This window comes from Thamnophis elegans, chromosome 2 (genome assembly GCF_009769535.1).
Source record: "Thamnophis elegans isolate rThaEle1 chromosome 2, rThaEle1.pri, whole genome shotgun sequence".
Classification (NCBI taxonomy): domain Eukaryota; kingdom Metazoa; phylum Chordata; class Lepidosauria; order Squamata; family Colubridae; genus Thamnophis; species Thamnophis elegans.
In genome coordinates this window covers 116,755,468-117,043,825 of record NC_045542.1, presented here as the reverse complement: position 1 = coordinate 117,043,825, position 288,358 = coordinate 116,755,468, and the positions used below count along the sequence as shown (strand labels likewise).

Here is a 288,358-nt window from a genome sequence, read left to right as displayed (position 1 = left end):
TCAGGCACCTGGGGTGGAACCACTTAATAGGCTCCCACTCCCTGCAGTGAGGAGTAGTTTCCGAAAGTCAAGCCTCAGTAGGAAGTGATCTGACCATGACAAGGGCAAGATCTCTATGCCCTTCAGTTCCAGATCACGTCTCCACTGCCCCGAGAGAAACACGAGGTCGAGCATGTGACCCGCTGTATGAGTCGGACCCTGAATTACCTGGGTCAAGTCCATGGTTATCATGGAAGCCATGAACTCCTGAGTTCCATCTGAGCGTTCGCCAAGAGATGGCAGGTTGAAATCCCCCAGTACTATCAGTCTGGGGAACTCAACCGCCAGTCCGGCTACTGACTCAAGGGGCATAGGCCTGGCTGTTGTAACGCAGCTGGGAGGTAGGTACATTAGAAACAAGCCCACTTGACCCCCTAGGTCCAACTTCACCAGAAGGGACTCACACCCGACAATCTCCAGAGCAGGGATCCCATGAGGAACTAATGATTCTCAGATGATGGCTGCCACTCCCCCACCCCTTCTCTGGTGTAAGTGTGAAAATGGTCGCTAAGTGTGAAAAATGGTCATCAGTCACTTTTTTCAATGCCATAGTAACTTTGGTCACTATACCACCTTTCTTGCCACAGTTCTTAAGTGAATAACTACAGTTAATAAGTTAGTAGCATAAGTGAATCTGGTTTCCCCATTTGACTTTGTCAAAAGGTCACAAAAGAGGCAGTTACATGACCCCAGGACACTGAAACCATCATAAATACTGTTGCCAAACATCAAAATTTTGATCACGTGACCATGAGGATGCTGCAACGATCACTAAGTGTGAAAATGGTCATCAGTCACTTTTTTCAATGCCATTGTAACTTTGGTCACTAAGCCCATTATACCACCTTTCTTGCCACAGTTCTTAAGTGAATAACTGCAGCTGGTATTTTGTATTTTGGATAGAATCTTTTTTAAAATAGTCTAAGACAATTTAAAAAAGAATCCACACAGAATAAATTGAAGTAAAACATTTCAAACTATTCCACACAGAATAAATTTAAGTAAAACTATTTTTAAAAATTCTATGCACAATATATTTCAAAGTATTGTGCATAGAATTTTTAAAAATGGTTTCACTTCAATTTATTTTGGATAGAATCTTTTTTTAAATAGTCTAAGACAATTTAAAAAAAGAATCCACACAGAATAAAACTATTTTAAAAAATCCTATGCACAATAAATAAAATATTATTTTAAAATACATTTAAAAAATAAAAGAAAAAAACCCAGCTTACTTACCACTCCAAGTCAATCCAGAATGATGTAGATGTCAATACAAAGAACTGAGCAAATTAAAATGGTGAAATTAGTCAGGGAAATATTTTTCAAAGAAACTTTGCCACCATTTTTTCCCCACGAACCGACCTCCAACCTCCGTGCCCCTCCCCTCTGGAAAATCCAGGAAGGAACACTCGTGACCTATCTAGCCAAGTATTTCCTGCAGCTCTATGGTATGGGGTCATTTTTTCTTATAAAATGAGGTAAAAGGGGTGGGGGGGGTCCAGTTTTTTTGCTTTAACGTTTTAATATCTTCAATGAAAGTACTAAGACAGAGAGAGAGGTAGTTAGACAGAGTGTCTTTTGTCTTGCCCCAGTTAGGATTTCTTAAGCAAATCCACTGGGCTTTCAACATGAAGCCAGAAAACCGGGACTTTTTTAAAACACCCCGGGACACGGGACAATTGTTAGAAATCATGACTGTCCCGCTGAAATCGGGACGTCTGGTCACCTTACGCATTAGTTCTTTTTCACTGTTTTAATATTAATTTTAATGTTTTAACTTTTAATGTCTGATGCTGTAATGTTTTAATTCTGTAATTGTTTTACCCTATTATTTATGGTATTGTAAACCACCAGATTTGCTTGGTAGAGAGATAGGTGACATTCACATTAATAAATAAGCAGCAAGTCTCCCACTGCAGGTGTAATGTTATCTATGTAAAAAGAGAGAAAAGTTAAAGTTTCATGTACTGGCATGAGGTTCACCTATAATTTAAACCAGGATTTTTGCCTTATGATTTATTGAAAAACACATAGTGGCTTGCTTCATACACCATAAGAAGTGAGTTTGCACACTCAGGTATAATAGGCTTTGCTCACACTAGAACGAGACACAGTTAAAACTCCAGTGGGCCAGAACCCTGAAGAGATTTCTTTTCTCTTGCATCTCCGAAGCTTCCCAGCAGGTTTTAAGTAGGTGTGTGATTGTTTTCAATGCTTTTCAAATGGATGCCATTCATTTGCCGCGGTACTCAGCTGGAGCTGAATGGCTAACATTTTATCATCATTCTAAACCTGGAAATAGAAAAAGTGTTTATAACATTTCCTGGCAAATATATGTATTGTGTTTTTCAATTCATCTCCTTTGCTTCCATTGGCTCATGTTTTTTTTAACTGGTTTCCACTTCATGGTCTGAGACTCTATGAATACATAACTTCTGATTTACAAAAATAGTGTTTGTGTACTATGATAAAGAAAGGTGACCCAATAAATACCAAAACCTTTCATTCAGAAGAGATATATTATTATTTTTCTTCTTCTATATTATATTTTTATGTCTAGATTCAGGCAGACCTCTCTAAGCTGTTCTGTGCATCTCTCATAACAGATTACTGACTTCTAAATCCTATCATCCCCAAATAACATAACTAGATTAGGATATAATCCATATAGCTCTATGGATATAAAAATATACATATACTTAATTCCTTATTAGAATTTATTGCTTGGTTGGCTTGCACACAGATCTATGTAAGATCGCTATTATCTATTCAACTGCATTTCACAAAGCCTTGAGGAAGTCTAGTGAGAGATGAACAGGTACATTGCTTAAGACAATCCTTATATTTTGTGGTTAGATGTGTGGCAAACACATTTAATAAATAAATAAAGATAAAAAGTTCAACTGAATTTCCTTCCCAACGTGCTCTCTTGCAGCATCCACCAGCTTCATCCAAGCTAAAAAAGAAGAAAAAATATGATGCCTTTTGATGATTATGTCCAGTTTGGAGACCTGAATTTTAAGAAAAAATGTAGGCCAATTAGATGAGGATAGAAAAGTAGGGCAACGGTTCCTATGATTTGGAGAAGACAATACCACATTGGGACTACATACAGGTATGCCTCAACTTACAACCACAATTGAACCCAAAATTTTTGTTAGTAAGTGAAACATTTATTAAGCGAGTTTTGCCTCATTTTACAACTTTCTGAGCCACAGTTGTTAAGTGAATCCCTGAAGTTGTTACGTTAGTGACACACCTGTTAAGTGAATCTGGCTTCCCCATTGACTTTGCTTGTCAGAAGTTCGCAAAAGGGGATCACATGACACCCCCCCAGGCATTGCAATAATCATAAATAGGATTCAGTTGCCAAGCATCTGAATTTTGATCATGTGACTATGGGGATTCTGCAATGTCATAAGTGTGAAAAATGATCATAAGTTACTTTTTTCAGTGCTGCTGTAACTTCGAATGGTCACTAAGTGAACTGTTGTAAATCAACAACTACCTGTAGCACTCTTATGAGATTTGCATTGCCATTACACCGAAAATTTGTCCTATTACTATACTATAGAGAACAAGATGATACTTAGTGGTTTAAACAAGAGGATATAGATTTCAGTTGATCCTTGAGGAAAAAAAAACTACTTGACAGTGTTGGAAGAAATGTCCTTCTGGATTCAGTTCCAAGCAGGGGAAAAGACACTGGATTCATGGAGGCTGATTGGAAAGATGGTTTTAATAGTGGACAGGATCACGTGGTTTGAAGATGTTGGGTGAAGAAGAAGAAAAAAAGGGTAGAGATGCTGAGATTTTTATAGCCTCTCTGGGATTTTGAATTGAGCTTGTATTCTGATTGGTTGTCAGACTCCCATGGGGCCATGCAGGGGCAACTCTGTAGGCTGTCCTGAGTCCTAAACTTGGTTGAGCCTTCCTGGATGATGTAATCTTCCCAGGTCCCATGTGGTGAGATGAGTAGAGGGCTAATCCTATCATGCCCTGAGGGCCATGTCTTAATCCCATCACCCTGGAGCTGAAGTGGGGGGGGGGGGCAGGGAGCTGCAGGAGCTGCTTTGACATGTTTCTCCTTTTCCCATCCAGGGAAACCTAATATTCTGCCTTTTTAATATTTCCTAGAATATTTCATTCTTCTAGGAGAGGGGTGGCTGCTAACTTCCTACAACAGTAAGAATAATTTGATAATGCAAATGATTCCTAACATTACTAAGTGATGACACTCCCTTGCTTTCATTCTTCAAGCAGAAGCTGGACAATCTACAGTTGATCCAACCTCCCTTTGGCAATCCAGTATCCAGCAGGGTTTGCTTTATATACACGTCAAGGTCCCTTGACTTTTAAGATCCAATAACAATTTATAGGTGCAGGGACCAATTCTTTGAAATAGACAGAAACCAGAAAATGGTCTGTAGTAATGTAGTAGGCACAGATGGTTAGGAGATACCTGGGCTGAATGTAGTTCTATGTGCTACATCAGCTTTGATTAAGAAAGCAGATGGTGAAAGTCTCCTGGAAATTCCCCGAGAAATGCATACTTGTAGACTTCCTAATCTACCCACTGCTGGGACTCAGGCATTTGTGCAAAGAGCACTCGGGAGGCGGTGTGAGGTTTTAAAACATCTACCGCCTCTTGTTCATTGAAGCACCACGGGGGAATTTTTCCATCCTCTCTTTGCCCCAGCTTAAGTAGAAGTTTTGGTTGCTAAATGTGGGCTGTGCAGTCTGAGGAACTGCAAAAGGCAGACATTTCTGGGGTTTACAAGCTCCAGCCTTAGCCACAAAGACTGTACCGTTAAAAAAAAAACTTTTAATAAAAACAAAAGCGAATAGCCTCATCTATTTTCTGGCAGCTTACAGGAATAAATAGAAAAGGGGGATTACCCAGCAAGGCTTATTTGATCTTAATTAGGAAATCCTCTTTCTTGTTTGGTTTCCTTTCTTGAAAAGGAGTTGGGAACATATGTGAGCCTAACTTGCAGCAAGAAAAAGAAGAGGAGGAGGAAGGAAGGAAGGAAGCTAGAAGGTCGGCTGGTTCATTCCTAATCAGCAGGTGGGGAACGCAATGCCCCCCCTGTTATCCCCTGTTGATGAGATCCTCATGGCTACCTTTGAGGGGGGGGGCAGGAAGAGAGAAGCCAGAACTGGCAAACTTCTTCTGTGATAATTCTCAAACAGCATAAGTCTGCATCTTAAGCCTACCTCTCTTTGTCTGCTTATAGCATTTCTACCCTTAGCTTCTTTCACCAACCCACTTCATTCAGTGTCTCTTGGGCACCTTCTGTTCAGGTCCAGATCCCCACCAGACATTGTTCCAGAACCATTTTCTTTTCCATTTTTTTCCACACAGCATTGACGCCAAAAACTTAAACTTGATAGGAAAGAGGGTGTTCTGTTTGCTTATTGAATTGCAGCTGCAATCCGTATGATAGAACACTTCCCTTCCTATCTATGCTTTTATTGCTAATCAATTTTAATAATATTTTTTTATATTTTTACTGTTTCTATATCAATGATTTCCTTTTAATTTAGTTAACTCCTAGAGTATTCATGCAAATACACACCTGAAAAGTAAAGACTCCTTTGTAGGTTAGAAATCATATATACATGATTTCTATATCTGATACATATACACCCTTATATTCCCACACAGCATCAATCCACACACTTTAGCACTAGAATTCTGATTTTTAAACATGAAAATGGGACTTCTCAAGTAGCTGGTTTTAAAATTCACAGTATCTTTCTCGGTATATACTCCCACTGAATAATGGCAGATAGCTGGGATATTTGTAAATTCAGGGCTGCTGGATGTCTGTGAATATTCAAGGCCTAATAGTGGCACAAAGCTGCATCAGTATACCTGTAGATGCTAACAGTTTAATGGTTTGAGAGTATTAAGTAGGACTCAGATGGAGTTCAGCCAGGGGTGAAATTCCGCAGGTTCTGACAGGTTCTGGAGAACGGGTAGAGGAAATTTTGAGTAGTTCGGAGAACTGGCAAATACCACCTCTGGCTGCCCCCAGTGGGGTGGGAATGGGGATTTTGTAGTATCCTTCCCGTGCCACGCCTACCAAGTCATGCCCACAGAACCGGTAATAAAACATGGACTTTTGGCACTACTGAGGTGAACTACACTCCATTCATCCTTGATTCAGAAGAAAGCTACATTATACCAACAGGCAATTTACTGCTCCCCCCGCCTTGTTGATCTCTCTCCTGCCTCAGTTGCCCCTGGGTGAAGTCCCTGCTGTCATCTGACTTTCCTTTAAACTAATGGGTGACAAAGGCCAACTAATGACCTTCTGTCTGCTTTGGATGGTGTCAGAATGACTACAGATAGCTCTCAATTACAACCATTCATTTAGCAATCATTCAAAATTACAATGAACACTGAAAAAAGTGATTTACAACCATTGGACCATCCCCCCCCAGTCATGTGATTAGAACTTGGGCACTTGGCAACTGGCATACAGTGTCTCAGGGTCATATGATCACCATCTGTGACCTTTCTCAGCTGACTTCTAACAAAATCTATGGGGGAAAGCTACTTAACAATCATGTGATTCACAACAACTGCAGCAGTTTACTTAACTACCATGGCAAAAAATAAATAAATTGTAAAATGAGCTGTGTTTAACAAGTGCTTTGCTTAACAGTGGAAATTCTTGTCCTAACTGTGGTTGTAAGCCAAGGACTATCTGGTACTTGAACATGAGTTCAATGAAGGACGACGTATGGCCATTTCTGACTCAGAAGCTGGGAGCAAGATGAAGCTGATGTCCTCTATAAGCACAGCAAGAGGAGGGAAAGAGATGCTGTCCTCATGTACGTGTGCTGTGTTTTGGTGCAAGTAAGAGAAGACTGGTTGTCTTATATTAAATCAAAAACTCTATAGCTCAGTGTCTCACCTCCATAGGAAAAAGAAAGATAAAAAGAAACAGTGACTTATCATTTAAAATTATTTGAGAAGAGAAACAAATTAGAAACTAAGCATATTAGTAAATAGCATGAAAATTATTTATTATAATGTCAGATCATTGTCTTCTCCCAGGTAAAGTATCTGGCCCAAATGTTAATACCCCTTTCTTATTAAACGGATGAGAACTCAACTGCCAATAAAATAAATGAAGCAGGTCCTACATAAAACAATGGCTGTGCTATTTAACTTTAATGTTCAGGGACTACGTGGCTCGCTTGAACCATAAATCAGACACATGCCTAAAATATGGCTGATTGCTTTGTCTTTCTATATCTTTTGTAAATACAGTCATAAGATTAAGAGATATATTTTCAATAAGAAAAAAAGGCAAATGAATTGAGAAGCTATCAGAGCGGAATGATTAATATAATGCATACTGTATGTAAAACAAACATTACATCAGCTTTAAGACTTAAAACATTAGGTCCTTGTAAGCAGAGGTGTAACAGATTTGATGCTATATTCAACCATTCTATCAAAGGATGGTGAGACCTCTTTCCTTAAGAGAATCTCAGATACAAGATCTCTTTCATTAAGAGAATCCTTTGCAATTTATTTCTGTCACTTTATGGTTCTGTGGAAGATAGCCTAATACTAGGCAAGCAGAACAGATTTTCAATTAAATCTGATTGGTTTAGAAAATTTATATGACAGCCCAACTCACTCAGGATGACTCCAGATGACTTACAGAAGTAAACATCAAATGCAAAACCCTAAGAAGGTCTCATCTATAGCAGCAATAGCAATAGCAGTAGACTTATATACCGCTTCATAGGCCTTTCAGGCCTCTCTAAGCGGTTTACAGAGAGTCAGCATATTGCCCCCAACAATCTGGGTCCTCATTTTACCCACCTCGGAAGGATGGAAGGCTGAGTCAACCCTGAGTCATCTCCCCTACCCCAGGGTGACCACAATCAAATAAACAACTCATGGGCTTCATATCCCTCTGGTGTCATGGGGACTGCTGGCAAAACTGGGGGGCATTCAAAAGTGGGGGGCAATATTATTTCTGTGGAGATGATGCGCCAAAGGGAAGGAGCCAATGTGAAGAAGGTCGTTCTTTTTGGTCCCAATAGATGCATAACATACCTTGCCTCCTCACTCTGGTGGATGAGGTAGATATAACAGAGAAAGAGATGGTCCTTCAGATAACCCGGCCCCAGGCCATGTAGGGCTACAAAGGTGACAAGCAGCACCTTTTAAGCCTGGAGATCTGTGCCTTTTCCACAGCAGCTTTACATAGTCACTTTGAGAGCTTCAACTGTCAGTCAAGGAAGCTATCCCCTGTTCCTGATTTGTGTGAAATTCAGTTGGTAAAGTCAATATAAATCTAAAGCTGGATTTAAAATAAAGCACCAAGTTAGTTCTTATCATACGCCTCTGTCAACAGAATACTCTACTATCCAAGATAAACAATAAAAACCACAATCCTTGTAGAAGAAAAATATAATGCTTGTTAAGTGATTTTAAATGCTGCCTGTGGAATCATAATTAGTTGTCAGAGAAGGATGAATGGAAATCCGTGCTGGGATCGTTGGTATTTCTCGCCTTCCATTGTAAGGATGGCCAAAGGCAACTTGTGAGGAAGGAATTCAGCTGGGGAGTCCTTCGCCCCCCTGGCAGCCCCTACTTCAGTCAAAATTACAGCCAACAGCAGCGGCTTTAAATCTATGAAATGAAATTGCAAAACAGAATTCCATCTTTCTCACTTGCAATTCCCTGAAATGCTCTCAATTCTGTTGTTAATAAAATAGTTCCTCAACATTCTAACCAGTAAGGAAGCTTCTACAGTATCTCAAATGTTCTGAAATGTTTACCAATATGTGAGTGCATTCTTGTGGCTGAGCAAAAAGTCCTCAATTCCTGGTTGCTAATTCCTGCAGAAACAAAAGGGATTTAGAGCATTTGTTCAAGTAAATTTGTAAACTCATCTGTCAGCTGGTCTGTTTTACAATCTGAGTTCTAAATCTCCACAGCCAGTCAAATAAAGAGGTAGTCATTCTTTATCAGGACAAACTATTACGTTTTCTTTTCTTTTAATTGATAGAATAATGTAATTTTCAGATCCTAGCCTAGACAGTAATCTTTAAACTACAGACTGGAGCCAATTCCACTTGAAATTTAAATAGAATTTTCCATTAGCTGCTTTGCAAATAGGAGGACATCAAAGAAAAAGAATTAAATTCATGAGGCCCTTCCCATATACTGGTAGGACTTTGTTGATGATTATGCTCATGATTAGATGCCATCAAGTTATTATCAAAGAAAGAAAGGAAGGAAGGAAGGAAGGAAGGAAGGAAGGAAGGAAGGAAGGAAGGAAGGAAGGAAGGAAGGAAGGAAGGAAAATACATTGTCATATAGAGGTGGGTTCCTACCGGTTCGGCACGGTTTGGCTGAGTAGGTAGTAACTTGGCCAGCCACGCACCTGAACCAGTTCCATCTGCAGCGCTCTAGGAGCTGCCATCTTGGTTTTTGCTTCTGTGCAGGCGCAGAAGCATTTTTTTACTACTGCATATGCACTCCCAAGGTGTGTGTGCGCCCGAAGTACATCCCTGAGCGAACCAGCAGTAGAAGAAGCCGGACTCCACCCCTGGATGTGGCACTGGCATTTGTACCAATGTCCTATGCTTTATATTAGTTTATTTGCTTAAGACATATTACTACATGACGAGGAAGGTGCCTCCACTGAATGGGATAAAGGGGAATATCTTGATTGAAAAACCATTGCTAGAGGTAGGAAAGATATAAACAGTCTTTCCTTGGTAACATAGCTTATTACTTAGTTATTTATGTATAAGTATAATCTTTATTGTCATTGTACTTAAATACAATGAAATTGGTATTATTTGCTTCCCACCTTTGTTATGTTTATAAATAACTCAAGTAGCAAACATTCCTAATGCTCCTTTTCCTCACAACAATTCTGAGATGGGTTGAGCTGAGAGAGTGACTGGCCCAAAGTCACCCAGCCAACTTTCATGCCCATGACAAAACTAGAAGTCAGGTTTCTAGCCTGGTGCCTTAACCACTAGACCAACCTGGCTCTATTATGGCTACCTTTTTGGCTGCAACAAAATTATACAGAAAGCATTTGCCCTCCTAGGGTCATACGGATCACTAGCATTAGACCTAGATGTGGGTTCCTACCAGTTCGGATCGATTCAGCCAAACCAGTAGTAGCTTGGTGCCTGGGTAGCTGGAACTGGGAGCGACCCAAGCCTGCTATGTCCCCAAACTGATTCTCCTGGTTGTGCCTAGATAGCACCATCTTGTTTTTCGCTTCTGCGCATGCGGAGCATTTTTTGTTGTATTATGCATGCGCGTGCAGCGCACATCAAGGACAAAGCATGCGCATCATGTCCCTGAGCAAACCGGCAGTAGTGGCTGCTGAAACCCACCCCTGATTAAACCAGGTAGCCTATTTTATTGTAGTAAGATAATTTCTTGTTATCTGATGACTCCTGTTATCCTATGAATTTGGCAGTTAGTTAATAGCATAGATGGGAATATGAATATTTTGAGAGTGCTTATTGGCAGATCAACTAGCCAACTCCATAACCATATATCGTACAGTGATATCATCTTGATGCTGGAATCTACTCTTCACAATTAAGGCTGGGCCTGAATGCAATTTCCCCAGAAGGTGCAGAAAATGAATTCTGCTTGTTGTGTGATAAAGGATCATGAGGTTTAGGGAGGGAGAATCTGAGGGTTAGCAGTTCAGAAAATAGTGGAGTAAGCTGGCTGGGGGGGGGGGGGAATCCAGGTTAACCTCATAGATGAGTGACATTGAAAAGTGGGTTTGGGGGCAGCCTTTAACCAAAGGTCTTCATGGGGGGCGGGGGAAATGTCAAACCCCATGTTCCTTCATCACACAAATGTATTGTGACCCATCAAATATTCAAACACAAATTTATAGTAGCGGCAATAATGCGATACTGATACTCCAGAACCCTGGAAGATGGAGGGAAAAGGTAATAGTTCTATAAATACTATTCTAAAAATTTTTTGCATCAATTCCTGATACTTGAAATACTGCATATTTTAAACTTTATCATAAAATGAGCTGGTCACATAGCAAAAAGAACTGATGGCAGAACCAATTGCCCAATTGGCAAAAGAAAGCTGAGGACTGTATTGGTTGGAAACATGCGGAAGAAGTCTTCATTCTGCAGTGAATAGACAATAGCTAAAATGAATTATAAATATGTACATTGAAGGATATAAGATCTATTGTATGGAAATAAGTATAAGTATAAATAATAATAGTAGATGAAAAATATGTAAAATGGACATGTATGTATGTATGTATGTATGTATGTATGTAGGTAGGTAGGTAGGTAGGTAGGTAGGTAGGTAGGTAGGTAGGTAGGTAGGTAGGTAGGTAGATAGATAGATAGATAGATAGATAGATAGATAGATAGATAGATAGATAGATAGATAGATAGATAGAGATAGATAGATAGATAGGTAGAGATAGAGATGATAGAGATAGAGATGATAGAGATAGAGATATACTATAGATATATACTGTAGATATATAAAAGTATATATGTACGGCTAAAAGGAGTATAATGGATATTTAACGATATAGAAATGTTGCAAAGGTATTTATGTTTATTAAAAAATAAAAAAAATGAATGACACTAGATTTTTGTTTTAAAAAAAGAGGAAGGTTATGTTGTCTACTTGTGGCAAAGAAGGTTTTGAAAATAAAAGGGCCTGGTCTATAATATGGTCACCAGATGCTTTAGTTTAAATGGGAGCAGATTTGGAGGAGGGGAGACTTACATAATCAGCCCAATGACCGTACAGTCACCTGATTTAAACCTAATGAGACAGGAGAAAGAACATTAATCACATTCTGACAGCTTAGCTACCATTCTAACTTCTTTGGTTCACTACCAGTAGTTTTAACTGATTTATTTCAGTTTCAATATGTAATTCATAATCCAACATTTGAAAACGTTACCCCAAACCCAAAAAATTTGCAAAACATCTCTGAAAAATAAAAGGATGCTTATGTTCAATTAACATGAAGCAAATATTAGCAAACAATCCCCTTGGGGATTATTGGAATAAATAGTCAATTCCAGTCAGTGCATGTACATTTTCATTTTCACTCCCGTTCCTCCCATTTTTGCATGAAAGAAATTTTTTTCTGCAGAAAATAAATATAAATAAATATAGATGCCCTCTTAAATACAGCATAATTAGGACAGCTCAATTCTATAACAACAGAGAACTGACTAAAATTGGGCATTACCTATGATCATATGATGCCATGAACTTACCCAGTTCTCAGTGCATGTCCAATCCCAATTTAAGATGTATTAACCAATGAAGCCTTCATATTGGGGGGGGGGGGCAGTATCTGAATACAGCTAATCCTCAACTTACGACTACAATTGAGTCCAAAATTTCTGTTGCTAAGCGAGACAATTACCTAGTGAGTTTTGCCAATTTTATGATTGGTAAGTGAATCACTGCAGTTCTTAAGTTACCAACATGATTTTTAAGTGAATCTGGTTCCCCCATCGACTTTGCCTGTCAGAAGGTCATAGAAGATCATCAAATGACCCTGGGACACTGCAACTGTCATAAATACGTATGAACCAGTTGCCAAGCATTTGAGTTTTGATCAAATGACCATGGGAATGCTGCAATAGTTATCAATGTGAAAAACGGTCATAAGTCAACTTTTTCCATGCTGCTTATAACATCACATGGCCACTAAGCTAACTGTTGTGAATTGAGGACTACTTATAAATGTTTCTTCCAGTGTTTTCCAAATTGTAAGACAGTGCCTCTGTTTTTCCCTAAGGGTCATTTCCAAAGGACTCATGTAGTGGGATCTAATTTGAAAAGCAGGGTGCCGTAAACAAATCTTTGTTTTTTGTTGTTAAGGAGGGGCACACATTTTTTAGAAATGAAAAGGGAAAAAATTGCTATTCATACATGGGTGTGTGCACATGAAAGTATTTCCTCCCTTTATGAGCAATATATGGGAATCATTTTATATCACCACTAAAGCTTGTATAAATTTACTCAGTATCTGGAGAAGGATAGACGTTTGGGAGACTTATTATCAAGCAGTACTGACCAGTTCTTTTCCAAGCTCTGAGTATCTCTACTCATAAAAACATCTGATATCAGATGTTCATGAGGATGTGAGATGGGAAATCTGAAAATGGATTTCTCCCTCTAACCTCAGACAAGAAAATGCAGTGAATACCATGGTTTCTGAATGCATTTTCTTCTAAAGTACATATTTCCAAATATATTTTATTTTACTTTAAATTTACTTTTCTGTGTACCTTGACAGATAAAGTTCTACCAACCTCAAAGCTGTGCACAATCTGAAGTGAAATTTCATTCTAAACCATTCATTAGTTCAGGAAATGTAAATGAGGTTCAAGCAAAATCTAATACAAGTATTGTGCCCTTGTACATTATGGTGCAGATATCATTTTGCAAGTGGCTCGGGCAGAGAAGGGCATTGCAATATATTATGCTTTGTTGAATAAGCTATAATGGGTAGTATCATACTTGGCACGAAAGCAAAATTCTTGGTTTACAAAATCTAGTCTTGATGTAGCTAATGAATTCTTATCAGTTATTTTTGGAATGTCTACATTTGATGGAAAAACAGGTACTTCGCTCTCCCTGACCTGAGTATATCACTGCAGATGTAACGTGTCCAGAGGTGGCATTCAGCAGGTTCTGACCAGTTCTGGAGAACTGGTAGCAGAAATTTTGAGTAGTTCAAAGTAAATACCACCTTTGACTGGCCCTGCCCCCATCTATTCTCTGCCTCCCAAGTCCCAGCTGATTGGGAGGAAATGGGGATTTTTGCAGTAACCTTCCTCTGACATGCCCACCAAGCCACACCCACAGAACCCAATAGTAAAAAATTTGGAATCCCACTCTGAATGTGTTACAAGTCCTACAAACAGGAAGTATGTTTACAACTTTAGAGTACTAGAGCTCTCCATTTCCAAAATCAAGTTCCTGCTACTGGTAAGCAATTTAACTTTTAACACCGGCCTTTTGATCTATGCTAAGCATTCATAATTATCAGAAAAAACAGATGGTAATTAGCTAGCCAAATATTCCATTTAGTTTTCTTTAACTTAAGCCTAAATCTAAATCAATACAAAGAGATATTTCGGCCAATGTGGCACATTGTGGAAATAAGATTTCCTGCTAAGTCAAATGCCTTTTAAGAACCCAACAGAGACGGAAAGAAATCCAATACTATTTTTGTTGTATTGCAGGAGAGTCCCAGGAAAGTATTTTACAAGGAAGTTGAAATAGCCAGCGTGAAATATGATAACAGTGAAGTTAAAACCCATTCACAGGGGATGAAATATAATAGACCAACCAATTTCAACTTTTATTTCCCACAAGAATCCTTGCTTATAATCCCTGTATTTAAAGGCAATAGTGATAAAAACGAATTGGCATCTTTATTATTCAGCCACAGGATCTTCAGGAAGGAGGTTCATCAACCAGATAATTTCTTATTTGTTGGATATTCTCATTAGGTCATCAGAGAATCCTTGTGTTTGACTGGGCAAATCAAGAAAAGATTTCATTAAAAAACAAATTCGGTGATAATTGTCAAAGGCAAGATCAAAAGGAGGGGCGGGAAGAAAGAAGAAATTGAAGGCAAAAGGAGACCCTGATATTTTAACAGGCAAAGGAGAGAGAATTGAAGAAGAATACAAATGAGAGGACAGGATATTTAATTTTAGTATCAGTGACAGAAACGACAGCAAGAAAAAAGTACTTATGTATATGAAATTACTTTTTCCAGCCATAGAAAGACTGGTTTTTCAATCACAATATTTTCCAACAAAAGTTTTATTTTCAAGAACATATGCTAGCAACCTAGAAGTGATGATGACATGCTTTTCAAATTTCATCACATAAACATACGAGTTATGTGATCTAAAGACTACAGATAGCCTTGCTGACTGCTTTTTTCAGGAACCATTCAGAGTCACACCACCACTGAAAAAAGGAGATTTATGGTACTTGAACTGGTGGTTGTTGCAGAGTCGCCATAGTCATGTGGTTACAATTTGGGCACTTGGCAACCAGTGTACACATATGACAGTTGCATTCTCACAGTCAGAGGATTACTATTCACAACCGTCTCTGCAGTCAGCTTCCGGTAAGCAAAGTGTATGAGGAATCTGGCAGGAAGTCACAATTTTTAGTTCAGTTCAGTTCAGTTTATTAAATTTCTATGCCGCCCTTTTCCCCCGAAGGGGACTCAGGGCGGCTCACAACTCGAACCGGGGAGGGGGATACAGACAAAAGTTTTAAAAACAACAACATAACAATATATAATTTAAAACTCACAACAGTCATACCATTCGAGACGGGGGCAACAGCTCTTTAGCCCCAGGCCTGTCGGAACAACCAGGTTTTGAGGACTTTGCGGAAGGCCTGGAGGGTGGTGAGGGTTCGAATCTCCACGGAGAGTTCATTCCAGAGGGTCGGAGCAACCACAGAGAAGGCTCTCCTCGGGTAGTCGCCAGTCGACACTGGCCGGCAGATGGGATTCGGAGGAGGCCTAATCTGTGGGATCTAATCGGTCTAGTGGAGGTAATTGGAGGTAATTGGCAGCAGGCGGTCTTTCAGTACCCAGGTCCAATACCATGAAGGGCTTTATAAGTAACGACTAGCGCCTTGAAGCGTATCTGGAGACCAATAGGCAGCCAGTGCAGCTCGTGGAGGATAGGTGTTATGTGGGTGAACCGAGGTACACCCACGATCGCTCGCGCAGCTGCATTCTGGACAAGCTGAAGTCTCCGAACACTCTTCAAGTAACGTGACCTACTGCTTAACAAACAGGGTGATTTCTTTATCGGCTGCAGCAGGTGTGGGTTCTGGCCAGCTATACTGCTGGTTTGCTTGTGCATGTGCTGCGCATTTGTATAAGATGTGCATTGTGCGCGCATGCGCAGTTCAATTTAAATTGTCCTGGGCATGCGCAGAACTCAAAAACAAGATAGCAGCGGTGACAATGGCGACCAGAGAACCGGTTTGGGGCCTGGCAGATCTGGGTCACTGCCTGTTCCGGTGACCCAGGACGCCATACCACTACTGGTTCAACCGAACCGGGCCGAACCGGTAGGAACCCACCTCTGGGCTACAGCCAGAACTGTAAGTCAGATGTGGTCACATAATTTTTCACTTTATGCCTGGGCCACTTAGCAATGGGGTTGCCAATCCCAATTACAGTCAATAAGTGAATACTATCTCTATAGTGATCATAGATTTGAAGAGTCTGAATTACAGCCAGTTGCTGGAATCAGGAAACAAATTAAATAACATAAATCTAAGTTATCAACTCTGTCAATGAACTAGGGAAAGAAAGAAGCAGTAAATTTACATGGTCACAATACACCAAAATTTTAATGATTACTATTTAATGATTACCAAAAGCAGTCATACATTAATTAATTAATAAAATCAAGATGGTAAAAAAGTCAGACAATATGTGATCTTTCAGTAAAAGGCCTAAAGGAAGGGCAGCTTGATAGATGACGATCACTCATAAGCAAAAGATTTCTGGGTGAGGTTTTAAATTACTCGCTCTCCTAGTTGATAACGCAGGAATGTGCTTTGGGGAGGTGGGGGGGCAGTGGTGAATTTTGAAAACATTTGGTGGACATAGTCATAAAGTGGTTGCCATGGGGATATTGCCTAGTCAGAAAATGGCAGGTATTGTGGGCAAGCTATCACAAAGCATCCATTTACCAGAAGACTAATTAGCCGACCAGGATGTTCTGTATCTTCTCAGTGGGACTCTTCTGAGGCCCAAAGTCATTAAAACAAACAACTCTGATGCTAGAGTGCTTTGCTTTGCAATACACCAGCTTGCTATTTATTTCTTAAAAATTAAAGAGAGAGTGGGGCAAGGAATCTCAGGCAGAAGTTTCTGAAGGCACATTGTTGTCTGTGAATATTTCACCTCTAAAGCATTTCAAAGAACTTATTTATATAAATAAATAAATATAATTCGCTGGTGCTCATATGCTGAAAAAAGGAAATTTTATATAAAAGGCTACAATTGCAATTATACAATTGCAATGTATAGTATGTTCTTGTTAGTTGCGAAGTCATGTCTAACCTATTGCGACCCCATAGACAATGTTCCTCCAGGCCTTCCTGTCCCCTACCATCCTCCTGAGTCCATTCAAGCTCATGCCTACTGCTTCGGCGACTCCATCCAGCCACCTCATTTTCGGTCGTCCCTTTCTTCTTTTGCCCTCAATCTTTCCCAGCATTAGCTCTTCTCCAATGAGTCCTTCCTTCTCATTAGGTGGCCAAAGTATTTGAGTTTCATCTTCAGGATCTGGCCTTCTAAAGAGCAGTCTGTATCAGGGCTGTGTTCAGGCTGGCTTTACTGCCGATTCACTCGTGCACGCACTTTGTGCACGCACATGCGCAGTTCAATTTAAATTGTTCTACGCACGCGCAGAACTTAAAAACAAGATAGCAGTGCCGATGGCGCCAACTGGGGAATTGGTTCAGGGGCAGGGCAGACCTGGGTCACTGATGGTTCCAGCAACCCAGGCCGCCACACCACTATCGGTTTGGCCAAACTGGGCCCAACAGGTAGGAGCCCACCTCTGGTCTGTATAGTATGTTGCATAGTATGTATGTATAGTATGTTTGGAAGCAAATCTGAATAAATTCAATGAAACTGAAGTTTATTTCGTCATATGGGTATGAAGAATGAACACAACTGCAACCTTTCAGAATAACGTCCAGATCAAATTTGGGGAACCTGTGTTTCTCCATATATTATTGGAATACAATTCTGATACAATGAACGAGGAGGGGTGCTGCTCCCATCTCTGGAGGATCACAGATTCCATTTCCTGTTGCCTAGATGTGGTTACAAGACTTGGCTGCAAAACTCTCTATGACCTCTAGATGACAGGAAGGAGTTCATTTTCTGTATTTCTTTGCTGCCATTGAACAATATCATATGGATTTTGGTAAGCAAGATGTCATAACCTTAACTAAATGTTATATGAAAAGCAGCACACCTATTTATGTGCCCAATATAGACTGGCTTCTCAAAATCTTAACTTGTTCTAGTGATTGACAGTATTGGCCCACTACTGTAAGCCTTAATATGGTTTGGTTAATATAGCTCACTTTATTATCTGAAAGCCACTATAATTTTAAAATACTTGCTTATTTTAAAATAATGGCTTAGTGTGTTATGCAGACTCAACCTCCAACCTTTTGTTTAAGTATATTTTAATGAATAAATCATTAACTCATCATGTAAAACCTTTCATTTTATAGTAATTATTAATGCTCTTATCCAGGAGCTAGTTATTATGATAGTTGACATATTTGTTTTAAATGCTTGCACTCAGTTAAATAGTAATCTTAGGTATTTTATGAATGATTTTCAAACTGCTTTCAGTTTGTATTGATTTTCAACCTGAGGTTTAAAACCACAGGTGTGTAGATACATAAAGGGATATATTACATTGGGGAGAGATATAAATTATAATTTGAACAAAGCAAAGAACAGGGACTTGAAAAATACAAAACATTTTTCATTGTTGTGTGTCTTTACTTTGAATTTTCTGTGACTGTTTCCTTCTCAACACAGTTGTGAATACACAGTGAAAAAACTCAACTTCCTATATGAAGTTTGCTTCTTGAAAATTCAGGCTTATATATATGGATCACTGGATGCCAACAGTTTGTATTTTTAATTAGAGTAATATCTTTATATACTAAATAAGTGTGTAATCTGCTAAAATTTAGTAAAATGAATTCATAAGTTAAACAGTTCTCCCACCTGGTGGCTAAATTAAATATTACTTCTAAGAGTAATATCCTAATCTATATTACATAGAATGCTTAACTAATAATCTTATTTTTAATTGGGCCAATAGATATAAATATCAAGGTAATAATAAACAATTATAATAACAAAATTCTGAACTGGCATTATCTCCTTTGTGTGTGTATACACACACTTTAGAAGAAGAATAAAAAGACTATTGATGCTTTTGAATTTTAATGTTGGAAAAGACTTCTGAGAAGTCTTATGGGTACCCAAGAAAACAAACAAATGAATTATTGGATAAGTTAATTAAAGCAGAGTTCTCACCCAAGGGCCTTGGATGACCAGGCTCAAATTAACATATTTTGGACAGATTAATAAAGACTTAGTTCTTTTGAGGCATCTATAATAGCAATAGCACTTAGACTTATATATCACTTCACAATGCTTTATAGCCCTAAGTGGTTGACAGAGTCAGCATATTGCACCCAACAATCTGGGTCTTCATTTTACTCACCTCGGAAAGCTGAGTCAGCCTTGAGCCTGGTGAGATTCGAACTGCCAAATTGCAGGCAGCTGGCAGTCAGCAGAAGTAGCCTGCAGTAATGCACTCTAACCACTGCACCACCATGGCTAGGTTAGAGCACAGAAAAGAGAAAAAGAGAACAACCAGCGCCAAATGGATGGATTTAATCCCAACATCATTGGAAAGGCCTGGCTGGGGACAGATCTTCTTGGGAAAAACTATTTATATCAGGGGTCCCCAACCCTGGTCCATGGCCCAGTACCAGGTCATGACCACTTGGGAACCGGGCTGTGCAAGTAGGAAGCAAGCATGCCAAGCTCCATTTATGCAAGTGGCAGGAGCACACATGAAACCATCCCCTCTTCCCACCAACCCACGCTGCTGCCACTGCCACCACCGCCATTGGTCCAGAGAGCCGAAAGATTTGGGGACCGTTGATTTATACAATAGCTAAGAACTGACACAGACTTTAAAGTGTTTTATCAGTGTACTTACAGTACACAGTGAAATTAATTATATAGTTCCACACCTATAATTAAAGCTTCAGTATCATATGCATCTTACCAGAAAAAGAAACAAAAACGCTTCATTAATGTCTTACATCCAATAAAATAATATAGATAGGACACAAAGGCCAGATATATTGTAGGAAAAGTGAAAAGTGCTCTTGTTGTATAGTGCTTCTTAACCAAGAGTTTTTCTGTGATAGCCATTGTTAGGAGCAAGTAAAATAGCTGCCCTGTACGTATCATTGAGTTTACACATTGCCCTGAATGTAATTTGGCTGACTGTAATGTGTGAACCAGCCTTTGTGGTTTGTAAACTATGACTTACAACCTAACACAATGTGTGAACCCAGACATTGTAACTTATTCAACAACTTTTAGTTAAATAAATCACAACTTAGCAAGATGTGTGAAAAAGTCTGTGGGTCTCAGTGGGCGTGAAACTACATAAGCTTCAATTTATTTTAAGTAGACTGGCATGTTTTTGTTCAGTTAATCTGAATAAAGCAGTTGCTTTATTTTTACCAGTTTTCCAATTATGACTCCTATCTGTAATTTTATTCATTATCAACTCCTACTCCCAATATTTTAATTACATTACAGCTCACACATAGCCAGTGTTTTCTCCCATCTGTAACTCCTTTAATAGCTTAGTTTGCATTCCTTCTGAATCCGACATTCTAATCCAGAGTTATTCCACTCTGATTCTTCTCTGTTTATTTGTGATCATCATCACTGACCTCTTGATGTCTTTTAGATAAGGTACAGCTCCAATATCTGGCCGTATTTACCTATGCCAATTGGCATGGGGCTCTCAAGGAGAAATTGTTGGGTGGGAGTGGTTGGTGCAGTAACAGAGAAGGCATCACCACCTCTCTGCTCCAAAACATATGGAATCTGTTATAATCTTTAATCTTTTGTAATTTTAATCTGTTTTTTTTATATTTATAATTATTTTTATATATGAATGTTTTATTAAGTTGCCACCCAGGAGTCACTTCAAACTGCAAAATCAGCAATGTATATATTTAATGAATAAATAAATAAAAAATTGTGTCAGATGAACTCTGTACAGATAATCTGACACCAGAGTTTCGGACACACTGGCAGTGTTGATATAGCCCTAGGCCAGGGGTCAGCAACCTCTGGCTCTGGAGCCGCATGTGGCTCTTTCATTCCTCTGCTGTGGCTCCCTGTCATTGGCCGGTGCCACAATTTTGAGAAGAGCTTTCGGTTGGGAAAGGGAAAAGCACAGCGCACCAGGAGGAGACTCAATGGAGTTGGCTCTGCAGCCCCAGGCTGGAAGTGCAGTGTCTAGTACAAAGGGGACACAGGAAATCCATTGTTGTGATAACAGTGCGTGGCACTCATGATTTTCCATGAGTTTTTGATGGTGCCTGCTTTCAAGTGAGGGGCTCACCAGCAAATTCTTTCAGCAGTTGCAGTTTCTAGTTTCCTTGGCTGGATATCATAGTGTTGTAGTGTTCCTTTCAGTGTCTTTGTAGCTTTCAAAGTCTCTTCCCAGACTCCAGTATGTTATAGACCAACTGGCAAGGCATATGATAGTCATTTGTTCTGATGGCATGTCCCACCCATCTCATGTGGGCTGTGATAATCAGGGACTCAATCCAAGACTTCTATGTTGGAGACATAGCCTTGCCACCAAGCTTGCACTCAATCCGGACAAGACAGAGTGGCTTGTGTGTTTTCCTCCCAACAATTGGCCAGATATTCCATCTCTCAGGCTGGGGGGTGAAATTGTACGCCCCTCAGACAGGGTTCGCAATTTGGGAGTCCTCCTGGACCCACAGCTGTCTTTAGAACACCATTTGTCGGCTGTGACCAGGGGGGCATTTGCCCAGGTTCGCCTGGTGCACCAATTGCGTCCCTACCTGAATCGGGAGGCACTCGCAACAATCACTCATGCCCTTGTGACCTCAAGACTGGACTACTGCAATGCGTTCTACATGGGGCAGCCCCTGAAGAGCATTCGGAGACTTCAGCTTGTCCAGAAAGCAGCCGCGCGAGCAATTGTGGGTGCACCCCGGTACACCCACGTTACACCTATCCTCCGCGAGCTGCACTGGCTGCCTATTGGTCTCCAGATACGCTTCAAGGTGCTAGTCGTCACTTATAAAGCCCTTCATGGTATTGGACCTGGGTACTTGAGAGACCGCCTGCTGCCAATTACCTCCACCAGACCTATTAGATCCCACAGAGTAGGCCTCCTCTGAATCCCATCTACCGGCCAATGCCGATTGGCTACCACCCGGAGGAGGGCCTTCTCTGTGGCTGCTCCGGCCCTCTGGAACGAGCTCCACGTGGAGATTCGGACCCTCACCACCCTTCAAGCCTTCCGCAAAGCCCTTAAAACCTGGCTGTTCCGACAGGCCTGGGGTTGATGAGTTCCCATCCCCACTCGAACTGCGTGGTTGTTGATTGTTTTTAAATTCTTTTGTAGTCGCTTGTTTGTTGTTTTTCCCCTTGTCTGTATTCCCTCCCTTGATTTGTGAGCCGCCCTGAGTCAAAATCCAACGAATGCTGAGGATGGAGTAGAGTGCACATGTGAAATTTCTCCAGCTGCTTGATGTGCCTTCAGTACAGAATATTTAGGATTCATATTCATACGACAGAAGGGATAATCAACGATGAAATCCAAATCCCAGCTTTGTGGAGTTTCAGCTTTGTGAAGATATGTTGTGTTGAGTTCTCTAGTACACAGCTGCCCCAGTGCCTGGGTGGTCTTGCTGATTCAGGAGTCAATTTCTTTGTCCAAAGACCCATTACTTGAGATGATGCTTCCCAAGTATTTGAAGCTGTTCACATTTGTCAGTTGGGTATTGTTAACAGGGATTTTTGATTCTATGAACCTGGTGTCTGGCAGGGATTGGTAAAGTACTTCAGTCCATTTCAGGCTGATGGTGATGCCCAGTGGTGGGTTTCAAATTTTTTTAGAACCTCTTCTGTAGGTGTTTAATTGTTAAAACTATTCCACACATTCTTGACTCTGAAAACTGGTTTTCTTTTAAGAGATCATCTCCAAGACCATTGCATCTACCTATTAATAGAGAATAAATATACAATGAAGTTCCTTCTTCATACACAATATTTATCAATTTACCAAGTCCTCTGCTTCTGAGCCTCTCTGTAGTATCAAGCAGGCTCCCACTGAAGAAGAATGGGAGATGAAAACATAAGGCAATTGCTATTAATCTTAAATAATATCTCAGCTAGGGCTGCACAAAAATGGCAAATAGACAAGGAAGGGAAAGGCAACTCATGACTGAAACTTCTCTTCTGTAGATGCCCTAGTTCTTGAGTGACTCTAACTCTTCATTTTTAATGAAGTCTTAAAATCACAGTTGTTGAATATGTTTTTAAGTACAGACTATGTCATTACATCTTTAATACTTCTGGTGTCAATTTGGTTGTTTTTATTTTGTCTTTTAATTGTAAACTACCATAAAACCTAATAAATAATAATCAGGTGGCAATGCATAGCTGCTATGTTTGTACCCATTCCATTAGCACTGCATTTGCTCTATATGTCTTCCAAATATTGTTGCTTGAATTGTCCCTCTATTCCTCTCTTCTGTTTTCTGCACACAGAGTAAACATGGATCCTTGCACATGGCAAGTTTTTTTGTTTACAAGGGCTAGCATTCAGCTTCAACACAAACACTTAACCTTTACAGGATCATAGCCTGGATGTATGGAGCACCTTTACATACATTACATTTTGGATGAGAGGAGGGTAAAACATAAGCAATACAGGTAGTCCTCAGCTTATAACCATAATTTGGACTGGAGTTGCATCACTAAGCAAGACAATTGTTAAATGAGTCACGTTTGATTTTATAATCACATTTTTGCTGTGATCATTAAGCAAATCACAGTTGTTAATTGAACCCCACAGTTGTTAAGTGAATCCAGCTTCTTCCATTGACCTTGCTTGTTGGAATCTGGCTGAGAAAATCACAAATAATGATCTGCAACCATCATAAATAAATAGATGCCAATTGCAAAGTATGATGAACCAGTTCCTGGCACGTCAGGAAGGGAATTAGTCAGTGTTCCAAGTAGCCATTTGAGAGGGATTTGGCTAAAGCACAGCTGCAGCAGGACAGCCCTGAGATATCAGATGGAGAAAGCATGTACCTAGCTGCAGCTGGTCAGGGATGATGAAGAGGAACTGCCTTCTGCACTGATCCAAGAACTTGTATGGCAGAGAAAAGGCAGGAGCAGCAAAGGTCAGCCTTACCCTTGATGGGCTGCACTGGAAGCTGGCTATTCAGTTCAGTAGACAGATGGAGGTGATGCTGGGAACAATGTGTTCATTTCTATTGTGTATTTTCTGGTCATTGTTATTCCTACATTGCTTTGGATTGACACCGTGCCTTGTCTTGCATCATGCCTTGTGTTGTGGATTTAATTTTGCCTGATGGGTTTATTTTGATTGGGAAATTTTCACGTGCTTTGTGAACTCATTTGCCATTTCTCTGTGGACTAGTTTGGTCTGCTTGTGGCTGGACTTACTTGGGACAGTTCTGGGTTTTTGGTGAAGGGAATTGCTGGGGAATATTAATAAACCCATTAAAACCATGGTTATGTGTGTGTATGAATGGGACAGTACACCAAGTGCAGTGGTGGGATTCAGCCGGTTCGCACTGGTTCAATCGAACCAGTTTTAAATTATCCCCCCACACACACCCCACTATGAAAGTGGATCCTGGGTGCTGCGCTGCAATGGAGAAATGGACAACGGAGCGGCCAGTGTGAGGGAAGGAGGCTGTTTTCCCTCTTTTTTCTCCCTGCTCATCTTCCTCCACTTTGATAGTAGGAGGGTAATCATTTGCCTGGCCAAACTAACTCCATAGTTTTCCCTACATTGGGCCCAGTTTCGATGGTGCTGCGAACTTAATTCGAAATTCCTCTCACTTTTGTCCACAGACTGACCAACACCCCCTGCATGCAGCTCCACGGGAAATCACTCCCTCCACTTCCCTCCAATTCTTCACCTTCCCACGCAATCTCTCGGGAGCATCAACTCTTGCTCAATGCTAACCTCCATCCTCATTCCTCGGAAACCTCACCTCTTAAAGGAGCCACATTCAGAAGGCTGAAACAGCTGTGAGACCAATGTGCAGATAAGTACCCCCGGAAACAGCCTTTTGGCAAAGGGTGGAAATTTAACAACCGGTTTGCCCAGGGTCAGGTTGGCCGTCATGGCAGGCTTGTTCCGCATGTGCGGCACAGCTGGAGAACGGGGATGGGCCACATCTCCCACGATAAGTCAACCTGACCCTGGGCAAACTGGTTGTTAAATTATTTGAATCCCACCACTGACCAAGGGCCTAAATTTTGATCATGTGACTGTGGGGATGCAACAATGGACATAAGTGCAAGGACTGCTTGTAAGTTTTGTCAGAGCTGAAATGGTTACTAAATGAAAGGTTATAAGTCAAGGACTACTTGACTACTCTTTGTTGTAACAGTTGAAATAAAAAAGAGAATTGCCCAGAGTTTTTCAAGTGTTTTTCTGCATTCTTGCAATTGTAACTGTTTTAAGAAGTGCTTTTATTTTCAAAAAATACAGAATCTATCCAATATTCCAGGAGTATCAAACTCCCGTCGTTACGGTGGAATCACGTGACGTGTTGGGACTTTTCCCCTTCACTAAACCGGGTGTGGGCGTGGCTAGCACGTGACACATTCAGCCCATAGGCCTTGAGTTTGACAGCCCTGCAATATCCTATTCGATGAGGGCAGCCACCCTAAGACCATCATCAGTAATCTACTTACTCTTATTTTTGATCCTGAGAGAGAATTCATATAGTTTAACATGCCTAGAAACTGGATTTACATATTGCACTAAGCCAACAAAATATATTAAAGTTTTTCAAAAACGTGATAGCTAATCCAGTAAATTATGGTTTAAACAAAGTATATTTCAGTTCATCTAAACCATCACTGTCCAACCTTGGCAATTTTAAGACTTGTGGACTTCATCTCTCAGAATTTCCCAGCCAGGTTTGCATAAGGGTGGCAAACTCAAGGCCCACAGGATGCTTAGATCTGGCTCGCGGGACTGCCCTGGAAACATAGGTGCCTCTACCAGTGAAAACAGAGCTCCATGTTCGCTGGCAGAGGGCTGCAGGAGGCCACCGCAGTCGAAAACAGAGTTCTGCCTGGTCTTGCCTTTCTCCGCTGGAGACAATGGATTCCACAGCCCCATCGGGGCTACAGGTGCCCCCGACATGAGTGTTGTCAAGATGGCCACACACCCTGGCCACCATACCCCAGGACAAGCACAATCTTTATGTGGAAATCAAGTTTGACACCCCTGAACTAAGTCAAAGTTTGCAAATCAGAATAAGCAACTTCATACATGCTAAGACAGAGAAAGGATAATCACATTTTTAGTTTAATGAACTGTAGTAACCAGCTTAATGTCATTTGCTTTGGTTTTATGTCATGTATGCAGAGTTCATAAATTATGGTAACAAGGACACATGGCTTAGTGCAATGTATAAACTAAGCCACTGTTTTTGCCTCTCTGTATGTTGACCCTTGGCAGAAAGGTTTCATTATTATTTTTTTCAGTTTTCTCCACAAAAAAGATTGTAGAAAACACGACAGAGATCATGTGGCGTCTGATTTACCCATTAAATCCAGTGGATTTAGGCAAGGCGCTCAAAAATGTGCAGCATTGCCTGGCAAAGCTCTGCTGCAGGACTAGGAGGAAAGTTGGCTTTCTGCCCACCAGCCCTTCCAGAAAGCGCTGAATAATTCTAACAGAATAATTCCAATTCTTGCAGATCTGATACTTGTCAGTATTTTGAATTAGCTGCATAGTCTGTAAAATATTCGCCTCTCTTTCTCTCTCCCTCTCCATCCAATCTATTTGGTTCATTTTGTTTATAACAGCTTATAAAAAATTGCCGACTGTAAATAACACGTGGCAAATTATTCTTCGTAGACCCAAACAGTGTAAAAAAAAAACATCCAAAACCCAAACCCTTTAAAGCCACGCTGGCGACCTCCAGGAAGCAATCCACTTTTGCTTCTCCGCTCGCGGTATAAAGCGCGAACAAGTGGGAAGGCATTCCCTGGATCCCGTCAATACGGACTTGAGACCGCCCTACCGTTTTCTCCAGAGAGCCTTTCCCGGTCTCAAAGGGCTTTTGGGAATTGTAGTCCTAGGGAAAAATATATTCAGCAGGTAGATTTAAAATAAAAAAAAGCCTCAGCGCGCTTGCGCGGACGTACAAGGCTTTGGTAGCGGTTACCAGTGCGTGGCAGGAACCGGAAGGAACCGGAGGTGGGGCTTCCATCAACTGACGTGTCTTTCTGAGGGAAGCGTCGGGAGTTGCTGCTGCTGCTGCTCGGCCCTTCCTTTTCCGCGTTGAGGGCGCCGAGATGGGGAGTGAGTATCGCTGGACGGCGATGTAGGCGCTGGCGAGAGGCGACTGTGGAGAGCAGTAGCGGGCGAAGGGAAAGAGGGAGGGAGCCCGCCATTCGCCGAGATGGTCTCGAGGAGGAACGGAGACGCTGCTGGGAGGGGACGACCAGTTATGGGGTGGGGAGGTTGAGGGTGAAAGACGCGAAATGGCGGCTTGGGGGAGGCAACGGGCGTCCTTGCCTGGAGATGCGGCGAGACGGGGGTCTGTGGGGGACGGACAGGCTGTGGAGCCCCTCTGAATGGTGGTCGCCATGTGCGCCCGCTTAGGCTGTCGGAGTCGGGGGGGAGGGCTTTTTGGCGAGACAGACGGTGTCGGGGGGGGGGCATTTCTGGGTGATTGAAGGGCGACTATCCCGAGACAGTAACTATTCAAGAAATAGTTCAGGGGACCTCTTCCGAGCTCCGTCCGTCAATAGGAGGAACAGTTCGAGGCTGTCTCCTTTATCTTGCAAAAATGGGAAGGACATAACAAAAACATTAAAGTTCGGACCAGGTTCGGATTTTCATCGGAGCCTATGTACACGCGAGATTGTTGGAGGTCAAATCTGAAATGTTTTGAAGTATTTTGTGGAATCACAAATAAAATACTCTGCTTTGTCGGGGGATGCAGAAAATATGACTTAAGCAACAGAATAGTCAATGCCTGGAATGCACTACCTGACTCTGTTGTTTCTTCCCCAACCCCTCATAACTTTAACCTTAGATTGTCTACTGTTGACCTCACCTCATTCCTAAGAGATCAGTAGGGGCGTCCATAAGCGCACCAGTGTGCCTAACATCCCTGTCCTATTGTCCTCATTTATTTGTTCCCATTTCTTGGGTTCTTGTTCAGGTTTATTTTATTCATGTTATCTTGTACATGAGTGACAAACTAAATAAATAAATACAATGGATGCTTTCACAGCAAATAGAAATGGGGTTAACTCTTGTGTAGTTGCAAACCGAACTGCATCCGATTATAACTTTGTGCAAGTTTAAAAGGTCAATTATCCCCAGAATATGATACATGATCATCCTGATTGACCATTTACAGCTGCTGTCAGTCTTGTGCTTGCTTCAGAAAACCTAAATCCCACATGAAATGCTGCGCTTCTTAAGTTCCCACTGACAATGTTTTGAGGCAAGCTAGAGTCCCTCCCTTCCCCCATGGGTTGTATTTGAACATGTGATGTTAATTGTTATAAACTTCTTGGCCCTTGATTGGTCCTAAATATTATCTATGTTCTTTCTTACAATTTGTTAGGATTTTAATCTTCATTTGTTACTGATCCCCCCCTTTTTTTTTACTGGCTTCCTTTTAAGAGATTTAGAAGCAGATCAAAAATAATCTTAATAACGTGCCTCATGTAGATTGATATTATCAGCAGTGCATTTGTAATAGTTTGAGTGATAAGCACAAGGTGACCTGAAGGAAGTCCTGTAGTTTTAATATTTGTGGAACATCACAGGTAATGCTGAAATCAACAGCAATCATCACAGTGCTCTTACAAATTGTTCTTGTTGGGAAATTAAAGAGAATGCAAGTTAGGTATGCCATTGTTATTACAAACTCCTTGTTTTGATTGTCTTTGACTTCAGAACACAGATTTAGTAGAGGTAACGACTTAATTTGTATATGATGTGATGATCTTCCATTTATTTTTCTTCAAACAGGACTAAGCATTATGTGTCTATCTGTCCAGATCATTTTCTATATTTGATTTGTTCAAGATCATAGAATCATAGGGTTGAAAGAGACATGGGAGGTCTTCTAGTCCAATCCCCAAAATATAGATAATTGCATAGATAACTGTATAGCTTAACAATTAATAGATTTTGAACAAGCTAAGATTTTTCTTTTTGATGAATCTTTGTTAATTGATGGATGTCTGCTTAATTTCTCAAAATTTTCTTCACAGTTAAATTTCTTGAAGTAATCAAGCCCTTCTGCGTTATCTTACCAGAAATTCAAAAACCAGAAAGAAAGGTAATATACACATTACAGAATTATAGTTTTGGCAGAATATTTATAAAAGATTAAAAGGAAGAAACATTTTTGTCCTTTTCCCTATTTTTTTAAAAAAATGTATTCCAAAGTTATTCAGTTAAACCCTCTAGGTCCTTTTAACATCTTATTTTAAAGGAACACAATAGTAGGGTTTGAACGGAAAGGCAAAAATGAATATCTGTCCTGCAAATGACAGCAGTATGATTAACTAGAATATAATATGTTTATTCTCTACCTTGAATAAAATGATGCATCATTTGCTTGATGGCAGAATTCCTGATACAATTTTCTCATTTGCACAGTTCAGGCTGCCAATCCAACTAGCAGAATTAAATGTTGCTTCTAGAAAAGGAAGGGGAAACAAGCTGTTTGTTAAAATGGTTCTTTTTCTGTCCCCAATAAATGGGGTTGGTTGGTTTTCATTTTGCCATAATATTCTGCCTGAAAGGCATCAGAGAGCTGTTCTTACAGTGGTCCTTGCCTAGTTAGCATATATGGAAAATATTTGGCTATCACTTTTGATGACATTTACTGAAATACATAGAATTTTACTTATAGATATCAGCATGACTATGCCTCTACTTATGATTTCTAACTGAGTGCCTATAGGAATTTATGATACCAGTAATTTCTTTGGGGTCAACTAAAGGATAATTTTAACTGGAAAGCTTTGTTTTTATCAAAGTTCTGCTCATGTTATTGTTTGTGTGTGTGTGTTTTAGTAAAAGCAATGTGGAAATGTTGGAAATTTAAATATATTGAATATATTGCATTTCTGGTTTCTAAATTACAGTAACAGATATAATCCTATATGACAGCAATTGGAGAGTCCCTCAGCCTTCTATTTAGCATTTTTGGAGAGTTGTCAGGGAAAAGAAGTAAAGAAGTATTGAACTTCTTGAAAGTCATGTACAATATTAGCTGTTTTTCTCAAGGATATGTCATGCTTTGTTCTAGCCAAATGTTGGCAATGACAATTATTTTAACAATTTCATCTCTTATTGTAGATCCAGTTTAAAGAAAAGGTGCTATGGACAGCTATCACACTCTTCATCTTTTTGGTCTGCTGCCAGGTATTCATTGAATCCTTATTCCTTGAATCCTTTCTTTAAAACCAAAGTTAAAGAGCCAAACCTATGATAATTTTGCTTAATTTTTTTTTTAAATCCAGATTCCCCTTTTTGGTATTATGTCATCGGATTCAGCTGATCCCTTTTATTGGATAAGAGTAATTCTGGCTTCTAACAGAGGTATTGAAATTCACCTTAATAATTTATTCTTTTTGCTAAATTTGATTTCTGTCTATCATAGCAAACTGGATTTCTCCTTTAAGTGAGTTAAGCATTTTGCATTCCCACTGACTTCAGTAATAATCAATATTCCATCTAATCAGTGGGATTTAAATATGCACTATTTTGGTTTGGATATTGTGATTGTAAAATGGGTTTTTGTGGGTTGACCATCATGATGCTGTCATTACAAATATAGAATATAGAAGGGACTGAGGCTGAGAAATTGATTGACTTTAAGTATAAAAAAGGAATTTCCATTACTTTGTGTCAACTCAATGTTATAGGACAGTCATTATTGTATAATAGTTAAGGCGCCAGGACAGAAACCATGATATTGTGAATTCTAGTTCTCTCTTAGGCAAAAAGCAAGGTGGGTGACATTGGGTCAGTCACTCTTGCCCAATGTTGACTTGAAGGCGTGTGTGGACATGCACACAGAGAATGCTATATATTAATAGCTAAGTGGATTGCCTGGAATTGAAGGAGAGAGTGAATCAGAAGTTATTGGTGTCGAGGGGTGGAGCTGACATCGCACCGATACGATGTGCGATCTTAGAGCTCCAAGATCATTGTCGATATATCTGCTGCTGGACAGTCCCTTTGGACCTAAACCATCCCATAGAGATGGTTATGGAGAAGGGCACATCCTGCTGATCCCAGGGACATCGCAAAGTCCCTGGTAGGTCCAGGAGAAGCTCTTTTTTCCGGCCACAGAGAAGCAGGCATTGAAGCTGCTGAAAGTTGGGACAGCTCCAGAACAGAAGAAAAGCGAGAGAGAAAGTGTGTCGAATTGGTGAGATAAATTTTATTATTAGAAAAGAGAACACCCAAAAAGATCAAAAGTAAAGTTAAAATTGAAGACAGAAGAGGTTAAGCGGTGAGATTAAGCCTGAGTCAAACTTAGTATGTTATCTTTATTTATTTATTTTTTTATGGATGGAACTTTTACAAATGCTTTTTACTTTTTAAACTGGACCGGTTTTTATTTTCTTCTTCTATTTTGCTTTTTTTAAATACTTATTGATTAAGACTTTCCCTCTTTTTCTCTTTTCAACGCTCTATTGAATTTTTTTTCCATAAGAACATTTTTCCTTAAGTTTGGAATATAAAGAGGGGAGGAAAAGCAGAGGAAAAGAAGTAACACTGCTGCTTGGAGGCTTGGAAACATTGTTTTTCTTGTTTTCTTTGAACATTTGATCTACATATCAAGGTTTCTGAGCTTGTTTATTGAAAATTATAGCGAGAAGAGCACGGACTGTTTATACAGGTGCTCCTCTGGAGTGCTATCAGTAGCTGGATTGGAATGAAAAGAAAGCCTTGACTTGAAAGAATACAGTGAACTTACTTGGAATTTAATAAAAAAGCTTTGGATGATATAGTGGCAGCGTTTACTATCTGGAGGAATGGCGCAACATGAAAAAGAAAAGGAAGTAACATTACAAATGATTATGCAAGAAATTAAAAAAATACAAATAAGAACAGAGAGCATTGAAAAGAGAATGGAAAATATTGAACAAAGAACAGAAAAATAGATGAAAAATTGAGAATATTTACCAAATTATAATGAAATTTGAGGATAGAGTTCAAAAAATTTAAAATGAAGGAATAATAGTGATAGTCAAACAAATGAAGTATAATGATAATATTGTATACAAACATTCAATTTGATATGTGATTTATATAAATTGCAAGTGATGACTATGGAAAGGAGGCACAAAAACCTTGTAACCAATCAACACACTGTATGTAATGGAAGATGGTTTTATGTTTTATGTCTTTACATAAAAAAATGTAAATAAAAAAAAGTTACTGGTGTCTTAGCAGAGCTAAAAGAGGCCATGTTTCCCTTTTTCCCTCTGCCTTTAATTTAATAAACTGCTGAAAACCAGCACCTTTTAGCTCACATAATCTGGTAAAACTCTCCTCTGCAGTTTGAAACATGCATAGAGGGAAAGTTGATAAGGTTAGTATAATACTAGTTCATATATTTTAACTCTGTTCTGCAGGTCATTTAAACAACTTTATTTTTGTGTTATATACTATTTATCATCTTAAACATTTTATTTATTCTTTAAATTTGTACTCCCACTTTTTGTTATTAGTTGGCAATGCAAGTTCCTACACAGGGACAAAGATAAAAAGCATGATTCAAATTCCAAAAGTTCAGAATTCTTTTAATTATGCCTCTAAATTTTGATTTGCCTGGAAATAATAGCTTATGTGCAAAATCTTTACAACCAGCATTTTCTGTATGTTTAAAAAGCTCTGTCAAATTATTATGCTTCAATAGGTTGGAAAATGTTGTTTCTAAAGGATGAGGCTTGCTCATTCTGCTAAATGAACTGTAATAATTCAGCTTGCCTTGCGAAAGCAGGTTCTTCTAATTTGATAATATAACAGAATGATCATTTTTTTGCAAATTGGCAAAGAATGGAGTTCCATTGCAAATTTAAATCTTTATCTTTGTAATGTCTTGAAATGGCCAGTTATCTGTGTAGGGCTGAGCAGGAAAGGATTGGTAGGTCTTTCATTCTATTTTTGATTTCCAACAGGTACACTGATGGAACTAGGCATTTCTCCCATTGTCACATCTGGTCTCATCATGCAGTTACTGGCTGGTGCCAAAATAATTGAAGTTGGGGATACGCCAAAAGACAGAGCTCTCTTCAATGGGGCACAGAAATGTAAGGAACAGGAAATTTTAAACAATTTTTATTCTAGTCCAGGGGTATCAAACTGGTGGCCTCCCGGCCAGATGAATCATGCGCGAGCCATGCCCACCATAGCTCCGCAAAAAAGAAAAACACTGTGAAACATCTTGTGATGGCAATTTAACGCAGCAAGTTTGACCCCCGTGTTCTAGTTCATGCAGCTAATAGACAGTGGACAATATAAATTGACCTCTCAAGAAATTTGGAATGTTAAATTACATTCACTTTTTTTCTCCTGTAATTCTTTTCAGTGTTTGGCATGATTATTACTATTGGACAATCTATTGTTTATGTAATGACTGGGATGTATGGAGACCCATCAGAGATGGGAGCAGGAATCTGTCTCCTTATCACCATTCAGGTAACTTTTAAATTATTAAAACTCTTCTGGATGTAGACCTAGGATCCGTAAATATTTAAAAGATTGAAATTGGGCCCTTTTGCAAACTTGCTTAACCTAGCCCTTTCTCTGCAAAAAGATTAAATGCTCTTGACAATCATCTGGAAGCTTCCTTCTTAGGCAGGAAATTTACTAGGGAAGGTTCTTTCTTCTGGGTGTATTAATGTAACAACCAAAGAGCTAAGATTTACACATTTTTCAACTATATGTTTACCCTTCCAATAACACTATTGAGAAGGTAAGAGACTTAATCAACTTGGTTGAAGCTGACACAGAAACATAATAGCCAAAAAGGCTGCTCTCCTTAATAAGTGATCTCCACAGCCAAGTATTTATAGAAATTGTTGTGCCTATTTAATTGTTTCTGTATTGTTTTTAATTAGTAACATTTTAATTGAAGTGATTGATATCTTATACATTTCTCCTTGTAGCTTTTTGTTGCTGGTTTGATAGTCCTTCTGTTGGACGAACTTCTGCAAAAAGGCTATGGTCTTGGCTCTGGCATTTCTCTCTTCATTGCTACTAATATCTGTGAGACAATTGTATGGAAGGCATTCAGCCCAACTACAGTGAACACTGGCCGAGGTAATCATTCTCTGAAGAGACATACCGTATATACTCGAGTATAGGCCGACCCGAATATAAGCCGAGGCAGCTAATTTTACCACAAAAAAACTGGAAAAGTTATTGACTCGAGTATAAGCCTAGGGTGGGAAATGCAGCAGCTACCGGTAAATTTCAAAAATAAAAATAGATACCAATAATGTTTTTGAATATTTATTTCAAAGAAAAACAGTAAACTAGCGGTGTATTCAATGAAATACTTCACTCATCTCATGATGCTGATGTCCCGCTGTGATGATGATGTCCCGTGCAGCCGCGGGAGCGATGTCCCGCCTCCTATGACACACGGCACAGTGATTCCTATCATTGGATCACTGTACCAGAGGAGGTGGGACATCGCTATGTGGCTGCTTGCCATAACAAGGAGGAGGTGGGACATCGTTGCAGAGCGGCAGGAGGAGAGGAAGGGGAATCGTAAGACAGCCCTGCATTACATTAGAACGTGAGGAGGGGGGATGGTGCGGTGCGCGCTGCGCGGCAAACTGACACAGAGGGAGGGGAAACTCACAGGGGCACTGGGACATTCACGAGTGTCACCCAGCGGCATGGCCCCGCCCCTTTTTCTCCTCCATTTCGGGCACATTTTTCACTGACTCGAGTATAAGCCGAGGCGGCTTTTTTCAGCCCAAAAAGTGGGCTGAAAAACTAGGCTTATACTCGAGTATATACAGTATATCAATGCCTTGGAAGTAAGCAAGAAAAAAAAACCTAAGCTTTTCCTATTTGTCCAGTATCCAGTGGCACAGCATTTTGAGTATCATCTGAAAAAGAAAAATTGCAAATTAATAAGGATAAGGAACCAGAGTACTGGTTTGCTTGAGTTTTTATGTGTTATGTTATCTTTAAGGAAACATGGCTACCTGGAACCCTGGATATCTCTGTGAAAATGTGTGTGTAGTGGTAAATTTAACTTGTTGGCAATTCATGCAAGAATTGGCTGAGTGAGAAACTTGTATCTCTCATTATCAGCAGTAATAATAGTTAAAGGAAACCCAGGGAGTTTTAAATGAGTGGATGGAAAACCAAGCAGCAAAGCATTGTTTTCTGCAGTTTAAATCCAATGCCTAGTTCTGTGAAGGTCCTGAACAATTCATCTTATAATTTGTACTGTTGATGTTTAAAGGTGCTTATGGAAAGATAAAAAAAATAGCCCAGAAACAGGAAATACATTATAATGCAAACTTGGGTTTTATATTTGTATTTGCATGTAAGGAAACTCCATTCTGTTGAGCAGACATAGCGTAGTGCTAATAATGTTGACTCCTTATTGACTACTTTGTATATTACACTTCAGCATGAGTGGTTTTTTCAAAGGTATTTCCCCAGCACTTGTGCAGATGAGACTAAGATTTGGTAATGCATATATTGCAGACTTAATATATCAGATAAAGCTATAGTTTGTTTTAATTGTAATTTATTGAAAAGGTAATTGTGACCTAGTTCACATAGAATCCTCAAACCATGCTAACCACAGTGGATCAAAATATGCACACTATATTATTGTATGCTGTTTTAATTTTAAAACAACCAGATTGTTTTTTCAGAAAATTGTTAGCAGTATGCAGCAAACCAATTTTGTGTGGATCAGGAATGCTGGAGAAACATTCCCTTCAATTAGGGAATTTATCTCCAAATATGTTTATAGTTCTTTTTCAGTCTTTCACAGAGGGTCCATTTATTTCCATATGATTAGAATTAGTAGACAATGATTAATGTAGCTTTATAGGCCTTTGGTTGCTTTTTATTATTGTTGTTAAAATTGTTACCATTTTATTTACATTCTCTTTTATATATTAATTTCTTAACCTATTTCTGTTGTTTTATCAGTTTAGCTTATTTCTTACTGTCCTTGTAATCTGATATTATAAATTAAATTTAATAAATGGCAGTTGTTAGTTTCACAGTGCGATTTACATTAATAGTAGTCACATGACTAAGAAGAAGGAAGTGTTGGGGTTTAATCTCATTTTTAGAGAATGAATCAATGTTAGGAGTAATTGGAGTATACAGAATATTCTAAACTGCCAACTTTTAAAGGCAAGGACTTTAAAGCATCAACAGCTTTTCCTATAGTAGTTAATAGTTTCTTCACCTGTTCATTAAAAGGCATGGAGTTTGAAGGCGCCATCATTGCCCTGTTCCATCTGCTGGCTACTCGCACAGACAAAGTTAGAGCTCTCAGGGAAGCCTTCTATCGGCAGAATCTCCCCAACCTTATGAACTTGATTTCCACCATCTTTGTCTTTGCTGTTGTAATTTATTTCCAGGTATGTAACATTTTAACAGTAACAGAGTTGGAAGGGGTCTTGGAGGTCATCTAGTCCAACCCCCTGCTCATGCAGAACTATACTAGGGAGAGATATAGAATGACAATTTAAAGTTTAATATATTATCATATTCTATTCAGGCCTGGAAAGATGTTTATTTATTAAAGCCATATAATTTCTGATGAAATGCTTATTAATACATCACCAAAATATGAAGTTAGAATATTTCCACAAGGTTTATTGGAGAAATGTAAGATGTACCATAGATTAGAAGTGATACTGTGTTAATGTGAGTTATCCTTTTATCTTGGTGTAAAGCTAATTGAAACACTGTATATTTCTTGCTAGCAGAAGTAAGATCATAATTAGAGTTGTGGTTTCACTTGGTGACCACTTCACTTAACAACCAAGTTGCTGGTCCCAATTGTAGTCACTAAAGAAGGATTACCTATATAAGCTAATAAAGAGAGGGAAAAAATGTTGTTTGAGATTGCTTTTTAAAAATAACCTTGATTTGATTGACCCTTGGGGCAAGTACTTTTGTGAATTACATTTTCTTTGTGTTTATATTTTAATTTCTTTCCCTTCGTGATCCACAGGGATTTAGAGTGGACCTCCCTATAAAATCTGCTCGCTACCGTGGACAATACAATACCTATCCAATCAAGTTATTCTATACTTCCAATATTCCCATTATTCTTCAGTCTGCATTGGTTTCCAACTTGTATGTAATTTCTCAGATGCTCTCTGCTCGTTTTAGTGGCAACATATTGGTTAGCCTTCTGGGCACTTGGTCTGTAAGTATTTTGTAAGTTCTTCTCCATAACTGTACTTAAAAATTCTTCTAGCAAAGGCACCCCAGAAAAGATAGGTTTACAGTACTATACTTTTAAAAACTTGATGAATTCTCTAGCCCTTTCTTCCAAGTAGAAACCCACAGAATTGCATTGTATCTGATTTTTATTTATTATTTGTCTTAAAAGTGAGATGGCCTTTCATATTGAGCCTTACTTAATTTTTTGTCTTATTATCAGTTCCTTTGTGTTATATTAGCTTTAGTATATTTTATTATGTTATGCTAACAATGCATGCAGACAACTTTGCAATGCAACAAAAGACCCATCACCATTATACATAAATATTGCTAACTTGACTAAATTGGTTGCTAGAAATTGTGTAATTACTCACTCAAGAAAGTTTAATCCAGTTTTGCTGAAAGCAATCTCTCTTCACTGTAGGATACCTCAACTGGCGGTCCTGCCCGTTCATATCCTGTTGGTGGTCTTTGTTATTACCTGTCGCCTCCTGAGTCTTTTACATCAGTTTTAGACGATCCTGTTCATGCAGTTGTTTATATTGTGTTTATGTTGGGTTCCTGTGCTTTCTTTTCTAAAACCTGGATTGAAGTCTCTGGCTCATCTGCAAAAGATGTAAGTAAACAGCATAAATCTCACATCTTTAGATGTATCAAAATGCTGCGGTAAGCACTTGAAAAAAAAATTCATGGAAAGGTCAAATTCAAACAGAACTATAGGATACGCCTCATAGCAAGTCAGGCTGTTGTATAAAATTTGGTATTGTTTAGTGCCTGACCCTGACACTCCAGCACTTTCCCCTATGCATCTGGAGATGCTGTGGATTTAATCTGGATCTGTTGCTGGATATATGCTAGAAAATAGACTTACCCTTGGTTCGTTTACCCTTGGTTACTTAACATCCAGGCCTACCCTCCACCCCCATCCCGCCAAATCTTGGGTGAAATAAATCCCTGGCTATGCTCATTCGCTAGCCATTCATTCTTCTCAGGGTACCAACATCTCTCATGTATGAATTTATAAAGGTTTATAACTCCTTTCTATAAATTATTCCCTGGGATTGAGAAGATGGCATTATGTTTTAATAAATCAAATATTTTTTTCTGTTTAGTTCCCATATTTTTGTACTATTTCTGATTTTAAGAACTATTGAGGTTCTTACATTTTTATAGCAACCAAATGTAGTGATTCTCTTCACAAAATGCTAATTTTTTTACTTATTTTGGAGTACAGGTTGCTAAACAACTGAAAGAGCAACAGATGGTTATGAGGGGTCACAGAGAAACCTCCATGGTTCATGAACTCAACAGGTGAGTTATAAATCTGTAGCGTTATTGCTATTTCAGCTTTCATTTGTTTTGGAGAAGCAGAAATCTACTTGCAGATTTAATGGCCTTTCTGTGCTCTCTCCTTGTTACTGAAATTCTAGTCTTAGAAAATGTTCTCCATAATATTTCTGAGAATGCCTGCTTTATATTTGTTAAGGCAAAGGCAATAAATTTCATGGTTTGTTTATTTTAAAACGGCAACTTTTTCACTACTGATGTTGATCTTAAACGAAATAAATAATCGCTTTCATGTATGTAACACAGAAATAAAAGGTACATGCAGCCTGGTTGTATTTTAATTGAATAAAATTGAATGCTTATACAGGTAATCCCCGAATTATGACAGTTTACTTAGCAACCATTTGAATCTACCCCCCCCCCCCAAGTACTTACGACCCAGTGCCGAAGTTATGAGGCCATCATTCACCCTTATTAACGACTGCAGAGGCACTGCAACATTCGTCCTGCCTATTCCCTTCCCCACTCCCCTGTCGGGTCTTCACAGGCAGGCCTGTGAAGACTCACATTTCAAAGATCTAGTGAGCTGTCTCCTCTCCAGGACAAGTGCGCCCTGCTCAGCTTCTCTGACTCACCAAGGCTGGCTACCACTTCTGGAATGGTGGGCAGCTTCAGTGAGCCTCCTCCAAAGGAGACTCCTCCAGGCTCAGTGTGCCGAAGTAAGGCTTTGGGGCAGCGAAGCTGCGTCACTTCACACCTCTCATTAGCGTGCAAACCCCCCCCCCCCAAAACTGGAATGACCTAATCTCATGGAACATCAGGTACCCATTCTCTGCAAAAACGGATGGGTGCCTGGAGTCGCATGAGACCATGACCCCAGAAGTTTCCAGTCTTCAGGTGAAAAGTGTTTGAGCGATCCTGGGACAGTTGGAAACGAAATGATTTGCTCTGTTTCCAACAGCCCCAGGGTTGCTCAAACACTTTTCACCCGGACGGAGATTGCAAGCTTAGCCTGCATGCAAATGATCATCAGGATCTGAACTTCCCTTCCTCAGACCAGCACATGGGTTCCCTCTCACACGCAGGGGAGGGAAACTTCTACACAGGAATTTCCTTCTGCATATGGAGGAGAGCTGCCTGCTCTCTTGGCAAGCAGCTCTTTCACTTTATTCATTTAATAACCTACCCCAGGGGTCCCCAACTCACAGGGCACATAAGCACGCAAAGTGTGAAATTAGGTTGCATGCATGAAACCATCCCCTCCTCCTCCTGCCATGCTCCAAGGAGCCAAAACCACTAATCTACAGTTTCTTAGAAGCTGCACCTGAGAGGGCTGAGATAGCAGTTGTTGAACAAGGCAATCACATGGGCACCTTGCTTAATGACTGCAACAATGTAAGAGTGTAAAGGGCAGGGTCAATTACTGTCATAAATTGAGGACTGCCTGTAGTTTGCCTAAGTATTTTCTGCAGTAGCTATGCCAGTAGACAATTTCCCTTAAATCTTTTGGCCTAACTTGTACTTTGTTGCTCTTCCTTTTTTAGATACATTCCAACAGCCGCCGCCTTTGGTGGCCTCTGCATTGGTGCCCTCTCTGTGCTGGCAGACTTCCTTGGGGCCATAGGATCAGGCACGGGAATCTTGTTGGCTGTCACCATCATTTATCAATACTTTGAAATATTTGTAAAAGAGCAGAGTGAAGTTGGCAGCATGGGAGCACTTCTCTTCTAAATGCAATATTGTCTCATGGACCTAGGGACTGGCAAAGAGTGTTTTTAAGTTTTTGAAAATCAGGTGAAAGAGATTAACAGTTACACAAAAACACATGGGCATAACGCATTAATAGAAACACTTCTTTTAAATGTGTGAATTTTTTTTCTGAAGCACATTCCTTCGGTTCAGACTTTATTGGTATTTAGTTGCTGTTTTATAAATAGCTGGAAAATGTGTAAAAAAACATTTTTAGAAAAAAAAGGTCTTCTGTTCTTTGTTATTGTTTGAAACAATTCTCTAAATTGGTTTAATCTGAGGGCCTTTTCTCCCTACTTCAGACTGCACAATTTTGTCCCTAAGTTGCTCAAAGGTTTTCTGGGTTCATTATTTAAATGAAGAGTGGATGGTTATTTGTTGCAGGGTGATATTTGTCTCTTTCCCTGGAGTGGGGTGGGGAAATTGAGACTCTTCCTTCCCCTTCTCAAAATCACCACCTAAATTTATGTGGGGGGCGGGGTTCTTTTGATAAGCACATACATTTTTTCTTCTAGGATACCACACTTAGAACATCCAGATGTCTAGTCAAGCAGAGTCTGTTTTCAGTGCTGACTACTGCCTTTCGACTGTTTCTTTACTTCTGCCTGGGATGATAATAGGTTCCATCTGTTGGTAGAAATCTCAGGTCATGTTACTCTACAGCAAGGCTATCAAACTTTGGGCCCACAGATCGGATGCGTCACGTCCTGGCCATGCCCACACCCAGTTTAGCGGGGGGGGGGGGGGACTCCTGATATGTCACGTAATGAGACACCCCTGCTCCACAATATTCAAGATCATGTCTTGCAATGCTGTACTGAACAAAGGCAGCAAATAGTGCCATAGAGGAAACCTGAAATTTGTTAATTTGTCTTGTATTTATTATTTTTATCTCTTGACAAGTGTCGAATGCAGTATTTCTCTTGGAAGTTACTGTACTCCTATTAAGTTTTATTTGCCATGAGATCAAAATAAATTCTAAGCTAGGAGGTATGATGTTAACTATTAATCTGCTGCTTGATAAGTATGTGGAAGCCATTTACAGTAGAACCTGCATATTGATTCAAATGCTTATTGTCTCCCCACCAATTGCTCTGGAATAGTGACTACAAGCCATGCAAATTCTTGTCCACCTAAGAGGGCCCCCTTTCTCTCCAGATAGTTTTATATGTTTTTCTAAGCTGAGGTGATGGTGCTTCTTTAGAGACCAAGTAGCCATTGCTTGCTTTCAGGGTAACACCTACCAAATAGGACAAGTAGCCATAACATTTTAAGGGTTATCCACTGCTTATAAAGTTCCATGAAGGCTTGACATCTGTTGAGATATATCATTGGTTGTAAGGTGTTTTGTGTATTGTACAGACCAAATTAAAACATGGTATAATGAGAAGCATGCAGATAGAATTAATGGTCGTGTTGGCTCTTGAAAAGAGAGCAATGAAGTCCTGGGACCATATTACGGGCCAGTTGTTTTTCTCAGTTTCAACATGTAGAAATTTATGCCTTGACAAAAACACCACACATATTGAAATTAGGTCAAAAACTAGTACTGAGATGAAAGTGCCAAACCTCTGGCAGTTCTGCCATTTTACCCAGCAACAAAATCCCAGGAGCAAGAAATTGCTAATACTAATGGTATGCAAGAAGCTGAGTGTAATGCAGTAAAACTGGAAATAAAAGCTTAGGATCTTCTCAAGAACAGATACAGATGGGGGAATTGGTAGATACTGAAGACATCTGACTGATAAGATCTCCAGAGCCAGCTTTGCTGGAGTGGGTTCTTCAGTTAATAGGCTGCTGTGACATGGATATATTTTGGGCTATTTTTAATCCCAAAACAAGCGAAGAACATACCTTATGGTGCTGTAGTGCAATTCATTTGTATGGTCGTCTAGCAGGCAAAGCTCAAGGAAAGAGTTGTGTTCTGGATCAATTGCAAATCTGAATTTACAAGGTTATCTTAGTACTCCTTTTCAGAATACTTGTAAATCAATCCTTAACTTCATGAAATATACAACTTTTAAAATGTAACTGATAGGTAAATATTACATTGTATATTGCATTTTTGTCCATCCCATCCTATACATTTTATCCTATGTACTAAAGGGATCAAATAAGTTTCCATCAATTTCAGAACTGGAGCAGCAAAGCATCAAATTGAAGTGATTTGAAATGTCAGATCAGAACCTTTGGATAGATTGTGTGTATTACTGAAACTATCCCCCCTTCTCAGTTGAAATTTACAAATTGTGGAGCACTTAATCTGATCTGCATAGCCATATTGCAGAGTTTGAACTGAATGTTGTGATTGAAACAAAATTATCTTCTTTGTGCATAAAGCATTATTCAAGGATTGCATCAAATATTGTAGTTTTTGCCTCACGTTTGAACTATGACTGCCAAACCAGTATTTTAATTGATGGTATTAACATACCATTAACTTTATGCACTACAGATAAGTCCCATATTTTTATTTGCACAGGCAATAAAAAGTTGAGATATCCACCACTGTCCCTCTTCTATTTCAGTTGCATAACATTTTAACTTCAGAATAAAATTATTTCCTTTTGCTATTTCTCGGTTCAGTTGTTCTTAATAGAGATAAACTAAGGTGACCTGAGATGAATCCTTTTGTAATTTAACCTTTTTTTGAAAGGCAAAAAAAAAAAGATGAGCAAGGTTTTCTTTTAATTGAATGTTCCATTGATTAATCAAACATATGGCTGCCAATCTCACGAAAAGTGACACTCAGTGGCTTATAACGTAAAAAGCAATACATATTTAAACATTAAAATGTAAAATCTGTATTTAGACATATTGAAATACAGCAGTTAATTGGGGTGCATTTGCTGATCCACTTGCCATGGTCACTGGTTACCTGAGAGGGTTTTTTATAAATAAATACATGCGCTGACACTCTTCACTTGTCAGTTGGAAGAGACTCCAGCTAATGCCTGAAATATGAAACATCATCTTAAATGCTGTATCAGAGGCCGATAGCCTACAGTTTGGTGGATTGAAAAGTTATAAAATGGCTTTAGCTACAAATTCATTTCCAGGCTTGGTTGCCATGATAAATAAAACATTCTGTTTAGCTCCAGAACAAAACTCTTAAAACTATAACAAAAATTAAAATGGTCGTTTCTGGGTTTATGATGCATTTTGAATTATAGGTAGTCCTCGATTTACAAATTTAGTGACCAAAATTACAATGGAATCATACAAAACCTACAACCCAAATTTGAAGTTAAAACAGCCAGACCACCACATTCCAGACACATGATTGCATTTTGGCAATTGGCTCACCTTTATAGCCATTTGCAGCATCACAAGGTCATATGACTGATTTTTTTATGTCTTTTGACAGTTTCTGATGCTTCTAGTTTCCAGTTTAAAAATGCCTGTTAGATGTAATGGATTGACCTAATAACAATAACTGCTGTTTGTTTAACAACTGCTGCAAAATTGGATCCAGTCACATGATACCTTGACTTAATAACGACAACAACTTAAGATCCAGTTCCAGGCACATTGTGGTCATAACTTGAGGATTACTTGCATACCAAATAGCATACATTTGACTTTCCTCTAAGCTGTTGATTGCCTACTTAATGAAAAATTGATTGTGTGTGTGTGTGTGTGTTTTAAACCTATATGTTCTAATTTTTCCTAGGACAGAAGATACTCTAAATGTTCTTGGTATATTTTATGGTACATTGTGACTGAAATGTGTGCTTTCTTCATGTTTTGTTTCCAGATAAAATCCCATGTTTATATTTCTTGCCCAATGAGTTTAAAGAGTCATTCATCTCATAAAGGCACCGAGAGAAGGATCACCAACAATATTCAATAAGCAGCATTTTAGAGGTCTCCTTTTAAAATCCCACTCAGTATCTCAGAAAAGGGAATACAGTAAACATCTGGCTTAAAAATGTATTCATGAAAGAAACTTTCAAATTGCAACACTTAAGTATCCACTAGAGGATGCTGTTTATTGCAGAACTAAGCTATTTGAAGTAACTTGTCAACCATATGCCGTTTCTTTGCATAGAAGTTACATATGGAAAAATACCAGACACCTTATGGTATATACTTGAACTTTTATCCTGTAGTTTTAAAAACATATTTGGAATAGTTGCCACAAAAGTACTTTTTAGTTTTCTACAAGACCTTTCAAACAAGCAAAAGCATTACTGCATAGCCCTTCTGAATAAAGGTTTATAAAATATACAGAGTACTCCTGAGTGAGAGGCGCATACAATGTGTAAGCCACCTATTGCTGCTGAGGAGAGATTGAGAAAGAGTTGGCAGGAAAAAAATCCTGATCATTGATAGCATTATTGGACATAATGCAAATATGCAAACAAGTTGTTTGATAACTTGCAATATAAACAAATATGTTTAATCACTCAGATGTATTACATCTACTGGTGAGTTCTAGTTCAGTTGTTTTACAGTTCCTATGTAGAAATGGTTTTTCGCCTTATAACCATGTCACTTAGCGACAGAATTGCCAATCCCAATTGCAGTCAGTAAGTGAATTAGCTGAAAGCATGCCCACCGCAAGCTTTCATTGAAGCTCAACTCTTACTGAGAAATGTCTTCTATTTCTTAGGAAGAGGAAACAATAAGTTCAAACTGAACAAGATCAATCAAATTCTATTACCAGCTGAGATATGCCATTGTTTATATAGACCCAAGCAAGTTGGCATATAATGAACAAAATATTTTCTGAGGCTAAGAAATTCTTGATCATATTCATCAATTAATTGTATGCATGAATTAGCCAATGACAACCATTAATAAGGGCAAAGAAGCTACCCTGAGTGCCAGTTTTAATCACTTGAAAAATCATGAATTGTTACAAGGAAAGTGAAGAGTTTAAGGACGTTTTGTTTCTTGATTGATTGATGGATTGTAATACAATTTATAGATTTAAAATTTTCTTATAAAATAGCAATAGAAATAGCACAGACCTATACTGCTTCACAGAGCTTTACAGCCATTTCTAAGCAATTTACAGAGTCAGCATACAGCCCCCATCAGTGTGGGTCCTCATTTTACTGATCTCAGAAGGATGGAAAGCTGAGTCAACCTTGAGCCGGTCCCGATAGAAGGAATTGAACTCCTGGCAGTGAGCAAAGTTCACTGCACCACCACAATTCATCAATGACAATTTCTAATCTAGAAGTTTTGCTGTGTTGTAATAATACACTTGTGAAAACTTGTTCTTAGTTATTCTGAGACCAGTAACTGGTCTCCATTGTGCTTCCAAGCTAAGTAATATATATAGTTTTGCCCTACCTAGTGGCAAGTGTACTTCATCACAAACTGACCAGCAAAAGCAAAGGATTTGTTAAAAAGGATACTTTGTTAATTGGGCGAGCATCAAATTAAAGCTCATCTATTGTACATCTCTCCCGCTTGTTTGGAGGGGGAAAGCATTTTTGTTGGTAGAATGTGTAGTTCTGCAAATAACCTGCAACCTCTTAGAACAGGTACAGCAGTTTTTAAGAATGGTAGTTTCAATATAGGCCTAAGCTACTGTAATTACTGAAAATAAAGCCAAAGTTAAGAATCTCTAAGTAGGGCCCACAGAGTTGCACCAAAGAAGGAATTTTTAATATCCCAGGAACAATGACTAGTCTTGTTAATTGTTAAGTCATAAAATCTTAAACCTGACTTGCTGAAAAGATCATACTTGGAAAGAGATGCAATACATGTCGAGCTAACGTGAACCTGACTGTCATTATATTATTATAATTAATAGTATATTCTTCATTTTTTACTTTAGTCTGCAGTAATCCAATCCATGGTATGTTTGTGATTTTCCAAGGTGCTTGAAGCTTCTTTCTTCTGTTTATCTCTTTATTCAACATGCAATTTGGTTCAAAAGGCCACTGCTTTAATGATTCCCATTTTATAGGGAAAACAAATGTGGGTAGCTTTTCCCCAGTCTTTATCCTTCCTTAATTCTGTGTAGGTTACAGCACAATCCCAGTGTGATAGCTACTGCCAAACTCTCCTCCTCATTTGTATTCATCTCAGGAAGATCAAGAGTTTTCTGACAATGAGAGCCATTATGCTGTATTTTCTCATCTATGTGCGTAGAGAGGGTGCAAAGTCAAAACTACCCTTTCCTTGTCAACGGATGTGAAGGGCCCCATTTTTCCCCAGAGCTGCAACAAGCAGTTGGATATAGCCTATGATCATGAACAAAGAATCACTAAAACAACTTACAATATGTCAGACCACATGACTGAAGCTAAATGAATAACAATAAGACCCAGTTTGAAGAATAGGCTGTTAGGTGCAGAGTTTCTAATGAATCTGAAAGCACACAAGGAGGATCTTTACAGCTAAAGCAAGTTCCATCTGTAGCTCATTGGTAGTATTGGTCTACAGAGTTAGGAACATTCAGGTGTTATCTAAGGATTGGGAGCTATACTTGAATTCATTATATCCAAGGTTGATTTTTATGTTGATACTAGTTGATAACCCCGGCATTGCCCAGAACAAATCCCCCTTGTTTTTTGTATGAACCAATGCCCCTTACCAGCGGGACCCCCCTTGTGGAGTACTGTGAAGCCATTACCATGGCAACTCCACTGTGCTGTACAGTAGAAGCCATTTTAAGGCACAACAGGCTATATCTTAACAGAACTTGAATCCAAAATGCACATTATCACTGCCAAAAGTACTGTGATTTGATACAATAGATATAATTCATTCCTTTTCATTGCAGTGGCCCAGGTGTTCCAGAGTTATGCTGGAATACAACACAACACACACATACACACACATACTTGAGAAAGATTTGGGATACAAAATTCCCTTTCCCCTTCTGCCCTCAATTCTTTTTATCTTATGATTTCCTATTTTTTCAACTGTTAAGGCTTAATTTGATAATTTACTGCTTTCCTCCTTTAAGATTGCTTAAAACTGGATCATCATTCATTCAATGGACAAGATAGCTTTTCTTCTGAAAGGAACAGCCACACTGGAATTTCCTCAAGTCCAGTCTGTCCCCAGAGGCACAAGTGGCTGCTTTGACTGGTAAGCCAGCTATGACATTACCTGGAAGATAATTGCCTAACCCCATGATTTCCTAACCTAATAATCTCATGTTTGCAGTAATGAAGGAGGCCGCCCCTGAAGATGGTCTCAAAGTTGCAACTTATCCAATGTTTAAGTGGGACAACTAAGTGAGATCATAATCTTGAAAGGACTGTCAAGACTGCCTATTAAATACCATAATGGACCCAATATAAGATGTTGGCATTAACCTATAAAGGCCTACATGACTTAGGATCTAGGAATTTAACAGGTAATTTTCCCTAATGCCATCCAAGACACTAACAACCCCAAGGGGGAATCTTCCTGCCCCAGGTTGATTCAGTTTACAGTAAGGTAGTCAAAGGTAGAATATCTCAGTGGAAGGGGACCTGTTAAGGGAACTGCTTTCTAAAGTTAATGTGCCTATTGACTGCCATGCCAATTTGTTTTCAGATTGAAACTGAAAATGCAGCCACTTTAGAGTGACTTTAAGACAGTCTTGTTTTATTTTTTTGGATGTTTTTTTTAACATGTATGAATTTAAGGATGGTTCGTCTTACTGCTGGTTTATTTTAGATAGCTCTTTTGTAAACTATTCTGGGCCTTTCTGTGAAGAACAGTTTTATTTTATAAAGTAGAATAAATAACCTCCCATTGGTCTATTGTTCTTGGTAGCTATTGTCTCTAATGATGGAAGAAATGGTACCTTGTAGGTTTTACTCACGACCGACTGCCACTATCCCTACTACATTAATTCTCTTCCAAGAATTGTTGTCTTAATTTCAGAAAATTCGGAAGGAGATTAAAAAATATGGTGGGCTGTTATCATTTAGCTCCTCATGCTGGCCCTTCCCTTTTTCATCCTGTTTCTGCTTCCTTCTGGCCATATCTTCCATTTCCCATCTTTTACTTCAGTAGTAGGAATATCTCTAACAATATTTCCTTTCAAAATTTCAGTATCATATGAACTGACAACCTCAATTCTATCTTTAATAAATGGTTATTTTAACTCACTTTTTCTTTGCTCACCATTCTCCGGGTCTCTGCAGATTTGATGCTGTTCACACTAATATTGAAGGAATAAGATGATTTTTATCAGTCACAGCGCCAACTGAGTTAGTTCACGGGGCATCATGACATCAGCACTTTTGGATTAAGCAAGTAAATGAGGAAGAACTTAAAAGGGCCCCTCCAGAGTCCATTGGGAAGAAATAGCCAGAGAGATTAGTATTGGAAACCTATGGGCTCAGAAAAATGGAATTCAATTATTTTATCTGAGACAAATACATATGATGTGCATGCACACTGAACACTTTTTTAGAAGTCATACTTTCATATAAATGTAAATCCCCCACCCAATTAAATTGACTCCTGATGACTTCACGGGCATATCCACATAACAAAATAAGAGTTGGGAGGGATTTTGGAGATCTAGTCCAACCCTCTGATCAGGCAGGAAACCCTATACCATTTCAGACTATTGATTTACCATTGCTTTTTCCAGGAAATGTTTTCAATTCCTAGTCTTGCCTATAGCCCTGGTATGTCTTGATGGACCCTGGTGTAGTGCCTTCTGTCATGGTCCCTTCCATATATACCATTATCCTCCCCTGAGATCAACCCTGATTCTTTTGGTCTTTTGGAGGCTTTGAAGATCTTGCTTACTCCTGGGCTTTGGGGACAGGATGTTAGAGGAGCCCAGTATATTTGTGTTTTGTATTGTTATGTGGTACTCAGTTATTACATTAGGATTATTTGTAATTGTATCTTTATTTTGTTTTGTTTACAGGGATATTATTATGTCGTCTCCTCCTATGTGAGCTGGTTGTTAGCTGCCTAGAGTAATTTATTTAAGATGCTCAGCCATATACATTTTCTTAATCAATCAGTCAGTCAATCAAATACTAGCAAACTCAAACTCTGTTTGCTTTTCATGATTTGTTAGCTAAGTGGGCAATAAATAAATAAATAATAAAGGTCTTTGTAGTCCATCCTATTGTGAAAGCTTTTATGGGACTAAATAGGTAGCCTCAACTGAATAATGAATGAACACTACTGTTTCTCTCTTTTGACTATGCTAATGAAAGTATTTGCTGTATATATTCAGTATCGTTTCCTGAGTGTCTCCCTATTATAGATTCTAAATGAAAGTTTTCTAAATGAAAGTATGTATGTAAGAATGTTGTTTGCATGAATGTTCCAGATGCTTTTGTAGAGTTGGGGCAAGTGTCATGTAGTCCCAGTGGTAAACAGAGATCTACCCTTCTTCCTGTCTCAATATGACTATGAATGTTTGGAAGATTGAAGACAAGGTTCCAAGAAAGAAATCTTGACAGGTGGCTAGGGATATAATTTGTGAAACTAATATGCATGTTTCATAGAATATATGAAACTAATACAGTATGTATGGCAATTTGTTGATTGTAAGACAGTTGCTAGTCAAAAACCCTTCTACTCTAAAATTGCTTCAGTTGTTTCATGTATACAATACAGGGGGTGAACGTTGTTGTTAACTTTAATTGTAGTAAGACTTGTGGACACTCTGAATGAACAAAATGCTCATTGAAAATAATGAGGGTTTAAGGATTTGAAAAAAGCATGAGAAGATGGCTTATGCTATAATCCTGGCAGGCAGTTTCATAAATGTGGCATTGGAAGGAAGGAAAGGAAAGACTTTTAAGGAGCAGGAAAACTTTAGATTACAGAAGCTGGTAGAGATAGATCAGGGATGGGTTCCTGCCAGTTCTAACCTCTTCTCTAGAAAAGGTTCCACAAATCTACAATGCTGTTTAGAACTGGTTTCAGCTCCCTCCCCCCGCCCATCCGCACATCATCAAGATGAAGAGCGAGAGGAGGAATTCTGGGAGTTGAAGTCCACAAGTCTTAAAGCTGTCACCCCTGGGTTTTTTTTTCTAAAGGGTTAGGGGTGCAAGGGTCTTGTAACTTGACAGCTTTAAGACTTGCGTGCTTCAAATGCCAGTTTCTGAGCCAACATTTTGGTTGCTAAGCAAGAGCGTTTTTAAGTGAGTTTCACCACATTTTACAAGTTGGCCACACCCACCCAGTCACATGGCTGGCAAGCCACTCCCACAAAGCAGGCCACACCTACAGAAGAGGTTCTAAAAAAATTTGAAACCCACCACTGAGATAGATGGACCAAAAAGAATAATAAGGGCTCCATTAGATATAGAGAAAGAAGTAACAATGGATAGGTTCAAAGATCCTGATAGCAGACATGGTTTCCAATATAGAAGATAAAATTTATTATTTTATAGCAAATTGCCTTCATTCTCAGAACAAATTACTATACTGTTTTACATCATTAATAATAACATCTGCCAAGTTATCTCACCTCATCTACATGGATGATCTGAACCATTATGGCAAAACACCATCTGAAATAGACCTGCTGTTCACAATGTCTATGCAGCCAAATTACTACAGTGGAGTTTGGGATGGACAAATGTGCTCAATTGGGGGAAATAGTAAAAACAGAATGAATCAAGGTGACCAATGGATGAGCTATTGATGATCAAATGTCTAATTACTGCAAACATCTGGGCATCCTTCAAGCTCACAAATCAAGCATACTGAAGTAAAGAAGGTTAGAAGTGAGAGTAAAGAAGATCCTAATGTCTAAATTCAGTGGAGGAAATGCCATCAAGGCAATGAACTCTTCGGCCATTCCAGTCATTAGGTACACAATTGGAATAGTGATCTGACATCAAGCAGAACTAAAAGCTCTGGATAGGAAAATCAGAAAAATAATGACAATGAATTATGTTTTTCATCCATGCAGAAAACTTCACTGACCTCCTTACAAAAGAGCATAGTTGGATGTAGAATGTTGCAAGTAGCCCAGACAGTTGAAGTGGGGGAGGGGGATATTGGAAGAATATCTGAAGGACAGTGAAGAAGATGTAATAAATCTAGAAGACAATGGAGACTGAACGCTGGAGAGACAAAACTGACCTACAAGAAAGACCCAAATGAAGAACAGAAAAGAGACATAACAAAGCAAAGGTATTTTATGGCCAGCACATGGGGGGGGGGGTACCAAGCAAAGTAGATAACAAGACCTGCAACGTATGTTCCACTCCCAAAAGTATCCCGGACTTCTGAAAAATGAACAGAAAAAAGCAAAATAAATATAAATTCATAAAGATAAATTTTTTTCTATCTGGAAAGATGAATTCATTTGGAAAGTTTATAATTTGGGAAAGGCTTACAAATGGAAGACAGTCAGTAGAGATTTTGTCCTTCCCCCTTCCTCTCTCTCATGATATAGCAAGCAGTTTTGAACTTGGTTAATATGTAGATGGAAGATTATCAAGAAATACTACTGCTGTAGGCTAGGGTGGGAGAAAAAAAAAGTATAATACAAACTATTTCCATATTATCAAGAAAACATTGATGTGCCCGTGAGGCAATCAGAAGTGACTGAAGTAATATTCAGTGACTTGAATATTGCATAATATTAGGACTTGGGTAAGCCAGTAAAAATGTTGGACAGTTGATCCACTGAGACAAGACAAGAGCTATTGGCACAGGTGATTTAAAAGGCTGGATTCAAATTTATAGAGGGATTGAATCTGGCTTTCAAATTGGTTTTTAGGCTCAGAAACACCATGTTTTTTTATTCCGCACTCCACCCCAGTGAGAAGCAATGGGAAATGACTTCAATTTTTGTGCTTTTCATGTGGATATGAAGTATCTTTCTTGTGTAGCCTTTGGATGTGATGGACTTCCCACATAACTCTTGGCATCTGAGGTATGGAGGCCTGGATTAGGGGAAGCTTTTGTCTCGTGGCCTTATATTTGCTACCATCACACATGCTCAGAGAGGAAATCCCTCCCTCCCCTCCTCCTCCTCCTCCTCCTCCTCCTCCTTAATAGCTAAGTAATTCTTGGCAATGCACCATGTAGCTTAATCTATGAATGAAACATTTAAGATAGGTGGTATTGTACACTACCTCTGAATGCATGCCATAAAATAGGAAGAACAATATATTATTGAATTAGCAGCATAGTGAGCCTCCTTTTTCAAAAGTAAATCTCAGTCTAGTTTCTAATACTAAAAGATCTGCAATTCGTTGCTGTAGAAAACACCTTCATATCGGCTTTATTATTTTAAACAGTAGTTTTTCTTTCCAAACTTCTTCTTTCGATACTTGTTAATTCCAGGCCCACCGTCTCTATCTCTTCTTTGCATTGTGTGAATGACAGACTAATAATCTCCCCAGGCCCATGCTTAGCCCAGTAGCAGGTGTCCTAGTACCCACGCTGCATGCCACCTTCTGAAATTTATCAAGCATCTTCCTTCAACAATGATTTATTATTGGCATAATTTGCCTTGATACAATGAGCCGGCGAACATATTTCTGTACTTGGGTGACAGGCATTTGATGGCTCTCTAGGCTTCTACTTTATTTAGTTTTGAACCTCATATGATTTTGTTACATTTCTGCCCCCCCACACCCCCGCCCCAGCTTTCTATCCTCCCCACCCAACCTTTTCTCATTTTGTTTTGTTTTGTATGAGTGTGTGTTTCGTGTAACCCTGGGCCAGCTGACAGCGCTTGTAAAAACCAGAAGTCGATCTCGCAGTGGCTTTTCACCATTAATCAAGCTGCCTGGAATTGGAAAGTAACACTGACAGGCTTTTATCTTGGAGAGAAGGAGGATGGCAGATGTATTTTATGGTGGATGAGCCTTCACGGCTTCTATTAGGCTAGGACTTCAGTGGTACAAGGTGGTGGTTTGGGAGGGGGAGGGGGGAGAGAAGGAAAAAGAGGGAGGTGGAGGTTTGGAAAGGGGGGGGAGCCGATGTGTGTGTGGGGGGGGAGCCAGACAGGAGAAGCTGGGAGAGGCCTACAGATAAATAGATCCGTCAGTCAGGCAATGTGAAGGTCTCTAGGCGGCCAGCCATTGTAGGTGACAGAAAAGGCAATCAAAGACAAAACAAATCAAAAGGTACATCTTATCAGCAGCAGGCCAGCTGGACTTCCACAGCACTCACAGGCCCTGCGGAGGGCAGGAGAAATTAATCGTGCTGTCGAGGCCAGAGAAATTGTCGCCGCTGAAGGTCCAAGTTCAGACTAGCAGAGGTGGCCAGCATTAAAGGAGAAAGAGAAGCGGGGCGGGCGGGGGGAGTGAGAGGAGCGCGAAGGCAAGCAGGCAGTCCCACCACCGTCTTTCTCTCTTTCCCTCCTCTCCCCTCCCCCCCCCCCGTTGCCTCGGTCTCCTGACAAGTGCATTCATCGTGAGATGATAGCTGGGCACCTATGATTGGTACCTTTAATAATATAGCCCTCGCTCAGCTGTCACCCTGAAAGAACAATTTTTCCTCCCGCTTTTCTCGATGCAAAGATACATTCATAATGAGAAGGGTGACAGAAAGTGGGAGCGCAGCGAGCCAAGGAAAGTTTGGAAGAACATTAATCAAAAAGTGAAGCCGGAGGTGATGGTAGCGTCTGGGAGTGACGGGCACCATCAGTACGTGGTGTGAGGGGTGCCTGGGTGCACTGCAGGTGGACCTTACAGCTTCAACTTCCTGTCATGTTTGGGCCACCCCACACTGATGATACCCTGGTAGGGAGGAAAGAGTGATGGTCTCCTTCCACTTCTTGAATGTGTATCAACTTTGCAAACTTCAGGCAGTTGTTCGAAATAATCTAAGAAATACTTGGCGGAGAGCAGATTATGCAGTAGCTCCCCAAATTGCGATACAAATTCTCATCATAAGACCATTCCTTTCTCTTTGGCTTCTTTTCTCTAATTCATGATGATGGTTGAACAATGTCCTGCAAGAAAGAATGCCTTCTCTTCAATATCCATGCCTTGCTTCCTCTCGTCAACTGTTATTCCAAATGTTCAGCCCCATCATCACAGTGATCTCTGCAGCTTTATTTCATGAAAAGTGCTACTTTTGGTGAACAATAGTTTGTCATTTAGGGCTTGGGTTTATTTAATAGTCAGAAAAGCTCATATTTTGGTGCATTTTTATAGTTAGCTGAGTTTGAGTGTCTCCCTGGCAGAAAGATATATACACGTTGTCCTCGACTTACGACAACTGAGCCCCAAATTTATGTTGCTAAATGAGACATTCATTAAGTGAGTTTTGCCCCATTTATGATCTTTCTTGCCACAGTTGTTAAGTGAATCACTGCAGTTGTTACATTAGTAACACAGTTATTAAATAAATCTACTTCCCCATTGACTTTGCTTGTCAGAAGGTCATAGAAGATGATGACCCTGGGACATTGCAATTGTTATAAATATGAACCAGTTGCCAAGCATCTGAGTTTTGATCACATGGCCATGGGATGCTGTAATGGTTGTAAGTGTGAAAAACAGTCATAGGTTACTTTTTTCAGTGCTGTTGTAGCTTTGAATGGAGGACCTCTTGTACTGTAAGACTAAATGAAAAGATAAATTATGCTTTGATAGTTTGACAAATGCAAATTCTATATGGTTATACAATATATTTTTCACTTTGCCCTATAGAAAACTTTGGAAGTCCAGATTTCTTCTTAGACTCCCTATGGAAGACAATATTTGGTCACAAACATGCATTAAAAATACTACACCCCCCCCCCCCCCAAAAAAAAATCTGAGGTTATTTTGTGACTGTGTAAGTCATTCACATTCAGGCTGGAACACATTCCTAACCCTGTGTCTGCCTTAGAATAGTGATCTTGCACAGACCAGATTAGAGACAATCGTAGATTTAATCCTAAATGGTCATCTGCTGAGAGATGTAGTACTGTAGAACTGATGCAGGCCATTGTGATGTTTTATTCAACATGCATATAAATAGGAACTAGCCAGCAGGAATCTAAAAGAGTTCCATCTAAGAGGAGAACAAGTGAGAGCTCAGGTAGAAGACAATGAGAGGAAAGTCAGATCTGTCCACAATGCCTTAGATCAGGGATCTCAAACTGGTGGCTCATGGGCTGGATGGATCAGGCACAGGCCACGCTTACCCCAGCTCCATGAATGGGTAAAACACCGCGAAACATCATGTGACAGCAATGTGATGTGGCGAGTTTGACACCCGTGCCTTAGATTATTTAAAATTACAATAATTGAGCATCAATTGAAAAGCATATCATAAAAGGACACCCATCTCCAGGAAAACACCAGCAGACCACTAGCAAGAGCTGGGGGGAAACCTGAAAAGTAGAAGGGATTTCCTTCAGCCACAAAGTAGAATGGTACGTGAGTTGGAGGGAAAGCGTACGGTGATAATAAAGGATGGGGACAGGGGAAAGATATTTTTCACGCACACATGCATAGGGGCAGCATGGAGGGGGTCGTGCATGCATGCACAGGGAGGCAGGGCGCATGGGATGGTGTCACGCAAACATTGCATTATGGGTGTGGGCACGCGATTACAAAAAGTTTAGCCATCACTGTACTATAGGATACATACCTTAAATGCAGGGGTCGGCTGCTACGGGTTCGCCCGGATTCGGGATAACCCGTAGCTAACCTTATGGCCGGTTTGGAGAACCTCCAAATCCCAGCCCTTGTTGGCCCTACCCACCCACCCTGCCCCTGCCAGAAGTCTCTACGCAGCCTGTTTTGGATGTGAGGTAAGTGCAGGGCCCTTGCAGAGGCTTGGGGAGACCTCCTGGAAGCTCCGGTTTTCACCCTCCCAGACGCTGAAGGAAAGCCTCCGGAGCCTGGGGAAAGCAAAAAGTCTCCCAGCCATGGTGCAGGAGGCTGACTAGGCCATGCCCACCATGGCCACGCCCACCCAGCAACTGGGCAGAGAACCCTTTGCTGAAATTTTTGAAGCCCACCTCTGCTTGAATGCACTGATTATATGCCGAAATGCATTCCAAGGAGGGAATCAGAAGAAAGAAAATGCAGATTGAGGTAAAGACTGAAGGTATTCTCAGGCAACTTCAGAATCTACAAAGTAGCACCTCGTGGTTCCCTAATGGCATCTAACCAAGAGTTCTTCATCCCAAATTATTGCTGAAATTGTGACTTCGTAGCAAATATGCATAACTTAATCCTCATTGCAGTACTAATGGGGAAGAGTAAGATATCTATTGTGACCCCAGTTTTTAAAAAGTGTTTTAGAATATTTGTTTAAAGCAAAACAGTGGAAGCATTAAAAAAGAAACAGTTATGTGTATAGCAATAGCAGTTAAGACTTATATACCGCTTCATAGGGCTTCCAGCCCTCTCTAAGCGGTTTACAGAGTCAGCATATTGCCCCCAACAACAATCCGGGTCCTCAATTTACCCACCTCGGAAGGATGGAAGGCTGAGTCAACCCTGAGCCGGTGAGATTTGAACAGCCGAACTGCAGAACTGCAGTCAGCTGAAGTAGCCTGCAGTGCTGCATTTAACCACTGCGCCACCTCGGTGTATGGAGATGACTCTGTTGTATTTGTCTACTTGGACTTTCAAGTCACTTTTGACAGACTTTTTTTTAAATCAAAGGCTCTTGAGTAAACAATGATTGTGGGATAAGAGACATTGTCCTTTTATCGATTGCTAACTGGTGAAAATAGAAAGCAATGCATAGAAATAAAAAAAAAGCAGATTTCTCAGTAGAAGGATTAAGAAATAAAAGTCCTCAAAGGATCTATGCTGGGATCAGTGATTTTTAAGTTAATGATAAATTTTGTTGATTTAGGGATATGCGTTGGCTGGCTGAGTTTACAGATGATACCAAACTGTGCAAAGAAGTGAAAACTGAAAATGTTTCTCAGGAGCTCCAGAAGAATTGTTTTAAAATGGGTGAACAAGCAATCAAACCAGCTGCAATTCAGTTTAAATGTGTGAATTTAATGTATATTGCACATGGGCAAAAGTCCCAAGCTTCGTTTATATCGTGACATGGTTTGAAAATTGGAAAACATATTTGGAGATCATAACTGGACACTTTAGTGAATATGTTGATTCAAGGAGCAGCAGCTGTGAAAAAACAAATCCTGTATCAGGTGTCATTTGGAGGGGAACTGAAATCTGACTGCCAACATTGTAGCGCTCTCTAGAGCATCTATGGTACATCTGCATCTAAAACACATGGTAACATTCTCCTCATCTCATTTGAAAGGGTATAAACAGAGCCGAAGTGAGTTCCTACCTATTTGGTCCAGTTCGGCCGAATAGGTAGTAACTCTGGTGGACATCTACCGGTTCTATCCTTGGCGGCACCATCTTGATTTTCTGTTCTGCACATGTGCAGAACAATCTTCATTGAAAAAAATGTAATGTTTATTCCTTTTTTAAAATGTTATGCGCTTGCACAGATCATTTTAAGTGCAAATGCGCATGCAAAATTTTTCAGGTAGTAATGGCGGCCAGAACCCACCCGTGAAACAGAGCTGGAAATATTACTGAAGATAGCAAGAACAAATTATCAGGAGGCTTGGATATTTCTTCTATGAGAAACAACTAGAAAGTCAACAGTTCTTCGGCTTCAGAAATGATTGATTTGGGGGTGAGGGAACATGACCGAGGTGTATAAGCATACCTCGTATGGAGAAAACAGGCCGATCAAGGGTTTTCTTCTGCCCTGGACCAGAGTTCACTCTGCGAAGATGATTGGAAGATTTATATTATAGAAGGGGAAAGCTACTTCTTCTTTAGTGCTTAATTAGCCTATGGGATCCATTATCAGAAGACAAAGGGATAGACGGTAACTTGGACAGCTTTAAAAGGGGAATAAGATTTATGGAAAATACTTTGACTGAGTCTTAAAGTCTCACTACCATTTTGCCTAGCGGAGAGTATGAATCCATGCATCCGCCCCAGTTGCAGGAACAATGGTGAACACAGGGTATGTGAACACCCTAGAGACATATGGTTGTTGAAATGTATTTGAATATAAGTAGCTCGGGTTGGTAAGGGATGCGATGGATCAGTGGCTAAGACATTGAGCTTGTCGATCGAAAAGGTCAGAGATTTGGCAGTTCGAATCCCTAATGCCGCTTAATGGGGTGAGCTCCTGTTACTTGTCCCAGCTTCTGCAAACTTAGCAGTTCGAAAGCATGTAAAAATGCAAGTAGAAAAATTAGGAACTACATTTGGTAGTTACATTTGGAAGGTAATAGTGTTCCATGCGCCTTTGGTGTTTATTCATGCCAGCCATGTGACCATGGAGACGTCTTTGGACAGCGCTGACTCTTCAGCTTTGATGAGCACCGCCCCCTAGAGTCGGGAACAATTAGCATATATGTACAAGGGGAACCTTTACCTTTTAGCTCAGGTTGGTAGTTGGGCTGCTGGGCTGAGCTCCAAGTTTGGGAATTTGGTTGCAAAAGTTTTGTCACCATTGTCAGTTGAATAGTTTTCACTGAAGATGTCTTCTCAAATGGTGACGAAACGTTTGCAACCAAATTCTCAAGCTCAGAGCTCAGCCCAACAACCCAACATCTGGTTATCCATTGTGAAAAATCAAATGATGCCTTGACCTGATCCAGAGGGACTATTATGATTTTATCATTCCCTCCTCTGGTCAAGGTGAATCACAGCCCTACAGAATCATGCCTTTCTAGGGCTCATTAATTCTAGTGATGGTTGTGGTGGTAAGCAATGCCCATAATCTTTTCACTAATTTAGGGGCAACTTAGATGACAATTCAGTGATTAATATGTAGACATTACTGTTGCTGAGTTTTACAATCTCACTCAAAATAAAAGTGCAAAAGGTCTAGAAGTGTTTAGTTCGACCATGTAGCTTCACTTTTTTTCTACAATTGTGTCATCTCTCTAATAGATCTATAATAGATCCCAGAGTATTCATGATCATTTTGTAAGGCATAATAAACATGTATTATTTTGAAGTGCTACATAATAGCATTATAATCTTAATTGTTCTTAATATTATTTACTATAGACTAATATGCTTCTATTATGTGTATTTTCTGTTCTTAAGGTTTTTTTCCCAGAAAAAATCAATAATCTTAAGAATAGATGCATTATTATATTTTGAGCTTTTAGCTAAAGACACTATTCCTCTGAACTTTTAGTAGTTTGCGTATACTATACATTTAGAATAGAATAGAATAGAACAGAACAGAAGCTGGAGGTCTTCTAATCCAGCCCTATAAACTACCATATTTTTGGACTTAGTGTTACACATGGTTCAGATAAGGGCTTGTTTAATAACCAATAATAGTTTAGTATGTTTAGCCATGTTTGAGCCATATGTGATAGGAAAATTCTATATTTGCATCTTCAGATTACTAATGATTATGGAGAATTTAAGTGACAATATGGATGATAGACAGACAGATGAATAGAACATATAGATATACACATAGATAAACAGACAAGACAGAGAGACAAATATTCAATTATATCTATATAGAGGCGGATGGCATGTATAATATTAAATTTTCATTATGCAAATAAATTCTGAAGAAGACTACCTACTATTCAAAGCATTCTTTTGGAGTATACAGTATTGAGAAGAAAAAAGGAAATATACTTACCCTCCAAAAATCACTATGTACTTTAAAAAAAACTTTAAAAAATTCAAATGTACATATTCATTTAGAGTTCAGTTCCATAATTACCACAGAAATTGGGGGTTTATTATATTTCTTACTAGACTTAATATTTTTTACTGGGCCATTAATAAAGCAGTTGAGCTGATTTCTGTAATTTTTGGATTAGTTCCAGTATTAATATGATGAAGACAGTTCTGCAGCAGTGAGGCTTCATCTGAGGGGTGGGCAGTTCTACTAGTAAGAAGTCTCATATTATCTTGTCTCCTCTGTCCTCTATTCCCCAACAAGATGGAGTTTCTGATTTATTCAGAAATATCTTGGTTGTGACTGCCCAAGGTAAGCTTTGGATGAGGTTACCTTTCCTCTGAAAGAGCAAATGTACAACCTGAGGATCCTTCTGGATTCATGGCTCATATTGATCCACGAAGGAGGCTGAAAATGTGGCGTGTGGAGACAGAAAATGGGGCACACAGAGGCCAAAAATGGGGCGGGCGGAGGCTGAAAATGGGCCGTATGGAGGCTGAAAATGGGACGCATGGAGGCCGAAAATCAAATGGGGCCCATGGAGGCAAAATTTGGGATGCACGGAGGCCAAAAACAGGGCATGCAGAGGACAAAAACAGGGTGAGTGGAGGACAACAATGGGAGTGCATCTTATGGTCAGGTGCATCATATGGAGCAAAAATACGGTAGATTGCAGATTCATGGATTCTGTATGGACTGCCTTTGAAAAGCAACTGGAAACTTCAGTTGATTCAAAATGCAGCAATTAGATTAATGAGTGTCAGCAGCAACTACAACATTCAGATGCCAGATAAATTACTGATGCTTTTCTGTCCAATTAAAGTGTTCACATTGAAGTATAACAATTCATATAGTTTGGCTCCAAGCCCAAGTGTGGGCTATCTATTTAGGTAGAATCTGCCTGGACTGTGCAAGGGAAAGGATGCTAACTCACAGTCTTATTGGGTAATGGACTCGTGTTTCTATAATGTCCTCATACTTCAGAATACTGTAGCCCCAAAGCAATCCCCGAAATTTTTCTTATTGGTTATTGCAAAGCTGTTGTCACTTGGCCTTTCTCATTTACTATTTTTATCCAATAGTTTTGATTGATCAGTTTTATGTTGTTTAATCCTATTGTTGTAAGCTGTCTGGAATTGTTGGAACTAGATGATTTATAAATACTTGTCAATAATAATGTAGGCACCTATATATTCATTTGCATAATTTTATTTTTTCCTTGTTATGCTTTCCTGAAATTTGAGTAGACAAATATATCGGAAAGACATTAGCTGTAGTCTTTTGAGTAATTTTCCTCAAGATTAATTGCTGGGGGGGGGGGTCACATATGGAGAACTCTCCAACACTTTCTTTTTTCTTTCCTGTTCATTTTCTTCTTAATAATCTCTCTTTCCAATAACAGCTGTCTGCTGGAAAAACAATAGTTTGCTGTTATCAGAAATAAAGGCCAAGTGATTAAAGGCGAGTCTAGCATTAGCAGTTAGTCTGTAAAATGGGGTCAAGATATTTCTTTCTGTAAGTGTAGGTGAGCAATAAAATGAGAAAGTAAATCCAATTAAACAATATTTTAAAATATTAGTTTCTGGCTTAATTTCACCTTGTTTTCTAAATACATTTAGAAGTTTAAGTACTGCACTCCATGAGATGGTGACTAGAGAAAACAATCAATCAATCCGTCAACCAATCAAATAAATGATCAAAAACATTCATCCATATAAAGCAATGAGAATCTCACGAGCCAGATTATGTGATATAGTTTGCAGTATAAGAAAGTTGAAAATTAAATCAGATTTTGTAGAGAATCCAGTTGCAAATGGGTGGCTAAAACCTCTCAAGTGCAGAATGTAAAATTCCCCATGCTTCTGATTTACATATTGATGTACCGGTAATTGCAAAATCCAAATGTTTTCTCAATAAATCTCTACCTGCCATTTAGAGATGTCACAGAGATGTGGCAAACTTTTCTAGTATGTATAATTGCTTTTCTTCCTAGGTTCTAAGGAAGTTAATAAGATTACATCTAAAAGCTTTGCTTTTTCGCCACTGAAAATATGTTATCATTCTATTTAAGAAGCTATAAATATAGTGCAGGAAGTTCCAATTTCACACATACAATATTTTTTCCACTCCCCCCCCCAAACTGGAAATCAATATAAGAGGGTTGTTTTTTGCTTTTTAGCATTTTGAATACTTCTTTTATTTTTTCAAAGAAGAAACTCCGGTAGTGTTTTTTAAATATATTCTTATTTTGTTTCGTATGTGAGAATTAACAGATATATCCGAGTGACTTCTCAGACACTCATTTCTGTCTGAAGTAGCAACAGAAGAAAATATTAAAATTGAGCTTCTCCTGCTCTTTGTGCCTTTGAAGACTTTTAACAACATATAGTAAGTCAAAATGAGGCCATTTAAATGGGTACTGCTTATGCCCATTCTCTGTTATATTATGGGCCTTGTTTAAGACTGTTAAATAAAAGGGTATAATAGCTCAGACTGAAACACTGAATATAACATTATAAAAATAAAAATAACTTTAGTGCATAAAATGAATTAATTATTTTATCTAAAAATATAATTCTAAAAAAATTAAGCATACACAAAACAAGTTTATAAGTGAGGTACAGGTACCTGTCAATGGCTTCTTCAGCTTCAACCTCAATAATACACAAGCAAACAATCGATACAAACTCAAAGTAAACCGTTACAAACCCGATTACAGAAAATACGACGGCTCTACCTGACTTCGTTGTTACATCCTCAAACCCACACAACTTCAACATTAAACTGTCTACTGTGGACCACACCCCATTCCTAAGAGATCCGTAAAAGGGGGGCACGCACCAGCGTGCCCACAGTCTGTCTTACTGTCCCCATTTATTCATTTCCTTTGTTCATGTCCATGCTTACATTTATACCTGCTATCTTGTACATGTTTGTCAATCTAATAAATACAAATACTAATATAATACTAAAAATATCCCAAATGGACCCTGAATTTTACCAATTGCTATCTAACGATACCATTCCACGTCCTGTCCTATGGTTTTCTAAGGAAATCCGCAAAGCTTTATGGTAGTTTTTTAGGGCATATAGATAGTTAGCGCAGGAAAGGCGGGAATATATAAAAACCTCATTGAACATCTTGCAAAAGGAAGGGAAAATATAACTGAAATAAGAATTATTGGAGTGTCCATTTTACTGTATACAAGTAAAGGAATGCAGGTACCGGTCCCTTTAAGATATTTTCTATTTTAAACTTTTGTTTTGGGGTAGTTAGAGATCCTTGTACACCCTTAATCTTATTATACTTGTACATTTTTATATTCAATGCCCATGGAAAAAGAGGCTAGCTTAAAGGGCTAAGATGAACTTTTACATTAAAAGCACATGAAGAATGTAATTTTGCCATATGAGTATATACTATGTGATAATCCTTCATGTCTTTTTCCTGAGGCAAACACTGTAATTTGCATATGGGCACATACATTGGTCTCGCATCTACTTACTTGTTTAGAGACAGTTCCCAACAATATCAATGCTCACGACCTAAACAAAACAATCCCAATTGCCGTGCTTATAATATTCATCTGGCTACTATATCTTCCACCCACTCTAGGTTTAATATTACTACTATTTTTCACACCAAAAGTGAAATAGTACAAAATATGGGCCTGCTGTAATTGTTGTTAGATTATGTGTCACCCTGATAAGATGTAACAAATATTTTCCTACCCAGCAGGGCCCGTTTCCCTGTGGTTAATGGATGGAGAAACTTCTTCTAGTCTGCAGGCAATCGGTCGTAAAAACTTCGCTCTGAAGATTAATGCAAGGGCAGCAATTCTTGAAAATGGGCAGAGCTGCATTTAAAATAATGCGGCTACGTTTTAACATTTAATAATAAACCTTAATCTATTGCAATGGGATTCGTTTTGATTGTTCACTTTCTGCTAAATATATAAAACAAATCCTTATTTTTCATTTTAAATGAAAATTATCGCTTGACTGAAGAGTGATTATTATGATTATAATTATGTAATTATGATTATTTTTTCCAACTTAATCAGTTGAATAGCAATAGCACTTAGACTTATGTACCGCTTCACAGTGCTTTACAGTACTCTTTAAGCGGTTTACAGAGTCAGCCTATTGCCCCCAACAATCTGGATCCTCATTTTACCCACCTGAGTCAACTCTGAGCTGATGAGAATTGAACTGAATTAGCCTTCAATACTGCATTCTAACCACTGCGCCACCACAACTCTTAATATCAGCTATACGATAGGCATTTTCATGGGCAATCTGATATCAGTAATTATGATGGATATCAATACATGGGAGTCATCGACTTGCAGCCACAATTGGGAAAGGATTTTATTCATATAACCCTATTTTAAGATTGACAATTGTTAAGCAAATCACCATGGTTGTCAAAATTGAATTGAATTGAATTGAATAGAATAAGTTTATTTATAGGCCGCCCTTTTCCCTGAGGGGACTCAGGGCGGCTAACAACTTATATGGGGAGGGGATACATACAATAACATATAACATAACACGTAATTAAAAATAAACAACATTCATTCAAAAGCGAATATTTGATAGCAAAGTGAATGCTGTGGTAGTGTGAATCCATTCTTCTGAATGGGAAACTGGCAAAAGAGTTGCGAATTGCAATTATGTGACCACGGGATGCTATAACCGGTCGTAAAAGCAAGCCAGCTGCCAAGTGCTAACATGCAATCACAATGCATGTAGCACAATAAAGCACAGCCAGAAGTATTTTACAAGTTGTAAAGCCCCTAATAGGGGATTATCATAATTTTGAACAGTCATTACGCGAGGACTACCTGTAAACCAGATAAACTTTTAGATATTTCGTATTTGACCATTTTTAACCATTTATTATCATTAGCTTGTCTCTTCTGGACATTTTACAGTAGAGGTGTCAAATTTAATTTCACTGAAGGTCGCATCAAGGTTGTGTTTGACCTAGGAGGACCGAGTGGTGGTGGCCAGAGGATGGGCATGCATCCCATTTTTTCTCTTTCCTTTTCTCATTTCCTGTCCCTTCTCGCATCGTCAAATGCAACAGCGGAAACTTTTCTCTTCTTGTATTTTGTTTTTAGTTTGTTTTGATAGTCCTCTGCCAGGAAAAAACGGAGCTCGGGGGGCCCTGCACACCCACACACCCCGTGGGCTGCCGGAAGCTGACAGGCTGAAAACGGGGTGCAAAATGAGCTTCATTTTCGCTAGCAGAGGCACAGCAGGCCGAACCATTGCTGTTTCCAAGCTGACCCCGTGGGCCAGATCTAAGCACCCCACGGGCCAAATCTGGCCTTGAGTCTAACACCCATTTTACAACTATTAACTATCTGTTGAAGAAAGCACCACTACTCTCCCAAAATTGCCATTTCTTAATAATATATTTTGAGTTAGGTCACATTTAGCAGAGGAAAGACACTATGGTTAGTACTTTGAGTCTTCTGGGAAAACAGCACTAAAGCGCTCCAGCTACACATTACTTTAACCTAGTGACATGAAAGCTGCCAGTTCAATTCTCCATACTATATCCACGTGAAGGTTCTAAGCCAAGAAAAATAATAATCCAGATGACCTCTCCTGATGACTTTGCACAGATGCTAATTGTCAAGAGAAACGTTCTGAGGGTAGTGCTTGTCAACTACATAGTAGTCTCAAGCACCATCATCTAGATCAGTGGTAGTCAACCCGGCCCCTACCGCCCACAAGTGGGCGTTCCAGCTTTCATGGTGGGCTGTAGGGGTTTGCTGTAACCCTGCTTTATAAATTTTATAAAGTAAAGTTACTTCCCTACTTTATAAATCACCATTACTGTGGAACCGGTTGGTGGTTAGAAAATTTTACTACTAACAGAGATACAAAAGTGGGCGGTAGGTATAAAAAGGTTACCTATCCCTGATCTAGATAATAAGACTAGGCCTATTGTAAACAAAGTCTAAAGGATATCGTGGCAACTGGAATTGAATACTATTGGGAAATCAACTGGCAAGCATTTTCCTATCTAGCTCCTCAAAGAAATCGATTTCTTTTCTTCAGATTTGGCTTGAGCCTTCAGTCTGAAATTCATATTTGCACATCACAGTGTGGAAGAGGGAAAATACATCAATTTCTTTATACATAATACATAAGCTATAAACAGGTGTTCAATAATCTTAGAAAATAAACAGTTTTGCAAACAAAACTAAGGTTAAAGCATCCAAATCAGCAATAATTATGTGATCTGCATTATGTTCTCAGGTTCAGGCACACTATTAAAAATGTAGTATGCCCCAAGTTTATAAAAGTTCCAGAAATTAATTATTTGCATCAATATTTCCAATGAATTATACTTAATAATAGGATGGATCTATTTCTTTTTAAACAAAGATCTATTCCAACTATCACTCATAACCAACTTGATCTGCTGTCTGTTAAGTTTAATTGTGATATTAAATCCTAATTATAAGGAACCATTAGAGCTAATTGACAAACTATTCCTTTAAAATAATTCATTAGGACCTCAAAGGATTGATCTGGCATAACCTAACTGGAAATATTGGCTATTTAACAAAGATCATATACAGATCATGATTTGATAGTTTCAGCAGTTGTAAGTACTTTAGTATTGCAATACACTATGCATTTTTAGTGCTTCTAAAATACTAATTCGTTTTCACCAATTGAAGTTTAGGTTTATAGATATACATAGGTTTGCGTAAAACATTGAGGTCAAAGGAGCCTTTTCACATTATGCGCTTGTTGGAACAAAACACCCTGCATTTTGTCCCAAGCTTGGAAAAAAAACCTGCATTGTGTAATTATTTTTTAAAATAACCCATTCATGGAAGAGTATTAATCACTAAACCAAAAGGCACACATTTTTACTGCCATTTGCCAGAGATAGTAAATATACAGTAGAGGAAGACAACTCAATTTAGTATACTTCTGAAACAGAAATATTTTGGAAATAAAAAACTGTGCTATCTGCCAGAAGGGAAATATATTGGCATTTACTATGGAGAAATTAAAAATTCAGAGGTTGTAATAAGTTGTTATACCTATGAGTTTTATGTGTTGTACTTTATTTTTCTAGGTAATTCCCCAAATATAACAATAAACATTTATAGAAGAATTATGCTCCTATCAGTTCCCAGGTTTTGTAAAAATATACTGTAATTGGGTTTAAGCTTGCATAATAATGTTAAACAGAAGCAGCTGTGAGTGAGAAAAAATATTATTTTCAATCAACCACCCTTTCACTAGAGATTTTAAAAAAGCCCTATTTGAATTTCATAGAGTGGCATCAAATCTTCCAAAGTTGTTGAAGTGTATATATTTGCAAGAGATCATAAATCATCCAGCTTTAGACCTCTTAGCTACAGCGTTGGCCATCGAAATTGCAAAAAGAATATCAACACTGAGAGCATTCTTCATGTACTTACAAGCAAGACTAATTCCTGTTTTGAATTAAGAATGCTGCCTCCTTTTTCAACTGTACCAGTTTAGCAAAAACTTACCACCCATCTCAATTTTACTTACAGAAAATGTTGAAACAGGTAACTTTTACTGGGTAAAAGTTCTTCTTGAAAAGATCAACATTTGAGTCACAAACCAAAATTAGTGATTTTTTTAATTAAACATCTCCACAATTTTAACACAATATTTAAAAAGTAATATATTCTGTTTAGATATGAATACATGAGCAATCAAATCTAAAACAATCAGAAGAATTTGCCAGATGCATCCATTTCATATAGCACAAACATGAGATATCATGTTACCACAAGCCAAGATATCACCACCAATAATTAGGAACAAAGATTTGATCCTACTGTAAACAAGTAATTTGATATATGAAGTTTTCAGTTCTTTGAGATAATTATTCTGCCTCTTTCTTTGAAGAACTTGGAGAATGTATAAATCAGTTCTGAATGCTAGAAAGCTGAACAAATGTCTTTACTTCATGTATTTTTCCTGTTGATCAGCCAGGATTTTTGCTGAGGATTTGGCATCATAGAAGAGTTCATTTATTTCTTCAACATGTTCTTTGTCTATGCTATCTTTCCCATTTATTTTGGCTAGCAGATTGGCTGGGGTGAGTAACTGCACAGCATACCTATAGCCAAATAATAAAAACAATAGTAATAAGCAAAGATCAAATAAACATGCCAATTATAATTACAAACAAAACAGAAAATTTCTCAAGAGACGTATAAAAATATTTATTATAAATGCAGCAGCTTGGTCTCCAGATGTTACCAATATATTTTATGGTTGAAAATATCAAAGACTTAGTCAAGACACTAATTATGGAATTACAAAAACAATTTGCAGTAGACAGTGATGCGATAACCTGTGAAACAAAATTTAAAAATCTGTTGCCTTTACTGCAGAGAAATAACTGCAGAACTACAGAATCCATGTTCACAATTATGACATTTTACTACAAGCAATAATTTATGTTCTAAACATTCTAGCCCTAATGCAGATTTTATGTTAAGTGCAGTGGCTGTGTTACTAAAAGAAAGCTTTAGAAAGATGGCTTAACAAAAATTAGTTTAATCTAGCTGAATCAGTTAAACTCCATGCAATGATCTTTATAAATCAATTACCAAGAAGTATTTTGATTTTGCATAACACTTATGAAGGGCTGCAAACATTTCAATAGTTCTGTATCATTTGGAAGTTAGTCTTCAGCAATCACTGGAAGCTACAACAGGCTTAGCAGTTGATTCTGATTACTTAATGAAAGAATTGTAAAATGCAGTATGAAAAAAAGCAGCAGGATTCCCTTTATTAACTATATGGCCTATTTTTATAGGATATGAACTTCTGCAATTATTATTTCTACTACTTTTCAGTTCTAAGTAGCTGTTTGCCTAAGAATTGCTGGATTAAAGAAGAGAAGGAAGAGGAGGACTAAAAGAGAAATGTCAGAAAGGGAGAAGCTCTAAATTTGGTCATTATTGTGGATGAGATATTTCACCAGATGTCCTATGACAGTTAGATGAATACTAGCTGTCTCTTCCCGTCCAACTTTATCCCACTTCCAAACTGAATATCATTATATATTTATATTTTTCATACTTACCTTAATGTGGTTTTGGTGCCAATTTCCCCAAGATGATTCAGTGCTTCCTCACTAATATTTATGCTCTCTATTTGAGCTCGAAGTTTTATGATCTGATGAGGGGGGGAAACAGGATAAAAATGCATTTATAATACAAATTGCCTTTGGGGAAAAATATCTTACATTTGAGTATATGGCATATTGTAGCACCTGGGGTTTATAAAATCATATGTTTTAGGGGGAAGTTTATTTTAATTCTGACTTTATATCCAATTTGAAATATACAGTCTCAGTTCCTTTAAACTTATAATTGGAAAAATACTAGGGGGAATTCAGTGATAACTCTTTGTATTTCTAAAACATGAAAGAAAATGAACGGACTGACCCAAGGAACTACAGCGCACCAATTCCCACTTGGAGTACGGAGCAGCCTAATTTCTTTGGAAAGTCACAATTGCTCTTTCAAGGCTCAAATGCATATCAAAGTTTTTAGCATCCTGATAAATAAGATGGTTAAAGATGTAAGAAATTTTGTCTGTTAGTGTCACCCTCCCACAAAACCATTCAGATAAATCTAATCTATCATGAACAGCCTCCAACTTGTACTGGTTTGAAGATTTTTGTAAAGTTGAAAAAGAAGATATCGCCAATAAGTCTGAGTACGGAGAGCTCTAACAAAAAAGTGGCACTAGGCTCCCTGCAGCCCATATTACCAGCTGAGTGATAAGGGGCAGACTGGATAATGATGTTGTGTTATAGTGTTGAGATAACTCTGGAACTGTGAGTCTCATATAATACAGGTATTTTTCACTTTGGCAGCTTTGTAAACAAGATATCAAGAAGCACTCGTTTAAATTAAAGCCATAAAAATGCAACACCAAGAGAATCAGAACGTGGAAGAGGAGAAGAGGGGGATGACCATGCAATTGGGATTTATATAATAAAAGATATCTGGATTATAAGGTTACTTATTGAGGTTTCTTTTTGTACTGTTCATCACTGACGAATAAAGATTAAGTAATCATCTTCCTATATCTAGACTTTTCCTTTCTTTGTGAAGAGTTAATATCTCCAATTCAAAACTGAACTCAGTTCTTAAAAAAACAGCAACCCCCAAGCAGATGGACTTTGCAATTCCAACCACAGCAATCATGCTGGTTTTCAGTTTAGGTTTTTTGATCCATAGTCCAAAAGATCTTAAGGCAAGTTTACAGAAGTTTCAAAAAGGGCATGTGATGTACCGTTTCACAATTGTTGTCCATTTGAACTGAAACAACTCTTTCTTCTTTACATTCTAATTCATAAAGCCAGAGGGTAACCCTACATTGGCTAAAAGATGCACGTTTTTTTTGGCTTTTGTTTCATAGCAGAGAATGGAGTCATGTCTCATAAAACAACAACACATACATTTTAAAGATTTGCACAACATTTTAGTTCTTTCAACTTCAAATATTAGAAAAAGATGCCAAAAATCTTTGGCGGCAAACCACCAAATTTTGGAAGAGGGATCAGAATGGAATATAAAAGCGCAAAATGTAGCTTGACTTGCTCACCTGTCTAGTTGTTTGAAAATTTAAATACAAGAGTACAATTTTGGCACATGCAGATTCTTTGAAAAAATGACAAATAAATCCAGCAAATAATTTCCATACAGTAAACAACACTCGCTGCTGAGATCAACAGTGAGGCACCTAACCTTGTAACTTTTCTGTCAAAGCCAGTGAACTGGCTGCCAATTAGCCATCAAATCATGTTCCAAGTTTGGACTTTGATATACAGTTCAAAACAACTTGGTACCACTTCTGTGGTTACAAATCTGGGGTTGATCATCAACATTACCGAGAAGTCTCAAAGAGGATAGCAAATCAGGAAAAAGAGGCACATCTTTTTATCTGCCCTCTGAAAGTTTCTCCACTCTCAAAATTAAAAAGGGATCACAACTGTATTGCTTAGATCTGTCTTGAAGATCTACTTCTTCAGCCAGGCCATCTCAATATGAATGGTTTTGCTTTCATCCTTTCCACGTTCAATTTGCATTGCTCTTCCAAGAGTTTAAATTGACTGTTAATCTATTACATTTTAACAGAGGTTTTAAGCTGTAAACTGTTTCAAAACATAATAAAAGTATATGGGGTACAGTATATAAATAAATATTCAATATATAAATTCTATACGGGCAACTCTGAAAAATAAAATAAGAATTTAGATTCTACAGTAATTAATACTTTGCCCTTTAAAATGGTATTAATCTAGTATCTACTCTTGGTGCTTTTCCCCCCCACAACAGTAAAGACGAGTAAAGCAATTTCAGTGTCTCTTCCTATGTCTTCATTTCTAGCCCTCTGAACATGTTTAATGTCCTTTGCAATACACTCTTCCGATTCTTTTGAATGCTTCTGAAATATGACGCCCAGAACCCAGCACACTACCTGAGGTAGGCGTTGACAAATTTAGTTATGGAAATTTTGCTTTCAACTGAAACAATCTACTTTTCTGTCCTTTGCACTAAATAGAACGAGTTTCCATTTAAAAATATTTAGAAAGAATGCATAGAGCATTATATTTAATTTAAAGTAAGAATTATTGCTTTCATGAAGTCAATTTCTCCATCTCACCTCCTTTGTGACTGATTAATTTAATCAAACAATACAGAAGCTCATCTTCCAAATTCTTTCAAAAGTCAACAGTTCATAAAATAGACTTTTAACCATTTAACAACCCACAGGGGAAGATTCAGTGGTAACTTAATGGGATATATAATTTATAAATGTTCACAGAGAAGACTGACAAATTCTACCCAAATCAAAGCTGCTTGAAGTTATGCAATATGATATCTTTATCATCCTTCATGCCTCTGAAAAAGCAAGTCACAATGTGGAACGCAATATAGGAACCCTTGAATTGATTTTCTTGACAATGACACAACTTCTGAATTATCTTTATATACAGATTAAGGCCTCTGTGACACCATCTGTACCCTGTGATCACTCCTAGTATAATTTACATTATTCTGTCATATATAAAAAACCATCCCAAATATCAATGCTGCTAAAAAATTTTTAAAGCAGCACACAAAAGCCTCCTCATACTAAAGGAAATGAGGCTGTACTGGTATATTTACGTTCAACAAATGTTTCTGTTCCTCCTTGGCACTTATCCAGCAAGAGAGACTATTATCTGGTGACAATGCTTTCCACCACTGACACTATCTCTTAAATAATACAAAGAATTGACATGATAAACTGCAGTAGCTTCTTTATGTGTCAATCCATAGTACGGAGACACTAATGAGGGGAATCTTTGACCAGATATTTCATAATAACATTCAAGAATTATAATCAATGTTGCATGCACTAAGATGGATCTGGGGATTTCAGAAATATTATTTTGCATGTTGGAAAACTGTGAAGGCCAGATTTCTCTTTGAAAGCGTTAACAAAGGTTGCCCTGTTCTCTTTAGATCAATTGAATGATGGATACATGAGTACCGTAAGGAACTAATGGCAGAAAATGAACTCTAGGAATTTACACGTGCACACTCTTCAAGACACTAAACATTTTAGCATGCAAGTGCTTTTCTAATCTTAAGAAAGATGAAGTCTTAAACCCCAGTATTCCATATGTGTGTGCCTAGAAACATAAATATATTTGAAGATAATTGCTAGCAACTGCTTTGTTAATGTAGCTGGCCCACTATTAATGTAAGTAAAAATAAAAAAACAAACTGGAGGCCTTTGCACAGATTCATCTGGTGTGCCAATTTCGCCCTTTTCTGGATCAGGAGGCCCCATTGCTAGCCGCTACCTAAACTGTTTCTTGGTTTGACTACTGCAATGCACTCTGCATGAGATTGCCCTTGAAAACTACTTGGAAGCTACAACAGGTGCACAATGGAGTAATGTATCAGTATATGTCACTGTGCCCATGTGACTCCTCTACCTCATGAACTGCACTGGTTATCAATTAATTATATTCAAAGGACTGAGTATAAACCTTTACAGCTCAAAACCAGGATATCTCCAAGGCAGACTGTCTACTAGTGCCCATCTGGTAAGATCTGGCAGCATTGGAACACTCCAAGTTCCCCTGCTAAAGTAATGTCATCTCTTTGGAGATGGGCCATCTCTTGCCCCCACCCTACCTGAGACAGTATTCCCCTGAGGGCAATACAGTACCCACCATAATGTCCTTTATTAAACAACTGAAAACCTGGCCATGTCAGTAGACCTTAGGAATAAAGTTAGTGATCCCACTTCTGATATTGACTTGATTTTTACTGACCAACGTTTACAGATTCTATAACTGTAGCAAAGTTTCCCTGACATCAGCCCTTAACACTTTTTGTTTGTTCTCCTTTTCTGTTGTTTTAAATTGTAATAGTTTCATATTGTACATCACCTAGAGTTGCTGTGGTAATTGAACTGGTTTCATTAAAAAAAGCAAATATGAAGTTCAAACATATACTTAAGCATAATTTTCAGCCAAGACAGACTTGTTCATGCATGTGACTGACAGTATAGTATGCTAACGAATAGAAAAACCTTTGAAAAATAACTTCAAAATAATTTGTAGTCACATTTGTATAAGAATCGGCTGCTTTATTTTACACTTTAATTACCTAAGTAAAGTTCCATAAAGTCATTTGCTGCCCATTACCCAAATGTTATATATGAAAGAATTACCTGTTTCATTTCTTGTGGTGTATATAACATAGTTCTAATTATCATTACCCGGTCCAGAAGATCCAGAGGTATCCCATGTGGAGAGATAATATCTTCGGTCCCTCTGAAAAAATATAAAGGAGTTTAGGCTTCTATATAACATCAGCATGCAATTTAACTCTTAACCTCCTTCCTGACAGACAATTATTTACATAGTCTAAGATTTTTTTTTTTTTTTTTTGAAAACCTCATTTCTCCATTAGAGGGCACCCCAGTTTCATATGAAACATCTTTCATTTCAGATTATTACTTAAAATCCTTGATTCTATTTGGGGTTGATAGGGCAGAATGGGATAAGGAATGAGAAAGTGACTAGCGCTCAAGTGCAGTAATGTATCTTTCCTTCCTTAAAACGAAGAGGGATTTATTTCTAAAAATGGAATTAAGAACGCATATTCTTTTTATAAAATTATATACATACTGTATATACTCGAGTATAAGCCTAGTTTTTCAACCCACTTTTTGGGCTGAAAAAAGCCGCCTCGGCTTATACTCGAGTCAGTGAAAAATTTGCCCGAAATGGAGGAGAAAAAGGGGCGGGGCCATGCCGCTGGGTGACACTTGTGAATGGCCCAGTGCCCCTGTGAGTTTCCCCTCCCTCTGTGTCAGTTTGCCGCGCAGCGCGCACCGCACCATCCCCCCTCCTCACGTTCTAATGTAATGCAGGGCTGTCTTACGATTCCCCTTCCTCCCCCTCCTGCCGCTCTGCAACGATGTCCCACCTCCTCCTTGTTATGGCTAGCAGCCACATAGCGATGTCCCACCTCCTCTGGTACAGTGATCCAATGATAGGAATCAATGTGCCGTGTGTCATAGGAGGCGGGACATCGCTCCCGCGGCTGCACGGGACATCATCATCACAGCGGGACATCAGCATCATGAGGTGAGTGAAGTATTTCATTGAATACACCGCTAGTTTACTGTTTTTCTTTGAAATAAATATTCAAAAACATTATTGGTATCTATTTTTATTTTTGAAATTTACCGGTAACTGCTGCATTTCCCACCCTAGGCTTATACTCGAGTCAATAACTTTTCCAGTTTTTTGTGGTAAAATTAGGTGCCTCGGCTTATATTCGGGTCGGCCTATACTCGAGTATATACGGTACATACATACATACATACAAATATATTTATATATTCATAATTGGCTGATAAATGGGAAATTTCAGATTGTAATAGTCTCCACGATATGAGGCCAAAATATATTCTGAAAAAGTAGGGGGAATACCTAATTTATAGAATTTATGAAGAAATAAGGCTATATGCCTAACAGAGAGAGAAAAGGATAATATGATTATCATTTTTGAAATGCCATATTTATTTTCTATGTCATGATAATAAGGTTTGTTTGTTTTAGTGTGCAACTCAATTTTGAAAGATCACATAATTTAAAGAACAACAAAGATAGGCCAAAAATTATACTGTTATTAAGTTTGCTTTAGCTATTGTTAGGATAACTGCTGCTGCCTTATTCCTAATATTTGGAGTTAATACTGTTATAACAGCATTTATATTTTTAAAAACAAAAAAAATAGAGAAAGCATAATATGTACAGCATCTAGAACAGTGGTTCCCAATGTGGGGCACAGGCCCCACAGGAGGGTAATTTGATTTTTAATGGGGGTATTTTGAACATTGTTTAAACCAAGTTAATGGTCTTTTAGGCTCCGCATGAGTAGAGTTCACCTTTTGAGTAAAATAAGAATTATATGTCACAAGGAAGGCATCAGGATTTTAAAGATGCTTAGGTGGGGCATAGCTAAATAAAGCTTGGGAACCACTGATCTAGAACAACGTCAAAGAGAAGGAAAGGGCAGATATGTTCACAGGAAAGGCACCAAAGGATTTTATTCTTTTTTTCCTTGCATTTTCTTCTTGATGTAATTTTATTATACTACTTATATGTTGCTTTGTGAACCTTGTTTTTCTTTTACCATGAACAGAAATTGCACATAATTATGTAAGTGTTCAAGAGAGAAACAGTAAAAAGAAGAAACACATTTTTTATGTCTTTGCTTCATATTCATTACTGTTGCTATACCTGTAGAAAATATGATGAGCTGTGAAAATATTCAATCAAACCACGCTTATCATCTGGAAGACATTTACAAGCTTCTGGGTATCACTAACATGGGCCCATATGAATCATGAAATAGGTCAGAATTTACAAGCTCTTGAAGCAATAGGGAACTAAAAGCATTTCCATCCTAAAATCAAGTGCCAACAGAAGACTAGAGTACACCAAATCACCAACAAGCTTAATAATCAAGGAAGCATAATTGTTTTTGAAAGTTAAATCATGACACCCCAAAGACAAGAAATATTTTTCTTGATTTGTATCATATACAATGAATATGCAGAAAAGAAGGCAAAATTTAAATACATAGATGAACCCTCAAAGATTTTAGATAAATTTAAGCAATATCAAAATGATGGCTAAAAACGTTTGATATTTAGCTCTTAGCAGTATAGCATAGTTAAATCCTTGAAAAAACAACAAATCTGATCATGCTAAAATTAGCATTAGCTGTTATTGTAATTATACATTAAAAGGTACAATGTCAAGACATACTATAGTTAAATATGCACTGATATTTCATAACATGTACGTTGCATAATGCAACCCCAAAACTTATTTCAATGTAAAATAATTTGAGAAGCAAAGACAAAAGCTGTCAAGATCAAAATGATATCTATTTCAGGCTATGAAAAATAAGCAAGTCAAAAACGGAGAAACGGAAACTGGCGGGTACAGAAGCAGGAGAATAGTCAGATAGCGTCAGTGTTGAAAATTATTAAACAGCATATTGAAAATTCATCTGGGGAAAGAGCAAGGCAAATAAACAGAGTAAATTTGGATAGCTGGGTGTGTGTGTGACACAAGAGAGGAGGAACACCCCCCCTCCATTCTTCAAGAAACCCACTAAATCTTGATCACTGCAACATGAAATCTCTCTCCCCTACGAAGGACTAAGCTTTAAGCACCGTACCTGATTATGCAGTTTCCCCGGTTGGAGGCAAAGATGACTATCGGAGCAATAGAAGATTCCAACGCTCGATGCAAATATGTGAAGCACTCAATATCCAGCATGTGAACTTCGTCCACAAAAAGTACGCCGGGGACTAACTCTGCAATGCCTTGATCGATGTATTTATTCACCACCTTGTTGATCTCGCCTCGAAGTTTGTCTGAATGGAAAAGAAACAGCAGACTTCTAGATATCATTTCATCAGTATTCTTTCCCCAAAAATATATAGCTCCATAGAAGCATATCTAATGTACAAGACCATTTCTTTAAAATACATTTAAATAAATGATGTCAGGCATTTTTTCATAAATACGATGCACATACAATGTTGGAGTGTTAACTTTTGGACAACACCTCCCCCCACCAAAACCTCTTAAATGTTTTGATGAATCTAGTTTCTTCACTTTCCCTATTATAAAAGGTATTCTGTGAGATACTGGTTTGTTTGGCTCAAGACTTCTGGCAGCAAAATAAACATTTATACTAGTAAATTTGCTAACCTACAGATAAGCCCTGAGCCGATATTATTTGTTACCTGCCAAAAATTCAGGATTCTTTCATTTATCTGTACTATTCCTAACAGTTTCCTACATGATCAGACTCTTTCTAGTTTTGGTGAAAAACTTTAAAACAGGCTAAGTAAATTATCACTGAATGACACTTTCTCAAGTTTCTCATTTTTGAAGTATTACAATTTGTAATAATCTCTTGTAAATGTTGTCTTTTAAATGACAATGTATATAGTGAAGTATATAACAAATAAACCAAGTCAAATAAATATTTATTAAAGGTAGTCGAGTATGACTGGAATTGGCCGGGAATTTCCAACGCTAACACAATGTGGTTGTAAAGTAATCACTTAAGTGATGGCACTCCTTGCAGTCTCCGTTGCCATTGTTAAGGACAGTTCATGCGTTGTTAAGCAAGCACCTACTTGCAACTTCCTTGTCGCCTTCCAACAAGAAGTCAATGGGTGTGTAGTCAACAGGCAGCTAAATGGCTGTTGCTAAGTTGGAGAGTGAGTGAGGGGTGTGCACGTGGCTGAAGATGCATGGCAGAGTGTGATGGGGCTTCAGGATGTTATAAAAGTGGCCAGGGAGGCATGGCACAAGAGCAGTGTAAAAGATGGCTAGGCTGAGCCCAAGGGAAGGGTAAAACGCGTCATCAGTCTTGAGACTCTTTGTGCCCACAAGAGATCCAGCCCTCTTTCAATTCTGTTGACTCTTCTGTACCACCAATTTTCTTTGACCCAAGGTGGCGCAGTGGTTAGAGTGCAGTACTGCAGGCTACTTCAGCTGATTGCTAGTTCGGCAGTTCAAATCTCACCGGCTCAGGGTTGACTCAGCCTTCTATCCTTCTGAGGTGGGTAAAATGAGGACCCAGATTGTTGGGGGCAATATGCTGACTCTGTAAACCGCTTAGAGAGGGCTGAAAGCCCTATGAAGCGGTATATAAGTCTAACTGCTATTGCTATTGACCACTAATGGTTCAGATTCTTATAGGGAGTATTAGCAAACAATAAGTTTGTATTCATTTGAACCGCCTTGGCTCTTGATTTCCTATGCTTGACAAAGCAGCAAAATTTGGCCCCATCGCACAAGAGGTTAAAGAGGCACAGTGAGTGCAATGAGGCTTAGGGAGGATGTGTTGCTGGCTGGCAAGGGTAATGTGAGTGAAGAGAATCTGGGATGGTGCACAGGTGGGGGAGACTTACCGGTATAACTTGCAACTTCCCCATTGTCTTTATTTCTAGGAAGCTGGGTGCTGCAACCATTTTTAGTTTGAACCGGTTACCAACAGCCCAGATTGTAAAAATGTGACTGTGGGAGTGCTGGAATGGCAAGAACCTCAAGAACTAAATACAGGTAATGCTCAGTTAACAACCACATGTTCAACGTCACTGTACTTTTGAATGGTTACTGAACAAGTGGTTGTTAACTAAACATTACCTGTATTAAGACATCCTCTACTGGTGGCCATTTCAGAATGAATGCAAAATTTTGTAATGTATCAATATTGTGACAAACTACCTTATGCTAGTTTCATTAAGTGTAATCACATTTGTATTAGACTGTGATTTCCAACAATTACACATTGGTTAAATTTCATTCAATTTTAATGATCCCAAGCAATACAGACCTTGTTTCCTCTATGCATAAAGATTGCTTTTTCATCGCCTCTTTTAAAAACTTAACAAGATGCATTAATGTATCACCAAATTAAATAGAATTACTTCAATAAGAAAAAGATATTTGGAGCACCTGTGATTTCAGTTTTCTTTGGTTTCATTAGTTGTCCCATCATGGAAAGGATGTCTTGTCCACCCTACAGAAAATTGATTTGTGAATTAATGAAACTTTTTAAAAGTCTAATAAAGGACTGCTTGTACAGAAAGATTTATTAAGAATATAAGAATGTTGAGCTAAAAATGAAGTTTTCAAGTTCTTTATATCAACCAATTTCTAGTAACGCATAACTATTTTAAAATTGATAGTCTATATGAAAATCCACCTATGTAATATCGATGATTTTTAAAATAAAAAAAAATGGATGTTTTTATTTTTATCAAATTTATTTTAATAAAATGCTTTTGGAGCAAAAATCTAAATGTAGTTGTCTATTTAAGATACATTAATAATTTAGTTTATTCAGCATGAAATGGAGCTTAATTATGTAGCATGAGGCTGTATATTCTGCAATATTAGAACTGTCGGTAAGTCAACAGCGGGTCAGAGGGGGAACCACTCAGAGATGACAATTGCTCTTTAAAAATTATGATTTAAATCAAGTTGATTTGTCAAATCCACTCTGCCGTTAACCATTTTCCTTTTCTGTATGTGCATACAGTTTCCATTCGTACCTGAGGTCGAGCATTGGCTACATCCAAATCATGTAGTGTGACATCCTGGATAATTTCTTTCTTCTTGTGCACATCACCCTTTGGCAAGGGAACATATTCTTCAGCCTCAAGGTCAAATTCAGTAGCATAGGTGTCACACCTACCTTGCCTCTGTGGGGAAGAATTCAGAAATCATATACACTATATTTATAGTTAGTGTTATTACAAATATTCAGAGAGTGACATACAGGCTGATAAACAAAGGTCTTGTTTTATAGTTATGCACACGACAAGCTCTGGTTGACAGTTTTGAAAATGCCAGACTTGTCCTTGAAAATGAAAAGCTATGAAATTCTACTGTCAGGACTTTTCTCCATTTTTCTGGAAATGAAGAAAATGGAGTAAAGGACGAATCCAACTGATCTGGTAGAAAGTGTAGAAATTGTTTTAGATTCCTTTGGACATGAATGATTTATTGTTTAATACAAAATATTATGCTTGTCCATTAAACACCAAGTATCTCTTTATACTACATTTTAAATCAGATATGCTAACTAATGCAGCATTTCCTTCTAGATGCATATATCTTACGACAAAAAATCTACAGGAATAAAGATTAAAAGCTCCATGCATTTCTTATAAGCATGACTGGAATTACTTTAAATCTTCTTGCCTTTTATGAATAAGAAATACACAAGTTTCAAGTCAAGTATTAAAAATCAATGAGGAACATTCATTGCAATTGTAACCCAGGGTCTCAGATAAAATTACCTTATTTATGAATTGCATTACTACTTTCTTTAGCGGTGGCATTCATGTAAGAAAAAGAGATTTCAGACTTCGAGAAAAAGGTAACATATACTAGAAGGGATTAAGGTTGTTAGGACATAAGACTTTTTACCAAAGGAGACAGGAAGGCAGGTCAAAATACACAGAGCTTCACGGCTACTTTCTTGCTTTACCTTGACAGCTCCACTGTTTGCTTCAATATAAATTACATCGCCAGCTTCTACCCTTTCCTTTTGCAAACTTTCAAATATGCTGGGATCCAACTGGAGTTAGAGAAAATAAACAATGATTAACTACATTAACATCAAGATCAGACAACCTGGTTTTATAAAAATCATGTTTGATTCTACAAAAAGCCATCCAAGAAGCAATATTTATAGTACTGGAAGAACATGCTCTAGGAATTTAGATTTATCTACATTTAGAATGAGCTAATTTGTCAAATTCAACTACTAGTTAGATTGATTTAATGCATTCTGCAATTATAATATAAATATTTTAAATTCAACATTATACTGTAGCATTCAGATGGCATTTCAGTTGCTTTTACATATTCTTCTTATGCCATCATTTAAACATCAGATACTCTGGAGAGGTAAAACTAGATACAACAGTGGTTTAACAGTGGTTAAACCCTCTGATTAATTGGCTATAACTGATTCAAAGCCACCGTCATATAACCCATAAAAATTTATAAAACACACTAACTAAATTCACACAAAATGCTAACCTAAAAACTATACTTTTTAACTCATGCCAAAACACCTTTTAAATGGACCTTTCAGTTGATTGTTAATGACTGATTTTAATTGTTTTTAATGGGATATTTAACTATTGTGAAATTTTGGTGGCTGTCAAATTATCAGGCTTTGTAGGGGGAAAAAGGTGTGAATAAGGCATGGTAATCACCATTACCCCAGGCTGCAGATTAGGAAGAAGGCCGGGGTGTTTAATATCTGCCAAGTAAAGCACTGAGACTAGCCTTCCTTGCCCTGAAATAAGAAAAGCAGTCAGAGAGGCTCATGTCCTTGGGAAAGTCTAAATCGCAGAAAAAAAACCCTGGGATATGCTGCTTTAGAGTGCACAGAAAAACTTCAGTTTATAAAATCCAGTGCATTCTTGCCCTGTTTAGAATATTAGTCAACATGTTCTAGGCATATAGCATTGTGTTTTGTTGTCCCCCCCCCCCTTTTTTTTCCCAAAAGGAAAGGTGGGACGAGGTAACTTGTAGTAGGAGTGATGGTAACCAATATTTTAAGTCCCTGGCAATATTGAACAAAAATACTTAGAACAAGCCCCATTGGTCTTAACAGGCTCACTTCCAAGTAAGTATGAATAGGATTTCAGTTTAAATGAATTATACAGCTCTTGAGAAATTATTTAGTAATTTAAAATGTCAAGTTTACATCACCGAGCAGAAGAAATGTTTATTTCAACTGTTTCTCTCAATGGGGGATAGACAGCATCTATAAACAAAAGTACATGTGCCAAGCTAACTGAAAGATAATTGAAAATTCTAACTGGATCTTATATCCATTTGCAAAATAAACCTATAAAAGGAGACAAGTAAATTAAAACTTCCTTGAATCTCGTTTATCTGTCTTTTTTATTCAAAAGACAGAACTATTAAGAAGCTGAAGAACATTTGAAACATGACGATAGCTACCTTTAGCTGTTTAGTTCCTTTTGCTGTTTTGAGTCCAATAATGACATGACTAATGGTTTTGCCGTATCCTCCCATAGGATTCTCAGTTTCACAGGGAGTCAATTCTGTGACTTCTCCTTCATAAACTTCCTTGGTTTCTTTAATTCTTAGTCCTGAAAGAGAAATCAGCCCAATTCAATGGATGTGGAAAAATTTCTGTCACTAACATCAAATACTTATTTAGAAGCATCTCCAGCCTAACATCCAGAAAATATGAAGCTTCAACAATGTAGCTGGCTGTTAAATTATTGCTATCTCTAGGAATGACAAATGTGTTTGACACAGGTTTCAACTGTTGGTTCAAATTTCCAAATCTGACAGGTAACTCTTCATCACATCAAGGAAATATTGCAGACGGTGCTCTCTCCATCTTTGAACTCTCTCTCCATGAACCCTGCCAATTTAATTGTAACTTAAAGACCATAGATGATTGAAAGTCTCTTTCTTAGAAAAATCAATGAGTCACTTTTTTCAGTTCCAAGGACTGACGGAAACATTTCTTCACTTTAATGCTACTTAATACTTAGATAATGGTCTGTGTTGTATCATAGGGAGCCCAGGGGAAATTAACAAATGTTGGACGCAATAATAAAAACAATTAAGCTATATTTAAGCAATACAAAAGTCTAAAAGGAATAGTGATATTAACTGTCAACAGAAAGTAACTGAAGATTTTAGGTGCAAATGTTCGTTCGTCAAAAGGAGCAACTGGATATATAAATTGAAATTTAAATATTTCAGTTACCGTATTTATCGGCGTATAACACGCAGTTTTAAAACTAAAATTGCAAGCTTAAACCCTGCCTGCGTGTTATACGCCGATACTGCGTGTTATACGCCGGGTCCCAAACTGCCCAGCGACTGGCGGCGGCGGCGGTAGCAGCAGCGGCTTGTCTCGGCTCGGCTCCTACACCAGAGCGGGCAAGTCTCCGCAAGGGGGAGAGCCAGTGAGCCAAGACGGCTCAAACAGAGCCTTTTTCTGCTTTGCTCCAGCTCCGAAGAGGAAGAAGGGGGGAGAAAAAGAAGGAAAAGAAAAGGAACGCACCAACAAACGAACGCCAAGAGATCCCGCGAACAGGACTGAGAATTGCAAAAAGAAGACGGAAGCCGCGCTTTTTGGGCAGTTCGTTGGCCCTGGTGTGTGGCAAGAGGGTGGAAAAGGCAGGCGGGCGCCGCCTTCTCGTCGTGGTCTTCTTCCTTTCCTCAGTCACCGCCTGCCAGGCAGTTCAGAAGTGGGGGAGGGGGAGGGAGGGAGGGTGGCTGTGTGTGCCCCCCCCCTCCTCCTCCTTCCTTCCTTTAAACGCCCACTCCTGATGGGTGAAAAGGCAACTTGAAGTTCAGTGCAATTAACTTCGCCGGCGCCTGGGAAGCTGAAGGTGTCGCCCAGCCTCGCCCGCCCTCTCGCCGCTCTCTCATGAGTAAGTTAATCTTCTTATTTCTCTTCCACCCCCCCCCCCTCCCCATCCCGCCTTCGTTTTAGGTATGCTGCACCGACCGGTCACTCCTGTTTAACACCTACTTTTAAGTGTTTTAGGAACTTGTTACGGACAGTCCATTTTGGTCGGCGACTGACAAAGCGTGGAAATCCGATGGGGGCGGGGATGTGGATTCCTCTAATATTTGTTCTGAGCTATCGGGATTGTCTCTTAAGAGGAATCCTAGCCGCCTTTTTCTTTATTTCCAGTAAAGGGAAACTACTACAGTAGCTTGGTCTGGTGGAAAGCGGCTTGCAGACGCGCAAACACCTGCTTCGCGCTCCCTCGCCTTGCCGCCGCCTCCCAAGCCAATAAGTTTGCGGGCGAGGTCCTTGGCAAGTTTGCTTGGCTTCGGCGTTCACTCTAACTCAGAAGTTTGGCTCAGTTCATAAGTTTCAAGCCCGGTGCCTCCGGGGACGGAGGACGAGGGGGGGGGAGCGCGGGCGAGGGAGAGAGAGGTCCCTGCAGGATGCTTGCGGGAGGGAGGAAAAATAGTACGGGGAGGAGTGGGACAGTGAAGGCGGGGGGGGGGGGCGTCAACTTGGCGACGCACTTCGTTCAGCCACCGCATCGTGAAAGTGAGGGAGTTTTAAAAGATTTCCATCTCGGCGGTTTGTATGACTGGGAGAAAAGGTGTATCATGCAATATCGGGCAGATATCAATTTGGGATGTCTGTTGGTAGAAACGGGCTGGGGCTTTGCGGCTGGGGAACAGAGAAGGGGTGCATTTGGTCTGCCACTGACCTCCAGAAGGCGGCTCCTCATACAGGTGTATCTCCCTCTCTCCGCGTGAGGTCCTCCTTTCGCTCTCACGGTCCTGCCTCTTTTTTGCAGGAGGGGGAGCCCGGTGGTCTCCCAGGAATTAAAAGGAAATGCAGTTTCCTTTTGATGCTAAACTGTAGCAAAGCTGGTGCTGGGAGATCACTGAAGGGGCAGCTGGATCGCTTGCCTCTGTGGAAATGTTTCTGCAAAGTTACTCGGTATGTGGGCCCTTCTTTTTCGGCGGCGTTTGACCACGTGGAAATAGAACTGTTGCTGACATACATTATTAAATCGTATCGGTTGTGTTATCTAGAGTCTGTGCCAAAGTTTGGCGTGCTTGTCAAAGCTTCTTACATTTTTGTCCCTCTCTGAAAAGCTTTGGCAACTTTTGAGATCCGTCTCTGAAAAGCTTTGGCAATAACAGCCAATATGCCTGACTTAAAATGTCTATTTTAGTGAAGAAGCCCTTTGCCTTATTGAAAGCTGCGATTAATAGCTTTTGTGTATTGACATATTATTTTAAGATAACTCTTTTATTCAACCTTGCTTTATTTTATATGCAAAGGATTAAAAACATCTAGAATATAAGAGTGGAGAACTGGGACCTCTACTACTATGCGTTTTTGAAGGATCTAATTTAGAAGCCATTCTTTATATTTTCATAATATTATTTAGGTCTGGTATATTTATATACTTCTGCTCCAGACTGCTGCAGAAATTAGCAAAGAGGCTTACATTTTTGACAAATGTGCAGACAAGAATATCATTAATTGATTTTTTTAATCTTAACAACCTAAGCATCTGTTACAAAACAAATTTAATATATTTACTCTGTTTTTCTTACTTTGTTAAGAAAGGTTATACTATAGGTAAAATTTCAATTTTAGTTGGTAAAAGGAATTGATCGGATATTTCACTGTTCTTCAGGAGTGTTTACAGAAGTCACCAGATATGGAAGACTTAATTTCAGCACTCTACTAAATAAAAAAGAAAGGAATCAATATTAACATAACTCAGAAGCACAGTATACCTCACTAAGTTTAGACATAGTATAAATTTCGCTTTCTATATGTCTGCCAAAATTCACATGAGTTGGAAGACATCATGACAAAGATATAAAGCAAACATGTAAGAAAATATTTTGGAGTACCCTGTAAATATATTTAGTACTTTGCACCTTATGAAGTAATTTACAGAAATCAATGGCTTATAAATGATAAGATCTCAAAAGATATTTGCTTTATATATCCTAATAAAAACTAGAATAAAAAGCAATACAATATATCTGTAATATTGTTTTTTCTTTTCTTTCTTGAAAATTAAAATATGTAACAGTTATATGTATTGAAGAAGGCATGAAGCTTTGGATTAAAAATGTGTGGGGGAAGCGCCCAGGTGCTTTGTTAAAGAAGCCATGCTTATTGGTATTGGACGCATTTAGATCTCATCTTACAGAAACAACAAAGGCGGAGTTTCAAAAGTTCAAAACTGATATAGCAGTTATTCCAGGCGGACTGACCTCACAATTACAGCCATTAGATGTTTGCATTAACAAGCCCTTCAAAGCTTTTATGCGTGAAGAGTGGAATAAATACATGTGTGATGAAACTCAACATGAAGTTACAAATTCTGGGCGAATGAAAAGACCTAGCATTTCAAAAGTGTGTCAGTGGGTGAAAACATCATGGGACGCAGTCAAAGAAGATATTGTTATCAACTCTTTTAAGAAATGTGGCATAAGCAATGCTTTGGATGGGGAAGAAGACGAACTGATCTATGAAGACAGTGAAAGCAGTGAAAGCAGTGCTCAGTTTGATTTTGAGGATACAAGTGAAGATGAGGAAGAGTTTTTTGGTTTTCCAAAAAGCAGTGATTCTGATTAAGTTTTTTTGCTCAAAGAGGTGTTTTTTCATTTCATATTTGCCTTTTAAGAGGAGTTAATGTTATAATTCATGTTCTAATGTTATAAATTTTAATCCAACATTAAGTTCCGAGCTTCCAAGTCATTTATTTTTAATGAAAAAAAATTTTACTCAAATTTTTGTGTTAAAATGGGGGGTGCGTGTTATACGCCGGTGCGTGTTATACGCCGATAAATACGGTAATAAATTCAATTAATAAAAAGAAATTTAACTCCAGGAACAAGTTATTTGACCTGTAAACTGCTTGATCAAATTTATTTGACAACATACTCAATTAGACTCAAAAAGTATCATTTGTATTACTTTTGACTGGTTTTAGCTAACATATCATAATATAGAAAACACCAGAGTTCATACAAAGACACTAGGAGACAAGTCAGTCACTGTGCAAGGACACTGAAAAGAGAAGAAAACAAATGTGTCCTTCCAATTAAAGGATAAATGCTATGCACTGAATATAAAAACATTGGATGGCGCATGGATTTAATAAATAAATAAATTCTTACACACACACACATTTTTTTTCTTTAAGTCTCTTACCAATAGCTCTTCTGAAATTTTCCATCAAGACTTCTGTTTTCTTTATTTCAGTGGAATATACCTCACTTCCAACCATAGGACAAAAGGGAACCTTACTTCCTAGCTCTTGAGCAATAGCTAGAGCCAAAGCAGTCTGAAGACAAGAAAAAAAAATCACAAAATGTATAAATACACATTTAAATTACCCAACTAAAACTAATTTAAATTAGTGCAGAAAAATAATCATCTGGTTTTAGTTTAATGGCTATAAAATAAATACTCTGGCTTGAATCCTGAATTGAATTCTCCTTCTATAAAATATTTTCTATGTCAGCTCAATAAATCTCTTTTGGACCCCTGAATTAGAAGGGAACTGACAAATAATGAATGTATCTTTGCCCATTCTTCCGGTGAGAAACTCTGTTGATACCAGTGCTTCCGGAAAAGAGAAGGAGCCATTCTTTTTATAGAAAAAAAGCTCTGGATTCTAACCATTTTTATTCTGACCTCGGAGAAAAGAGACATAGAGACCATTGGGACAAAAGTTTTGATGTTAGTTGGCAGCATTTTAGCCTTTGAAAGCTATAGTACTTGGAATATGGCAATATTGATTTATCATAAGGAGAGGAGTAATAAACATAGGAATTAAGTAATTTTTAACATCCATACTACTGTAAGGGTAAGACTTCACAATATTTGTAGCTGGGGGATGCATTTGGATTTTGACTGGTATGCCATTCCTCCAAAAGGAGACAAATCTAGGATAATAAATGGGTGAGAATAGGGGAAATGCAATAACTGATAATTACATATAATGTTAAACTATCTAAGTAACATTTCTTGGATTAGAAGGCAAAGTTAAATCATTTCATTCTTACCAAGTTGGAGGGCAACAAGAATTTAAAAGAAGCATCTGCAGGGGTTCTAACCAAACTCAAACTATGTCAGCAAATCTGAAAAATGACTCAGTGGTCAACAAATAGGAAGAAAGCAGTTTACACATAAGCGAAGAGGAAACAAAGAGCCTTTTGATGCGGGTGAAGAAGGAGAGTGCAAAAGTTGGCTTGAAACTCAACGTTAAGAAAACTAAGACCACGGCATCTGGCCCTCTCAATTCCTGGCAAATAGATGGGGAAGTAATGGAAGTAGTAACAGCCTTTATTTTTCTGGGCATCAAGATCACCGCAGATGGGGACTGCAGCCAAGAAATTAAAAAATGCTTACTCTTGGGGAAGGAAAGCTATGGCAAATCTAGACAGCATACTTAAAAGCAGAGACATCACCCTTCCAACAAAAGTGCATATAGCCAAGGCTATGATTTTCCCAGTTGCAATGTATGGCTGTGAAAGTTGGACCATAACAAAGGCTGAGCGCCAAAGAATTGAGGTCTTTAAACTGGTGCTGGAGAAGACTCCTGCGAGTCCCTTGGTCAAACCGGTCAGTCCTAGAGGAGATCAACCCTGACTGCTCTTTAGAAGGCCAGAAGATGAAACTCAAGTACTTTGGCCACCTAATGAGAAGGAAGGGCTCACTGGAGAAAAACCTAATGCTGGGGAAGATTGTGGGCAAAAGAATGGGATGACAGAGAATGAGGTGGCTGGATGGAGTCATTGAAGCAGTAAGCGTGAGCTTAAATGGACTCTGGAGGATGGTAGAGGACAGGAAGGCCTGGAGGAACATTGTCCATGGGATCGCAATGGGTTGGACGTGACTTCACAACCAACAACAATAAAAAAGGAGAGTTAATGAATGTGTAGCTATTTCATAATACCCTTTATTTCACACTAACACTTAGGATCACCCAACACAGATGAAAGCCTTACATGGAAAAGGAGATGCCACATGTTCAAACTGGCTTTACAAAAGGCGAAGGAATAAGACACATGATGCACCTTGGATAATTGAGAAAGCCAAAGAATTCTAAAAACAAGTACATGTCTGCTTCATTGATTATAGAAAGGAATTATATTGTGTCATTCACATCAAAATGTGGAATGTGTTTACGAAAATGGAAATCTCAGAATATTTTAGTTCTCATGTGAAATCTATCCCAAAATCAAAAAACCAGTCCGGACAAAATAGGAACAGTAGTGCAGTGGTTAGAACGCAGTATTGCATTCAAATCCTATCCATAGCCTGGAGTTTGATCCTGGCAGGGCTCGAGGTTGACTCAGCCTTCCAAGGCTGGTAAAATGAGGAGCCAGATTTTTGGGGCCAATATATGTTGGCATTGTAAACAACCCAGAGAATGCTGTAAAGCACTATGGGGCAGTATATAAGTCTAGGAGCTTAGGAAAGGAAGCTGGATTGGAAAATAAGTGTTGTTTCAAAACTGGAGCAAGAAATACTACTAACTACCTTATGCTGCTGATGCTAGTCTGATTGTTGAAAATGCCTATGATTTGCAAACCCTAGTAATCAAGGTCATGGAGTAGATTAAAAAAGAGACAAGGTAAATATAAAGAAGACCAAATTAGTAACACAAGGTACATCAACCAGTGGAGATATTAAAGACGTAGATAGTTCCTTTATAGCAGATAGTGACTGACTATCCACTATAAAGGAACCAAGTAAATACATCACAGAGTAGACTTGGGAGAGTAATGGTGAAGGCTTTGGAAAAATATATTTAGATACCATATGTCTGCAATACAAAAACAGAATCATGTAGCAAAGTTTTAGTCTGTAACACTCTATGGAAATGAAAGCTAGGTTTTGGAAAACAGTTCAGAAAAAGTATTAGTGTTTTTGGTGTTACAGAAAACTTCAGAGAATATCATGGACAGCCAAAGAAACTAACAAATATATCATAGAAAAATAATAATCTAGAGTTCTCACGCTAGGCACCAATAACCAGCTCAAATTATCATATTTTACATTTATTATGCAAAGATTTAGCTAGAGAAATTTAGCATGCTGGGCTGAGAAAGATGGAGGGAAAACAGAAAAAAGAGGACAACACAAGTGGATGACTCAAATTAGAGAGACAATGGGTGTGCCACTGGAAGATCTAAAGGATTAGTTTGGAAGTAGATTGGCTGGAGAAAATTTAGGTAATTATTTAAAAGCTGGCACCAACCTGATGGCACATAATAAATAAAAAATAAATTAGCATTTATCCCTTAATGCATTTAATTATTTTTCACTTTTACAATATAAAAATTATTTTACTAATTTCAAGAGATTGCACATAGCCTTTAGTTTTAATATAATGCATCTGATTTGTAAAAGGCATTGGTAAGTAATCTGCTAAATCCATTGTGGCTCTAAAATTCTTTTGAGGAATAATTAGGAAAAAAGCATTTTCATCATACACTTTTATAACTTAGTTTGATATATGTCTTAGCAGAGAGAAAATAATTTTATAAGTTGTCTTAAAATTGTCAATTTTTAAGTAGATTTGGGTTATAAGAACTAAAAAGAAACAAAAAAGAAATATTATGGCAAGATTTGTGTGTGTGTGTGTTTATACAGGATATTATGGGATTTGGTTTACATACAATAGGCTGTTAAACCAAATTTTGTTATGCCTTAGCATTTTATCTTTCTAGCTGGAACTTTTGGATGATGCAGCTCCAGAAACTACCAAATTATTTAGCTGCTCCAGAGAGCAATCCAAGAGTGAATAGATAGCAGTTTGGTGTAGCAGTTAAATCATTAGGCTAAAAACTAGGAGACAATGATTTCCAGGAGCACCTTAGGCAGAAAGTCAACTGGGTAGCCTTGGGCCAGTCACTTTCTCTCAGCTCAAGGAAGGAGGCAATAACAAACTTCTGAAAAACCTTGCCTGGAAAATACAGACTGCAAAACTTGGAGACTATTCAGGCAGTCTCCAAGAATCAGACATAATCGAATAGAGAAAAAAAGACAGCACTATAATGATTACAATTTCTTTATTATTACTTTCAAGTTAAGGCTTTCCCAATTATTTTAGCATATTATGTCTATAAACTACAAGGAGTTGGCCTATAACTCTCTGGATAAAAGGATATTGAACTCAGTATTCTAAATCATTCTCTCTAAAACAAATGTTTCATGTTAAAATTTGGAAGATATTACATTCATTTTGTTATTGCTTTATGATCTCTAGTATCTCATGGTGTCTTTTCCCTAATTAAGATAATTTTAATTGCTTTCTATCACTTTTTAAACCCTTTTTATTACATTGTAAGTTGCCCAGAGTTGCTGTATTAGTGAAATGGGTTGCATAAAAATGTAAATAAAAAGCAAGCAAGCTATTATCAGTGTCAAACGTTAACAATATCACTAATGGTATAATACTTGAAAAGAAATGTACTTAAATATTATTACACCAGGAACTTAAGTAACCACTAATGTATTTAAAAATCTGCTAAGAAAGAAATTAAGAAGATACCTTACCTTGCCTGTCCCAGGAGGTCCAGCCAGTAATACCGCTCTGCCAGCCATCTTCTTACTTTTGATTAATTCCACAATAACACCACAAGCCTTCAAGTAAAATAATTGGAAATTTCACTGAGTTTGATGCAGCATAAGGATCAAGGGGGGGAGGGGTGGCATTTTTCATCTAATAGTGCGTTTGTATAGGAGTATGTGTGCGTGGGGGGGGGCATTTTTGCTGCTAAGGAGACTCATCAAGGCAGCTACGAGGCTGGATTGAGGATGATGAGATGTGAAACCGGGGCCAGTGATGGGGAAAACCGGGTCCTTTGCGGAAAGATCTCCCAGGGAACCGAAACAAGTCTCTTACCTCCCGCGCGTTCTCCTGCCCCACGAGCCCGGCTGCCGCTGGCTTGGCCGCCCCGCTCTCGTCCAGCCCCAGGCCTTTGACATGGCTGTGGGCCGCGATGCGCTGGGTCTTCGAAGTGCTTTTCACCTCCTCGATCTTCATTCCGCTGGCGGCGATTAGAAGCCAACGAAAGGCCCGGCACACTCAGAGTCACTGCGTAGCTCTCAGCCGCCCTCGCGGAGTTAACGCCAGCACTCGCGTGTTGCCAAGGTTCCCGGCGCCTAACCGTTTTATGCCCCGCCCCTTGCTGCCTATTGGCTAGAGGTCGAGAAATCTCTCTTGTCTTTGGGCAAATCTTTTGTCACTCAGGAAGTATAAATTTAGGCTCTGTAGGGACAATTTAGAGTTGTGCACTTTGGAAGGTGCTCCGGTTTCACCATTAACTGCAGAAGAAGAGTACCGCATAAGAAGTGGTATTTGGAAAGCGCTTTCGTACAAGCGTTGAATTACAGCACTGTAATTCTAACACATTCTAACAATAATATTACTAGATATGTTAGTAGCGTTTACAGAATAGGAGTCTTTGATTGGAATATAAAGTTACGTTAGATAACAGTTTTTTGCGAGAGCAAAAACAATGAAGGAATTTAAAGATGAATATGGCCATTATAGATAGTTGACTGTCCCAAACCCAGTAGATTAAAAGTATGAAACGTATAGTTTGTTTTAAAACAAAACTAGTGGAAATTGAAGGGGGTTTGTGGAAATTAGACTTAAATTACACAGTGATGTTCCTGACTGGTTGGCGGCAGTTTTATTATAGCATTACAACATGCTAACTCTGATTTCATATTATAACTTTTGTTATTTACAAAAAATAATTCGTGTGCAAAAGAGATCTTTAATAATGCTTTCAGTAATTGGTTAAGATATGTATACTTTGCACAAATGAAAAGGTAAATTTTTGAGGATCTCTCTCTCTCTGTCTCCTTGGCTTACCTTTTAGAGTTCATTTATGCAAAGTCCATACATATCTAAAATATAAAGTAAAAATGTTCATAATTTCAAAGTTTTGTCTTATCTATCATAAATACATGATATGACAAAAGACTGCATAAGATGTTCTGAATTATGTTGTGAAAGATTACAATTTTTACATTATCTTCATCTATAATGATTATTCAGAAAATCTTGGACTTGAAAGGGCAAAAGTTAGTAAAATAATTTGTCAGTGTTATATATTTTAATTTAAATTATATCATTCCAAGGCTCTATTTTAAGATTTAAATATTATTTTTAAAAATACAGATGTAATGATTTCAACTGAAGAGAATATATGTAGCAGGAATCATCTATTACACACAGTGTAAGCACTATCATAGCCACCATGTAGGGTAGACAGACACAAATCTAGCAGAACACATCCATGAACATCAAGTAGCAGTCAGAAGATAATGAAAATTCCTTAATCTCATAACATAGACTCAGCCATATTTTTAATTGGGAATCTGATCATCCAAACCAAGCTAAATCCAGAAACATTAGGGAATTCCTGGAAGCTTGAGATTCAGACAAATCAGCCACCAATGGACACATTTATATACCATTCAAGAGGCATCAACCACAACAAAATGAACTAAAAAAGAAACAAAAGACATCATCTCCAGCAGCCAACATCCAGATAAGTAAGGGTTAACACCAAGCAAACAATGAATCTGAAAACAATACCCTGATCAAGGAACTACCAAGGAGAAAACTATACCCCACCAACACTTGTCTGCAAGTGTATATATAACTGGGAATAACCCATCTTCAGTTCCACTGATGATGTTATCTAGCTTGGTAATGAAATGTCTGCAAGCAATCTACCAAGCTTAGAAAGCAGAAAAGACTTCATAGAAGAAATGTAATACCTGGCTATTGTCATTTTCAGTGCTGCACCAAATAAGTAATATTTAAAATTTGATTGTACCATGTATTAATTATTTTTAGCAGAAGATTTGTTTTACATCCCAGGCAGAGCTGATACCTTTGCTAAGTTAATAAATTAAAAATCTTATTTTCTTTTGACCCTGAAAATAAGTGCTTGGCCTTATTTTTAGGGAGGTCTTATTATTTTTGAGGTGCAGGAAGCGGCAAGAGTGGTCACCTCATGGCTGCTGCTGTGTTGCAATATTTTTGGGGAAGGCTTATTTTCAGGGGAGGGATTTGAAGAGGCAAATAAAAAAAAAAGTGTTTGCACTCTGCAAACCTCCCCAAAATGGCCCGTTTTTTACGGAAACTGGCCATTTCCCCCCCAAAAGGCATGGATAGCCTTTAGGGGGCTTGCAGAGTGCTCCTGGGGGTGGGGTGGGGGAAACGAACAAAAACCAGCCCATTTTTCATGAAAACAGGCCCGTTTTTTATTTTTTAAAAAAGGGCATGGATAGCCTTTAGAAAGCTTATAAAGTGCTCCTGGGGGCTGGGGGTAAAATTGTGCAAAACACGAGCCATTTTTTGCTCATTTCTGCCCTCCCCAGCCCCCAGGAGCTCTTTAAAAGCTTCCTAGAGGCTATCCATGCCCTGCATAGCCATTTTGGTGAAGGGGGCGCGGTTTCAGGAGGCAAAAAAATGCTGTGTTCAGTGTATAAGACACACCCAGATTTTCAGCTTCTTTTTTGAGGGAAATAGGTGCGTCTTATATTCTGAAAAATACGGTATTTTAACACATGCGCCCAAAAGCCCAATTGGGCTTATTATCCAGGGAGGTCTTATTTTGGGGGAAACACATAATCAAATGCTATTACAAAAACAAGAATAACCTATCAAGATACCAAGAAATAGATAGAAGAATGATGTTTAACATTCTTTAACATTCTTTAACAACAAAAGAATGTTTAACATTCTTTTTTAACCCAAAGATTTAAAGTAATTCAGAGTTGCTTTGTGAATTGCTCAGTGGTTAAAGACATTGAGCTTGTCAGCTGGAAAGCTGACAGTCCAGGTTCGAGACCTGAGTGCCATGTGATGGGATGAGCTCCCATTTCTTGTCACAGCTCCTATCCACCTAGAAGTTTGAAAGCATGTACATGCAAGTGGATAAATATGTACCCCCTCAATGAGAAGGTAACAGCATTACGTGCACCTCAGCATATGCTCATGCTGGCTTCATTACAATGGAAATATTTTCAGACAATGCTGTCTTCCTCGACTAAGAAACAGAGATGAATTGGACATGACTGGAAATAGGAAACCTTTACCTTTAGAGTTGCTTCAGGCCATATATTGGTCTCATGTTTGAATGCACTGCAGCCATACTGAATAGTTTTAATGAATTCAAACAGTGACTCAGTGTAATTTCTAAACTGGCTCCTCCCTATAATACACTCTGTAAAAAATACCATGAACAGAGAGGATGGCATCATAAATTAAAATAGCAACAGAAAATATGTTTCAAATCATAAACTTAAACTATGTTGCATACATTGTTTATTTCTTATCCTAAACACTATTGATTTGACTCACTGTGTCAAAAATGAATCCATTTTACAATAATATCTAACTCTCTCATTTCATAGTTTTCATATGTTGTTTTTAAAAACATGTTTGAGACCATACAAGGATTATTGTTCATTTACTAGGAAATGAAATAGCTAGAGAAATAGCTACAGCAATGAACTTGCAACAAACCTTTTGGCATTATTAGGAAAAAACCCTGAAATACCACTTACTTTTCTTCTAAATATTGGTTGTGAATAAAATTTACATTGGAAGGAACCAGGGAGGATCTTTCTGAAAAAGAAGGATCAAATGTAAGCGTTTATCTCTTAACAAAACTTTATTAAAATGATGGTGTTTTTTTGCCATTTTTAAAAGTATTTTACTATTAAAATAAAAAGAAAAATAATGGTATCAAAAATGTAACCCTTGCTCTATAGCTTTAATCAATTTATTTAGTCAGTGTATCTTCTGCTATTCTCCCTGCAAGCTAACTCACTTATGGTACATTTGTGTCTGAACAACCCACCTGTTACTGAGCACAGATGTCATGTGATAGCCAAGGAGGGACTGGAAACTTCCATTTTTATCAGACTAAAGGTTTGAGTTTACAGGACATAGCCTAGAGTCACACAAGCTTCCAAATTTCAGTGGGACATAGTGAACTCTGAAACTGTCAAATAGTATATTATTTTTGGAGAAAGAAGATTGTGTGAGTGATCCTCACATTTTTAACTTATCCCAAAGGTCTGACTTCCTGCCCTTTCTCCCATGAGGTTTTGAAAAAGTTAGTAATAGCAGTATTTTACAAAACATACAAGAAAGGAAATTGGAGAGGTAGACATTACATCAAATTAACAAAAGAGAAAAAATGTTTTTGTGATTTCTTTTGTTTATTTGTGATTTATAAGGGTTGTACTTTTGAAATCTTATCAAGTTTTCCTTTTCTTTGGTCTCTTCCATATCTTTGCTGGAGGTCAATTTTGAAGGGTCTAGGATGGTAAACTAGAAATTTCTCAGGCTATAATATAATACAGTCTATATAATATAGAACAACCATGTTGATAATTAAACAGCAATGAGAAAAAAAAGGATTATCAGTTCCTATTTGTGTTTTCTTTTTCAACTTTGTACATTCATGAAATAGCTAAATAGTTCTGAAACTAGAAGACTAGTTTAGGGTAATGTCATTAATCAACAGATAACTTTTGAATTTATACCAATGGGAAATCCTTCATCAGTTAAAAAGACTATTTGCAGCTGTGCAAGCTGATGAAATGAGAAACCGGGGTTGTAAGTTTCTATTCACTTTAAGTTCATTTTTAATGAACCAATCAAAAGTAACTCGATTTTTATTGTATGCTTTTCTTGGCATTTGTGCCAAAGCTTATTGAAATGTGTGAATAAGTATGAGAAAGAATATAGTTACATGAATATAGGTATTTCTTCAAAATGTATTTTATAAGAAGTCTGTGGAGATTCTCAGTCATCCAGGTCATGGTTGTCCCAATGGAACCTTTTATAAGAACGTTATGGATAGTGTCTTGAATATTTTATGTTTGCCTTTAGTTTTGAAGACAATGTAAGCGTATAGCCGAGTTTTATTCGGAAGCCAAAGTGGCTTTGGCAAAACCAGGCAGAATTTCAGGCTTTCCTTGTGCCTATTGCTGACTTCTTGAAAGAGCTTTTAACCTGCGCCTGCCGCTTTCCTGGAACTGCTTTAACGCGGACCGTGTTGCCGCGGGGGTGCTGTTGGGAAACGGACCAGTTTGGAAGCGAAGTGAGTAGACAGAGAGCGAGAGAGGCATCTATGGCCGGTGCGAGCGCCGCTTCTGCTGCCCCCAAGTCCGGCGACCCTCGCCGCCTGAATGTCAACGTGGGCGTTCTGGGTCACATCGACAGCGGCAAGACCGCCTTGGCCCGGGCTCTCAGCACCATCGGCTCCACGGCCGCTTTCGATAAGGCGCCGCAGAGCCGAGCTCGGGGCATCACCCTGGACCTGGGCTTCTCTTGCCTCTGCACCGAGCTGCCTCCGCACCTGGGGCCCGAGCCTGGGCTGCTCCAGCTGACCCTGGTGGACTGCCCGGGACACGCCTCCCTTATCCGTACCATTATCGGAGGTAAGGAATGGAGGCCGGCGAAATGGTTGACCGTCGGGTCAGGTTGTAGCCCCCACTTCTTCTGCTTGGACTCGAGTGCCATATACTTTACTCTCGCCGAGAGATTGCAGGAAGAACGAGTAAAAACAACTAACCACCAGCGGGATGGTAGTGGTGAAACTACTGAGCCAAGGTGGCGCAGTGGTTAAATGCAGCACTGCAGGCTACTGCTAGATCAGCAGGTCAGTGGTTCAAATCTCACCGGCTCAGGGTTGACTCAGCCTTCCATCCTTCCGAGGTGGGTAAAATGAGGACCCAGATTGTTGGGGGCAATATGCTGACTCTCTGTAAACCGCTTAGAGAGGCCTGAAAGGCCTATGAAGCGGTATATAAGTCTACTGCTATTGCTATATATTGCTATTGCTATTGAAACTGCTGGATTAGGAATAGGAGACCCAGCCTTTAGTCCACCTTCAGCCATACGATTTGTTTGGGCAATCCCCCTCGCCCCAATCAGCCCAGGGAAGCTGTTGTGGGGACCTGCAGGTCTTGTACAGCTCTTAGATTTAAGTCCATGCAAAACTTATTAAATATTCCCCAGGAGCTGTTATTGCTCTGTATAGTAAGTCCTTGCTCACATGCTGAATTCTTTAGTGCCCAATGGTTCTTATTGTGCTTTGGAAAGAGAAAATGTCAACAAAATTCTTGGAATGGAGGGTCAATTATTTTTACAAGAGTCAAAGATGTTCTGACTTTAGCTGTTTTTCCTGGACATCTCAAAAGTGATTTGATCCAACAAGCCCAGCCCCCTAGTTGCATCAAAATGAGAGGAAGCAAAAGAGAAGAGGTGGCAACAGGGTTTTTTTAAATGGCTATTTAGAAAAAGAAGACACCACTCTTTTTCATCCACTTGATTGTATTTTTTTCCCTCTGGCAAGTGTAGCATTGGGATATGGGCCCAGTGCATGAACCTTGCTGTTAGTGGATGACAAAGTGTGGTTGATATAAGTGTGAGAGAGCTTAAATTCCCAGAGGATTCTCCTTGGATTGTGATGATGGTCAGACACCCTATATCAGTGAACCATCCCAGCAGGGACTCCAGTTCCTCTGTTAACTAAGCAGCATTGCTTTTATAGGAAAAAGACATCTATCCTGAGTGTGTTTATTTAGACGTGGATGACTTTAATAGAAACTTCTCCATGTAAAATCTTATTAAATATAATTATCTTGAGTTTAGAAACAACTAGAGCAGGGCTACATTCTAGTATTTGGCTTATGGGCACTCTGTGTGAGTCACATATAATCTCCCATGTGAAGTATTTTTCTGCAGCCAGTAGTGCCAAGGAAGGTGGGCAGGATATGTCATCTCTTCATATCTTCTTCCCCATGAATGGCATAGGGAATTTCAAAGTGAAAGGTGCTAAGGCAGTCTATCGGCAACAAACTTCCTGTTTTCTGGAGCCTCAAATCCATCAGCAGCTGATTTTTTTCCAGGTTGAAAAGTGTTGAGATCAGTTCAATGTATCATCCTGTTGTAACATGAAAGGATTGGTGGATTAGTATAGTAATCCCACTTTGGCATTAGAAAGAGGAGGAATGGAGCATGCTCTTTGTAGAATATGCCTGACTCCCTTCCAAAGGTATAAATAGAAAACAGGTGACCAAAATATTAGGGATTTTTCCTTGTACTATTTTTTTCAAATGTTGTTTTATATTACAATGTAATATCTCCTGTTTTCATACTTTTGTTTTGAATTCCCTTTTGAAATTTTAAAATTTCGCCATACTGCCCTGAATCATTTTTGGAATTGAATGGCTTATAAATAGGATAAATATAAATTAAAAAATATCTGGAATGACAGGGCAATAAGAATGTGCTCACGACCACAACTTTTATCTGAATTACTGAGAGTCTGTTGCAATAAGCATTGATCTCTAAAGTGTTATTGATTGAGAGAAAAGTACTACTTATCTTTAAATAATAGAACATCTTGTGTTGGTAGATTCCTTCTCTTGGTTATTTTATTCTGACTGGCTGATGAATTTCCTGTTATTGTTTTTTCTATTTCCATATTTACTTATTTTCATGTTTCTACCATATATTGATTGTGTGATTATGTTGGTTCATTTATTTTTAACCTTTATTTAAAGAAATACTGGAAAAATGAACAAATTTTTAAATACATACACATCTTTCAAACACATGTATTACTGATCTGTGAACAAAGTCAGTGGAGATTATAACACATAGACTTTAAATGTTTCTTTTCACATTTCTGATAATTATGTTGTAGCATCTTCCTGATTGCAAAGTCCAGGTAGCTTGTAGCATTTAAAATTAACTTCAATATACCAAGCATCTAAAAGACAGTAAGTGGGTCACTAATTTTTGCACTCTTAAATTCATGGTGTAAAGCAGCTTTTTATAATAGGTTACTAAAAATATTTAATAATTCTAAAGTTGGAAACTGCATTTTCAATTTCTGGATTTTGGAAAGTGCTAAGATAATATGGAGAGCATTCAGGAAGCAGACTTACTTTTTATATTTCCTATTTGAAATATTTCACTAAAAGCAAAGAGGAAGAATTAAATTATTTTTTTTCAGGATTTTGCCTTGATTACAGAACTTTTTTAAAAGAAGAAAATATGAATGTTTCCATAATAAGTAATATGTTGACACTTCAGTTATATGATTGTGGGTCAAATATTAAAGAAGGATTTTAAAAATCTGCTTTGAGTTCTTGAAACTGCTTTGAGAAAGGCAGGGTACAAATGAAAGAAATATTAATAAATAATATTATTCTTTTTATATCAGATTCAGAATGTCCTCTATTTATCAGACCAATCTACAGGCAGATTAAGAATGAAATGTTACTCAAACTAAGTTATATTTTTATGTAAATCAGAACAGATTATTTAGTCAAATGTCTGTGTTGAGTTCCAATTTGTTTGACAGATATTTCTTCAGTATATAAAAAAGTATACTTTATTGTAAAATTGAGATCAACAACACTTTCTGACTATAATCTAGCTGTACAGTTGAAGGTAGTTCTTCTGATATCAAACTGGAATTGCAAAAATTTTAGAACGAAAGAACATGGATATAGAGACCTCTGTTTGAATAATTTCATAAAAAGAACCTGCCTGTATTTGATGGCAATCTGAAGGTCTATGTGTGCTTGTGTTAAAACTGCTTCAGTTAAAATTCAATCTCACAGTGGTCCCAACAGAATTAATTCACATAATTCATCTCTCACTGTCCTAAATCTGACTCAAAACAACAAATGATGTTCTTCCTTAGGGCGATGAACCTCTGAAGCGGCACCGTGCTTTCATGAACTGCTGAAAACCATTGAAAATAGGCTGTATATTAAAAGTGCACACATTGCTTTATGACACCCATGAAAGCATTGAGTTTCTTCAGCAGTTCATTAGCTTGAGGAAGGAGAATGCCATCCACCATTTTGAGTTAGAACATGTTGCTGGTCAGTTGTCTGCCATTTTAAGTAACAGGTAGCCTGCTTGTAACTATGCATTGTCGATAAGTTCTGACATTCTTAACCTCGACAAAACCTGTATGTCGAGGAAACCTTTTTGATGTATATTTCTTGAAATATGGATAATTGTTACTTCACTGTTGGAAAATCTATTTAAATATTACTGTTTTTAATTCCTAAGTTAGTGGAGTTACACTTCTAGTTCTTATCAGGATTGTTGTTACACCTATAGAACTAAAGATTTTTGGACTAAATTGATTTTTACACATGTTTCTAATAATATTTTCATATTTAAGACCCAGACCTGTTTAAGATAGCATTTTCTTTGTTTACACATGTGATTAAAAGCTCCAGTTTTCAAAATCATGTTGTCTCTAGATACCATGATTCCATTATGCTGGGCAGTACTTGACCTTGCAGATAACTTTTCAAGATATCAGAAAGATACTTTCCTTAGGGATAAAACTTTAGCTTTAAATAAATGCAGAATATTTGGACTGAACAAAATTGAAGAGAAATGGAAGATGGAAGTCATATTTCATTCTCCATGCTTGTATTTTTCTTAGAGGCTTTGCCCTTGAAACAAAGCATATCATGCATTAAATCAAAATAATTTTTACTTATATGCTGGAATAGAGAATGCTACAGATAGATTCCATCCCTGACATTTTGAAGAGGTTGGGTGGTAAGATTAAGTTTATAGTCAAGTTTGATTTACATGTTAAATTTAGCCTCCACTTCTGTTTCCATTGCATTTCTATCCCAGGGTTTTTGTTTTGAGATGCACTTCAGAATGGCCAATACTAAAGTATCTTATTCAAGGACAGCTGTCAAGGTAAGGCTTTTTAGCCAGTCCGGTTTTCAGAATTATTCTATAAATGCCTGAAAAATGTCTATATTTCCAATGAACCCTGAGTGGTTTTTGCTAGAGTTCATTGATAGGGAAAGCCTGCTGAGAGGTTATACAAGTTAATCTTTCAGAAGAAATTCAATCCCCTATTTTACTTTAAGACCACTCTGTGTAGCAAAGTAGTTTAACAAGTAGCAGATTTTTTACTTGCTGATAGTTAATTTCATGCCCTACAAAGGGTCAGCACACTAATATAGAAGAACATGATTACTTCACCTTAGACTCCCCCCTCCGCCCCCACACATACAGAGCACTAGCTGCTGAACTGTTTGTTTAAAGCTATCTGTTTTTAAGATGCTGTTTATCTAGCTGACTTTGAGCAAACTTTTATAAGTCCGTTCTGTTATGGCTCTCCAATTTATTTTTATGGAAGTGGGGAAAAAAGCAAATTCGTAACAATATTCTATTGAGAATCTGGCTTGACACAGATTGTCTGAACTCAGGGGAGGATCATAGGCAAATGTGTAGTTTTGTAGTTCCTTAAACTTGTCTGTACCTTTGACCTTTTTACTCTTGACCGTAGCTTCGTTGTCACCATTTGTCCCTGCAGTTCTTTTCAAAGGCTGTTGCCTGCAAATGTCTGTTTCTACTTTGTTGCTATGTTCTTTTAAGGAAGGGTATTAATTTATACCTGCTATACTGAAAGGGCCAAGACTTTAGAACTCTTTCAAGGAGTTGCGGGAAGGAAGTGGGTACTGAATATAACAACAGTGAGTTTTGCTGTTTATATTACTGAAATGAGCATCTTGGAAGGACAAAGAATTGAAATTGACGAGAAAATTGAATTTAAGATTGCCATAGAAGATTTTCTCCCCTCTTCAATGATTGTTGTGTGTTATCTCTGTCATTGTTTTTAAAAAATTATTGTTGGCTTACATCTCAAGCATTTAAATTTCATATTCCCTGATTGGTAGTGAATGAGTGAGAAATTTTCTTACTATAAGCATTATGATGATAACAAGACTGTTCTCTGTTTTGTTTTAGTCTTCAGGATACACTAGATTTTTTACACTACTAAGAATTCTTACATACTAGTACAATCATTCACCCCAAAATATGTTTTAGAAAAAGATACTTTCCTGGGGAAATTATTTTTAAAAATAATCTATTATCTCTGTAATATTTTTCAGTGATTTGAAGAAATTTATTTGAAATGAGCTCATATGGTTTTTATTATATAGCCATGTATCTGTAGAACCTGAGATGCTGTTTGCCTCTTGATCATTGTTATGCAGAATGTGTGATATTCAGAGAATTTGTGGTGGTCAAATTCTTAATACATTACCCACCTTTTGCTTTTCCCCTGCATATGTACTTTTGCTGGGCTGCTTTGTTTCTAACTCACTCTTCGTGATATTAAACTGGAAAATAAAATTGGATAGCCGGCAGGAAGAAAGTAGCCAGTAAGAGCAGGGTAAAACATCTTTTCTATTCCTCCACATGATGAAAATTGCAACTTCCAGTTCAGTCCTTTTTGTAATGAAGGACTTTGACCTTCCAAGAAAATAAACTAAACTTAGAGGCCAGTTGGATTTAATCTTCAGAGTAAACATTTTAGGTTACCTCTGTGTTGCACTCTCAAGCAAAGTGACTTTTGAGTAAAACTGGTTAAACATTCTGTCTGTCTCAACTGAGCTCTGTCGCCACTGAGCTGTTGAGACTTACTATAAGCAGATTGTCCTTGGGTTGTATTTGCCAGTTAATCACTGTTCTATTGGATCAGAAACTTTTATGAAGTATTTTATTGTTTTTAATTTGTAAAGCTATTTCCCTCCTTTATTTAACATTTATCTTTAAAAATTTGAAAAGATCGTCTGCTGGAAATTCTAGTGCACAAGAGGGCAGTATTTGCTTGCAAAGTAAGATCTTTATGATAAACATATGTAGTGAGATATCCTTGAATTTGAATTAGGACAAAATAAAATGTAGAATCTGGATAACCTGAAGTTCAGTCATGAATTTCTTTTTTTCTTTTCAATGATTTTAAAAATTACCTTATTTGATTAAATGAATAAGTGTGTCAACATTTTGTCTCACTAATTTTCTTTAGGTTTTTCTGAAATATACCCCTTTCTTTTTCCTGAAAAAAAAAATCTTAAAAAGTTTGATTAAGACATATATAATTAATCTTTTACATTGTGTTAAAAGTCATTCATTTAGAAAAAAAATAAAAACTATGCATATAGAAAAAATAAAAGTACAGGAAAATATTGTACTTTTCTGATGTAAAGTATAGTGTGTATACACTATACACTTTGTATAACAGTGTAAATGTTCTGTCCCCTCAAAATAACACAACACACAGCCATTGAAGTCTAAACTACTGGCAACAAAATATGAGGGGGTGTACTCATTTCTGTGATATACTGTATATGTGCATACACACACATATATGTACTGTATATACACCAGTGATGTGCGGTGAAGCTTATGGCTGGTGAGGCAAAAAGAAAGAAAGCGGCTTTTGCCCACCCCACAGCAGCTATGTCCGAAATAGAGGTGTCCCTCGCCCTGCAGCTATGTCTGACCCAGCTGCGGGGCACGGGACACCTCTATGTCAGACAGAAGCGGTGGGGCGCTTTCTTTTGGCTTTTGCTTGTCCCGCAGGGCAAACACTTCCACCTTGCAGGCGCCAGAGCCGCAGGCCACCAGGAATACGTCCTGCCCACAGCAGAAGAGCGCCGGTTCCTGCCCAGGTTGGAGCAAGAGCCGCGGAGGCGAAAGGCGAAGAGGGGTGGGTGGGGTGTTCCAAGAGGCCCCCTCCCCTTTTTGCGCTCCACAAGCCAGGCCCGCAGCGGCAAGAGGCTCAGCTCTGCTTCTACTGCCCCCCCCTGCTCCAGAGAATCCGGCCGCGGGCGAGTCTCCGCAGCCCCGGTTCCATCTCCTAGCAGCCCCGGGAGGAAACGGGCCAGCCCTGCTTCCCTCCCTGGACTTTCCGGGAACGGAGGACCCGCATTCCACTCCCCCTTCCAAGCCCCGAGTGGCCAGCCTCGGCTCCCACCGTTTTCTCCCAGAGCTCCGGCAGGCCCACCGAGGAGGAGCCCGGACGAGGTGGGAGCGAAAGCCGCCTCCTGCCCACTCTGCCACCTCCTCCCAGGCCCGCCTGGCCTCTTCCTTGCCCTCTGGGGGCAAGAGGCGCCCACCAGACCGAAAGCAGTGGAGCGGGCCCCCAGTCCAGGCCAGACCGGCATCCAAGTCGCAGCGCTCCAGCCTCCCTTTCTTCAGCTCCCCCCTCCCCAGCCAGCCAGCCCACCCAGCCCATTCCTCCCCTGGCGCAGCGAGCTCCAGCGGGCTGGGCCTGGCAAAATAAAGCGCCAGCCCGCCAGCAGAGGTGGGTAAAAGCTCCGCCTCTGCCGGCAGGCTATCCCTCTCTTCTCAAACAAGCTGCCCTCCCTGCCTCTCCCCCTTTCTTCTCAAACAAACTCTCTCTCAAATTGAGAGAGAGTTTGTTTGAGTGAAGTAAAGAAACAAACAAATACACACAGACAAATTACTTACAATAAAATTAATTACTTACATGTCATGGAGGATTTCAACTCTCCTCTTGTCTGCCATGATGAAAATGTAACAAATGTAAAAAGAAAAAGGCAAAAGCTGCTGCTGCCAGAGTCTCCAATGGATGACTCTGCTTAACTGTTTTAAAAAAGCCTCTAAAAAAGTGCCCTCTATAGGAGGAGGCGAGAGAACCACGTGACTCCTTTGCATAAGGAATTTTTTGCCTTTTAACCCTTGCTTAACTTTGCTCAAGTGATCATAAAGATAGTCTAAAGGAGGCATGTGGTTCTCTCGCCTCCTCCTGCAGTAAAGCACTAAGCAGTCATTCACTGTGACTCTGGCAGCAACTACCTCAGCCTTTTTCCTTTTAATTTTTCTTTTCTTTTCAGGATGACAGTAGTGAGGCCCTGCCTCCCCTGCCTCCCCTGACTGCACATCCCTGATATACACTCACCCACCCACTCACCCACACTCATAAAGACCTTCAAATAAGCTAGACACAAAGAAAAGAAGTTAGAACAGTGTTGTTAGGTATAAAAATGGGCAGGGGTTTTAATGGCCTAAACTTAAGCTAATGTGGTTTTTAAGCATATTTTCTGTTTGATTTTGATGGCCATGTGATAGCAATATTTCATATTTTCCTATGTTAGATTGTATTTTTCTAGGATAAATCAATGCTTTAAGAGGAGCCCTAAAATGTAACTCAGAATGAAATTCAGCCTGTTCATGGATATGAATAGAAACATTCAATAGCTTATATTTCTGAAAGTGTTAGTCTAAACTGTTACATCAGGGTAGCTTACCTTTCTTCAGCAATTGAGGAACAACTGACAATAGGGAGTTAGCTGAGATTTTAAATGTAATAGAAGTCCACAGGAAGCTAGTTGCTTAAAAAGGGGGAGGGGGAAGAATGTCCATCAATTTACATTTAATAATAATAATATTTCATTCTGCTTTCATAAGACCTCATGTGTGTGCTCTACTAAATTCTGAGCATTGTATTTTGTAGAAAGATTATGGCACAATGGAAAGTATAGAGAGGAGAGTAAGGAAAATGATGAGAGGCCTGCAAATAATAACTTATGAAGTTTATGAGTTTAAACTGGGAAAGGCTCATATTAAATGCAATCTGATAATCTTATCATGCCATTGATTGTTTTCTATTGTTCCAGTGTAAATTTATGACAACTTCCAGACAATTTAAACCTCACTTCTCATTGGGTATCCCCAGCTTGGCTAATGACAAGCCATAATGGCAGCTGTGATTCAAAATATTTAGTCAATATCAAATTGGAACCATCACTGATTCCACTGGTTCAATTAGAAGGAAGAATTTTTATTAAATATTGGAAGAACATCCTAATGATCACCTGCAATGCAATTAACCTTCAAACCCTTCCATTGATAAGGGTTAGTGAATTTAGAATCAGCTTTCCTCTTTGTGATGCAGTTTACATTCTCAGTTGAATACTTTCTCAAAACTTTATTTGTTCTCAAAACTTTATTTGTTGCAATTAAAAAAAAACATTTAATTTTGTGCCATCCTGCCAACTGCATGGCAGCATTCTAAATGAGCTGTTTGATTATGTTATGTAGAGCTGGGTAAGTTTAGTCTCTCCTCCCTGGGATGGGGGTGGCGACGATTTGAGACTTCATGATCATCTTGGCCACCATGGGCTTGTCCTAGGACATCACTGGTTCAATTCACATGATTGGCACTTTTAGATCTGGTGTTTAATTCAGAGCAGATGTGTCACAATCTGCTTCAAGGAAATTTTTCTATTAGTCCATTGTAATCAACAAATCACTTCTTTGTGATGGAGTTAACTGAAGCTACCAATATCTGCAAGGAGGAGGACCCATTAAGTTGGTGTGCCACAAATATCTGATGGATTTAAAAATAATTCTGATGGCCTTCATGGAGTTTCCCAGAGATCTGAAAGGTGGTTCTGTTGGATGTCTTTTAAGTTCTGGAATGTTGACAACTAGGGTGCTCAACAGATCAAGCAGTCTCTTTTAACTCACTGATCCTCTGCAGTCCCTTGATTTATTGAGAGGTTCTGTGATATGAAGTGACATTTGAATAGGAAGTGAATGTGACTAGACAGAAATAAGAATCCAGATTTGAGCCTATTCTTTGGCAATAAGGAAGGCAACGTGAAATTATTTCATCTTTATCCATCTGTGGATGGAAGTGTTGGTCACAGATGGACTTTGAAATTTTCCCTCTAATCTTTATCCTATGGAGGGCTTGGTTATGAGTATTCTCTATAGCAGCCCCCCTCCATTTGTAATGGTATTTTGAAAAAACCTTGGGAGACAGGTGAAGGAATGGTGTCTAGGGAATGGTCTAGTAAAAGAGGGTATATCAGCAGCTGAATAGTGGGCAAAGCATGGCTCAGAAGGGACCCTGCCTAATTTCTCAAGATGAAAAGGGAGATATTACTTTCACACTTGCAAGATTCTGTTAATGTAGCCGTACAAAAAAGTAGAATTAGCTCTTAGAATTAAACAGAATTAGTGTTTCCTGTCTAGTCTATCTGATAAGGATGACATCAATCTCGCATGTCTCATACTCCATTCCAAAGAGAAGGATTTCAGTAATGGCCTTATTTCCCTTCCACCTCATCAGCATTGGCACCCACAAAACAAGAAGAGGTTGCCCTGCATTCTGAAGGGAAAGGAGAGAGTGCCCCCCCCTCCCCGTGCACTGTTCATGTTTGCAAACACCTGAAGAGTATGACAATTAGAATCCACTCCCACTCATCTCAAGAGTGGTCAGAAAAGTATGTATTGTTTCAAATCTAGATAATTGCCTAATCAGAAGGAAAGAAGGAAATGAATATTTAACAGCTTTCTATACAAGATAGGGCAAGTTTGAATATACAAACTCGGTTAACTATGGAGCTGTTTTTTCCAGTTTCACGAATGTCATATTTTCAGGAGTTTTAGCCAAATATGTGATGTCAGATGTGTATTACAAAAATTACGGGACAACAAACTCTTCGCCAAACTGGGAAAATATGCATTTGACTTGCCTCGGTTAGATAACAGAATCCCCATAGAAGGCATACAAATGGATGCAGAAAAGGTAGAGGCATCATGGAACAAACACACACACAAAAGTGATAATATGAAAGAGGCACTTTCTGCGCTTTGCTAACTGTTACAGGAAATTTATCTCTAAGAATGAGTTGGTAACTCTCCTGTTTGACCCAAGACCAAGTGGCATTTCAAGTGTTAATTTGCCCTGTAAACTTGGGTGGAGGGAGTACGGTAATGAGCCTGAAGGGGAAGCTTGTTTGTTTTATTAAATTTATATCCTATCCATCTCACTGGTAAGGCGATTTTGGCCCGGCTTATAAACAGTAAAAAGATAAATAGAAAAAGAACTAAATTTTAAGAACTATGCAAAAATTAGAATCAATGAGATAGATAGCACAGGGATGAGATCTATTTACCCCAACAATTACCTCCACCTCCCCTTGGTGCCCCAAGTCAACTGCCAAAACCAAGTTTTAAAACCTTTCAGGAAGGCCAAAAGGATAGGAACAGTTCTTACCTACAGTGGTACAGTGTTTCACAGGCCTATGAAGACAGAAGACAGCGTTCTTCTCTGTTGGAATTCCTTAGCAGATGGGGTACGCAGCAAGCTCCTTCTGCTGAAGTGAGTGGGGCAGGTTAGTCCCATTGGATGAGATGACTCCTCAGATATCATGGTAAAGGTATATGGGAAAGATCTTGGGAGATGGGTTGAAGACATGCTGCCTGGGGAATGGTAAGTTAAGAGAAAGCATAGTCAATAGCTGGATAGTAGGTGGAAGAAGAGGCTCAGAAGGAACAAGAGGCTCCATAGTTTGGCTATAGGTTATAAAGGAGAACATGGAAGATTTGTACTTTCAGATTTTAATGTAACCTTAAAATAAAGTAGAATTATCTGTTCACGTTTCTTATCTGGTCTACCTGGTAATGCTGAAACCTTTGGAATAGCTTGCCCTTGAGGCAATAATAGCCCATAGCTTTGTAGGCTTCTGGGGACAGCTGAAAACTAGGCTCTTCCAGAAGGGCTCCAGGGATTAATTATACCAGTGGTGCCTCATTTAATAAATACAATAAATTCAACTTACTACTTTTAACTTTAATTAAATCCAAACTTAATTGGATGACTGATTTAATTAGTATTATATCAAGTGGCATTTTATTTATATGTAAATTCTGGAAGCTGCCTAGAGTCCTTTTGGTTTCAGGTGATACATAAATCTCATAAATAAATAAACAAAATGTTTAGTGTGAGTGTATATATCCAGAGTAGCCCCATGGCGAGCTGGGTGGCAAATAAATTTAAATAAATAACAAATAAATAAAATATATAAATGAAAAGTTGAAAAAAAAACTTCTGACTGACTTTCTGAATTGTGGTATTAGTTTTACCTGCTTAGGCTTTTCTTAAGCCTACATCACTCTGTTTGTGCAATGTTGTATGAAGTTGTGTTAAGGTACTGAACCAGAAGCAGAAAAACCTGGCCTTAAATCCACCCTTGCCCATAAAGTTTCACTGGCTGACTTTGGGCCAGTCACTCCCCCTTATTTGTTTTATTGCTCAATTTGTAAGCCACCTCAATTGTCTGAACAATTCTAGGTGATTAGAAAATATTGAAACAATAACAAAGCTGAGCTTATCGATCAGAAAGGTTCGACGGAATGAGCTCCCATTACTTGTCCCAGCTTCTACCAACCTAGCAGTTCAAAAGCATGAAAACATGCAAGTAGAAAAATAGGAATCACCTTTGGTTGGAAGGTAACAGTGTTCCGTGCACCTTCGACGTTTAGTCCTGCTGGCCACATGACCACGGAGACATCTTTAGACATGCTGACTCTTCGGCTTTGAAATGGAGATGAGCACCGGCCCCTAGAGTCATGAATGACTAGCTCATATGTTTGAGGGGAACCTTTACCTTTACCTAATATAAATCAATGTATTGGGTAAAGAAATTCCAAGTATCAAGAAATAAAAAATTCAGTAATCACAAATAGCCCTGTCCTAAGGCCTGGTGAAAAATATTTTAATGTCTTTCTTAAATGATAAATAACAGCTCTGAAAGTAATTGAATGGTACATCTATTATATAGGTAAATCAGAGATTTTTAAACTTTCTTCATTCATAGTGCCCTTAGTCTTTCAGTAAATTTTTCACAGTGCTCCTAGGCCAAAACAATATTTAACTGCATACTCAAACAGTGTTGTGAGGCACCCCAGGCTGTCACAGGGATGCCAAGGAATATTTAACTATTAAAAAAAACACTAACAGTTTATTAAATAGTAAAATATCCTGCGGCACTCGTTTGAGTTCACTTCATAGTTATGGGAACTGAGAAGATAAATATTATTAATGAATAATGATTCCAACTTATTTACTATGTTTTGGATACAAATAGTAAATAGTAGAGAAAATAGGGGAGGCAAAAGTGAGGGAAAGAAAAGGGGAAAAAGAAAAAAAAGGGAGGCATTGACTTCTGACTCCCTTTGGTGAAGTAGAATAAAGTATTAACATCAAACCTCAACTTTTTACTTTTACATAATAGTATAAACTAGGCATTACATAACAACAAATCTATCTAATTGGCTAAACTCCAAAAACAAAGGTTTTTTTGCCCCCACCTCAAGCACAGAGTCCAGAAGCAATTTCCAAGTAGAAGTAAAAGTATTTGTATTTTTTTCCTTGATCAAAACAGTCAGTTTAGCCATCTCTGCTAACTCCATCAATTTTTGCAGGCATTCATCCATTGTGATGAACAAGACCCTTCTCAGACTTAGCCCATTTAATGTTCACTGTGATCATAGTTTGGCAGACCCGTGTAATAACTTCAGAAAAAATGGGTAGAATAGATAACAGAATAAAGAAAATGGATAGCTAAATAGGGGTACATAAATTTTATAAGTAAACAATAAAATGTGTAGATTGGGCTACCTCAAATATATTGAAAAAAATGCATAGGATAGAGAATTTGTCCAAACTTTTTTTTAGTTTTTTTTAAACTTTTAGTTTATTTTTCCCAGTCACATCTACTTGACCTACCAGAGTAGAGAGGCAGGGAATGTTAGGCCACTGCACACCAGAAAAACTAGACACAAGGACAGTTTTTCCCCGAATGCCATACTCTGCTTAACAACTAATTCCCACAACACTGTCAATAATTTACCAAGAATGTATTACTATTCTTCTTCTCTTCCTTCCTAGTATCTATCTCTCTCCACTTATGACTATAACCATGTTGCTTGTGTATTTCAATGTGTATTGTTTTTACTGTTTCCTAGTACGGTTTGATAGCTTATTAGTAACCTTGACTATCACTAAATGTTGTATCTTTTTATTCTTGATGAATGTTTTTTTCTTCTCCTTATGTACACTGAGAGCATATGCACCAAAACAAATTCCTTGTGTGTCCAATCACACTTGGCCAATAAAGAATTCTATTCTATTATAAGTCCCCACTCATAAAGAAATCCATCTAGGGCAGGGGTGTCCAAACTTGGGAACTTTAAGACTTTTGGACTTCAACTCCCAGAATTCCCCAGCTAGCCATGCTGGTTGGGGAATTCTGGGAGTTGAAGTCCACAAGTCTTAAAGTTTCCAAGTTTGGACACCCATGATCTAGGGGGACCAAGGAGAAAGGCATTCTCTGTGGTGGTTCTCTCTTTGTGGAACATTATCCCTGCGGAGATAAGATTGGTCACCACCTTGACACTCTTTTGCAGTGCCCTGAAGACATGGTTTTTCCAATGGGCGTGGGGACCCTAGAGTGAGATGGAGCCCCTCAAGTGGCTCATTTGATAATTGTTGCCACGGGGGTGGGGTGGTGGAATATTACTGCTTTTTTATTCTTGCATTACTTGGAATCACTGACTGTGAGTTGGGCAGCCATATAAATTTTCATAAACAAACAAACAAATAAATACCTTCTACCTTTTTATTCAATAGGATCTCAGGATGGGTTACAAAAATCCCAAATGCCAGTAGCTAAAATACTATTAAAAAGCCAAAATGAAAATACTATGGGTAGCACAAAGACTGCAGAAATTTAAAAAATAATTATAGAACAGACCCAGGCATTTTAAAGCCTGTGAGTAACATCTGGCCTTTCTGCTGTCCTTGTTCAGCCTGCAGCAGCATTGGCAGTGGGAGAGGGTATCAGCGATGAGAGGCAGGACAGCATCAGTGGGGGTTAGGATTGCATCAACAGGAATTAGAGTGGCATCTGGCAAGGGACGGGGCATCTGTGGCAGGGGCAGGCCAAAAGTGATGGTCCTTCACTGCAGTCCCAGTTTCTCACCTGGCCTCTTGGAAAAATTAATTGCCCACTCTGGTGTAGAAGTGAAAAGAATGAAAGCCAAAGTAGAATTAAAAAAATGAGGAAAAATTGAAAATGTGGAACAGCATGCCACAACCATGTTGTTCATTTGAAGACTGATATTTCGTATTGCAACCTGTTGTATATGAATGAAAAAAGTTTCCTTTGAGATTAGATATAACAAAAAAATTAGTTCAGATATTCAGGTTTGATGGTTTTAGAATGAAATAACAATATAAATAGAGGCTGGATATAAACTAAGTTCAATGATGTTTTAAAGAGAGATACAATGTGATCATAATAATCAGTTGAATATTTTTGTTGAGCATCGTTAATAATTATACAGTATTACATAACAGTTTGTTAGCTGCATATGTCATGTGATGTGAGAAATATTCTGAAACAACATTAAAAGACAGTAACCTATAAAAATGCTTACAACTTCTTTGAGATGACACATGCAAGCAAAGATTTGTTTAATTCTCTGTAATTTCCCTCTTGCCAGTTCCATGCACAATGATTCTTGTATAAATTTTCTAGAGAAACTTTTTATTATATAGAGAAGATAAACATCTTTGCAAATATATATTTAGTAATTTTGGATGGGGAAAATTAATTTGGGTTGCAGTGCAAGCATATTGTCTCTGAAATCTATAAAATTATTACGTTTAACTTGGTGTTGGATTATAACCCATAATATTTAATTCTGATAAAATGCCTACAGCAATTAATCATACATATATTCTCTGTTCAGTTTCTCTAATTTCAGATAGATATAGGTGGCTTCCTACACAATAATTGATATTAAAAAGTTTGTGTGCAGTATTCTGTGAAGAATTTAATTGCCTTAGCATCCTAGTATCCCTAAATCACACATGCTGTAATATTTTTGTCATATTAATTAGCTCTGCCCTGTTAAGGCTATGAGAGACATTATTAGCTTTCACAGGAGAAATTTTCAATTTTTTCCAAGAAAGTTGTAAATGATACTTTTATCTTGATATGCATATTGTGCTTATTAGATTGATCTTTGAGAATATTAAGCATGATGCACAAAAATTATTTCTTTTACAGCAGTTTTACTAGGACTGTGAAAATGTTCCGTATTAAGCAGTTTTAGATTTTTCTACACTGACTTCCAGACAGTAAGTTAAAATATCCTTTCAGGAAGAACTGAATGATGTTAAACAGATTATTGAGCACATTGCTGGAATACTTGCACTTATTTTTTCTTCTATCATAAATGCCCTTTCTGTGGTTCATTTACAATAAAGTGTGAATTAGTAATTGGCATACTCTCTTCAAAGCAAGAGGAAACAGAAGGAAAAGAGTACCAGCTTGGTCTAATGGTTAAGGCTCCAGGCTAGAAACTAGGAGACTATGAAAAGTGGGAGTAGATCTAATCTCCTGGTTGGGTAATTTTGGAGCAGTCACTCTCTCTCAGCCCAATCCATCGCCAAGGTTTGTTGTGTGGAACATAGAAGGAAGATGTATTAGATATGTTTGTTGCCTTAAGTTATTTATAAAAAGAATAAAGACAGGCTATTTTTTAAAAATATATAATAATAATAAGCCAAGGCTTCCAAGTTTCCTTTGGCGAAGAACACATTTATGACTTATAAACTTGCCATAGGGATGCGATGGCTCGGTGATTAAGACACTGAGCTTGTCGATCAGAAAGGTCAGCAGTTCAGCAGTTTGAATCCCTAGCGCCGCGTAATGGAGTGAGCGCTTGTTACTTATCCCAGCTTCTGCCAACTAGTAATTCAAAAACATGTAAAAATGCAAGTAGAAAAATAACAAACACCTTTGGTGGGAAGGTAACAGCGTTCCGTGTGCTTTCGGCATTTAGTCATGCCGGCCACATGACCACAGAGACATCTTTGGACAGCGGTGGCTGTTTGGCTTTGAAATGGAGATGAGCACTCCTCCCTAGAGTTGGAAACGACTAGCACATATGTGCAAGGGGAACCTTTACCTTTACCTTTTAAGCTTGCCATAGAAGGATCTTCTGGAGTTTAAGCGCCTTTTTTAGGACAAGGTATAAATGGGTAATGAAGAAGTTTTATCAGTATGCTACTTGTTCTAATAAATCAAAACTATAAAGAAATGTGTAATAAAAACCGAATACAATAATTATAAAAATAAAATACCCTAAAACCAATGGTGGATTTGGCTAACTACACAAGCACACAATTCAGCAAGGGCCCAAACATCCTAAACCAAAGCCTGGGGGAACAGCCAGTTTTTAAGGTTTTCCAGAATGCCAGGAGGCGGGAGCCACAAAGAGATCAGGGGAAATCTAATTCCAGATGGTGGTTGCTACAACAAAAAAACCATGCTTCAGAGGTCCTAATAGATGACAATGCTTTACTAAATGATCCAGAGCATCCAAATACTTACCGGATTACACCTGCCAAGCTAATTCCACAAGAGGTAGGCAATCTGTCAAATAACCAGATTCTATGCCAGGTAGAGATTTATAAATTATAATCAGCACTTTGGTCCACACCTTGAAACATAGTGGTAACTCCAACATTTTTATGTTGTAAGCTGCTCAGAGTTAGATGCAAGATGGGCGGAAAATAAATGTCATAATAAATAAAATAAATAAATTGTGGTAACTGGTATAGCTTGTGGAGAAGAGGTATAGTGTCACATAAGCATAATATTCATCACTGTCTGCCGTTCTGCTTTTTAAACCAATTAAAACTTCCGAGTGGTATTTAAGGGCAACACCAAAGAAAATGTATTGTAATATTAGAGCTGTGACACTAGGGCAGGGATGTCAAACTCAAGACCTACTGGCCAGATCCATCCTGTGGGGTGCTTAAATCTGACCCACGCGGCCAGGCTGGAAATATCAAAAGACCAACCTGAGGTGCCTCTGGTGGCTAAAACGGGCTGTGTGCGGCCCCTCCCCTTGCCTCTTTTCACTTTCCATGGCCTCCTGCAGCACTCTGCCAGCTGAAAACAGCCTGAAAATGGGCCAAAAACTGGGCTGAAAATTTCCCAGAAAATGCGCCCAAAAATGGCCTGAAAAAAGCCTGAAAATTGCCCCAAAATGGTTCAAAAATGGATTGAAAATTGGACAAAACCCAGGCTGAAAACGGGCCCGAAAATGGCTGTTAGAGTGCTGCAGGAAGCCATGGAGGGTGAAAATGAGGCACAGAGGGGCTGTGTGCAGACCCCCTGCACCCTGTTTGGCTGGCAGGATGCTGCAGGACGCATCCATCCCACTTCCCACTCCCGCTCCCCCCCGGCCTGCAGAGGAGAACTGCAAAGCTTATCCAGCCCTCAAAGAAATCCAGTTTGACACCCCTGCACCAGGGCACAAGTGACACCCTGAATAGCCTTATTTAGGAAAGGGTGCAATAGGTATACTAGGTAAAGTTGTGCAAAGACCTTCCTGGCCATCAGCTAACACCTGCTCATTGAGTACTTCCAGATTGCACACCACTTTTGAATGCAAAATGCAACCCATCTAAGATTTAAGAATGGAATATCTCCAGGTCTAGGTGGCTCCAATAGACACATCCACTTGATTTGGGACTAAGTTGGAAGTGATTCCTACACATCCAAACTTGTACCGCTTCCAGGGATTGGGATAGAAACCCCCCCCCCCCAACATCAACTGAAACTATTCTAGAGGAAGGAAGAGAACCACCATATAACAGTGTCTCCTATCTCCAATCCCTGGAAATGACTCAGAAGAATTCTGTGATTGATAGTATCAAAAGCTGTTGAAATATCAAGGAATGCAAGGATGGATGGACCATCTCCATCCCAATTCCAACACAGGACATCAACAAGCACATAATGTGCACATGATAATGTATTAATTCAAGTAATATAAGCATCAATGATGTACTGTAAGTAATGATGTACTGTAAGTTTAACAATGAATGTTGGTATCATAAAAGCCAGTCATAATAATTTTGAAAGTTAGAAAACCATCATAATAGTTAAGGCATGTAATAAGGAATTATAATATTTAATGACATTTTGATAAGTTGATTGACTACTTATATCATCAATATGAAAGTTGCAATTCCTAATCAAACCTGTGAAATATAATCCAGTCTTAGGCAATATTTATTAAACTAGTTACGGGCTTATCTTCTGAAAGTGGTATGGTATGTACAGATGGTTGCTATCTTGACCTGACCTTGGTCAAATAACTATTTGTAACACTTACATATCTAATCTCAGCTAACTACTTTTGTCCATTGCCTTCATCTTCTACTTTTTTCAGCCTTACCAAGCATAATTTACTCCATTAGTTACTCATGAGCATAGTATGTAAATTTCTCTCTGCTAATTATTGGCTTATGTGAAGAAGTGTCAGCCTCTGTTTCGCTACTTGCTTTTGGCTCCCATTGAAACGGGGAGGGGGAGGCATGGTATTTGGGAAGGGAAGATTTAAGTACAGGAGAGATTGTGAAAAGGGAGTTTTGTTCTCACCATCTACTGCGCATGCTGGAAATAGTGGATGGGCCCGCCAAGGCCAACTGTCCTGCACACCAACCTGATGATGTTTTTTGAAGATGGAACTCACATGACACCTGAGGGATTTGCAGATTGGACTAGGGATGGGGTTACCAGGGGGAGGAGGGTTGGGTCACATATTGATATCTATGATTACGCACTCTTTTGCCTCAGAACTTGCTTTGCTTAGCTGCTATCTTTTCATAACCAGTAAAAGTACTCTTAATTCTGTGAAATGGAGTTAAGTGGTTTCTTTCTTGGTTGCTGAGGGAGGCTGGCTTGACAAGAAGTCACTGTTTATTTTGTCCATAAATGAATCTTATGATCCATGGTATTCTTTACATCTGTCACTAAATCTGTAAGCCAAAGATACATTCCTTTTCTTGCTTTTTCTCAATGTCAGTAGCTGAATTTACAAGTTCTTCCCACAGGAAAAATGTTGCTTTAACTGATCCTTAAGTTCATTAAAATTCATGAACTTTGTAAATTTTTCATTTCCTTCCTCCTAAGGATTAATGTCTTCTTCTCTAGCATATGGTCCATCTTTATTCTTGAGTTTAGTTTGATTCCCATCTTCATCATCAAATGTAGGTTTATTAATCATGGACAGGGGGTTGGACTAGATGACCTGCAAGGTCCCTTCCAACTCTGTTAATCTGTTAATTTAGGCAGACATTATTTTTCTCTTCTTGATATTTACCATTAACACACCTAACATTTCCAGTCAACTTGTGATTCCAATTTCCTTCATTTCTCTACCTACTTAATGGTAGCAATTGAGACTGGCAACTTGGTTAAAATTAAGCAACTGTGCTTATGAACCCTATGTCAGCTTTCCTTTGCTTTACAGATCTGCAAAGATTGAGAATGAGAAGCGTGCCCATGAAGTTTTCATTACCATCATAACTGTGAACAATTGCTAAATGAGGTAGTTGCTAAATGAGGGCTACTTGCCCATTAATACAACTACTGTGATGTTTTATTTAGCACCTCTTGACATTTCAAAGTCTCCATAGCACTTACAAATGCTTACTGCAAAAATTGGTAATTACTGAGTTGTATTAATTAAGGTTTATATGCTATCTTGTAATTTCAGTTATGATGATGATGATGATAAAAGCCTATTTACAACAGAAATATGATACACAAACTTAAGTGTGCCTGACTTTAATAGATATTAATTTTCAGGAAAAAAGACTAAACTTGTGAGACTTAACCTTATACTATTTTTTTAATATAATTTATATCTCACATTTTATGAAAAAGCTGAAGTTACTATCCATGGGTTCACTCCTAATTTAGCCTTCACAACAATCCGCGTGACTGTCAGGACTAGTTGCTGTAGTAACCTTGACAAGATTTTCAGACGTTGCTTGCTCTTTCCTTTGTCTAGGGATAGGAGAGAGCTACTGGACTTAAGTCACCTGGATAGCTTCACATCTAAACTGTAATTAGAACTCATGCCCGGGATTTTAGCCTGGTGTCTTAACCAGTACACCAATATGGCTCTATGTTAAAGAGTTAGCTTCCTGATTTATGGAAGTCTTAATATGAACTTAAGGGAGTCAGCTTAATATAGTTAAATTGCTTAATTTAAACCAGAAATATCATGGAGGTAACTGGGTGATTTGGAGCAATCACTCTCAATTCTAATCAGTAAAATTAATTTTAGGTGATATTGATAATACAAATGAGAACTTGATCAATGTTAAACATAAAATATATTCTAATATATTCTAATTAGAATTTTATCTGAATCAGTTTTTATTTCCCATGAAACTTTCCTCATCACCTTTAAGGCACTTTCCCCAGTGGTGGTGGGGTATTTTTACATTCTGTGTCTTAGGTTTTTTTAACATGAATGAAACATGTTTGATCTTTTCAAAGATCTTCATTCTTGGCTGCCTGTAGATCTAATGTAGGTAGGATGATTGTTAAAGGTATAATATTTAGAAATTTAACTAATTTAAGTAAAATTTAGGGGTCAACATAGAACATAATAATGCTAAAAAATGTAACCAATATCTGTTTATAAATAATGTAAAAAATTGTTAGAATGATTTGTAGCAATCAGCTGTAAAATCTTGGTGATACAATCCACTTTTGATAGAAAATTCTATTTGCTTTTGAACAGAAAACAGTTAACAGAATATTTCCCCAAAATGAATTAATTCATGGGCATATTTTGGCTCTATTATGTAAATAAGATTGTGGGATTTTTTTTGCTCTCTGCGCTTTTATGTATCAAAAATTTGAGCTTAAGTTACTCTTGTTGCTATGAGCCCAGGCTCATTTAGTAATTTCAGCATTTCATTAAAACATGATCAATAGTCTTTTAATTAAATATAATTGTATCTTATCAATGTATTTTGAAATTAGGGATTGCTGTGGGGTTATTGAATGTGTCTGACAGCACTTTCAGCAGGTTTTTAGCTGAAAACAATTAATGTTCAAGTGAATTGGAAAAACAAGAAACGTGCTAAATTAGTATTTTCTATCATTTACCTGTCCATTTTAACAGTCTCTGGGATTTCAAAGAGTTGCTTGCAGTAAGATCTTTAACCAGTTCCGTTAGTATCTCACCTTGGTCAGTTTGGATGTATACATGTAACTAAGATAATTACAATTGCTTTTTTATAAAACATCTGTAGAAATGCCATTTCACTCATTGAAACTTCCTGCTCAGAATAGAAATCCAAATTAAAGCCCTGTAACAAAAGGCCATCTCATTTCAGTATGAATGTAGAAGGGGAGCCCATGTGGATAGGGATATAATTACTGTACATCCAAGTAACTTCTGCTAAAGTTTGGCTTCTTTGATTATACATGAGCTGAGGGCTATGAAGAAGATTGGGTGATGGATGTGTATTCGTAGACCTGTTCCATAATGATAGTGATGGTAAAAAGGATTTCCTGTTCACAACCACTAATTAATCCTTACAGAATTTCCGGCAACCCTTTCCGAAAAGTTTTGGGTAGTGATTTCAATCTGGACCTCTGGAAGGTTAGAGGAATTTTAATAGCACAATTTAAAAACATAAAGTTCAAATCCACCACATTTTAGCTTCCTTTGTTACTAGCTTTCATTTAATGTATTAAATAAAATAAAAGTGTCTACCATACTGTTTTGTCTTACTTCATTAGATTAGTTTGAAATTTTAGAGCTTGACAATATGGATAAAATGTTTGACAAATTTCACCCTCCACAAATATGCTCTACATTTTTTATGTACAATACCCATTTCTTGAGTAACAGTGTTAATGGGCAGTTCCATAATACACAAACTTAATTAGGACAATTTAACTTTACTTTGGGTTGGGTCTAATTTTGCCACTAAATTTTGCACATTAAAACTCACTTGATTGCTTTGTAAGATGATGTTGTTTAATAGAAATGGGAAAATGCAACTGAAGGAAACTAAAGTTAAATAAATAAAATAAATAAACTTCACATTATCTTCTGGAGCCCTCAGTGATACCAGACAATTCATTGTTTAGATTAATTTTTTCTTGCATCTCCCACTCATCGGTGTAAGTGCTTAGTGGTTTATTGTACCTTCTATCTACTTAGGCTAGTATCTTGAATGGATCAAATAAGCTCACATTAGGATTGCTTCAATATGTAACACATGTGACAGATTTTGACATATTTCTTTAGTACAAAATTTTATTATAGTTTATGCCTGGATTGGAATTATAAATTCATACATCCAGTCATTTGTGAATTTTATATGTGCATATAACATTGTGAAATGTATAGGTGATCTTTAAAGTCTTTCATTGCAGGACTTATCTCCTAATGTCATAGCCTTGAGTTCTATCCTTAAATAACTTTGCCAACTGATGTTGATATACAAAAGAGTTCTTATTGTAGTGGCCTTGTTTACATTGCTTCTTGGTAGTTCATTTTTTGATGTATGGCAATCTTCTACAGTTTTTGTAGACAAGGTGTCTTTTATTAGCCAGCCAGCCAGCCAACCAGCCAGCCAATCAATCAATCAATCATGTTTGGGTTTTACTGTACTCACCCAGTATATTTGCAATTTCATTTTAATTTAATCCTTAAGACATCCAGAATCTAATAAAATCTAGCAAGGTAAAACACTTAAACCAAAAACAATCTAGTAAAGCAAACTAATAGTTAGTCATAGGCTCCCAATTTATATCTAAAATTAGATCAACTTCTTTAGCTTCTGAAGTCAGGGACTAGTCTAATTTCCAGGGGTGGCTGTTCCAGAAACCTGGCACTATTTATAGAAAGGCAGTTCCTGTGTGCTTTGCTCCCAGGTATGTCCAAAAGTCACCATTATTCTTTCATAATAAAATTGTTTGTAATAAATTACATTTATATTTACATTTTGTAATAAAAGCAAGAGGAGAAAAATGCTATCCCAGTTGTGTGCCTAAGTAAATGATTTTAAACAATTCAGAAGTTGACATCTATATCTGCATGGACAGGAGGGCAGCTAAATAAGAGGCAGAGACAAAAGAACGGGGGGGGGGGGATGAGAAGTGGTGTGTTCTGAGGGATTGTTTACTTAGTCATGAAAAAGTAATCCGAATAGCTGCTGATTGTGAAGGATGCTTATTGTTCATTGTTGAGGATTAAATCACTATTTCCTGTGATTTCCTGTGAAATTGAGTCTATAGGAGAAATATAAGGCAACTAGCAATGGTGGGTTGCCAATTTCTTTTACTCCCAGTTGGGTGTGCTTGTGCATGATGCTTCTGCATATGCACAGAAGTGTCTGAGTGGGTGGGTGGAGCCTCCCACCACCGCTACTAGCGGTTTGCCCTATCCGGGCCGAATCGGGGTCAACCCACCTCTAGCAACTAGGATTTATAAAGCAGGCTTACCGAATACAGGTGGTACAACCATTTGTCTAATGGCTCTTCAATGTTACAAAGACATTGAAAAAAGTCATCTATGGCTTGTCCCCTTGCTTATGACCACTAGCATTTCCATGTGATCAAAATTTGGGTGCATGGCACATATTTTTAAATGGTTGCAGTATCTTGGGGTCACATAATCATTATTAACGACCATGTGATTTGCTTAACAATGGTGGTTAAAAAGGTAAGCTTGTGTGTGACTCAATTAATGATCACATTGCTTAGTGAAGGATGTTCTGACCCCAACTTTGGTTGTAAGTCGAGGACTACCTGTAAGTGAATTGGGAAAGCCAAGAATGGTTTGTGAGGGAGTTTTCCATTTAAAAAAAAATCTGACAATTTTCAGTTCTGCCTCCTATAAAAGCATCATTATGTTTCCGTTTCAGTCGTGAAAGATTGATTGAAAGGTTTAAAAAAATGTTAAGAAAGTATCTTATTCCTGAGTTATACTAAACATAGAAATATTAACATCTGTATTTAAGAAGGGAGAAGAGAGGGTAGTATACAATTCTATGTTAGACTCCTAAGCATATAGGTAGTATTTTTTCAGTTTGTCAAATGTGCCTTTGGTAGGTAGAAATAATTTGATTAGTTTTCTTGTATTCTGAGATCTTATCAGCTTTTACTATATCAGGACAATTTTTCTGGATCTTTTTTATAATGGACTAGCCTTCTCCAGTTCAACCGTGGGTGGTTCATTCTACAAATTAGCAATGTCGTTTTGTATCTTGGTAGGTTGCCAGTATAGCCTGTGGGCTAATTATGCTCCCTTGTTGGTGGAAACTGTTGACCATTTGCAATGCCTGCTGACAATTGCCTGCTTGGTAGACTGAGTTTCCTAACCTTGATTTGGAATGCATGTCTAATGTCTTCCACTCGGACCTTCAGTCTTGTTCATAATGTTACGTTTAATGGACTGTTTCAAAACTTTAATGTACAATTTGGTTGTACAAGGTAATTTACCACCCTGATTATATTGTACTAGTACTAAGGAACAACACAGCACAAACTTAAGCTTCATCCTAACCAGTCTTTTACTGGTTTGCCTTGAAGCTGAATTGCAGCCAAACAAATTTTGTTTTAGGGAGTAACTTTTTACACAATAATATTGGTATTACTTCTGTAATGATTTTCCTAACTCTGAAACTTTAAATATATTATGAAATGATAGTGAGAGAAGAGAGTAATCAATCAATGTCATCTAATAGGTAAGGCAACTCAAGTTGCTTGTGATGCTTATACACTGTTTTAGCAATATATAGCTATGCACATTTAATAATAAACTATGTTTTGTTCTCCTTTCTGAAAAGATTCTATGGACTTAAGACTCCGAAGGATTCATTTACATAATAGTGGTTAAAGGTTTTTTTTTACATTATTTTACTTTAATTGAGTATGATTGTTTCATTGTACTATATGCATGTTTATTGCTGCATCTGGTTTTAATGTCTTAATTGCAGGATTCATCTTTTTCTTCATTAAGCCCCCCCCCCATTATAAAGTTACAAAGAATAATATTATTATTGTAGTTAATTTTTATCTGATGTTTTCAGTAGTTATTAAATTATTGGTGAATCTCTGAATGGCATGTTTCTATCTCTTTTAATTTCCTTTCTTCATAATTTAAAGCAATATGAAACTGAAAACGTTTCTTCAAATTCAAGATTAGTTAAAATATGTTTATATTAATGCATTGTCATTGTGAAGTAGATTTTTATAAATCTAAATTGTTGAATTCTTTTCAATTTTACTTCATAAGAAAGTGATTTCATTTCTTTTGGCTTTATATCCAATGCCCAGGGTTTTCTTTAATAATAGAGGCACCTATATGAGCATTTCCATCACTTTCCTAGCGAAACTCTGCATTTGTAAATTGTTTTGTTTTTTCGTTTGGGTGAACCAAACTTAAGAAATATGAAAGTAAAACTGAAAGAAAATAATAGGAATTTCAAGTATGTTGAGTATGCGTGAAATAATTAATTTCTTAAAGACTATCCATAAGAGTATAACCTGGTATTTGTGCAGATTATAAAATACTTCTTAAACATTGAAGTATGAAGGTCAATAACTTACTTGCCTTCATAAAATAATTATATGCATATTTTGCTTATATGCATGCTTTTCTCTCTGTTTATAAATGGATCTGAATGTCCATTTGTTGTTAGGGTGTCAATACCTGAATTTTCTCCAGTTTAATGAGAAGAGGTTGGCGAGTCAGAAGAGGTACCTGACTTGCATCATTAAACATTACAAGAGGGGAAATTAAGGCATTGGGTTGGCGTCATTTTTTTTTCTTTTGTAAATCTTACTTTTGATGGAAAGGGAGCCCTGTCGCCAGTAAGTCCTGCGTGCATAGACTCTCCCCCCGCTGGTAAAACAATGAACACATTCAGGCACAACTCATGTTTTCAGTTATTAAAAAACAGAGCCGTCTGTCTCTGCCTGTGACTTTAATCTTTAAGCCTTTATTCCCTGTACCCCACCCCCTCTTTCTTCCCCCAACCTTTTGTTTGTGAAATGCGGAGCTACAGGATATGTGGGCCTTGAGTTTTTTTCCCCCTTCACTGTATTGTACATTCCTTCTGTAACTACAGATGTTTATAACTATAAGTGATGTTATTCCAGGGTTGGTGATGGTGGGAGGAAGCTAGTAAACTTGCCTCTTAAGTGGCATTTTTGATTTTTCATTCTTATTTAAAAGATCTATGAGAATTTTGTGGATCAGCTAGTATGTACTTGGGACTGTTCACTTCATGAAACAATCGTTTAAAGTATTAAAAACACCAACACTTTTCAATGTGAATCTTTTTTTTAAAAGTATCATTATTCTTGGTGGGTTTGAGCATAATCAGTTTTGTATGCTGGCAATAGGTCGCATGTCCTTTAAAGTAGTGTCTTCAGGTTGCGGGATTTACAGTGCTATGTGCTACATGTAAAATTGAATTGAACTTTGAAAGTACAAATAATTTTATCTGAGAGACTATATTCCTTCCAAATAAACCATTCAACATTATTGTCAGCATTATCTGGACTTTGCTTCAACATGTGGCCAAGAGCTTGACATCAATAATGAACAACCAAATTTTTTTTTATCTTATCTGTATCACCCAAAGAAACAATCTCTCTTGATTTTTAAAAAAAAATATATTGGATGCTTTGCTAAGGTGACCAGATTTTAACATTGGTAAAGGGGGACACTATTGATGGGAGGGGGGAGAATTTTTTGATTAAAATTTTTTAAAAAATTGGGACTTTTTAAAAACCCCATGGGACGTGGGGCAAATTGTTCACATGTGCATGCTCACATTTGTGAACCTGTAGGATTCATCACTGGTCCTAAGTCACTTTTTTTTAGTGCTATTGTAAATTGATTAGTCATTAAATGAACTGTTGTAAGTCAAGGACTACCTGTACTTTCTAAACAAAAAACCTGTAACCATATATCCCCATAACCATTAGTCTGATCAGCCCTTGTAACATATATCACAGCCTTCAAGATGGGGACATCTGCAATAAGAGATCAAAAAAGATAGTTTTCAATTATAGGCTGGAACCAGCATCTTGACTATTCTGACTCCCCACAACCCTACTTCATGTTAATATAAAGAAATTAGGTGGATACAATTACATATTGAATTCAAATTGACTTACAATCATGTGTGTGTGTGTGTGTGTGTGTGTGTGTGTGTACAGTATATCTTATACATATAGCATTGTAAAGGTGAAATTTCCATCTATTGTCACTCATATACTGGCTGCGAAAAGGCGCAAGGAGGGGGTGAATTGACAGCAAGGGTCCGTACCGCCGCTTGCCTTAAAGCTCTTGCCTAGCCGAGCTCTGGGGTTGCAGCCACTGCTTGCCATTCCCTCAACTTGGATTTTGCGCTTTAATCAGTGGGATGTGTGCTGGGAGGAATCTCTCCTCTCCTCCTGGCACGCACCTCCCTGCTTAAAGTGCTTCCTCTCGCCCGCCCGATCTCTGCTGTGGGCGAAAGAGAGCTGGGAGGACAGGAGAGATTCCTCCCATCACGCACCCCACTGAAAGTGCTTTAATCAGTGGGGTGCGTGCTGGGAGGAATCTCTCCTCTCCTCCTGGCACACACCTCCCTGCCTAAAGCGTTTCCTCTCGCCCGCCCGAACTCTGCTGCAGGTGAAAGGGAGCTGGGAGGACAGGAGAGATTCCTCCCAGCACGCACCCTACTGAAAGCGCTGCCTTAGACTTAGTGTGGATGGGCGGGGGAGCGAGTGGCAGCAGATGGGCGGGGGAGTGAGCGAGCTATAAAAGTGGGACTTTTTGAAAACTGCACGGGGCGCGGGACAAATTGTAGAAAAGTAAACATACTATCCGGCTTTCAGTGAAGTGTCTCCTGGCTCTAATTCTAATAATGATGACGTTATTGATGTATTGTAAAAGATTGCTCTAAAAATGACTACCATATTTTTTGGAGTATAAGACGCACTCCCCCCCTAAAAGTGGGTGAAAATTTTGATGCATCTTATAGACCAAATATGGGCCTGGTTTTGGCCTCCGCGCCAAGCTATTTTACCCTCCCCACCACCAGAAACACTCTGCAGTGCTCCACATGTTCCATTTTTGCCAAAACCAGACCTGTTTTTGTCCTTCTGAACCCTCCGGACATCCAGTTTTGTGCCCTCCCCAGCCCCCTGAAGCACATTGCAGTGTTCCACATGTCCCATTTTCATCAAAAAGAGCCTCCTGACCCCTCCTCACATCCCGTTTTCGCCCTCCCTAGCCCCAAGAAGCATTCTGCAGGCCAAAAACAAGCAAAATGGGATGCACGGAGGGTCCGGGAGACCGAAAACAGGCCCATTTATGGTGAAAACTGGCACATTTATGCCAAAAACAGGACGCATGGAGCCCAAAAACTATTTTTTCCTTGTTTTCCTTCTCTAAAACTAGGTGGGTTAGTAAATTGCACTCTGCATTCATATCTGACTTAGAGAAATTGGTGTGTGCTCTATGTATAGTAATTTAAGAAGTAAGCATCTAAAAGCCCATATTTGGTCATTGCAATTTGGAATAAAATAAAAACATTTTTCTGCAGTGGTATGTTGTATAAGAATGTGTTTTAATTGAAACTAAAACTACATGTTTTCAATCTTCTCTGCTTGCATGTAAAGGACTAAATAGATTTATCATATTTTACTATGGTTTCCCATAATAATAATCTCATAATTTTAAATTTAGTTATATGTGAGAAATAAAAAAGTAGGTGTAGAGTATTGTTGTGAACACTTGGTTTCAGTTTATTGTATAATTTTGGAATTTGTTCTTGAACTGCATGTGGAAAATTAGTAATTATTTATAAGAAATATTTATATAATTTTGCTAAGTTGGAAGAAATACTATAAAAACAATCTTTGGTTATTGGCATTATGGCTGTAGATATTCTTCTGGAAACTGGTAAATAAGAATGCAATTTTCTCAACCCCTTAATATTCAGTTCTTGAAAATACTAGGAATAGGATTTGGAACCTGGTTAATGACAGATAAGTCATAGAACCGAATCAGAAAACAAGAAGCTAGAAGCAAAGCAATCCAATGGGCTCTTACATATACAAGATTTAATACCAGAACCCAGGAATTCAGTATCAATTACTCTCCCTTTGTAGATCTAACACAATATAATGCAGGAGTTCCAAACTTAACTGTCACGAGTGCTGCATGAGAACTAGTTTGTTAGCCTGAGGGCCCCGACACTGAAGCCTTTTCATGCAATGATACAAAAGACTTTAGTGAGTTAAAAAATGAAGAAAATGAAGAATATACTGTTAAACATAGAGCTGTTGCAGCACAGCTCTGAAATATCCGATTTTGACCACTTAGCTTGCTGAATTGTTTAATTAACCAGAATGCCAGCATTTGGTTTCATCATAGTGTTAATAAATAATAGTGTTTTCCAGAACCCTATCTATGATGATATAATTTGGGAAATTCATCCCAATAAGATCTGCCCAAATCTTGCTTTTTTCTTTCTTTCTTGGTAAGCACAGAGATCTTGCTTACTTTCTCCTTTCCATCTAAGATATTTTCAGGCCAGATATGACCTTATTTGTTTGGCTGTTTTCTTGTTCCCTCTTTTAAGCAGCCTCAGCTTCCTAGTCCATCATTTTCACACGCCAAGAGTAACTGCATTGAGAGTTTTATACTATCTCTGAATCACTGCTTATCATTTAGCAGTGGTGTAAGAGGCCTCTGGCTCTGACTGTTGTAGGTAGCAACTGGTTGGGCTGAGGTTAGTTGTAAGGCTGCTGCTGCTGCTAGACCACTCCTCTTTCCAAAGTAGCATGTGGTGAAGGCTTATGAATCCAGAATCCTAAGAATCCAGAATCCTAAGAATTGTAAAAGAATGGCTAACAGTTCAATTGTGGTGTACACCACCACCACGAGAGAGAGAGAGAGAGAGGGAGAGAGGGAGAGAGAGAGAGAGAGAGGGAGGAATAAATAAATAAAGAAAAAAAGAAAGAAAAGTGAGAGAGAGATGAAAGAAAAAAAGGAAAAAGGGACAGAGAGACAAAAGGAAGGGGGGAGAGAGAGAGAGAGAGAGAGAGAGAGAGAGAGAGAGAGAGAAAGAAAACACATGGCCGGCAAGCCACTCCCACCAGGTCACATGACCGTTAAGCCACTCCCACAAAGGAGGCCACACCCACAGAGTAGGTTCAAAAATTTTTTGAAACCCACCACTGGTGTACATTATGTATTATCTGAATATGCTGAGCTTATTTAGAAGATCCATTTGTTAATGTTGGCATCCCCTCAAAACCTTTCCATAGACATGTTCAGGGTATATAGAACTTCATTCAATATTTTATCCTGAAATTATCTTGTTTTTGAACCAATAGTGATGTTGTGTGGTCTTTTAATGTAAGGTCTTGGGACTACAATATTTTTCTTAGTTTATTTAGGATTCATTGATTAGATATATTCAGTTCTATTTATCAGGGTGCATTTATTAGAAAACTTTATTTAGGTGTTAATCAAAGGTATTTAAGCTTGTACCTGAGAATTAAAAATACAATATGCCTTTTTTCAAGAACTATCTGAATGCTCTGGATGATGGACTTGGATATTTATTATATGAAAAAAATAGTCAATGTATCCTTTTAATTTGACCAACATATTTGTAAGAGGTATTTCATTTTAAAATCTCAGGTTGTTTTGATAGTTGCATGGGTAAGATATGTGTTGCTACTGCATTTTGGCCAGGGATATGTATGTACAAAAGCTACCTTTCAATAGCTTTTTAACTGTGAATTCTATTCACAATATTATTTCATTGACTTGGTTCACATATAACATTCAACTATTTCTTACTAAAAGAAAGGTAAATAAAGTGTAGAACCTTATATTTCTTGCCATCAAATTGCATATTTTATATTGTTGTGCTCGCAATATTCAAGTCTATTAAGATTCTTTTCAACCATGAGAGTCTGTTTCCTGTGATATTAATAGTGTCCCCTTCCCTGTCTCTCAACTTTATGACATCTGTAAATTTGATGGACATCTCTTCTAGCCTCTTGTTTGTACCATTTATGAAAATGTTGAACATCACTGGATCCAGGACAGAACCCTGGGTGCACTATTGCATACTTTCTTATTAGACTAATGTTTGTAGTAGCTAGCAGTTCCTCTGTGTTCAGCTGTCTCATTTAATAGCATTTGTTTCAACTCTGATAGTCATCCTGTGGGATTTCATATTTAATTTATCAAATTCAGCTACCATATATGAGTGAAGCTACACAATTTAAGTGAGCAGCTTTAAAATATTCTGTTGTATAAAATGAAAATATGAATTTAAAATTATTACAATAGATACATCTAAGCAGAGTAAGCTCAGGAAGAGACCTAGAATCCACTTAGAAGCTATGTTTCTCCTAGTAGGTGGAGAAATCATCCAGGCATGGATATGACTCCATCAGGATCCAATCCGAGTGGGTCTACAAGCATTAAAGATACACCCACGAGGCTCCTCCTACCCAGCTTTGACTCAGTTGATCCTTCGATTAGCTGTGTCTGTGTATCTCTCCTTGCTAAATAATTCGATTTTAAACTAAATTCTGGCTAGAACTTTCCAAATTTCTTCAAATTGGCTCAATTTCAAATTTAATTCAATTGGATCTGGTTTTTTTTCGCTTTGGAGGCTTTGTAGCCTTCCCAGAGGCTCTTGCCTCATTAGTGGCTAGTCTACGAGGTTTTACCTCAGGCTCTCATTATCTGGCTGATTGCTGCAGCTGCGCCGCCCAAAGAGCTGATCGCTGCAGCCGCGCTGCCAGAAGAACTTGCGATCATCGCGATCTCTCCAACTGAAGAAGCTTCAAATTGCTGCAGCTGCCCAAAAGCCGCTTGACTGCAGGGCGTTTTCACCGCTCTTCCTTGTTGCCTCAGCAGCATTCCACCTTTTGGCCTCAGACATTGCTTTCTGCTGGGCATTCTTTCTCCTGGCACCGGGACCATTGTCGGGTGGCAAATTCTGTTGTGTGCTTAGCCGCCTTGTTGGTTCGCTCCCTCAGCCTTTCCTCAGGCCTGGTCTACTCCGGTGGCCATTTTCTTTGGGTGGGAAAGCTGTGGTGGCCATTTTGTGTGCTACCAACTGTGAGTAATGTCAGCCAACGAGGCTTCTACCCCTCAAGGGGATATTCCATCTCCTCAGCCACCATTACTCCTTCTCTGCCCTATGAACCATGGAGTAAAAAGAGAATCTCCGTTTCTCAGCCACCATCAGCCACACTGGCTAAGACCTCTAAGACTGTTCAATCTCAGGAGGCCTCAATCGTTACCACCCCTGGTTTATACTGTGAGAAGGCCTCAGATTCTGCCCCACGAAAGGCAACCTCTAAGACTAAGCATTGCACTGCTCCTCTCTCTGCCCCAGTAGTTTCTCCTCAAATAGTGGTCAATCCTCCTGAAGATCTCTCTACTGACACGGCTGGGGATGTATCCACCCCTGCTTCTCCCTTGGGAGGATGTGATTGGGTTTCAGGAAGAGTATGATTCCAAAGGGGATGGCAGTGTCACTCCGAACATAGACATGGGTTCCCCTTCCCCCAGAGCTGTTACTGTCAATCCTAACGATATGGCTGACATCATAGCAGCGGCTATGGAACAGGGGGATTGCAGCAGGACTTCCAACACCGGGGCCCGACTGCTACCCCTACTCAGTGTTCCACTTCTAATAAGTCAAACAAGGGCCACTCTTCCTGTTCTCAGGGGACTACTCCCGGGAGCCCTTCTCAGCATTCTGCTGCAGAATCTGAGGAAGAGGTAACCCGGGATTCCGATCTTTCGAATGATGAGGACTTGACACCTGCCTCTTCGGCCTTAGTGGGTCAATTCAAGCCTGCCCTGTTTCGATCTCTCTTATTCAAGGCCAAAAAGGTCTGTGGCATCCCGGCCTCAAAACCATCCTCAACTACAGAGGTTGACACGTCTGACACCACAGAGACACTCTTTCCGCGTCCACTTGTCAAAAAGGATGTGGTCCCTTCCCCAAAGCTGTTCTTGGAAGTAATTCAAAATCAGTGAGCGTCTCCTGGGGTGGGACCTCTCCCTTCTACTCTGGACAAACAATTGTACAATATCAGCCCAGTGCTTTCTAAGCTCTTGGAAGTCCCTTCCATCGACTTACCTGTGGTTTCTCTTTCATCACCTAATGCAGCTTCTAATGCTCCAGAGGACACTCTCCATCCTGAGGACAAATGCTTTGAACAGTCATTAGTTAAGGGTCATCAATCCTCCGCATGGACGGTCCAGACCGCCTCTTCTGCCTCTTTCTTCAACAGGGCAGCCCTCTGTTGGCTGAAGCAGATGCAGGACAGAATTCCTCCTGCTGATTCCTGTTCTCATCAGGATATCAACAAGCTCAAAGCAGCAATGGAATACACTGCCAATGTCTCTCTGGATGCGGCTAGTTTCTCCTCCAAGTTGATGGCTTCATCAGTCACCACAAGACGTCTTCTATGGTTGAAGCAATGGCAAGTGGAGGCCAGAGCAAAGTGGTGTTTGGCTTCTTTTCCTTTTTCTCCTGGTCTGCTCTTTGGCCCGCCTTTGAAACCTCTCTTAGTAGAGTCCAAGGACAAGCAAAAAGTGCTTCCTTCTGCCAGCCACAAAACAGATTCTAAACCCTCTTCTTTTTTCTGTAGGTTGTCCTTTCGAGGGACGGACGGGGGATTTGCCTACTCCCGTCCTCAATGCCATGCTACCCCGAGACAGGGCCCTCCATCTCAGAACAGATCCAACAGAAATTCCCAGCGTTTCTCCTACAGGAAGCCCTTCAAGGGCGGCTCCAACCGTTCCTTCTGAAAGCAGAAGTAATTCTATCAGGGACCTCCCAATTGGGGGCCAACAATGCCTGGATCAGGCGTACCATCCGATTTGGCCTTGCCCTGGAGTTCCTCTCTAGTCCCCCGCAGATTTTTGTACTATGTCCGGTTTCTAGGGACATTACCAAAAGACATCTGGTTGAACTTGCAATTGGCCATCTCCTCCAAATTCAGGCCCTTGAGGAGATGCCCCCTGACCAGCATGGGCAGGGGTTTTATTCCCGTCTCTTTATAGTGCCTAAGTCTTGGGGGTTGGAGGGCAATCCTTGACCTCAAATTTCTAAACAAATTTATAGTTTACAGGATGTTTAAAATGCACTCTCTGCTACCCATCTTGGAGAGCATGTGGCCTAATGACCTCCTCTTCTCAGTGGATCTTACAGAGGCATACCTCCATATCCCTATTCTTCCAGATCGCAGGAAATTCCTCCATTTATCCTATGTGGGGAATCATTTTCAATACCGTGCCCTTCCATTTGGTTTGTCCTCTGCCCCAAGGGTCTTCACCAAAATCCTTGCTGCGCTGGCTGCCCATCTTAAAACTATGCCAGTCAGAATTCTGTTACCTTGATGATATTTTGTTGCTGTCCAGGTCCCCGCACCAAGCACGCAGAGACGTCCAGATCACTCTTCAGACCCTGGAAGAACACGGATTCCTGGTCAACTTGAAAAAAAAGTCATCTGCAGCCCACGACTCGCCTCACGCACCTAGGGGCAGTGATAGATACCTCCCTGGAACAGATATTCTTATCACCAGAATGGCAGGTAAGCATTTGCGATCTAGTCTCATCTGTGAGAGGCCATCCGAAGATTCCTCTCATTCACCTGTCACAACATCTGGGAAAAATGGTGTCCACCTTCAACATTGTTCTGTAGGCCAGGTTCCACAGTTGCCAGCTCCAATGGTTTCTGCTACCATATCAGAAGGCAGACTGCAGTTGATCGATGCACAAGGTTCGTCTCACCTCAGAGGTAAGCCGGTCCCTCCGCTGGTAGCTCTCCCCTGCCTTGGAACAGTGCTCTCTATTTCACGACCCCCCCTCACTCTGACCACGGATGCGAGTCTGCAGGGCTGGGGGGGGCTCACATTCTGTTGCACACAGCCCAAGGTCTTTGGTCACGCTCCGACCAGAGGAACAGTATCAACTGGTTGGAGCTCAAAGCTGTTTTTCTGGCTCTTCTTCAATTTGAACATCTTGTGGCCAATGTGCACGTGCTCATCCTTGTGGACAATACCACCGCCAAAGTGCACATAAACCGGCAGGGGGTGTGCAAGATCTCGACGTCTAATGATTTTGTCTTTTCAACTGGGGTCCTGGGCAGAGACCCAGTTATTGTCTATTCAGGCCGAACACATCTCGGGGGTCCAGAACACTCAGGCAGATGACCTCAGCTATAGGCACATCGACCCGGCAGAGTGGAGCCTGCATTGGCGAATCTTTCAGCAACTGACAGTCAGGTACGGTCTTCTGGTTCTCGACCTCATTGCTTCCCAGAGCAACAATCAACTGCTAAGGTATTTTGCGCACTGTGCAACACCAGGGGCGGAGGGCATTGACGCTCTGAGGTTCAAGATCTCTGAGGCCTCCTGTCCTTCTGTATGCCTTCCCCCCGACACCTCTTATTCAGCGGGTGATATGGAAAATGCTGATGGAGGAGGCGGAGCTGATCCTGATCGCTCCTCGCTGGCCCCGCAGACCTTGGTTTGCCTGCCTGCTGAACCTTTTGGTAGCTCCTCCATGGCAACTTCCCCAGTTTTCCTCTCTGCTCCTTCAAAGGTCATTCCAACATCCTGACCTTCCTTGGTTACGACTAACCGCCTGGAGATTGAGTGGGAGGCTCTAAGGACTGCCAATCTATCCACTGAAGTTATTCACACAATTCAAGCCTCCAGGCACTCTTCTACTAACTGCATTTACGATGCCACTTGGACACACTTCTCTGCCTGGTGCCATAGGAAAGACATTGTTCCCTTACAGGCTTTTATCCCTAATATTCTCCAGTTTCTGCAATGAGGGCTAGATCTAGGACTCTTGCCAAACACCCTCCGTCGCCAGGTTTTGGCCCTATCCATTGTCCTGTCACTAGGTTCCACTCAGCCCGTCTCTCATGACCCGCTTATCCGTCGCTTTTTGAGAGGTGCCACAAACATCAAGCCACCCACAATACATAGGTTCTCGACTTGGGACGTCTCCAAAGTCCTGGACTCTCTAACTCAGACTCCTTTTGAGCCTTTACATTCTGCATCCTTATATGACTTAACCTTAAAAGTGGTGTTTCTTGTAGCTATAACTCGGCGAGGCATATTTCCGAGTTGGCGGCATTGTCAATCAGACAAGATATATGCATCTTTCATCCAGATAAGGTCATTCTTCGCCTTGATCTAGCCTTTGTACCTAAGGTAAATTCTGTATTCCACAGAGCCCAGGAACTGGTGCTTCACGACTTTTGTCCTCAACCATCTCATCGACTAGAACGTACGTGGCATTCCCTTGATTGCGACGTGCTCTATGCATTTATATTAAACGAACGTCTGTTTTCAGATGCTCTGAGGCTCTGTTTGTGAAATTCCAGCCAGGAGGTAAGAAAAGCTCCAAGGCCTCTTCTTCTGACATTGGTCATTGGGTACGACCTGCTATTTCTAGAGCCTACTCTGCTCTCTCCCTGCCTGTTCCGCCCAATATCATAGCGCACTCTACCCGCAGCGCGGCCACCTCTGCTGCTTGGTCATCTCAAGCTTCATTAGAGGAAATCTGCTGGGTGGCCATGTGGACTACTATATCTCCATTCATCCGCCACTATAGGCTCGACAGATATGCCTCAACTGATGCTTCATTTGGCTGATGTGTGTTGCAGCGAGTGGTCTCTACTTAGGCTTCTTAAATTCTATTCAAGTCTCTCCTAATGGGACAGATTGGGCTTTGGTATGTCCCATGCTTGGATGATGTCTTCACCTACTAGGAGAATGGGCGTTGGTTACATACCTGATACGCCCTTTCTCAGGACGGTGGAGACATCATCCAATCCCACCCTTTCTTTACGCCCTAATCCTTGATTTTTCTTTTCTTACCTTGAGGAGAGATAATATCTATCATCTGAGACTGTTTACACAGCAGTCTACAAGTCACACCTTCGTCTAAGCTGGGTAGGAGGAGCCTCGTGGGTGTGTATTTAATGCTTGTTGACCCAGTCGAATTGGATCCTGATGGAGTCATACCCATGCCTGGATGATGTCTCCACTGTCCCGAGAAAGTAATTTGGTAAGTAACCAATGCCCAATTTCAACCAGAATTTATACCTCTGAGCTGGTTGTGAGAAATCTGGTTTAGTCTGGTACCCTAACTATAGGTAAAGGTAAAGGTTCTCCTCGCACATATGTGCTAGTCATTCCCAAATCTAGGGGGCAGTGCTCATCTCTGTTTCAAAGCCAAAGAGCCAGAGCTATCCGAAGACATTTCCGTGGTCATGTGGCTGGCATGATTAAACGCCAAAGGCACATGGAATGCTGTTACCTTCCCACCAAAGGTGGTCCCTATTTTTCTACTTGCATTTTTAGATGCTTTCAAACTGCTAGGTTGGCAGAAGCCGGGACAAGTAATGAGAGATCACTCCGTTACACAGCGCTAGGGATTCTAACTGCTGAACTGCTGACCTTTCTGATTGACAAGTTCAGCATCTTAGCCACTGAGCCACCGCGTCTCTCTTAACTATAATGTCCCTCTATATCTAACCTCTATACCATACTATAAATAAATTGACAGATGGAAACGATAATGAAGTTTAAAGAATGTAGTATCTCTATGATACTTAAAGTGAGTCAATAGGGATTTATAGTTGCAAATCAATCAGAAGTCATGGAATCTTAGTTTCATTCTTGTTTATTAAAAATTAGCCCCCTTTTATTCAAAACAAGATTCAGTGAGTTAGGATTTATTGCAATTACACATTGCTTAAAGACACTGCAGATAAACTCTGTGTAATAAATACATAAAATATGTTCCAACCATTTTTATAAATATCCTGAGTAATCTGTGTTGGATTTTCAGAGGAAGCAAATGAGAAATTAGAGTGTTTGATTCCCTGTTGCTTATCCAGGACTTTTGTCCTTTAGGGTTTAGTGACACCTTCCAGATGGAACAGCATATCTCAAAATACTTATGGGATGTTGGAATCACATTGGGAATTCCTGTTTCTTTTTAAAATATTGTCTAAAGCTCGGGTATCCGGTTCTGACACATGATTTGCATTGGTTTATAGAGGCTTTTTTTCTTTCTCTTGTATAGTTCGTGCACTTTTGGTCCTTTCTCTTTAATGTGGGATTTTGAAGGTTTGCATAGTCAGGAAAAAAACTTCAGTGTTCACCCCGTCATTTCCTTAGAGATACCTACAAAAATCCTGAATTGCTTATAGTTTCTCCCAAGGTGTTACTATGTAAGAAGTGGAGAATAATTTACATGCTTCAGAATAGGAATTTTAAAAAGCACAAAAAAATGTTAAGAGTGGGGTCACAGAAGGAAGTTTCATACTCACTGCATGAAACAGACAATATTTCCTGAAACAGGAGATATTAATCTCAAAGAATTTAAAATAAAATATTTATTTTATGATTTTTTTTTTTTTTTAAAGTTTAGTGTGGAGGGGGAAAAGAGGAGAATAATCAGTCTTTTTATCCTAAGTGCAGATGAAATTGATTAAACCTTTTAAAACTCGCCTCAGTCCACCCGGTTTATTAATTGAAGAATTTCCTCTTCCCCAGAATGGGAAGTACATATTAAAACAGCTCTACCCCCAAATAGCAGTGATACTTGAGAACAGCAGATTTTTCTCTTCTGGGCTAAGAGGAAATCCTAACATGGTAAAAATCACACAAGGACACAAACAAATGTGAACACACATCTGTGTACACATGTATTTTAAATATATTTGATGAAATGTTATTTAGTTTTCTAAAACATGGTAACTCATTGTAGCCCGTGGTTCAACATTACTTTGCGTCTATATATTAAATTACTTTTTCTGTAATTCAGTGCAAGAGTTGGGCTGTTTCTGTGAAGTGATCCAAATAATCAAACTTAACTGGTAGCAGTAGTTTAAAGAGACAAATAAAATGCCGTATTTACTATTCTCTTATGACATGTGTAACCTCTTAACTCATTCTCATTTGGACCGTCTTCCTTTTTCCTCTTCTTGCTAAGTTTTTATTGTGTTTCAAGATCAAGGCCTCTACAGTTTTTGATATTGATAGATACTGATGGACTAGTATGATCATGTGCCAAGCTTAAGGCACCTTTTTGGTTTTATTTTTATTTTTTAGGGGGCAACAGTTCATAAGCTTTGAACTGAGTAGCTGAAAATTCATCTTTGGTGTTCATATTCACTTATAAAAATACCCGAACACACAAGTCATACGTAGAATTTATAATTTAACTGTTTAAATTGTGTGCAGCAAACTTATAGAATTATTAAAAGTTCTTGAGTTGTGAGAAATAAAAGAAGTGTGATAAGAGATACTATCTGTAAATGTATAGTCCACAGTGATTGTAAAAAAGTTTCAATTATATATTGAAATAACATAATTGTGTTATTTTTATTTGATGTTGATTAGATAGTCTTTTAAGTGAAATGATTTAAAAATAAATTCCTATGATTGACTCCTTTTGTATACAGAAATTTAAACATAAATATTCTTCCATGGTTAATGTTGCCCTATTTTAATCCTTCAGAGCAAAACAAGCTAATTTGCCTCATAAGCAAATTCTTTGATAATTATGTACCACTTTTCTTGAGAAACATAGGTACTGAGAAATCAGTCATCTTGTTTGGAGTTTCTTAGAAGCTTTTATTTTTTTGAAACTCTTAAAGCATGCATCAGGAACCTATGGGTCAATGATGAAATATGCATATTTCTACATTTACTTCTGAGAAAACGGAGTTTTTCTATTTCTCATCAGATGATTTTTCATCTTCAGTGGGTTATAGAGAGGGTATATTTCTGTGTACTGAGAAAGAAAGTGGATTTCTTTTTTTGAACCAGGTACAGAGTGATATCTTCCTGACTTAGTCTTGAAGAAAAGACTATTCTTGGTTCACAAGGAGATGGGGTGCACTGGGAGAGGGCTTTGACAGTCGAAATAGGCTTCCTCTGGCATTGTCAGGCCTGATTCAGCTTTTTATCAAACGCTGTCTTGAAGTCTACATATAATGTAAGGCAGTTATACTATGCACACCTTGCTAAGAATAAGTCTATCTTTCACATTCCTTCCAAGGAATAAATCCCAGAGAATAATTAGCTTCTGAGTTAATCTTATATTCTTGAGCTGTTCATTTTGTTAAAATGACCCTGCATTTGGGCGGTTTTGAGCTTCAGGACTATAATCTAGAGAACAGATTTCCTGATGTTTCCCCAACCACTGACATCTTCAACCACAGATGCCGGAGAAATATCAAGAACTCTGTTCTGTAGATTACGGCCCTAAATCCTGAAGCCCAACACTGTCTAAGAAATACTGGCTGTGGAAGTTGACATTAGTAAACTTACCATTTACTTATAAAGATAAACATTTATGTATTTTTACTCAGTTGCTTTTTTGGAAAGTACTATTGCTTACTGTATTTTCTATATGCAGTATGATACAGCATTTTGGGGACACTTTTAATGTTTCAAAGTGGCATTTTTATTTCCAATTCTGAGGCCATTGTTATAAAAACACTAAGACTATTTCTTCCAATCACACAGAAACTATGATTCATTGTACATTATATTTTAGAAGCAATGGGTTGAAGGATGAAATCTGAGATAAGAAGGGAAGGGAATATAACAGGGCTAGGATTCGGATCATTCCTGAGGTATAGAATCTGGTGCTAGAAGAGTGAAGGTGAAAGCATAGAATTGATTCATTTAATACATTAAAAGCATTTAATCTAATGCATTAACAAGACTGGTTTGAAGATTTTTGGAAAACAGTTGCTAGAAGAGAAGCCTAGTTTCTAATTCCAAATGAGGAAACACATTTATATAACTTTTCAATAGAATAGATTGCAGAGCACAAGGACTGGGAAAAACTGCCAGTATGAGATGGCACAACCAAATTTATGGCAAAACAATGTTTGCCATAACTAAAACTGTTATTTCAATGTTTGAGCAATTAGCACCTCTAAAAATAATTTAGATCTGTTGAAAAATGATTTGGAAGTCTCTGCACAAAAGCACACAGAGAGTTTCCCTGCCTTTATTGAAGCTCGTGCTCAAATAGACAATCTAGTGAAGCGACATCCCTTAGGGCAAAAGAACAGTAAATTGTAAGCCAATAAAGGTCTAATTATTGATGGAAGTGTGTAAGTACTCAAAGAAGTTACCTCATCAAAGCTGACCTGTTCCTTGCAATTAAATCAAGTTTTTCTTCATTTATCTTTGCCTGGCCTCAATTCCAGTCACTGGATCTATAGAAGAGCAATTGTAACTTCTTTGGGGCAGTTTTCGCATTGCTGCCACTGGCAAATAGATTTGTGCATGGTTGAATGACTCTCAAGCATGCCTGGCATTTAATGAATTTTACTGCCTTTTAAGCAATCTATATACCACACGTGTTGCATAAAATGAAATCCTTTTCATTTTAAAAGGATTTGAAATCCCAATCAGTTTTCCATTATGGAAGGGTAACTCCTTTGCTCAGCTCTGCTGTCTTTGATACCCACAGAATGCCAAATGTTCACCCTGATATTAATAATAGTATCTTCACTCCTTGTTTGTTCTTAACTAAGCCAGAACATAGAAGAATGATAATTAAACAAACGAGGCTAAGTTTGTTATGGATGTGTCTGCCCTTATCAGTGTCTTTGGAGTCCTCAACTTGTTCAGCTCCTTCAACCAATTCTCTTTACTTGTCTATCTAGTGTTAACAGGAATCCTTTTTTAACCATCCTTGGCTTGATAGCAAACGCCATGCAGCCAAGAAACAACTGCTTTCTTGCTTTAAGAAATATAAAAAAGATCCTTGTTCTTATTCAACCCAGGATCTCCTGCCCTTCAAGACAAAATATAAACAGGTATTACAGACTAAGAAGAGAGTCATGGAATCAATTAATTTTTGTTCTAAAAATTCACCTCTATTCTGGAAATGCATAACACTTCAATCTGCTTGCCTTAATTTACAAATTTCATCTTTTATTTTTGCTTCAGTATGGCATAAGTTTCAGTTAATAGCTGGGTTAAAATGAATGTCAGAAAACATTAAAAAAAATGAAGACAATTAAGGGCAAACAGAGTGGCTAACTCTGCTGGAGCGGGAAGTGCAAAATCCACAGGTTGATTTAAGTAACCACATATAGCATGAATATCGGGAAGTGCTTATGAAATACAATGTCAGAAGTAAGAATCTTTGTGTTTGATGGCTTCTAAAGTTTTGTTATGTTGTGGACCTAGATAGGTCATTTGATTAGTGTTTTAATATGAACTAATGAATCCTTCCTGACTTAATATGTAAATTGGAATTCGATTTTGCACTTTTCTTAAATGTTCTGATGAAAAAAAACATAAAAGTATGTCTTAAGAAATTTCTACACACTACTAATTGCCAAATATATAAGTTCTTTCAGCTAAATAAATCTATGGGGTGAAAGACCGTTGGCTTACCTGAACGGTCGTTCTCGGGGCACTGCGAAGAGAGCCCAAATGCTGGGCTAACACAGCCTATCTGCTGTGGACTGAGTGATGTTTTTCTTGACCACGCCTCCCTTTGCCTGCACATGCTCAATTCGAAAACGAAGGAACCGTCCTGTAATCAATTACAGTCAATACAGCCACATCGTTCAATACTAACACCCGGGTGGGTTTGGGCTCTCTTCGCAGTGCCCCGAGAACGACCGTTCAGGTAAGCCAACGGTCTTTCTCCAGTGCACTGCTCAGAGAGCCCAAATGCTGGGACATGCCCAAGCTATTGAGTCCCAGGGTGGGGAAGCGCCGAAGCCTCTGGCATTTCAGCCACTCTTTGTAATACTCTTCTGCCAAAGGAGGCTTCGGCTGAGGCAAAGGTGTCAATCTTATAGTTTCTAATAAAGGCCGTGGGGGAAGCCCAGGTGGCCGCTCTACAAATGTCTAGGATAGAGGCCTGGGTTGCCCAGGCTGCAGACATTGCAGCACTCCTGGTGGAGTGAGCGGTGATTCGTCTCTGAGCCGTCTTGCCCTGGTGCTCCTATGCCAGTTTGATGCAAGCACGTAGCCAACGTCCCACAGTGTGAGAGGAGACCTTGCGGCCCAGGGACGCAGGGAGGAAGGAGACAAAGAAAGCCTCTGACCGGCGGTAGTCCTTTGTTCTCTTTACATACGTGCGCACGGCCCGTCTCACGTCCAGCTTGTTCCACTCACGCTCCTTAGGGTGAGAAGGATGGGGACAGAAGTTGGGCAAAATAAGTTCTTGAGTCCTGTGAAACAGGGAGTTAATTTTCGGAGCAAATGACGGATCAAGTCTCAATATTACTCTGTCCGGGTGAACTACGCACAAATCCTCCCTGACAGAGAGCGCAGCAAGCTCGGCTACCCTGCGAGCGGATGTAATGGCCACCACGAAAGCGGTTTTGATGGTGAGGTAGCGCAGACTGGTCTTTTTTAAAGGCTCAAATGGGGCTTTGGTCAGGGCCTTAAGCACAAATGGAAGATCCCATGACGGATACCGGTGAACAGTTGGAGGGCTGATGTTCGCTGCTCCCTTGAGAAAGCTCTTGATCTGGGGGAGCTGACTCAGCGAGCGAGAGGAGCCCTTTGCCAGGATGGTAGACAACGCTGCAACCTGGCGTCTGAGGGTGCTGACTGCAAGGCCCTTATCCAGACCCTCTTGCAAAAAGTCTAGGGTCTGGGGGATCGAGGCTGAGGAGGCCTCTATGTTCCTAGTCTTGCACCACCGTGAGAAGGCGGCCCAGGTGGCATCGTAGATTCTAGTCGTAGAGGGCTTCCTGGACGCTTGGATTGTTCGAATGACCTGGTCAGAGAATTTTTGCTTTCTCAGGAGCTCCCCTTCAAGTGCTAAACGGCTAGCTGCAGCCACTGGGGCTCCGGATGGATGATGGCCCCCTGGCTGAGGGCAATCTTGTCCCGGGGGATTCTCCAAGGTCTTTGAACTGAGAGGCTGACCAGGTCTGCGTACCAGGGCCTTCTGGGCCAGAAGGGAGCCACCAGAATGAGGTCTGCCTTTTCGGTCAGGAGCTTGTTCACCACTTGAGGGATGAGCGGAAGTGGAGGGAAGGCATACAGAAGTCCCTGAGACCACGCTGACCTCAGAGCATTTGTTCCCTCCGCCTGGGGCGAGTGGTAGCGACTGAAGAAGCGTGGGAGCTGTGTGTTGTTGTGTGTGGCAAACAGGTCTACCTGTGGCTTGCCGAACCTCCTCACGATCTGCTGGAACAGGTCCGGGTGCAGGCGCCACTCCGAGTGGTCGATGCGTTGGCGGCTCAGCCAGTCTGCTTCCCGGTTGCTTACGCCGGAGATGTGATCTGCACTGAGAGAAGCCAGATGACGTTCCGCCCACCTGCCCAGCGCTTCTGCCTCGAGCATGAGGGCCTTTGATCGAGTGCCCCCTTGCCGGTTTATGTGCGCTTTTGTCGCCACATTGTCTGTCATCAACAGTACATGAGCCCCTCTTACTAGAGATGCGAACTTTCTCAGCGCTAGGCGAGCTGCCCTCAGTTCCAGCCAATTGATGCTGTGGGCGGCCTCCCTCTGAGTCCATCGGCCTTGGGCTAGGTGGCCCTGACAGTGGGCGCCCCACCCCAGGAGGCTGGCATCCGTGGTGACAACTAGTCTCTCCGGCTCCTTGAACAGGCAGCCCTTCCTGACTGCCTTGGACCTCCACCATGCCAGAGACCGGATCACCTTTCGTGGGAGCCGAACCCGCCTGAGTGAGTTGCTGTTCCTGGCCCTCTGCACTGGCAGCAGAAACCACTGCAGCTCCCTGGCGTGAAGGCGAGCCCAGGGAACCACCCCCAGGCACGAGATCATTATCCCTAGGAGCTGGGACAGCTGAATGATGGGTACCGACCTGGCAAGGCTGCAGTGCTTCACTCTGCGTCTCAGGTTCGACAGCCGGTCTGGCGAAAGACATACCTGGCAGGAGGTGGAGTTGATGACCGCACCCAGGTGCTGTATACAGGTGGATGGTCGGAACTGGCTCTTCTCCATGTTGACAGAGAAGCCATGGTACTGCAGGGTCTGCACAGTTAGAGAAACATCGCGGTGTGCCTGCTTGGTGGTGAGAGAGTGAATGATTATGTCGTCTAAATAACATTCCAGACGAACCGGATGGTTGCGGAGATGAGCCGCTAGCACTGCCAGAATTTTGGTGAATGTTCTGGGTGCAGATGATAGCCCGAAGGGAAGAGCCCTGTACTGGAAATGCTTCCCTTCCGCGTAGAACCTCAGGAACCGCCTGTGGGCCACATGGATGGGGACATGCAGGTAGGCCTCTTTGAGATCTATTGATGTCAATAGGTCCCCCTCCCTCACACAGCCCAGGATGGAGTGGAGTGACTGCATCTTGAACCTCTTGTAAGCCAGATGCTGATTTAGGCTCTTGAGGTCCAAGATGGCCCTCCACCCCCCTGAACTTTGGGGCACTAGGAAGAGGATCGAATAGAAGCCCCTCCCCTGCTGATCCCTGGGGACTGGCTCTATCGCCTCTATCTCTAGGAGATAGCAGATTTCTGCCCTCATGCGTTCCCTCTTTTCTGGGTTCCTGGGGGTAGGGCAGTGGATAAACTTTCTTTGGGGAAAGGATAGGAAGTCCAGGAGAAGGCCCTTGCGAATGGTGTTGAGGACCCACTTGTCCGATGTTATCTCCTCCCACCTGTCGGCATACAGCCGTAGCCGACCCCCGATGGGGGGATCCCTGTGACCGTCACTTTCCCTTACGAAAGGGCCGGGATCCACCACTGTTGTTTCCTCCTCCTCGGAATGGTCTCCGAAAGGAAGACTGGGATTGGTTGGCACGAGCCCCGAAGGATCTGTCTTGGTGCCTATCCCCCCCTGCCTGAAAGGGCCTCTGATAGGAGGAAGGGTGAGAAGATTGCCCTGTTTCCTGGCTCCTGTAGGGTCTCTTACGAAAGGACCCCGCCCCTTTCCGGTCACCCCTTTTAAAGGTTGCCGGAAGGATCTTGCGTTTGTCCTTGGTTTCGGTGACAAACTTGTCCAGGGCCTCTCCAAACAGAAAGCCCCCTTTAAATGGGGCCGATGCCAGCTTCCATTTAGCCTTCATTTCGGCCTGCCAGTGCCTGAGCCATAGGAGGCGGCGGGAGGTGATATTGGAAGCTAGAGCTCTGGAAGAGAATTTTGCTGCTGTCAAGGTGGCATCCGCCGAATACTCGACAGCGGTAATAATCTTGGTTAGCTCATGGCGCCACCTAGATTTCCTGGGCGGGGGTCTGGACCTGAGTTGGCGCAGCCAGAATAGGGTGGCCCTAATAAAAAAGGAGGCAGAGGTGGATGCCTTGATGGCCCAGGCAGACGCCATGTGTGTTTTCTGACATGCCTTTTCCGACCTCTTATCTTCTGCCTTAAGTCCCTCTAGGAGCTCAGCTGGCAGGTTGGAATTGGAAGTCAGAGACACGACTGGGGCATCTACTTCTGGGAATTTGAGGATTTCCTCCATTTTATCTTCTACTGCATATAGAGTTCTATCCCCCCCACTGGGGTTGGTCAGGGTGCCCGGCTGTAGCCACTGGCGCTGTACCGCGTCCATAAATAGGTCTGGCACAGGAATAACCTCGGGAGTTTCTACTGTCTCTTTGAACAACCCATGCTTAAGATCCTTGGAAGTGGAAGCCTGAGAGGCCTCAGGTCTGGAAGTGGGGCCTAACTCTGTGGCCGTCATGGCTTTGTGCAAGATAGACTTGAATAATGACGGTTGAAACAGGCCAGAGAATTTTGGCTTGTCAGGGGTGGGGTTTTCGTCTTCGGAAAGGGCGAAAATCTCCCCTTCTTCCTGCTCAGAACTTGATAACCCAGAGTGAGAGGGGCTTGAAGATGGAGAGGATACAGGCTGCTTAGAGGTGGAGGCCCTAGGTTTGCGTTTCTCCTTTGGGGCCTTGCCCTTGCGAGAGCCCTTGCGCTTAATGCCTTCAGCTATCCCTTGGGAGATGGCTAAGGCAATTACCTCCCTCATTTCATCCGAAAGAGCAGGACTTTTTCCCCTTTTTTTCTTTTGCTTACTGGGCCTGCGACGGCTAGGCCTGCCTGAGCTGGATCCACCCTTCCCAAAGGGGGAATTCTGGACAGAATCTCGTTCCTCTCCGATGGAGGAGCTAGGGGAGTCGGGGTACCCCCAAGATGCTTCAGGAGATGGATCCCTGGATGCATAGTTATCCCCAGACAAGAATTCACTGTCCCCGGGGGATTGGGCCTCACGATCAGGGGAAGCTGACTCCCTGCTGTGACGGTCTGGGCTAGGTTCTGGCTGAAGGGGCCTTGAAACCTCCCTGGGATCCACTGTGGCTCTTGGAGAAGACCTTTCAAGTGAGCCTTTGTGCCCTTTGCCTTTATTTACAGAGGGATCCAGCTTGCAGCGCTTGCTGGAGGGCCCCACCTGATCCCCTAAGGCCTCCCTGCATTCCTCAGCCATTTCAGGTCCCCACGAGGCCTGGAAGATAGCTGGAGTTGGGGTGGGCACGCGCTGGCCTTTGCAGTCCAAAAGCGCTGGCAGAATCTCCAGGAGGGAAGGGCCGCCTTGGGGTCGGATTTCCTTCCTCCCACCGCCCTCGGTTCCCCGAGACTTAGCTTATTTTCCGGAGGGAGAGACCAGCTGGCTTCCCAGACTAGCCCCCAGCCTCCCCGCGGCGTTCTGCAGTCGTTGAGGGCTCGCTGAGGCTCCGTTGGCTGGCTGGGCTCTTCTTGCTGCCTTGTTCCTCGCACTGAGCTCTGAGCTCTGCCGCTCTGCCCAGTGAGTCGGAGCAATCCAAAATGGCGGGGGTGCGCACGCAGCCGCTTCCCGCTCTTTCCAGCCCTGAAAGGCGCGCGAAGGCTCCAGCCGTCGCTGCTGTTGCCGGGCAAAATGGAGCAGGCGAGGGAATCCTAGCAATCCGGCTCACCTGCTTTAGAGCCTTCTCAGAGCCTTGCTGGACTTTTCCTCCCCCTGGGACGCCCCTGTTCCAACAGGGAACTTGGTTTATCCCACTAATTGCTCCCTTGCTAGCCAGCCCCCGCTGTGCAAGCCTTTCCAACCCCCTGCAGTGCTTGCAATTAGCAACAGCAGGGAAAACCCGGCAGCCCTTCTCTTAAAGCGACGGAAGCCTCACTGGAGGCAAATAGACAGACCTGATGTAGAAGCGTGATTTCCTCTATCTGAGAATTTAAACGTGGTCCAAATTGGGAAACTTTTTCCAGCCTTTCTGCTCTTAGACTGGAGCTCTCCCAAAACAGCCCTAACTCGGGCGGACTGAGTTTTCGAATTGAGCATGTGCAGGCAAAGGGAGGCGTGGTCAAGAAAAACATCACTCAGTCCAAGGGCAGATAGGCTGTGTTAACCCAGCATTTGGGCTCTCTGAGCAGTGCACTGGAGAAATGTGGATTTAGTAGTTTTTATTAAAACTAATTTTGAATTTCTTCTAGTAGCATGAGAGAAGTACAGGAAGCCCATATGCTTTATATTTCATAGTTTCTGTGCTTCTTTAAAATGCCTTGGATATCTGAGATGTGCAGGCTCCTTTTCTGCGGGAGCTTGCACATCTAAGTGTGGAGGGAAAAGCACAGATTACATTTCAGACATAACAAAGAAGCATAGAGAATGAAGTGCAAGTCATTTGTGCATTCTGTTCCCCTGCTTATGTTCAAAGCCAAGTTATCCCACACCTCATTATCTTCAAGCATAATATCGTAATGATACAGCCATCCGATTTTGTGAATATGTACAGTCACAAAGTGGCTATTTACTCTCCAGCTTATGGAGATATACCAGGCCAGTGAATCTCACCTTGGAGCAGATGCAGAAACATGGGACCATGATGAAGAAGAGAAGTTACTTCTATTCTCTGAATAATTGTTGAATGAAAAATTGTTTTTCTGTTTGGTATGTGGAAGGAATATTTCAGCCTATTAAACTGCATGCTTTTTGATTAATATTATTTTTGATATTGTGAACTCATTTGATTTTGAATTATAAGCCTTAGCTTTTTCTGACTGCATCTTGAAGTTTTGGGCTATTTGAAGATAGTTATACTTCTCCTTTTTTGTCCCTCAGCTTGTCAGAGAAATAGAACCAAGTGAGATGTCTTCCAAACACATGCTTCTCAGTCCTTGTGAGGTGGAGGCCATCACTTGGCAAAAGCCAACATTGAGATAGTGTAGACTATGGTCTACAAATACCATTTTTTCTTGACACACCATCTCTTGAACCAGCAGTTGACTTCTGAAATCACCCATTACTTCATTAGATATTGGCCATGCATCGGAATTATGCATGAAGACACCAGCTGTGGTCTTAAGTCTTCTGCCTTTCTGCCTAGACATTTGATTTTTTCAGGCTCTTTTTGTTGTACTGTTCATCCCAACATCAAAGAGGAGAAAGGTATAATAATCAGTGGCCTTGATTAGTTGGATAATAGTGATAGCACTTATATACCACTTCATAGTGCTTTTACAATCCTCTCTAAGCAGTTTACAGAGTCAGCATATTGTCCCCAACAATCTGGGTCCTTATTTTACCAACCTCGGAAGGATGGAAGGCTTAATCAACCTTGAATCAGTCAGAATTGAACTCCTAGCAGTGAGCAGTGAGTTAGCCTGCAATACTGCATTCTAATCCCTGCGCCACCACTGTGCCACCTGTACCAAGCCTCACTGTCATGTATTTGATCTTTGCACTTTGAGAGATAATATACTTCCTTGATAGATTGATAGGTTCCTGATAGCTTCCAGATAAACTCCTGGCTTTATATATTCTGAGGCTGCCATTCCACTGGTTTAGCTGGGGAAACTTCTTCAGAGTAATCTGTATCGTGGCATACAAGACTCTTGATAGTCAAGAAAAATAACAAATGGATCATCGAACAAATCAACTCAGAGTTCTCATATGAGGCCAAATATCAAGCTGGATTTATCATAGTTTGGACACAATCCAATAGTTTAGAGTTATCATGGTTTGGACTTTTGGTGTGCTGTGTGTTAGATTTTGCCCAATGAACTCATAAAACTCTCATGATAGGAACTTTTGAATTTACCATCGTTTCTGCCTGTTTCTAAGTTTCAGATTGATTTAAGATTATGGTCTATTTGGAATCTGTTCATAATTTTCTATTATGTTAATTGAAGACTTCCTCATTAATTATAGCACACTAAGGAAAGAAGGAACAATATGAGTTTGGAATAGAGTAGCAAGCATTTCTTGCATAAGTTATGAAAATATTTACATTCATGGTCTGTTAAATCTGATCAGTAATTCTAATATCTCCATATGAATTAAAATAGAATAGAATATAATTCTTTATTGGCCAAGTGTGATTGGATACACTAGGAATTTGTCTTTGGTGCGTATGGTCTCAGTGTACATAAAGAAAAAAAATACATTCATCAAGAATCATAAGCGGGAGGAGGAGCAACTGACGTCGTGATGATATGATATCTCTGCCGCTGGACGGTCCCTTTGGACCTAAACCGTCCCGTAGAGACGGTGATAGAGAAGAGCATGTACTGCTGATGTCAAAATCCCTGATTGATCCAGGAGAAGCTCTTTTTTCCGATGACAGAGATGCAATCATTGAAACTGCTGAAGTTGGGACAGCTCCTGAACAGAAGGAAAGCGGGAGAGAAAGTGTCAAATTGGTGAAGAAATTTTATTATTGGAAAAGAGACTACCCCCCCAAAAAAATCAAAGCTAAATTCAAATTGAAGACAGAAGAGAATAAGCGGAGAGATTAAGCCATGTTAAACTTAGTGTGTTATCTTTTTTTTTAATTTATTTTCTTTTTATGGAAGGAATCTTCACAAATGTTTCCTACTCTTTAAATTGGATGGGTTAGTTTTTGGAAAGTTGGAAAAATGGCACAACATGAAAAAGAAATATTAACATTGCAAATGATTATGTTTGAAATTCAAAAAATATTAGTAACAAGAGAGAAAATTGAGAAGAGAAGGAGAATATAGAACACACAACAGCAAAAATATATGGAAAAATTGAGGATACTTATCAAATGATGAAAGTTGAAGACAGAGTTCTAAAAGTGAAGAAAAAAATGAGCAAAGAGATAAGAAAATTGTTGATACTGACAGTAAATTGAGCGTGGTTGGAAATGGCAAGAGTAGAATATGGAAAGGGGAGATCGATGGACTGGAACTCTATCTCAGACCTCAAAGTATAGAAGAAGAAAAGAGAGAAAATTTGATGGAAGTAAGGAGAGAAATTTTGACAGAAGCATCGGTGATAACCAAAGACAAGCTGATGGAAGGAACAGATGGAGGGTTTCGAGTTTTTATAAGATACACAATGAGCAACAAGTTGCGAAGAGAAGTCCATACAAGACTTACCAAGAAAGCAACCAAAATATTAATACTACAAATGGCAAGAGATATAAGACTGCACTACTATTGGAAGGACACAGGTTGATGTAATGAAAGTTTATAATAAAAATTAAGTTAAACTTAGTTAGATTTAGAGTATTATGTATAAAATGGAGTGATAATAGTTATAGTCAAATAAATGAGTAATAATGCTAATAATGCATATATATATATATGTATATAGAGTTATTTATTTATTTATCTTTATTTATTTATCAGCACAAATACAACACTATATATATATGTGTGTGTGTGTGTTTGTGTGTGTGTGCCAGTTTGATTATATATATATATATATATATATATATATATATATATATATATATATATATGTGTATGTATGTATGTATGTATGTATGTATGTATGTATGTATGTTATGTTATGTTATGTTATGTTATGTTATGTTTGTGCTGATAAATAAATAAAGGGAGACTAGTATAGATCTATTTCAAGCTATTTAGCTATTTAGCTCTCATCAGCTAGCCATACCCTTGCTGGGAATCGAACCTGTGCTCTATTGCCTCTTAGGCAGATGTGTTAACCATTGAGCTACAGAGCTCGACTCCTTATCAGCCAGGCCAGGGTGAAAGGTATATATTTAAAGTCACAATATTTGGGCATACCAGGGGTTGTGACTTTAAATATAAATAAATAAATAAATATATATATATATATATATATATATATATATATAGAGAGAGAGAGAGAGAGAGAGAGGAGAGAGATGGATATGGATATGGATATATAGAGATAGAGATAAGAGATAGAGATAGAGATAGATATAGATTAGATATAGATATAGATATAGATAGATAGATAGATAGATAGATATAGTTACAACCCCCGGTATGCCCAAATATGGGAGGAAGATCACTACTTCCATTCTCTGTCCATCGGCTTGTCACAAGAGACCATCCAAACAGAAACCCAACATTTTTACTGTTGCCTTTGTTACATTGTGTATTTGTGCTGATAAATAAATAAAGGGAGACTAGTATAGATCTATTTCAAGCTATTTAGCTCTCATTAGCTAGCCATACCCTTACTGGGATTCGAACCTGTGCTGTATTGCATCTTAGGCAGATGTGTTAACCACTAAGCCACAGAGTTCGACTCCTTATCAGCTGAGCTGGGGTGAAAGGTATCTATTTAGAGTTACAACCCCCGGTATGCCCAAATATGGGAGGAAGATCACTACTTCCATTCTCTGTCCATCGGCTTGTCACAAGAGACCATCCAGACAGAAACCCAACATTTTTACTGTTGCCTTTGTTACATTTGTGTATTTGTGCTGATAAATAAATAAAGGGAGACTAGTATAGATCTATTTTAAGCTATTTAGCTCTCATCAGCTAGCCATACCCTTACTGGGATTCGAACCTGTGCTGTATTGCATCTTAGGCAGATGTGTTAACCACTAAGCCAGCCGGGGCTCAGCTGATAAGGAGTCGAACTCTGTGGCTTAGTGGTTAACACATCTGCCTAAGATGCAATACAGCACAGGTTCGAATCCCAGTAAGGGTATGGCTAGCTGATGAGAGCTAAATAGCTTGAAATAGATCTATACTAGTCTCCCTTTATTTATTTATCAGCACAAATACATATATGTGTGTGTGTGTGTGTGTGATTGATATGAGAATTTGTTTAAATTGTAAGAGGAGACTACAATAATAGTAATGTATATAAATATATTTGATTTAATAATGTGATTTGATATGAATTGTAAGTGATGACTATGGAAGGGATTCACAGAAATCTTGTAACCAACCGACTGTCTGTAATTTGTAATGGAAGATGGTTTTATGTTTTTTGTTTGTTTGTTTGTGTTGTTTAAAAATAAAGAAAAACTTTTAAAAAAGAATCACTTAGTGATAGTCATAGGTTAGTAGTAAGCAATCAAATCAAACAAGAAACAAATGATATAAATTGTAGAGATACAAGCAACATGGTTCTAATCCTAAATGGGAAGAGATAGGTACTAGGAAGGATGAGAAGAAGAATAGTAATGCAGTCTTAGTTTGACAGTGTTGTGGGAATTAGTTGTTTAGCAGAGTAATGGCATTCAAGGGAAAACTGTCCTTATGTCTAGTTGTTCTGATAGATTCATTTTGAGGATAAAAGTTGAAACAATTTATGTCCAAGATGTGAGGGGTCTGTAGATATTTTCACAGCCCTCTTTTTGATTCTTGCAGTAATCAGGTCCTCAATGGAAGGCAGGTTGGTAGCAATTGTTTTTTCTGCCATTCTAATTATCCATTGAAGTCTGTGTCTGTCTTGTTTGGTTGCAGAGCCAAACCAGACAGTTATAGAGGTGCAAATGACAGACTCAATAATTCCTCTGTAGAACTGAATCAGCAGCTCTTTGGGCAGTTTGGGCTTGCTGAGTTGGTGCAAAAAGAACATTCTTTGTTGTGCTTTTTTGATGATGTTTTTGATGTTAGGTGTCCATTTTAAGTCATGAGATATGATAGAACCTAGAAGCTTGAATGCCTCTACTGTTGATACTGTGTTGTCTAGTATTGTAAGAGGTGGTAGTATAGGAGGGTTTCTCCTAAAATCTACCACCATTTCTACGGTTTGGAATGTATTTAGTTCAAGATTGTTTGGGTTATACCACAAGGCTAGTTGTTCAACCTCCCATCTGTATGAAAAATAGATTCTGATATGTAATAAGGTATTTTTTTAAAAAAGCTAGCATTTCTAATGTTTCCTTTGCAGACTAGATCTTTATATCAAATTTAGAGTCTTGACTTTTAGAGTTTTGACTTTGACTTCTGCTTTTTTATTTTGATTATTTTGGTCCTAATTTTGGAACTGACTGTTCAAGCACCTTGAATCGTTAATATACAGTATTTTCCAAACCATCTTTTTCTAAATAAAAATATGACATAAGAAATATTCACCACAACATTCACGATTATATGTGTTTTGATTCCTACAAATTTGTTCCTTTCTTTCAGGTGCTCAGATTATTGACTTGATGATGCTTGTGATAGATATAACAAAAGGAATGCAGACTCAGTCAGCAGAGTGCTTGGTGATTGGACAGATTGCATGCCAAAAGATGATAGTAGTTTTGAACAAAATTGACCTTCTTCCCGAGGGTAAGCGGCAAGCTGCCATTGACAAGATGGTGAAGAAAATGCATAAGACCCTGGAAAACACTAAGTAAGTAATCTGCCCAACCTGCTTACATAATAGGTTTTGCATTACTCTCATTCCCTTTTTTCTGTGCCACTTTACTGTAGGAGTTTTTGATGAAATTCCTTGAACTGAGTGTACTTCCTTAGAATAAATCTTAAATTGAATATGTTAGTCAGATAGACATTTTGTTTTTGTTGAGAGCCATAGTTGCTCAAAGATAATCTGTTAGAAGTTGAATCAATTGTGGTTTGGAACATAAGTAAAAGTGAGGGGGGAGATACCTGTTGTCTTTCTGACACTCTTTTGTGCAGTATCTGACACCTACTCCTCTTCCACAAAGGAGTAGATAGCTTTTATCAGGTAGAATAGAGGAATAAGTCTTGATGAAAGAAAATCAGCATGGATTCTGCAAAGGTTAACTCTCCTCACAGTCTAGAGGGTGTTTTTTTTTTTTTTGAGATTGTCAACTGAAGTAAAAATGAAGGTTGACCTATACTTACACTTTCTAAAGTTTATTATTGAAGTTATTCATAAAAGATGCTTAAATAAACTTTGAGACCAAGGAATAAGCTGGTTTTTTTTGGGTACTGTTAGTTCTTGCTTAACGGGCTGAAATTAACAGGGATTGGAATTTCTATCACTAAGTAATGCTTTCCTAAAGTACCATGTCTAGTTACTATGCTGCATAGCAACAGCAGTACAGGAGTTCATGGTTTCCATTGTGATTGCAAATTCTGACTTCCTGCTGACTTCCCATTGATTTTGTGGAAAGACAGTGGGGAAGGCTACAATTGTGAGAATATGACTAACGGACATTGGTATGTTCAGAAAGGCAGCCCACTTACTGAGCACCTGGATCACAATGATATAATCACTATGGGGATGTGACTTGTTCAGCACCATTGCAAGTTTGAATGGTTGCTGAACGAATGGTTGTTAAATAGGATCACCTGTATTGCTAACTGGTTAAAAATCAGAAAATAAAGAATAGGAATAAATGAGAAATTTTCCCAATGGCGTGAAGTAAGAAGCAAAGTTCTTCAAGGATATGAATTGGGATCAGTGTTTTTTATTGCTTCTTTATAAATGATCTTCATTGCAATAAGCAGGGAGATAACCAAGTTTGCAGATACACCAGGATGCTAGAAACTAAAGGAGCCTTCTTTTTAAATGAACAAATAGTGAAATAAATCACAAATATGATTCAGCTTAAATAAATGTAAAGTGAGGTAATTGGAGCAAACATAGTTTAGGTATATATTGCTGGAGTGTGAGCTATTTCTATCCGACAAGAAAAAATATCTTGGTATTATAAAGGGTATGTCAACAAAGATTCTGTACCAATATGAAAAAAGAACATTGTAGATAACAATAATTAGAAAAGAAATTGAAAATAAGCACCTGAGGACAAGAAGCAATGGGTGGAAACTAATCAAGGAGAGAAGCACCTAGAACTAAGGAGAAATTTCCTGAAAGTTAGAACAATTAATCAGTGGAACAATTTGCCTCCAGAAATTGTGAATGCTGCAACATTGGAAGTTTTAATAAGATGTTGGATTTGTCTGAAATGGGTTTCCAACTCTCTTATCCTATCCATTCTGTACCATTCCCATACCATCCCTATCCTATCCTATTGCATCTCATCCCAATCCCATCCCACCCCACTCCACTCTATAGGGAAAAGAAAATATTTTTTCGCACAGCAGCTGAAATGTGATCACAGGAATGTGGGGAGGGTGATATGACATGTTATGACACTCAGAAGTGTTTTACAGTGCCCTGTTCAGGGCCTATCATAATTTCACACAGTCATAAAGCAACTGGTCGTAAGTTCAAGTACTACCCGTAGTCTATTGTATATGCAGCAAGAATTCTCCACCCTTTGTATCAATCATAAATTTTGGATCTACCCAAGGATCCTTCAACATTCCACAGCACTTTGGGTGGAATGGGGGATGCAAGAAGAGGGGAAGAATCCATTATACAAATGGTGTCTGTTCCCTTTGAAGTCCAGGGCGTGGACAGCACAATTACTATCCAAATAGAACCCCAAGGAACAGAGATTGGGAGAAGCATGACTGTGCTGGAAAACAAAATTTGTAGAAGTGAAGAAATGTACATTTCTAAGATTTAACAGAGATAATAGATGCCACAACTACAGACTCCGTGTGGGCAGTGGTTCGATAAGATTTAACCTCTTTATTACTTTAGTGCCCTAATTTGCTCCCTGACCCAAAACAATGTATCTGATTGGCAGATGTTTATGCCAGCTTTGATAGATTTAGAAAATAATTTCAATTCAATTGGAATATAGCTGCAACCTTGGAGTTGACCTCTGCAGCATTCTGTTTCATACCATGTGTTGTCATTCAGTTTTTCATATCAGTGACATTGGCTTTGATCAGTCTTGAATATATTCAGCTGTATGTATGGTTCCTTTTTTTCAACTAGTAGTAGTGACATTCTTATAAGGTCTGGAAAATAGTCATTACTAAATTCTGCTAAAATGTTTTCTTTTGAAGTAAAGGTTTAGCTACTTATATACTTGGTTTGACTTGAAATTCTGGATTCTTCCGGATTTCTTTGCTGGGCCTCCTTCAATCCCATATCTATTTCATAGAGGTGTAAGGATATTGTGCCTTAAGAAGGCCCCTTCTCGGGTTAAAAGGCACTTATTTTGTCTGAATTTCTTCTTTGTTCTAATTCTCCCTGACAGCAAACTTCTTTCTCTGTCCATCTCCTCTTTTCAACTCATAAAAGTACTTGTGATTTGGTTTAACAATTAAACATTTTCTGTACTTTTTGTTGAGCATATATTTAAGGCGCTTGATAGTACTTATCATAACAATGCCAACATCAGTTTTTCTGCACAGTTTCAATAATGTCCAGGAATCAATTCCTTACCTACTGTTGCTAATACAATGGTGTATTTTAGATGAATAAACTAAATTTAAATATATTACTGTTAGAAATAGCAATACTTAAACTAAGTAGTTGGTTAAAACTATTTTTACAAACAATGTTTTCGCTGGAGAAATTTATACCATATATGATAAAGGTAAATGCTTACCTCGCACATATGTGCTATTCGTTCCCGATTCTAAGGGTGGTGCTTATCTCTGTTTCAAAGCCAAGTGTCAGCGCTTTTCAAAGATATCTCCATGGTCATGTGGCTAGCATGACTAATGCTGAAGACGCACGGAACACTGTTACCTTCCCACCAAAAGTGGTTCTTATTTTTCTACTTGCATGTTTACATGCTTTCAAACTGCTAGGGTGGCAGAAGTAGGACAAGTAACGGGAGCTCACTCTGTTACGCAGTGCTAGAGATTCTAACTGCCGAACTGCTGACCTTTCTGATTGGTAAGCTCAGCGTCTTAACCACTGAGCCACCGCACCCCTACCACATATGACATTTTACCATATATTCTTCAATATATATATATATATTTTAAAACACATACATTGTTTTGGAAAAATATGTAGGGAAATTAATTTTCTAATATTTCACTCAAAATCTTCAATTATTAAGAAACAATAAAGAAATAGAAAACATCTATAATATGTTAGAGCTGTTGAAGATTTCTGAGATGACTTCCATGCCTTTCTGATCCTTTATTTCTGCTAGGGCATCTGAGATAAATTATGATGTTGGCCTAAAAGATGATGGTATGCCAGGTATTGATCAGATAAGCCGTAATTTATTTGGCTGGTTAGTCATTTGATTCTGCTTGTTTAACAAAATATGCCTAGAATAAATGTTAGTTTAGCAATAAGAACATTCTTTCAATATTGAAGTGATTGAGTTCTTATAGCTGAATTTCTTTGGCACCATGAAGAAAATAGGAAAGTAACAAACATATCTAGTGATAGCTTCATTAGGTTTGAAAGTACAAAAGCAATCTGAGATGCTACAGGAAATTATATTATCATTCTATTATTTCAGTGCCAGTATTACAGGAGGCTACTAGTCTATGCACAAAAAATATGAAAGCCTTCCTATGAAGGCTTCATCTGAGCCTTTCAGAGCTCAAATGAGCAGATCCTCAGTGGTTGGGGGTTATTCAAAGCTGTATTAATTCCAGTTATGCCTCTTTCATATTTAAAACAATTTAGAAACTAGTTAGATTATTGTTTTTGTTAATTATAGCTAGGGATAGATTGAAATTTAATAGAATAGTGATGTTATGTAAACCACACTGGGAAATGTCTGAATCGTAACTGTATTATACAGCTGGTCTCATAGATGGATTCTTTTTTTTTGGACCAGGTTCCATGGATGTCCTATAGTTTCTGCTGCAGCAAACCTGGTGGTCCAGAAGCCCCAGAAAACTCTGACTCCAATAGGAGTTTCGGAATTAATTGAGGTAAGTATCTTAAAATGCTAATATTATTAATATTATGTGATGGCTCAAGGTTGTAGGCATAATCAAATCCTAGTTCAATGGTCTGGTAAACACTCCTTTGATAATAGAGTGGTAGAAGCCCATGCAATTATTTGGAAATAAGCTCCACCTATTTTAGTAGTACTTACTCTCAGATAACTATGTATGGAATTGAACTTTTCTTCGTACATTAACAGTTTTGCAAGTGAGTCTTCTATATTCCCATTTCTTGAGACTGATAAATGCACCATAGCTTGATGCATTTACAACAGGTTGATAGAACTAAATACCATTCACAGATAGTTGAGGGGGCAGAAATTGAGAAATCCTATCAGTGATTTAAAAGGGCTGAATTAAAATTAAAAGACAGCGCTGAGGCACTGATCATATCAGCATAACAACAGGCACTACCAGATCTATAGCAGCAGAGATGCCTCAGAGACAGTCCAACACTGTCAAGATGTGACAGGGTGTAAGATGCAGTCAGGAACACATATACTGAACAGCACAACCATGCAGCTGGCATTATATGCAGTAACATCTGGTGGCAATAGATGTAGCTGTGCCAAGTGACAGCAGCATCAGGAAGAAAGTGTGTGAGATGCCAGAGAAATACAGGGCCAAAGGAAGAAAGTGGGTGGCTGGTATGTATCTTCCTCAATCCCGGATCCTCTATCCAAAGGCCTGGGAGTTTGTGGATTCTGTACAGTGTCTTAGCTATTCCTAGCACTGCACTCTTCTGAACAGAGAGCTTTAATGTTCTTCCTGGGATTGCAGCTCTATTTTTTATTTTATTATTATAATAATTAAATAATAATAATAATAATAATAATAATAATAATAATAATAATAATAATAATAATTATTATTATACAATTGTATCACAGCGACCAGTTGTTTCGCCGGATTTGGCATTGGTTACTAGTCGGGCCCCACCCAGGGGCCTAGGACGTCGTAACGTATTTCGTAATATGTGTGCAGATCCAAGCAGTGCGGCTTTTTGCATTTGCTGATGGTGATTTTGTCAATTTTTAACTGTTTTAAATGTAATTCCAGTGCTTTGGAATAGCACCTAGTGTGCCAATTACCACTGGAATTACCACTGCTGGTTTGTGCCATAGTCGTTGAATTTCAATTTTTAAGTCCTGGTATCTTGCGGTTTTTTCATGTTCCTTCTCGGCGACCCTGCTATCACCTGGTATTGCGATGTCTATGATTGTGACCTTATTTTTCTCAACCAGTGTGATGTCTGGTGTATTATGCACCAGTATTTTGTCGGTTTGTATACGGAAAAAAATTATTATTATTATTATTATTATTATTATTCGTTTAGCGTATGGCATATCATTCATGGACTAGCAATATATATTAACATTTCATCTAGATTATCTAGATTAGCAAATATCGATGTCTAAGCCATGTAACTATTGAAGCACAGCATTGTTTATATTTTTTTAAAAATCAGATACTGGATCAGTATATGCGCTCAGTTTACAGCCGGTCATGATGTCATCTACAACTCTGGGTGCTCCTGTCACCACTGGGGCCACTTTGGCCTTTACTTTCTACATGTTCTCCAGTTCCCCCTTCAGGCCTTGGTACTTCTCCAGCTTCTCATACTCCTTCTGACAGATCTTGAGCTTCTCATACCCCTTCTTCCTGAAACTTCCTTTCTTCTCCAGCTGCTTATTCTTAGTGGTGTATTTCTGAATAGAGCTAGTGGAAAATGAAACTTCAATTGCCAGTGTGCCTTTATTGTTCTTCAAAACCTTTCCATAATTTTTGTATTAGATAAAGTTGTAAAAATAAAGGAGAAAAATCTGCATTTTGACCTTTTAATTATGTATGTGCATTCTGGGAACTAGTACGTATCCTTTCTTCCCCAGAATTACAAATAGTTATTGCCGCTATATTTGCATAGGTGTTGGCAGAAACTTTTCTGTGACATAGTTTGCTAACCAGGCTGATTGCGCTGCATCAAAACTTTAAGGCAGAAAATCAAATCCAGTTGCTGCTGTTAAATCTGTACCTCCTGGGCAGTGCAAACAATTTATTTGACCTTGGACTATTCCAGTCTTGTTGCAACAGAAAGCTGTGCCGTGGTGAAATCAATCACATACCTTTTCTCTTCATTTCTTTGTGTCTTATGTGACATTTTGTCAATATATAGGTCTTATTTTCTCTTGCTTTTAGGTCCTAAAGTCAGAGGCTTATATACCAACAAGAGATCCTTCAGGATCATTCCTTATGGCTATTGACCACTGTTTTTCCATCAAGGGCCAAGGCACTGTGATGACAGGAACTGTTCTTTCAGGCTCAGTTAATATTGGGGACAATGTGGAAATTCCTGCCTTGAAGGTGAGGTATATCATTTTGGTTCTAACATCTTTATCAAAGAGAGAACAGGCCAGAAAGTTTGTTGCTCCTATAGTATTCCATTTACTTAGCTAGCTTCATTTGGCTTGTTCAATAGGAACTTAAAAAAAATCCTGGAATATTGTACAGAATTGGGTAGTTTTTAATATAATAATGTTGGCCTGATTTGCAAACTATATACTTCGCAAGCAAAATGGATGCCTGAAGCTGAGTCTTCAAAAGGAAAGACCCCAGAGACAAAGGAGATAAAAAATTTAAAAAGGAAAAAAAGAGAAAGAAACTCTTTCAAGGCACTTAGATAGAGAAAACATCTCATCTGATTTTACTGGTGCAGAAAAATGAGAAGAGATCAAATTCAGGATATTTTAATGAAATAAAAAACAACAGATTAACACTATATTTGGCTGCAATGAACAGTGCCCAAGATCTAGTTTGGTCCTTGCGGGAATAAATGTTGATATAAAAAAATCATTCAGGAAAATTTATTATGACATAAAAATAATAACAGTACTCTTTCCTTATAATGAAGAAAATGACCAGCAAACGAAGACATGTAAATGAAAAAATATTAAATTAAAGGATAAATAAGAAATTTCTAGATCCAGAAAAAGCCTGTTCCCAGTGTTGAGTCTGGCAGCTATCTAAATTCAGTTACCAACCAGTTGGCCTTGATGAAAGAATTCAGTTTTATCTAAATGTTCCATCCTTGTATTTTAACAGCAACTTAACCTTTTTAGTTGGCCAATTGATTAGCATAATAGAGAAAGAAGAATCCAATCCTATTTTTTTTTTAAAGTGTAAAATCCATCAAGATTTAGTCTTGAAATAGAGAATTAGTATAATTACTTTATGAATAGGTCAGACTCATAATTAACTTTAAGAAAGGTCCTTCTATACTGATACCATTTTTGCACCCAAACTATTTTTTTGTTGTCATCGCTGCTGCTGACTTCTACATGTAGAAATCACTGCTTGATTCAAAAAGTCCCATCCTTTGTTCCTGATCACTTTTTTCCCATAGCTCAAAAGGTGAGCCATGAAGTGTCCTATTACCATTCCTCTGTTCAGTTTATTAACCTCTGTGGGGGAGGATTGTCAAAGAGTTGGTTGGGTGAAGCAGGAGTTTTCTAGTGCTTTGTACATACAATATCCTGCTGAACTACTTCTGGATTGGAAATAAATTATCTTAACTGTTGAAGAGAGATGATATTATGGGATCATATATGAAATGAAGCTGAAGAGATGTAACACAAACTCTTAAGAGGATCAGTTAATTAACATTATTTCTATGGTGATACTTTCAGAGCATACTCTGCTCATTAAGTAGGAATATCATTTTATTTATATATTACATCATTGAAATAAAGCAAGGCTTTTATAGGAATCAAAAATATAAAACCACCATAAATACCAAACCTATTAATCTTCCCATTTTCCATAAAAGCAGCATCCAGATTAAAAACTCCCCCCCCCAAAAAAAACCCCAAGAAAAAATGCAACTAGAGGCAGTCTGATTTATTTGTATTTCAAAATTTTAGGCCACCCAACTCCATTGAGTCTGAACAGCTTCACGTATAAAAACTGTAACTCAAAATAAAACCCCAAAGACAGCACCATGTGGAAGGGACAACAACAGATTCTCTCCCTCACCCACAGAGACACCATCATAGTGTCCAATATTCCATGGAAGAGAACTGTTTTCAGTACCTTTTGAGAAAGCAATAAAGTTTAAGCATTTGAGCCTCAGAAGTAACCTGAGAATGATTGCCAGATAGAATGGCACTATAATTCATCATTTGGCATAGTAATTTTAAGTAAGCATGCATCTCCCAACTGCATGTATATGGATATGGACAGTTGAAATTACAATTGGAGATTAAATTTGTTTTCCTGTTATCTGTTTCATGAAGTGTTTAACTAAGTTACCGGTGGGAACTTTTACCAATTCTCAATCCTACAAAGCAATAGAAGAGAAAGATCTTATAACACATTATGGATTATGACATTCCTTGACCTTTCGTTGCCCTGACCTTTTGCTAACTGAGATTGACAGCTGATGCCCACTGGGCATTGGGGACATTGCAAAACAGCTGCTTTCGAAGCGCAAGGAACCCTCCCAGCAAATAAAGTGGCATCTCATACCTATTCTACTAATAGACTTCGACATGTGTGACCGCCTGAACTTGCCGAAAGGAGGGACAGAGCAATTAAAAATAAACAGTGACATTCTCAAACGCCCATACTCTCTGATTGAGGTTGAGAATGCCAGCAGAACACAGATTCCTTTACAGTGTTGACTATGTAAATTGCCATCTGGGGTTGATTATTTGAACTGCAGTGAGAGAATGTTGTGTGCTGCGTGTGTGTGTGAGAAATTTCTGACGTAGCAAACAATTCTTCAATGGAGTAGTTTAATACTACTTGCTCAATGGTACTTAACATGCTGAAGCAAATAAGTCCCTTATTTGTGGTTTGAAAATGTAGTGATAATACAATTTTTTACTAGCCCTCTGGTACTATGCACATTTTTAAAATTGCCATGCATGTGATATTTCTTTTGCCATTTCCATTTTAGAAGTATCATTTCTGAGCACTAATATCCAATAGGACATTTTCTCTCTTTCTTAGATTGGAAGTGATTTAATACAATTGGGATTTGTGTTTGCCTAATATTCTAGTATGTGCACCATTAGAAGATATGAAAGACCAGGTTAGGGACAGATTTTTGTCAAGGGAAAAGCCTATCTATGTGGTTACCAAGAGCCAACAACAACTTGAAGACATACAATCAAACAATTCAAAAATACTGAAGAAATATCTTAGTTTGATGACTGGGTAATCACTATATTTTATAGGCTGGGTTGTCCTGTTAAAATAGTTGCACGCCATATTATACAAATTGATTTGTGATTAATTGAAAGTACCATTTTTCAAATCTGAGACCTTTACTACTCTAGGTCCTAATTTTTTTCTAAAACTGAATTTATCAGTTGGAAGTAGGTGATCTACAATTGATACAATCTATGATAGGCACATTCTTTTGCTATGATAAATAGTATGATTAAGTTAATACTCATATTTGAAATGAGTGGCTGTGTGCTCCTGCAATCCAGTTGAGATAGCTTTGGAAGACCATTATGATACAATTTTCCAGTATGGTTTCTGGAGTTTATTTTTGTTATGCTTAAGTTGGGCTGGCACATTTATTTTTCTTAACTGTAGTTGCATATTTGCTTATCACTGCTGCTTTGGTGTTGTATATTTATTATAATTTGTCTATTGTATCTTTCTTATTGAGAGTTGTTTTCAATTATGATGTGATATAAACTTATAGATAGGTACATCAGGGGATACATTTTGAGTTAGATGAAGAAACTTCAAAAGTCTTTAGGTTTTTTTTTCTTGCCTTATAGTACAATTTTTGAACATAGTGCATTTCTTAAGTTTAATATTCTTAAATCATTTGTATAAGTGCAGGAAATAGTTTTATTGAGAACATACCTCTCCTAAAGGTTTGGATAGAGGTGAGAGAGAGATTAAAATTTTTAACTATGTTACAGTAATTTTTAAAGCCTACGAATAATAGTAGTTGTACACATTTATAAGTGTTTGCAAATTTCAAATCAATGGTTTAGTAAGGCAAACACAATCCTCATCATTCTCTCTTCTTCGGACTAAAATATCCCTTCAAATTGTCTCTTGCTGAACTGCATATAAATTTTTCTTTTTTTAAAGGAATAATTGTCCTAAATTGTTCCTGACAGTAGATGTAATTGTTCAATGGGCTGAAGAGTTTAAGAGAATACACTGTTTTGTATTCAGGTTTATCAGGTTCATTTTGATCTGCTTTTTTACATTCATACCTTGTTCATAGACCTATGTTGGAATGTAAGTAGAAATCTAAACATTTTGAGTTTATTTATTTGCTGAACTGACATTAAAGCTGAATTTATGCCCCACCTTTGCATTTCTTTCAGCTTTCAAACAGGTGGACATTAAAGCTCAACATCAGTGCCTTAAATTGTGCTTGTGAGCAATTGATAACCAGGTCAAATCTGTCAGTCATGGCATTATGTGGTCCTTTTACATTGCACTGGTCCTTGTACATTGTGCTGTTGTTGTCTAAAATAAACAAGCTCAGCAAATAAGAGTTTTTAAGAGGCTTGGAATGTACACTAAAACAATTAAGCTATTCTTACAAAATCTTGAAAGCCTCATTCTACCTCATTTTATACTTAGCATAAATGAGGTGGAGTTGTTCTGAGTTTCTTTCACATCTTTTCTACTGTCTTAGGACTCAGATATCTTTTCTGTAATGGCTTGGATCTCTCCTTTAACTTCTCTCAGTCAAAGCAACTTTCTATCATAGGTCAGTTAGGGGTCCACAGGCCAAAAGTCACCCAATGAACTTTTATGGTTTAGCAATCCAAATCTGTGTTTTCTAAGTCAAAACTCAACTTCATAACTGCTACCACCATTCTTCAATATTATGTAACACTAAAAACTGATCCTGTAATATGCATTTATCTTGCATGTGAACTAGAAGTAATAATAGAATCCAAACTTAATGCTTTTTGGAAAACAAATATTTATTAGAATTTGAACATCTGAGACTTGTAATTTAGTCATGGTATATCATTTTCCACTGATGATTATATCTGAGAGATGTTTGGCTTATGTTATGATGTTATGTAGGAACATAGGTTGGTTTAATAGATTTATTTCATGTGGGATAATATGGAATAAGAGAGCTACTGAATAGACACACAATTCTATTCTGGATAGAAGACAGTTCATTTTTTTTCTTGGTTGGGACAAATGGAAACAATAGTGGAGGGAATGCTACAAAGCTTGGTAGCATTAATGTAAACTGTATGTTGGATCTCTACTTGTGTAGTTAATACAATCAATGTTGAACAGGAAGGAGCCTGATTACTGTTTAAAAAAAAACTCTATATGTGATAAATTCAAAAATTTGAATTATTTTGTTTGCTTTAAGCTGCCAAATATCTGATTAGAGTCTACTTTAGAATAAACATATGTTAACCTGCTGTTTCTAAAAACGTTCTTTCAATAAAATATATTTATGAAGGAAAACTCATTGTTCTGGTGTTCTACCAAATAAGATCAAAATACAAATATAGTAGAACCAAATTTTTTAGAAATCTTGGAAGTTGGAAAACAAATTTAAATACTAAAATCAAAGTATGTATATAGTTTTGCCTTTTGATTTTTCATTTTTCATTCAATTTACAAAATTACTATTTTTCTGTGTTAATTTGTAATGGTTGTATTGTAAAATGTTAACTCTGACTTTAAAAAAATTCATATGTAATGTAAGTTATAAGGAATCATGATTTGTATAATGATTTCTGTCGATTAAGAGTTTTGGGAATGTTGAGTTCATTTTAATTTATTGAATTATTAATTGGATCATTTTGACTGTTTTGACTTTATATATTTTTCTACCTTATGTCACTAACTAAAAACTGTATATAAATTTAGTTTAAACACATGGAATATTTTCATTCAATGAAAAAATATATAAATTAAGGAAATTATATACATGTATGTACAGTATGCACATCTAATTCCTGGCAGACTTTGATCATTAACATTTTAAACATTCCATATCTATTATCTTGGATAAACATTATTTCCACCAGGGTCTCTACTCCAAATGGGTTGTGCTGAACATTTGTCTTCTTTGCTACATGTTGAGTCTTGGCTAAGTTAGACAGCATCAGTTTTTTCCCTGGCTCCAGTTCTTATATTCTCTTGGCTGACCTACTGAACTTTTGTCCTGGACTTGTTTAGCAGAGAGCAGGGCTGCCTCATTCTTAAATTGCAGCACTGCATCCCAATAGAAGCTAGTGCTGTAGAGCAGACCGCTGACATGATATGTAGATTGATCGATGTCGATCTGCTATTAGAGATGGTGAGCTCTTCATCCAGCTTGAACTTATATGCTTAAACATGATGTTGTATTACAGAATGCCTCCTGTAAAGTGCTATATATATGTATGTATGTATGTATGTGTGTGTGTGTGTGTGTGTGTATATACACACACACACATACATATACATATTCATTCATTCATTCATACATACATACATACATACATACATACATACATACATACATACATATATATATTTACACCCCCGGTATGCCCAAATATGGGAGGAAGATCACTACTTCCATTCTCTGTCCTTCGGCTCGTCACAAGAGACCATCCATACAGAAACCCAATATTTTTTACTGTTGCCTTTTTGTTACATTTGTTATATTTGTGTTGATAAATAAATAAAGGGAGACTAGTTTAGATCTATTTCAAGCTAAGGTCTCTTGTGACGAACCGAAGGACAGAGAATGGAAGTAGTGACCTTCCTCCCATATTTGGGCATACCGGGGGTTGTAAATCTAAATAGATACCTTTCACCCCAGCTCGGCTGATAAGGAGTCGAACTCTGTGGCTTAGTGGTTAACACATCTGCCTAAGATGCAATACAGCACAGGTTCGATTCCCAGTAAGGGTATGGCTAGCTGATGAGAGCTAAATAGCTTGAAATAGATCTATACTAGTCTCTAGTCTCCCTTTATTTATTTATCTGCACAAATACAACAATATATATATATATATATATATATATATATATATATATATATATATATATATATATATATAATATATATATATATATATATATATATATGAGACATTACTTTATAGTATACATTAGGGAAAGTTCTATCAGCCCTTGAAAGAAGGCCAGGGCAGAAAACAGATCCCACAAGAATGACTAGAACTATATAGGCTGTAAAATCTTGGAAGCCTGATCTGTGGTTTTTTTTTAAATTGCTTCTCTCTTACACCTAAGTGAGCTATAGGTAGCTATTGACCTATGATCACTTTTGAGACTGGCATTTTGGTCTTTTGAGAGAAGTGATCATTAAGTAAGGTGCTCATGTGACTGCTTTACTCAACAATTGCAATCCAGCACTCCAAGTTGTGATAGTTAAATCGCCTACTGGATTGTTAAACAGATGGAGTGAAAGGGTTGCTTGTGGGGAAGACATCTCATTTTCACCCATCAGGCTGCGCTTCAGGTTTTCAGTTGAAATTTTTTTCCAGGCAGGCAGCCTTTTTTAGAGTGAAAAGACAGCCTGCCAGGAGGAAATTTCAGCTCTACAGAGGTAGGAAGAGAGAGATTCCAAGTTCCATGCATGCTTAAATTTTGGCAACTGAAGTCTGCATGTATGGAACTTGGAGTCCTTCTCTCTCAGAATATGTGGAGAGCTCTAGGAAGCGAAGGGAGAGAAAAAGGCTCTGTGCCTTCTTCGATTTCAGCTGTCAAGTTCCAAGCAGGCACGGATTGGCAAGGAGCTTTTACAGCTAATTCCCTGAGATGAGAGGGAGTCTTCTTGGCAGGCAGCAGCTGCTTGCAACTTTCCCTGATGATTTCTCCTTTGACTTTTTGGGGAGGCCAGCAGGAAAGATTGTAAATGGCGACCACATGATGGTGAGGCAGTTGACAACTGGTCCCAAGCCAAGAACTCGGATCATGACCACATGATTGTGGGAGGAAGTGGCATGACATTTTAAGATGGTCAGAAGTTCTTTACAGGCTATGAAGTGCCCTTTCCAAGTCCACCATAATTTTGATTAGTCATTAAGTACCAATAACTGTTCATGAAGTAAGGATTATCTGTAGATAGTCCTTCCCAGGTTTAGAACTTACTTTTGTTTTTGTAACCATTTTTGCATAGTTTGTCCAAGATCAGCTTTCTGACTTTCTACAAGTTCTGTGCAAAAATGTTTATTAGAGAAAATTATCTGCAGTAACAAAGATTTCCAGTTTTATTTTTAATTTGCAGGGAATATAACAATGAAATAATATGTTAGTAATTATGTCGTTGGATTCATATCTCAGAGTAATCCATAATTTGATTTGATTTGGCTTAGGGTATTTTATGAATTAAAAATGTGGTTTATTCAGTAAGACTACAAATCATGGCTTGGATTGATACACGAAACAGGTCTTTCTGTTTCAGCCACTTGTTGCTTTTCTTTTAGTTTTTTTTTTAGTTTAACTTGATTCATCTTAAAAGTTCTGAAAACTGGTACCTAGGCTGTGTTCCTGGATTAGCTTCATGTAGTAGTATTAATCTGAAATTGCTCTTCAATTGTTTCAAACCATTTCAGTGATCTGAAGTGCTCCTCATGACTAAAAGGAATGACCTTCAAATTAAGATTCTAAGACTAATGCTTCAGCCATTATCAATTATTTTGAACATTAAAAGTCAGCAGATGGAGCCAAAGACTTATAGAAAAATTACTAGAGCTAAATGAATGTTAAATTACAAAGTGATTTCCTTTCTCTGTAGTGCCAGAGCAACAAATACTTAGACAAGAAAAATGAACATATACAGAATGCTCCTTAGCTGTTTTATATATACAAAGATAGTAGGAATTTGGAAAGGAATAAAACTGTTGCTCAAGTTACTTTTTCTGTTTTGGTCAAAAGGCATATAAATTATTACTAAAGGTAAATGATAAAAGCCTTTAAAATACCTAATACTATTTTGTAGCAGCTATTATTTTTGAGCATTCTGGCAGTTGTTCTGCGATTCAAACTGTGAAGTAGATTTTTTATTTTATTTTGAGCTCTGATAATAGAGTACTGCAACTTTTTAAAGACATCTGAAAAACGTCTTTTTTCTCCCTCGTAATTCAAGGGAAAAGAGCACTAACAAATCAGAGAAGCACTTATTTCTTCATTCAAGGTTAAATATTATGAAAAATATAGTGTACTATTAAGTTAATGAATGTGGATAGCTTAACTGGTGCAACTGGTGCTCTGTTCTTGGTGTTTTCACAACATATAAGAGTATAAATGAGATGTACAAGTTTAATTGGTTAATGTGCTTGATTCTACCAACATTCTTTCATTTCTAACATTTTTCCAGTTTGTATATAAGAACAATCAAAATACAAAAGGCATTGGTTTGATAGACCTGTGCATTAAGTTTTTGCACTTTTCAGGATAAAAATGTTTGAATATTTTATGAACAGAAGAATAAAAAGCACAGTTCAGTATAATTTTAAGAAAGGAAAATTGAGGCTTATTACAACCTTTTAAAACCGAGATAGGACTTTGTTAACACAATCTCTCTTCAAAAAATTGAAGAATATAATAACCTTTTAAAGCATGTGTGTGAATTTTTTGCATTTTAGTCTGTTATTTCCTGACATAGTTAGGTATGCTTCATCTCCAAATCCTGTTCTGATATACGAAGAAACAATTGAATTTATACTGTCTAATATGGGCAGAACAAAGAAACAATTGAATTTATACTGTCTAATATGGGCAGAACTTGCAGTATAGAAGCCATTTTCCTATATTGTAAGAAATATATTTGGATGAGAACACCTGGATTTATCTTAAGATATTTCCCATTCAGTTGGCTTCCCATTATGAAAGTACACATTTTGTGACCAAATGTGTACTTGCTGCTGTTTTTTATGCGATTACATTATTCTGTGGTGCAGCCATACAGTGTGGATTTGCATCACATGGAATTGTGTGTTTACTTATCTTTAATGCTGATCTTAGAAGTAAAAATATGTTTCCCTTTGTAGCTTTTGTGTGATATAAGTACAAATATTTCCCTGCAGATTTTGTGGTAATGTGTCTATTTAGCTCCTGCAAATAATGAATTCCATTTCTCCTTCAATTGTATTAACTGTTTGGAGTATATTTTGAGATTCAGGTTTTCACAAAAAGATTCCCAAATGTCCCATTTTAATTCTTTCCCAAATAAAGACACGCTAGTTGCATGTGTTGGAATTTCAAATTGTTGAATTGTAATGCTTTTAATATATAAACAAAGTTGTCTTACATTGATTTAGATAGTTTATTTATCTCTCCCATTATTATGTAGCTCAAATGGCCCTTCCAAATTTTAAATGGAACTTTTCTATCTCTGCCAAAGTAATTTTTACAATTGATAAATAAGAACAAGTCAGAATTAAAAATAAACACAACCAGTTTGCTTTATCTTTTTTAAAAAGTGTATTATATTGTTTAGATTTTGCATCCGTACTTGGTAAACTGCACTTGTAGGATATTTCTCCACAAAAAATGTGCACTAACAGACCATACTGTTGTTATAAGTGTAACTGTAAATTTTAACGTCTATTACATCATTGTACAAATCATGATACCTCATGTGTGGCCTATATCTCTCAACACTGAAAAGACATTTCTTTGCTATGTGAGTTAAATTAATTGATGGAAATATATATCTTTTTGGGGATTATTTTTGTGCCTATTAACTGTTTCAAAAATTGTCTGCAAATGAGGAAAAAGATCAAGTACTACAATATTTTCTTTCCACCTTTCCTAGTTTCTAGCTTTATTCATTCTAAAGTGCTCTTCTGTCATTGCAGAGAGGACATGTTTTTAAATGTAAATATTTGAAATAAATATTTCTGAAACAAATTGGCATAGATTAATAAAGCATTGCTTAATCCTTAATCTTAATTCTTAGCATGTTTTGAAAAAAAATGTAGTATAGATTGGTGTGCTGTAGGTTTTTATGGTTAACTTTGATCATTTTATATATCTGGCTGCCTGATGTTAATTATGGGCAGATATAAAAACATGAAATATATGAGTGTACAGTATATGGGTTATAAAATTTTGTTCATAGTCTCTAGATTTAGTTGATTTTTTGGACATTAAATTTTTATATTGGAAATTATCTCAGTGAAACTGTCTCATTGTTCTGGGAATTCTAGATTCTTATTTCTCTGTTTTCCCTTCATCTTTCTTACCCTATTAATTCAGCTTGCTTTGCAGAAAAAGTAACAATGGGAAGGAATAGTTCTGTAATTGTTGTTCTAGAAGGAACACCCCAGACTTAAATTTTATCAGTTAAGTTGTGAACTAATACTGGGATGAAGAACTTGAAGTTCCAGAGCTATGTGTAGCCGCTATATAAACTTGTTGCAGCCTATGAAATTTTCATTGACTGATTCTGAGATGGAAAATAGGAAAACTATGATATAAACTCTAAAATAAGCATTTTTAAGTTCAGAAATAAAAAAATAATGAAAATCCCTAATATCCAGTCCATTCATTTAATGGATTTCATCTTTTTAAAATAAATATAGTTCATAGCCACCAAATAATTGCCCATACATATTTTAGTTCATTCTTCCTTCTCTTTTTTCCATGTTTTGTTTCAGTTACATGAATTATGTTCAAAACAAGTTGAAACAAAAGGTTCAAAACAAGTTAACTTCAAACCAAGTTGTTTCTTTTGAGGTGGGATAAATGGAATAAATATGATCGATCAATCAATGAATAAACCATAATTATAAATCTAATTTGTTAAATTAACCAGAGTTCATTATAAATCTATTTATGGTTTTGATGAAATGAGAAAGAATGATTGAACAGAGATTGATCAAGCCCTTCCATCCACATAGAAGGGAGGGAGGAGTGTGCAAGAGAATGCAACCCAACTCCACCCTTAACATGGGTAGAGTGATGATACCTGTTGCTTAGTCTCTCCACCTTGTTAACTGTTTAAATTCTAATACTCTTTCCTTACATTTTAAATTCCGTTTCCAACTTGTTTTTGTTATTCATGGTTATGCTATGAGATGTTTTTTATTAGCCAGAGTACCTTAGGTTATATAAGCAGAATAGGCATGTGATGATGGAAAAACATGGGTCCTTCATGTTTTTAGATCTTTGAGAGAGGGGTTTTTTTTTTTTTTTAAAGTGTGCTTTAAGGTCAGTAAAGGTCTGCTATACCTGTTTTACGTGCTTTTTCTTTTCACTAAAAACATTTTTTACATTTTAAAATTTATTTTTTGTTTTGGATGGATATTAGATGATACAAAATAATAAGGGGACCTTCCCAGGGCTGTATTAATATTGGCAGGCAACTGAGTATTCTCCAGAGGTTTTGTGATACACATATTCCCTTGGTTTTGGGTCGGCTGGTTGGAGATGAAGTCAAAACATTTAGAATATATGAATTCCACTATTGCCTCTCTAATTACAAGGGCATAGAGTCTACTCTATAAGTATTTCTTCTCTACTCTAGAGAATAGCCTAAACCTGAATGTTGTTGTTAACGTTGCTTTTGAAAATTAGATTATTTTCCCATGTGTAGCAATAACAAAATACATTTGCATAACCATCCTTAAATATAGGTTCTCATGTGGTTCAACATGCAGGCTAGGTCTAAGACCTCCCTGGATTTTTGGTTTATGGACAATATTCTTTTCTCCTTTAGTTGGCAAATATTACAAGTTGACTGAGATACTGATTTTTACCAAGGTTTCCAAAATGTAAATAGGAAAATGTAGTATTTTCCTAGCATAAGAGGTTAGGCATATGGATGATATATTAAAACATAACAATTTTAAAGTAAACATTAGCATTTACATGCTCTTAAAATAACAGGAACAGAATGTAATAAGCAGTCTGTCCTGTCTAACTATTCGGGCTAATTCTGCACAACTTTTCTGCTGCAAGTTTAATAAATGTGCATGCTTATTATGTACAGTATATTCAGTGTTATAAAAAATGGTCCTTTTTTAAAAAGACCAACTATTATAACAAGTCTACTTCTGTGCTTTAAAGAAGGCTTATGTAAACAAAAGGATATTTAAAAACTAAGCAATGTATCAATTTAATTTTAACTACTGTTATCAATAAGTGGAGAACCTTTGTTTACATCTGTTAATCAGATTGCAAGGGTTGGATCAAGCTGAGCCAATGGGTCACTTTATATTGCTTGGGGGATCTACTTAATTTTTGATATGGGGTTATATCCAACTTTGTCCATTCATAAGTAATATAGAACTGATAATTTTGGAAAAACAGATTTTCTTTCTTCATTTAATTTCCCGAATGCCTTCTGTATCTTTTCTAAAGATTAAGCAATCCTCTTGTGAGGATTTGGAGAAGTGACATTGTTGGCTGGAACCCATGATATCTAGGACTTAAATTAGAGAAGGATTACTCACCGAGCTGTTGGGTTAGGTTTTTCCCCTCCTCTTTTAAAGACCTGCAATAGTGAGACTAAGCATTGGAAATAACTTAGATTGAAAAATCTGTACTCATTTGGAAATATCCAACTGAACCCCAGTGAATTCCTGACCAATTTAATGGGATTATAATGTCATTTTCAAATTCAAATTCATTTTCAAATCCACATTAGAGTTAGATGTTCTGAAACAGGAAGAAAATTGAAGTTCTGATATTTTTTATTCCCATGATTGGTAAACATAGAGATTTCATTTAATAAGCAAGATTATATTGGAATGCCATTTTTACCAGTTTGGTATCTAAGTCTTGATTAATTACAGTATTAATTCTTCTTGGTCAATATGTTATATAATATGTTCATATTTAAAACAAAGGCAAGGGAAATGTTTGTTTTATAGAAATTGTTATTGTTAGAACGTCTTGCATTCAGTGGTGGTACTAAAAAGGTTACTGCATTTTAATGTATTCTCTGAATTTTCATATTTCTATGAGAGAAAGAACACAAAATTAATATGGTTAAAATAACTTTCTTTCCATTATGTTATAATTAAAAGCCAAATGTTCATTAGCAGAAAATGATGCTCTTTTAGGGGGGTTTATAAGAGTTCATAATATATTAATGGTTTTCCCTCTTACAGAATCCATGTTTGCATATTTCAAGTGGAATATTTGATAACAATTAAATACAGTGATAGACCTAAGAGAAAGCTCTTGTTTTGGCATTGAGATTAAGACTAGAAAACTTGTTATCTCCCCCACCCCCTTCACTTCCATGAAAGAAAAATAGAGCACTTTATTTTAGTTACCATATAAATTAGTTCAGTTACTATTATCACCCATTGCTGGTGGTAGAGAGTTCTGAGTAATATTTAATTTTTTTTTGAAGAAAATGATAATTAATTTATAAGCCAGGATCAGACCTTTCCTATTACTCAAAACTCATCCTGTTAAATGTTTTAATGTGTAAAAGTAATATTTCATTAAGCAACATCCAGGAATAATTAGTTCATCAATGATGACTTGTAACAAAAGTCATTTACTTTTAACTTTATAAGTTAGGAACTTTTGATGTGTGGAACACATCTAGGGCTTTTAAGAAAGTAGAAAGAAAAATATTGAATTGTTTACCAAGACTGCGGGTGAAAGTTTTCAAATGACAGTATCTCTTTGGTTTCAGAATGTTGCTTTTAGACTAAAAATGGCCAATTGACATATTGTGTATTAAAATATATTATATTATTGTGGTTTATTGCACAGTCAGCCAGATATTCAGACTGTATTATTATTATTTGTTAAATTTATTTTCCTCCTATCTTACTGTAGAGTTACTCTACATGATGCTTCACCCTGATAAGTACATCTTTGGATTCCTGCCTGAATGCATTTTTCTTCTGTGCTGAAAATATTAGCTATGTTAAAGTCATTTTTGTTTTGAGCCTCTTTTAAGCCTTCTTTAATATTTTTCTGTATTTGAGTTTAGAAAAAGTTAGCAGTATGGGCCTATTTGTTCTATTACAGTGGCTGCTGCAAGTGTATCATTACTCATTTGTAGAAATACAAATGACCACTATAGAAGTATGATAATAAAATCTTTATATCCTGTATTCCAGAATTTCAAAAAGGCAAAGTTGCAGGTGTTTTATTATTCTGAAAACTAGTTTTTCATATATTTTTGAAAGATTAATTTCTTGCTTTTTCAGATTGTATTGTTTAAAAAATGCTTCCTTTTAAAATTATATAATAAAGCAATTTTGTTTTCTTTTTGCCAAGATGTATAAAAAGCTGTTTTCTATTCACAAAAAGCAGCACTGAGACACTACACTATATTTTTCAGTATCTTTTAAAAGCATCTTTTTATATTTGAATAATTTGGCTTAGCTTTTTATCTCTAAAGTTCACCTTTAAAATGGGCCACTTTACCAGATTTGAAGCAAAATCTGCCACAGGTAAACATTGCTAATGAAAGCAAACTTATGTGGAATTGTTTTTCATGCTTTGTTTTGCTGGCTTCTTTCATTGGAAAGTGTTAATTGACACCAAATTTCTTACATTAAAAGAATATTGCAGTTTGATAAAAATAGAATTTTATTTCCATAGAGAAATGAATACAAACATTGCTTTCCCCTCCCAGTAATTTTGAAAGCATTAAAAATGTTCTTTCTAAAGACCTGATTTTATTTTAACTCCTGATTTCTGTGTTATGGTGGCAGTGAGGTTTTGGTATTGTTTTATTTTTAATTGCTCTTTTTACTACAAGATGGTGAACTAATTGTGACCTCTATCCTCCATTCTCAATTGCTTCTGACTTACTCTGCTAAGTAAAAAGAAATAACCTAACAGAGCGGTAACCAGATCACCACTGCCACACCAAGGAAACAGGCAAGCGTTGGGATGCACTTTAATCTCTCTATCCACACAGCTCTCATTTTAATTTGCAAAATTGAACCCAGATCGAGAGCAGTAAAGCCTGAATATGGTAAATATTCATGCCTCAGTGATCTAGAGTAGCTCCATTACATTTCAGAGATTGGGAGAATTACCTTTTGGATTATGTATATTCATGGGCTGATTTTTATTTGAGATATATTATTACTCACATTGGGCTACATGTAACACATTCTACCCAAACCAGCTGCCTGACAAAGCTCCAATGTTGCTTACACATAAAAAGTTTTACTTCTGTAGCCTATACTTTTCCTTCTTTTAGGCTTTTTAAAGGTTAGTAACAAACAAAACAATTTTGTTAAAAGAGGGGAGGGAAAAATCATTTCCTGTGGATGTTCCATAAATCTTTCAGCCCTATGTTTACTCTGATATAATATTTTGTTGTGCACTTTGAAGTTTTAGGATGAAAGTGCTGCTATTGTTTCAAATATAAGACTTGAGTGAAAAAGAGTAATTTGGTTTATTTTTTTGGAATAATTAATTTCTCAGTGTTACGTTTTCTTACCTGGTGTTTTCTTTGTTTATCTGAAAGGCAGCTGGGAAGAAAATAGTAACTTGCCAACAATTTGGTTATTTAAATAAGTATTAATTATATGCTTATTTTATAATACTGTATGTATGTACAATTGCTGAAGAACAGACGTGGTGACTTTATTCTGCATGGTACTTTAGATTATTTGAACAGATTATTCCAACAAAAACTAATTTTTCATATTTAGTAGGACTGTGCAAATCTTTTGGAGGGCGTTCGCAGCAAAGCCACAAGCAATTCACTATTGATCAGAGTGTCATGACAGTCACATCTTCCCCAAGAATACAGTCATGGAAGTAGTTGAAGAAAAATACATGGTGACAATCTGGGAAGCTTGTGTGATGCATCTGAGCAGGCCATTTTGAATCACCAGAGGATCCAGCCAAAAAATGGCACTTTGCTTGTGGTGTTGTTACTATCGAAATATGTCTGAAAGATTTGGCTGGCTTAATAGTTATGTATTACATTGTATATAGAGAGACTTGAACTAGTTTACGGTTTTTTACTATTTATTCATGGCTCCTGCCCTTTGAAATATCTCCCCCCCCCGCACAAAGTGAAATATCTCTCCCCCCCCACAACAATTTTCTTGTGTATAGTGTATAAGATGCACTCCCCCCACAAAAGAGTTGGTGTGTCTTATACACTGAATACAGCCATTTTTGGCCTTCCAAAACCCTGCCCCATGCGTCCGTAAGGGCCTAAAACCTTGCTCTGCCAGTTGGCCTGGAGCCAGAACATGATGGGTGGGTATTACTCTGGAATTGGCTATTGAAGTAAGAGAAGACCCCATTTCTCCCCTTGTTCTTCGTGTTCCCTTCTCCCTCACATCTTTTAATGATAAATTATTATTATTTGTTTTGTCCCTTTTAATGTTTACTAATTTTAATATTTGTAAGCCAAGCAGAGCTGCCTCTAGATGGGATGGATGGCACACAAATGTAACAAACAAAACAAATTTATTAATTTTATTTATATCTCACCTTTCCTGGAAATAATATAGATACCTTCCTCCTAGGAGGACTACTTTCTCTATAACAAAAACCCTGTAAGGCACATTGAGTTTAGAGTGACCAGCCCAAAGACACCTGCTACCCTGCGAGTTCTTAGCTGAGGGAGCACTTGAACTGCATCTCTCGGGTATGTTTCCAACAATTTAACAAATATGTCACAGTGGCTTTCTTTACATTTTCTTTGCATATGAAGACATTTGTCTTAAAGATGAGGGTACAGTGAAAAAACCTAGAATGATTACCAGAGAAAATTAATAACATTTCTGTCTTAAAGTCGCTGTCTGAAAAGCTAATGTCTCTTGGTTCAAACTGAATCATAGTTATAGCTGAGGATTTTTCAACAGATAATGTTTTTCCATTTTGTGTAATTGAGAGACTGATTTTTATTTTTTAATTTTATTGCCCTGTCCTCTTAACCAGTCCAACTAAACATAGCTCAATTTTCACAATTTATAGTTATTTTGGAAATTTTTACTAAAAGAGCTAAATCTAGCTGCCAAAAAATTGCAAAGTCTCATGTTGTTACATTTGTGATCAACAAAACAATATCAAGAATGTTAACATTAAGAAAGTACAGCTGGATCTGATGGATAGCCTCAATCCATAAACATTAGCACTGTCTGATAATAAATGGGTTAGTCTTTAAAATGTCACAAAGCTCTTTTGCTTGGTTTTCCCCCAGAAAAACTAATTCTTTTATGAAGATTCATAGTTTCTTTATGCAGATTCATGGCTCATTTATCCCGAGAAATCAACCCTTAATTTGCTTATGCTCTTCAGGAGATTATCCAGGGGTTGAAGAGGTTGCAAGTGAATAAAGAACTTCCAGTTGATTAGGTGCTCTGGGCTTGCTTCATTTTGAATAAGAGCTAGAATAATTAGTAATGATGAGGACCTGTTACAATAGAAGCACAATAGTATAATAAAATAATAGAAGCACAATAGCAGAATAAGAGAGTGATTCAGAGTCCATAAAAGGGTGCTGCTAAACCATGTCTTCCTGAAGTCTCTGTATGTGGTTGCTTAGTCTGTGGAACTGTTCTGAATGAATAATCTTTACAATCATTTTTATGACTAAAAATTTGATTTAAAAATATTCTATTTATGTGTCTGTTGGAATTACTTGGTGACTTTAGTTCAGTTCTTCCCCAGCTTTGTCTTCAATTATTTTAAGTTGAAGGTGATCCATGGCTTCATAGAACATGAACCCAATGTAGCTTCCCTAGAAAAGTTCTGTAAAGGTTTAACGTTTTCTATGTTTAGAATGGGCACTATAGCTTCATGAAGTTTCATGAAACTTGATAGATTTCAAAATCTTCTAGACCCGGGATGGCGAATCTATGGCATGCGTGCCACAGGTGGCAGGCGGAGCCATTTATCAGGGCACGTGGGGCATTGCCCTGTCAGTTGGCCAGCGCGCATGTGCGCACTGGCCAACTGAGTTCAGCCTTTTTTAAAGCCATTTTTTGCCCTCCCCAGGCTTCATAGGCTTTATAGGGATCCTCAGGAGGGCAAAAAGAGCCCCTCGGAGGCCCTCTGGAGGCTTTAGGAGCTTCGCTGAAGCCTCTGGAGCACAAAAAAACTGGCCCTATGGGCAAACAGGAAGTTTGGGATCGGACTTCTGGTTTGCTTGTAGGGTCGGTTTATAGGAGCTTGGGGAGGGTGAAAACAACCTCCCCTGCCCCCCAGAGGCCCTCGGGGGGCTTCAGGGATCTTCAGTAGGCTTCCTTGAAACCTCTGGAGGACTAAAAAGGACCATATGAGCAAACCGGAAGTCACTTTGCTCAGTTTGTTCAGAGAGTTTACTCAGAGGGTTGGTTTAAGCACTCCGGAGGCTTCAGGGACCTTCAGGAGGCTTCCCTGAAGCCTCCGTAGGACTAAAACCACCCTACGACCAACGAAGTCACTTCTGGTTTGCTCGTAGCATCCTTTTTAGTCCTATGGAGGCTTCAGGGAAGCCTCCTGAAGGTCCCTGAAGCCTCCGGAGGGCTTAACCTGACCATACGAACAAACTGGAAGTGACTTCCAGTTTGCTCGTAGGGTCATTTTTTGCCCTTCATAGGCTTCAGGGAAGCCTCCTGAAGGTCCCTGAAGCCCCCCGAGGGCCTCTGGGGGGCGGGGGAGGTTGTTTTCGCCCTCCCCAAGCTCCTATAAAGCCTCTGGAGCCTGGGGAGGGCGAAAAAAACATGGAAAAATGGGGGGGAAGCACCTCTCATGTGCGCATGTGCACTGGAGGGTCGTGCATTGCATTATGGGTGTGGCATGCCTGCGCATGACCCCCCTGCGCTCCCCCCTTATGGCACGTGAGCCAAAAAAAGTTCGCCATCGCTGTTTTATTTAAATAGATCTGAAATAACAGTTTAAATATTCAGTATTCATTGTGATTATAATTGTATTATTCTATAATTATCATGGAAGAAGTTTGACTCCTTTCTCTCGCGCTCTCCTCCTTCCTCTTGTCCATCCATCCATCCCTCCATCTCCCACCTTTATTATTTTTATAAATAATTCAAGATGGCAAACACATCTTTCTCCTCCTTTTTGCTCCCTTAACAACAACCCTCTGAGGTGAATTGGGCTGAGTGTGAATGACTGACTCAAAGTTACACACTCATACTTTTGTTGTATTTCCTGCATTAAGTGTCACAAGACCAATTTGGAAAATGTTAGAACAAACGTATAATTTCAGCCTTTTATTCTCATTCAGAGCTGTGGTTGCACAGTGATTAGAATGCAGTATTGCATGCTAACTCTGCATTCCACTGCCAGCAGTTCAATCCTGACCAGCTCAAGGTTGACTCAACCTTCCATCCATCCTTCCATTCTTCTGAGGTGGGTAAAATAAGGACCCAGATTGTTGGGGGCAATTTGCTGACTCTATTAAACTGCTTAGAGAGTGCTGTAAAGCACTGTGAAACACGGTATATGTCTAATTGTTATTGCTACAAATATAATGTTCTGGGATAATCCCAATTTGACAGTTGCATTTTCATTCATTCATTTATTTATTTGATGTTGTGAATAATTAGAAATACTATATCTCTTTCAATCAGGATTGTTTAAACTATTTCAGAAAATCCTGGGGTGCCACAAGAACTTGATGAGGTTCCATTGCAGAAAAAGAGCTTAACTTTAATATAGCCAATTTGCTATTACAATAGCTTTTTTTAAATGGGGTTTTCGGCATTTTTTTTTTTAAATTAGCAGGTTGCATAGCCTGAAAAAGTTTGAAAATAACTGTTTTAGATTAGCAATCTAGTTTTTAAAGCATCTGAATGTGCATGACAGATAGATTACTTAAAATTGTAAAATGGCTCTGTATTCTGTTAAATGCTTAAGATGAATTAATAGTATCTAAAACTCAATTTTACTATTCATATCAGAATGAGTTTTGGGTAATTCCAAATCTGTGATATAGACAATTATGGAATATTTTAAAGCATATATTAGTTATTTATAAGAACTATAGAGTAAAGATTTTCAATATCTCATATTATCAAATAAAGAATATTAAATTCCTATTATTGTGGTATTAGGTTTCTTATCTTAAATTGAGATTAATTGGACAAAATATTGTTTTTCACAATTCCTGACCTCTCCAAAGTATGCTGTTTATATTGGCAATGTAAAATGGTTTAATTTATGGTATTTGCAGGACGCTATAAATCTTGTAAATAAATATAATTGGATGACTTATTTATTTATACAGAATAAGTATAATTAAATATTTAATGATTCTATTTAGCTCACAACAATCTATATGATATGGTCTTGTCCAATTGTTGCCTAGTTTTGTTTATTGTATTTTATAAACATAGTCTTAAAAGATTAATATGATGTGAAGATACTTCTGAATTTTATATAAAATATTTTAAATATAGGAAGAATAATGAATATGCTGATTAAGGAGTCAGCAAAAAAATGTCTCTAAGCTATTGGAAAGGCAGTAAAATTCCATGCTTATAATTTTGGATTATTGTTGTCTATCAAATAAATGATTTGAATTGTTTTCCATTTTCTGACAAAGAGATGTTAAAATATTTCTTTTGACAGAATCTGTGATTGGCAGTAAACATCTTTAGACAAATCTGATGTTCTTTTTCATTTTCAGCATTCTCGCTCTTCTCTTAAGCAGTCTCTTTCTTCTCTCTTGTCTAAAGAGAAATGATTGGTTCTTACCACTTAGAAAACAAAGAAAGTTAATAGTGTATTTTTCTTTTCTCCCTGTGTGTCCATTCCATTTTATGTCTGTTGTATGTAATCTATGTCTCACTTAAACAGATGGCAACCTTCCATTTAAATTGGGTTAGATGTTAATAACTTGATTAAAGTAAGCAATGGATGGATGGATGGACAGATAGACGGATGGATGGATGGATGAATTGAAACTGTAGAATAAATGGTATAAACTTGTTTAACACTCAAACTACAGTGGGGTTTTTTTTGTTTTTGTTTTTTGTTTCTTACTTTATAATTACTAGTTAGCTGAATTTGTTGTGATTCTACTTATTAGAAAGGGCTGGTTATGTTTATATCTTGTAACAATAAGATGCAGTGACAGCACTGGAGGTAGGAGGATGCTTGGACTCTTATCTGAAAACCTAAGAGCTATAGCATATGGAGTACTGATAACTTAATGAAAGTTGGATAAATAAAGGAAAAGAAGCTTCATTGTATCAGAAGAAAAATCCATTAGTGAGGTTTTGTATGCTGTTTTCTATTAGTTAAACTGCTTTGAAAATCTTAGTGAGCTTTTCCTTTGGTCTTCAAATAACAGGTTCTTTTCTTATATTGAACACATTTGTTTATCTTAAGGGCCTGAACAGTTTGGGTGCTTTTAATTTATCTCTCCTTTTTGCATTTTTTATCTGTGTATGAACACATGGACTTCCCAGTCCTCCTCCTCCACCAAAGCAGTTTCACAAACCTCTACATCATTCTTAGAAATATTAATGTGATCATGAAGATAAAAATATTAAACATTCTTTCCTGATTTATTTTCAGGCATTACAAGATGCCACCCCCCCACCACCCCTATCCCTGTTCACATGAAGTCTCTCTGAGCACAGTTTACTATTCTGGCAGTATTTGTTGCAAAATCTAAAGATGTTACTACTTTGATGAACTTAAAGTTACCATATGATTAGTTTTGGATAGACACAGTAATTTTCTGCTGAAGTTGGTGTCCAAAATTGATGCCAGACGTGCCACTAAAAATATATTTTTAGTGACAGAAAATTAGGAAAGCAGGTAGGATGGAAGTAGTCAAAATCCATTTTCACAATGTCATTGGACATTGTGATGACTGATGGTTTTGTGATATTTATAAATATGCATTTATGTTTAGCTATCGTATTATTCATTTTAAAGGGAACTATACTTAGCAAAAAAAAATACAATCTTGAGAAAGTGAAATTAGTTCTTTATTCAAGATAGCTCTATTGATTTTTAGATCATAGATGATATATGACTCAAGTATGGAGATGAGGAAGCTTAGTTTTCCAAATGTTAAAGTTAATTCATAAAGCTTTCTGGGCTCAGGACTAGTTTTATTGCTCAGGATTAGTTTTATTGCTCAGTTCATATCATAGAATTCTTAGGATAAATCAGCCTTTAAAAACTATGCACACCAGTATTTGCACATCACTTCACTGACTGTGAAGTGATGTGTAAATATTTTGTACCATGGTTGTGTTTGACCTTGGGAGCCCAGGGTGGGCATGGCCAGGATGGGTGTGGCCAGCTTGACCTCGCTTGTACCAGGGGCACCTGTGGTTTAACAAGCGCTCTGCCAGTGAAAATGGGCTCCTGAGCTCCATTTTTGGCTGTGACAGCCTCCTGCAATCCTCTGCCAGCAAAAATGGAGTTTGGGAGGGCCACGGGCGGCCCATCCAAGCTCTGTTTTTGCTAGCAGAGGCACTGTGTGTCAGTCCTTTGCTGTTTCCAGGGTGGCACCATGGGCCGGATCTGGGCCTCTGCCCTTCAGTTTGACATCTCTGTACTATTGGATGCCCCTGATTTTCTTTTATAAAATACAATATGAATCTTTTTTAAAGTATTAATTTACTTGAAAGAATATTGAAACATTGTAAATATCTGAAGAATATATTGGCAGTTGCTCACATAACAATTATTTTCTCTTTTTTTGTGGGGACTTTAATGAAAGTTTAATGCACATAGAAGTATTTCTGTATATGCAAAATTAAATGCACAAGCTCTGGAATCATTTACTTTAGACTTGATGGGGGAATCAAGTTTTTAAATTTTATTTTTTATAAAGAGACTTTTCAGTGAAAACTAAGAACACCAGAGAAAGGCAGAACCAGGGATTTTAGGCATGGTATGCTAGTTAATAGAATTTTTAAAAGTAGTATTATATCTATTTGCAATAATAAATTCCTCTCTAAATTTTTATTTGGCTTCTGTGCCATGGTAATGCAATAGCATAAATTCAGCTAATAATTTTTTCTACAGTGTAGTCTGATGGATGCTTGTTTTTGGACATACGGTTCATTTTTTAATTAATTTTTCATGGATATGATTTTTTTATCTGTTAATAGTATTTGTATATTTCACATTCTCTTATGTTTATGGCTTATAAATGGAGAGATAGAGCAGCAGAATTTCAAACTTGGAATTATTATCTATACAAGATACTTCATTTTAAATATACTGTTTTTTTATGAATGAAACACATTGAATCTTCTGAGTTCCTGTAAAATGCTACATTTTAAAGATTTTTCAGGGTTATAAAGATGAGTTCAATATGCATGGGTAATGAATGAATGAAAAAAATATTGAGTTAAGTCTGCATTGAGTTGTGGTCACTGTGCTAGCAGAAAAAGCAACTAGATTAGCTGAAGAGGGAGGGACATGATATTAAGTTCTCCCCCCCTTCTCCCTCTCCCTCTGTCTCTCTCTCTCTTCCTCTCTCTCCTTTCTCCTCCCCCTCCCTCCCCCCTCCTTCCCTCTACAGGAAGGAGGGGAGGGGGGAGGGGAATCCGGGGAATCCTGTATTCCCTAGACCTTCTCCAAAGGTATTAAGGGCTACTCCAGAGAATAGTTATCACAGAGGGAGGGAAAATTGATCACAGAGGAATATAACTCTTAAGGTTGGCGTAGTCAGTTTTCAGGATTATAAGCTTTTTAAACTGCTGCCCAACAAATGGAGTACAAAATATAGGGATTCAGGAGGATGAACAAGTACTAAGAATTAAGGAAACTTTGTTTCTGGCAACATGCTCAATTGAGGGAAGTGTGATTGGTACCAGAACTAAGATTATAAGTCTTTTCGCATACATTCCATTTACAATTTTGTCGCAATTAATCCCATTACCCCTTCAGAATCCTTTCCTGCAACATAATTTAGTCAAGTAAATCTCCTTAGTTCTTGCTATTGCTGGATAATTGGATGTCAGAAATTTTGCAGTTTATTGCACATCATCTAGGGACCTACCAGTAGATAGAAATTTCTCTTTTGCCCACCCCTGGCTTAAAGAATAAATGTAGAACAAAAGAAAAAAGGAAAAGAGAATCAAACCATATTAAACCAGCTGGTTTGTCTTAATCAAGCTGAACCAACTTTGATAGTTTTAAAAAGCTTATTTTCCTGCTACTGTTTCTATTCTAAGATGCTTCTGAAATAGAATAACTAAGAAGATTCCAAGTGTATTAGCACCAAACTTTATTTTTTTGTGTGGTGTTACATTGTCTCATACATTATGGAAAGATTAGAGTCATAACCAGATAATAACCATAATAATATACAGTAGAATATAGTTCATAATCACTAAATCATATTTGTGTTTATTCTTTACAAATTGATGAAAATGAGATTATAAAGTATTTTTACACATTATGCAATATATTTCATTATTGTTTGACAGATTTAGGGAAGACCAAATATGATAAAAAGGATTGGAAGTTATATAAAATAAATGAATGAAGATTATTCTTTAGAAATACAGTGCTGTATGTGTTAAAACAAAAACATGTATATACATTGCCTTAATACGTTGAGATATGCTATCACAGAGCAATCAGAAAGGGAAAATGCTTACCATTGGAGATAACACAGCCTGCCTAAGAAGCAGCAGCAGCAAATGTGTAGGGGAAATGAACAGAAAATATAGTATTTTAAATTATGTAACTCATTTGTCTTTAAAAAAATAAATGGGCTAATTATTTATGCTGGTTCAAACTCGTCTTCTGCATAATTTTGACTACTATGGAAGTTACTAAAGTCAAAGGAATAAGGGCTGATATTATTTTCTTGCATTAAAAAAATTGAGCATTCCTTTAGGTAATTTAAGATAAATTTTCTGGGTAATTAACGAGAATGTTATAAAACAGCAAAAATAATACCTTACTATACACAGAGTATAAATATTTTAAATTACTACTTTAAAATACAAGAAAAATGCTAACAGTTTTTTTTTGTTATACTTTTCTCCATAAATAGGTGACAAAGAAAGTAAAGTCAATGCAGATGTTTCATACTCCAGTCACCTATGCCATGCAAGGGGATAGGGTTGGAATTTGTGTAACCCAGTTTGATCCAAAGCTGTTGGAACGAGGCCTCATTTGTACACCTGAATCTCTCCAGACGATCCATGCTGCCATTATCTCTCTAAAGAAAATCCCATATTTTCGAGGGACTCTTCAAACCAAGGCGAAGTTTCATATTACAGTTGGCCATGAGACTGTTATGGGAAGAGTGATGTTCTTCAGCCCAACTCCTGATGACTTGAGTAAGGAGCCTCTGGAAAATTATTTTGACTTTGAAAAGGAATACCTTTATGAGGAGGAATATCTTTCCAATGATTCAAAGTCCTCAGAAGAAAACAAGGAAAATGGCCAAGTTGAAGGAAAACCACTCCCAAAACAACAGTGGGCCTTACTTGAATTTGAAAAACCAGTTACCTGTCCTAAATTTTGTCTTGTAATTGGATCAAAATTGGACACTGATATTCATGCAAATACTTGCAGACTGGCTTTTCATGGAATACTTCTCCATGGAATGGAAGAGAAGAATTATACAGAGGAATGTCTGCCAAAACTCAAGGTTTACAAGATGAAACATAAAGAAGGACAAGTAGAACGGGTAAGCTTGCATGATATAATATAAGGGTCCCTTGGATGTGCAAGGATCTTAATATGGGAAAGGGTAATTAGGAATGGATTATAAGAAAAGCGGATTCCCATCGTTTATTAAGGAAGTGTTGGCTTGCCCCTTCTCAAGAAACCATCACTAGATCCAACCATACTGGACAACTTTCATCCAGTTTCCAACTGTCAGCCAATTACTCTTGGGTTCCCCAGAAGACTCGGCAGCCCTATCTTAAGAACTGGGACAATAGTTTTACACAGTCAGCAAAATTAGGTATGACTTTCCTATAGAAGTTAGCAAAGCCCAGAAAGTGCTGGTCATCTTTCACATTATGGGGGAGGGAGAAGGTGCCATGACATAATAGTCATCAATAGAATTGATGGATATACCTGTATGCCTTCTGTGGATTTTCCATAGTTCAATTGAGGCAAGTCAAAAGTGCATTTTTCTAGTTTGGCAAAGAGTGTATTTTCCTGTAATTTTGGCAATACATTTCTGACATGGGTGATATGCAAGAGGGCACCTTCAGAATAAACTAATATGCCATCTAAGTACATATTAATACAGTACCATTTCTGAAAATATTAGATCTAGAAAAAAACAACTCCATAGTTAAACAGACTGAAAGGTATCGCTGTGTGTTCAAACTTACTGCGTCTTGTATCGAAGGTTGTTAAATACTAATGTCCTTTTTCATCCTGTTTCAGCACTCCTGAAGTCTAGTTTTATAAAGATCTGCATTTTTTGTAGCTGATCTAGAAGATCTGAGATAAGGGGGAGTGGATGATAGCTTCTAATTTTTAACCTGTACCCATGGTTCCCTCTAGAGTGGTTGATGTTTTCCCTTGTTTTTGGGTGCCAGTGCTGGTGAGTTGGAAGGGTAATGAATCCTTTTTTGATATTGGTATGCAAGTATTTATTGAGAATGGCTATTCTAGACATGAAATCCGGTTTCTTTGCTGGAATTTGGCCTCCTGTCTTTAAATTGATCATGCAATCAGATGCCTATTGTGAGGGTAACATGACTTCCTCTTCTTTTCTAAAGTTTGCATAGTGGACATGGCAGTACCTGGAGACAGCAGAAGGAGAGAGAAAGAACTGGAGAAACTAACAAATACTAGGACTTGCAAATAGAAGATGAAAAACTATTGCCAAAAAAAAAGCAAAGATCGTACTATTAAAAATAGGTGCCTGAGTCACAATCCCAAAACATGTGGAGCACCCCATGAGCACCATTGACACTGAAAAAAATCACATCAATCAATTGCAAAAGAAAGCTTTACTTGGTATAGTTTTCAAACAGTGATGATACCTTTAACACTTTCAAACAACATCTGTCTATCCCAGGTCATTGGGAAGGGCTTGATAGGTGGATTAAAAACTCCAAATCTGGTCTAAACGTTTGGCTGACTGTGTAACAAACTATTCTACAGCTGAAATGAACTAAGTTAGTAACGTGAGTTAGATCCAGAGCTGAATTTTTTGGCTGAACCTCCACATATTTTAAATAGGGCCAAACTTTTATTGGAAACTGCAGGAAGCTTAGTCTTCTGAAAAGCTCCGAATAATAGAAAAATAATATTTAGCATGCTGCTATTACTTTCTCCCCTTTGATGGAGTATTTCTTTAACATAAAAGTGATTATGGAGACATTGATATATATCATTATTAATATTATGTTTAATTTTCTAACAAACATAATTTGTGTTTATGCAGAGAATAATAGATAGATGGCTTGGAGAAAACAGCAACTTGGTCCCTATGGGGAAAAGTATGAACAAATGGCTGATGAAATCATTGAGTGCTTTAAGAAATGTCCAGCCTCTGGTTTCATAGAAATACGAATTCAGACGGTCCCACCCTATTGCTGATAGATGTCTGGAGATTATAAAAACTGCATTTACAGTGTCTATTCTTGACATTGATGGAGAAAAACTATGTTCTCTTTGTCAAGGAAGGAAGTGGGTGGTTGCCCTTCTCTCAATGCTGTAGAAAGGCACTAAATAATAATGTCTTTTATATATGCACACATATATCTCCCGCCCCCAGGAACTGGTGTTCCTATTAACATATTAAAGGAGGAGGTGACAGTTTAGCTTCAAAACATCTAGGAGAGTTCAAATTAAAAAAAATATCAGACTTACTTTCTGTAGCTTGCCCATTTTATAGGGTTTTGTTTCTGGGGAAAAAATGGGGAAAACTCATTTCATGTAATTTTAATTGACCTAGTTCTTCACCCTTAATGATAAAATGTATGCAACTTCTTCATTATTTAATGGCCAATTCATCATGAAATTCAAATCAGGCAATGATGGATAAGAATTTCCTCTTGATTATTAGGTTACCACACTACTTACATCGCTCCCTCAATATCCACAGCTTTGTTCTACTTTTCAACAAACAGAACTTGCTAAAGATTGTTATGGCACTCACCAGGCAATTAACAGATTTTTGCTCAGTTGTTTGTTTTCAGAAAATATAATGGTATAGGTAGCATAAGTTAGGTTATAGTAAAGAATTGGTTTCAGACACTTTTTATTCTACTGCTGTAACTCCTGCTCACAACAAGATCTCCTGCTAGGCACAAAGCTATAGAACTATCAGCAGCTAAGAAACCTAGTTGTAAACATTCCATCCATATGCCGTGTCCTGGAAATCATATGGAACAATTCTTAGAACTGCTTAGAATCTCATTTCTTTCAGTAGTAGCTGGTATAAGCACTGTAATGAAGTCTATTAACTACACTCCTGCTCCGTTCTGTCCCATAGGGTTGTATGTGGGATTGGGTGGGGGAGGGAGGAAGAGAGAGGGAGGGAGGGAGGGAGGGAGGGAGGGAGAGAGAGAGAGAGAGAGAGAGAGAGAGAGAGAGAGAGAGAGAGAGAGAAACTATATTAGCTGTGACAATAATGCCTAGCTTTCTCTTACCCAAATAGGTTCTCAGCAATTAAGGAGGAGTAACACAATTTATCCAACCTTTTTCCACATATTATTGCATATGTATCTTCACATAAAGGAGCAAAGATTCCTTTGCATTAAACTTGATGGTTACATAAATTTTACACCTTTATAAATTACTGCCAATAATTTGTCAGTACTTTCTTCTAGGATGGAATATGGTAACAGTCTGTGAAGCAGCGTGGGTTGTAATCTGCCTGAACATGGGAATAAACTTTTATTTGAACCTATACGATGGCTGGAAGAGCAGTAAAGCATTCATAGTTCTCCTTTCTTATTTTGTTGTGTTGCCCATCAGCTTTGTTTAAGGTTGCTTCTTTGAGAAAAACAGGCAGGAAGTGTTGCTACCTGGCTACTGGGACTTGTAGATTTAATATTTTGCTGATGAAATTGCCTCATATTCAGTGTAGTTCTGACTTACCATGGGTGGAATCTACACAATGTCTTGGGACTCTCTTTAGCCTGTGGGACTCTCTTTAGCCTGTGAACTCCATGAAATGGGGAAAAAAACATTCTTGCCCTTTCTGGCTCCTTCAGGTTGTTGGGCCATCATGAAAAATTGGCTTTCATCCTTCTTTAGGGAGAAAGCTCTACTGTATGCCTTAAAAGAGAGACTATTGTGCCACATTTTCAAAAAAAAACTTAGCTGTTTTGAACATGCCCGGTCTCCAACCTTCCCCTTTATTAAGAAAGCCATTGCTAAGTGGATATGAAGTTTTTACAGAAAGTGCTAGAGGACTGTCTGAATAATTTCACTCTGAATTCAGATCTGGGCATAAATTAGCATTGATTGCTCTGGTGGAAAACCTTGGTTAAGGCCTAGAAGTCATTGAGATACTTCTGGTCTTATGGGGCTTCTTAGCAGCAACAGTTTATACCAGTGATGGCTAACCTTTTTCTAAAGGTGTGCCCAAACTGTGTGTGCACTCTATCATGTATGCGCGTTTCCGCCCACATGTGCATGTGTGAATAACCCCCCCACCTGCGCATACGTGAGCAACCCCCACCGCACATGTGCGAGGGAACCCCGTGGTGGGGGGAGATTTTTGCCCTCCCTAGGCAAACCAGACCAACCAGAACTTCTGGTTGACTCGTTGGGCCTGGTTTTCACCCTCTCTAGACTCTGGAAGCTTTCCTGTAGCCTCGGGAGGGCAAAAATGGCCTCTCCTGGCCCTCCGGAAGGCTGAAAATCAGCTGAGGGCTGCCGAGCACTGTTCCCACTAAGGTGCGTGGGTGCGCAGTCGTGCAGGGGGCAACAAAACACAGCGCAGCAGTTTCCAACTGCCGCGCAGTGAGATTTAGCACGATGGACTTTAGTCTGCAGGCGGCTAGGAGGCTTCTGTCAGCTGGTCTGGGATATTATAGTCCCTGGACACACTCAGAGGAGGGCGGGCCTTTGGCCAACAGAAATGTTGCTGCCTAGGGTTACGATTGAGCTCCCTCCGCCGGCGTGTGGCTGATTGACAGGGAGGCCGTTCCCTCTTGGATCAAAGTTACTGAGGAGGGAAGCTGTGGCAGCAGCAACGGCAGCAACCAACTCTCCGCGGGACGTGCAGAGCATGCTTCTTTCGCGGTTTGTCAGCTAAGCTCCCATGGCTGGCTGGGCTCCCCGCAGTTGGTTCCGTTTCCAAATGCGGGTGTGTGGGAGGCGCTTGCCACACAAGCAAGTGGAAACCCATGCCGGGTGTACACATGTTGTCTGAATCCAGCCTCTGCATTCGGAGCATTGGGGCTCAAGGTTTTTTTCACAGGAAGGGGGAGTCGAGCTGGTGCTCCACAGATTTTATTTGATTTTAGAAAAAGAAAATAAAGGCTTCTTGGTCCACCTGGACCGGAAAGTCAAAATCCGGAAAATTAACCTTGTTTAGAAAAGTTTTCCGCTGATGGAAAAATAGTGTTTTCCAGTGAAAGTTTTTCCCCTACTTTTCCTTATTTGCTTTTTTGGCCTCTATTCCTTCTCTTCTCTCCTCTTTTCTTTCTTCCTTTTTTCTTTCCTTTTTCTTTTCTTCCTTCTTTCTTCCTTTTCTCTTTCCCTCTCTTTCTTTTTTCTGTCTCTTTTTCTTATCCTCCTGCCCTCCTCTCCCCTTTCCTTTTCTCTTTCTCCTCTTTCCCTTTTTGTCTCTGTCTCTGTCTCCCTCTCCCTCTGTCTTCCTTCCTTCCTCTCCCCTCTTTGTTTCTTTAAGTGCCCCAATTGCTGATCTACATCAGTTGGTAATTTATTCATAACTTGCTAATATCACTGCAGACTATTGGATAGTAAAGGGAAAAGTATAGTCCTCAACTTACAACAGTTCACTTAGTAACTAAAGCTACATCAGCACTGAAAAAAGTGAATTACAGCTGTCCTTCACACTTATGATCATTGCAGCATCCCCATGGCCACATGATCAAAATTTGGATCTTTGGCAACTGCCTCATATTTATGATGGTTGCAGTGTCCTGGGGTCACCTTTTGCAACCTTCTGCCAAGGAAAGTCAGTAGGAAAGTCAGACTGACTTAACAACCAGGTTACTGATTTAACCGCAGTGATTCACTTAAGTGTAGCAAAAAAGGTTGTAAAATGGGGCAAAACTCACTTAACAAATGTCTCACTTAGCAATAGAAACTTTGGGCTCAATTATGGTCATAGATTGAGGACTACCTGTATAGGGAGATTTCTTTACTTAATGGATATTTACATGGTAGAATTGAGTTTCAAATAACACTGATTTCGTTGTCTTGGGTGACATCTATGAAAAAAAATTCAGGTGCTCAGGCATGAAAATGTGCTGCTCAAACACTACTTTTCCGCTCACACTGAAAAAAAATTAGAGGGAACATTGCTGCCGAGGGCTGCCGTGCTGGCAAATATGGCTCCACATGCCACCTGTGCCATAGGTGTGCCATAGGTTCACCCTCATGGGTTTATACCATTGGCCATAGTAGCCTTCTGGACTGCCTACGTGGGTTGGAAATGAGCGTAGTTTGTTGCATTGTCCTATGTGAGCAGTTTAACTGGGATGATAGAGGAAAAGGAGTCAGCCCAGTAAGCATTAATTTGATGCGCAACAGGAGTCATTCATTTCCCTCATGCTATTTAATATATTTGAAATTGCTGGGAGAGATCATTCCCACGCTGGAGACAAGCTGGAGTTGTACAAGTCTTGACATAATTTAGAAGATGTTGAGGACTGGGTGAGGAGAACATATTTGAGATTGAACTGTAGAAAAACATGTATTTTTCATTGTTCTGTCAGCTCCACTGATAATACAGAATGAGTTGACACTCCCCAGAAAGAGAGCAGGTATGTAACTAAGATATCCTCCTAGATTCCTAGTTACCAATAGGCAGACAATCATTACTCAGCTTCAGTTAGTGTGACAGTTATGATTTTATTTGAGATGAGTCACCCTGACCCCGTATAGATTGCTTTTCAATAGTACAAATGAAAGGTGATTAGAACTTGAGTGACCTTCTGATTTAGGAATAGGCACAACTGATACAGCAGGTATAGCTGGTCAAAGGCCATTTTGGGCATGGCTATCACCTGCTCCTTCAGGAAAAGTGAGTCCAAGATGACCCACAGATTGTATACAGTTTTGAGTGGGAAATGCAACCCCATCTAAGATTATTGAAAGAAAGTCCTCAGATTGGGAGGGAGAGGGCAGGCTGGTGGTAAAAAATCCATAGCCACTTAATTATGATAGGATTGAGCCTGAATCTATTTTTCTCCATCTCAATCCACACAATCTTTGGATTCTAAGATTGGAGATCGACAGCATCACTTGGCTGGCCCAGGCTCAATCATTATGGTCCATGCATTATTTGCATATTGATGATAGTGGATCCTGAACCGATAGATGTGGTTCCCTGTAGATATTAATGAGGAACAAGAGAGTATAGAGACCTGAGGTACTGTGCACTTAAGGGACTAAGTGTACTAGCCATCCCCCTGCCAAATGTCAACTTCCTAAAAAGGGAAAGTTGGAGATGGGTTGGCTTTTATTCAAAATCACTAGACCCAAGTATGGCTTCCTGAGGAGATAGTGTACCACCATTTTCTTCAAGGGGAAAGAAACTACCCCATCACTCAACGAAGCTAACACCACTGCATGGAACCAATGATACTTTATTTGCTGGACAGTCTTAACAACTCAAGAGGGACCTGAATCTAATAAATGACCAAACTCACAGTCTGGAGGACTCAGGCTCATCCCAGATAAATTCATAAGACCATGTCTAGGTCCTCTTAAGAGTTAGTCCATCCATTAGAATATTTGGAAGAAAGAAATTTAAACGGGTGACAGATACAGTACTTTGAGATATTTAATAATAACAGAGAACTGGAAAATACTTACACTTCTATAATCTAACCCTCTTTTCCTGCCTTAAACCTGACTAATGGGATTTTGTGTTGCTTCCTTGGTAAAGCTGTCATTAGGGACTTGACAGGGATTACAGTTTTATGATACTGTGTTGGTTCTAATGTTTATTTTTTATGGATAAAGTCATCAAGAATAGTGTTTAAATATAATAAACAAATGCAAATTCTCTTCTTCCTGATTTTGTTCAGAAGTGGGAATCACCAATTAACCATGAACGAACAATATAATTTCATATATTTCTCTGTCAATGAATTCTCTAAAACCAAATAATTTAGGATTAACGTTTTGTAATGTTATTACATTAACATTATAAAATTACAAAAAATAAAAAGTTCTGAAGATGGGGAGACTAGGAGTTGTTAATACAGGGAGGAAAGTAGTTCTCATGGAACCAACCAGCCCTATGGCCCCCTACGTGTCCCTATGCAAGACTGCACACCCAGGTTTTGACCCCTTTACAGAAGGCTGAGAGATTGAGGGCTTTCCTCAGAGACAACAGCAGAGAAGGCTCTCTTCCCTGACCACTTCAGTCAAAATATGATCTACGAATTATAAACACCTTCCCAAAGATGGACTCTAGCAATTGAATTGTGGATTTCTTGCATGCCTCTATTTTACAGATGTTTGCACAAATAACTTTAAATCCTCAAATGTTTTGGTGAGGGGGGGATCTTGGTTAAGAAGTAATATGATAGTAGAATAAGAAGAGGAAGAAAATTTTCTTAGTTTTATTTGTGAAGTGAAAACATCACTGCTTCTTTGTTGTTTGGGACCTGTTCAATGCCTCAAGGAGAATTGCTTCCTAGTGAAACCATAGGCAAAGGCTTTGACATGTGAAAGGCCTGCTCAAAGACCATTGGTCAGCAAGGTATTATTTTAATAGGCAACTTTGAGTGCAGTATTTATTTATTCTGGCTTGTATGCCGTTCCAGTTGTAATGACTTTACCTGGCTAAAACATAAAGAATTGCATTTCTTGGCAACAGTAGTTACTGTACTCTGGCTGAACTTAAATTCTTAGTAAGATTTTTTTTTAAAAACCCAAGTTATTCTAAGTTTAACATTTTAGTCTGCATATAGATAGTGTTTATAAATGCTCAGGCATTCATCATAATGCACAGCTCATAAACCACTGCTGTACCTCTGATCTCTAGTTATTTTCTGAATACATTGCTATCATGCACATCTGTAATCATACAGTTTCGGGTTTTTTTAGTAAAAAGAGGAAGTTGCCATTTTAAAAATGGTCTCTAGGCAACACAATTATCCCTGTAGAATTTGTATTATTTATGCCTTGTGTATTTTTATTCCACTTTTATTATTTTTATAGATAACTCAAGGTGGCAAACATACCATACCGCCTCCTATTTTTCCCACAAGTTTGTAAGTTGGGTTGGGCTGAGAGAGAGTAACTGACTCACGGTCAGCTTTTCATGTCTAAGGTAGAACTGAAAGTAGCAGGTTAGCAGACCAAGCTGGCATTCTCACATCTCATCTCAGTATCTTACTTTGGACATTGTATGATGGATTGTAGAATTATCTTTTCTTTCCTTGTTTTAACATTTTAGATTTATAAAATTTACTCTATGTATATGAACAAACATATATGTATTTATTTTGTGCCATCTAGTATGCATGTGCCACTGTGATGTCAGCACCTTAATAGTAAACTCAATGCTTGGCAGAATCATTTTTGCCACAATTTATGTTTCAGCTGCTTTAAAATCTGAACACAGGTTTGCCTGGTTGTGCTTGGCTGCTGATGGCATGCTAAATAATGATGATAACACTTCAATGAGGGCAATCACTGAATAAAAATGCACAATGCTTTCACTAGTTAAAACCCACAGTAAAGTAAGAGCATAAGAGAGATATTTATTTTTTGGCTGCTATTTTGTTTGCAATTGAGCAATTTTGTACAGCTTAGGAATGTGGAGATAATTGTATTCTCATTTGAAATACCATTGTATTTAAAAATGCAGACAACATGGGGAAATTTCAGCTGTACCGGGAGAAGAGTAAAAGATATAGGCATTAACAAACATGTATTAATATGGCTTTGGCTAATCTGTCACCAAATTTTCTAATGAAGTAGCTGTAAGAAAACAAAAATGCCACATTAAAAAAAAGTATTAAAATTATTTGGACGGGAAGACTGAGTTTGGCATATCAAAATTGTTGTATAAACATTGTTGGGATTATTATAAGGCTATTTATATACTCTTGCAAATTTTGGTTTGCAGAGCTATTTGGACAATTGTATTAAGTAACGAGTAGAGACACAGTGGCTAAGTGGCTAAGACGCTGAGCTTGTCGATCAGAAAGGTCGGCAGTTTGGCGGTTTGAATCCCTAGCACTGCGTAACAGAGTGAGCTCTCATTACTTGTTGCAGCTTCTGCCAACCTAGCAGTTCAAAAGCACGTACAAAAATGCAAGTAGAAAAATAGCAACCACCTTTAGTGGGAAGGTAATAGCATTCCGTGTGCCTTTGGTGTTTAGTCATACTGGCCACATGACCACGGAGACATCTTCGGACAGCGTTGGCTCTTCGGCTTTGAAACGTAGGTGAGCACTTCCCCCTAGAGTTGGGAACAACTAGCACAAATGTGTGAGGGGAACCTTTACCTTATTAAGTAACTAAGTAATGTAATAGACACTTAGTTCATATGCAATAGTACCTCAATCTGTGCTACCTCATTATGGTAGAAGGAGGAGATGTTTCTGGGAGGAGTGAACAAAGAATGCTGGGAATATTTGCCAAGGGTATATTTTCCATCAGGGTTACCCAAAACATGAAGTCACCTAGCTAAAGCAAGCAGGAAGCTCTATTGGGCAGAAACGATATAGAAAGATGTTGGAGGTAGATGTTCACTTCAGTGACCATGACAACTGAAAATATCACTTCACATTGCATGGGTAAAAGCAACAGTAAACCAATCCTATATTTTTCCCAAGAAAACAACCTGCATAGAAAATATAAAATGATTGACAATATAGGTCAGAGGGCTTTAATATACTACTGAGGAAGAGCTGAGGAGCTTTTGAAGTAAAAAATAGGGTTAATGCATGGCTAGTTAAAAGCTCTGGGATATCTTGTTGCTGATGTTGACATACAGGAAAAGAAAATCCAAAGCTACAAAGACAGAATTACATTGGGAACATGGAACATAAGAAGCATGAATACAGGAAAGTCTAACAGTGAAAGGTGAAATGAAAGGACTACAAATTGACCGTAGGCATCAGTGAATTAGATGGACTAGAAATACTTTCAGTCAAAAGATCATACTATTTACTAAGGACCTGAAAACCAAAGAAGTGGCATTGCTTTTATAGTTAGGAAGTATATACTGAGAACAGTGTTTTGCTACCATCCAATCAATTGTCAAATAGACTTTGTGAACAATCATTTAATATAATGATTGATACAGAAGAAGAGGTGTTTAAATTTTATGAGCAAATTCAGTCTGAAATCAGTTAAATATGTAAGTAAGATGTCCTCATTGTCATTTGAGACTGGCATGACAAAATTGGAAATATAGGGGATAATAAGGTTTGATGATTTAGGAAAATGACGCAGGAGAATGACTTAGAATTTCTGCTAATTATTTTCTTATAGCTAAAATTGTGTTCAAACAACCAAAGTGATCCCTGTGTATGTGTGTATCACCGTCTGACTTCAAAAAGAACATAGCCTGTGTTAAGAAGACTTAACACAATGTACAAACTATTGTATAATATCCTTAACTTTACATGCTGGCAAAATAAAAACCCTACTGGAAAGGGAGGTGCCGGATGTTCAAGCTGGCTTTAGAAAAGACTGAGAAGTGCAAAATATTACTGCTGTGAAATTAGAAAGTCAAGGAGTACTAAAAAAATGTCAGTATGTGCTCCATTAAATAGAGAAAGGTATGTAAGTGTGTCAATCATGCCAGGCTGTGGAATATGCTTAAAAATGGGAACACTAGTACATCTCAATGCCCTCATGAGAAACCTATGTAGAAAGAAGGGAGACACAATATGGAGAGAACATGGAAAAATGGACTGGCTTTATGTTGGCAAAGGGATGTGACAAGACCGTATATTCTCCGTTTATTTATTCTACCTACATGCTGAATATATATAAAGGGAAGCTAGATTAGATGAAGATGAGCATGGTTTTACAACTGGAGGAAGCAACATCAATAACCTTCCGATAGGTGAAAATACAAGGGATCTCCAAGCTCTAGTAATAAAAAGAAGCACAGTGAAGAAACAGGACTAAAAATATGACATAAATATAAAGAAGCTCAAATTAAAAACATGTAGAATAACTACTGTATTTTTCATCTTATACCAGAGTATAAGACACACCTTTCCCCCCCAAAAAAGAGGGTGAAAATCTGGGTGTGTCTTATACACAGAATACAGAATTTTTGGCCTCCCGAAACCCACCCCCTTCAGAAAAATGAAGTTTGGGAGGGCTGCAAAGTGCTCCTGGGTGCTGGGGTGGGCAAAAATGAGGGAAAACGGCCTGTTTTTTGCTTGTTTTTGCCCCCCCCCCCAGCCCCAGGCGCAATCTACAAGCCTCCCAAAGTGTATGCATGCCCTGTTTTTTTGTAAAAAACAGGCCCGTTTTTCATGAAAAATGGACCATTTTTTGCTCGTTTTTGCCCAGCCTCCAGGAGCACTTTGCAGGCTTCTCAAACTCCCTGCCTAGCCCGTTTTTCACAAAAAACGAGGCGTGCAGAGGGTTTGAGAAGCCTGCAGAGTGCAAAAACTTTAAAAAAAAAATTACCTCTTCAAAATCTAGGAGCATCTTATAGTACGATGCGTTTTATAGTCCAAAAAATACAATAACATTGAAATTGACAATGAAAATATCAGAGATGTAGATAAATTCTGCCTTTTAGGATCAATAATCAACATTAACAGCAGTCAAGAAATATACCTCAGACTAGAACTTTGTAAAGTGGCCATGAAAGCCTGGGAAAAGGTATCTTCTTTGCTGGTTTATATTATAGATTTTGCAGCTTAATTGCTAAACAGACTTAGTGTTGTCAAGATTGAGCTTCAATTCTCAGAATTTTCTTCAATAGCCATGCAAGATGCAGATTTGAAAACTAGTTATCTGGAGGACACCTGAGGTTATGGTATTTGGGGTATAGTTACTGAAAGTGTCGGCCAGTCTACTGCCTTGTTTTTCTTCCCTAGTATCAGCCCTACCAGGCAGACCAAACTAAGAAACCAGTGTCATATAGGCCAGGACATTTTTTTACTGTAATAGTTTCAGTAAGAGTCTTACAAGTCTGAATATATATGTTCCTCTTTTATTTTCATGTGAACTAGGGAAGGACTTGTCTGAGATGTTTTCTCAAATTAGTTTCGTAGCCCGGACTCAAATACCACATATCTGACCGATTTCTGGGTCACAGCTCTTCCTTATGATCTTTAAGGTCATTTCCCAATGTTACGGTATGTCAAAAATTTTCAACTTTCAATTTCCAAACATTAGGGGTGCTCAAAAGTTATGACATGCCCTGGGGTTTGTAAATGTATTTTGGTTACTTTAATATAATTTAGATGTGCTTGGTAAATAACTATATAAATATCATAACTTTTAACCATTTTGTCTGTTCATTTGTCCTCCATAACTCAGTCCTCCTGTTTTTTGTTGATATTAAATTAGTGCTTTTGAACTTCGACTGTAAAAGTAAACTTGGCCAATGTGGACACGATCCCCAAATGTGCTCCAATTAACAACAATGTAGTCCAACCATTAATTGCCAAGCAACCTGAAGAATTGGAAAAGAAAATTCTGTATTATTTTCCCCATATATCCAGAGAAAATATAATTGCTTGAGAAACGCTTTTATCAAATCAATTTCAGTTTAGACTCATGCAAGGAATTAATGGATATGTGCAACAAACATAATTTCAAATTAAAGTAGATGGAAATGTCTGTTGATGAATTCCAGATACAGGTAAAAAATGAATATCCACAGACTCCCCCCTCCCCCCAAAGCTTCTGGTAATTCTCATAGTATTTTTAACATTTTATCTCTGTGAGCTTAGGTTTTCCGCTCTCACAAACATAACATTTGCAAAGTAGGATAATTAACAAAGATTGAGAAAGAGTGTGGTTGTCCAGCATTTTCCTAATATTAAAAGTCTCTGTAAATCTCATCAAGCCTAAATATCCTGCCAGATGGCAAAATAGTAATTTAATGCCAGTAAATTTCTTTTTGTTTGATTCTTTCTTAGTAACTTAAAATTAGAAATATACTGGTAATTTGTTTCCTTGTGAGTTTTGCTTTGTTTTTATAGTTTTTCATGTGGGTTTTTTTCCTTTGGAGGGGGCTTGTTTTTGGCGGGATTATGTATTTTTTTTCCCATTTCTTTCTGTAAAATGTGATAAGAAATAATAATAAAAGTACTTATTAAATATTTTATACCAGTATAAATATACCAGTAGCACAAATAAAGGTAATAATTAAACAATTCTGAAGGTTGCTCATATATTTACAATACCCTTTTAATGAAGTTGTAATTGCAACGTGGTTTTCGGAAAACAAACTTTCTTAGTTTATCTGTAGGCCAGGGGTGTCAAACTTGTGTTGTTACAGCAATGTCACATGATGTATTGGGACTTTTTCCCCTTGGGTGTGGCCAGTGTGTGATGCAACCAACCCACCGGCTATGAGTTTCACAGCTCTGCTTGTTATAAGCTTCATTTCATGCAGTGATTCCATTCGTGGCTGCAATATGCATGCTTGAAATAACTCTACTAGTGGGAAATGAAACAGTATATGAGTATGAATTGCCTTCAGTGAAACAAAGTTGAAATTGCCGCAGATTTCACATACAGTCAGCATACAACTTCCTGTGTCACCTTTTAGGTATTGGAAAAAATGTTCATCTGGGTTCAGTTCCAAGTGGGGAAAAAGACACTGAATTCATGGAAGTTGCTTTGGAAAGAAGGGTTTAATGGTTGACAGGATCATATTCCTTGAAGATGTTGGATGAAGAAAAAAAAGGGCAGAGATGCTGAGAGTGCCTGAGGTTTATACCCTCACTGGGCTTTTGAATTTGAGTTTGTATTCTGATTGGTTGTCAGACTCACATGGGGCCATGCAGGGGCAACTCTGTAGGCTGTCCTGAGTCCCAGGCTTGGTTGAGCCTTGCTGGAGGATGTAATCTTCCCAGGTGCCATGTGATGAGATGTATAGAGGGCTAATCAAAGGTGGGTTGCTGCCAGTTCGCCCCAGATTGGGCGAACCGGTAGTGGCCGCGGCAGGAGACTCCACCCACACACTTCTGCATATGCGCAGAAGTGGCACGCCATCGTACACGCACATGAGCGAACTGGTAGTAAAATTAATTGCAACCCACCACTGGGGCTAATCCTATCATGTTCTGAGGGCCATGTCTTAATCCCATCACCCTGGAGCTGAAGGGTGTGGGGGCAGAGAGTTGCAGGAAGGTGCTTTGTCTTTAAAACATGTTTCCCCTTTTCTCATCCAGGGAAACATAATATTCTGCCTTTTTAATATTTCCTAGAATATTTCATTCTTCTAGGAAAGGGTTGGGTGCTAACTTCCTACATAGGAAAGACAGTTATTCCTAGGCACTAAAGTTGTGTTCTTCATAGGCTCTTAGGATCACAGTGTCTTTCTGTGTCTTTGCAGAGCCCTCTTTGGAAATCTTTTAAATATCTGAGACAGCTTTCAAGATAAATATGCCTACAGAGTGTGTGGTGTCTACATATCCCTTCAGTTCGCCCCCAACCTCTGACCTAGCACTATAGGGAACTTCCTGGCTTCTCTGAAAGGAGTGAGTTGAGGCAAATTGTTCGTATGTCTTCTACGTTTATCAGTCTCATTCCAACATAGCAACTAACTGAAACTTGCTGCAAGACTTGGGTTTTTATGCTTCTATATTTTTAAATCTTCACAACATGGCCAAATTAACAATAATTTAATTTAAACACTAAACCAGGGTTTCTCAAACTGCGAGGTGTTCCTCCAGGGGAGGCATATTCTAGGGGGAATATACATTAATCTAACAGTAAAAGGAGGTATAATGGCAAAAAGTTTAGGAATCCCTGCTTTAAACTTAATGACAGTTGATTAAAATAGCTATCAGGTTTGAGCTGGTTTTTGACAATCATATTAAAAACCCTTTTAGATGCAGAGAGTTGACCTGAATTCCCTTTGAACTCCCACTAAAAAATAAATTCTTACTATATTTTTTTCCTTTTATCCAAACCAAGACATTATGATGAATGGTTTGTAATGAAACAACTTTAAACCTAGGCTGTTAGGAGTGAAATGCCCAATTTATAAATGCCCCAAATGGTCATAAGTATGAAAAATGATCATAAATCACTTTTTTTCAGTGCCATTGTAACTTTGAATGGTCACTAAGTGAACTGTTGTAAGTCGAGGACTATCTGTATTAGTTTTTTAGTAACATACTGCAAAACATAGGATTTGGAGTATAGAAACCCAAACAGTTAATAAACAAAGTGAGCAATGCTAAGTTATAACTGACCTGTAAAAACTTGGAGAAGGTAGAGGAGGAAGTTCTGTTTAAATGCCCTTTATTCATGCAGAATTAAACCATGTGTTTGTGTTGAATGTCACAACACAAAATGCAGCTCTTTGCAAACATAATAATGCAGTGCAAATAAATTAAATCAAATCAAATTAAATCAAAAGGATTTTAAAACTGTGTACTTTATATTAAAGTTTGTGCAAAGGGGAGGGGTGGAGGGAGGGAGAGAGAGAGATGACTGATGGTTCACCTGTGTTAATACAATAATATTTTTCCCCTGCAAACAGAAAAGTCAAGAGGGAGGGAATATTTAATAAAATGCAATGCTAGCGTGCCCTCTACTCTAAGCCATAAAACAAGAGCAGCAGAAACAGTCTCTTTGAACTGGAAATCCCTTTCTAAGCTGCTGATCTAACCTAAGCAAGAGAAGGAGAATTTACTAGTCAGAAACATTTGTTCTTTGCCCCCCTTTCATTTTCCTATTTTAACTCCTTAAGCGAGTTTGATGCTGCAACTCTGCCCATAAATTTTAAAAAAATATTATTGTAATGTAGGTCAATGAACTGAAGCGCCACTGTACACCATGGCGGATTAAAATCAGAAAGTCAACCCGCTTCCACTCCCACTAGGTCATATGACAATATAAACAAGAAATGCAAGGAGCCTTTAGCTTTTTCTTGACCTAATCCTTTGTTTACGCAGCACTTAAACTGACTTTTGGGGTCGTCTCTGTCTGGCATTAAAGGCCTTAAGCTTTTTGAAGTTCCCCTGAAGTTAATAAAATTAGTCTGCCCTCACTGTGAGGCCTCTGTCTACAGGGTCAGAAGAAGAGTGTGTATCCGTTGTTGTCCACAGTATTTTTCAACTTCATATTTTATAACCAGTGGAAATGAGAACCTAAGAGAGAAGCAAAGGCCCAAAGACTGCTCAGCTAATGGCAAAATGATAGCCCTGGTAGAAGTTCTGAGAACGCAGGATTTAAGGCAGAATCCTTCTTAATTGCTGATAAAATAATAAGAATTGAATTTCAGTATGAGCAAAGAATAACATTTTATAAACATTAAAGAAGTGTATGGGAGGGTATGTAAAAAAAAAGACGTTTTGAATGCAATAGTGCTTCCTGACCACTGTCATCGAGTATAATTGTCTCTACTAAATCAGATATAATAATTAACAAGCATATTTTAAAAGGACATGTGCCATGTGCGGCATACTGGTTAAGATATTGGATCGGTACCAGAGAAACCCAGGTTCAAGTCAACCCTCAGTCATAGAGGTTCACTAGGTAATTGGGGCAGTTGTGGTCTCTTAGTCCAATGTACCTCATAGGGTGATTATTGTGGGAAATATGGCAGGAGAAAGTACTATATATGTGGCCTTGACCTTCTGCAGGAAAAGCTGGGATCAGTCTAACAAATGTATACATTTAGAACAGAGGTAAGAATGACTATTGATAATTAGCTTGGTAATATTATGGTTAGGCAAAATGATATTCTGGGGAAAAATTTCTCAACTGCTAGATTATAAGCAGCTATCTTGTAGGTAAGCTACCTTGTAGGTAAGCTGTTGATAATTCTGTTACAAGATTATATTGTAATAATCACAATATATGATAGCATTACCTAGTTGCTAAATTGGCATTTAAAAAGGCTTCTGGATCCAAAGCCTATTTTGATGACTTTCATAACATCTGCTTTAAGACTAACTCTAACAAAATTCTGAAATAGTTACAGAAATTCTAAGAATAATTCTGTGCAAGTCTTGATGTGCATCAGGGTTTTTCAAACTCGGCAAGTTTAAGATGTACAGAGTTCAACATGCTGGCTTGAGAATTTTGCAATTTGAAGTCCACAGATCTTAAACTTGCCAACTTTGAAAAACACTTTCGTACATACAAGGTTTGGTCTGCTTTTTATTTCAATTGATCAGCGTGATGTATACTCATTTTAATGAAGAATCAAAAACCAATTTTCTTTAACTCAAACAACACTTTCTCTTTTTTTTCCAACATTTTCTTTTCTTTTTCATATCAGAACTCTTTGACATAATACGAAGACCTAGTATCTTCAGGGGTTAGTGGTAATCAGAAATATTCATACCTTGGGAATTAGGCTCACTTGGTTGCATCTGTCCTTTGCCAATGCCCAAGGAAGCATGTTTATCTTTCCCTGTGCAACAAGCTTGCTGCCTCTTATATATGATTTCTTAATTATGAATCCAAACTTGACTCCCACTGGTTTAATAATCTTTAAATTAAATTCAATGCAGCTGGTTTAAAACATAAATGTGATTACATTTTAACTTCCAACTTGAAGTTTTGAAAGTTGGACTGAAATATTTTGTCTTATTCATGCAGGCCAAATATTTTCAAAATATGAAGGTGGTGTGAAGATAAATGTGTCAATATGAATAGAGACTGATATCTGATGACTTTTCTTTTGAATGGTCTCTTTACCTTGACTGCCATATAGTTTCTTCAAAGCCTTATGGTGTTTTATTTTCCTATATTTTCCTGCTTGTTTTCTCAGCCCTTCAATGACTATTTACTCAGATTCTCCTAACATTTATTTCAAATCAAGCTAATTAAATTAGAAAAGACTGGTGGAAATTTTCCATTAAAGAGCCAGATTGCTTTCTGGTTCACGTGCTGAAAATAATATAATCCTTCCCTTATCCAAATTATTTTATTTGAAGAACTGATCTAACACTAACTCATGGCATTATGTTTTCCAATTGAGACTAATAGATACATACTGTGGATCCATGAAGAATCTTTTAACTGCTGTTAAAAGATAGACGTTTCAGTGGGATAGAACAGGAAAAAAAGAAGGGAGAAAATCCATCAACAGTCTAGCCAAGGTTCAGAAAATTAGCCAAGGGAAAAAATTGACAAGGGATAGGCACAGGGATTTCAGCTGGCAGAATTGGGAAGTGCATGGAGGTCAGGAATTCTGGCTATGGAGGCTGGAGGGCTAGAGAAGCCACAGTGATCATAGTAGTGACCTTGGAAGATCATGGTGTTGGCCTTGGGGCTTGTGAAGGCGGCCTGAAGAGGCCTGAGACACTCCAATGTGGAGGCTCAAAGCAGCAAAGTTTTCGGCTCACCAACAATTCAACTTATGGAAGTGTGGCTGACTCCAGCCCTCTAGATGTTTTGGGTAGAGTGGAGGTCCACAGGTGCTGAGCCTTTTGTTAACATAGGGGGTGATTTACCCTACTACTGAACTGGGAGGAAGTAAGTAGACTAGAGTGTTTTCTTTTTTCTTTTTTTCCTCTGTAGAGCTTGTTTCAACTGAATCCATAGTCACCAAAGATAACTGAGCCGCTTGTGGGTTGGTTGGGGTGGGCTTGCAGGGCTTTGGGTTTGGTTTTCTTTCTAATGGTTGGGTACATTGTCTTTGGGCCTGGGAGAAGGATGTCAGCAGTGGGAGTGGACTGCGGGTGCTGAGGGAACAGCCACATCAATGGTGACAGGCAGAGGGAGATATGGTGGGAATCTGAGATAGGCTGCACTCTGCAACACCAGCTCTTCTGTTCTGAAGTGGTCCCACTGTCCAGCTCTTGCATTCTACCCTCTCTGCCAGGGACCCAGAACCTGGAACTTTTGACTTCTGCTTTTGAATAACAGGTCAGCGTGTAACAAGGTTACCCTAATTTATGATTCTTATATGGAGGAGGGCGCCAACCTGGCATGTCTTATTAAGGGTTGGGCCCAGAGTGTGGGATTCTCCTCTAGGAAATATGCCCACTTAGATTTTTTTGTTTTGCAACAAAAGAAGAGCCCTGGAAGTAAAAGTGACTTATCATCCAGGATTTGATATGGCTCTGTATGGATTTTCTCCCTTTCTGTTCCTCTTTGCCGCCATTTTTCTTTTTCTTGCACTATTTTTTATGTTTTCTGTATTTTTTTTTAATGTTTTCACAATTTTAAACTGCTCTGTGTTGGTAGGAGTCAAGTGTCATATACATTTAATAGATTATTATTATGGTTGGTCTCACAGTCAGCCCAAGCTATCAAGTCCTTCCCAAGGATCTGGGATAGGCAGATGATGTTGCTTAATAAAGACTAAAGTTATCATCACAGGATATAAGCTGTTCCAAATAAAGCTGCCTTTTGCAATTGCCTGATGGTAATTTTGTCAACGCCAATGGTATTAGAGGGATGCTTCAGATGTCTTGCAATTGCACCCAAAGTTCCTTATTAATTATTATTAAATGGAAAGCTGTGGAGGTAGAGATAGAATTGAATCTGAGGGATTATGATGTGTCCCTAGTGCAGGAATGAGAGGTTAGATCTGTTATTATAAAAGATGAATAAAATATTACCTTCGTTATCTAATGTATGGTGCCTGAGCTCAAGTTTTTATTTTGTTGAAAAGGCTTACGTTTAAAAAAAATTCTTGTACATTGATTTTTGTGTGTGTGAAATAGTAAATTATGGATAGAGAGGTGTTACAAGTATGACCCAGAGGAATAGTATCTTACTTATAAAATAATTGTGAAATAATTGGCTCTCTATATATCTACTTAGGTTTAGGTATCAGGGATATATTAGCCACTCCCTACCAACAGACTAGCTAACAGAATTGACAGACCAATTATGAAATGGCATTCCAATCCTTTGGTGTTTGATTTTAGTTCAGGATTGGTCTGTTGGGTATCGCTTGGAGATTCAATCCAACTAGGACAACTGTGGGCATATTCTAATTAGGAGCAACATATTTTTTTTGCCATAAATATAATTTAGCTTTTGGTTTCATGAGACATTCCAAGCTTGGAGATTCCTGTGCGGCTTTTTCTCTCTCATGGATAGACTACCAGCTAACAATGGTTGGATTTAAATAATTAAATATTTCAGTCAAAAAGGCTGATAGAGTCTGTAGTGTCGTAAGAGCTTTGGAAAAGGTCTAATGTTGGGGCTGTCAATGATCTTGTTATTCTTTTCTATTATAAGTTGGGAATAAGAAGCTCAGTAGGACATCCACACCACTGCTTCCCAACATCTCTGATTGGATTCTGAATTACGTCTACAATATCTAATGTAATGTAATGTAATATAATATCTGCAGTAACTGAAGCAATGGAATAGAAACATCCTTAATCAGGTTATTAACTGAAATTAACTGAAATAACAAGGAAGTAATTCTGAGCTACGAAGTGGTTAAAAATGTCTCTTTTTTTCCTGTAGCTTCGGTGGGAGGGGCTACAGCTAGGTTTAGTCACAGCCTGATTGGTCCAGAGAAACAGCCGCACCATTCCCTTCTAAGCGGCTCCGCAGGGGCGCTTAATTCAAGCCATGGCGGATCGTTAAAGCCGCAGCTTCCTCTGAGGCTCCAGCAGCAGCAAGACCTTGTTATAGGGTGTTGTTTGGCCACTGCAAGGTTCATGTTAGACCGACAATTTAAATTGAAGCCGCCCAAGCCTTAATGCGCCAAGACTGCGATATAACCTTGCCACCCCTGTGCCCCCAGGAATTGGGCAAGCTCTTTATCCGGCCCAGGGTAGGGGCCCAGGCCCTCCTCACCCAGATGAGACTGAGAACGTCTCCAAGGCCCGCAGTCTGATGCCTTTCTTTTGTAATTTTAGAATATCCAATTAACCGAATTAATAATATAATCTCAATAAGTACCTCACTGGAGCCACAGCTAGTGCTTCCCAAAAACTGAGGGAAACTGGGAACCGAGAGGGAAAGGAGGATACTTAAGAAAAATCCCTCAGTCTCTGGACCAATCAGGCTGTGACTAAACCCAGCTGTAGCCCCCCCCCCCCCCGCCTCACTACAGAAAAGAAACGTTCAGGTAAGGACCAATGAACTCCATGAACTCAAATTTGAAATTTTGGATGATCTGTGATGCTTTTGATTACCTTTTTTTTTTTCAAATGAGATGTACTATTGTTAAAAAATAAATTTCAGAAATGTCCAGCGACATGTCTTGTGCAGTTAAATTAGCTATGCTTAACATGACTTTGACAAATCCTTATGGATATCTGTAAAACTTTTGTGCTTTCATCAAAATAATAAAAGCAGCATTGTACCTTAGGCTCATCCCTTTCATATAAGCATGCAACAACATTACAACACAGTTACAAAAAGAGCAAATGCTTCGATTGAGGCACCATTTTTATTAATCTGTTCTGAGTCTGTTCGCCCCCCCCCCCTCTCCCTATAAAGGCAGTCCTATACAGGTATAGTCTCTGCTGCTGTACAGGTAGTCCTTGACTACAATAGTTCATTATTGACTGTTTGAAGTTACACTGGCACTGCAAAAAGTGACCTATGACTGTTTTCCACACTTAAAATCATTGTTGCGTCCCCACAGTCATGCCATCAAAATTCAGACATTTGGCAACTGACTCATATTTATGATGGTTACAGTGTTCTGGGGTCATGTGATCATCCTTTGCAACCTTCTCACAAGCAAAGTCAGTGGGGGCAGCCCACACTAACAACTGTGTGAATAACTTGACAACTGCAGTGATTCACTTAACAACTGGGGCAAGAAAGGTTATAAAATGAGCCTCACTTAGCAACATAAATTTTGGGCTCGATTGTGATCGTACGCCGAAGACTATACTGTTCTGATCCCAAAACAACTAAGAGAAGTCAAGTCTTATTACTAGTTACTTGGATACAAAATCACCAAGGCCTTCCAGAGTTGCAGACAAACTTGGAAGATGTCATACCGTTTATATATGGTTGTCCAGAATATTATGTGGCCATATGAATTTAGTCACCATTAGCTGACTCTGATTGAAGTTTTAATGTTACCATAAAAGCCTCATTTAAAGAGGCTATTATTACGCCTTTTAGCATGTGTTACATCTCTCAGATTGGCAATTGCTAAAGTGACATGTAAACTTGATTAAACAAGATGGTTTAGAAAGTTCTGGCCTTTGTAATTCACACAGCCCCTGGAAGAAGGACTCCATGTTTTCAGTTTGACAACAGTGTTCATTTAGAAATTGTTAGTGTTAATTGTTAGAGCTGCTGTGATTTTTTTTTTTTTAGTGCTGCGAACTTGCATCTTGTCTGAGGATTCAGACACTTGTAGACACTTACTATTTAAAGTGGGAGCATTTGATGGCATATCTGCAGATTTCATACCGTCTCCTTTATTATTTAACTTCTTAAAACACCATTCCAATATGTGAATGAATTGGGAGCTTGGTGCTGGGCAATATCAATATGCGGATGATACCCCAAATTAGTTCTCCTGAAAGCCTGCCTGTAAGTGATAATGGGCTAAATGATGGTTAATAAACTGAAATGGAATTTAAACAAGATTTAAACAAGTGTTTGCTGAGTGTGAGGGGTAATAAATTTATGGACATGGTAGATATTTTGTTCTAGATGGAGCTATTTTTCTGCAGATGGAAAAATTATGCAGTTTTGAACTGTTTCTTCATTCAAAACATGCTCTGTATCTCAGATTAAACCAGTGGTTAGAGTTGTTTTTTATTCCCTTCAGTTGATGTATCAGATATACTGATTTATTTATTTTTTAAAATGATGCTAGAATAATGGTGCATAATCTTTAGGGTAATTTTCATAATGTCCTAAATGCTGTATTGTTTTTATATGTAGTTTAGAAAACTGTAATACTACTGGTAGTATAGGAATGCAATGTAGAAATAATAATTATATAATTTTCTTTCATTTTTTCCATTTGTTTAATTTGCAGCTGTGTGATGATTATAGCGTGATTGGTCGTTCATTATTTAAAAAAGAAACAAACATCCAAATGTTTGTGGGTTTGAAGGTCAAGCTATCTACAGGAGAAGAAGGTGTAATAGAAGGAGGCTTTGGACAAAGTGGAAAATTTAAAGTCCGCATTTTGGGTAAGTATTTATTTCTGCCACTTTTCTACATCGACAAGAAGGAACTTAGATTCCTATCCATGTAGGAACATAATATAGTAGATAGCATGTGATTAACTTCAAAAGAAACCTCTAGGTTGGTAAGCTTATATCAGGTACTTCAGTGCCATTTACTAATACAGTGAAAACTAACCTGGTACAATTTCTCAGTATAATTTATTTCAGGAAGAAGGTTGGCCATGATTTAAAGAGTTCAGGCAGATACATCTGTGAAAAACCACATTGTCACCAAATTGACAGCATACACTCAATTATGTAATCACACAAATGTCATGATTATATAGCGAAGAAGGTAATTTGTCCCCCTTTCACTGTGGACATTGGTAACTCAGGATTTATTAAAGCTGCACCCTCATCCAGTACCTAGATCCCTTATCAGTGGCATGCGAGAGGTCAGTGAAGGTCAGCAGTTGGCAATAAGAGTAGATGGTGGAGCTCAGGATGGCCAAAAAGATAGTGGTAGTGGTGGATTGAAGTCAAGTGAACATGGCAGAGCAGGAGAAATATGAAGTCCTCTCCTAATAATGTTGCGGTCCTGGCTTAATGACAGCAACTGGGGCTACTAGAACTGTCATTGCTAACCAGTGCAGTCATGTGATATTTAACTTTCACAGCAATGTAAATTCCAATCTCAGGGTAATAAAGGAGGACTACCTATACTTTATACACTACTATAATTTGTTTTCCCCCTGTAAAAACTTAAAAGTATATGTATGAACTGCATTCAAATAAAAGTGGAACATCAACATATGCGTTTGAATATTTTTCCAATCAATTAGAAAACAAATAGTGGAACCTCTTATGTATTCTTGGTCTGTGACTGTAATAGAGTTTATTACTTATGTATATATAAAATCATCTCAAAATTACTTAAATATAATACCATTAGTTCCTAAAATGCTAAAGTAAAATTGAGAACATAGGAAATATTTTGCAACAAGTGTCATTTTGCCAAGCAGATTCAAATGTAAGCACAAGATGGTGATTAGAGCATTGATCATAAATGTGCATTGCTAAGGCATTTTTATTTTTTTATATAATATATGTATTAAATAATTTATTTTCATATGTCAATCAAAATGTAGATAAGCTTTCTTTTTGAAGATCTCAATGCCATTCAATCATGGCATTCTCAGTCTTTCTTTCATTGTGACTTATTTACTTTTCCTTCATATATTTGTTTCATAATTTAAGAGGATAACAGTGTGCTGCTGAATTGGACCCCTGGCCCATTGCCTTTCATTTTCTACATTACCAGATCATCTGCAAATAAATGGACATGCTTATTCATATCCTGATTCATGTACCTCAAGCTTTTGGGATAATTAGGTTGAATTTTGTACTCTTTTAAATTAATGTGAAATTGTTTAAAATCTGAAGAAATTTATTTTGACTTTAGGATGCATTTAATATAGTAACAGAAAATAATTTATTAGACTTATCAGATAATGTTTAATAATAAAAGCTTTCAGTTTCCTTGATGATAGAAACTTAATTTAGTAATCAGTGTATTAATTCTCAGGGCTTGGGTTTTCATACTGTTGCAACATGTTAGTCTGAAATTCATGCAATATTGTTTTCAGAAAAAAATAAAAGAAGTCTATAATATAGAAAATATTAATGTATCTAGTACTATGGATTCTTAGCAATGAGAGAAAATTATTATACAACATTGCAATGACAAATCTATATCTAGCTTTAACAGTTGTTGATAAATGTTTTTGTCGACATTTTTACTGATTTTCTTTTAATTGGGCAGCAAGAAAGAGGATAGCTTATTTTATGTGGGAGATAACCTTTAGGAATTCCAATTAATAAGGAGATTTAACATTCCAGTCAGTGAGCTGCACAGTTTTATGTAGATTATGAGAATTAACATCTAAACGTACTTTGGTTTTAATAAAGAGATTTTATATTGGCAGTTAATGTCTCGTTCAGTGGAACCTTAGCCAAAATAAATGTTTTTTAAATAACAGAAACAGTAATGTTTTATTTGAGTTTTATTATATTGGAGGTGGCATGTTCTCATATCAAATGATCCTTGACATCATCTGGTAATGTACTATGATTTTCTCTATAACTTATACTAAACTTTCCTCCTCTCCTCTCCTGTCTCCCTTCCCCTCATTTTGGTAGGATTGTTCAGTATTACATTAGAGGTTAAACAATAAAATATTCACTTGCCTTTCTCCTTTCATTAAATGGCTTGTGCAATTAATAATAATTTTGTAGAACAAATTTCTTCCCACCCATCTTCTTGGTGAAAACAAGCTTCCATGTTTTTCTTACCGTTATGTACCAACGGGTCAGTGGTGTATTAACCATTAAGCAGATAAAGCACATGCTTAGGGCAGACCCAAGGGGGCATCACAAAGTTGAGAAAGAAAGAAAAACACCAATGAAGATTTGTAGAGTATGTACAAAGGAGGGGCACCAAGATTTGTTAGTGCTTAGGGCACCAGTGAGCCTTAATCCGCCACTGGCAATGGTAACATAAATAAGACAGTTTGTAGAATCAAAACATTATGCTCTGGAAAATAAAAAGCAGGTTAAGACGATTGCTAAATGTCTGTTTCTTTAAGAGCGACCAACATTTCATACAGAGAATAGTAATGTGTTTGACGTTGTTTAAGTCAAATATAGTTCACATTCCACTGTTAGACCAGTGCTGCTTTTTTTATATGTATCCTGTTTGTGGGTTTTTTTTAAAAAAAAAATTCTTTAATTAAGTCTAGCTAGTCTTATTCCCTTTTCTGTTTGTCTCTTTGTATCTCTTTTGTTTTTGTTTTTTCATAAAAGTTAAGTTTCATAAAAATGTACTCATTAAAAGTTAGTTTGGAAAATTCTTAAGGACTCCTAAAGATACTAAGGATGCCTATGTAATACACCTCTTATTTCTGAGACAACTGGAAAGTTTAATTTGTTAAAAGTGACCTAAGAGTAAGAGATACAAAAACAAAAACCACCTGGATATATGTGTGTATTTGAGTTCTTAGAGGCAGTTGCAAAAAAGAAAGAAAGAAAGAAAGAAATTGAGGCAATATGAATAAATTACTTGTTATATGTGAATAGAATGCACAAAAAGGAAGCAAGAAAAAAACCAGGAGGAATCCAATAGTATCTTTTCCAACTAACAAATTTATTAAAAGGCACGTGCTTATAAAACCTTGTGCTTTTTAATCAAACTTGCTACTTGAAAAATGTGTTAACAGAACTTCTTTTTTTGCCACCATAGACTAATACAACTTTCCTCCTACAGTGTCTGTAAAAAGAAAAAAAGTTACATTCAACTTGTTATGAAGGTGTTTGGATAATTAGTCCGAATAATATTAGAACTATATTTGTTTTCAGCTACCCTATTCACATAGTCAGATTGTAATCCTAAATATGCTTTCATGTGTGAATCCTATTTTATTTTACAGAGTTTATTTCTGAATGGACGTATATAATTTTTCTAAAACTTGCATTTTCAAAATATTGGAATCTTAATGCTGGAAAGAGAAATTTTGTACTGTGTGAGAAATGTCTGGCAATTTAAAATTTTTCAGAGAATTGGATAGATCCTTTGGTTGTCAAAGAATATCTTTGGCTTCCTGCTTTTCCTTTATGATATTTCCTATTTCTTCTCCTTTGCTCTTAACATGTAATATTCATGTAATTGTGCCTAAGAAAATAAAAAAGGACTAGAGAAAGGTTGAAAGGACTAAAAATGGTTTTTTTAAAAAATATATAAAAATAGGTATAGTTTTCTGCATGGTGGAAAACTCTGAATTAAAAAAATTAGGCATTATTATGCATGTACAAATTCAGTCATCCAAAAAAGTATAACAACATTCACTTTGATGCACAAGTAAGTTCGTAGAGCACTCTTTTCATAGCCAGTGCATATAACATCAATAATTTGACATAATTGTATTCATTTAGACTTGCCAGTAGCTTGTTCCCTTTCAGTTTTGCAGTAATCTTCAACATGCTTAATCAGAGACAAGACTCACTTCTGTGCAAATATTCTACCCAGCCAGGAGGAAGAGAAATGTTTGGATGGGGGGAAAATTCATTATTTGTGCTTCTCTCATGGAGCAATTGAGAAACATATCCCTCTTTTGTAATTAAGAAATTAATAATCAGGTTCATTTTCATTTCATTTTTCTTATTGTATAAATTTCTGATATTTGCTATAGAATGATGGCATATTTTATCTAAATCCACTCACACACGCACACACACAATCTTTTCTTTATGTTTTGATTTTGTTATACTAGATAATTCCCAGGTTTCAAGCTGGTTTTCATTGTCCTGAAATGGACCTAATCAGGTAGCTGTTAGGAAAAGATTTGTCCTTCCTGTTGCTCTGTGGCCTTTTGTCTGCAGGGGTTTTCTCTACTCTTTCTGAGCTGAATAATGAGATATTGCTGTATGTATGTGTTGTTTCAAGCCAGCAGTGTTTTTCATTCAGAAGAAGCCATGCATATCCAACATATTCTTAACTATTCTGTGAATGCTTCTGAGTTAGTTTGACTTTAAACATAAAACATCTTTCTTTTACCACGTAAGAATAAATGAGATGCGCTGAGAGCAATATCAGCTATGGGTTGGTATTAATTTCAGTAGTTAGGGCATTTTCTTGGGGGAGCTAGACAAACCCAAAATATGGTTATTTTTCGTGGTGTATTATATATGCTCTTCCAAGACTATATTTTATTTGCACGTTCACTTTCTCTCAATAAGGTATTATTACTGTTATTTTGTTCAGTCTTTAAAAAGTTAAAGCACCCTCTTCTTTTTAAAATGAAAATGTTGGCGATTGCTCTCAACACGAAGTGAGCACACACAGAAATGGGGAGGATATTTTGCTTCTAGATTCAAGACAGAGGTATGGTTTTTCAAAGTAAACTTACTCTAAAGTGGTAAAAGAAACATTTAGTCAGAAATAGTTTGTTCAGCCCTGATTTCTGAGATTAGGTATCTTATGAACAAAAGTGTAGCTGAGGATTTTTCTTCTGATAGAGAACACCTTTGAGTGTAATACTAGGCATCATGGTCTTTGGAGTTCATTTGCATAGCCTAACTAAATTTTTCTGCTAAGAAAAGCTTTATCTTTATCAAAGTTCACCTATTTCTGAATGCTTCACCATTATCCCATGTTCAGTATGCTCAACAGAAACATAGGCCTCTTAGGGCTTACTAGAGCTCAGACTCTTCTCCATTCCTAAAATTTAGCATCATAGCTCTTAAGAATGTTTTTTTAAATGCTTAATATATGGTATAATCTCTGGATGGATCTAGTTATAGAAAATATGCAGCTCAAACACAGTCAGCAACACTTGCTATCTGGAAAGGCAATTATGGGGGGAAATGGAAGCAGAGCACTTACATTTTGAACCCATTTACATGCATGGGAACAAGCTATTTAGCATCTATAAATTCAGGAGGAGTTGCTTTAAACATCAGGAATTTAAATGCACATGTGTGTTTTCTGCTGTTTTTTAAAGCACTCCAACTGCTGCCTAAAAAATGAAGATTCTTAGATTGTATCTAATATTGTCTTGCTGACCTTTTGTATGTGCACATTCCTTATTTGTGTGCAGTTGTACCTTATACCTTGGTTTCCTTTAGCATTTTGTCAGGAAAAAACCCTGCAGAGCTGATTAGACGACTGCTAAGAATAATGCCACAGATAAATTCAGAGGCATAACAGCTTACTTATTCATGTACTTCTAGCATTGATTAGATGAAAAGGAGTGGAAGATGCAGTACATGCAAATGTTTGCCTGGTTGATTACCAGCTACTGCTATCTTTCTATTCATCTACTAACCCAAGAGGACATCTGGTAACCAACCATATATCTGGTCTCCCTTATACTATCCAAATAGGTTGAGAGTTGGAGTGCCTAAATGTAAAGCCAATATGCTCAAGTGGAGGCTCTTATTGGATAACAACACGCTGTGTGCATGTGGAGAGAGACAGAGCCTAGCCCATCTGCTGATATGTCGGCTACTACCAGAGAAATGTACCAATAATGGCTAACGACAAAGCCAAGAAGATGGCTTCATTCTGGCAGTTTAAAATTTGATCTAGACACATAAGAAGATCAGGATCTGGTAACTAGAAGTTTAAAGACTTGGTATGGCAATGGCTTCAATCTGAATTATTTCCATATCCAGATAATTCAATTGTCTGAGTACCACCTAATATTTCTTTTGGTTTTGAACAAAGATTCTTATAAGCCTCATGAGTCAATAAATCAGAAGAAAACATTTAGAATGGAGATGTTGAGGCCCATGGCAATTAGTCAGCTTAGAAACCTGTCGTATATCCATTTGGGTATCTCACAGAAATGCCCAATGCCCTAGCAGTCTGTCACAGTACAATTTTAAATTTGTGCCCTTCTTTTTTTCAAACTCCTGAGTTTACATCAAATTGATGATTCTGTGAAATCAGAATGTTTCCTGGGTGCAATAGAAGGAGAAATTATGTACTGTATACCACGAGCTTCACTGTCAACCAAAACAAATGTTTTTTAACCCAATTTTGAATCCTTCTGGTTGTCTTTGGGAACTGATTTTGAAAGTTGTTTTCAGTAGATTATTATCTTGTCTGAGAAAATAGATTAAACTTGATTATTTTTACCAGTTTGCTAGGTTCATCTGAATAGGGGAATTCCGTATCTAACTATTATCCCAAAGGTGAATGTTGTATATCACAGACACATTATCCTTTTTTATACCAATACATAATTAGACCAGTTTTTTATACCAATCCTTCTGTTTAATATTCATTTGGCTCTTAGGACCAGTGTTCAGGAAGTCTTCGAACAGCAACATACAACAATTGTGTATTTGTGTCCTATATTATGGGACATAGGAAAAATGTATGACAGAAGCAGATAAATCAGGGAATTTTAGTAATTTCCCACAAAATGCATAGAAAATAGGGGGAAATTATGGGAAAAATTATGAATGGATGTATAATTCTTTGATCAATTGACACATTTATTTGAAGTCTTGAGTGGGGTATTAGCACCCAAAGCTGCAAAAACTTGAATATTTCATAATATCGTAGGGAACCCCATGACTTTTGAAATGGATATTTAAAACTAGGGATTTTATGATACACTTATAATTAACTTTCCCAGGTGAAGTCATATTCTGTGAATGAGATACAGAAATTTATTTTGGACTGCTTTCTCAAAGAGGACAAGAAAGCCTTTTCCATATGGGTTTACTCTGTTGAGCAGAGACACTAGCAAGTTGATTTTTCTGTTTTATTACTGCTCAATGGATCATACAATTTGATTTTTTTAATATAATTTTATATAGAAAAAAATAGTTTTGAAGACAAAGAAGTACATAATTATGTTAATGTGGGTGAAGACGCATGTTATAATTAGAGAGTTCTGTGTGAAGGAAATTATATTGAGATTTTTAATCAATTGTTAATCTGCTGCCAAATCAACAGCAACAGGTAAGTTGATCTTTCTATTCACAATTAATAACATACGGTGGTTTCCAAGGTCAACAAGACAGTGCAATTTCAGTTAAGTAAGTAGAATTAGATTGTTTTGGTTCTCCAGAGATAAGTCGACATGTTCAAAGAATCCAACAGAGAATGGCTTATCATTGAAATTTTGTGAGACTTCATACTGTTCGCAATTTTTGCTTGTGTGTTGCAATAAGACAGGATAATCTTAGTCTTTAGGGCAAATGGAATTTAGGTGAGCTTCCTAGCATCTTGCCTTCCATTTATTTGAAGAAAAATCAGAACCAGTGTCCAATATAGGTTTGGTATGTTGATTTGAAGCTGAAGCTGAAGCTGAGCTGGATTTCAGCAACAAATGAAAAAAAAATTGCAAGGGCAATTTTTGCTGTAAGTGTAGGTCAGTAAATAATTGTATTGTATTTAAAAAGGTGGAGATAAACTTTGCTTGTTCTTTTATAATTCCCATTCTCTTTACTGTCTGAAATAAACAAAAATGAAAAGCATACACTTTTTCTTTTGCTACGTTACAGACAAAAGCCATCTGAGGGTGATAACCAGAGATGTATCACTTTCCTTTTATGAATCTTTTTCGAACAAATTTAACTATGGAAGGATAATATGGGGAAATCTGGATTATATTGATTATGGTAGCACTCACCCAAAGAAAAAAGTCTGCCTTCTAATAAAAGGCAAAAGATTTACCGTATTTTTGGGAGTATAAGACGAACTTTTTTCCCTCAAAAAAGAGGCTGAAAATCTGGGTGCATCTTATACACTGAATGCAGCATTTTTTACTTCCCGAAACCCTGGCCCCTTCACCAAAATGGCCATGCATAGCTTGTAACAGGCTTTCAGAGAGCTCCTAGGGGCTGGGGAGGGCAGAAATTAGCGAAAAATGGGCCATTTTTTGCTCAATTCCCCCACCCAGCTCCCAGGAGCACTCTATAAGCTTCCTAAAGGCTATACATGCCTTTTTTTGGCAAAATAATGGGTCCATTTTCATGAAAATGAGCCATTTTTTGCTTGTTTGTGCCCCTGCCCCAGGAGCACTCTACATGCCTCCTAAGAGCTATTCATGCCCTTTTTTAAAAAAATGTGCATGTTTTTGCGAAAAATGGGCCATTTGGGGGAAGTTTGCCGAGTGCAAAAACTTTTTTTTTTAAATTTGCCTCTTCAAAATCTTGGTGCATCTTATACTCTGGTGTGTCTTATACTCCAAAAAATACGGGTATATGATCTGAAGAGAAACTAGAATCTTGTGCTCACTTCAGCAGCACATATAATAAAAATGTCTGTCTTATAAGTATGTGGTGAGTTGGCTTTATAACATCTCAGGTGATTAGCTGACTTGTTTTACACATCAAGAGTTATTTTCTTGATTTTTGGATCAAGGTTTATTTTTTGTGCTGTTCAAACAGATGTATGTACGTTTCTGTTTTGGAATACCAAGCTGATCTGCTGTTTTAGGAAATGAAAGTTTCCTAAAACTGGAAAATTATGTAAATTAAGTATATCTTATTTTTCTCTAGCAGTATTTAGGTCTTAGTTACAGGATGTGTATAATCTGAGTTTCCTTCTATGTTGACATGTCTGTGTTTCTCTGTGTTATTGCTTCATAGCTAGGAAAATAATGTTTGCTGCCTTTTTTATCTAATCCTTGCTTAATCAGAGATAACTACTGTATTGCCCATATGGAGAACTGCTTAATATAACTATGATTATTTTAAACTAGCTTTCTTCAGAGAAGCATGGCTTTTAAAGAAATTCAGCTTGCTTTAAATTAACCATCATTAACCAGTGGGGAGGAGAGGGATGCTCCCAAAAGCAAAAAAACTGTGTTAACCAAAAGCATAAATGAAAATGTATTAAATCCTCTGTATTGTTCAAGAAAAGAACTTTATATAAAAGACTGAAGGAGTTGGAGAGATTAATAGCAATAGTACTTACACTTATATACCGCTTTACAATGCTTTTACAGCTCTCTCTAAACGATTTACATTGTCAGCCTATTGCCCCCACGATCTGGGTCCTCATTTTACCCACCTCGGAAGGATGGAAGGCTGAATCAACCTTGAGCTGGTCAGAATTGAACTTCTGGCAGTGAGCAGTGAGTTAGCCTGCAATACTGCATTTTAAACACTGCGCCATCATAAGAATTCACAGGTCTGCGACTAAAAAGCTGTTTGATTATTTTCATCTAATTTCTATGTATTTTGGTGTGCTGAAAACAAATAAAATATTGAAAAAAACTCCTAGACGTCATGATTTGCCACAACATGCAAAATTGTCTTCAAATTTATAATACGTACCCAGTACCCAAGCCCCTTGCTACCTTGGAAGAGGTACCTAGCTCTGATGAAGGTGAAGTCATACCTGAACCAGATGACGAATCAAGTTCTGACTTTGAAAATGATACAAGACCAAAATTGTTTTCTCAGGAGGAGATGAATGATTTGGTAAGAGACTTGAATCTTCCCAAAAATGCTGCTGAGTTACTCGGATCAAGGCTGAAAAGCAGGCATTTATTGTTGCCAGGAGTGTCATCTTCATGGTTCAGACATCGTGAAAGGAGTTCGTTCCTTACTTCGCCCTGGAAGACAAGTTGGTTTATTGCATCGATTTAATTTAAATTGATGGGTCAATTTAAAATCCAATACGATTCAGAGCAATGGGGTCTTTTTATAGATTCTTCAAAAAGAAGTCTCAAAGCAGTTTTACTCCACAACAGTTTTTACGCTTCCATACCTGTAGGTCATTCCGTACACTTGAAGGAAACCTATGAGAACTTGGAATTAGTTCTTCGTAAACTTAAATATGAAGACCATGGTTGGCAAGTGTGTGGGGACTTGAAGGTCTTGTGCATGCTGCTCGGGCAACAAGCTGGGTATACCAAATACCCTTGTTTTCTGTGTCTATGAGACAGTCGAGACCAACAAAATCACTGGACCAAGAAGAGTTGGCAGCTGAGGGTGCTAACAGTCGGTGAAAAAAATGTCTTCCGATAAACTTTGGTATCTTCCCATAAAGTTCTTCTATCACCTCTCCACATAAAATTGGGATTGATGAAGCAATTCGTAAAATCACTTCCAAGAGATGGAGAATGCTTCAAATACTTGGTCACCAAGTTTCCATGCTTGTCGGAGGCAAAATTGAAGGAAGGTGTGTTCGTCGGACCAGATATTAGAAGGCTTATAGTTGATCAAGAGTTTGTCAATACCATGACGGATCCTCAAAAAGAAGGGTGGATTGCATTTAAAGAAGTCGTACAGAAATGTTTTGGCAATAACAAAGATCCTCACTACAAAAAAGATTGTCGGAAGAATGCTGAAAGCATTTCAAGCTTTAGGTTGCCTGATGAGTTTGAAAGTGCATTTCCTCCAGCCCCACCTTGACTACTTTCCTGAAAATTTGGGAGCTGTGAATGAGGAACAAGGTGAACGATTCCACCAAGACATTAAAGAGATGGAAAGGCGATACCAGGGAAAATGGAGCATTACAATGATGGCAGACTACTGTTGGATGCTTCAGAGAGACATTCCAGATGCTACTCACAAGCATAAATGCACCAAGAGGAGCCTCACAAGGAAGAAGAATCAAGTTTAGTGTGTGTAGGTGAGCTCATTTCAGTTCAAAAAAGATTTTCATGAAAATATTGTAATAAAACTTTAATTTTATAAGTCTATTTCCATTTATTTTGAGGTATTGCCTTATTTAGCATAGTTACCTAAATTGTCAGGAAATGTGATGTCCTATGACAAAATGGAGGTCATTTTCGAATTCAGCGCACCAAAAAAACATAAAGATTACGTGGAATAACCAAAACAGCTCTCGAAAATTTTTTTTTTGCAGACCTGTGATTGGATCTCTCCAAAATGTTTGGAAAGTACCAAAAACACCAAAAAAACACAACTAGAAAGTCTAGAATGGTATAAAAACACCATTAACTGACCAGCAGTGTATTTAAGAAATAATGTCAAGAGCAAAAAAAAAACAAAAACAAACTTTTAGGAAACAAAAAGTTTGTTTAAATGATACGAACAAGAAAAAAAACTCAAATTGCAAACAAATAAAATATGGTAGGTGATGTAGTTTGTGAAGAGCATGTTGTTTATGAAATTAAAACAGCTAGTTGTAGTTTAAAAAATGTTATATCAGAAACAGGAAAATAGCTGGGGGAGAACTTGAAGCACTAAGTGACAAAGAGGAGAAAGAGATTGCAAAGAAGCTAAATTAATCCCTTAATATCCATCTTTACTGCAGATACCTTTCAGTGTAGGTATTGTTGCATGAACTGTTATTTTCAGCAGCAGAGATTAAGGAGCTGAGGTGTAACGGGGCATGGATGTAAAAGACAGAATGTGATTGCTTGGGCCTCCCGGATGCTCATGAGAGGGCTTCAGATTTTTCTTTTACAGTCTTGTGGCACCTTCCCCACAAATCCACTAGTACCATTTTACTAGAAAGAAATGGCACACTCTTCCTCTATAGGTTTTGCTGATGAACGTATATGTTTAAAGCTAGGTCCTTCTCAAAATGAATATTGACCGGTTCATTAAGAATTCTAAACCTTTTAGATGTAATGAAATCAGACATTAGAAGAAACTTGGATACGATAGGAGAAAAGAAATGAGAAGTTATTCTGAAATACAGTACAATACAATACAATAGCAGAGTTGGAACGGACCTTGGAGGTCTTCTAGTCCAACCCCTTGCCTAGACAGAAAACCCTATACCATTTCAGACAAATGGCTATCCAACATCTTCTTAAAGACTTCCAGTATTGGGGCATTCACAGCTTCTGGAGGCAAGCTGTTCCACTGATTAAAAGTTCTAACTGTCAGGAAATTTCTCCTCAGTTCTAAGTTGCTTCTCTCTTTGATTAGTTTCCACCCATTACTTCTTATTCTATTTGCAGGTGCCTTGGAAAATAGTTTGACTCCCTCTTCTTTGTGGCAACCCCTGAGATATTGGAACACTGCTATCATGTCTCCCCTAGTCCTTCTTTTCATTAAACTAGACATACCCAGTTCCTACAACCGTTTTTCATATGTTTTAGTCTCCAGTCCCCTAATTGTCTTTGTTGCTCTTCTCTGCACTCTTTCTAGAGCCTCCACATCTTTTCTACATCGTGGCGGCCAAAACTGGATGCAGTATTCAAGTATTCCAAGTGTGGCCTTACCAAGGCATTATAAAGTGGTATTAACTCTTCACGTGATCTTGATTCTATCCCTCTGTTTATGTAGCCTAGAACTGTGTTGGCTTTTTTGGCAGCTGCTGCACACTGCTGGCTCATATTTAAATGGTTGTCCACTAGGACTCCAAGATTGATCTCAGTTAGCTGCTCCTGCTAGTAAAGGATCTAAGCACAACCACACCTAACATACTTTTATAGCTCAGATATCAGCCCATAAAATACAACATAATCTGTACTTCAAGTACCTTCAATGACTGCAGCTTGCTATCCAAATTGCTAGCTCCAAACCCTGTTGTGTTAGCTGTGGATTTGCTCATATGGGCTTCCAATCAACTTTGGAGAAGATTGATTGATTGATCATGTGCCATCAAGTTAGTGCCAGTTTTTAGTGACCTCATATCTAGACTTTTTCCATGACAATTGGAGAAAACATCAAATCAAAAGAAAGGCAAACTTGCCTAAGACCAAATATTCACTCTCTTGACTGACTCCTTATATTTAATTTCCTGGAGCTTTAATTTTCTTTTCCTATTACCTTGACAGGTCACTGCTGTTCTTTAATTCTTTCAGCATCTGAACCCGTTGAAGTAGAATTTCTCTGTATTCACTGCTTGTTGCAAACCACATGTTCGGTGGTAGCCTTATTTCCATTGATATTTTAGTATGTCCATTTTATCTAGTTCCATACCAATATGAAATGTTGTAACATATTTTTCTGAACTTTTCTTTGTTTTGGTAATGGGCAGTAGGATTTCTCAAATTCAACCCTCATTTGTTTATGACAGCTTATATTGCTGTCTCCAACTGCTAGCAATATTTTCCCTAACATCATGACAGACTATTTCATTAAAAAAAAAAATCTTCATGAACAAGTGGAAGGTAATAGAACATACTAATTTATTGAGAAAACTTTTTGCTCAAAATCTTTATTTTAGCAGAGATTGCAGATAACATTACTGAATTTCTTTCACTCTTCAGTATAGTTGAACATCCTGCATAAAGTTAGCAAGAAAGTCTTTGAGAACTTATTTGTATCTTATATCTTATATCTTATATATGCACACATACACACACACACATACACACACACACAGAGTTATGTGTATGCATTTGTGATTGTGTCACATTTATTGAAGTGAGGGTTAGGGTTAGGGTTAGACTGCTAAGACTGCTCTCAGCTATGCTTGGTAACTTTAGATAGGTGAAGGCACTAAGCTGGTCATTGCATATGAATTTGCCTATTTGTTATTCTTTAAAAAAATCATGAAGTACGGAACTTTGAAGTTGCAATAACAATATGCTGTAAGAATGGCTGTACCTCTCCTGTTTGTATTCTGCCCTTTCTTTCATTAAAATATCACATGTGGAGCTAAGACCCCTCAAATCTAATGATGGACTTGATTTATTGTGGACTGCTTGAAACCTGTATGATTTAATAACCGTCTATGTCTCCTACATGTTTTGGGCAAAAGTTCAGTTTTGAAAGCAAGTTGCTGTGCTTAAGGTTATTAGTGCAGTGGGGGGCATAGGTTGCAGATTTTCTTCTATTTCTCTTTTACAAACAAGGTAAAGAAGAAAATAAAGAGAAAGCTCCTATCTGTGAGCAATCTAGGGTAGAGTTTTCTAGTCCAACCCCACCAAAGGGTTTTAATTGGAGCTGTCTGAGCCAGCCTTAATACAATTTAGTTATCGCCAAGCAGAAGGGTTTTATTTATGGAACAGGCCTCTCCAGAACTTCCTTCGACCTCTGAGAAACTGTGAATTTGAGAGAGCTGTTTCAGCCAGCATGCCAGGTTGGTGTATGCATTTCTTTAATAAGGCAGGGATTGATGTCTCTTAAAGTGCAGAGGTTAGGTAAACAAGAGCCCCGTGCTTCACTGGTTTCCATGTTCGGTTACTTGTCTGTAGGGATCTCAAAAGGTTAGGTTAAACTCCCTTACAACTTGCAATTCAGGGTAAACTCCCAGCATTTTTGTTTAGGAAGGTTTAAATGTTAATTACAATGATCAGACTTTAAAGATGTAAATATATAAGCATTCATTTTCTGGTGTAACAGTTTCTTCTGGTTTTTCTTAAAAACACACTGTGTAGATGGTATTGTTGATTCAAAGTCCCCATTACTCAACAATATCCCTGAATCCATTTTAAGTTGCTTATCTTGTTATGTCTCCAATGTAGAAAATGCATTTTTCTTTCCCATGAAAATGCAATTATTTTGTATATATATATATAAAGGATTGAAGGCACTAACCCGCTGTTTCCAGCCTTGTCGTTTTGAAGGTGTCTAGCTTCTTTAAAACAGTCAGGCAATTTCCAAAGCTTTCTTAGCAAAGGAAGTATGAACTTAATGTCCTTTCATAGTTTCAACTATAGCTGAAGCAAGAATGGCAAATTCACTTGGCTCCTGGTTCTCCCATCCTTTGGCAACCACTGCCTTGCAACCTCCTTGTGAAGAGCCACCTCCACATATAGTACACCATGTGGGCAATCTCACATGCTTTCTTTTTCCAGAGAGGAACGAAGGAGCCGATTTACTCATTAGTTCCTTGTTCTTAGCCACAATCATCAGCTCTGTTTCTCACAGAGGTGTCTTCAGTCTGCCATTTCTTCCCTGGAAGTCACAATCAATGGAGTTCTGAGTACTACATCCTGGCTTTAAACCAACTGAAAAGGATATGAACAAACAGTTGCTTTTGGCTCCACTGGAGCTGCATTACCGATATCCTTCTCTAAAAAAAACCCCAAAATGGATTTTTAATGGATTATCAAATGAGGTAAATTCAATCCTTTGTCCCCCTTTTGCATCTTGTAATACCTTACAGGTAGTCCTTGAGTTATGAATGCAATGGAGCCTGCCCATTCCATCCGTAACTTGAGAATTAGTGGAAGTGAATCTCATACCTTAAGCGACATAATTCCCTCCTTTTGCTCACGCATGCGCTAATTTAATGCATGGCTCGTTCAATGCACATGAGGTATCTTGGGATGGGGAAGGCCACGGGGGGGGGGGAGAGGGCTAGTGAGGGAACAGGCCAACTACTTCAGACCACCCAAGGCTTCTCTCGACCCACAGATACCTCATTCTCCCTCCACAATTGCTTCCCCCCATCATGCCATGCCAAGTGACTTATGTGACTTATGAGCCGAGGTGGCACAGTGGTTAGGGTGCAGTACTGCAGGCCATTTCAGCTGACTGTTATCTGCAGTTCAGTGGTTCAAATCTCACTGGATCAAGGTTGACTCAGCCTTCCATCCTTCCGAGGTGGGTGAAATGAGGACCCAGACTGTGGGGGCAATATGCTGACTCTATAAACCGCTTAGAGAGGGCTGAAAGCCCTATGAAGCGGTATATAAGTCTAACTGCTATTGCTAACTGCTATTGCTATGTTATAAAAATCTGTCTCTCTCCAGCCTGTTTCTTTGCCTGCTCCCTCCTTTCTCATCAGTAAAGGGCTTGATGAGGTCTCTGGCGCTGAGAAAGCAGCCCTGTAAGGCCGCATGCGACCTTCTGTGGTTGCTTTCTCACCCCAGATCGGTTTGACGAGGCTTCCCCTTTTGGGTGTTGCTGTAGTGCACATCCTTTTATTTATTTTGAATTTGTATGCATGATCATTACTATTTCCTGCAGGAATGATGTTATTCCATTATTGTGTTGTATGCCATCCTAAGAGTATCCCCAGATGACAAAGTGATAATAATAGCAATAGAGGTATAAAACATAATAAAATAAATTAGAATACACTCCTCGTGCTTGACTGGAACTCAGCAACATATTAGGTTGTTTTTTAAAAAAAGATATACCGGTAGTTAAAGCATCTCATCTCATCTCATCTTTAAAAAGGGAGATATTATATCGAACACGCGTGCTTCAATCCTAACAGTGAGAATGGGCAAATCTAATTTGCTTTACTTGATTAAGTGAGGAATTCATTGTAAAGAGTTTTTAGTTAATTAAATTAAATATGAACTGTACAGTGGTTAGCTTGATTTGATTTAAAGTGCAGTGGCCTGTATTTGCTAGTTATAATAGTTTTATATAGGTATCATACCATAAATCCTTTAGATGTTTTTGTACATATGCCAAAATGTGCTAAAATATATTTATGATAACTTTTCCTAATGTATACATGTTGTTTGCAGTAATTGTGTTATAATTTTGCTCATCTCTCTAAGTATGTGAGTGTGTGTGTGTAAGCATGCACATAATTTTACATTCTATTTATTGTATTCTCTTTTAAGATTCACATCTTCCATTGTTAAACTGGCCTGTAACCCCCATTTTACAAATATAAATGCAGGAATCATTCTATTGCATTGACTAGAGATCAGGCAGTAGATTGTGAATATTGTTTTTCAATTTCTTTCTCTATGTATTTGGATATCTGAAATTTTGAGCAGCATGGGTAAACTGAGTAGATTTTTGTGTTATGGATGTTCACTTGCTGTTTCCTGAATGATACCCTGCAAATATTTGAGAACAGGAGGATGAAATGATTACATCCATGATTTGTAGCTTCTTCTGCTTTATTTAGAAGTGTGGGTAGAGGAAAATTGTTATGAACAAGATTTGTGGATGATAGATCAGGTCCAAAATTTGGCCACTCAACCTTTTTACTTCATAACAAAGTCCTTGGCTATCACTGCATCACAGGTTTACCACATATTTAATGATATTGGGTTAAAATAAATACATTGGAACATACTTGCAATTGAGAAAATTAAAATATTGTCACGTCTTTAAAAATAACTTGGCATTTAGGGAGGTAGCATGGTTAGTTGAAGGGGAAAATCTGACATAATTGGGTAACCCAGTGTTATTTTGGGGGTTCAAATTCCATACACATGAATCTCTGCATTTTACATGACTAAGTACAGTGCACAGGCTTTCGGAGCTTTTAGTGAAAAGACCATTTGTGTCTAGTCCTAGCAGGGAGGAAAAAAACTTGCTACTGGCTCATGATAATGAGCAGTGCCATTAATGAAATCATTAGAATTTTTTTGACCTGGTTTCTTTCTTTTACTACGCTACAGTCAAGAAAAGATGCTGTTGCCAGAAGAAATGGGGTAGTAACCCAGTTTGTTTTTCCTCCCGGGTATGTTTGGGGATAGGTGTCTGTCTTATTTGTTCCATTGTTCTGGAGCGTCACATCTTCAGGTGGGGGTATAATTTTAAGACATGATCCAGTGGTGGGCATTGTGCAATAAAGCTTTAGGAAATCTCTTCTTGAGGCCTCAAAAATTAAGAGGTCCTTGTGTTAATTGGGTTTCACCAGACTCATCTGCGACAGTTTCACACAACACTATGTTTCTCTTCCATGAACTTCCCATTTGTTGAATGTAGCAGTTTGAACCTTTTCCCTTCCTATTTACTATGCTTAATAAAACTGTTGCCTATTATAGCTTTGATGCCTGTAGGACCAATTCTTAGTTTTCCAAATTCTCCCATTACAATTAAAAGTTAATGTGGCAAGAGTCTTTAATAATTCTTCTACCAATATTCTGAATGTTATCACAAACAATTTTGATATATTTTCTGAATTTTATGATAACTTCAGTATCATTACTGAAGTAAAACAAATTGACATATTTCTTAAAACATATAGTATTCTGGTTAGGATAAATGATTTTTGAAGCTTTTATAGCATGCTTTGTTTTGTGCATGTGCTTTAGTTGAGAACAGTTTTTTTCCTTTTAAGTATAAGCTTTATTTCAAAATCTAGCGTCATGCCCATTTTATTCATTTTTTCTGAATGATGAAACCCAAGATACATTTTTGTATTACTTTAAAAAAAATTATTCCAATAAAAAAAAATCCAGGTGGCCGCTTGGACTCTATACATATTAGAGGTTTATTAATGACCCAATGGGACACGGTAACTCAGTGGCTAAGATGCTGAGCTTGTCGATCAGAAAGGTTGGCAGTTTGGCAGTTCAAATCCCTAGTGCTGCATAATGGAGTGAGCTCCCGTTACTTGTCCCAGCTTCTGCCAGCCTAGCAGTTCTAAAGCATATAAAAATGCAAGTGGAAAAATAGGGACCACCTTAGTGGGAAGGTAACAGCATTCTGTGCACTTTCAGTGTTTAGTCATGCCAGCCACATGACAACGGAGATGTCTTCGGACAGTGCTGGCTCTTCGGCTTTGAAATGGAGATGAGCACCGCCCCCTAGAGTCGGGAATGACTAGCACATATGTGCGAGGGGAAACTTTACCTTTATCTTTAATGACACAAATTTTAGTTGAAATATCATCTTGAGCCAATCATAAGTCTGAACAGGCAATGCGATTTGCATCAACAACATGTAATCATACTCTGTGCATTCATGTTACTTTATAGAGACCCATGCCTTTTGAAGCAGTGTATTATGGTTGCTGAAGTTGATAATGTATAGTGTTAGTCTCATGCATCCTTCAAATAAGACTCCATCATTTTTTGAAATGGGCTGTTTCTTTATGCAAATCAGTGTGCCGGCCCAACATTGTCTGCTTTTGTCGTCCTTAAATAATATGTGCAGTCTCACTTAAATGTTGTGCTTTGCATTTAATCAGTATTAATATGATAACAGGGATGAAACAACTGAAGCGAGCCCAAAGAGATTATCTTTCCTTAGCCAAGTGCATCCATTACCTTGGAATTATAGGTTTTTATTAAATGAAACTGACAGATGGGCATTTGGAGGTAACTGTGGAAGAGAGCAGGAAAGGCTGAGATGAAGGGGAGAGCAAGGGCAAAGTTAAAGTTGAGGAAATCTCTGTGAAAATAAAACAAATCATCCATCTTGATAGGTTGGCATTTTACCCTCCTGGTGTTCTTTATTGATGCTGAAATTGAATCTAGCAGAATTCAGAGATTATACTACTGTGATTATCCAGAAATAAGTGGCAGTTTCAGAACAAGAATTCACCATTGACTAGAAAAAATTAGTCCTGTTCTTGACCGAACTAATGTCCTAAACTTTTGGAAGAAAGCAAAGGGAGGGAATTTTATGAAGGGGGGGGGGACTCAATTGAAGCATTTCCATCTAGTCATTAAACAATAAATCAAATAAATATCTCCATTTAGGAACTGTTGCAACAATGTTAAAAGCTGTGACTAGAAAGGAACCGACAATAATACTATAAATAATTGTAGATGTGGAAGATTGCACAGAGAAAATAACATAATTAAAATGATTTTACAAGATGGGCAGTTCACTAAGATAGATAGTGTAATGCAATATGTTAAAATATCTGTTGTTTAATGCAAGTTTGTAGATGGGAAGCATCTGTCTTGACAGTAAATTACCAAGAATGACCCTTGCTGTAGTACTATATTGGAGAAATCTTTACTTTTCAAAAAATTATATAAAAATGTATTTTATAAGTTAATATAATTTGATCTAGTGTATAATAAGTTTGGTCTAGTGGTTAAGGCATCCAGCTAGAAATCAGGGGACTGTGAGTTTTGGTCCCATCTTTGGCATGAGGAAAACTGGGTGACTTTGGGCTAGTTACCCTCATAAGATTGTTGTTATGGGGAAAATAGGAGGAGGATAGAGTATTTGGCATGTTCACCATCTGGAATTATTTATAAAAAATAATAAAGGGAGGATGTAAATCAATATCAAGCCAAAAAAATAGATGGGGCTTTTCTTTGGCAGCTCTTTTTTAAGCAGAACATAAAGCAGTAGTATTGGTGAATCTCCAATATTCAGGTTTGAATAAGAGTTAAAAAAGATGAGTAGGACAGGAGAATAGCCTCTTCAGGGAATCCCTTGGAGTTTAGAGTTTTTGCTGTTTTACTAATCTTCAAAAGCTAAGCAGGATCAGACATACTTATATATTGAATAGGAGACCATCAGGAAATCCTAGAGCTGTAGGCTAGGCAGGAAACTTTTTAAACAAAATGGGAAAAGAAGGCAAAAAGAAAAGTATTATTTCTGAAGAAAACTACATGGATATGCTCTATTATTGATCATCAGGATGTACTCAAGGAAGTGTTTAGTGTTACACATTACTGTTAACATTCATATTTGTTCAGAAGAAATGTAATAATATGCTTATCATTATGATCTCTTTGGTTATACTTTATGAACATAGATCTCCCTTTTTATAATGCTTTTGGTAAAATGGGAAACAGTATGCCTTCCACTGAAATAAGTCATCTAGCTTCCTACTTTTTAAAAAAAAATACACCAATCAATCACATTATCTCTGAAATAAATAGAAGTACGGTAAAAAAAAAAGATTCTCTAGTACTCCATTCAAAAAATTCAAAACAGAATTTTAGTCCAGGGAGTTAAGTTTATGTTTATTTTACATAGTTTGCATATTTTGATGAAATCACCAAGTTTGCATATTTTGATGAAATCAACAAGGGAGGTGTTTATTTCAATGTCAGGTTACTATTCTGTAGAAATAGGGCAGCAACTGAGAGGACATGCTTCTGTGGACCATGAAGAAAATCTCTGATCAAGGGACACTAGAAGAGGTGCCCAACTAAATTTTATGAGGCAGGCAGATAGGTTACTGATATAAGGTGTTACTACAGATATCCAAGCTCTGAGCCAGGTAGGACAGAGGTGTCAAACTCACATCATGGTGGTGTCACATGATGTATCAGGACTTCCCCCCCCCCCATTGCTAAACCGGCTATGGATGTGATCAGCGTGTGACACATCTGGCTCGTGAGCCAGGAGTTTGACAGCCCTGATTTGGGCTTTTAAAAAGTGACAAACAACACCTTAAACATCCTTGAAGACAATTGTGATGGCCTTAAGTTTAACGTTTAGAAAAGTCTTAAATCCCTTCCTTCTCTAATACACCTGCCACTTTTTTATAGGAATATTAACGTGGATTGCTATTTTCTGTTTGATTTTGAAAGTTTTTCAAGAAAATAAATATCCTTTCTACTCTATCTATGGTGATAAATGTTCATTTAGATGGAAATTCTATTGTTCTTGGTTATGTTCCCTTGAATGCTAAGTCCAGGATTTGTTTGTAGTGCATAATGCATCCACTGATTGATTATTGCACAAAAACGGTACAACACAAAACACATTAAAAATATAGGAACATACTAGCTTTCATTGGCTACTTTTGTAAACGTCCATATTACGTAACACCTTACTACTTCCTGACCTACAGGCCACAAGGGGGCAGTAAGGTGTAGATAAAGAGTTAGAGATTTACCCCACCTTGTCTTTTACTCTGCCTATTCTTGGTTTAAGAGTTTGCTAATCAAAGATCACTTCTTTCTGCCTTTCTTCCCAAGAATACCCACAGACAGAGACAGACACACACAGAGTACTTGGACTCTCTTCCTAATAGGAGTAGCTAGGTGGTTATTAGGATTTCCTTGTCTCTGTGATGTATTTCCTGTAAATCTCTTCTCTGTTATAGTTACAAAACTTGCATTATTAATCAGAATGCTTCAGCCTCCAACCATGAATGCATACCATGCAGAAAATCTAAATTAATTAAGTTTTGTGACATCCGTAGGTCTTAAGTTTCTTACTGAAAGCATTAATAACATATACCTTAATGGGAGTTGACTGACTTCAATCTTCAGCAAAATTAGCAATTCTCAGAACTCTATGCTATAAATTTTTAACTAAAGCAAAATAACTAATTATTATAAAATATCCAATAGTACAGTATGCTTTTCATTAGCAAGATCAGGCAAAAAAACAACAAAAAAAGTCAGAGCAGAAATAATCACCCACTTCTGTCAAACATCAATAGAAGGCAATAGTTGTGATGAAGAAAACTTTTTGTGCCTCCAAACAAAAACACTTGTCCCATGATGAACCTGAGGAAGAAATTAAAAATATCAACCAGATCCAACAATAAAAATTGAATGGGCCTTCAGTTTTCTTACATTTTGTTTGATCCATTTCTGCAGGGGAGTGATTCATTTGTAGTCTTATTCTTACTTAATCTCACATAATACTAGGGGTTTTTTGTAAATGCAGTTTGTTAGTAATAGTATCCAATTACAGTGAAAATAGATGGAGGCTTCTATGATTGTCTCAATCTGTCTGGGGTAGCCAAGGTCTGTTTAAAAGGAATGGAGCAGACGGTTGTCATGTGAAATTAAAACTAGACACTTAGAGCTATCAGTTGACATATTGTTGAATGCTACAATATGGTTGAAGTTGCATATTAGCTTAGCAGATCAGGGGAATGCCGTAGACCTCGTGTACTTGGACATCAGCAAAACTTTTAACAAGGTTTCAATAGTCTCTTTAATAAACTGATTAAATACGGCTAATGATGTTATGGTTGTCTCGCAATTGACTAAATACTATATCCAAAGGGTACATTTTAGTTAGGAGGAAAGTGTTGAATGTAATGCCACATGGCTTTCCTGAAAGAGTTGAAGAGGTACATCATGTTTGTAGATAATACTAAATTAGGAGGAGTAAATAATAACTTACATCTAAGAGAAGGTTTAAAAAGATCTAAACAGACTTAGTATAAATCAAATAGGATGGAATTGTAAAGCGAAAACGTTTTGCATCTGGACAGAAAAAATAAAAGGTTTAAGACAGAGAAGGCCTGGCTTAGCAGTAATGCATCTAAAATGGGCAGGATCGCCTTCTTCATCACAAGTTAAACATGAGCTAGTCATGTGATGCAGCTGCTAGGGCCGTTATTCATTTAATGTTGGTTCTTTTGCTGTTTCCAATGTAATTATATCTTGAAACAATTTTCAGATTGAGAAATTCCAGAATTCCAAATTAGCATGTTAGTGTGTATGAAAAGAATCAATATATCTTTGTGAATCACAAATTAAAAATAAGTCAGCAGTGATAAAGTTGCTTAAAAGAGAAGTGCTATCTTGAGATGCAATAATAGGAATATAAAGTTCAGACCACAAGAAATGATAGTTCTACATTACTCTTCATGTCAGTTCACACATAAAAAAGGACCACCACAGATTGGAATAAATTCAGAGGAGGACTACCAAATTTAGTCAGGTATCTAGAAACCAAGCTCTACAAAGATTATTAAACTTCCTGGATAGATTTAGTCTAGAGACTAGATGAACAATCTCATTTTCAAATTTCTGAAGAGGTTTCACACAGAAGAAGGAGATGGCTTATTCTCTTTAACTTTGTATGTCCTATTGTTTTTAAGCTCTTTTAATTTCTTTTTATTCTGTAAACCGCCCGGGATTGGGCGGCATAGAAACCTAATCAATTCAATTCAATTCAATATTGCCCTAAGGCCAGGACCAAAACCATTTAGTTAAAACTACATGCAAATAGTTTCCAGCTAGACTTCAGGAAGAATTTTCTGACTGTATGAGCTGTTGGTTAATAGAACAGGGTACTACATGTAAATTCTCCTTTGTTATAATAGAGGCTAGATGATCATCTGTCTGATACTTTATTTGGTCAAGTGTGATTAGATACACAAGGAATTTATCTCTGATGCAGAAGCTCTCAGTGTACCATAATCATACTCATACCAATATCAGGGATAGTAAATAAGATAGTAAGGATAAATAATAATATTACACCAATACTATATAGGTAAATATACATAGACATTAGACAGCACTGTGAGAATGAGGTGTTCAGCAAAGTGGATCTTAAATGCTCTACAGAGAGTTTGACTGTGGTCGCTTCCAAATCTATGGTTCTGTGACAATGTATACGGCTGGCTATGGCAGGGAAGGTGACTTTCCATTTGCTTCATTTTAGTTGTCAATGATTTGAATGGTGTTTTAGAAGTATTATCAAAACTGTTCCATTGATGTTCTATATTGACAATACCTAATACAGTGATACACATAACATCTACAGCCTTATAGCAGCTTGTGCTATTCATATGCAGCCAAGTGTTGAGAGCAGTGATTGAAATGAAGTATTACATGATAGATGGAAATGTACACCAATTGCAGATATTCTGTGAAATATTTTTATGATAAAATGGATTTAAAAGCATTGAAGCTTTTTCATAGAACTGTGAACTTACTGAAAAGAGACTACAGAATATGTTAATTATGTTGCAATAGAATGGAAATCTTGTTTAAAACATACCCAGTTCATACCTCCTTTAATAAGAAGCTCTGGAGTGATAAATATAAGGTGTAAAGTACTGCAGCAGCAGCATATGCAGGCTTAAAATTATTTGTGCTTTGATAATAAAGTCGTTTTGATTTTGAGTACATATTTGCTTTCTACATATATTTATTATAAATTATCTGCATGTACTCTGTGTATATAAAAGTGTGTATGTGTGTGTATATACTCGCACACACACACACACATAGATACATACGTGTATTGATGTAGGTGCTATTCAGTAATGCTTACAAGTTAATTAACAACAATTACTTAAGAGATATAATGAAGCATTACAATAAAACTGAATAGTAACAAGATAAAATACAGAGAGGCAAAATAAAATTATCTTAATTGCTGTTTTAAAAGACATTGTAAAATAATAGCAATAGCAGTTAGACTTATATACTGCTTCATAGGGCTTTCAGCCCTCTCTAAGCGCTTTACAGAGTCAGCATATTGCCCCCATCAACAATCCGTGTCCTCATTTTACCCACCTCGGAAGGATGGAAGGCTGAGTCAACCCTGAACCGGTGAGATTTGAACAGCCGAACTGCAGAACTGCAGTCAGCTGAAGTAGCCTGCAGTGCTGCATTTAACCACTGCACCACCTCGGCTCTTAATAATAATAATAAAATGGTCTGCATGTAATCAAATAGATATTATAATGGACTCTGGATGAGCCACCTTTTCCTGGATATAATAAGGTTTCGGGATGCTCAGGTGATGAAAGCGAGGGTAAAGGGTCCCCCCCTGGAAGTTTCACTAATTTACATGCCCCAGTTTCTCCTTGTTGTAGGATGGCAATTGTCATTCTGCCTGATCTTATGGACAAGGCCGGAGGACTGAAAATGGACTACCTGGCTATAACACCCTACTGATGTGATCATTGAACAATACTTTCTGTTTGCTTTGTGCCTTACATACAATTTCATAGGTGAGCTGCACATGAAGTTGGTCTGCAAATTACAGGACATTCATTTTGCCAAGAAGCCATTTTCTTTTACACTGATATGGTTTCAGGGCTATGATTGCATCTCAGAGACTTGGGGTTGATACTACCTGATAGACAACAGGAACTGAAACAATACTAAGTTCCAACTGTTAGATTTTTCATTAACACATTTCTCAATCACAGTTCTTGAAGTTCAGACTTTTCCATAGTCCATGTGTTGTTGGAGATGGACAGATATCAAATATTTAACCCCTTAAACAGGTCATAGTTTTTGTCAACACTTCTGATGTGAATTTCATGCCAGAATCTGTGAAAACTTCAGTTATCCACCTTATCCTAATTAACAGATCCATTCAGTTCTGATTCATCCAGACTGTATCCATCTGGCTCTGAGCCACTAATTCTGGCTATCAGACAATGTAAACCAGAATGGATTGCTCTCACATTTGCAGCTTCTGGATGTTAGCAGTCACTTTCTTCCAGTTACTGGGTTGTGAGTAGCTCATATACCTCCTAGAAGGCTTTCCTATCTCAGCTTTCTTGCCAATCTGCCTCAAAATCTCATCTGGTCCTAGAGGAGTTAGGAAGTGGCTTTACCAGAGATGATCTCACAGATGAGAAAGAATTGTAGTGAGAAACCCTGGAAGCCCTATGTTCACTTCTCATAGGTGCAGCTGCTTCTGGGTTGGTTTTTCCTTGTCTCACAGAAGGCATATAAACCTGCAGTGGACTGACCTGTGCTTTGGACCCTATTTTCAGTTTTCCTTTGGAGGAAGTATCTACTTGGGTAATTCCTTATCTGATAGGCAAATGTTGAGTAGGTATCACTGAACTTGTTTCTTGGATAGTGAAACTTTCAGTGGGTATTTTCTGATTTCTAGAACATGTTGTATGTGTCTATGATCTCTCCTCAATTTCTGTGGCCTCTGCAAGTAGCATTTCCTCATGTGTGCTCTCAAACAATTCATGTATTTTTTTGTTAGAAATTTTATATCAATGCTAGCCAAGCAATCTTCCACATGGTTCTTTTTTTGTACTTGGAGAATTTGTGTGTTGCTATTGTTAAAGCAACAGGACATGAAATTGATTTTGAAGGAACAAAATTAATCTCCAAAATAGAACACTTCAACAAGAGAATAATTATGGAAGCCATCGAAATAGAGAAACACCCCCATAACATTAATAAACGTGACAATATCTTCTGCCTACCAGACATCTGGAAACCAGCCCTAGTCAACAAACGAGCCCCACCCACCAGGCCATTACAACACGAAACAATAAGGGACACACAGCCAGCACCAATCTACCAATCATGATACAATCACATGACCAATCATTCCACTTACTGAAACAAAGCCAGCACTCCACACCCACCCACCAAGATTTATAGAAAGACAGCAGCTCCGACCACGCTTTAAGCCCAAAACCCAGCCTGAAGATGGCGAGTGAGAAGTCGCCGAAACGTTGCCAAAAAAATCTCAATCTTACATGGGAAAAGACCCAGGTTTCATATTGCAAGATAACTGTTCAAAAGTCTTGATATGAAATTTGCCTCGTTAAATTGTAATCACTCTGGATCCAGGATCAAGTGTCTACTTTTATGAATATGAAATTACAAGATAGTGTTTTACTTAATTAATGTAGTTACAGCTTCATTCCATAAATTATATAATTGGGACACAAGAGGTGAATTTAATTTGTTAGCTAATAAAAGGAGGCAAGTGAGATAATTTACTAACTACCCCAAAGAGCCATGATCAATGTATTGATATTAATATTGAAGATGATACAAAATAAATTAGAATTACTATCATTGTATATGTTTTAACTTATGTAGACAGATAATTATCTTTTCAAAACAGAAAAATATATTCACATTTTAGACATGCATAAATGATTGAACACAAGTATGTCTTGACTGGCCTTGACTAAAAGCTTAATACTTTACAATGTAATTAAAATATTTCAGTGTGGTTCATTAAGAAATGTATAAATATGAGAAAATGTATTGCAAGATTGTTCCTTTTAGAGAAAGAATAAGGTAAAGTGAGTAAGCTTGAATTTTGGAACAGTTTGCATGAATATAACATAGAGGATTGATTCCAGAATAGTAATAAGAATGGTAGGCAAACAGTACAATGCTTAATGAATGGTTCAGTATTGAGGAGGGAGTAAGACAAGGTTGTGTGACATTCTGTTGGGTGGGTAATGTATTTATGGATACATGTGTAAATAATTCCTCTGGTGACATTTGAGGTGATTTGACTAGGAACATAAAACAGGAAATAAATAAATAAAATGAATGTGTACTTTTGTAGGTAAATGATGCTTGACTATTGGCCGAGAACCCAAATGATTTTCAGAGAAAACTGTATGTAACAAAGAGCATGGCTCTGAATATTTGCATTAATATATCAAAGCCCAAGGGACTGGTCTTTGGCAGGGAAATTGCATAAGCAATAACAATAAATAGAGAAAACTTAGACTAAGTAGATGAATTGGGGTACTTTGGTAGAATGCTTAGTAAAGATCTGCAAGTACATGGAAAAATTTTAAAACTTGTACATGCTAGCAAAAAACTAGAAGGTTGTATGTATATGGTTGCAAGGAACGAGTATTTTTTTAAAAAAAATGAAAATGGTGCCTATAACAATATGCTTCTGCTCACTTTTTTATATGGAAGTAAAGCTTGGTGCAGGTCAAAAGAAACATAAAAATAAGAAGAATGTAATTGAAATCAGGTACGTAAGTATGTGTCATAAAACAAGAAAAAATAGGAACAAGAATGAGTGAGTAGTGAATGATTGTGAATTGAATACATGAGTAACAAATATGAAAGAAATACATTAAGATAGTTTGTCATACAGAGAGAATGAATGAGGGTCAGATTGCAAAATGAATATATGAAGAAAAAGTGAAGAGTTGAAATGGAGGGAAATAAAGTTATGTTTGGGTGAAATTGATGACATCCTGAGAAAGAGAGAAGTGAGAATTCTCAGGAATGAAATGTCGTGAATGCAGTGATGTGTAAATATAGAAGCAAAGATGATTTACTATGATCAAAATATGTATGTATATATAGAAGAAACTGCACAATAGGTTCAGGTATGTGCACAATGGAAAGACATAATAAATTATACAAATTAGTTTTAGCTATGTTTTCTTTTCCTATTTCATGCCTTTAATTTATTTGTTTTAGTACTTTTTTTACTCTTTGCTGAAGACTTCATAATGTTACTTTCCCTAAAAAAGATCGGACTTAGGGACTGATCTATGTACAGGGAGTCCTTGGATAGGGATGACTCATTCAGTGACTTTTTGAAGTTACAATGGTGCTGAATAAGTAGTATTTACAACCGGTCTCACAAGCAAAATCAGTGGGAAAGCCAGCAGAGAAAGTTTACAAGTCTGCCAGTTTTTTTCTCAAAGAGCTCTGTTATGGAGTATGAGATCCCAGGGATCTTGTCATCTGGAGCTCAACTCTGTGCAGCCACACTTACATCTTGTAGCAACACCTCTCCCCAGTCCACAAACACTTGCACCTTCCAGAAAACATTGACTTGATTTGTGGGAAGTCCGCAGGAAGTTGGAAGTCACAGTCATGTGAGGTCCTTGTTTAATGACCTGTGATCCTCACTTAATGATAGGAACAAGGACTGCTAGAAGGGCATCGTTAAGCAGTGTGGTCATGTGACATTGAACTTTACGACGGCATTGCTTAGGAATGCAAATTCTGGACTCAATTACCATAATTAAGCAGGAACTACCCACACATCTAATTTGGTGCTATATTAATAAAGAGTGGGATGTCGCTATACAAGTTCCAGTTTATGGTGGGAATATAAAAACTGTTGAAAATAATTGAGACTCAGGAAGCACAAACAGAAGCAAATTAATGAATGCAAATATGGCTTCGGGGAAGAGAATGTTCTTTACATCTTGTTCTAGCATAATTGACCTTCTGTAGCATGCATGGAGGCCTCAGAAAGAGGGCAGGAGCTGCACAGGCTGCCTATGATTTGACTTTAAAGTTTGTTATGACCTTGAGCTATGTTCTTGTTTGACAGCACTTAACAAAAGCACATTTGATGTAACATTAGACTTTCAAATCCCCTTCCAAGAACAAAATGTTCCTTTAATATATTGTTAAATCTAGAAATTAAACGACATCAATGAAGACACGACGGTCTTAACTTTAAAAGTAGCATGACAACAAAGCATCACATAGAAAAAATCCACTATTATTCTTTTCTCCTTGCAATGAAAATAAAATACCCTGTCAGAATGAAAAGTTCTCTGGAGTGTGGTCCCTAAATTATTTTTCTTATTCTGGAAAGGAAAGTTTTCTGTTCTTGAAAAAACAGGTGGGGATGAACAATAAATCTCTTACTGTACCAAAAGAAGGGTGTAAATGTACAAATACATGCTGTTATGCTCCATATAATCCTATAACTTTTCTGCAGCATATATTTATGCTGATTTGTTAGAAAATAATATTTTTGCTAGTGTGCTATTAGTGTACATGTATCTCTTACTATATGACATCCAAGAAACATTTCTATCATAATAGAGCTACTATAGCCACACAATCTGAAGTGGTAACCATAGAAGAACAAATTTGTTCCTCATATCAAGTTAGAGACTGCTTCATTTATAATAATCATTGCATTCTACTTAGTAAGACATTACTACTGCCTACTTTACTGATGGATAACTAAAGATGGTAAACAGGAACTTGGTCATAAGCATTTGATGAACTCATCATCATACGCACGCACACACACACACACACAGATGGTAGTAGTTATCTGGATATGTCCAGCCCATAGTTATTTTGGAGTCTTGGTGCCCAAAAGAATTTCCATGAATAAGTTGGTCAAGTTGGTTATTATCATAGCTAGAACAGCACTTGATTATTTTTTAAAAAACTGTTTTCCCCCCAGTTTGCAAGTACATAAAATCATCCTTTTGCTTAAAAGCAAATAAGTCATTTGTAGTATTGACAGAAGTAAAATGTTTCCTTTTGAAACTTCTTTCACAGAGCTAAGATGTTCATAGACATTAATGATTAAAAACATTATTCTGAATGGCCCAGACTTATAAGGGTCAAGACTTGCATTTTTTTTTCTTGCATTTCTTTTACATCAATCAAATAGTCTGGTTTTCATAGATTTGTCTTCTGTAGTGTCATTGTGCAGATTGCTTTTTCCCAGGACACCAGCAACTGTCTTAATTGCTATTTGTTTAGTTGCTAATGTATGGGCTATTTTGTTAAACAACTTTCTTTCCTGTACCATTTTGTTAGTTTTAGAGCAACTTATTGTACTTTGCATTGTATAACTAATTGTATTATATGTTTAATTTTATATTTGAGGTAGTAAAATATCATTTTGCCATATAATAAACTAAAAGATTTCAAGCCTAATAATTACTGTATTACTGAGGTTATGCTGCATTATGAGCAATGGCAAAGTTTTTGTTTATTCAATACAGCCACACTTGCAGGCCATTCTTAACAGGAAATTATCAAAATAGCTTAAAATTTGCAGTGAATTATAAGATAGCCTAAAATTCAAAAATAGAAGTCTGAAATTAAAATGAATTAAACACTAAACATTTTCAGAAATAAAATGCTATTTTGAGGCTCTTGCAGGAGCATTAAAGGAACCAATCTCCGGCTGGTTCTATAATAATAAAATTATTATTATCTGTAATAATAAAAAACACTATTCTAATACAAGTATAATACTATTTAAATGTGTTGTTTTTGAGATTTGCTATAATATAAATATTTTTATGTTCTCATTTGTAAACTCACTACAGATACATAATGGTAGCGTTACATAAACATTGAAAATGAATTAAGGAAAAAGTCTGCCTGCTGTTTTAGGATGGATATTCCACAGTTCAGAGGCCACCATTTCATTGTTAAACTTTCATCATACTGGAGAAGAATTTATGTAAAAAAATCTTGAGATTCAGTTCAGTATATATGAGGAGGTTATCTCTCATTCACTAATCTAGTGGAAGTCCCATAGTTATTTGAGCTTCATTGTAATTGTCTTTGGTGATATGCTTTATTTCACTATATATACATATATATATACATATATATAGCGTCCAATGACACTTAAATTATCATACCTGGTAAATTAAAGATGTATCCATGTGGAATTTTTTCCATATCTGTTTTACTATTTCTTCCACAAGTTCTATGTGTGTCGTTAACGGAAGTAGTCATATAGATCAGTGGTCCCCAACCTTTTTATCGCCGCGGACCAGTCAGCCTTTGATAATTTTACCGTGGCCCGCTGAGCGTGCGCAGGGGTGGGGGGGCGTTGTTCGCGACGACACATTGATTGTTTATATATCAGATTGTTTTGATTAAATAACTTTTATTTTATTGTATTTAAACATGCCTTACAAAATAAAATACAATTACATAAATATAAAGTGCTTTAATATGCCCCCCCCAACCCGGAAAGACCATCCTGAACCCTCAACCCGGACCAACCTTTCTGCCCGCCCTCCCCCTCCCCACCACATTCGGCGGGCAAAGAACAGAGCGCGCGCGCGCGCGAATGCCGTGGAGAGAGAGAAAATAAATAAATATATAAATATATAACTGTTTGGGAGTAAAAGTGGGGAGGCGCACCCGGCCGGGGGGGGGGGGGGGAGGAGGAAGGAGGGTGGGAAGGAAGCTGGCAAACGAAGAACAGAAAGTAATTAGCAAGGATTAAAACGACCTGCCGGAAAAAGGAGAGGGGGAAAAAAAAACACCAGATCTGACGGCTAGTGCAGCCTCCACCGGAGGGGCTGCAGAAACACACACCGCCAGTCCTGTCCTTCCTTTCCAACCAGTCTCTCTCCGCGTGCGCATACACACACACACACACCACACAAACACACACCCGCCGGCAGATATGCACGCGCACACACTTTTTTTTTTTTTGCAATTGGCAGAACTACGGTTTTCTTTCTTTTAAAAAAAAATAATTAAATGGAGGTGGGGGGTGTGTGGAGAGAAAGGGAGAGAAGCGGACACATAAAACCGAGCCGCACTCGCGAACCACAGCATGCATCTGGGTGACAAAATTGCAGGGAGAAAGCAGGAAAAGCCGAGGAGAGAGCAAAAAAAGAAAAGAGCCAGACCAAGCGCGGCAGGGCGGGAAGGAAGGCGATGATGATTGGGGGAGGTTTGAAAAAGCAGATCCAAGCGCAAAAGTTACTGAGTCATTTCAGCGGCGGCCGGAACAGTTTTCTTGACTCCCTCCCTCTCTCCCTCTCTCTCACTCTCTCTTTCCCTGGCGATGGATCGGTGCGGGAGGGGGGGGAGAGAAGGGAGGAGACGGCGAGGGAGGGAGGGAGAGAGAACCGAGGGTGGGACCAAAGGTGGGGGGAGAGAAATGCATTTAAGAGGAGCGGATTTAAAAGAGCGATCATGGCCCCCGGCCGCTGCGCGGCCCGGTGCCAGGTACTCCACGGCCCGGCACCGGTCCGCGGACCGGGGGTTGGAGACCACTGATATAGATAATAGAATCTTTCACAAAATTGAAATGGGTGCCACAATGGAGAAGTATTAAATGTTGGATGTCCAGATATAGAACTGAGGTTCCATAATCCAAAAGATTGTGTGTGGTATGCCTAACCACATCCTTTTTGAGTTGTTCGCCGCCCTGAGTCCCTCCCGGAGAAGGGCGGCATACAAATAAACTAAATCTTAATCTTAATCTTAATCCTAAACCTTTTTAGCAAAAAGGGAGGATAAACTTTTGAACTTTGTCATTTTTGAACTACAGTAAGTGCATGGGTGAGGACAATCAGAGCTGGAACTTTCTGTATAGTTTAGAAGTCCTAGATACCAAACCTCATATACTATAGTCGCGTAGAGGCAGGCAACTACTACTTCTAGAATAAAGGATGATTTTTGAGGAACACACTGTCCTTTTTGCCCTTTTCTTACCACTAGAAAGGGCGAGTGGCAGTTCAGTGACTTCTCCCTTCGTTATGGAAATAAGACTGATAGAGTAATCAGGATGCTACATATGGAGCTTTTTAAATTACTGCTCCTCACTTCTTTGTTAACCTTCATTATTCCTGAAGATTTTTAAGTCACAAAAATGACATTCTTAATATGTAGAATTAAAAAAGGCAATATGAAAAATACTTTTTCCTTGTCAATAAGCCTTTACCCTTTAAACCAGTTATCTTAGTTTCTGCTCTAAGTATTTTAATTGAAGATTAACTACTGTTAAAGAGTATACAAATTTAGGCAGGGTACATTTGAAATATTAAAATAGGCCACAACAAAAGGTAAGAATGGGGTAGTCTTTCTATTTTAATTCAAAATTACTAAGCATACTTACCTTTATGGCAAGTCAGTAGACTGCTCTTAAGGTTCTGTGAGCACTTTTAAAACTGATAATTATAACTAAAATATATTTCCCAACAATACGTTTAGTGTATTCAATAAATTATGGAAGAAAGGTGCATACATTATTCCTATCATAATATAAGCCCTTGTTTAATTTGTTAAATACAGAACTTACTTTTGTGGGGGGAAAAATACGTACTCTTTCATAGCAGGTGGCAGCATCTAACTAAATTGGCTGAAAGAAAGATGAGACTATATCATATCTGGTTATTGGATGGAAGATAAGTCAGAGATCCCGGGGTTGCAGCTAGATTCAATTATCACACACACAAACACTAAAAAAGGCCTGCCAAACCATTTCCATGTTGTGACCTAGAAAACACTATGTTTGCGTCCATCCTATCATCAGGAGTTTTGCTCAAATCAAGGAAGATATTACCCATAAATATTTTTGCTATTACAATATACCTGTAGTAAACAATTTGCAGACAATTAGATAATTCCAACGTGTAGACAAAATGCAGTAGAAAGGTAAAGGCTTCATTACCTGTGTGGCATATGATTTCGGTTGCTTTTTGTCTGTTGTGCATGGCTACTTATTTTTGAAAAATGACTTCAAAAATCTTAATCACATTACAATGGCTGAAATTGAAAGAAATAATTGAATATGTTGCTAAGTATTCCAGCATCAATATGCACATTCTTGGGATGGCATGCTCCATAAGCTATAAATAGGCCATTATGTTATAAAAACATAAAATAGGAATAGAAGCGCAGAAGGCAAAACTATTTTGTGAGATTACTTCAACAAGTGAAGAAGCTATCTTACTTCAGCTGCTAAATTGCCTTACTGGGCTAGAAAGATATAAGGAAGGAAAGAATTTATAGAATTTTGAAGCATAAAATTTTGCAGTATTCAATGTGTTATTACATAAACATTGTCCTTTCCCAATACTTTCGCTGAAGTGATGTTTAAATTTTTGTGTACTTATATGGAACAAGGCATTTCCAAGACTCTTTAGGATTACTTTATTTTTTTCTGTCAGTCTTTATTTAAAGTAAGGGATTTTTTAATGACAAAAGCCATGAATATATTATAATTTCAATTTTCATAGTGTGAAAGATTTCTACACTAGGTCTTTATTGTTTTTGAAGAATTCCTTACTGTAGTTAAGAAGCTTAATATAAATTAAAGAAGGTATTAAGGAACATTAAGACATCAAAATGTAGAGCACTCTTTTTTTTCTCTTCTCTGGATGCTCCAAATAAAAACATGTTGAATAAAATGTAATCAAAGGGCCTATTTGGAGAACATTGAGTGGCTTTACAGCTGTGTGGTAGAGAACCTCTGCTAAGAGCACAATTCAAATGAAAAGCCCTTTCTTTTCTCTCCCTAATTCCCTTTGTTGTGGTGACGGCAGAGTACAAGTCTGATAAAAATTTAATCGCCTTATCTTTTTAAAGCAAATTACACATTTGTTTACACATAATTTTTATAACATAAAAGTCTTCTACCCAGTATCTCTTCCTTTCTAATGAAATGCCTAGAAATAATCATAATCATAACTTGTATACCATTGGCATTGACAAAATCACCATCAGTCAACTGCAAAAGGCAACAGCTTACATCCTGCAACAGTATCTTTAATATCATCAAACATCAAGCTCTACTTATGCCAGACCCTTGGAAAAGACTTGTTAGGTGAATAAAAAGGCTAAACCAAGTCTAAACATTTGGCTGACAATGTCAACAACAACAATAACAACAACAACAATAATACCAGCAGTGGTGATCTTAGTCATTATCAACATACTGGATACCTTACCAAAACACCTTGGATGACATTGGAAAAATCTCTGCATTCCATTTGTTGATTATAAAAGCTACACTGTTTGGCTTCCACACATGTAAACACAGTGATACGTTACAGCATCCTAGTTCTTGGACTAGGAATCACATCCTGAAGAATTAGTGCTTGTGCCATTTTCAATTTTAGCTTAGAAATTGTTCCTCTCATGGCTTCCTTACCAATACTCTCCCTGATTCCAGCAAACTCAAAGACTTTCTAGGTATAGCGTATCAGTTTTAATGGCTTGGCTTAGCTGCTGTTCTGGTGGCATGATCCAACCATTGCAGTAAGGGAAAAGGGAAAAGAAGCTGACTTTTGGGCTTGAAAAGCAGCTGTGGTGTCACAAGTGCTGATGAGATAACCTGGTTGTTAGCTAGGACTGTGACCGTGTGATTTTTAAACAGCAGTCCTGTTGGTCAAGACTGGTATATAGATGTTAAGGATTAGAATCTGAGGGGGATGACAACCTCATTCTGGGCACAAGAGCAAGAAGGACAAAACTGGTTGGCAGCTTCATTCAAGACTCCAGAGGGGAAGGAGAGGATCAATTGTCAGAGGAGAAGCTCTGGACTTTGAAGAAAGACTGGGCAGAAGTTCCTGATCAGAGAAACAGTAAGGTATTTGGCAGAACAGTTCCAGGAAGAGGAGGTCAATCCACGCTGAGCACCCTGCAGTAAATTCCAGTCTGTTTGTTCGTTTGTTTGTTTATAAATGAATGAATGAGCGAATGAATTTTATATGGCAGCCCACCTCATAGAAAGTGATTCTGAGTGGCATACAATAAAACAGAGTTAAAACATTCTACAGAACTGCTTTAAAACATTTTTAAAAAAGATACAAGAGAGAATGTTATATGTGATGCAACTATCATGCTGGCTTCTTGTTGCCAGGAGAGCCTCAGATCTGTTAAAAAAACACTTTTAAGAGGGATTTTTAGAAGATCATAAAAGTTTGGGGTAACTTCATCTCAGATGGATGATGTTCAAAGAGTGGATGCCACAAAAGAAATAAATCTCCTAGGTCCATCAGAAAGAACTTCTTAGCGACTTCCTGGGGGCGTGGCCTGTTGCCGAGGAGGGCTCCACCGAGCTCCTCAGAGATCTGGTCTGTATATCTAAATAAGATCATAGATAGCACCCCTTTTTGGCTAAGAAAGGGGCAGGGAGTAGCTCTGTAGGCTAGGGTCTATTCGTAAGCCACAGCCTTTTTCTTTTTTTGGCTGTGGATAGAGATTAGATCCAGCCGGAGCGGAGCTTTTATCTCCAGCCAGTTCTTCTCAGCTGCCTTTTTTTTTTGGCAGCCCCAGACAGGCTAGCCCCCCCCAGGACAAAACAAAGTTTTTTTCAAGCTAGAATTGATACGGGCGGGTCCCACCCCTGTGAGATTTATGTTTTTATTACTATCTTAAATACCAGCACCATTTGTCTTAGAAACTTCTTTGTCTAAATGGATTTCAAAATGGCGATTTCTCTCCGTGGATGATTGATAGTGGATATACTTAGCCGGTTTTACCTTCCTGCAGACCGCTCCTTAACAAAATAAACTCTTCTTCTTTGGAAACAGAGGGAACAAAGCGCTGCTTACTTGTTTATTTATTATGGCACCCAGGTCAAAGAAGCGCCTTGCTACAAATGTGTCTAAAGAATCTAAAGAATTTTTACTGGAACCACAGCCTTTGTCTCCTATGCCATCTACTGGAGAACTTTTAACACAGGAATATTTCTTTAAAATGTTTAATGATTTTAAACAAGAAATTAAGGAATTTGTATTGGAACTATATGATGATTTAAAGTCTAAAGTTAATCAAATGAAGGCGAATACGTTTGCAGCCGTGTCTGCCCTGTCAGATTATTCTGCTGAAATAGAGAACAAATTGGAAAGTTTGGAGAAGGCTAATTTTAATTTGACTACCAATATTCAAATTTTACAACAAAAAATTAGAGACACTGAACAACAGCTTATGATGATAAATTTTAATAGGAAGGCATTTGCAATAAGAGTCAGAGGATTCTGTGAAAAGGAGCAAGAGAATCTGAAACAGACGTTTGCTGAAGCCTTCAGCCATGCGGTGGGAAGCCCGGGACTTAATTTTGATTGGCAGATTCGGAAAATCTATCGCCAGAACTCATTGATAGCGGAACAGCGACAGCTCCCGAGGGACATAATTATACATTTCTCTACAAAAGAATCTAGAAACGCGATTGTGCAAAAGTTTCATAACAACAGTCTCCGAGTTGATGACCAGGACCTGATTGTCTTCAAAGATATACCTTTCCAGATGTTGAAAGCAAGAAGGGACTACGCCTTTTTAACTAAAGAGCTTAGGAGTCAACAGATTCGATACAGATGGGAGGCCCCTGCCGGTATCACGGTTACATTTGAGAATCAAAGATTTCGTCTTAACTCTGTTTCGGAGGCTCAAGATTTCTACTGCAGGACTTTGAAGGCGGGACTTCCTGACTCACTTGGAAGAGAGGAGAGACAAGCGGAAGGAGAAGGCAAACGGCAGGCCATGTGGCTGCAAGATGGAGGGGGTAGCCTTTCCTCCCTCGGAGAAGCAGAAAAACGGAGATCGAGAATTTAGACATTTCAAAATATTCGCCAAAGTTAAGGACTGAATGGGGGTTTGAGACCTCTCTCCGGTAGAAAAAGCGGACTAATTCTTATCAGAAGGGAAAGCTGGGTGAAACTACTTTGAGCTAGATTTTAAATTAACGTTAGCATAAATTTGATAGTGGTAAACATTAGACAAGCAAGGGATGAGGGTAAAATATATGTGGAATGATTTACGTTGTTTAAAGCTTATTAGAACAGAAAGCCGGTTGGGATTATCTTAAGATAGGTGTAAAAAGAATGCGGAATGATTTATGTTGTTTAAACTTTGTTAGAAGGGACTATTTTAAAACAGAAGGTTAACTGACTCTTGCTGAAAGTATTATTTGAATATGTGGAATGATCCATGCTATTTAACTTTTATTAGAAGGGAAAGTTGGTTGAAATTGCTTTGAGTTAGATTTCAAACAAATGTTAGCATAAATTTGATAGTGGTAAATATCAGACAAGTAAGGGATGAGGGTAAAATGCATGTGGAATGAACTACGTTATTTAAATCCTATTAGAAGAGAAAGTCGGTTGGAATTATCTTAAGATAGAAGTTGATTTCTGTGTAAAGTAATATTTGATCTACGCTGCTTAACTTTACTAAGAAGGGGAAGCTTGGCTAGATTATTTTGAATTACTGTTTGAAAAGGAGGTTAAGAAAGATCATTTACGCTGTTTAAATTTTACTAGAAGGGAAAGCTTGATTACTCTTCTGCAAAGTAATTTGAATATGTGGCATGAACCACGTTGCTTAAATTTTATCGGAAGGGATCATAAGGTTTAGGAAGAGGAACGGGAGAGTCTACAGAAGGTTGGGGTAAATAGCAAAGAAGTAAGAGACGAGAATAAAATATAGATAGAATGATTTATACTATTTAAGCATAGATAAAGATGGGGGGCTGAGATCAACACAAAGAGTGGTTTCTTCTTTTTTTCTTTTTTTCTTTTCTCTTTTCTTTTCTCTCTTCTTTTTTTCTGTTTTTCTTTCTTTTGACATATTACTTTTATTTTTTAATCCATATGTATACAAGATATTTTAGACAGAAGGTAGTGCCAGGTGTGGGCCCTGGGAAGTCGGGAGGATTAGGGATGGGGATTTGTGGGGGGGGGTGGGGGGGTGTTAACATAGTCTTAATAAGAACAAGAATGTATTTATATACGGTGGTTTTTTTTTCTTTTATTTATTTATTTTTTTTCCTTGGTTCATTTTACTTTTATCAGATAATACAACACTCGAATAAAGGCATACACCAAGGAGGGAGGTAGAGGGAAAGAAGAGGGAGGAGTAAGGAAGGAGTAAGGGGAATGTAAGGAGGGTGTGTGGGGAGTAAGGGGAGAAGGAAGGCTTGAGGGGAAAGGGAAGTAGGAGGGGAGTGTTAGAGGGAGAAAGGAAAGTTGGAGGGGGTAGATGGGGTGTATGGAGGATGGAAGGGTTAGGTGGGGTTGTGAATGATGAGTTGTGTTTCCTTTTTTTGTTCGTTTTATCTCCTTTTTTTTTTCCTTTTCTTATAGTAAATACCCTGTATATAAGTGATTGCAAATGGAATGTGAAAAATGAATAAAATATATTTAAAAAAAAAAAAAAAGAAAGAACTTCTTAGCAAATGGGACCCAACGTACCTCTCTTATTGGACTTGGTAGATAACCAAACACCAGGTAAACAACGTAGTGTATGTATCTGTTGTAAATATCTACAGAAAATAGCATTACTTTATATATTAAAAGGATAAAGGTCTCCACAGATACATTTCTCTGTGTCAATGGCCACCTTTGCAAAAGCCTAATTCACCTCTAGTTCAGAAAGTAAACCTGTCACACTCTGATGTTAGATCTCCACATATCATTCCATCTACTCAAAGCAGTCTATGTCTCTTCTTTCAAAAGTAAATGATGACCATTCTGACTCTTCTTCTTTATTCTTTACTTGGGAACCCACTCATAATCATTTAGATGAGATGAGCAGCCATACTAACTGTCATTGTCATATTCAACATCAGGCAACCTTTGCTCTTGTCATCTTATCAGGCAGTTGGAGATCAGTCACAGTCCTTTCTCTCAGAGAATACTAGAATTTAATAAAAGTAAGACTTTTTATGAAGGATTACCTGTGGGAATAAGAATGGCAACACACAATTACCGTATTTTTTGGAGTTTAAGACACACCGGAGTATAAGACGCACCAAGATTTTGAAGAGGCAAATTAAAAAAAAAAGTTTTTACACTCTGCAGACCTCCCCAAAATGGCCAGATTTTCACAAAAACAGCCCTGTTTTTGTGGGGAAAAAAGAGCATGCATAGCCTTTAGGAGGCTTATATGGTGCTCCTGGGGGCTGTGGGGGGGGGGGAAATTGAGCAGAAAACAGCACTCTGGAAGCCTCCTAAAGGCCATTTTGGTGAAGAGGGTGGGGTTTCGGGAGGCAAAAAATGCTGTATTAAGTGTATAAAATGCACCCAGATTTTCAGCCTCTTTTTTGAAGGAAAAAGGTGTGTCATACTCCAAAAAAATAGGGTATTTATCACATCTGCAGATAGTTGGCACTTGTAAAGATAGCTTTCTGGGTAAAGGGGCCAGAGGAACTGTTAGAGAAGAGGTCTGAAAAGGTTATTTTAGGCATTTGGAATTTGGATTTTGCTTCTACAGATCCCATGGAACTGACAGACCCTGTTGTGATCGGTTATCTGTGCAGTGATTGAGCTTGTTAGTCTTGACAGGGTCTTTGGGTCTTTGAGCTTTGCTAGTTGTGTTTTAAATCCTTTCCTCCTGGTTGGTCAGGGCTTTGCAGGAGACACTGTATTGTTGGATTGATGTAGTGGTGAATGAATTGTAAGCTAACATTTTATTCCTGGCACTCACCAACCAGGAGAACTTACACACACAAACTCACTAAAGGTTATAGGCACATTTATGACCATCACTGCTTATCATGTTTAGGGAAACCATAAAATGAGGCTCTCACATGAGTCTGAAAAAGAAGCAGTCGCTTTATGAGATGTATTAACTGAGTGCACTCTACATCGTTTTTTCAGGCTTGCATAGAAGCTTGCAAAATGGTGGGTGTTTTTAATGAAAGGAAGAGCGGTGCCTCCTGCTTGTGTGAGGTCCAAAGCAGTTCTGAATTATTTTCAAAGTGTGCGCAGCCTTAGCTTTTTAATCTGAAGGATTACCAAAATGTGTATCTACAGAATATGCTATGGAAACAGTTGCTAAGCAGGTGAGGGATGGCAATGTTGGAATAATGACTTTTGCTGGAAATGATATACTATTAGTAACAGTTGTCAAAGCATTATGATACTTGAAAGAATGAAAATAGCATTTGATGGCTGTGAAAGATGAATGGATACCAGAGTTACTAAGCTACAATGCCCCAAGGCTACTTGGCTGTACAGTGTGTCTCTGCCCATGCTTCTCTAATATTAGTCTGAGGTGGAGGCGAATGTGCCATTGATTCCATAAGTATATATGCCTTATATCTTTTTTACTTTAGTCCCATTATATACACTTCATATAATCCAGAAGTAGGGTACAGGATAGTTCTGTATTTGAATAAGAGTTGCTAACAGCATTTCTTATTCAAATAAATTTCTCTCCATGAGGAAATTTACAGTATCAGGAAGAAAGCATCTTTTTTCTCACTGCTGCTTTGCATTGTTTGAACCAAGCAGAAACAGTGTATTAGTAAACTTTTACATGTTTATAGTGTTCAGGCTCCTTTAGCTTTGAAACTTAAACTCTGTTATGTGCAGTAGATGAAAGTAGAGGATTTAATTGAAAGAAGGATATTACATTATCGGCTGTTAAAATTACTTTCCCCCAAATTTTCTATTTTGGTTGTGAGAACTTCTGAACTGACCCTACTGAACTGTTTAGTGTTGTAATTATTTAAGTACTAGTTGCTGCCTTTCAATTACACAGAAACATTAGATGGCAATTGAAATTGTGTCAAGAGTGCCTGGGGACCTGTTACAGTGCAAATTATCCTAAACTGTTTAGCAAAGATTTGTTCTCAGTGAAAAGGTTTAGGGAAAGAAGGTCCCTTTTTTGAGCGTCTGGCTCTGCACATGAAAGTGACGCCAGCAATTGGAAGCAATTTGTGGAATTGTTTGATTACATTAATTATGGCACCAGCAAATAGGACTTTGGGAAACAGTTTTGTTTTCTTGCATTCTTTCTGGATTGCTAGCACTGAAAGCCAAGATACAAATGTGCATTTCAGGACTACCAGAAAATACTATTGTTTAAAATTGGCAGGGTGCGTGAAAGAGTTATATCCCTTCTTGATGTGAGGATACGCCAGACAGCTTAAGCCTGAATCTACCTGTTCTTTTGTTCTTGCTCTCAAATAGGTTCTGTCATCCCTTGGTAGCCAGAAACTTAGAGTAGATTCTACACTAGCCATAAGATTAAAGTAGACCTGTATGGACCATTACATAAGATATGTAGAATATCTAACATATTTTTCTTTAATTTTCTGCTTAGCAAGGCATCGGGACTTATATTGAGTTAGGCATACAGTATGTGAAGTGTAATTTTAATTACTGAAAATGTTTTTTCTAAGAGACTGTTATAAATTAATAACAATAGCTACATCTACTTTTGCTGCAAAGACATTTTAAAACAAGTCCTTGTTCTTTCCCCTCCAACAACAACAATAAAATCCTATTCAGCTCATATAACTTGATGCAGACAAAAATAGAAATAGCTTTCTCTCATATTCCTTCTAAGCAGAGGAAAATCGTTCACACTTTCCTTTGTGGTTTTTAAACACATTTCTTCTGGTGCTGTTTCACATTTTGTTTTCATAAATTTTCAAGCAAACATTGTTTTAATATCTTTTTTGCTTTGCCCCTAAGCTCCTCTAATTTACTATTGACTTAGTCATATTTGACAAAGGAAAATAAGGCTCTTGGTTTAACTACTGTCTATTCCGCTTTGCATTTGTCAGCTTGTCATCTGATAACTCTGTCGAACATTGAGATACTGGAATGAAATTTGGTAGCCATTCATTCAGGACACAATTCTTCCTTTTGTGTTTTAATGGCATTGGAATGAAAGTTATGTGTACCTATTCAGGTCAACTGGCTGAAATTAAAAAAGGAACTCCAACTTCACACTCACAAATATGCACACATACAAACCAGAAAAACATGTAAGGTTTTTTTGAGGTATAAGAATAAATGGTCAGATAATTTTCTGTATTTTTAAAGACAAAACCAAGATCAACCTCTGCACCTGTTCTCAAAGATCCAATAAGATACTTTTTAAAACATGAGTGCAATATTGTACTAAGAGTCGAGGTGGCGCAGTGGTTAGAGAGCAGTACTACAGGCTACTTCAGCAGTTCTGCAGTTCAGCTGTTCAAATCTCACCGGCTCAGGGTTGACTCAGCCTTCCTTCCTTCCGAGGTGGGTAAAATGAGGACCCGGATTGTTGGGGACAATATGCTGACTCTGTAAACCGCTTAGAGAGGGCTGAAAGCTCTATGAAGCAGTATATAAGTCTAACTGCTATTGCTATTGCTATTGCCTTTGATTGTTGAGATTTTGGAATGAAAATTTCAGAAGAGTGTCTTGGGACGGCGTGCTTAATTTCAAAGACTAATCCTACATCTGTCACCATACCGTGTCAAATATATACTGTTTTAGAATAAACTTGTTTTTCTGAAATGTTGAAGAGACATTTCAGAATAAAATAGAATAATAGAGTTGGAAGGGACTTTGTAGGTCATCTAGTCCAACTCCATGCTCAAGCAGGAGAAATTATATCATTTCTGACAGGTAGTTGTCCAGTCTCTTCTTGAAAGTTTCAAGTCATGAAGCATCCACAACTTTTGAAGGCAAGCAGTTCCCTTGGTTGATTGTTCTCACTGTCAGAAAATTTCTCCTTATTTCTAGGTTGAATCTCTCCTGGATCAGTTTCCATCCATTATTCCTTGTCTGGCCTTCAGGTGCTTTGGAAAATAGGTGACCCCCTCCTCTCTAAGACAGATCCTCAAATATTGGGACACTGCTATCATGTCACCCTTGATCCTTCTCTTCACTAGACAAACCATGTCCAGTTCCTGCAACCATTCTTCATATCGTTTAGGTTCCAGTCCCCTAATCATCTTTGTTGCTCTTCCTTGCACTCTTTCTAGAGTCTCAACATCTTTTTATAATGTGGTGACCAAACTAGATGCAGTATTCTAGGTGTGATCGTCCCAAGGCTTTATAGAGTGGTGTTAGTTCCTCACGTGATCTTGATTGAATCCTTCTATTAATGCAATTTAGGATTGCATTGGCTTGTTTGGCTGCCACTACACACTGCTGGCTCATAATTGATTGATTGTCCACTAAGACTCCAAGTTTTCTCTCACAGTTGCAGCTATTAAGCCAGGTTTCACCCAATCTATATGTGTATTTTTGGTTTTTCTTGCCTAACTTTTCTTGCCTTACTTTTCTTTACATTGTATTTCATTTTGTTAAATAGGGCCCAATGTTCAGGTGGGACTCTTATAAACAGTAATTTTAATTAATAGCTATGAATTCTATAAGACTAATATGATTTTTTTCCTAGTTCTGCTTTTTGGGAATATGGCCTCTTGCCATATAAATGCAGTTGCCTCATTGTCACATATGGACACACAGATACACACAGACAACCCACACATAATGGAGGAAAAACTCTCATTGTCTTCTGCTGGAGTGGAGGAAGCTGATCATTGCACAGGACTTACAGTATCTGTAAGTTGTGGAAGACTTTCAGAGATGTCTTTTCAGATATCTGTTACCAGCCATTACTATAATTAAAAATAAGTTGAAACATTGTTTTGCATATCCATTATGACTAAGATGAATTAATATCCACACAGTAATAACAATAGTAATATTACATTTATGTTGTTGAGTATTAAAGTGCTTTTTTTGTTCTGGAACAACAACAACAGCAGCAGCAGCAACAACAACAACAACAAATCTTCAAGTTGTGGCATTAGCACCTATCCGCATTATATTTCTTAATATATTATGTTTCAATTGTTTTATTCTGTATCTATATCACATGTAAGAAGTACATAAGTACTATTAATGCTCCTACAACTTCCACAGTGAGGTATTATACAAAGAGCCCTCCTTTTCTTTTCTTATTGTCACTTGCATAAAGGCAACCTTCAAAATTTAAGCTATTCTTTTAAGAATCTTAATATTGCAGCAATGTTTTAGTACTCCTAATATATGTACATCCCCAAATCAATCTTGAAGCAGTCTAAAGTTTATTTTAAACATGTGCAAATGTTTTTCATCAAAATACAGAAAGAAGTTGATATTTGCAATATCCAAATATTATGATTTATTTTTAAAAACATGACTTGAATCTGAGGTAAAAATATATCAAAGATCCAGACACTAAATTGTATACTCACAACACTAAATTTAGATACTGAGTTTAGATACTGAATTTCTCAGGCTGGGAATGATAGTTCCCATTTTTATCTTAACGAAAAGGCAAATGGGGAAAATTCTTCTCCACTGCTTGGGAAAAGCTCAGATTAAATGCTGACAGTGAATCGAGAAAAAAACTCTTTAAGTTCTAAACCTCTGGATTAGATAACTGTTTGGTAATATATACCAATATATAGTTTGCAGTCATTCAGTGTTGGATGGAGATAAACAATCTGTCTTTGAGTTATTAAAATTATGAAATTTGATACCTGAACAGAATCAGTACCTGAATCATAATAGAATATTCATTAGAATTTTAAGTCCTTCAGAATTTTTCCAACATATAAATGAGATTAGTATCTAATGTTATAATAGCTGGATTCTAAAACTGGTGGATGATTCAGAATCTTTAAGAGAAGGATGTGGACTCTGTAGCCTTCCTAATATGATTGGACATGACAGTCATTGGTAGTTCACGTCGATGAAGTTTGGAGTACTGTAACATATCAATAACTATACCTTCCTCAACCCTGAGTTACAGTTATGCTAAGTTACAGGTATTTTTGAATGAAGATATCCTGAATGAAAGTTTTTTCTGGTTTTTAACATTTGCTCTATTTTTTCAGGAATAGAATGAATATTCCTACTTACGGTAGTTATAGTTTCATTTTTCTAGGCTTAGTATAGTCATTTATGACTGGAAATCTTATATCTTATGGGAAATTGCAGTGAATGCTCTATTATAAATAAATAAATGAAGAGATGTTGTCTAACATTTTCCTTGGGGGTGATGGGACTGATCAGTTTAACTGCTCCTAGAGAGAGAAAAAATGAAAGTCCATTTTCCCATTTGAAATGCAATACAATTGCCTCATATAATCATTACTTATTAATGAGTTTTATGCTCTTTAGTTTGTTTTCTGTCATGTGTAAATGGAGATGGGAAGCAAGAAGCTGCTTTTGACAGAGTTCTTCCAGCCAAGGTATACAAAAGAAGTTAATTGGGCATCCCAGTTACAATAGCAAAAGATAGTGACAGTCTTCATGGACCTCTAGTACTTTAAGTATTACAAGTCTGTATTCCAGAAATGAGTCAGATAACGCACATGCGGAGACTGGCAGTGAATTATGAGTGGGCTTTAGATTTTTTTTACACTGTTGAGCAGGTCTAAGCTAGAAAGAACAGCAGCCTCATTTCAGCAAAGTCTTTATGCATAGTGGTTGTAAGTAGTTAAGGTAAAGAAAACTCTTATGTGGTAGATTGTCATATTGTGATAAAGACCTAACACCTATATGTGGTGGACCCTTTTACAGAGATCAGGGTACACTTGTCCCTGTTACTACAATTAATAGAATGAATAGCAGTGCTCAGAGCTGGTCCATGGCAATTTTAACCAATATAGTCTCTACCATAGGGATAAGTAGCAATTATTTTTTTTGCAGCTAGTGTACATATATCAAAATTATTCTTGTAAAAGTTGAAATTTTCCTGTAAAAAAAGAACCAAGGGCAGAACCTGACTCAGTGCAGTTGACTATGCAATCGAAGAAGTTTCTCATGTCAAAAATGGGTCAGGTAGAAGAATTGCTTTGGTCATGAATTCTTGTCTCAAGGATCAAGAGGGTATGCAGTCACATGTCTTGTCATGCCATGCATGGTTATTTGCTTTCAAGGAGGTGTTTGAACTGTAGGGAGGTGGAGTTCTAATGAATGAGAACATCCTAAAAGAGTTCACAAGGCAGCTGATTGTCAGCCTGGTTCAGTTTATTCCACTTGAGAGCATGCACCTTGCTGCTGAAATATTCCTACTGTTCTTTCCTTACTATTTATATGTTATAATTAGTTAGTTTTAACTGTCAGTTTGTCAAACTCTTGGCGACTTTATAGGCAGTGCTCTCTAGGCTATCCATGTCAAATATATTATAGTAGTTTTTGGCAAATAACGTGGCTCTGTAAAGTACAGTGTGTAGGGTTCCCATAGTATGCTGCTCTTAGGTCCACAACATGTCAGTGTTAATAGTGATGGGTTATCTGCTGATTGTTCTGGGTCTACTATCCATTGGACTCAGATTCAAAAGAGATCAACTCTTTTCTGTTACTCTTAGGTCCTAGAGAGGAGTAGGCTAACTAAATGAAAAGGAGCCCCATCATTTCTCTTTAGGTAGAGAAGAGTCCTGCTTTCTGAGCAGTGGGCTCTGACTCAGCTTCATTTTACCACATTGTCGGGTTATACCTCACTGCTTTTGCAGGACAAATAGAAATATTTCTACAATTTAACTTTCTACAGAAGTTACCCTTCCACTATTAACCAGTAGGTCTTTACCTTACTTTTCACTACCTTTCCTAGTCAAACAATGTTTCCTCAAAAATAAGACAGGATCTTATTTTCTTTTGACCCCGAAATAAATTCTTGGCCTTATTTTCAGAGAGGTCTTATTATTTTTGAGGTGCAGGAGGCAGTGAGCGTGGTCACCTCATAGCAATAGCAATAGCAGTTAGACTTATATACCGCTTCATAGGGCTTTCAGCCCTGTCTAAGCGGTTTACAGAGTCAGCATATTGCCCCCAACAACAATCCGGGTTCTCATTTTACCCACCTCAGAAGGATGGAAGACTGAGTCAACCCTGAGCCGGTGAGATTTGAACAGCTGAACTGCAGAACTGCAGTCAGCTGAAGTAGCCTGCAGTGCTGTATTTAACCACTGCGCCACCTGCTGTCTTGCAAGATTTGGGGGGAGGGCTTATTTTCAGGGAAGGGCTTATTTTAGCGCATGTGCTCAAAAGCCCAATTGGGCTTATTATCCAGGGAGGTCTTATTTTCAGGGAAACAGGGCAGTCTAGCATAGATTTAGCCATAGCCTAGTTTATTCTGGAAGAGGGCTTTAAATAGGAGATTAGGATAGATGCAGCTAGGTGGGAAGAAGCAGCAGAAAAGCTTAAAAGCAAAGGAAAAAAGATTTGCATAACTAGTATGCAATGGGAGTAGTGATACATACATATCACCTAACTGGAAAAAATAAAATTTTCAAATAAGCAAACAGATCTCATTTGAGAGAGTAGCATTAGTGAAGAAAAATGTGCATTTAAATGTCAAAATGCTTGGATTTTGAAGTACCTGAAATGGTTATTTTGAAAATGGAATGAAACATAATGGAATAAAGCATGGTCTATTCCATTTTCAGTCATGGGGCATATGAAACAGCCATTTCAAGCTTGAAACCATTTTGCACATCTGTCCTGCAGTCCATGTATTCAGTGTTGTTTTGCTGTGGCAAACTAGCATCTGTAGATCATGCAAACACCAATTTAATAAGCTGAATATAAATAGATCATAAAGAAACTAGAGGTTTGCAAGAAAAGCCTAGGTGACATTTGATAATGCCGTATGTTAAACAAGAAAGAAGGAGATGGACGAGATCATCTTTCAATAGATTCTGTGGTTTTTCAACAAATCATCAAGACTGAACATAAGTGCTCTGTATTTACACATGTAGCTTTTCAAGATAAATGGTTAAAAAATAGCATCCCCATCTGTACTAATAGTTTTATCTCTGTTTCCTCTTTTGGTTCATACATCTGTCCACCATTTGCATTTTGCAATTTATAACTTGGTTCTTTTGTTGGTTTTCTACAGTTCCACATATTGTTTGGTTGTTTCTATAAGTGGAGTATATGAATGCAACAAAGTTCATGGAATTTTCTACTTGCACATTGGCTTGGTGTCATTCGATATGAAAAACCCTTTCTTAAATGAGTACCATTGAATCTAAATTATCATATTTAAAAATAGTGTTTTTTATTCTGTGATACATGATATGGCCAATGCACAGGCCTGTTTTTCTAACAATTTTTTTTAGAATTCAGTTGTATATGTTCATCTTTATCCCACTCTTTTCTCAAGGACTCTAGAAGAAACTGGTATCTACAGCACTGCTCCCACTTGCAGGCCTTGCAAAACACCTCTTTCGAATCAGTTTTGAAGCATGGGCAGCCCAGTTGCTCTTCAGTTGGATGGCTAGGCTAGGGTGATGGGTATAAGTCATCAGCCATGTTTTGCAGCTTGCCATCATGGGTTTTGTAAGAGTCCCAAATTATAATGAGTCATCAGGCAAGTCACAAACCTTACTAGTTTTTAAAAAGCAGCTTTGCATCCTATTTAAGTGCCTAAATGATCTTGAACACGCATGTGGGCCTCTGCCTGTATTCCATCTTCCCACCAACGCCCTTCTTTGTCCACAGTTTCAGCTGTCGGTCCTTCGGGCAGCCTAGAAGAGGATTCCTTCACAGAAGCTCTAGAACAAGAGCCCTCTACCTGTATGGATAGACCCTATAGTAGAAGGGGAGGCAGGGCGGCAAGGGAGATCATAAGGGGAATTGGCAAACGCCCTTATGCCAGGAGGGAGATGGCAGGGCAAGATAAGGTAGATGTCAGGCGCCAGAAGGCCTTAGAGAGGCAGTTTGAAAGGGCGCAGAGACAAACCATCACGGTGGCTCAGGTCCATCATGACGAATCCCAGAGTCCCCAGAGAGCCAGGGGCCCTCTCAAACAGCCCCTCCCATTTCTTCCTATGGGGAAGACGTTCAGGATTTTTCTTCGGACCGATCCTGTGGGGGTGGGTCCAGATCTCATTCCCCATCTATTGGTGGGGGGCTGAGCTGTTTGACTGCAGGGTAGAGGAGGATAGGGACACCCCCCCACTCCTCCTTCATCTGTGCCCTGCAGACCTCCCTCAAGATCCACCTATATGGCGGGGACCCACCCAATAGAGGATCAGGGACCTTCCCTTTCAGCTGAAATGCGGGAGATGATCGCTTCAGCAATATGCCAGGGCATTGCCCAGGGCCTTAAGGTACGCACTGAGAAGTCAGGCCAAGGGCACAAGAGTAAATCAAAGACCCCCAGGCCTTCCTCGCCTCCTCCCTCAGTCGTTAGTGCAGAGTCAGTGTCAGAGGGGGAAGATTTGGCGGAACCAGAATTGTCAGAGCACAAAGGGCTGGTTCCCAATAAGCCGGCCTTTACTGGGCTGTTTAAGCCTTCACTATTTAAGTCTATTCTATATAAGGCGAAGTTCATCACTCAACTTGAGACACCTCCTACCACCCCTCAGGAGTCTACTGACCCTGCTGACCCAAGTGGGGGCTTGTTTGATGAGGACATTCAGTCTCAGGTCCTAGTGCCTGCGCCCAAGTTATTCAAGGATGCTGTGCAGCGCCAGTGGATGCAGCCAGGGACCTGGGCGACCCCGGGGGGTAATGACAAACAGCTTTACGCAGTTGAGTCTGGTATGGAAGACTTACTCAAGTTACCAGAGGTCAATGCCCCCATGGCTGCCCTAACTTCTAAGTCCATCCTTCCTCCAGATCTGTTAGAGGGTAAGAAGGCGGAACTGAGAGGGCCTGCCATAAGACCCTCCAAGCAGTGGTGTGGGCCATTCGGGCCTCCATCTCGACCTCCTTTTTCAGCAGAGCCTCTATTGCCTGGCTGCATCAGCTACTCACCCGTATTCTCAAGGCAATACCAGGCTGCATCAGGACGTTAATAAGCTAGTGGCAGCCACCGAATACTCCGCTGATGCATCCCTTAACCTAGCAAAGTTTGCCTCTAGAGCCATGGCCTCTAACATCACTTCCCGCTGACTTCTATGGCTGCGTCATTGGAACTTGGACATGAGGTCTAAATGGAAGCTCATGTCCTCCCCGTTCAAAGGAGGCAAACTATTCGGAGATGCATTAGACTCTGTCCTTATTGAGAATAAGGATAAGTGGAAGGTTTTGCTTTCCATATCTCGTAAGATGGGCCATTGGGCTTCTTCCTTTCCTAAGCAATCCTTTCGAGCAGCGGAGTCGCAGCCCAACTCTTTCTCTTCTTCTTCCTCCTTGCAACGCCCCTATGCCCAGCTTCAGATCGGACCCAAGATAGACAGTTCTTTGAGGACAGGAGTCACCACCAGTCTTTCTCCAGATGTCTTTTTCTAGGTGGATTGTCCAACAAGCCATTCCACTGCAACAAATGACCACCAATCACATGCCCCCGCATAGGGGGTTGGCTTCAACTATTTGCCAACCACTGGGAGACAATCACGTCAGATGCGTGGGTATTGCAAACAGTAAAGCTCAGTCTCACCCTAGAGTTCATTTCACCTCTGCAACAAGGAAATGCAGGGGAGGTGGTCCGCCAACGAACTGGCCCACAATATCAACTGGCTGTTGAGGGCAGTCTGCCTTGATCTTCGCAAGTTACAGTCATACCTGCAGGGGCACTATATGCTTGTCCGGTTGGACAATGTGGCGGCGAAAGCACACAACCACCCTATGATGCCAAGTCGCTGCACTGGCCACAGTTCTGTCTGTAGACTCTTCTCAATCACTCAGCCATCCCCCAGCATAAGGGCCTTCCTTAACCTGCGACCGCAGGTGATCCATCACTATCTGTCCTGGGATTTTGCTGTTGTTCTCAGGGCTCTTTCAGAACCACCATTTGAGCCTCTCCAATCTTCTTCCATCAAGCACCTTTCCTTCAAGACTGCCTTCCTTGTCGCCATTATCTCGGCGAGGAGGGTGTCAGAGCTGGCAGCTCTGTCAGTCAGGGAGGATTTGTGCCTCATCCATAGTGACAGGGTCCAGGAGCTCATCCTCCCAAACTTTTGCCCAAGACCTACGCACCCTAGAGAACACTGTTGGCATACCCTAGATGTGCATAGAGCATTGAAGAGGTACATCAAGCCTACATCCTCTTTCCGACACTTGGAGGCCTTATTTGTATCTTTTCAACTGGAGGCCATGGGCCGAAAAGTATCATCTTCCACCATTGGCCGTTGGCTCAAGGCTTGCAGTTCCCTGGCCTACGAACACCAGGGGGGGGGGTCAGTGCCTCCCAGACTGACAGCGCATTCAACCCAAAGCACAGTGACTATCGCAGCCTGGGCTACCCAGGCCTCGATTGAGGAGATCTGCAAAGTGGCAACCTGGGTGACACCATCTTTATTTGTCAGGCACTACAAGCTGGACAAATACGCCTCTGCAGACTTTGGAAGACGTGTTTTGCAGAGCATGGTTTCTGCTGAATCTTAACATGGATTGTGGACTTCATTGGGGACACCGTCCCTAGTGACCTTTTGCTTGGGCATGTCCCTTGCTTGGACACTCCAAGCAGTGCACTGCAGAATGACCATTGGCTTACCTGAAGGGTCGTTCTTGGTGCACTGTGGGAGTGTCCAACCCTGTCCTGGGGTATTATTTCCACAATGTCCTGCTTTTCCGTGTGAGGATTTATTGCCAGATGGACATCCGTCTCAGATGGACCATGCCTTCATTGAAAAACTGAGGATGGAAGGAGCCAGAGGGCATGACCAAAGATTTTCAATCCAGTCCTTGGGCAGTGGGGCAGAATTTAACCCTTGCTTGGACACTCCTGCAGTACACTGAGAACGACCCTTCAGATAAGCCAATGGTCAATTTGCTTAAATAAACTTTGTGTGTGAGTGTGGTTGTGTGTACACTTGCTCACATGTTTAAATTCTGGATGAAAAGTTTCCTGCCCAGTAAAGTATCAAGACTCACCTCATGCCCAATATTAGCTGCTGTTGGTTTTTTTTTTCTAGACTTGATTAGGAAGATGTGAACAAATTGGCAGTAGGTAGTAGCAGGTAGAAAAGTAAAATGATTAAAAGCAACCTCTGCCTTTCCTTCAGCTTGTACCCGAAGAAATAAAAGCCTATTCTTTGTTGTGTGTTATTTGAATACCAAATTACTGATTGCATATTTTTATGTTTAGTTGTATAGTCAAGCTACAGAAGAATTGCCACTATAAAAATGTAAGCTTCAACTGATTTTCAGAGAAGAAGTTAACCGTTGAACTAAATTTAGTTTGCTTTTATTGGGAAAAAGTTATAGTTACAACTTTAACTATTTTCTTACATTAATCCCGATTGAATTTTTTTTTTAATGTGGAAGTTTGCTTTTCCCATTGAAATGGGTAAAGCTTATACTGAAATAGATATGTAATAATATATACTAATTGGTATTTTAGATGGGTTCTTCTACTTTCAGATGTTCAATCTACAAATGGTATTCACTGCACAAAGCCATTGTGTTTACTTGCTTTGAATACAATGCAACAGTAGGAGGATCATTGCAAAATATGATGGCTTGTAGGAAACATAAATATTGCTTCAATTTATAAGTATATTTGTTTTTACAAATTAGTTCAAAGCTAATGTGAGGAAACCATTATAAGAGAGCAGACCATGAGCAAGTAGGCTGATGTTAGGAGCCTACGTGGAGTGGCAGATGTTTACATTTCTATCTATGTGTAAACAATTGATGCCATAAAGCTAGAATAAAATTCCTTTTTCCTTCTTTTATGTGTATTCTTTTTGTTTTTATATCTAATTAGAATGGGGAACACTACAATAAACTTGTTAAGTGAAATGTAGGTGATGGATGGCACAAATTGAATTAGTTAAACCTCCTGTTTTTCCCTTGACTCTAGAGTGCTACCCATTAGTAACACATACACACAAACACACACAAGTATAGGTATTTTTGAGCAAAGTGGGCCACTGGACCACTTGCCTATTGTGACTTTCAAGCTAATGCCTTCTCTTTCTCACACACAATCCCTTTCTTTTTAAACACACGGACCTTTTCAATTTAATCCATTAGCAAGTTGGCAAAATAAAGTAATTGTCCAACAGAGAAAAGGGAGAGAAATCTATTAACATTTGTTACAAATCCGAGTAGTACAGGCAGCACTTAATTAATGGAACAGATTTCTTACTATTTATTCAAGCTTACACAGTCATTGTTCAGAAGAGATTAGACTCTTAATGTAAGTAAGTTAAACTAGACCTCCATCTAAAAATATCAGTCATTTCAGTTATTAAGAGGCTGATGTCTTATTTGGTGAAAGATATATTTTCCTTCATTTCCTCGGTCTTGTAAAATGTAAAGTATGCATTGTGTGTAATACGAGAAATCCACCGAGGTAGATGAAACCTAGATTGTGGCTCCCAGCCTGTCTGCTTGTGCTTTCCCTCTTTGTGCTGCCTGTGTCACAGAGCCTCTTCAGCCCATAGACCTCCTGGCACCAGAGTGAAAAAAAACCCTACCATGCCATTTGTCAGGGTGTGATGCCAGCAACTACCTAATCAGTTTGCAGAATAAGGGCCTTGGGATTTGATTAAGTAATTTAAATACCTAGCTGTAATACCTGAGCTGCTTTTGGCTGGCAGCCCACTTGGTTAACTACCTATCCTATTTTTTTTTTCTATTTCCCAGCTACAAAATGCCTTGGAGATAATTCTCTGCTAAAAACGATACAAATTTGCAAGCAAAATGCTCTTCAGCTTCTATTTCTTCTCTTTTTTTTCTCCTCCAAAGTTTAATATGATTATGCTTTTGTAAAGCTTGCTTCTCTGTCTTTTTTTCCTTCTTTCTCTTTGCTCTGTCTGCTCCTTCTCCGTGTAAAAGCAGTGCTGAACGAGTGATTATAATTGTATAATTGTTCTGATGCTGCTGCTGCAATGGTTTCTGCTGGGAACAATTCAAGTTTCTGTTTTTTGAAGTTTAAATAGAGGGGTACAGTCAGTGCTTTAGTTTCTGTTTCCAAAACTTGCATTAGGAATGTTACTTTATGCCTTCTGAATGTTACTTTAATGCAGCACTGTCTTTTCCCCACACAGTTCTGTGAGAAGACACTGCTGCTTTAATGAGATGGAGGCAGGTGCTGTGCTTGTGCTTTTGCATGCTCTGAAGTGCTTGTTTGGAATTGAGTAGAAAGTACTCTGCCAGTCCTGTTTTAAGGCTTACAGAGCTTCCTTGTAACCATCCTTACAAAACAGAGCATCTCCTTCCCATAAAGATTATTCTTCCCACAAAGAATATTCACCAGTGTAAGTCAACAGCTAGGAATCATATTAGACAAGAATAAATACAGTATAATGGAAGTACAAACTGGGGCAATTAGTTTTTTTTAAAACAATTTACTGTTAAGAAAGAGCAGGTTTACTTTAGGGAGGATTTGATCAATAGATTTTGTTGCAAACTGCTTTGAGATTTGAGATTTGAGAAGTTAGTTTATATGCCGCCCTTTTCCCTGGGGGGACTCAGGGTGGCTTACAACTCGAAAGGGGGGGGGAAACAAACATTTAACACGTAGGACAATACGTCATTTAAAAAACACAACATTCATACCATTCGGGTGGGTTACAATCTTTAGCCCCAGGCCTGACGGGATAGCCAGAATTTGAGGGCTGTGCGGAAGGTCTGGAGGGTGGTGAGGGTACGAATCTCCACGGGGAGATCGTTCCATAGGGTCGGAGCTGCCACCGAGAAGGCTCTCCTCCGCGTGGTTGCCAGTCGACATTGACCGGCAGATGGGACTCGGAGGAGGCCTAATCTATGGGATCTAATAGGTCGAGTGGAGGTGATTGGCAGTAGGCGGTCTCTCAAGTACCCTTTGAATAACTGGAAAAGCAAAAAGTATATAAACATCACCAGAGAAATTTATTTATTTATTTATTCAGTCTAATTCTTCCCATCACAATCAGATTAGTGTCAATAGTGTACATAACTGTTCATATTTCCAGCAAACATTATAATTTAGTTATACTAATAATTATTAATGGATGGATGAATTAATGGGTGATGAATTTGCTACACCTCCTACCTCAAACACATCCTCTAATATACAGAGGTGAAAATTGGCTTAGTCACAATAAATGGATTGTATTGTTCCTTATTTTTAAATGTTTTAACAATTTAAACCATTCAAAGTTGGAGTCAGGTAACATTTACATTTAATAAGTTATTGCTGTTATTAATATGTATTAATATTGAGGTAGCTGCCTACAGTTTGCATGAAATACGATTCTCCTGATAAAATTCTAGGTAAATAAATTGTTTTAATAAGAGTATATTGCTTTATGTGAGTCTTAATTCCACATCCATTGTGCACAGCTGCAGGCTGCCACGTATTTGAGATTATTTTTAGTTACAATTGAAAATAATGTTTTAGCTGTATTGGCCTGCACAACCATTATTTAACAATGAGATGGCTGGATTAACTAAGAAGATAAAAGTGAACATACTAGCTGAAAAAGTTCATCCGGCGGAACTAGCTTGTAAAGATAGCATGTAGAGCAGCAGTAGCAACACCCTCGTCCTCCCCCCCTCCCGCATTTGGGCCTGTCTCTGCTGATGTTTTGTAAATCTTTGAAGTGATCCTCAGAATGAGCCTGTGAGTGGTTTTTTTTTTCCTTTTCCTTTTAAAAAAAATAATCATTTCTAGAACAGAGACAAAAGATTGAACAAACAAGTAAAGGGATAAATATGGTATTTATAAGAGTTACCAAGATTCTTTAGTTAGCGTTCAGTATATCTTTGACTAGGAATTAGCCTTACAAAACATTAGATTGCATCTAAATATATTAAATTATTTACTACTAATTTAAATCTCTGAACAAAGCTCTAAAATATCCAGTTTGTTCTTTAAAAAATACAAAAAGAAACCTACTAAAACATTATAGACAAATAATATTGCTAGAATACATGAAGAAGGCTTTTTGAGAGCCAAAATAAGAATATGCATGATTATGAAACCCTGTTCAAATGTTGAACAACAACTTTGAGTATACAACAATCTATAAAAACTTTGTCTATTACATTGTTGGCATGAAACATTTTCTCCAGCTCTTATAAACACATATTTTTGGTTATGGACATAAAGCATACTGTCCTCTTGACAGAAAAAAACATGATACATATAGAATTGTTTATCTCATTTTCATCAGTAAACATATTGAATCTGATATGATTTTTTTAAAAAACTTGATGACTTGAAATACTGGAATTTGAAAAAGCTTGTAAAAATGGGGGGAAAATATTAGATCTTACTTAACAGCCGATTTGAAAATTCTTTCACAAGTTAAGCTGATAATACCCACAAAGGAGAGCAGCAGCCAATTATAGTGACCAGACCAATAATTCTTTATACTGTAGTAAGCTTGCTGTATTCACATTTTACATTTTAAAGAATTAGTTTTGTCTTTTTCCAAATTAACTCAGAACCATATCTTAGATGCCCACATTTAAAACTTACTATGTTGACTGGCTATTCAACTTTTCTAATAATATTTACTTTTCCTATTGCAAGATCATGCTTGAAAGAGGTGGGAGTTTGACTTACATTATCATATTCCATAGGCTAGAGGAACTATGAGGAAGTGTTGGATTATATCGGAAAAAAATGACTGAATTATTAGGAAGAAAAGGAACTACATTTCTTGTCCTGTTTCTTCTTCTTTAGGCCTTTTTAATATGCCTTACATATCTCATGGTGGACACATCTTTTCTTGAATATCTATGCGTTCTGGTGCTGAATCAACACAATTATTGTAACTGTGAATGGACCTTTAGTTTGTCTGCAATGGAACAGATCACCTGTGCTTGTAGACGACCTGTCTCCAGTAAATCATAAACATCTCAATCTTATTGTTGGGCCATGATATAAGAATCTGTCTCTGTATTTCAATATGAGAGGAGAGAAACTGATTAAGTGTTTGAGATAAGGTTATGTGACACCACAGGTTAGAAATACCTGAGCTGAAATTGGCTTACTGCCCAATATCTACATTTGCAGAATATTCAGCTGAATTGGGACTGAATATGCTTTTAAGGAGATCTCTGCTAGCAACTTGGCCAAAACATTGCCGAGTCCTGAATAGCAGTTACTGTTTTTGTTTTGATTTAGATTATCCACAGTCCCCACATATTAATCCCAAATGTAACAAGTTAAATGAAGACATTTAAAAGAAAGATTCTTGAGTAATATATGTTATTTTAATTTTTATTCTCCAATAAAACATTTGAACTTAAAAAAATAATAATTCTCCTTATTGTCACCACTTAAATATAACCTATGCCATATACAAGGTAGGTAACCTGTATTCAGGAAGTTGATATATTCATCCTGCAGATCAATGGTAATAGATGGTAGATTTGTCCATTTTGCTGGATTTTCTGCAGTGCTGTTCTTGCTGTGGAACCCTGCAAACAATTTGGATAGGGAGCTCATATCCAGAACAGAACAGAATAACAGAGTTAGAAGGCACCTTGGTGGGGTCTTCTAATCCAACCCCTTGCTTAGGCAGGAAACCCTACACCACTTCAGACAAATGGTTATCCAGCATCTTTTTAAAAACATCCAGTGTTGGGGCATCCACAACTTCTGGAGGTAGGTTGTTCCACTGATTAATTGTTCTAACTGTCAGGAAATTTCTCCTTAGTTCTAAGTTGCTTCTCTCCTTGATTAGATTCCACCCATTGCTTCTTGGCTTTCCCTCAGGTGCTTTGGAGAATAGCTTGACTCCCTCTTCTTTGGGGCAGCTCCTGAGATATTGGAACACTGCTATCATGTCACCTCTAGACATAACCAGTTCCTGCAGTTGTTCTTCATATGTTTTAATGTCCAGTCCCCTAATCATATTTGTTGCTCTTTTCTGCACTCTTTCTAGAATTTCCACATCTTTTTTACATGTTCTGGGGCAACAATGGTTTAAATCTCCAGCTCACTTAATGTAAGTCTCTGACCGTGGAACCCCTTATCCAATTGTAACCAAGTTGTGGGAAATGAGATTGACTTTGTATTGTTCTACTACATAGCAAATTTGAGCTTTCTTACAATACAATACAATAGCAGAGTTGGAAGGGACCTTGGAGGTCTTCTAGTCCAAATGCCTAGGCAGGAAACCCTATACCATTTCAGACAAATGGCTATCCAACATCTTCTTAAAGACTTCCAGTGTAGGGGCATTCACAACTTCTGGAGGCAAGCTGTTTCACTGATTAATTGTTCTAACTGTCAGGAAATTTCTCCTCAGTTCTAAGTTGCTTCTCTCCTTGATTAGTTTCCACCCATTGCTTCTTGTTCTGCCCTCAGGTGCTTTGGGGAATAGTTTGATTCCCTCTTCTTTGTCGCAACCTCTGAGATATTGGAACACTGCTATCATCTCTCCCCTAGTCCTTCTTTTCATTAAACTAGACATACCCAGTTCCTGCAACAGTTCATATGTTTTAGTGTCCAGTCCCCTAATCATATTTGTTGCTCTTTTCTGCACGTTTTCTAGAGTTTCCACATCTTTTTTACATCGTTGCGATCAAAACTGATTGCAGAATTCCAAATATGGCCTTACCAAGGCTTTATAAAGTGGTATTAACACTCCACATGATCTTGATTCTATGCAACCTAGAACTGTGTTGGCTTTTTGGGCAGCTACTGCACACTGCTGGCTCATATTTAAATGATTGTCCACTAGGACTCCAAGATCTCTCCCACAGTTATTACTATTGAGTGAGGTGCTACATATACTGTACCTGTGCATTTTGTTTTTCTTGCTTAAATGTAGAACCTTACTTTTTTCACCACTGAAATTCATTGTGTTAGATAGCGCCCAATGTTCAAGTTTGTCAAGATCCTTCTGTATCTTAAGCCTGTCTTCTGGAGTGTTGGCTATTCCTGCCAGCCTGATGTCATCTGCAAATTTGATGAGCTCCCCATCAATCCCCTCGTCCAAATCGTTGATGAAGATGTTGAAGAGTACTGGGCCTAAAACAGAGCCTTGGGGTACCCCACTGCATACGTCCCTCCATGTAGATGCAGTTCCATTGAGGACTACATATTGAGTACAGGTACAAATCCATCTGGTGGTGATGCTGTCTAACCCACATTTTTCTTTTTTTTTAATCAAATAGTAGGTTATGGTCTACAAGATTTGGAGATGGTTGCCTGGAGATGTTTCCTTTCTAATAGTTTTTTTTCCTTTTAACTTTTCAGGTGGGGTGAAGCCAGAAACAAAGGGACTTCTGACTGCCATTTCTAAGAAGAAGCCCAAGGCAGGGAAGGGAGATTCAGCAAAAGAGGATGAAAGTAGCAAGGTGGACTCTGCCCATCCTGTTTATATCACTCTTCTTTTTAAAAGATATGTCTTTGATTCACAGAAGAAAATGATTCAGTCTTGAGCCATGTTTGAAGTCTTAAAGACTGAACATCACAATGACTTGATGGCAGGTTCCATAAATGGTGCACATTGTCTTCTCTCTCTTTCTCTCTCCTTTTTCCTCTCCCTCCCTCCCTCCCTCCCTCCCTCCCTCTCCCTTCCAGTTCCAGCCTCCTGTGATATAGGTACAGATACATGATACTTTTTTTGCAGGTAGTAGAAATGTTTCCATATTAATATATACAATTTAAGCTTTTTCATATTTTTGATAATCGGATATTATAATTGAATCAATAAACAAAATTAATGGAAAACTTGATGACAAGTGAAATGCAAATACATCTGAAATTAAATTATTTACATTCTTATATGTTCAGGAATACAAATACACTACTTATAGGGCAGGGATCAATTTCTGAGTGAGGTTTGTATTTTGAGTATCATTTTAACTGGCTTCTGTTTCATAACATCTTCGGGGATGTACATAATTTCATAGCATATCATTAACTTTGCTGTTTCATGGTTCATAATGGCTTTCGTATAATTTTTGCGTGTACACCTATCTAAATATGAAATGAATCTTTCCTTTTTTTCTCTCCCCCATTCCAGAAAAACAATAAAATCTCCCTGCTCATTTCCCTGAATAAAATAAATACTATTCAACATCACAAAAAAATCTTCATTTTTATTACCAAAATAACAAATTAAACAAGTTTTTAACGTTATTAGTTTTATTTTGGTGAAACATTAGTAAACTGTATTTATAAAACTTATTAAATCGCAGTTTCAGCTTCCTTTTTCTCTCCCCATACAAAATCTCTCATTCTCTAGCAAAACCAAAAATTGGAAGGGGAAACCCAAAATCAACCATATTTAGGGAGTGGAGCAAGGTCGGTGTTTCTTTCAAAAATCATTTTACTTGATGAATGGAGATTTGTGTCACAGCCCTTAAGCAAATTTTCTTTCTAACCATTATTTGTTGAACAAATTTTGCAAATGTGCATAATTGTCAAGAAATAAATTCCCAATTTCTTTTTCCTCTGTGCCTGGTGGTGCCAATAAACAGATAAAATTTCCTGGGAGCAATAAAGACAGTTTCGGAATGTTTGTATGGTTGCTATTTATTGTGATTTCTTCCCTGGAGGGGTGGGTGTGTTTCTTCCACCTTTTTTTCAAAAGGTCACAATCCTGTGTTCTTTCCTCTGATGACATAATCTTAAACACTTAACCTAAACTTAAAACTATATTATAAGGTATTGTCATGTTGACTAAACTGTTTCAAATAGAAAAGTAAGGTATAAATATAATACATAAATAAAATATTAATAGAGGCAAGGATGAATTTCAGATAAAATAAAGTACTCATGAATCTTAAGAGCTATTGTATTTTCAATTGCTCTACATGATGAAAGACTTGGTAGGGAGACCTATAGGGAAAAAAATCTTGAAATAAGGATTTCCCTATTGTAGCCTTGTAGAATGACAGATTTGCTATCTAACTTAGCTTGGATTGGATTCCTTTAAAGCAGTGAGCACCTTTAAATCATTTCCTAGAGCTTGAGTGATGAACTTGGGTGCTTTCTGCTGAAGCTTTAGTTACAACTCCTAGGATTACTTTCAGGGTAAACTATAAGTAATTCAACATTTAGTTATTGAATGAGTAACTTCTGCTATTCAGATATACAGGGGGGGGGGAGTTGTAGAGGAAAATAGACATTTTATTTTCATGTCAGACGTTTTCATTGCAATCTTCATTGTTTGCCAGGTGATCCAGATGGGATTAAGAGAGTATAATTTCCATCACCCCACAACTTCTAATCTTTTTTTTTTCAAAATGCATAAATAGTTTTTTGTAATAAGAGTTTTCATACATGCATATAAGTGAGCATGTGCATGTATTGCCAATAATACCTGCAACCTTTTTTTTCATGGCAGTATCTTTATTTACATATTTTAAAGTATAATACAAGTGGTCTTTGATTTATGACCACAAATGAGCCCAAAATTTCTGTTCCTAAGCAAGAGAGTTATTAAGTGAGTTTTTCCCCATTTTATGACCTTTGTTCTTAAGTGAATCACTGCAATCGTTTAAATTAGTAACAATGTGATTGTTAAACTAATCTGGCTTCCCCATTGACTTTGTTTGTCAGAAGATCGCAAAAAGCGATTACGTGACCCCAGGGTACTGAAAACTGTCATAAATATGAGTTAGTTGCCAAGCATCTGACTTTTGATCACGTGACCCCATGGAGAGTCATAAGTATGAAAATAGTCAAAAGTCACTTTTTTCAGTGCCATTGTAATTTGAATAATCACTAAACGACCTGTTGTAAGTTGAAGACTACCTATATTGCTGTTGTTCAGAGAACATGTTAGTGGGTGGCAAAATATATATTTTTAAAACATGTTCTGGGGCAACAATGGTTTTTCTCCAGTCCACTTAATGTGAGTCTCTGACCATGGAAACCCTTATCCAATTGTAACCAAGTTGTAGAAAATAGTCGCTAACCTACCTAGCAATTATAAAATAAGGAAGGAGCTGAAGAGAATCAGGTATTCCAGGTGCAGATTCCAAATAAATAGCAGCATAAAATGTGCAACATAAATGAGCTGAGCTGAATGTGAACTCTGGACATCCAGCCTTTACTTATAATTAGTGTGTTACACTCTACTGACCCCCAGTGTTTCATTAAAACTGTAATCTCCCTACTACAGTCTCAGTTATTATTTACAATTTATTTGCTTAGTATGTTTTACAGCACTTCCAATGTACAAATAATAGAAAAAAACAATTGCAGAATTGCTCAGAGAGGTGGTGGACTGCTCTTCCTGGAATGTGTTCAAATGGAGACTGTCGGGAAGCTTTAATTTGAATTCCTGCTTAGCGGCCCCTTCAAGTTGTAGGAGAGAGGAGGTCTGACACATGAATATCATCCATAACATGACGAAGTGGTAAATTTTCAGTGAAAATCTGAATAATAGGTGCTTGATTTGCCATTCAAAGCACATAAAAAATTTAAAAGTAGGCTGTTTTTTTTCATTTACTGTTCACCATTCAGCTAAGTAGATATGAATCTTTTAGCTCCAATTATTTATAAATGTTGGAGATTCGAATTCAGGAGCTCTTGTTAAAGATATGCTCTTGAAGCAGAGTGCTGAAAATAAACCACCGAGCAACTAAACTGTAGAACGTTAGAAGAATTTTAGATAATGTCTTTTCTCTGTTCAATGGTATTTTGTCCATCTGAACAAGTTCCATCATTTTCACCTTCCATTCCTATAGTGTAGGTAATGCTGAATCTTTCCATCATTGTGCATGCAATAATTTTGCTGAAATAACCTTGTCCAAAAACAAAGCACCATGACTTTTTTCCAATTGTTTATCAATCAGTTCCAAAAGAAAAGCTTCTGGTTTCAAAACAGCTGACCCTTTCCTGATACCTCTCGGTTTCTCTCCAGTTGTTGGACTGGGCCTACAAAGGTATTCAGCTACTCCATCAAGAAAGCTGCCTTAAATTGTTTTCCATGCTATTTCTTTTCTTACTGCTATATTGGCTTTCAAAGTCCAAGCACAAAAGGTCTAAAGTTACTTAAAGTTCCTCTCACTTTTAAACATGTTTAAAAGAGGACCAGTTCTAGAGGAAATGTACTGAACATTTAGCAATAGCAATAGCAGTTAGACTTACATATCGCTTCATAGGGCTTTCAGCAGTTTACAGAGTCAGCATATTGCCCCCAACAACACTCCGGGTCCTCATTTTACCCACCTCGGAAGGATGGAAGGCTGAGTCAACCCTGAGCCGGTGAGATTTGAACAGCCGAACTGCAGAACTGCAGTCAGCTGAAGTAGCCTGCAGTGCTGCATTTAACCACTGCGCCACCACCTTCCAAATGTTTGTGGATGCTCACACATAACAAAAGCAGAATGGGACAACTCACCACAGCCAACTCACCATGGCCAACTCGCTATGGCCAACTCACCATGGCCAACTTGCCATGGTCAAGCTGCCATGGCCAATTTGCTGTAGCCAACTTACCATGGACAGTTTGCTGCGCGATAAATCAACAATTCAATTTATTTAAAATATTTTTTATTTTATTTTTTGTCATTCGTATTTCATTTTGTCTCTCCTTTGGCATCCTTTTTAAAATTTTATTTATTTTTTATTTATTATAATTTGTCAAACAAACTAAAACAGGAATAATATTAAAATGCAATGACAGAGACGATAGGCACATTAGTGCACTTATGCACGGCCCCTCTATGGACCCCTTAAGTATGAAATTAGGTCCACGGAAGTCAATATGTGACTAAAGCTTGTGAAAATTTGTAGCTGAGACAACTCAGCTACAGATTTTGACAACTGTGTTACAAAAAAAAATTCTGGCAAGTTTAATGATTCTATTCCACCATTTCTTTGATATTAGTGTAACTCTTGTGCCACGGCGAGTTGCCCTGTGGTGAGTTGGCCTCAGGAAGTCAAAAGTTTTTATTTAACTATGCATATGAATGCAGGTTAAAACAGTAATTCACGTTTGCTTCTTCTCATTTTATAGCACGTGATGCTTCAAGATCATTTTATGCTGAAGCTACTGTATAAGATGCTTATCTTATACTTTAACCTTTTTTTCTATTTCCCTTTTTTTCTTGCTTTCTTCACACTCCTTTGCTCTTCTAGATGGTCTGGGATTTAATAATTGCTGCTTTGTGTGGCTCTGTTGGAAACTTACTCCCAATACTAATGAAGACCCTGTAACTGTTTAAATGTTTAAAACGCCATATTTTGTACTATGGTGCAAACATCTTGAAAGAAGGCATTTTAGGCGTATTTCAATTTATTATTTGTAGTGTCTCCTTATCTAATCTCATTTAGAATGGACTGTGGGCAACAGGAATAGTTCTAGATAAACAGTATACATTAAGTTACCTTAAAAAGACAGCTTTGTTTTTGAATTCTCTCAGTATTTCACTATGAACTCTGAATTAATAAAGGAGAGGAAGCCGTTTCTCTCTCCCCCTCCCAAAGCCCCCCTGCCCCCATCTACAGTAGTTAATTCTGAAAGAAAAACAGAAGTGCACCCAGGAACTTTGATTATAATGTACTATTACCCTGATCTCTGGCTACTGTCCTGAGGCTGTTGGATATACATTCAGAAAATAAGTGAAATGGTGGAACCAAATGATTACAAGAAAATCAAAGCTTTTAAAGACATTTGTAGAATGAACAGATGTTCAAATGTTCTTTTATTTGGGCTCCAGACAGACGCAGCTGAGATTTTGCTTTCATCCTGGTAATCGGTGCATTATGGTGTAATTTGTAAAAATGGCATTAAAAATATTAACAGGGTCATATTGTGATCTACTGACTCTGTTTCATTAAGCCGTGAAGCTCCAGAATGGCAGCAAGGGAAAGGATTAAATGTTGTGGAACATGTCGTACCGCTAGCATCTGCTGCAGGAGACAATACCCGTAATTACTGCAAAAGTAAAAGGTTTGAAGCAGATACTGAGCAAAGCCAGAAAATGAGAAATTGATGCCGATATCCAGGGCTTAATGCAGCATCTTGGTTGGAGAAGGTGCCAGTTGAATGGGGCCGGATGGGGTGACCCTGAGGGCACAGACGAACCTCCTGGTGACCTTAAAGACCTGCTTAAAGAATGCAAATGTCCAACTGCCTGCACGGAGTATAAATCCTTCAATTCCCCAGCATCCATTCATAGCTGAAAAAGCTTCTTGGATGAGAAGCAAAACATCTTCAAAGAAAAACCAGAAAGTCCAGTTGCCTCACGAAAAAAAGCACCTTTGAGACAACCATGACTTGGATGACTGAAAATCTCCACAGGCTTCTAGGAAGGGAGTTTCTCCCCTCTGCTGGAATTTATTTCGGCTTCATTTAAAGCTTGATCCCAAAGAGTTCTGTGGCCAGCTCTTGGTCCCAGCTGGTTGATGGCAATCATGGTAATCAAGTTTAAGCTGGAGCTGCAGTTGTGTTTGTAACATTTAGTAATTTGCAGCAAATAGAATGGGGCTTTTAACAACATAGCCAAGAACACCCTTTGTGTTGCTACAGTTTTACTAGTGAAGCATTGGGGTGGAAAGGAAATTCAAATCCTGCCATATTGTGGATTGTTATGCCCAGCTCCCTCAGTTTAAATATTTAACGGCATGTCTGTTACCAGAGTTGCTTCCCCATCTAGGAGCCCTTCAAAATCCTCAAGGGACAAATTGTTCTCTTATCAGCTGAAAGTGTAATGCAGTTAAGATCAAAGAATAGGATACGGCAGTTCCCTTTTGCCCCTTCTTCCATCTCTGAGTCACCACAGTTGCACTTGGAAAACAAGATGTGATTAATATGGTGCGTCGGGCACTGGGCTCCTAACAAAACCCAAGCCTTGGGTTGTACTTGTGAGGGAAAAGGAAGGGCTGGAGTGGTGAGGTGTTGGTTATCACTGAATGAGTGCAGAGCAGACTCCTAATTGCCACTCTTTAAAGCCATTCAGAAGGGGATGTATGAACTGAAGTGGCTATTTGAAGGGTTCTGAGCACAAAAATTACGCACTTTGGGTTCCAAAATGTTCTCCAAACTCAGAAAAATGGAATATTTCAAAATGGGCTGTTCTAACATGTCTCAATTGCTTGCCTTCTTTTTTTTTTTCCAAACCTGAATATGTGTATAGTGTATTTGTCACAGGTGCATTGTTAGCTCCAAAGACTTGGGAGTCAGAGAGAAGATCTGCTATACAGAAACTGCTGTATTGACATCTATGCACAGAAAGAGCAGATGCTCCATATAGTTATCTTATTATTGCATTTTGTTCTTAGTACACCACTACAAAACACCCCCCACCTACCTCCACCTTATTAAAAAGTGGTTCCTCTTACCCACCAACCCCTCAAATTAAATACAAGAAAAATCACACCCTCCTCCTTGCTTACAAAATATGTAACTGATTTATTTATGTTAAATTGTTGCTTCAATCCAGTACATTGTTGTCTAGCTTTTTGGACCTCCCCCCCCATCTAAACAAAACAAAATAAATAAATGATAAAATCTTGTCCCTCCAATCACAATTAATTTATTTGTATAAAAAACCTCTACTTCTTTGCTGTGGAGCAAACTCTTTAATGTAAATAAAACAGTCATTGTTATTCTAAAGTGGAGGGTAATCGGGATTCTCATTTTAATGTTCTTTTCCATGTGGAATATGGAATGATTGCTACATTTGGGTAGCAACCGTCCAAATAAACACTGTCTGTCTGTCTGTCTGTATTTATTTACAGTAAATGTTTCTCCCTCCCATACAATCAACAGATAATGAAATCACTACTAGATGACCTACACGATCCCTTCCATCTCTGTTAATCTGTTACTCCAAGAATTAAACTCTGAGGTGTCATAAACAGATCCCAGCAACACAAGGGAAATTCCCACACCTTATGGGAGTTTATCCTAATCTGTAACAGAGCCGGCATCTATGTTCTGTCAAGCAGAAGAGAGGCAAATTAGGAATCTCTAAGCAAGAACTGTCAATCAATCCCAATCCTGTACAGAAAGTTGGTTTGGGGGGGGGGGTATGCCCATGCAGTGCCAGAAAAATGTAGACTGGGGACAAGGAAATGTCGAAGAACTTGCCCCTAAACTATGGAGCTACAGTAATGGGCCAATAAAAGAGCAAGGAAAGATTCTATTTTTGTTGTAATTCTTGTTGGGGCTGAAGGAAAATCAGTTAAACCCTTGTTCAAAGACTGGGAACTATGTAGGAGATAAGAAAAATGCTGACAGATATGTTTATAGTCTCTTAAAAACATCTTTGCTACAGGAAAATTAGAGTTCATGAGTTGTAACAGAACATTTCATGTATTCCCCCATCTCTTTCCTTTCAGGTGAGTTATTCGATGCAGAAATATGCACTGTGCATACACAGAATGGTTGTCAAATGCAAACAAACAAACAAATGAGGTTTTTTTTCCAAAACGTAAGGAGAACCAAATACCAAAAATAATGTTGTTGCAAACATTATATATTAGGAAGAAGCCTCAAACCGATGGAGACGTTTTCACTATTTATCCATTTTCGATGGGACATGCTGAAGTGAATCCATTGTTAACCTCTTTCCTGTGTTTAATGCCATATGTATTATTGTTTAATAATAACTAGACAAACCATTATTTGTTGGTAATCATTTCAGAGATATTTCCTGACCTAAACAGAGAAATAGGATGATCATGGGTGGGGCAAGAGAGGAGTGGGAGCAACTACCAACTTCCTGACAGCTTCCCCATTGGCATTCCTTGTATCAAGCTGGCAGGGAGTGTTCAAAATAAAGACCACATGGCTGTCTGCTGTGACATGGCAATGTGGGCAGCACTAAGCAATCACAACTTTGCCAAATTTCAATCCCATGGGAAGCAAGGATCCAGGATTTTGGATGATTTTCTGTAAATTAGTCCATTTAAGGTAAGTTGATTCAAAAATTGTTGCCCTGTGGTTTTTTTTCCCCCAGTTGAAAGTTACAAACAATCAACCAGGTGAGTTTTAGTCGTATATAGGTTTATTTACAGTTGCACACTAAACAGCTCTGGGCAGCCCATGACAATAATGGTTCTGAACATGTTTAAAAATCTTCCTCGACCAATTTTCAGTGGGCTGCACTGTAAATAGAACTCACTTAATATTATGACCATGGGTATTCACACTACTTGGATGTTACATTCAATTACAAAATGAATGGAGTTTACATTGCCAACACCATGACACACATTTTGTCATTTGTCCCTTGGTTCCTCCCATAGATGCCATGCTATCACCATACATTTGTGAATTTATTGGGGGGGGGGGAGAATAAGGGGCTTGTCCACAGTTTCTATTGTTTCTTATAGTGCAATAATTAAAACATTTTGAATTTTCTACCATCAGAAAATAGAATGAATGGAACAAATTAATAAGAGTAGAGAATCCTGAGGAAAGTTTTTCTTTAACTTTCAACAACTACTACTAAGTCTCATTCTATGCATTCCATACTATTAGCTGCATGCATACCTCTGCATTTATTTACAGGTATGCAGTACTTGCCCTCCCTTCCAAATTCTAGAATAAATCTTCTCTTAGGAATTAACACATTGTTGGTCATGGTTTCACCTACTAGTAGTTTTCTTTGTGTTCCTTTTATTTTTGTTCTCCTCTTCTTTGTCTCTGTCATGGAATTATGTCAACAATTTTGCTACCTGAGTATGTAAACTTTCATTGTCTATTTGTGTAAAAAAAAGGGGGGGAGGGAACCTTGCTATCCTCTTGATTGCAGGTTCAAAGACAAAAGTTACAGTGCAAAATTGAATTAGGTTGTGTAGATAGGGATATCCTGAAGAATAAAACTGTTGTGCAAAGATACTATTAGGGTTTTTGAAGTGGTTTCTTTTGAACATTTTCATTCATAGCATCCAACCCACTTTTGAGCCATCTGAAAATACACAGTATATGAATATTGAACATGCAGAAAAAAATCTCATTGTAGCTGATACATGGGGGAGGGGGTGTTCATAAACATTTCTTGATGCAAGGTTTCTCTTTTGATCAAATAGCTGAAATTATGGATCATTTATTATCTCAAATTCAGGTGCCATTTAAGAAATGAAAAGTTCTTAGGTTTTGAGGTGGTGGTTGTTGTTGTTGCTGTTTGATTTTGCATGTTCTGAAATGCCACCTCTGATTTCCCTGAGAAGTAAATGCTTCTCTTCTTGGTGACCCCATAAGTTGTTCACTTCTATAGTGTGTTAAGGGGACACGGTGGCTCAGTGGCTAAAACACTGAGCTTGTCGATCAGAAAGGTCAGCAGTTTGGCGATTCGAATCCCTAGCATCACATAATGGAGTAAGCTCCAATTACTTGTCCCAGCTTCTGCCAACCTACCAGTTCAAAAACATGTAAAAATGCAAGTAGAAAAATAGGAACCACCTTTGGTGGGAAGGTAACAGCGTTCCGTGTGCCTTCGGCGTTTACTCATGCCATATGACCACAGAGACATCTTTGGACAGTGCTGGCTCTTCAGCTTTGAACCAGAGATGAGCACTACCCCCTAGAACAACTAGCACATATGTGTGAGGGGAACCCTTACCTTTATAGTGTGTTATCGGGTGAAAGAGGATATAGAGAAAGACCATTCAGTTTATTCATGATTCTATATCAATGGGCAACAAGAGTCTATACACTAAGAGAAAGGTCACATTTCTGGGTCTCTCTCCACCCTCTTTCCCTCTCCCTCCCCATCTCCCTTTTATTTTTGTAGGCGTTATCTATAATTACTGTATACCTCTTCCATCCATATAGGTACACTTGGGACCCAGTGGCTTATAATCAGTAGTTCACTAGCATAGATATATTCTCCTCATGATTCAAAATTATTAAAATTTATTACTAAACCAGGAAACTATTATTATTTGGTAGATATATTGTTTTTCCTCCAGGAGCTTGAAACAGCTTCTATGGGGCCCTCCCTCCATTTTATCCCTACAACAGCACTCCTGTGAGGTAGCTCGGGCTGAGGGAAGTGACTCAGGGAGTTACCTTGCCTAAGAATGGACTTGAGCCTTCCCACTCATAAGTTAACATCTAAGCTGCGCACTACATTGATGTACAAAAAATTTGGGGGACTGAATGTGTCAGATACCTTTTCAGTAGGTTCTAAAAGACCAACTTCCCTTGTTCCCAAAGTCTTTATTTCAGAATTGCAAAGGATGACTCGTTCTCAAAAGAAGGAGCACGTGAATTTTGACTTGTATTAGTCCGTACAATTTTTTTCTATCCCAAAATTTCACAATTTCAGATAATTGTTCATTGTGCTTGCTAAAGATTTTGAAATGGAAAATGTTATTTTAAAAATGATAATGATAGCAAATTATGATGCAAATACTAACTGTTTATGAAGTTCCCATTTAACGCATAATCTAGGATTATTTTTTCCCCTTTGCCAATATTTCTATTCCTTGAGCATGAGCCATACATGCAGAAATTCTGAATTCTGAAAGCACAGTTGATATTTGCCTAATTAAATGAAGAGCTCTGTTCTGGGGATTATACTGAGCAATGCACTTACCCATTTTTGAGAGAAACTGAGCTCATGTCATCATGTCAATATTTCTCTTTTTCTCTCTTTCCTACAATACAACTAAACAACATTGAAGAGTTTGTTTTTACAAAAGAATGGATTAAACTGAGTACTGTAATATTAAACCTGTACATTAGAAACTCTAGGTGTTACATTCTGTCTCTCGGAGGCACCATCTTAAGTGTTTGGTATTATTTGCATGAAATGCTTGAGTGCAAGATTGAAATGAAGGAGAAGAAATGTTTCTATTCATAAAGCAAATAATGGCAACCATTCTTTCAAATAAGTGAATAGAGGACATGCAATGAAAGCTGAAGCAGGTCATCAGATTCCAATATTTATGTCAATATGAATACTGATTATTTTTAACAATATAAACATTGGTGCATTGGTCCATATTATTTATTTAATATAGTGATATTAAAATAAGTCATTAATACACACACACTATGTATGTATGTATATATATATATATATATATATATATATATATATATATATATATATATATATATATATATATATATATATATATATAAACTTTGTAGTATGATTTCCTGCATGATTTCCTGTCATAACACTTATATTCAAAAAATACAGCAAAAATGAATAGCAAATATATGTAATAATGAGGTAATTGTATTGAATTAATAATATTCGCCTGTTTTCTGGAAACATTGGAAACCACTGACAAACTTCAAAATGAAAAAAGGAAGACCTTGAATGCATGAAATTTCTCTCAAATTGGTTTGTCAAAAGAGAAACAAACCAGAGTTCTTTATCCATGTCAAATGCTGGAGAAACCAGGAGATTTGGGCAGTTCAAAGAGTATAAAGGTTTATTTGCAAGCTTAATCTCTCTACAAAATCTGAACTACTAACGGTCAAGGGAAATAAATGGGAATTAAGAAGGCATTAAAAGTGGGAAGGATGTAGATCTCTTGCAAGAGCGAAGGGACTCATGAGGGATGATGAGTTTGACTCCACCCTTGGGCTCAGCCTTTACCATCTCCTACAGTTTAAGTGAACTGTAGCAGTTTGCAGTTCGAGCAAACTCGATGTGTTTAATTGTTCCTTTCTAGAAAAAGCCAACCAGGAGCAGGGACTATGAAGTAGCTCCATGATAAAGTCAGAATTACTAGAAATCTGACTTAATTATTGCCTTTGAAGACATAAATGTCACTCTGAGAAATTGTGTGTGAGAGAGAGAGTGAGAGGGGAGGGGGGAGGGGGGGAGGGAGAGAGAGAGAGAGATGAGGATAATTATTATCATGAACTCATTCCTGGTCAAAAATGTGAGGCAATGGGAGACTGAAAAAAAAATCTATCTGACAAATCTTACAAGTAGATATGACTACTAATGGTTAGCCAGTGAAAGCTAGAAGTGAGGGTAAGATGTCTGGTATCCAGGTTTTGTTCCTGATTGATTTGGTGTGTGGTTGAGTTGTTTTTAGGCAGCCTGAAAGAGGCGGCGTTATGAGATACCTTGCCCTCTGACAAAAGAGATTTGTTTGGAAAGCACTGTCTGTCTCCTGTTACTGAAATGGGTACCAGTAGTGGGAGGCACAGTAGCTTTGTCCAGAATCATTTACTTCAAATGCTAACACAGCATGCTCTTTGAAAAAGTAACAAAGACTTCTTCAGTTGGTACATAAAGCTTGCTAATTTACAGCATTAGTTTTGCTGGCTAGTTCTCTTTCTTTAATTAGGAATTTTAATCAGGACATGCTGTGTATTAAGATGTTGGAACTGTAGTGATGGAAGGATCATCTCTCTCTCTCTCTCCAGGCCTGCCCCTTTCACTGGGCTTTCGCGTGCCCCTTCTACCTGTGGGCGTCTTTCATTCTCCCTGCCAGATCATCTGTTCTCTGAATAATGAATATAAATCTTTTCCAGCTTGATTGGTGGATTTTAGATTAGAAACAGTAAGGAGAATTTTCTTTCCGTTCCCCATTATTTTTATTACTTGAAGGTAGCATACATATGTTGAAAATGGACACCCAAGCCTTTGTTACATGGCACATCAAACTGAAAGCATAGAGAACTAATACAAATTGTCCAAATGCTGGGCACATTGACTGCCTATCTGAGAATGACAACTTAAACTGGAAATTTATTTGTTAAACACATTTATGTGGCTCACACACGGTGATTCTGGTTGGTTTATACCATTAAAATTCCATAGTATAACCCCACTCCACCCCCTAAATCCAAACATTATGGCACACTTTGTCAATTTAAGCAAGGAAGACTGTTTGTACATTGTTCCTTCCCCCCCCCCCCGAATAGTATCCACATTTGTTTATTTAATTTCTTGCAGTAGTCATTACAACCCACTTTTTAGAGCAAGCTCTCATAAGAAGATGTAGAACAATTAAATGTGATGAATTACACACGAAGCATCAAAGACCTAGGAAGATGGCATACAAAGGAAACTTAGAAGCTCAAAAACCATACGGCATCATTCACCACTGTTAAAGAAATCAAGGTACATTTGTACAAGGCATGCATATAATTCTGTAAGACGGGACTTTCGTATACCTTAAATCAGTGTGTGGCCAGAAGGACCCTGATTGCAGTGGGAGTTGGCTTTGGGGCCATTTAGATTGAGGATGTCCTGCTTGCTGTCCTTGGAAACTAGCTCCGTATATTTCCCATGGTTCTTCCTAGTAAGGCAGAAACCAGAGCCACAAACGTTTGTTTTCTTTGGACATGTTATACAAAAGTGTCATTTATAGAAAACCAAAGAAAACAACAACTCTTGCCATCTCCCATTTTCTACTTTGTAGGAAAGACTGATTAATGAGAAGTTGGAAAGTTGGAAACTGCAAACCTAGCAAACTGATGTCAAATTCTTACATCCTTGTCTTCCCTTGTTCCCTGGGCATTTTCAATGCAAATTGTGCAAATTAAAATTTCGTCGCTGGGATCTGTTTTGGCATCATAATAAAAGGAAGTTTTATTTCTAGAACAGAAATTGAGCAGCTGATGTATAAATTTATGGTGAGAAAAGAGTTGATACTTAGAAACAGAATAGAATAGAATAAGAGTTGGAAGGGACCTTGGAGGTCTTCTAGTTCAACCCCCTGCTCAGGCAGGAAACACTATACCTAAATGCATGGTACCTGGTTAGCAATTGTAGCTTCTCAAAATGTGGAATTATTTCACTCATGAAAATGTCTACTAAACACTTGAAAAGACCAAATCCAAATCCAATCGCCTTCATTTTATCCCTAGTCAAAAATGCAGTGTAAATTCATTCTTAATCATTCTAGTTTTAAAGTAATGTTTTGCTTCATCCCTCAACACAATCCTTGCCATAGGAATGATGTGCATTTCCTCATTGGCAATGTGGGTGGCCATGTGGTCAGGGGCTGGAATCTGTCCAGCTGTTTTTGGCTACTTGAAGTATTTCAGACATGCCCCCATTCTGCTAGCTGCTGGGCATCGTCTTCCATAGAAATTTTGGCTTGGACTGCTAAAGAGACGAAATCTCTGATTCCCGCAGAGGGCTAAATCTGTATTTTTAAAAAAGAGCCCTAGTCCTGCATAGACAGATGATTTAAAATAAGAAAGACAGCTGGATTCTACCAGTTCTATGTTGATTATTCTGTCCCAAATAAATGCATTACAATTCCTTAGCTATGGTGGTGCAGTGGTTAGAATGCAGCATTGCAGGCTAACTCTGCCAACTGCCAGGAGTTCAATCTTGACCAGCTCAAGGTTGACTCAGCCTTCCATCCTTCCAAGATCAGTAAAATGAGACTGTTGGGGGCAATATGCTGGCTCTGCAAATGGCTTAGGAAGGGCTGTAAGTTGTATATAAGTCTAAGTGCTATTACTATTAGCTGCTTTTGTTGACAAAGGAATTCCTACATTACATCCATGCTTTTGGCTCCCACTTTGTGGGAGAGGTATTTTGCCTACTATTACACATTTTGCATGTTCCATTTGCTACTTTTGGGTGTTGCTAGCCGCAGTAAAATACAATACTGAAATGGTTAGTCCTCAGACTGATGAGGATTTAAGAGACAGCCCATCTTTTTTTTTTAAATCAATGAAGAGATTCACTAATTTGTAGGCTCGTAGAAAAGCAGTTAAAAAGAAAAAGAGGAAAATACTATCAGGCTAAACCCAAGAACAATTAAGACCAATTCAACCAGAGTTCACTTCTTTATCATTACACACAACAGACAGAATCTTGCCAGACTAAACTCTTACTACTCTCAACCTAGTGGATTTTCCTTGGGAAATTCTAGGAAGTGGCTATTTGAACTTTCTCTATCTCCTATCCAACTCTGGGTAATGCTGCTTCTTATCCCTCCAGTCCCATTTTCTGGAATGTACTCCATTTTTCCTGGGAAACTGCTGCTTCAGTCCATCAAAGCAGCTTCCCTCCATGGGCAGCAGCTCTCTCAAACAGTGTCTTAACACATTAAAGACATTGTCAATCCTATGATAAATATTGCATTTGCTGAAATTCTGACCTCATCCCTTCCTTAACAAATCCTTACAAAATGGACTCTATGAATCTTGTGCTTGGAAAAGGAATTAAAGCAGGTACCACCATTCCAGATAGCAGTAATGAACTTGCAATATATGAAAGCAGAAATATTTGGTGAGGTACCGACGTTTAGTACTGTAAGGAGCTCCAAACCGCTCCTGAGTGAAGGAGTGGAACGTCTGCCAGTTTGAAATCAGGTAATGAAATGTGAGGCAACTGGTAGTTGGAACAGAGTTCTTTTCAGGTGGGGAGGGGGAGTAGAACTCCTTAGCATCAGAGATGTTAATTATGGGAATAAGTATTACTAATGATCTGATGGTCATTTCAAAAAATCCTTTCTCAGCTAGCACCTAGAAGCCGAGAGGAGTTTGTAGGCTTTACAGTTCTGGAGATTTTGTGATGAGTGAGTGGTACTTTATATATATATATATATATATATATATATATATATATATATATATATATATATATATATATATATATATATATATATATATATATATATATATATATATTTAAAGTCAGAACCCCTGGTATGCCCAAATATGGGAGGAAGGTCACACTTCCACTCTCTGTCTTCGGCTCGTCACAAGAGACCATCCAGACAGAAACCCAATATTTTTTACTGTTGCCTTTTTGTTACATTTGTTATATTTATGCTGATAAATAAATAAAGGGAGACTAGTATAGATCTATTTCAAGCTATTTAGCTCTCATCAGCTAGCCACACCCTTGTTGGGAATCGAACCTGTGCTCTATTGCCTCTTAGGCAGATGTGTTAACCATTGAGCTACACAGCTCGACTCCTTATCAGCCAGCCAGGGTGAGAGGTATATATTTAAAGTCACAACCCCTGGTATGCCCAAATATGGGAGGAAGGTCACACTTCCACTACCACTCCACACACACACACACACACACACACACACACACATATATATATATATATATATGTGTGTGTGTGTGTGTGTGTGTGTGTGTGTGTGTGTGTATGTGTTATTTGTGCTGATAAATAAATAAAGGGAGACTAGTATAGATCTATTTCAAGCTATTTAGCTCTCATCAGCTAGCCATACCCTTACTGGGATTTGAACCTGCGCTATATTACATACTAGGCAAACTTCTTAGCCATTAGGCCACAGGCTCTTATCCGTTATCAGCGAAGCCAGGGTGAAAGGTATCTATTAGATTTTTGCAACCCCTGGTAAGCCCCAATTATGGGAGGAAGCTAACTGCTTCCAACATCTGTCAATCGGTTCGTCACAAGAGTCCATCACGACAGAAACCCAATATTTTTACTGTTGCCTTTGTTATATTTGTGTTTTTTTATTTGTGCTGATAAATAAATAGTCTCCCTTTATTTATCTATCAGCACAAATAAAAAAACAAATATAACAAAGGCAACAGTAAAAATATTGGGTTTCTGTCGTGATGGACTCTTGTGACGAGCCGATTGACAGATGTTGGAAGCAGTTAGCTTCCTCCCATAATTGGGGCTTACCAGGGGTTGTAAAAATCTTATATATATATATACATACATACATACATACATACATACATACATACATACACACACACACACATACATACACATACACATACACATACACATACACATACACATACATACACATGCATACATACATATTATAAAGAAAGCCTTCTTTGGAAAAATAGGCAATGGCAATAAAGGCTGGTGCTTTTCTGCTGACTTATGGATTGGAATGATATATGTTTCTTAATGTCCCTGTGAGAAAGAGTCTCTCTCATTCCCTCTCTGTCCTCAGGCAACTGTGAAAGACCCCAGTAGACCTCATTGAGAGTGTCCAATGATATTCTATGAGGTTTTATTAAAGTTGATGGTTCTTTTAAATAGTTTACAACTTTTTTTTTCTATTTCCCCTTGTCATGTGATGGGAACAACAGTGTTGTTGGTTGAGGTGGTCCAGGGAAAGATGCTTTTTTGAGTACTAGAGTCAGCCTTCCCAGTGTTCCACCTCTTCATTTCTGTCCTCTTATCCCTCCTTTTGCCACATCATTTCTCCCTGTTCTTTTCCTTCCCCCTTCCCCCATTTACCAAGTTGTGGTACCCATTGCTGACTATTTTTAGAGGTATGACACTAAGATCAGCATAGTGGTAGTCAAATTCTAGCAGCGCTACCGCACGGGAAAACACAAGATAGTTATTATTTTGTTTCCACAGTAATTTCAATAAACAGGAAACGCAAAATTTCACAGTATTCAAATAAGGTTCAACAAACTTATTTAAAAACTATCAATAAAACCTTGAATGTTAGGTTTGTACCAACTATTCTAAGCACATTCC

General features: G+C 38.1%; 3 protein-coding genes across 4 annotated transcripts; 2 read left to right on the top strand and 1 right to left on the bottom strand.

Annotated features, from left to right (window-relative positions):
- Positions 1-27,224: 27,224 nt before the first annotated feature.
- On the top strand, positions 27,225-41,887 carry SEC61A1 (SEC61 translocon subunit alpha 1). Its single transcript, XM_032209569.1, has 12 exons — positions 27,225-27,330; positions 29,265-29,332; positions 30,361-30,426; positions 30,525-30,603; positions 33,198-33,329; positions 33,608-33,717; positions 34,188-34,341; positions 36,487-36,647; positions 37,247-37,444; positions 37,886-38,077; positions 38,696-38,772; positions 40,293-41,887. The coding sequence occupies exons 1-12, from the start codon at positions 27,324-27,326 to the stop codon at positions 40,477-40,479; spliced, it is 1,431 nt and encodes a 476-aa protein (XP_032065460.1). The 5' UTR covers positions 27,225-27,323; the 3' UTR covers positions 40,480-41,887.
- Positions 41,888-66,924: 25,037 nt separating this feature from the next.
- Positions 66,925-91,889, bottom strand: RUVBL1 (RuvB like AAA ATPase 1). Its single transcript, XM_032211202.1, has 11 exons — positions 91,636-91,889; positions 91,287-91,373; positions 86,928-87,060; positions 82,190-82,341; positions 80,697-80,786; positions 79,756-79,905; positions 79,157-79,220; positions 76,857-77,055; positions 73,825-73,927; positions 69,164-69,255; positions 66,925-68,188 (listed from the first exon to the last, which is right to left on the bottom strand). The coding sequence occupies exons 1-11, from the start codon at positions 91,774-91,776 to the stop codon at positions 68,029-68,031; spliced, it is 1,371 nt and encodes a 456-aa protein (XP_032067093.1). The 5' UTR covers positions 91,777-91,889; the 3' UTR covers positions 66,925-68,028.
- A 4,961-nt stretch (positions 91,890-96,850) lies between these two features.
- Positions 96,851-271,532, top strand: EEFSEC (eukaryotic elongation factor, selenocysteine-tRNA specific). 2 transcript variants are annotated; one of them, XM_032210903.1, is made up of 7 exons: positions 96,851-97,211; positions 152,659-152,866; positions 157,113-157,209; positions 159,421-159,585; positions 185,129-185,770; positions 209,312-209,468; positions 270,263-271,532. In XM_032210903.1, the coding sequence occupies exons 1-7, from the start codon at positions 96,902-96,904 to the stop codon at positions 270,445-270,447; spliced, it is 1,764 nt and encodes a 587-aa protein (XP_032066794.1). In that variant the 5' UTR covers positions 96,851-96,901; the 3' UTR covers positions 270,448-271,532. The 2 variants fall into 2 exon arrangements, with proteins under 2 accessions (XP_032066794.1, XP_032066795.1); XM_032210904.1 differs by lacking the exon at positions 96,851-97,211 and adding an exon at positions 134,628-135,424.
- Positions 271,533-288,358: the final 16,826 nt, after the last annotated feature.

Bases quoted from the DNA above. Each gene is read 5' to 3' on its own strand.
- SEC61A1 (XM_032209569.1), top strand. The intron at 29,333-30,360 runs GTAATATACACA...CTCTTATTGTAG, and splicing joins TTCAAAAACCAGAAAGAAAG to ATCCAGTTTAAAGAAAAGGT. The intron at 33,330-33,607 runs GTAAGGAACAGG...AATTCTTTTCAG, and splicing joins CTTCAATGGGGCACAGAAAT to TGTTTGGCATGATTATTACT.
- RUVBL1 (XM_032211202.1), bottom strand. From the start codon at position 91,776: ATGAAGATCGAGGAGGTGAAAAGCACTTCGAAGACCCAGCGCATCGCG. The intron at 87,061-91,286 runs GTAAGGTATCTT...TCTTGTCTTCAG, and splicing joins GACCTCCTGGGACAGGCAAG to ACTGCTTTGGCTCTAGCTAT. The intron at 73,928-76,856 runs GTACGGTGCTTA...ATATTTTTTCAG, and splicing joins CGGGGAAACTGCATAATCAG to AGGGACCGAAGATATTATCT.
- EEFSEC (XM_032210903.1), top strand. From the start codon at position 96,902: ATGGCCGGTGCGAGCGCCGCTTCTGCTGCCCCCAAGTCCGGCGACCCT. The intron at 97,212-152,658 runs GTAAGGAATGGA...CCTTTCTTTCAG, and splicing joins TATCCGTACCATTATCGGAG to GTGCTCAGATTATTGACTTG. The intron at 152,867-157,112 runs GTAAGTAATCTG...TTTTTGGACCAG, and splicing joins AAGACCCTGGAAAACACTAA to GTTCCATGGATGTCCTATAG.